General features: G+C 33.5%; 3 protein-coding genes, 3 long non-coding RNA genes and 1 pseudogene across 10 annotated transcripts; 2 read left to right on the plus strand and 5 right to left on the minus strand.

The window, feature by feature from the left end:
* Window positions 1-550: 550 nt before the first annotated feature.
* LOC148621059 (uncharacterized) lies at window positions 551-52656 on the minus strand. Its single transcript, XM_088575077.1, has 8 exons — window positions 52559-52656; window positions 35488-35593; window positions 18540-18694; window positions 17384-17486; window positions 16468-16610; window positions 10121-10250; window positions 7534-7664; window positions 551-5003 (listed from the first exon to the last, which is right to left on the minus strand). Exons 1-8 carry the CDS (start codon window positions 52602-52604, stop codon window positions 4933-4935), a joined length of 885 nt encoding a protein of 294 aa, XP_088431203.1. The 5' UTR covers window positions 52605-52656; the 3' UTR covers window positions 551-4932.
* Window positions 52657-70405: 17749 nt separating this feature from the next.
* LOC148621060 (uncharacterized) lies at window positions 70406-71352 on the minus strand (annotated as a pseudogene).
* A 10886-nt stretch (window positions 71353-82238) lies between these two features.
* LOC148621061 (uncharacterized) lies at window positions 82239-86039 on the minus strand. The gene is made up of 2 exons (XR_015920837.1): window positions 85787-86039; window positions 82239-83809 (listed from the first exon to the last, which is right to left on the minus strand). It is a non-coding gene; the product is annotated as an uncharacterized LOC148621061 (long non-coding RNA).
* Window positions 86040-88097: 2058 nt separating this feature from the next.
* LOC148621062 (uncharacterized) lies at window positions 88098-228392 on the plus strand. Of its 5 annotated transcripts, XM_088575062.1 has the most exons (118): window positions 88098-88227; window positions 89350-89946; window positions 94859-94997; window positions 120653-120894; window positions 123568-124059; window positions 124949-125089; window positions 125795-125941; window positions 126324-126470; window positions 126714-126860; window positions 127724-127867; window positions 128084-128230; window positions 128753-128899; window positions 129495-129644; window positions 132080-132562; window positions 134532-134620; window positions 134841-134954; window positions 135365-135445; window positions 138828-139058; window positions 139722-139890; window positions 141173-141291; window positions 142179-142367; window positions 143138-143391; window positions 143782-144005; window positions 145914-147683; window positions 148190-148331; window positions 148585-150308; window positions 150725-150916; window positions 151712-151846; window positions 152274-152540; window positions 152889-153245; window positions 153725-153904; window positions 154614-154730; window positions 155046-155198; window positions 155680-155838; window positions 156317-156532; window positions 157000-157249; window positions 159138-160315; window positions 161054-161287; window positions 161499-161686; window positions 162153-162564; window positions 163058-163321; window positions 163627-164043; window positions 164500-164754; window positions 165344-166201; window positions 166448-167497; window positions 168001-168118; window positions 168996-169219; window positions 169762-170404; window positions 170979-171193; window positions 171980-172213; window positions 173921-174307; window positions 174962-175285; window positions 175680-175847; window positions 176440-176550; window positions 177138-177311; window positions 177638-177853; window positions 178290-178571; window positions 178931-179170; window positions 179851-180117; window positions 180413-180700; window positions 181184-181453; window positions 182262-182471; window positions 183049-183348; window positions 183964-184119; window positions 184841-185023; window positions 185527-185682; window positions 186532-186747; window positions 187464-187643; window positions 188498-188770; window positions 189118-189252; window positions 190155-190382; window positions 190888-191019; window positions 191526-191690; window positions 191928-192050; window positions 192566-192737; window positions 193413-193588; window positions 194421-194612; window positions 195342-195563; window positions 196392-196412; window positions 198925-199178; window positions 199795-200015; window positions 200445-200665; window positions 201209-201349; window positions 201755-201919; window positions 202248-202583; window positions 202870-202978; window positions 204183-204442; window positions 204803-204958; window positions 205353-206364; window positions 206663-206813; window positions 207475-207604; window positions 208179-208527; window positions 208874-209022; window positions 209433-209619; window positions 209918-209985; window positions 210400-210711; window positions 211110-211294; window positions 211722-211881; window positions 212203-212378; window positions 213010-213210; window positions 213719-213922; window positions 214517-214723; window positions 215319-215447; window positions 215823-216035; window positions 216398-216604; window positions 216938-217141; window positions 217349-217453; window positions 217892-218032; window positions 218573-218761; window positions 219126-219273; window positions 219868-220031; window positions 220254-220523; window positions 220918-221200; window positions 222082-222414; window positions 222858-223161; window positions 224104-224255; window positions 224846-224985; window positions 226288-228392. In XM_088575062.1, exons 1-118 carry the CDS (start codon window positions 88170-88172, stop codon window positions 226615-226617), a joined length of 31236 nt encoding a protein of 10411 aa, XP_088431188.1. In that variant the 5' UTR covers window positions 88098-88169; the 3' UTR covers window positions 226618-228392. The 5 variants fall into 5 exon arrangements, with proteins under 5 accessions (XP_088431188.1, XP_088431189.1, XP_088431190.1 ...); XM_088575063.1 differs by lacking the exon at window positions 196392-196412; XM_088575064.1 differs by lacking the exon at window positions 129495-129644.
* Window positions 112571-118786, minus strand: LOC148621063 (uncharacterized). Its single transcript, XR_015921065.1, has 3 exons — window positions 118725-118786; window positions 115355-115423; window positions 112571-113398 (listed from the first exon to the last, which is right to left on the minus strand). It is a non-coding gene; the product is annotated as an uncharacterized LOC148621063 (long non-coding RNA).
* A 17010-nt stretch (window positions 228393-245402) lies between the features above and the next one.
* On the minus strand, window positions 245403-262432 carry LOC148621064 (uncharacterized). The gene is made up of 5 exons (XM_088573887.1): window positions 262387-262432; window positions 261670-261890; window positions 260556-260598; window positions 252317-253824; window positions 245403-249153 (listed from the first exon to the last, which is right to left on the minus strand). The coding sequence occupies exons 1-5, from the start codon at window positions 262430-262432 to the stop codon at window positions 247555-247557; spliced, it is 3417 nt and encodes a 1138-aa protein (XP_088430013.1). The 3' UTR covers window positions 245403-247554.
* A 9280-nt stretch (window positions 262433-271712) lies between these two features.
* On the plus strand, window positions 271713-272444 carry LOC148621065 (uncharacterized). Its single transcript, XR_015920838.1, has 2 exons — window positions 271713-272040; window positions 272304-272444. It is a non-coding gene; the product is annotated as an uncharacterized LOC148621065 (long non-coding RNA).
* The last annotated feature ends 9326 nt before the right edge of the window (window positions 272445-281770 follow it).

Raw genomic sequence — 281770 nt, forward strand, 5'->3', positions numbered from 1 at the left:
CTTTCTTCGATCATTTGTGTAATGCATAATCGGTTTCTTTATTTCTATTTTAACAAAGGACTCAGACCTTTTTGAATTGCTTTTTATATGATGTAGCAACTGGTGGGGTTGTTGTCTCTGACATATTCACCATTCTCATTATGTTAGTAAAAGTTGCTTTGTACAAGGTAAAAGTACAGAAAATTGGACACATGAACCAGTAGACACAGACCTGTTTATGCTACTTTAAGACTAAGCATATTTTAGTTGTATTATATAAAAATAAATCGAAAAATCTTGAAATTTGTATCATTTTAACATGTATTATGGAGGGTTCACACTTTGCAGTCAAAATTTGTAAAAACTACCTTAAAATCGTAGGGGTAAAGAGAGTAAATCCTTACAATCAAAAACCTTGTTTGAAGGGGATAAAATGACCAAAGAACACATATTTCAGTCTTAAATTTAAAATATTAGTCAATGATAGTCTTGTTTGGTTCAGAGACATTCCTAGCATTGCATCCTAATGATCAAAAGGCAACAACTATAATATTTCTAGCAAACAAAGAAAGACATACACATATGTTTATTACTAAAAAGGAAAAAAATGTTGCTTAACTGAGTGTACAATATTCTACAACAGCTGCATAGTGATACTTAAGTACTTCTCTGTCTAAGAATCAGGCAAATGTGTATTAGGTGTTGCACATGAAGGGGGAAAAAACTCAGAAGAGATTTTATTGCATTAACAAAGTATTCATTCCTGGTAACTCCGAGAAATGACCATCGAAGTGTTTGTACAATTTGCCTTTTAAAACTTTAATTTAAATGACCTATGGAAAAATGGAGGGAAAATTTTCCCACACTTATTCCATATATAAGTGGTGTGTCAGAGGTACTTCAGAGTAAATTTAAATAACTATAGTTGTTTACTAGATGTACTGAAAATATTTGGGGCAAAAAAAACAATGCCTGATTCTTACACAGAATGGTACTTTTAAATGAGGTAATCAAATGACCAAAAGCCATGTATACATGTAAAATCAGATATTTTTTTCTTTGTTCAAAAGCAAATGGTGAATAAATAATTTAAAATGTCATTAACTTGTTTTTTTCTCTTTGCAAAGTCATGAACTAAACCCTTTTCAAATTTATCAAAATGAATCAAAAAGTCTTTTTGTATTTTTTCAGTGTAAAGGTTGTTCCAAGAGAATTATTGAAAGAAACAACACTATAAAACAACATTGTAAATTGTTTAAAAAAATCTATTCAAAGCAATATCTATAAAGAGGAAATAAAAAAATGCACTTAACTTGCAACAAAATACTTCATATAATATCATTAAAAAATTAACAGTCAGAATAAAACCTGCACTGAATACAAAGATAATCTTTAAACAAAGAAGGCAAGATTCACATCTCCATTTGCACCAATTTTACCAACTACAAAAGCAATAAAAACAATGAAACAATTAAAAGAAGTTGTTGTTTGAATAGGAAAATATAATAAAAATGCAACCGTTAGGTTAAAGAAATTCAACAACTTTGGACTTGTCTTTATAAACATGATTTCAAATCAATTGTTTCTTCTTTCAAATTTTGTAAGATCTTTAAACAGATCAGTAATCAAAAATGAATATAAGACTACCAATAGTATATCAGACTTTTTCCTACTCTTTGTCATTGCCAATAAAAAAGTAACAAACATTTGAAATGCTTAATCTCAAGGATCTTTTAACAAGGTACTATTCTAATTTGGAATTATTTTGGATTTAAGAAAATAAGTAAAAAATCTATTAATGAAACTAACCCCTACCAAGATTGTTTGTCATGTAGTCATGATTATGGTGGGTAGGTAAGCTTTCAACAAACTTTTGTTATCCAACTAACCTAACCACTTAGCCATGCAGGCATGACTGACCCACTTAATAAGGGTTAGTTTTACAAATCTTTTTTTTTATTTTCTAAATTCAAAATAATTCGAAATTCAAATAATAACATGTTTTTTTTTAGACAAAGTATCATTACAACCTGATAAAACTTATTCACACTGGTTACACACCTCAGTGTACTTCGAATTTATTTAAATATTGTAGTGAAATTCATGTACTTTTACTTATTTCTAGATTACAACCAAAGAGACATATTCATTCCAGGAAACTATCCATATAGTACACAATACCAATAAATGCAACTACCAAAAAAAAGACCAAGAAACTAATTATAAAGCAGACATTAAGGTTCCAGAGCCATGTATACAACATAGGTATTTTTATATATATATATAAGGAACTCTGGTGTGAAAAACACACCATACAACCTACACACAATATGGTAACCTTTGACCTCATTATAAAACCTACAACTATTATACATCTAGCTAATTATATATTCAACAGCACTTTCTAAGTAACATATAGTGACTTTCTAGGGTTGCCTGTTGCCTTCTTGGTTAGTTCAGTATGGTTCATTTTTTTTAAACAACAATTTATATATCAAGTAAACTCTTTGCCAGTACTTTCCCCTCCAACATTCTGAGCAATATCTTTAATTTCCTCACTAACCCTGTCATTTCTAGCAATTTAAGGCATGGAAGACATCATATCATAGAATCATAGATATATCCATAAAAGTGATCAGTCTTCAATTTGTTTGGCTTTATTGGCATAATCGCAAGCAAGCTTGTGGCTTTTACTGGTATAACTGCTAGCAGGCAAGCTTGTGACTTTATTGGCATTACTGCTAGCAGGCAAGCTTGTGGCTATACCAGTAAACTGCTAGCAGGCAAAAAATATGAAGGGAAGACATTCGGAACCAATCTAAAATTGAAAAGAGCAATATACAACATACTCAGTGTGCAGACATTTTTCTACACTTCCCCCGTAACTCACAGATCTGCTCATGGCTACTAGCTTCAAACAACATTATAATTAGATGGTTAAAACAAACCAAAGCCCTTATACAGTGGAACCAGTCTAAACCAAACCCTACATAAACCAAAAATCTGTGTTGAGCAGACATTTTCTAAGGTCTGTTCGCAACAGTTTTAAACATGTGTAAACTAAACATTTACCTTAACCAAAAAAATACTTCAATCCAAAGGAACTTTGGTTTAGACAGGTCTCACTTTATAAAACTTTCTTTAATGTTAGTATATCATGTACAATCACAATAAACTGAATATAATCCACAATTTAGAAGACTTTCTCAAAACTATAAATGATGGAATAAATTTACCATCAATGTATATAGATTTTTCAAATGAATACATGTTACTAAAACACCTGATGGAATGTTTCTTTAACAATATCAGGTACCCCTAGAAAGCCATTTGCCATAATAAAGGCCACATGTATATACATTAAGCAATATGCAGAGATAAAGATACAGAACTTTACTCTAGTACCTTCGGAGTTCAATAATGACTTGATAAAGTTTATTAAACTGGCTATCAATAGCCCTTACAAAAAATGCATAAGGAGTATAAAACACAGAAAAAACATAAAAAACAACTTTTTAAACCCAAACTTTGATGTTATTATTTATTTTGAAAAAAAATCAATTAAAAGTCCTGAAAAATATCATGGAATTTTTAATTTATATATTTTTTTTTTAATTCCGCTTGATCTGCTGAAAATTCACCATCAATTTATACTTGGATCTAAAACCTCTTCGAGGGATAACATGAAAACAAGTTTGTATTTAGTATTTTTCTAGCACTGCTAGATAATAAAAATGTATATAAAAGATCGGAATATATACGAACACATATATAAAAAAAGACAAATAGAAAACAGATCAGTCAACATTTATCATTTCCTTAATAACTATCCATAATATTATTGCTTTACCAATCTATGAAGTACGTTAACAAACAAAAAAAAAACCTCTGTACAATGTCATGAAATTTTAAACACAGCTCTACCTGAAAGTTATGTAGAAACAGATAAAAGGTGATACACATTTGAGATGTCTTCAGTATCATGATTCTGAGGACTGGTTTGAAAAATGAAAGCAAGGGTCACGGTTTGGTAAATTATATATGAACAGCTTAAGTTTTGATTTCATAGAACAACATTTCGGCACAGTTCCTAAGACTATCAAATGAGGCTTTTCGTAGAGAGAAAAAAAATAAGGGGTGGGGGGGGGGGGGGCGATTGCATTCATGTGCCAAACCAAAGGAATCTATTTGGAGGAAGACAAAATATTAGGACTGCGATTTAAATATTGAACTCAAACACCAGGCGCCTACATATCCCAATAGTCATAACAACCTTCAGTTATATAACCACATTTTAAGTGGCTGCAGAAAACACTTTATCATAAGCATGTACATTTTATGCCTAAAAGTATTTATTTGTCTACACTAAATTAATTAAGTCCTTCTACAGCCAGTAGTATAGTTTACTTCAGTGAATAGTGAAGATTTCCAATGACTGAATGACCTGATGTACTACCTTTGGTAGTTAACTGGAAAATTAACAAGGAGATTTAAAGTTTATATTACCCCATCAGTATATAAAACCTTTGTCGGGCAAAACGTATCAATCTCCATGTTAATTGATAATTATCAAGTTCATCAAGTAATGGTCACTAAATCAAGGAAAGACCACTCAATTTCTTGAAGAGAACTATGCTATTCGCTTAAAATACTGAGTGAACAAAATTATTCTTAAAAATGCTGTCTCATTCGAATGTTGACTAGTTTACAATGCACACTTTAGATCAAAATATTATAATCAGCTTTAAAATTTGATTTTGAGTCATTTACAAAAAAACAAGAAATTTTAAGAACAGATGACTAATCATACAATTATTAAATATTCTTCATATGGGTTTTAGTACATTTAATGTTTTGCCTCTCTTCATAACTTCATTCTCGCCATTCTTTCTCTTTACATGTCGTTTCTCAATGAATTTGACTTCCTCTTTAATAATATGTTTTATTTCAATTCTAATACATGAAAACAGCAGCCATGGTGACAGCCAAGAAGATCCAAATCTGGACACCAAGTCTAATGGCACCTAAAATGACAAAAATTATGTTAGAAATATAACATTTTTGTTGGTGAAGATTATATCTAAATATGAAATACAGGGCATATCCCATGGGTAGAAATAAGAAAATTTCTCCAACTGGTGAAGTGGGCAATACCTGCTGAAACTGAACTTGCCTAGGCTAGAACAAAGTTGACTTGCTTTTATTATGCTGAACAGGAAAAACAAATCCAAAATCAAGTGGCACAGCCAACAAACTCTGCCTTTGACTTGCCTGTCTTAAGTATTAATTTTGCTTGCTGGAGAGAGCTTCTTTTGACCACTGTCTTTGAAAATCATTGCTCTAGTTTAAGGTCAAACAGTTGAAAGGTCACTAACCCCACAAGTAATTGGTTATAAACACTGAATTGACATTGACCTTCATTCAATGATGTAATGTATCACTCATATCTAAATAAACATAATTATTTATTATCAAACAAAATAGATATTTTCGCAAGCAAACAGTGTTTCTGATTTAATAAATACTTCTTTCTCAGCATTTATCAAATTTTACCGATGTTTCTTAGATTTTCAAACATTCTAAATACAGCAATGAAAAATTTAGGAGATAATATGTACTTAAAATTTAAGATAGGCATCATTGAAGACCCTGTGGTGAACTGTGGAATTGATCATTGTTAGAATTTTGGTGGATGACTGTCTCATACCAAATCTCCTATTTATACACCAGGAACTTTCCATATATATTGTAAATAGTTTTAAAAAATGTATGCACAACAACCTCCATTTATTGTAAATGAATTTAATTATTATTAAATTAAGTTGTTCTACTGTCTGTAGTGATTGGTGTTGTTTATTTATTAATTATGTTTGTGATATTTCAATTCATGTATTTATATACATCCTGTGATACTGAATTGATTAGAATATAATTTCAATGTTTAAAAGATGCACCAAATGAGCAAACAATTCAAGACTGTAAATGTGTTTTTGAACCCTAGCCTTTGTAAGAATAAGGCAAAATAAGAAAAATCTGCCTGTCAAAACCCACCCATGTGACAATATAATTTAAGTAGCGCTCTGGCTTAGAATCATGCAAAATGTGATTCAAGGGTGGAAAGCCTACATATTTTTATTATTTATATACATGTGTATTGTGTAAAATACTATACTCAACAGAAATTAACATGTGAATTTCCATATAAATCTTATTCATAGGATATAAAAGTTATATAGAATGCACTGTAGAATTTCAAATAAAGGGAGATAACTCAATAAATGACACTAAAATACAATAGAAACTATTAGATTTTCAATGTGGATTATCTCCGGAGAGCAGACAGATTGGAACATATGATTACACATTTCGACATGCAAACCTATAAAGCAACTTAATAACAAAAAGAAAAATATGTAGCCTTTTATAGGTGTATCACATTTTTCATTTTACAAAATTTGCATGATTCTTACTAAGAATGGTACTTAAATCAAAGAAGTTTTCTCTAACTGAAATGACCCCTATCTGACCTCTACATCACTGTATAAGTTTTCAAGAGAGATACTTTTACAGAGTTATCTGCTCTTGAAATGTCATTAGCTGTGTTCAACAAAAAGAAATAAATTTGGTCAAATCGAGAGGGAAATTGCATTAAATTTGTATGTTAATGTGTGCATACCTCATGATTAAAACCTTTATGTTGAGATTGTAAAACCTTTAAATTTCATAAGAAATTATTAGAAATAGCATAAATCAATATTCTGAGAAGTCAAGTTAACATGGAAATAACCAAGTAGTTCTAACTGAACTTGCAATATCTCACAAATGGCTTCTCAAAAGACTCTTGTAGCCATTTAAAATCAGTTGCAGATCCAGAGGTTTTGAAAAGGTTGTTTCCAGCTGGATTCCCCCAATAAATTGGGGTTCAGGCTTTTTTCTGCTCAATCACAGACAAACTTTAACTAAGTTAACAAACGTTTTCTGACAAAAAAGAGGGGGATTCTGACTCCCAAACCCTTTAAAAACTGCCACTGATAAATACTTGTCAGTAAATGCTCAACCATTGGAAAGAGTTATTTTGTTTTTTTATGCAAAATAAGATCAGTTGAAAATTTTAAGTCCCATAATTCAGAGAGAGAAAAATTTCCCTTGCTTTACTACAGGCTGCTCCTCCAAGACATATCTTCCCCAGTAATATTGTTAGATTTATTAACCATTTGTTAAGTTTCTGTAAAATATATCCAACAATTTGACATTTTCAGAGTATTCTACAAACTTCATGAAAATCATTCTTCTACAGAAAAACTTGAACAAGACTCTTTGGTAAATTTCTGATTTGTACAGGCTTGTTAAAGCTGACATGATGAAAATCTGAATTCTACCATCTCAAGTGAAGAAATAATATAAGCCACACTTCTTACTGACAGAGGTATTAAACCTCGTCATTCACAGAAGTGTGTAAAGAATACAACATAAATAGGAAGTGTGTGGTGAAACAATAGGACAAGTTAAAAGTTTTCATGATTTATTTTTATCACATAATCTTAAAAATCTCACCACTTGTTGGACAAAGGGGAGCCATGGCTTTCATATAGTCACTCTTTACGCTTTCAGCAAAGTTTCCAACTTCTGCACTACATTGATCTTTGGTAAGCTGAATGTAACAGTCAAAATTTGCTGATTCTCGTCTGAAATTGATAAAATAGTGAGTAGAAAAGATAATTTGAAATATATGTATATATAATCCCCTGCATTGAAAACTCCCTGTAACAAACCCTATGAACAAAACTAATTCTTCTTTAATGTTGAATTGTTCAAATCTAGTAACAACATTATCTAGGATGGCAATTTTTAAATTACCAAATTGACACTGGTATTTTCCCCAAATAGAACTATTTGTTTGTTTGTTTGTTGGGGTTTAACGTCCGAGCAGCAATATTTCAGCTATATCCAGACGATGAACATGAAATTGATGATAAAATGAACATGAAATGATGATGAAATGAAGAAGGGATGGGACACAAGGACAATGGGGTTGACAAATTTTGATTGCCACTGGAAATAGGGAGAGGTGCCAAATAGAACTAAGATGACAAGGGGGGGGGGGGCAAAGCCCTGGAAAATCCAGAGATTTCAGGTTTTTTAACCTCTTTTTGGCATGTCCTGAGTTTAAAGTATTTTGCATTTATTTGAAAAAAAATGCAAACTACTGATTTTTTTTATATTTTTACACAATTTATAATAGTCAAATCCAAGAACTTGGAGAAACAAGACAAAAATCCACCTCCTTCACTTGAAGTTCATCCTTTTTCTCTAATATTTTCATTTTAAATGTCCTTGCAACTTCTCTTTCAGAAAGGTTGTTGACCCATGAGGAACAATGTCAACTGGTTCCTTTTTACAAATAACCCTATCACCATCGAGATAACAACTTCTGTTTTGAAACCAGTCCAGACTGGTTCACAATTCAGTTGTTACCAGAATCCACTAATATCCAGTATGGAATGTTTGAATAAAATATGCTGAGAATCATCCAGAAAACAGGTCCATTTTACAGGCATAAATTTCTGGATGATTTCTATTTAATCAGAGACACAAACATGCATTTTGAATGGGCTAACTGGGCAAAAATTAGCACCTCCCTAAAATTTTCTCAACGAATTTACACTGATATCAAAAATGACCAAAATCGCCCCCAAAAAGAGGAACTCTGTGGATCTGTGGAAAACTTTCATCCCTATGATTCACTTTTTAATTTGATTTTGAAGAATTGTCATTGTTCGGTTACCATGGCTTTTATTACTTTGTTGTGGGGTCTTTCAGAGCTTAATTAAAGGTGTGTTCACACTTATTGAATACCTTTGGCGATCTCTGAAAGTATTTACTATTTATTATTTAGTATTTTTAGTATATATGCTGGTGCATTTGTTACGTTTCACTGTATTCATTCTTTTGGGGCAAGCGCAGACATAGGACTACAAAACAATGTGTTAAAATTTAAAAAAAAGATCCAGTACGTTCTACAAGTTATCATAAATAAAGAAAAGTTAAAACACAACAACAAAACTGATGCAGACGATGTCTGTGGGACAGAGTGATACCAATATATGACCCAAAGAAATTTTTGCAGTCATACAATAAAAATTGTGATCATTTGACTCAAGTTTTAAGCCAGCATGATTCTTCTGACCCATGAATCAGCCCAGCATAATTCTTCTGACCTATGAATCAGCCTAGCATGATTCTTCTGACCCATGAATCAGCCCCGCTTAATTCTTCTGACCCATGAATCAGCCCAGCATGATTCTTCTGACCCATGAAACAGCCCAACATGATTCTTCTGACCCATGAATCAGCCAAGCATGATTCTTCTTACCCATGAATCAGCCTAGCATGATTCTTCTGACCCATGAATCAGCCCAACATGATTCTTCTGACCCATGAAACAGTCAAGCATGATTCTTCTTACCCATGAATCAGCCTGACCGATGAATCAGCCCAACATGATTCTTCTGACCCATGAAACAGCCCAGCATGATTCTTCTGACCCATGAATCAGCCTAGCATGATTCTTCTGACCCATGAATCAGCCCAGCATAATTCTTCTGACCCATGAATCTGCCCAGCATGATTCTTCTGACCCATGAAACAGCCTAACATGATTCTTCTGACCCATGAGTCAGCCAAGCATGATTCTTCTGACCCATGAATCAGCCTAGCATGATTCTTCTGACCGATGAATCAGCCCAACTTGATTCTTCTGACCCAAGAAACAGCCTAGCATGATTCTTCTGACCCATGAATCCCCAAGCATTATTTTTTGATCTGTGAATCACCTTGCATTATTCATCAGTGGACAGCTACTTGGTTATGGTATCTTGGTTTAAGAACTGGTAATTAATGAAGTTTGGAAACTTCTTGTTTCAGAATGACAGAAAGACAGATGTACAGATTTGGTCATATGTTGATTTTATTTGTTAAAAAATAACTAAAACTTTAACAGTGACTCTAGCAGCTGAGGTGCTAAGACGGGGTAAAACCATATGCCCCAAAAATCTTTGTTGTAGAGAATAGAATTTCATACATCATTAGTTCAGAAGAGACAGAAATGAGTTCCATACCGTCATTATTTTCCTATACTTACGAACATTCCTCATCTCGAGTCTCAGCTTTTGGTTTTCCAGCACTATCTGTTGGAGGTGGTTTATTGCATTTCAAAGACTCAGTAGCATAGGTACCTTTATCAAAGCATTCGCCAGCATACTTGATAAAATCTGATAAAAACAATAAAGAGAATAAAATATAGAGAATTCAATTCAAACCTAGAAAAAACTGTGAGCATTGTTCAATAAATGTATATCATAATATGCACCTTTTGACTAATGACCTTGAAAAGCAATAGTGTTCAAGATCTTGATAAGGACTCACTATGTGATATTGTTTACCTTCAATAAAACTGATGTATATAATGAAAGTTTCCTCATTGTTCCAAGAAATGACTCAAAATTTAATTACAAATTCAAATAAGGTAAAATATTGGTAGTCTAAGTGCACTTTTCCTATGTTAAGTATTTAATCACAATAAAAATTCAGAACTGTATCAAGCTTGAATAGTGTGTCTATATTTGCCCCAACTCTTCAGGGTTTGACTTATGTGGATGTACCAAGCTGCACCCTGCAAAGTATTTTATTTCAAATTGGGAAATTTGGAATAACCAAGCAAACCCTTGAATTTTAGTTAAAATAATTGATCTTATTTAGAATTCCTGTAACTCCAAAACAGTTAAGGATAAGCTGACCCTGCAAGAGAAATTCAAAACAGAATATCAAATGGAACAGTGACATCTGAATCATAAGATTGGATCAACAATATGTTTTTTTCTATCAAATCTAATGATACATATCTTTCTCCTTAAAGTCCCTTACTTTCAAAATGGGAGGGCAAAAACATTAACACTCTTAATATATTCATTTTAAGTTTACAGATACAGTCATAACAATAAATACAATAAATGTTACAACAAAATAACTATTATTTTCTATAAGAAAACGTGTGTTACTTAAAAAAATAAAATAGTTACTATTAGAAAAATAGTAAAATAGAAAAATTTTTTTACATCCTGACAAAGCTTTGATGCATTCAGTCTAAAAATAGCTACTATTTGACATAAGCTACTATTATGGTATGACCTGACACTCAACTAATAAGAGATAATCATCCTGTCCTTTGCCAAACACCACACCTCAAAAGCCCTCTTCAACTTAAAACTCCTCAAATCAGAAGGATGGAGACAGATCTTTAGAAGAGAATTGATTGATGAAACCTTGAGCCTGTTCTTAAGTTAGGTCTTGATCTGATAGTACCTACTAAATCCCTTCTCAGTCACCAAAGATAACACAGAAACTAGACAGATAGAAAAGAGGTGGCCACATTGGCATAACCAACTGTAGAATGTTGCACTCTGTAAGCAGTTGCTGCATGATATCTTACTGATGGGTAGTAATTTTTTAGTGACCTTTGACCCCAAATCATGAGTAGAATTGAAGACCTTCATAATCATTTGATTTTGTTTCAAGAAGAAAAGAGAATCGTAAAATCAATATTTATCGTTAATACTTCCTAACTGTCCGCTATTGTGTTAAAATTAATTGAAATCCATGAGATAACCAGTCATATATCAGAGACATTGTTTTTGTGTGCATTTAAATTTCTAAAAATAGACAGCTATATAGATGTTGCGAGCTTCGTGAAGGGTTTGTTTTTCTAAATAAGGATATATATAAGTTATAATTTAAACGTACTTAAACGCAGAAATGTCTTGAGTCAACTCGAAGCTTTTTTCGGCGGTCGAAAACGACCGGCTGAAGTTGAATAAGAACCCTGGGATATCTTTTGTGGTCCTAATGATCAAACAATTGATAAATTGTTGTTATTTTCAAGGATTATTAATGGTGCACATATCAAGGATGCCAGGTTAACAACAACAGAATGTATTTCACACCTGGTTGACCAGGTAATTACCAAGCTTGGGGTCATAAACTTGTCAGAGTGTAAGGCCAGGTGAAATTATGTAACTTTCGATTGACAGTTTTTAACAATATTTTTTATTTAAGGTGACAAAAATTTATCTGAAATACTTTTTGAATGGATTTTTTTTATACACTTTTCAAATTTTAAGTGACTAAAACGATCTAAAACTTTATTGTCATTTATAAAATCCTTTCATAAATGGCAAAAATGATGAGTGCTAGCTAAATCACTGCAACTGAATATTTTTTGTGTTGTACTTTAGAAATTCATCTGAGACATCTGAGACAAAGTAGAGTTAAATTGGGATTTTCTAAAAAAAAAAAAAATATAAAATATAAAAAAATATAAAAAAAATCAGTAAAACCAAGGTTAAAACAGAGGTTAACTTAAACAGTACAAGTCGCATACCCTTAAATCAACCCACTTCCTCTTTAAGTATGGCACCTTAAGGTTCAATTTCAAGGTGATCTCAAATTATTGTCAGGACATAAAAATGTGCTTGATAAACAATATTTCAGGCCCATTTTTTGGTCTCTCATTCCTAAACAGTTATAATCCTAAAAGTTAATCCTAGCCTTCCTTTAATGGTAAGGGACCTTGTGGTACAGTGTCAAAGAGATCCAATCAATTTTATTCAAGTCGCTGTCCAGACTTCAAGTTTTTGGCCCGTTAGACTCCTCATTCCTTAACGGTTCAAGTCACAACCCCTAAATTTAATCTGAACCTTTGTCAACTGACATATCTAAAGAGATTCATTCAGTTTTGTATGGAAATATGCAGGACAGCTTATAAAACAGTAGAAAATCCATTTAAAACAATTTGATGTCTTCTTTTTCTCTGATGATCATTTCACCCTCCATAATTATTGAAATTTTAAAAGCAACCTTTATATCACAGGATAAGTTTAAAAGGCAATCATAGTGCAAAAAAATACAAGTTTCATTGTCTACCAAATGACAATGTACTAGTTTTTAATGTATTAGTCGATTTAATTGTTAAAAAAGTTTTTAAAAAGGTTATGTAGTCTCTCAGTGTAATTGTTATATGAAAATAGAAGAGAAAATGTAAAAATAGTTGGTTTTTTTTTTTTCATTTTAATGAAATCCTTCTGTATACTCAATTTTCTGTCCTTGAATTCTTCCTGTACCTTGTAAGTTTTCCTTTCAATAATGATTTTTCACTAAGCCCTTCTGTAACACAAGTTGTTTCAACCAAAACAATGCTTAATGAAAAATGAAACAGTGCATATTTTTGACCAACCTTGTTTTAAAACTTGAATTTCCACTTTTATTTTTTTTACTGTTTAGTCACTTTTTACCACCTTTATTTTAACCTAACTATATCATACTGTTAAGACGACTATGGATACAAAAAAAGAGGAAATTATCATTGTTTAACTCTTCTCTAATATGTGGCCAACCATACTACAATCCAAAAGTGGCCACATAAGACAGGTGGTCTCGCTGAAGAGGTTTCCTTGAATATGTTTATTTGCCTCTGTTACATGTACATTGTTATACACTAGTGCACAAATTATAACCAGTTTTATTTCATATTTGTTATGTACATGTACTTTTTTTAAAGCAAAGTGGCAATTAACTATAGAATAAAGTTTGGTTTATTTTTACTATATTTTTGGACTACAAGTCAATTTTTCTTCCAGCAAGTGGTCACTTTGGACATTTGTTTTAAAGATCTTTGAACTTTCAATCACATTGTTTTCCTGAACTGAGCTATTTGATTACATTAATTCGTAATTTAGGAGTAAACTGCATCGACAAAAGTTGTCAATCGAACTGGCAATTGATTGACGAAGATACTTATCCGAGCTGCTATCAATTTTTCAAATGAATATGACTATGCTATATAAAATCTACGCTTATCAGAATTCATAAAATCTATGCTTATCAGAATTCAAAACTTTAAAATCATCAGAATATATATGCAAATTATAAAAGATTCTGGACTGGAAAAACAAATTATCAAATCAAGCATTCCTGAGTCATCAGTTCTAAATGATGTGTAGGTACATATAGTAGATTAGAATTCTAAACTATGGCAGGTTAGATAATAGAATATTTGAAAATAAAAAATAAGTTTTTATTCAAAACATGAACAGTAGATATGTATTTCTGGTTCCTATTTTATTTTTTTTCTGACCGACCCACCTGATGCCATCCAGTCAAAAATCTGTAAACCAACAAATCAAAAAAGAAGCTCCAAAAAGCCTGAATCGCTCACCTGGTTCAATTTACCATTTCAAGGGCAATAAATTTAAAAAGAAATTGTCCAACAATTTTGACTCAAGAAGACTTTGGTAGGACTTATCATAAGGATCATTTCACTAATTGATAGTTTCTTTCTATCTATCACAGTTTTCAAAGATATTGGCTGAAAACTGTAACAAGAGGCTCACTTGGTAAAATTTTGTCTTTCAATGGCAATAAATTTAACAAAAAGTTGTCTGACAATTTTGACTCACGAAGACTTTGGTAGGACTTATCATAAGGATCATTACATGGCTTAACAGATAAAAATGAAAATTTTACCACAGATAGATCTCATCATGCTGAACATTATTACATATGTCCTAACTTGGCTAAACCTAACGGTTTTGGAGATATATGCGAATAACTATTGTGTGACCCCTATGTTCTATTTTTAGTAATGATGGCTATATTTTTTGACAGATCCAAAATCTAAACATAACTTTTGTGTAAGATACCCCAAGGAACATTCATGCAAAGTTTGATTCCAATTGGTGAAGAAGGGTCAGAGGAGAAGACTTTTGAAAGAAATAACATTAAAAATAGCAAAAGATAGTCGAAAAAGGGCAATAACTCCAACATGGCTTAACCGATTAAAACAAAAATTTGACCACAGATAGACCAGAACACTTTACCACTGTCAAAATTTAGCTACCCTACAGTTTTGGAGATATATGCGAAAAACTACTGTCTGACCCTTATGTTCTATTTTTAATAATGGCGGCAATATTTTCAATGGATCAAAATCCCCACATCAGTTCTATGCAGGATATCACAAGAAACCTTTATACTAAGTTTGGTTAAAATTGGTCAAGTAGTGTCAGAAGAGAAGAGTTCTGAGAAATTGTCAACAAAGATGACAGATGAATGCCAAGCAACAGCAATTGCTCACATGGCCTTTGCTCAAGTGAGCTAAAAAAGGTTATCAGTATCAGCAGAAATGTAGCATATAAAATTTTTAACATGTTTTTACTTAATTTATCATATTCAAATTGTATCAAAATGTTGTGTACAACTTTTAAAACTTTTTGCTAATGAGTTTTCACAATGCATGTTTCTAACATTATAAGAATTTCAATTTCAGTAAAAAGACCAGCGTGTTGGTTATCAATTTTATAGTGGTGAGATATTGTGATACACTCAGAAATATTTGCCGTTATGTGTCCATCAAAAGAATGTAATCCATGGACAAAGACCAGACATGGAAAACGGGCACACACAATAAAGACTCAATAAAGACTCAATTAAAAACTGGGAACATGGACCAAGTGCATCGGTAAGATAAGTTGACTAACTTTCAGTTGAGGATATTACAGTAACTGAAAGTTAGTCAACTAACTGAACTTGAACACAGTGCTCCGGGAGTGCAGAAATAGAACATAATGACATTACAAAAATTACTTTTAATCAGTGCGAACTAATTGTGATTAAATATGAAATACAAAATGACAACCCATTATACTTGATAGCTTTCACAATACATAGAAAGTAAAAATTTGGTTGGAACATTTTTTTTAAGGAATGTTAATAATCTGCTGTCCATTTTCAATACGAGATTATTGTACTGCAGAAAATGCACAAGATTATTCTATATGCTAAAATGTCCTATTAAATAAAATTAAATATAAATAAAAATTTTAACTGCCATATGTTTCCCTTCGTTCTAGCAGACCAATATTTTTCGATCTTTGGCACCTTAATATGAGACTGCAGGGGCCAAAAAATTAAATAGGAACCTTTCTTTAGTAATCAGTAAAATAAATATCAAAGTTTCATAACAATTGGTCAACCATAACTAAAGTTTTCACACAGAAATTAAATTGTCCAAAAATGACGATGGTGCCATAACATTTTTTGTGGTTGTATAAAATTCTAAATAAATTTTATATGGCACATAATTATATTCATTTCAATGAAAATACTGAAATTTACAAGGACCAATTTTCTTTCATTTTACATAACGAAACTGTGATCAGATCGGTCACATGTCACTGGTTATCAATCCATCAGTGATGTTTAAATTAGCGGTCACTGATTTGTCAAATAGTTCTACATATCAGTTCAGGGAGTGTAGTTTTGGAAAATGTCAACAATATCACTAGTAAAGCATATCTACAATGTCAAACAAAAGGTATTTCTATGAAATCAAACCCTGCTTCATGGCACAGATATCTTATAAACTGTGTTACTTACTGGATTTGTGCTTCATACAAAACAGGTCTGCCAAACTATAAATTGCATTGATACTTTTACTTAAACTCATGATAGTTTCATCTTGAGATTTGTCACAACTTTCTTTATATGGTTTGATACAATCCTTGAATGTCATTGTAGTCCTGAATAAGAGAAAGAAACAAAAATACATTGTATGATTTTGCTTGGTATTGACCACTCGTGATTGGATAAAACCAAAATAACCAATGCAGCAGTTTGCAAATAGGATGATACATAGTCATAGAAAATCCATTCAAATATTTGAATGAACAATATGCAAATGACCATAAAAGGAAAATACGTCCACCAATGAGAATGACATTGAGACTAATTTTGTAATATTAATATTATGACATACAATAAGTGTGCACTTTCAAACTATTTGACCTAAATGTCTTGACAAAGATAGTTAAATCGTTCCAAAGGCCAGTGACTAGTGTGTACATTTACATTTGATCTGGACACCAAGACAAAAACTTCTAAGAAATATAGTTTATTCAAAGACTAGTTTAGGTTCCAATAATAAAGATAAGTAAAATTGTTCAAAAATGTTATAAGCTCCCTTAACCGTCCATGATTATTTAGACAGTCAGTAGATATGTAGTAGGGATTCCACCTCCAATAGAATCTTCTGACAGTCTGAATAACCAAAGACGGTCACCTGAGAGATTATAACATAAATTATATAACCTTATTTTTTTCAAAACTGTTGTTTTGAATATACGATGTCAATAATGGAATAGAATGAAATAAAATTACCATAACTTTATTCTGGCCATATAAAGTATGTATGTGTAATGGCTTAAAAAAAACAATTGTTTTGGTTTGGTTAATTGAAGATAGATTGTGTAAATCATTTCATAGATTGGTTCATGTAGCATATATAAAAACTCACCCACATAAAGTGTTCATTTGAGCAGAAGTTGGGAATCCTCCAAGATTTTCCAAACCTTTCATAGGTTGAAGGCATGTCCCTACAGTTAACATGGAACAACCAGCTGTAACAGAACAAGAATACTATATACAGGTTGAATTATTTGAGTTTAAATGCTGCTGGTGTTCGAGTGGCTTTTGACTAGAGCATAGAGCTAAGTATATATGACAAATTTCAAACATAGGGCATTGTAAGAAATTTTTAGGGCTCAAAGATCATCTAAACTGACAATGTTACACTAAGCAAGGTCAAGCATTAAGTACATGAAGTGATAAAAAGAGAAAACAAATCTTTGTTTCAGGGAGAGGTGAACATGTTATTATCATAGAAAACAGGACTACAATATTCTAAGCAACCCCAGTGAGAAAAAACAAGAGGCTCCCGGAAGCCTGAATCGCTCACTGATTAATGTTAGTCTTTCAAAGGCAATATATTTAACAAGTTGTCCAAAAATTTTGACCCATGATCAAATCTAGTGACTCTAGCACTCGAGGCAAGTACTCTACACAAGACAACCTTGCAATATATTACATGAAAGAATCTCTTTGAATCACTTTGGTATAGAATAATTACCTAACCTAAATATTATACCTTTTAAGGATTAGATGAGAATTTGAATCATTCATACTTTTTAGGCTTGGCCCATTGGTGTTTATTACCATGGTATATGATCCTACACTTTACTTGTGTGGACACCAGGAATATATTCCATTTTGACTACTTTTTAGCCCATAATTCCTTATAGCTTCTACCCATAATTGATAACCCCAAAATTAAATCCAGGCTTTATTTTAATGTACAAAACTTAGTGATGCAGTTTCATAAACGTATATTCAAGTAGTGCAAACACCACAAAAATGTTTGTTTGCTTTTCAGCCTCTGTGCCCTTTATTACTCACGTCATAACACCTCCATGAGCTACACATCCGAAAATTTCTCAATACTAGCTTTCACGGCAAAGGCATAACAAAAGAGCACCATCAATTTCTACTGATTAATACCAAGCCCTTATTCCCAATTCAAGATGAACACAAAAGGTAACTATAACAAGTCAATACAAATCTTAAGAGACTATTTCAGAAATCACAAGCCTGGCCAGGACCTGCACCACCAGTACCTGTGCCATCTGTGCCAGCTCCACCAGTACCTGCACCACCACCTCCACACATGGGACCGTAGGAAGTTTCCATGCCTGTTACACTTGCCCAAGTCACATCATCTTTACAGGCTTCTCTCAATGGTGACAGACAAGTTTGAAGTTCACTATATGCTCTGAAAAATAACCCCTTAAATATTAAGTTTAAAATATTTAATCAAGATTTATATAGCTGTTTAGATAAAAAATCTTGACAGAAACAATAGGGAATTTCAGGAATATCGAAAATTAATCTGATCTTTCATGTAGCCTGCATAAAATACAGGAAACCCTTTGTCAGATTCACAAAGAACTTTATCTGATTTAGTATTTGAAAACCTTTTTTAAAACCACAAAATCAATCTGTCTTCTTTTCGTGGTATGACATGTGGTCAGTTCCAAGAAATTCCATTCACATTTAATCAAGCTATTGTCCAGATATCATGAAAATGCTTATTATTTCTGGCTCCTCTTTGACCCTTTATTCCTCATCAGTTCATCTTTAAACTGTCTGCTGACCCCTAGTTCATTCATTGTTTAAATCAATACCCAAAAAATTAATCTAGTCCTTCTTTTTGTGGAATGGTGCCTTGAAAGAAATCTGTTCATATTTACTCAAGTTATTGTCCACACATTAAGAAAACGCTTGTTTTGTGCCCCTTTCAGTCCCTTAATTCCTAAATGATTGAAGTCATAACCCCCAAAATCAAATCCAATGCTTGCTTTTGTAGTATGACACCTTATGGTATAAATTCATAAAGACATATGCAATTGTACAGACATGTAACATTTAAAAAAAAAATGTCGACAATAACCCAACAGCATGTCTGATAGCATTATACAACCCCAATTTTTCTGTGGTTGTATAAGGAAGGAGGAGGTGTACAATAGCATCATGTACATTACACATAGATTCTTTGAGTTTTTACATAATTTTGTAGCCGTTATTTCTTTCATTTTAGTCCAAACATATACAGTCAAACCTTGATGTGTCTAACTTGGATTATTCGAAATCTCGGATAACTCAAACTAATTACAAAGTCCCAGCAAAACTCCCCTTACTCGAGGTAATCAATCAGTCCCTTCGATAGGACTTCAAGGTTATTTAACCCTGATGTCTCGGTCAACTAATTAGTCAGAAAACTGATTGCTCTATTACAATCCATGATTGAAGTGTGTTTTAACAACGAATAGTAACTTTTGAAATTGATATGTCGGAGAAACGCAAGAACGATTAAATAAAAGAATGTGCAGTCATCGTTCGGGAAATAACACCACCAAATTCCTGACCATTTATAAACACTTTAATCAACAAGATCATTCAATCCTCTCCATGAAAGTTCGTATTTTAGAAAAAATTTACCATCCTACGAACAGTCCCGTTCTAAGTAAAAATTATCGTAGGGAAAGAGAGTACTGGATACGCAGACTAGGTACTGCAATACCTTACGGATGCAACGACAACATCAAAAGTATAGGAAACCTTTCAAGCCAATATAACGATAACATAAATGTGATGAATTTATTTGACAAAAATCCAAGACGGGAAAGGAGTCATGGCCATCACCACTATACGTCACCTAAGTTACATGATGTCTCCATAGATGGTCTCCTTCCTCTCATACAAAAACCTCTTGGACTTCATCACATTAGAACCAAACTTTATTCTATACCTCTCACTCTACTACACTCCCTTTACAAAACAAGTCTTGACACTCCTGTTTCTGACCCCACTTCATCATTATACAGACTTGTTGCCATCATTTTGGATATTGGTTTCCACAGACTCTTTAAACCAGTTTGTGTGAAAAGTCAAGATGAAGAAAAACGATCATTTCTTCCACTACCATTTGTCAACAAAGGTATAGATGCAATTAATTTGGCTAACATCCTCCATCACAAAAACGTTACCAACAAAATTCCCCTATATTTCAAAGACAAATCCATACCAATTATTTCATATTCCTATACTTCACCCATAGCATCCAAAATTTTCAATTATAAAAGGCCATTGCAGAACCTCAAGATTGAGGACTTCAAGGCTAAACCACCTGACTGTTCTTGCAAAACCTCTCCATTCAAATATGGTCCTTCTGGTCACGTCGTTACAGGAGATTTAACCATCTCTGCGTAATATCCTTTCTTAAGGTCCCAAGTACTGTGAACCACGCTCCATAAATTGGAATTATTACTTTAAAGTTCTTATGGATGCCGTCGAGGACTATGCAAGAAAATGGATAAAACGAGAACAAGAAGAAATTGATTCTCTGTCAGAGTGGTTGAAGGCCGTGAGGTCTTTTAATTTTGAAACGAATGAAAGTTTTAAGTAGGTCAATGAGTGCCAAGGCTACATCAGTTTTCAAAGACCCCGATGTAGCAAAAACATTGTCTACTATACATGAAAAATATGTTGTCATACCAGCAGACAAAGCCCAAAACAACATTGTTTTTGTCTGCAAAACGTTTTATATCCAATGTTTATTATCAGAGGTAGACGTAGAAAATAATAGCAGTGATAAGACCTACACTGCTACCATTCTTTCCAAAGAAGAGATTGTGGAAAACCATAAATCTGTGCTATCCTCTTTTGGTCTCCCTACCAAGGACGATGATTGTGATTTACCGTCTATGTACTGGATTCCTAAACTTCACAAGAATCCATACAAACAACATTTCATAGCTGGATCTGCAAAATGTACCACCAAACCTCTTTCAAAACTTTTAACTTCTATACTCAAAACTGTCAAAGAGGGTCTACAGTCCTACCACAACACTTGTTACTCCCATAGTGGTATTAATTCAATGTGGATCCTGAAAAATTCAAAAGATCTTTTGGAGACAATCAGTTCAAGACTATTATCTGAATATAATAGCATTAAAACCTATGATTTTTCAACACTGTATACTTCTATTCCCCATACTCAGTTAAAATCCCGACTTAAAAACATTATACATCGTTGTTTTTCCAAAAAAGATGGTACACCTAGATACAAATACAATGTATATAGTTCTTGGTAGAGATTCCTCATACTTTGTAAGAAATATTCCAAATCATCTTCCAAATATACAGAGGAAGATGTTTACAAAATGATGGAATTTTTAATCAACAACATATTTGTCCAGTGTGGTGGACATGTTTTTCAACAAACAGTTGGCATTCCAATGGGAACAAATTGTGCTCCTTTACTAGCTGACCTATTCCTTCACTCTTATGAGGCTGACTTTATAGCTAATCTGATCAGAAAGAAAGAATATTGTTTGGCTAGATCCTTCAATCTCAGTTTCCGCTATACAGATGACGTGTTATCTTTAAACAATCCTAATTTCAGGAATTTGATACATCGCATTTACCCAAAAGAACTTGAGATAAAGGATACTACAGACACTATGAAGTCAGCCTCATATCTTGACCTACACTTAGAAATCGATGGTAAAGGAAAACTATTGACTAAACTTTACGACAAACGTGATGACTTTTCATTCAAAATTGTCAACTTTCCTTTCATCTGTGGCAACATTCTTTCGGCTCCTGCATATGGAGTGTTCATATCACAACTCATATGTTATGCCAGAGCTTGCCGGGACTACGCAGACTTTTTGTATCGCGCTAGAACTCTGACAAATAGGCTTCTGGAACAGGGTTATGTTGTTAGAAGATTGAAGTCGTTACTACAGAAGTTTTATGGTCGTCATCATGAACTCGTGGATCGTTATGGTGTATCCATCAGCATCATGAAAACTGATTTATTCAACGGGTCATAGTTTTCCTTTCCTCGTTTGTCTACCCCGGACTTGACTTTTTATGAGCAACTCGGCTGGTGTCTCTAGAAAAGCAGAGGACGCTTACCCTACCGGTGCACCTGGTCCATGCTCCCAGTTTTTAGTGGAGTCCGAGTTCCTCATTTACTTTTGTTACTTTGTATGTATGATTTTAGTTACTTTATGTTCTTTGTTGTGTATGTCTGTTTTCCATGTCTGGTCTATGTCCCTGGATTACATTCTTTTGATTACTGCTATAACCTTGGTACCCTTGATTACTCTTGTTGACACTCACTATGGCTTGATTTGTGTATTTAATTGATCCAGAATTGCACATGTAGTAAACAGAAACGAATTTTATTAATTACACATCGGAATTCACACTAACAGTAATATTGGATAAGTTGATATTTTGAAAAAAAAAATTTAAAATACAGATGAATGTAATGGAATCTGACTTTTTAATTAATTATCAAACAGACGATGATAAGTGTATTTCAACGATGACATTCGTTTCGCTAGTAAATCAGAAATTTATATCGTTGTAATATTGAGTTTGACGATACTGATGATTGTGGTTTATACAAAGCAGCATGTTATGAACTTATGGCATTTTCGATGTTGAAAAAATAAAGAAGAAATTTCAATAAAACACTCAGTGCAATTCAGTATTTCAAACATGATATAAAACATCGAAAAATATCTTCCGATATAAAAGGCAAGACATTACGAAGTACCGTGTAAAGTGAAGTACATGTATATGCAAAAGCACAACAAATGATTTAAATGCAGAAACATTCATCGACCAAACTATTTTCAAGCTATACTCAACCTCGGACTACTCGAACCCGGGATAACTCGAACATTTTTGCATAGTCCCTTTGACTTGGACTTAACAAGTTCAACTGTATATACCTGACAGAATGCAGATATGCACATGGTTATATTACATTCCACAAAGTTTCATAACAATGTTCCAAGCTGCTGAGCAAAATAGTTTGGACTGATGGAAAGACAGACAGGGTGAAATCTATGTAATAAAATGCTTTGCAAGGCAGAGCTTTATATGACCACAGTGGGCAACCCTGAATAGTTGGGGCAAATACAGACACAACATACAAGCTTGATATTGTTAAAGTTAAGATTGTCATGAAATGTATGACACAGAAAAAGATTCTGATATAGGATGAAACTGTTAAGTAAACTATAAAATTTCTGCTTAAACATTTCCTTAATTTTACCGAATTTTTAACAAAAAATCAAACAAGAGTTTGCCTCCTACGTCAATCTAGCAATACCCCAACTCATCCTGGAAAGGGAAGACACTGGGGGGGATTGGTAAACAGGACTACTGTTCATTAAAAATGCCTAACTTCCTCACGTTTTAACGAATTTAAAAGTGAAATGCCTATTTTTTAAGATTTACATATTAAATTCGATGTTCCAAGTTAAATTCCGACTTGTTCCTAATTAAATTTGGCGTTGTTCTCGGTTAAATTCGGTGATGTTCCAGTTAAATTTTCACTAATTTTGTTTAAAATGTGTCATTAATTTCTTTTGAAACCTATATTTTTCACGAGTGTAGGTGGCACCCTTCATAAAGAGAAAATGTTAGTGCCAGGAGTAAATGCTCTAAAGACGCAGTAATCTGTAAAATTAAAACGTCAACATGCTAAAAGGTGTTGGATTTATTGTTCAATGGCAAGGTATTTCTCAAGGAATAAATGTTGTAACTTCGAATTATACGCATGAGAGCAGAGTATAGATAAAGGTGGAATTCCATCCTCTTATATAATTATAATATCACTTGCCAGATTTTAAAATTCTAGTGTCATTGCTTAATTGTCTCGGGCCAGTAGATAGAGAGGTTGATGCTGTATTTTGGGGGTGTATATTGGTGTTTTGTTTGTTTTAGTTTTTTTTTTTACAGTAAGACAACCATATGAAATTCCGATTTCCTGTATGTCATATTTTTAAGCAGATTACAACAGATTCGGCTGCACACTAGTACTGTACATGGGATTTTTAGCTTATTTATCTATTACAATTACATTGTGCACATTAAAAGTGTGTCAACAGCGGCCGGGTCCATAGATTCCTAACTGCTGGGTAATCTTTCGAAAAAAAAAATAGATATTATATAAAATTGGCAAAATTTTATGACTTATATATTCTGTAGATTTTTGCATGCACACGTTGTTTCTAATGATACTATTTACTAGTATTCGGCAGCTACCTACTGCATTACATGTCTCCACGGGTAGTGCCATAGACCTATAGTTACAGGTCTATAGTTGTGCGGTACTAAAAACTATTATATTCAACTAAACTGTAAAAAGGAAATCTGGATGACCATACAATAATAATTACAATTTAACTTCTGAAATTAACTTTATAAAGTATGTTCTCAAACAAATATTTCAGTTCTACTTATTAAATAATTTTGTAAACACGTACTTCAGTAATTGCAATACCTTTTAATCTTATAGGACTGTATCAAGGACTGTATATAATACACTGTATAGCTTTACTACTTGAGGTCACTATTCCATGGTCAATACATACATTGTATATGCATATATATTCTCAAGCGAATACTATGTAATAACTTTTAAATCCTAGCTTTTCACAATGACAAATTTCATTTCAAGAATAAAAGGGGAATTAGATGAGTGACACAACGTACATGTATGATGGTATACATCAAAATTGTCGTGTTTACGGAAATATGCATTGTCGGTAACTATTAATTTCTAAAGTGTTTTGTTACATATCCATTGCTTTCCACAAAAACTTACTAGCTCGGGAGCAAACATTATAGGAGTTATTAATAAATTACAAGTTATTTCAAGTTTGATGAATATAAAATAAAAAACAAAGAAAAAAAAACAACCAAAAAAAAAAACCAGTTAATTTGATTTAACAGAAGCCCATAATCTTCTCCACTGTGGTAGCAGTTTATCGCGTCCATCAGTTTCCTCCCCTGCAGTGCAACCACACGATGTTAGTGTCTCATAAACTTATTCGGCAAGGTGTGGAGGAAAAGCATTGTTATGCACGACTCAAAACAGCATTCTTCACTATGTATACCTATATATTACGTTTATTGACATACCCGACAGGTGAGCTGTATAACATTCAAATACACACACACACATCGCGAGCACACACTATGTGTCAATTGATTGACGCTCCAGGGCACTACCTGTTAATTACATAAATGAAATACACATTCTGTTCCTAATCAAGTACGACTTGTTGAAAAATCGGAGTCTTCAACCTCGAGGTTTTCTTAGGGGGGTAACTTCTGATGTGATAGGGACAAGCGGCTGTGCTGTTCTACCCAACTGTCAACGATTTTGGAAAAAAATATTAAAAGGCAATTCAAATTATGCTTTGTATGTGTGATATGCACAAAGACGCCACAAGTTTGGGGAACTACAACTTCTTTACAAAAACAATGCATGTTTTTGTTAGTATTTTCCATTGCGCAACAAAACTTTTTTTATGGCAATTAAAGATTTCAGTTTCTTATTCAGCAAAGGAACAACTCAAATATGTATCTCGTTGATTATATATATATTTTTTTTTAAAATCGCTATAAAATACATAATATAAAACATAAACATGAATGTTATTTTTTATTTCTATTTTCAGATGGACGGAATGTGGAGTGATTTTGATAGTTAGCCACTTTACTTAAAGTGTGTAGACTACACGCATAGATTTATTTGTTGCTGGTATATAAACTGATTAACCCTTTATAGATCCTGTCTTAGTAATATCTTATAAAATTTTTCAAAATCACCTTATCAAGTTGATTTCAAACAATTAACAATTCGTTTTCAGATAATCTTTTGTCATTTAAAGATGTGCAATTAAATATAAACTTTAAGAATATCCAAGCGATGAACATAAAATGAATGATACAATAAACATGAAATTATGATGAAATATGAGCGTGAAGGTTCCTACTCATATTGAATACCACACAGGGTTCTGTAACGTGTGAAGAGCGTGGTATCTTTCCCAACAAATTGCACTTATGATGTGCAGTTGGGATTTCAGTATTTTTGTCTAACAATCCCAGAATGTAACATGCCAGGGTTACCCAATGTACACCTGGGGCACACAACCATACTGCTCTGTGGGCAGAGCGCCCCGGCTCCCCAGTCAAGGTTCTAAGCACTATCTAGTCGCCTTTTACGACAAGCCTGATGCTGCTGCTGTCTACTTTGACACCCGGGCTAGAATAGGTTTTAAAAAAAAAAACAGAAATAACCCCCTTTTTAGCTTACTGTACAATGCTATTATCTTAGTAGTTTCCAAAAATGAACACTTTACTTACAGGCTTCATTGTAAAAAAATATTTTCTAATATTACAAATTCCTGATTAGTAAAATTATAAAATATCACACATTTTGTAATATTACAAATTGAATTGGTAATAATAGAAAATGAATTAGTAATACTAGAAAATCACTCTGCAATATTGCAAGATCAGTCACATTTTTAAATATTACAAAATGATTTTCTAATATTAGAAAATCAATTTCTAATATTCAAAAATAGTTTTTTAATAATAGAAATTCAAATAAATTTTTAATATTAAAAATGAATGTCTGGATTGCAGGAAAAAAGCTTGTGTACCCCTTCCCCAATGCCAAAAAAATCTATCCAAGCCTTTTTGTTTGTGGTACATGTATGCTATTTTTATTTCATTTTTTAGTACATCCTACTATTATTCATACTTCTGATAATATATACATGAGATTAAAAAAAAGGGGGGACAAAGGTCATTAAGGCATTAATTGATTATAGTTTCATTTCGCATTAACGTTTTTCAAATTATATTATTTTGGTACTTCTAGTTTGTATAAACCCAATATCTGGCGGTAATATTTATGAAAAATAAAGATTTGTAATACAAACAAAATAAAAAACTTAAATTTTGGTTGGGGGGAGCGTACACCTGGTACACCTGTCCTTGGATTTATTCCGAAACGAAGGAGTTAAATATAAATCCTTGCCAAAAAAAAATAATTATATTTAAAGGAGTAAAAAAAGCAGTCTTTGGTGGTCATATATATTGTTACCTGGGGATACATTTTAGATACTATTATAGAATTTCAGAGACACCAATATTTTGTAAGATTGTGCGTGTCAAAAATCGATGTACAATGTAATCAGTCTTTTCAAAATGCGAATTTGGACTTAAATAGCTAAACATGTTACAATCTTGTCAGTGTAACATTTAAGGGTGATTTTTTTTTTTCTGACTTGTAAATATTAATATTATTTGCGTATACACATTTGAATGATGGTGTATTGTATACCTATATACATGGCGGTGTGGCTTAGCACTCAAACCTCAATTGGTACAGCGAAAAGAGCATACACACTGTGTGCGGTTCAAACAAAAAATATTGGCCCGATACCAACCGTTCCTCCACTACAAATATTTGATGCTACTTCAACCTCTAATCATTTGCATACCTACATGTACCTATATCTCAATTTCATGAAGATTTATCAGTGTCTTTGGAAATACACACCAACTCTTCAAAAATGGAACAGAATTGATTGCATATTGAACTTACCCTCTATTGCATGGTACTTAAAATACTATGCATAGTTTCAAAGCAGTTATCTGATTCGCATAATACCTTGCTACTTCGTGTGGTGGGGTATACAAAACCCAAGATCCAAATAAAAAAACAATATCTAAAAATGTATTTATCAAACACTTGATATATGAACACAAAAAATAATCGGCCCTTGTTATGGTTTTATGGATGATGTAACAGCGCACAATCCGATTACATGTACATGTCCGTAAATACACTACATGTTAACAGACAATTTCGTTCAGTTTTCATGCAGTACATATAAATTTGAAATATTGTATAAGATTCAAAATGTAATACCCATTAAGCGGGGTCTAGGTTAATAATGATGTGGGGGATGTATTTATTTTTTTTCCTCGTTTAAATAAATCTTCGAACTTAAGACTATTAAAACCATGTCACATGTTACATAATTTTGTAATTACATGTGTACACATGAAATTACTGTTAATGTTTGTTCAAGCGTGTTTATCTCCTTTATAATTGAGAATTTAATCTATTTAAAGCAAAATGATGGGCATTTGGTAAGAATCGTCTTTTAAATAAACAAGCTGTTAATACCATGTTTTTTTAGACTTGACATGTATACATTTTTTGGTCTGTAATAAGCGCCCCTTACGGAGATCTTGATTAGTAGATATTGACAGAGCCAGCTTTTGTGAAACCTGACCGAAGAACTCCAACAAATATGTCCTACTACATGTAACAGCCAAGCGGCTGTGTTAATTTCCTGGCTCACGCGCATACAAATGTACCCTATGTGGGTCTGAGAGTATTAAACAGGCTTAAGTAAGTCAACGTACTGAAGAGTGAAACAAAGCTGGATTGGACCCCCCTTTTAATGTGATATGACCCTCCCCTCTGATTTTGCAATGCTTTAAATAAATGAGGTCTTTCACATATGACTGGTCTATTCAGTATACAGTATATTATAACAACTCTTATTCTTTTAGCGGTTTCCATGTATCATGTTTTTAGCTCTGCATGCTCGCCAAGGGAACGCTCTTCTAACACTTCAGAATGTATTTTATAGTGTGTGAAACATCTGAGTGTTTAGAATAAACAAAGCCGATGTAATTAAACGCGATTAGTAGAATTAATTTGGAAATTGAGAGTTTAATAAATATCTTGCATTTATCGTGAAAGTGACTCAATTGGTGTGGTATCTTTGAATGGTGTCGGCTAGCAGTTTCCATTATCTGCTAATGCATTTCGCAGTTTGCAATCTCTTATTTGATGACCTTATAAAAAAACAGCATCAAAAACAATATAGAATACGGACATGGTTAATGGGTGTTTAATGGAGCTTTTAATTCTACAAAAAATTTCTTTTGGAATTAGATAAAATATAACTTTTATGGATATAAACAATGTACATGTATTTCAGTCAGTTTAGAATGCAAGTTAACTGTAAACAGGATTCGGATGTAGCATATTTTGTCGCTGGCAAGTTTTTTTTTCTACAATTACCCGATAAATTGATTACATGTATTCAATAAGATCTGTTTCAGTATAATATTTTTTTTAAATCAAACGAAGGCATACTCAATTCACAAAATATTAATAAAAAATTTTTATAACAACAAAATGTTTACTTTAATATATTTTTTTAAGTAAATGTAAATAATTTTAAGAATCAAAATGAAAACAATAATTTTGATAATATACATTTTTTTTAAAATACACACAATAACATTATCTGTTGTCGCACCTGCTTGCATCAATAGAAATCAATTGTAAACGACCGTTTGTGCAACTTATACCTCCACTTAACAAGTGGACACCTCGTCCGTCCATCTGTCATTTCGGCAGGCCAAATATCGTCGGCTCCCAATATGGCTTGAATGACTTTAAATTTGGTGTTAGGCTTTACCTACAATGGGCATACGTTGTAAGTGATTTTGGATTCTCTCCGATATCCTGTTTAAATTTTCACTTCAAGGGCTCACAGTCAATGGGTTGTTTTTAAATTTGGTGGGTGTCTTGATATAGATGGCGCATACATACGACTTTTGGGGTGATGTCTGATATTAACTTCCTGCACAAGTGGCTAAATACCTAGCGCGACAACGCATGTAATCTTCACGTTCGAAATGTAATTTAAATCCGACCATCAAAAAATGATATATTTATTGATAAATATTTATTATTTTGTTCACATGCAAACACGTCACACTTTGTAGCGACCACTGAGCGTTTTTTTCGTTTTTTTGTTTTTTTGGGTTTTTTTTTAATATTGCGACTGAAGTTCTGCAATAATACATTATTCCTTATAGCCAGACTATTATGCTTTTGTTGATCATTTTCTTAAAGATGGTTAAAAAATTTTTTTTACAATCATATGTTTTAAAATGAGGAGCTGAAATACATTTTTTTTATTAACAAATACCCGTTATAATGTAATTTTTATTTATTACTTTTTATTCATTTTCAATAATCAATTAATATTATCATATATGAATATATGATAAAAATCTCTTTTTTTTGTACGCTAATTTATTACTCAAGTTACCCTGTTCATCTTCAAATTTTACAAATTACCGCGTCTTTAAAGCATTTACTCCGGGCACTAGCATTTTCTCTTTACAAAGGGCGCCACTCGTGAAAAATTTAGATTTCAAAAGAAATTATTGACACATTTTAAACAAAATTAGTGAAAATTTAACTGGCACATCACCGAATTTAACCGAGAACAACGTCGAATTAAATTAGGAATAAGTTCGAATTTAATTAGGAACAAGTTCAAATTTAAATGGGAATAACGTCAAATTTAAATACTCTGTGTATCCTAATTTTATTGTGAATATCCAAATTATAAATCGATACCCTAATTTAATTATTTTACTCTAATTTTAACGGCACAAGTCCGAATTTAACTCGGAACATCAAATTTAATATGTAAATCCTAAAAATTAGGCATTTCACTTTTAATTTTGGTAAAACATGAGGAAATTACGCATTTTTAATTATCAGTGGAAGTAGATGAGAGAAGAACCTGAAAAGAGGATACATGGTAAAAGTCATCAACAAAAGCAATAGGTCAAATATTTAAGCATTCCTTCATATAAAAGCAGAGAAATGTGTTAAGAAAGAGTAATCAAGGGAACCCGTTGTAGTGGAAATCAAAAGAGCACAATCAAGGAATAAAGACCAGATATGGAAATCAGGCACACATAACAATGAACATAAAATAACCAAAATAATATGTACAAAGAAACAAAAGTAAATAAGCAACTCAGACTCTACTAAAAACTGGGCCCAGTAGGATAAGTATCCTCTGTTTTTTTTTTTTAAACACCCACCTGAGGTTCTCATAAAAAATCAAGTCCAGAGTAGAAGAAAGATGAAAGGAAAACTATGACACATTGAACAAATAAGTTTTCATGGTGCAGATGAATACACTGCAACAATCCATGAGTATGTTGACGACCATCATAAAATTTCTATAGTGACGACTTCAATCTTGTAGCAACATAATCTTGTTCTGAAGCCTAACTGTAAGAAGTCTAGTGGGTTACAAGAAGTCTGCATAGTAATGGGAAGCACTAGCATAATGTACGAGTTGTGATATGAAAACTCCATACAAAGGTGCTGAAGGGATGTTGCCAAAAATGAAAGTTGACAATATGGAATGAAAAGTCATCACATTTGATCTCTTAGTGCAGGTCAAGATATCAGCCTGAACTTCACAGTGTCTGTAGTATCCTGTATCTCAAGTTCTTTAGGGCAGATGAAATGTATAAAATCCCTGAAACATGTATTTTTTAACAATAATTCAACATTTGTATAGTGGAAACTGAGATTAAAGGATCTAGCTAAATGTTCCTTCTTTTGGATCAGATCAGGAATAAAGCCTTACAAGGGGCATCAATAGGTCAGCAATTAGAGTACAATTTGTTTTCATTAGAATGCTGTCTGTTTTTAAAAAAACATGTCAACAACACTGGACATATATGTCATCGACAAAGATTTCCAGCATTTTGAAAACATCTTCAGTAATATTTACAAGATGATTTTGGATAGTTTTTTTTACAAAGTATGGGAACTCTCTACCAAGAACTACATATTTGTATCTAGGTGTACTGTCTTTTTTGGAGTAACAACGTTTCATGTTTTTGAGCCAGGATTTTAACTGTGTATGGGGAAAAGACGTATACAGTGTTGAAAAAGCATAGGTTTTAATGCTACGATTTTCTGATAAAAATCTTGAATTGAGAGTTTCCAGAAGATCTTTTGAATTTTTCAGGATCCACATTGAATTAATACCACTACGGGAGAATAATAGTTTTGAGTCAGAACTTTAACTAAGTATGGAGAATAGAAGTAAAAAGAGTTCAGAAATCATAGGTTTTATTTTTTTATTGTATTATAATAATAATCTCGAATTGAGGGTTTCCAGAAGATATCTAGAATTTTTCAGGATCCACATTGAATTATTACCACTACGGGAGTAACATGTATTATGGTAGGACTGGAGACCTTCTTCGACAGCTGTGACTATAGAAGTTTTTGAAAAAGGTTTAGTTCTATATTTTGCAGATCAAGCTATGTAACATTGTTTTTAATCCTTAATAAAGTCATCCTGTAAAATTCCCAAAAGAGGTCTGTCAATGGTCCAAACTTGGTATTCATCTTGAAAGACAACGAAACAGGGCAATGTCAGAGTAAATCTTGGAAGAAAAAAAAATTGAACACACACACTATTGATAGAGGTTTGAACACATTTAAATTTAACAAGTATGGACACAACATTCAAGCTCTGAATTAGGACTGAGATTGAATGTTTCACACAGGATTGGTATTTGCCCAGAAATGATGTGGTCCCTTTTTGGCCCCTAATTCCTAATAAATAGAAATAACATGGCCCAAAATTATTCCTGGTCATCCTCTTACTGTGTGGCATCTTGCGATAAAATTTCAAGGAGATCCTAAATAATAATCAGGACATCAGAAAAATGTTTGCTTCTGGCCCTTTTTTGACCCCTCATTCTGAAATATTTAAAGTCACAACACCCCTCCTCCCACCAAATTAAGCCTGGCCTTCCTTAGGTGGTATGGCACCTTATGTTACAATTCTGAAGAGATTCATTCAAATTTACCAAAGTTATTTTTCTGATCATAAAAAAATTAAAAACACGGATTCATTAAAATTTACTCAAGTAACTGTCTGAACATAAACATTGAATCAATCCAGCCTCTTTTCGGCCCCTCATTCCAAAATTATTGTCCAGACAACATCAGGAAAATGATTGTTCTTGGTCCCTTTTTGGCCACTAACTCCTAAACAGTTCAAGTCCAAAATTCAATCCCAGGCTTACTTCTGTGGTGTGGTATGGGACCTTATGTTGTACTTTCATATTGATCCACTTATACTCAATTAATGTTATAATTTTCTTACCCATTTTGTGCCATCCAATCCTTAACAGCTCAGTTCATCCCCACAAAAATCAATCCCAACCTTGGCCAAGAATTCTAGGGCCAAAAAAAATATGTGTGTTTCCGGTGACCTGACCGATCTTGAAATAATGGCACCACCCTGAAAGATTTTTTCACCAAAAAAACGAAATTTTTAATTTTTAGTATGTTTTGTCTACTTGCGGTCGCAATTACGCTGTGGTTATTTGTTGGATCTTAAAACATAATTCCAAAAGCGCTTTATAGAAGGAGACTTGATATCATTATTGTAAAGCAGAAGAGCGATCTTGATTTACTCCGAATGATTTTTACCTCATTGCGCTGTAAAAGTCAAGAGAGTCTCGAATATAAAAGCCACGATGGCCTGCTTAACAGCGGCAAGCTCTGTCATTGCTATTAAAATAGCAAAATGCCATCACATGGATGCAAAAAACATATGATTGTGCTTTCAAAATAAAATATATTTTACTCTATCGATATGAAAGGCTTGAGTACCTGATAAGGATGTATGGCCTTGGTCATCTTGACCTAAGTGATATGCGAAACACAAGGAGAACAGATAAAAATATAAGTTCCTACTGACTAAGTATAAAAAGAAAGGTAACTGTTACCTCTTAATTAAACAGTACAGAGGGAATAACATTATTAACGAAATCTTGTGTAGAGAAAATTAATAAATAAAAACAGACAATCAACTCCTAAAACTTATTGGAAATATGCAGCCAATAGCCAACTAGAAATTCTGTTGAACCCAACAAGTGAAAATAAATATTATGAAACAATATAAGAATCAAAATAAACGTAAATATGCTGCAGTTCAATACTTAATCATAGGAGGGATAAGACAGATGTTTATTTATTTAAACAAATGCAAATCATGTTGTAAGGTATTGGTATTGAGTTCTGTTGGAATAGGAATATGGACACGTTTTATAAATTACAGTTTATATAATTAAATAAATGCAACGCATTTCAAAAGGTGTATGTATTGAGTTTTGCTGGCATAGGAAAATGGACACATTTATTCTTAAAAAAAATATAACATTTTATTGAAGATGATAAAAAATATCTGAAAATTTACAATATGAATGCGAAAATTCAGTAAATTTAAAATGGGAAACTGATTTTTTATTGATATTATACAAAATACACAATTCTGATACAAAACTTCTAGTTTCAGCTACAGATCAAACTTAAACTACATCTCAGAAAGTATCTCAAGACATCTTGAGAGAGTAATCAAGGGAACCAAGATTATAGCGGTAAACAAAAGAATGTAATCCAGGGACAAAGACCAGACATGGAAAACAGACATACACAACAAAGAACATAAAGTAACTAAAATCATACATACAAAGTAACAAAAGCAAATGAGCAACTCGAACTCCACTCGGAGTATGGACCAGGTGCACCGGTAGGGTAAGCATCCTCTGTTTTTCTAGAAACACTCGCCCAGTTGCTCATAAAAAGTCAAGTCTGGGGTAGACAAACAAGGAAAGGAAAACTATGACCTGTTCAATAAATCAGTTTTCATGGTGCAGATGGATACACCATAACGATCCATGAGTTCATGATGACGACCATAAAACTTCTGTAGCGATGACTTCGATCTTGTAGCAACATAACCCTGTTCCAGAAGCCTATTTGTTCGAGTTCTAGCGCAATACAAAAAGTCTGCGTAGTTTCAGCAAGCTCTGGCATAACATATGAGTTGTGATATGAACACTCCATATGCAGGCGCTGAAGGGATGTTGCCACAGATGAAAGGAAAGTTGACAATTTTGAATGAAAAGTCATCACGTTTGTCGTAAAGTTTGGTCAATAGTTTTCGAGATGATTTTATGTCTTAAGAATTGTCTAAGACAAGGTTTTTGTCTTTTACTGAAGACTTTACTTAAACATATAAAATTGTATCAAGATGTCTTTAGACACTGCAGATCATTTGCTTTCCGAACATGATGATCAGGGAACTTAAACCATTAAAAAAACATTATACAAGAAAAAAAAGGTTTTTTGTAAAATAAAAACTTTTTCTGACCTACCTACCTGCAGTCAAAATTTTTAGGTGATAGGAAACACACATATTTTTTTTGGCCCAAAAAACAATAGCTCATACATAACATACTCACCCACAGATAGCTTGCATATCAGGTGCTTTTCCTTCCTCAGGTGCTAATTTAGATAATATTTCCAAACATTTAGCTACAGCTTGCCTGTCACAGACTCCATATACCACTAAAAAGGAAAAAAAAGAAACATTGTCAAGTTAATAACTACAAGGATAATGCAGTGTGTGAAATCTCCACTGGCCAAATAAAATTGGTGCCAACTGAGGTTAATATTAAATTTTAATAAAAAGTTTCGCCAAGTGCAGCATGATATGACCATAGCAGTTGCACTCAATAAGTGGTAACAACATTTGTTTTTGACACACTACATATAAGGACTTACAGTTCTTCATGGTGGACACACTCATTTGGACACAATATTGCACAATATTTTGAAATTCAATTTAAGTATATAGTCTGCTTTAAGGTGCATTCATGGGTCATCTTGTACCTCATTATCTCACGAACAGTATAAGATAGGGTTATTTTGGTACTTCTTAAAGCTCTTGTATTTAGGCTGGGATTTTCATATGGAATCAAATTTAAACAATTTCAAATCGCAACTAAAGTAAAAAAAGTCCTTTTTTTTTTCTTTTTTTTTTTTTTTGGGGGGGGGGGGGTGGCTTGGTCCCCTTTGGCCCCTTATAATTCGAAAACAGTAAAAGATATTAGAAATCTCATTGAAAACTGGAGGCAAGGACTCCCATGAGGAATCTAATAAAAAACTGTTCAAAATCAGACCAGAAATAATCATGCCATCGTCAAGAAAATAAAAAAAAAAACTTGTTTCTAGCTCATTTGTGTCCCCTTATTCTCACTTGGCTCAGGTCACAAACCCAAAAATCAATCCCAGTCTTCCTTTTGAGGTATGGCAACTTGCAAAACAATTTCAAAAAGATCCATTCACTTACAGTCAAGTTACTGTCTGGCCATCAGGAAATGGATATATCTGGCCCCATCCCCTTTTTGGTCTAAGATTTCTTAAAAGTTAAAGTCTTAACCCCAAAAACAAGCTAAGTCTGACCATTGCGGTATAGAATATTGTGTAACAATATCATAGACATTCCTATGCTTTTACTGGAGTAATATAGATACATTCAATGAAAAGCTTGTTATAGGCCCCTTTTAGGCCCCTAATTCTAGGTAGAGGCCATAACCCCCAAAATCAATACCAACCTTTCTTTTGTGGTTTACAACTTTGTAATAAAATTTTATTCAATCAACTAATTCTCAAGTTATTGCCAAAATCCAAGTGTCTACAGATGCAGACAATGACAATACAGACAGCAACGACGACACAGACGATGATTACAGCGCCATACCAATATACGACTGCAAATTGTTTGCGTACGTGTAAAAATAGGCAGGTCCTGGACTTTTCTTAATTTCAAATTAATGGACCACTAGTAGAAAATCAAAAGTCCCAAATAAAGTATCAATTAAATAGGGCAACTAATATAATTGCTACCAATAAGAAAGTATAACAGATGAGAGCAAGCCTGGCCAATTTTATTTCAGACAGGGAACATATAACTTCTGGTGCAAACAAAGCACTTGGTAAATGTTTATTTATTCTTTGAAAGGGCAACTAATACACAGTACTATAATACATACCATTAATCAAGGACAAAGAAGCAAAATAGTTAAAGGATTGTTTTCTAAATATTTAGATAGGACAACATAAATACTTGAGGTACTACACAAAACATCATTTCAGGGGAAGCCTGCCTAATGTTTGCACTGAACAATTAAAATAACTGAAGTTCCCATCTAAAAATATATGTATATCCATTGAATACAAGCTTATTGATTGAGTCATTTCAAGCCATCACACACAGATTCTCTATGAACTGTTCATTTAAGTTGGTAATATATCCTTGGAGAATTATTTAATCAAGGGAAACATATCTCCCGTTCTACTATATAGAAAATGTTAAAGCTGTGTGGTCATTTCGGTAAATGTAGCATCATTTGGTATCATAATTGACATCCTCACAATCTTATTTACACTGTTGAACAACCAAACAGTTCACATGGGAAGAAAAAAAAAATATCCTAAAAGATGAAGATACCACAAAAACAAGACAATATTCAACTAACGTCCACAAATGAAAAAAAATGCCATGATGGAGATACTAAACATTGATCTTTGCAGTAATAAATTTCTTGTAGTAGCCTTATGATATACATTTAAATCAATGATAACCAAATCTACATAATGCAGACCTATGATCTGTCTGCCCTATTTTGACCCTTTTCCCCAGCATGTTCAATTTATAGGAAATGTGAACATTTCTACCAGATCTAATGAAATATTGTCTGACATTTTGTAATGAATGCATATATCTATTGTGACCTTTGTACACTTTGAGCACTTAGCTTGGCTTTTGTAATTTTATGTACATAAGTTTCAAATTGAGGGTGTTGCTCCTTCTGCTAAATTTATAACAGAGCACTATTGTTCATTGGAAATAACTTTTACTTTTATTTAATCTTTAAATTTTGGTAAGTAAACTTTTGAATTTCAAGTTTGTACCATTTTGTCTAAACTGCAAGGTTATCATTGTGGATGCCCAGTATCAACTTTGTGAGGAATATTCTTTGGTCCCAACCCTAGTCCTATCTTTGGGAAGTATATGTCAAGTATGCAGATCATCTGGCCCCTATTAAGACAAAGGGGCCTCTTGTAAGGGATTTTTCATTGACAAATTACATGTAAATATTTAAGACAAGGGGCAAACAAATCCTAATATCTTAAGATAGGAATATTACACTTTCCATTGATAGTAGTGTAAAGTGTGATTAAAACCAAGATCAAAGTTCTTAGCTCAAATTAAATCTGATGCAATTGGGTTGTAATTCTCATTCTAGTTTCATTTTCCTTACCAGAACGTATGGAGTATTGAAATCAAAAGACGGATCTGCATTTCATTGTTTACTTTCAGGATCTTGAAACACTGCATTACAGTGCAAGTTCTTCTATTTATTCCTACTTTTATCACCTTCATCATGTAAAAATTTATATTTGTTATTTTATATAATATCCCGTAACTTGTCAGCGTCAGCCTTTCCAATCACTGGTTTGGCCATGACCAGCCAGAAAGTTACAGGATCTCCTGATACTCAAGCCAAAACATACAGTTGTGTATATCATAAAAATCAATAACAAATCCAGATCACATGAAAATATTATTCACCCCATACAATTTATAGACTAACATTATTCACTGTTGGCTTTTTCTACAAATAATTGAGTAATAAGTTTCTATATGAATCATATTACTAGTTAGTATGAAGACAGCATTGATAAAAAACAACAAAAATCATTTTAGAGTAAAATTCAGTGGTGGATCCAGGGAATCACCTCATGGGGCTATCAGGGAGCCCAGATAAAAATCCTTAATAATCATATCTTTATGTATTCAATTAAAAGCAAACCAGAGCTTATGATGTTTGTTATTACATGCATTTGTACCGAATGTAAATATAGTTTTCATATTTGTATTAATGTATGCACTTACATACAAAAAATGCAGTTTTCATTTATCAAATTCTACAAATTCATAAACGGGCAGGACCTAGGCCTCCCCCTTCGGATCAACCTATGAAATCAATACCATGAAAATCACTGTACTAAATCAAATACACAATTTTACAAGATGATCATTGTAACCGCATGATCAGTAAATGCAGAGTATATGAAGAACAAACTCTGTCAAAACCACAATTTTCTACCATTACATGTTTTATAGGATAAAAAAACAAGGCATTAACAACACATTAATTCAAGTTATATGTACATTTTACTAATAGTTATTGTGTTGAATTAGCTACAGTGAAACCTAAAACTAACCCTGTAAAAACCTGTAACCTGTGTAGACTAGGCATCTTCTGAAGGTCACTTATGTAAGTTTCCCATCATTTTGAACCTGTGTAAATTGATCACCTGTCAAACTGAGCAAACCTTTCGGTCCAAAAGAGGTTCAGAGTTGTTTCACTGTAATTATTCATTTCATCTTTCTTGCAAAAGATTTAAAACTAACTAAACTAGCACACCCTATATCCAAACATGTTTGGTTCATGCAATGATGTATACATCTGGTCGAGAAATAACTCCTGTTTGTTTTACAGGGCTACAGCTACAGAACAGTTTCAAATTTACTAATCAAATAAGAAAGCAGCCTTTGACATTAGCAGGGTAGGTCTCGAACAAAATCACTGCCTATTTCAACAACTGGGATAAACCATTTTGACTCAAAGGTTACCCTGAAGGTCAACTAAATTTTATAGCTAGATTTTCAACCAGGGGTCTACAAAAAAGGCCGTGGGAGGATTTTCTTTTTTATTTCTTATTTTCTTTTCTGTCCTGTGACTTGTCTAGAATTACAAGATGGAATTGTCATTTTAAACCATTTAACACTTATATAGATAGATCTTTTTCTGTACAAATTGATGTTAAACCAATGTTTAATAGTCGCATACCCTTCTTTTTTCTTCATATTTAGACTGACCACAACATTAGGTATAGTTAACACCATTTTTGTTACAAGGAAGTGTAATAAACACTCTAAAACCTTACCACACCAGCCCGGGCATATAAAAAATCCTGAAATTGTAAATTTTTTTAAAAAATTGGAGCGAGAGTATTTTTTAGGGGCAGGCAAGGATGAAAATCTATCAATTAATTTAATTGGCCTCAGATGGCAAACTTTTTCTTTGTGAATTTTATGACTAATGTGACAGCAGTTGATTTTTTTTTCATTTGAATGCTAATGCCATCTCATCTCAGTGGTATCTGTGAATCATGGTAAAAACCAATGGCACTGGTTTAGGTTATGGAATATCATTGGTTTTACCATGGTGGTGGTCTCAAATCTATAGAGGAATGTTAATTTGAAACAGTCTTCTGAGTGTGACTCGTCTGCCAGACTTATATATGGTCAGTAAACTTAAAATAGATAGGCTATGTTATTCTTAAGCTGTTTCAACAATTAATTAAAAAGAAAACAATGTTAAAATGACTTAGGCTTGGCTGATGTTTAAAGATTTCAAACAGAATGCCTATAAAAAAAAAACAATCTCGATCTAATCAATCTTCACCTCTGGAGGTGCTTTATAATGCACCCATTTAACTTGGGAGACATACATGTATTTTAAGAGCCATTTCCAGATTGAAGTACATTGCTCTAAAAAAAAATAACTGATATTCATATATGCATGTAAAAACATTTAAGGAGGTAACATGTCCATGGAGGACCCATGCAGTGGGTGGCACATGCCAAATTTTGTTTCCAAAATACATGCATGTTCATCCAACAGAGGTCACAAACCCATGTTCTGGAATGAATGTTGGTTTGTAATTTACTGAAATGGTAATAATGGAATAAATTATATAGAAAGCATGAGAAACTTTAAAATGAAGGGAAATAGTTCTTTGATCTGGTTAGTCTACTCTTTAAGGAGCGTTGAAACATATTCTGATTCATCCACTTTTGAAACAGGAAAATCGCTATCCTCCCTGACATCAAAACGAATAAAATATTACATACAAATTTACTTTGTGCCCATCATATTATAAGATCTGCCTGGTTTCTACATGTATAGTCTATTAAATATCAGTCTATACGAAACTTGTCGGACCGTCGGTCAAATCCGATAAAATTGCTGCCGGTTCGATAAAGATCGCTCCGATATCCGGACCAAAAGTCCAACATCGTTTTCAAGTTTTATTGTACATTCGTCATAGAGTTGTTTCCCCTGAAAAATACAAATGGCCGGTCGTGTACGAAACTGTTGAAAAATGTCCTTTTTGGTACAAGATCACAATTAATTCCCCTTGACTTTTCGTTGTATATGAATATAGTTGCCTATTATTAATTGCAGAAATGTAGGGCAAGGATCAAATTTACAAGGGATTTTTTTTCATTATGCAATTTTATGTAGAAGTTGTGATTTGGTCGTACGAAAGAAGGTCAACATTTAGGACATTTGGCAGTGGTCACTTTTCATGTCTACGGGGTCTCTGAAGCAAAGTTGCTAAAATAAAAAATGATGGTGAATTTTTCTGCCACTCTTATAGAAATCTGCTTTCATACATGTTTCAATATTGGTGAAGTTTGAATGAGTTTGAAGCAGTGGAATTTTTTTTTATATGTCAAGATGGGTCTATGAAATGCACTACGAAATTAATTGTGTCCTCGTATCTTTTAAGGTATACAGAGGGTGCAGTACCCGGCAAAGCAGTTAAGATTAATTATGACCAGAGAGTGCTGAGACTAATTATGAAATTGATAAATGTTTTTATTGATATATTAAAATTTCCTTAATTCAAAGTTATTTTAGATAAATCAATCAATGTGTAAAAATCAGAAAAAAAAAAAAAAAACAAGTGAAAATTTATTTTGCTTAAAGACTGGAATATGTGCCTTCTCTCATTCCCATGAATCATTACATATAGACTAGAACAGTTCAGCTTAAAACTTTCTGTGGAACTTCATCTCATGATCGGACATCACAGACACTACTAGTACAAAAAATGTACATGTCAAAGGCTTAAAAATAAAACACACATATTGGAATATATCTTTTCAATTTTTTACTAATCACCACAAAAGCTTCAACACTATTAAAGGAGAATATTGCGTAATTATGAAATAACCAATTTCTTATCACTTAAATGAATAAAAGTTTTTTGGACCAGAAAAACTTCATGCGGTCCAGTAAAACAGTAAGCTTTACAGGTCTGAATGACCAGTAAAATAAAAAAGTTTTGCGTAGACTGAAATATATGAACCTCCATGCCCTGACCTTCTAATGTAATTGTAATTACCCTATCCTGACAATATTGTTGATAGATTAGGTGACATAAAACTATTTTAAAAGTCTTGAGGCCACAGAAAATTTGTATATTAACAGCATACATTTACCTAGTAAACATTGCAGGTGAGGTTAAGACCTATATACTAGATCAACATTATGTGTAACTGTTTGGCATCTACTGAGTTTCAGGGCTCACATGGGATGCAATTTATATTTTTTATGAAAAAGTAGGGGTATTGTGGCCTCAAACAGGAGAGAGTTCAGAACAATTATATACTTGCAGATATTAGAATTTTTTTTTAAATTTGTCAGGGACAGGTTCAGGATTTGAAGTCCAAGGGTTGCAGGACACAAAGCAGAGTGATGCAAACATTTGTTTAGTGCAGTTAGTGATTTTAAACATGTGTTACTAAAATTAATTCCCCAGTTTCTCCAATATCTTGGTTAAATGTCTTTTTTATATAGCGTTTTAAGTCTGAAAATTTCAGGGGTGGTACACCCAAGCAATGACCCCCAACTAAATCCTCCCTGGTTGTCAAGGGTAAACTAGGTTTTTAGAGTGCTCATGGGTGAATTAAGACCAGCATCTTCAGGGGTTGCATTTTTTTTTTTACAATGCAGGAACCTTTGGTTTTGTAGGAGGTACTTTCCATCATTTTGTTTTAATACTGAAATTCTGGATGTACTTTTCAGTAGTTTAGAAGGGTAAAAGTACCTGGTACTGCCTCTTAACGAAAGGCCTGCATCTTAAACAAATACAGGTACCGGTATTAATTGAAAACCAGCTGCTTATTTCATTGGATTATACAATGTAGTAGGTATTCACAAAATTTTAAAAAGCCACATATTTCAAGGTTTTAAACTCCTTTATTGTATATATTGAAGAGAAAAAAGAGCCTTTAGTACAAACTTAAAATTAAAAAAAAAGGACATTGTAGGGTAAGGTCAATCTTTGGCCCACTGCATGACTGGAAATTAGAAATTTGAAATGGATAATTTTTTTAAGTTTTTCTGTTGTTTAGGATATTAAATGAATGGTTTAGCATATTCAACCATGTTGATAATCATATCATCTTTCAATGATTGAATATTAGATGTCCCAAATTTGGAAATTTACAAATTTCTATCAAAATTACCAAAATTGGACACTTTTTGGAGCATTTTTTCAATTTTCAAGTGCCTCCACTAACTAGACCGAAAATTAAGGTTCATAATTTCTCAATGATAGGAGATATCCCTGAAACTTTGAAAATAACAAAAGTTTCATTGAAAATTTGCATATTTCCCAATTATGTTGATTTTGCAGATTTAAGGCTTCCATCAAATTGAAAATGAAATAGTGAAAATGTAAAACCAAATAAGAAGAATTTAACCATCTTTTTAAAGTGTGTATCACATTTTTGCTATTTACTTTGAACTTTCTTAAAATAGGGAGCAAAATATAGACCATATTGTACCTTACATGCAGATGATATCCCATAACACATCTGAGGCCTTTGTTATTGAAAAACTAATTGTTATATGACAAAACTTCTGACTAGAGATACTAATGTCATCATAATTTGTTTTTCTTAGTTTTCCCGGTCCATTTACCTTTTAAATGAAATTTAACCAAAAAATTTTGAACTAAAATTTTAAAGTTGATCTATATGTGCTGTTTAAGTTCCAATTTTGTACTTTTTAACAAGAAGCTGTTTATAAAATGACAGTAAATCAACTGAATTTTCTATAATGTCCCTTTTTATTGCCACAAAAATTTTGAACCTTAAAAACAATAATGGCAAAAATTCTGAAAATCTAATCAATTCTCTTTGTACGTTTCAGAAAACAACACATGAATTTGCAAACACTGTTTAAATTACAGCATGGACAATTTTTGGCAGCTGCCCAACAGCATGCCATACATCACCAAATTAATAAGGATTTTCTCATCTGAAAGTTCGGGCCTGTCAACTTTAAAGCTTCTGTAGTGTATGTCTATACTGGCAAAAAAATTTTAATCAAGGCTTGTAACATACAGTTATCTTGATCAATTTGAAGTTTGATGGAATTATCCCTAGGATTAGGCAATTATATTCCAAGACTAAGACTGAACAGCACACCTTTTGCAAAGCAGTGTATGTGAAATTGGTTTATATATTATCAAGCAAAATCTCTTAATTTAAACTTTTCTTCTATTTAGGCAACTAGAAAAAAACTAGATAAAGTGATGCCCCTGCATTTAACCTTCATACAGCTATATCGTAATTCATAATTGTAAAAAGCACTTTGTCAGATGTGTTATTGTGTCTGTGAGACACAAATGATGCCCCCGTATGTGGTTTTCAGTAAAACTCAGCATAGCAGAAACGAAACTTTAACTCAATCTGTAACTAATCATGACAGACTCACATACCAAAATTCAGTCAAATATCATCAAGCATTTACAAAAAAAAAGCGAAAAACTATTATTTCAATACAATTTTTTAAGTACAGGGCCCATTATTTTGGTAAAACTCAGCGTACAAGAATGAAACTCATACTCAATTTGTAACTAATCATGAAAGACTCACATACAAAAAATCAGTTCAATATCTTCAAGGGTTTACAAAAAAAGTGCGGAAAACTGTTATTTCCATGGAATTTTTTAAGTCCAGGGCCCATAATTTTGGTAAAACTCAGCGTAGCAGAACAAACCTTTAACTCGATCTGTAACTAATCATGACAGACTCACATACCAAAATCCAGTCAAATATCTTCAAGCATTTACAAAAAAAAAGCGAAAAACTATTATTTCAATACAATTTTTAAAGTACAGGGCCCATTATTTTGGTAAAACTCAGCGTACAAGAATGAAACTTATACTCAATTTGTAACTAATCATGAAAGACTCACATACAAAAAATAAGTTCAATATCTTCAAGGATTTTCAAAAAAAAAGTGCGGAAAACTGTTATTTCCGTGGAATTCTTTAAATCCTGGGCCCATAATTTTGGTAAAACTCAGCATAGTGGATCGAACCTTTAACTCGATCTGTAACTAATCATGAAAGACTCACATACAAAAAATAAGTTCAATATCTTCAAGGATTTTCAAAAAAAGTGCGGAAAACTTATGGGACGGACAGAATTACAGACAGATGGAATTACGGACAGACGGACAGGGGTAAAATAATATGCCCCCCAACTTATCGTTATAATAAAATACCAAAGGCATTTTTACCAGACATGTCTGTCAGTCCTGCGGTATTTCGTTTTTACATCAACAGTAAATCATCCGAATTCTTTGAAAAAAATATTGTAGATAACCTTAGAAATTTTAAATAATACAAACTTGTAGAAAGCATGCTGAACAGAAAGCCAATTATGATGCATTACACAAATGATTCCAGGCAATTACCAGTTAGGCTTAGTGATAATATCATTTTATCAGCCTGTGGATATACTCTCACTACACATGTTGTGTATAATAACTAGTGAAGCAGTTAGGCAAAAATGCAACCTTAAAATAACATTCCTATATTATCATCTTACTCTAAATAAATGATTAAGAACAATTTACGATCTTACCAGCACAGATCATAAGCTATACCAAACCGCTTGAATAGTGTTTCCATTACGCTAAAAAAAGTTTGTAGTAGATGATATATATTCTTAAAAGTCTTTATTATCGGTTACAGTCTGACTTGATTTGCGTACCAATGGTGGATCCAAGACACCACCCCCTTTTTTTTTAAATTTCTCAATCCATCCCCGCATTCTAGATCAATTTAGTAGAGTTAATATGTACCAAATTGCTTAGTCATTTATGAAAAGGAATGATTCTGCTTTATACACAAATTCATATTTTACCAATTTTTGCCTACCCAAACACATTTTATGGTAAATAGTAAAGTTCAAGCTCTTTATAAATGTAGCCATTATATAAAACTAACAATGGTTTTTCTCTAAGAAATTAACTCACTTTTGCTTTAACTGTGGATTTTTTTTTTTTTTCAAATGTAATTTGTATGCTATAAAAATTAATTGGTAAACAAAATGAGATGTTAATCAATAATTCATACTATGTCAAATACTTTAGCATTCATGAGAAGGGATTTGAAAAAATATATTCTATATTCAAGAAATGCAGCAGCCATGAACAGCCAGGTCTAGACCTAAATTACCAAGGAACATTAAATCAATAGATAGCTATTGTGGTTAGCTTTATATAATTGCCATTGATCAATATTGACCTTGGAATGACATTTTGAACAGTTAACACTGGTTTCATTTTCCATCAGATGATTCCTATTCAATTATCTGCAGAGTCCATCTTTTAAAGGCTCTGCAATGATACAATCTTCAAAATGAAAATGTTCCCTTTTTTTTCTTTTTAACCTTGTAAACCTCCACAGTTATACAGAACCCATCCCTTATCTTTCACAACTCTTGGCCATATTATTATTTATTGAATTTTCATGGATCCATTCAATTGTGTCTTGCCCATGCATTTGTAAATGAAAAACTGTAAAGGTTTACATAGTTTATAAGAAAAAATTATCTTTTCCTGGCTACAATTGATTACATGTATATACATCATTGTCTAGCAGTTACTGATTTAGCATAAATACTTCAGTATTCCAAATTAGTCACCACCGCTCATGGTATTCATGCAGTTTTCATGTTTAAAACATGTGTCTGTTTGGTTATGTTCCAACTATTTATTGTAAATGTATCGGTACAATGAAATATTGTTATTTGTATTTGTATTTGTAAAAATAATTCATGTGTAGATAGAAAAAGCATCGTTTGTCTGGTAGGTTTTTCAACACACCATGAATCACTTTACCACTGGCAGTATCTGAATTTCATAAGGACCAGTACTTAAATCCACAGAGATTAAACCTTGAACATTAAAAGTTACATATCACATGCATGTTAGACCTACCATTGCCTTAATGTTTTTTAAGATCTTTTCTAGGCCTTTTTGTAAAATGGTGCTTGAGATAAATTTGTTATGAACGAACTTGACTCCACTTAAACATAATCAAGATTTGTAATCTTGTATGAAAGAGTAATCAAGGGAACCAAGGTTATAGCGGTAATCAAAGAGTAATCAAGGGAACCAAGGTTATAGCGGTAATCAAAAGAATGTAATCCAGGGGCAAAGAACAGACATGGAAAACAGACATACCCAACAAAGAACATAAATTAACTAAAATCATACATACAAAGTAACAAAAGTAAATGAGCAACTCGGACTCCACTAAAAACTGGGAGCATGTAGCAGTTTTTATAAATACCAGGCTGGATGCTGGAGATTCATGCATGTCAAAGACCTTAAAAGGTCTCCAGTCAGACATAAAAAGTATTGAAAGAAAAAATATAGTTTGATCAGTAGGTTTCTCTGCACCTTGAATCACCTCAGCGTTTGGCAGTGACTAATTTTATATGAATTTGTATGAATACTTCTGTATAAACCTTGATGTAATTATTTCAAATTAACCTTAAACATACAAATGCAATACATATGATACACACTAAGTACTCTCAAGTGTCACATATAATAATGATATACCACCACCAAGTCTCATGAGACACATGACTAATAATGATATACCACCACCAATTCAAGCTAAATTTGCTGGGAGTACAAACATGTATGCTATGTTGGAATCGATAACACTTAAGTTTCCTGTTACAAACTGATGTGATTCTTATGTTGTAGGTTTGGACTAGTTTCACTGTATAAGATCACTACAGGGGAAGATTAGTAAAATCTGTAGACAATTATTAACATCTTGGTTTAACTTTTTCATCAAATTGTCGGTAGAATGTTCAACTCAGGCCAACCTTTTGTTTTATGCCCCAAACAAGACTACAAATTGTAGGTATTTTTCAACATCCATTAACTTAAGGACATCATAAAAGTAGATTTTTCATCAACTTGACTAATGGGACAAGGTTCACATACGATACTGTGTAAGTCATTAGGGTAGTGCCAAATTAATATAAGTTAATCAAATACTCAGAATTTTTATTGCACTAGAGTAGATATCATTTTATTCAATTGCACTAGATTAAATTCTGGTTAACTAATTATGGCAATGATGGGAGGCTTGAATTACATGTTAGATATATTAGATAATCACTTTTAATGGTAGTTAGCAGGAATGGTTTTGATTGACAGATTTTTAAAAATAATTCCTGACATTCAAAAAAAAGTTAAGATTAAAGGTTTAAAGACCCCAGCTTTAAGTACAGTCGTACTCGAACTTGTCAGCCATTTTGTCAGCTTGGGTAATAAAAGATGTCAAAAACTAAAACCCTATCATTCCTAATGATCTAGTCAACCTAGTACCGACAATGAAAACAAATCCAGAAATCTACAAACTTCAATTTCTAAAACTCCCAATAAATCTAACACATTTAAATGGTCCCTGGGACTGTACTAAGAAACAAATGTGGGTAACCAAAGTTGCTAGAACCTTATTTTGACTAATCCATATGGTTATCCTTTTGGGTCTTGCACAGATAAAAATGTAGGGAATTTATATGACATTCACTGATGCAATTAGTTCCATGTCTTAAGAACTCATTTATCCATATACAGACTACTTCAGATGACAAACACATTCAAGACTCCAAGAAGATGATCAATCAGAAACAAAAGTGACAAGCCTGGTCACCTGTACATATATCAGAAAATTCATATGGACAGAAATGCTGTTTGATAGGAAAAGGTACAGATATGGTGAAAGATCGTATAACCTTTGTAAAAACAGTAAATACTTACTGAGATCACCAAAAGTTCTTCAATAAGTGTAAACACACCTTCAAGTAAGCTAGGAGAGGCCCAAACAATGAAAGTAATAAAATCCATGGTAACAGAATGATGATACTTTTTCAAAATAAAGCTTCAAATAACGAAGCGAAGACACATTAATAACTAACATTATCAAACACTATTGACATTAGGGCGAAATCATCCATTTCTAACTACGTATCATACTGCAAATGCAACATACAACTTTGAAATAGTCGACAAACATCCGAAATTGATAAATTTAGATTAATAATAAAGTACATGTAATAATTGTAAATGAAATGACTTTCATCAAAGAGAAAGGCAAATAAAACAGAAAAATATATAATTTGTTGACGTGGCAAAAAAAAAGGGGAGTGCAATCAAGATGCTTCACTTGGTCAGTCTACAAGTGCCTGCATACCTGTTAATGAGGTTGATTAAGACTAGTAAAGATTCATTGTGCGTGATCTCCTGATAACCACATCTGAACCTGTCTTTAATCATAAAACAATCACAAGAAAAATCATAGCCTCTGAACTGCTCTTAACACAATTATACTTCTTAGGAAATGTTTCATTGTCATTACAAAATTTTACCCAATTGCTAAGTACCTAAAGTATCTTATATGTATATAAATATCCACGCTGAAGTCAAGGCTAAGTAAGTGCAATACAATATCTATTGTACATTCTTAAGGCAATTGTACAATGAAATTTTCTAAAAGATGACCACATAAAATATTTTGTACAGTTTTATCTGATAAAAACATTAAATTGCTGACTTGTACACATTATTTTCTAATTTCTACTTCAATACATTCACGGGAAAGGGAAAGTGGAATCCAACCTCTAGTTCATTGCTATACTTATTTTTCAAAAATACATAATACACTGTACATGGTAGCTAACTGATGGTGACTAGTAGTAAAATTTAATGGTAAAATCTAATATTCATTGCATTAGCTTATATGAACATGTACTTCCAAAAATCTTAAAACTTTCAAGTAAAGAGAAACCCTGTAATCTATATTTCTGTCGACCAAAATGTAATGCTTGTGCTTCAGTTAAATATTACTACTTAGTTAAATCATCATGAAGGGTTAAGTTATAATGTACATGTACATGGCTGTAGCCAGAGGAGGTACCATGGGTGCAAGTGCACCCCCCTCCTTTTTGCTTCAAATAGAGAAAATCAGCGAAAATTGAATGTGCACCCTTTCAAAAATGAAACTGTGTACATTGTTTGTTTGTTTGTTTGTTGGTGTTTAACGTCCGAGCAGCAATATTTCAGCTATATTCAGACGATGAACATGAAATTGATGATAAAATGAACATGAAACGATGATGAAATGAAAAAGGGATGGGACACAAGGACAATAGGGTCGACAAATTTTGATTGCCACTGGAAATGGGGAGAGGTGGGTAGGGTCGGGCAATTTAGCTTCCTGTGGCGGAGCCCTATGGTTCCTACTCCGGGTGAATACCACAGTAGGGTTCTTTAACGTGCGAGGAACGTGGCATTTTTCCCAACACGGTGCACCACTATTGTTGGCAGTCAGGTTTTCCGTATTATAGCCTGACAACCCCAGCATGTAACACGCCAGGGGTACCCCATTCCACCACCTGGGGCACACATCCCAGTTGCTCTGTGGGCAGAGCGCTCTAGCCCCTGGCTAGGGTTCTGAGCACTATTTAGTCGCCTTTTACGACAAGCTTAGTGCTGCTGCAGGCCTATTCTTTTAACACCAGGACCTGCACGGGGCGAAACTGTATACAAGTGCACCCCCTTTCAAAATTTCTGGCTACCGCACTAATGTACATGTAAAAAATTGAGAAAAAAACTTTCTTTTGCTTGAAACTTGTTTCATATTGCTCAAATTGCACAGTATTAAGTATTCAGTCTGACAAGAGTTTAGGACAAGCTCTTTCAATGTAAATTAGAATTGAAATAGTGACTGAAGTCTAAAAACAGACAGTAGTAAAACAAAAAAAATACATATCTTAGAATCTATTCCGATCTAACTTTCTTTTCCCATAACCTTCATCATCCTCATGTAAATATCATTTCCAATAAATGAGGTATAAATCCATAAAATATGAATTATTTTATAAATATCAAACATTTTACAAAGAACAATGTTATGAAGTTCTGAAAATTGATATTGTTATCATTAAATTGTCAATTATGTATTAATTTGTATATTTAAGAACCAATTTGAGGAGAACACCATGTCATAAATATCGAAACAAGTCTTTTAAATGTTCGTGAAAATTAAACTGAAACAAAATTATTTTCCTTTAATTAACTAATTAATCGCGATTTAAAATCAGGCAATTTGAATTTCCCACGTCTATGGGTGCCATCATGATCAGTTGATTATGACATCACGAAGTCGGTTTGTAAAGTGAAAGTAAATAGGTAATTGATTACGATGTCCAAAAAAGTCTAAACTTTGGACTTTTCCCTTATAATTTAAACCCAAAATAAACAGAAGAAGAGATTGAGGCACAACAAGTAAGCAATGTCAGACAACATTGACAAACAATGGGATTTGCTGCCAGAAGACTAGTATACATGTCATAGGAAACTCTACTTCCAAAGAATGTTCGTGTTGCCGATCAAAAACTTTTAGAATATTCGCTTTTATCATTCCTGCAATCGTAAGCTTGACAAGATAACTTGTTTGGTGATTAGATAAACAAGATCGTAGAAATATTTACGGAATATTCTTCATTTTACATATTATTTGCAGTACTTGTATCAGTACCAAACCGACTTAGTGACGTCATGAGCCAATCGGAAGCTATCGGTTAAAATCAATAGTCTGCTTATGATCTTCCTTCATAAAGGAGAGCTCTGCAAGATGGCTATTTAAACATACTTCAAAGATTTTGAACTTTACATAGACTTGAGCATTTTATAAAAGCGCATTTTACATTAAAGGTTATTTATTTTTGTTTACTTGGGTATGATTTATCATAAGAGCCAAACTTAATACAAAGGAGGCCTTTCCTTTTAATATGCAAATCAATTAGTAAATATGGCATCACTAATGAGATTGGCGAACTCTCCTATATCAAACTTTCCCATTGTCATTTCTCAAGATTTTCATTTATTTCAAAATCAACCTGCAAGGCATACAATGAACTGCAAGTTTTGCATTATTGCGCACCACGTGTACTCGGTTAGCAAGTGCTTTGTTTGAATTAACAACAAAAACAGCAAGCACCTGACGCTCCCAACTGCCGCCCGGTATTTACTTAAACTGTTAAGTAAATACTCGTCGTAACTGCCACATGCTTGCAAAAATTGCATAAAGTAAAATATCTGCGAATAGAGACAGTCAAATTTATATAAATATGCAGAAAAACGGTAAAATGTGCATGCAACGCTAAGAGTCACATATCGGTCAACCGTCTGTGTCAAGGGTCATGCACAATAATCATGCAGACGTCTAATCTGACGTCGTTTAACATGTTTTTAACATAAATAAGGTTATTGTTACCTGAAATCACTGCAAAAAGAATGGAGAATACTTTCAGTCCATCCATTCTCGCTTTCACTGTATAGCCTGTTAGTTCTCAGAAAAGTCGGTGGCAGTATGTTGATCAGGACCGATAACCAGTACAGACATAGAGGCACCTGTGGGAGTTCGACATACCTAAGTGTATTGGACTTTCCAACACAGAGGCGTATGATTGATGCACTTAAAGAGGCCTAGAAATAGGGGTTCGAACCACTGGAAAACTGCTATGAATTATGTGAAAGCACTATGAATATATATTTTTTTTCATTAAAATTTAATCTTCCGCATTTTTTTAAAGTCAATTGTATTTTTCAAAATATCTGCATTGAACCAATGATACAATAGAAATCCTTGATTGAGCCTTCATTGAGAATTTTTAATAATTTTAATTGAATGTTAATGGTGCTCGCAGTGCTTAAAACAGACATGCACACAACAAAAGAGAATTTAAATGACGTTTAGGTATGTGTGAATTTCCCGTCGGAAGTGCCGTTTAAATTTGCCTCCCGTCCATCTTGTAGAAACATTGTAGTATACGTGAGTGTATAACCCTTGAATTATTCGGTTTGGAACTTTATGTTATATCATCTAAGACACAGACCATTTTTATATTGAGGAGGGCCTGGGATATTTTTGAAAAAAATATTGATTTCGCTTTGAAGAAAAATTTTTAAAAAATTTTCTGTGGCAAGAAAAAAATAAATGAAGTTCCACAATGGTAAAAAAAAAATAATGTTGTATTATTTTTTCTTTTTTTTTTTTTGATAACAAAAGTTTGGGTAGAAAAAAAATTAAAATAAAGAAAAGGAGAGGAGAGGAATCTCATGAACATATAGTGAATGTATCATAAACTGCCATTCAACATGTTAAATTATGTATGAGGAAGTATGTAACAAATGTCTTTAATATTAAAATTTTACGGTTTATAGTCGCAAAATTCATGATGTTATAATGAGCAACTAAATGGATATCAATATGCAGAGACTCTTGTTTTACTTTAATCCAGTATGTTAAACAAAGTATTTGTTTGTTTGTTTGTTGGGGTTTAACGTCCGAGCAGCAATATTTCAGCTATATTCAGACAATGAACATGAAATTGATGAAATGAACATGAAATGAAAAAAAGGATGGGTCACAAGGATAACAGGGTCGACAAACTTTGATTGCCACTGGAAAAAGGGAGGATGGGCAAGGTCGGGCAATTTAGCCTCCTGTGGCGGAGCGCAAAGGTTCCTACTCCTATCGAATACCACAGCAGGGTTCTTTAACGTGCGAGGAACGTGGCATCTTTCCCAACACGGTGCACCACTATGGTTTGCGGTCAGGTTTTCCGTATTATAGCCTGACAACCCCAGCATGTAACACGCCAGGGGTACCCCATTCCACCACCTGGGGCACACATCCCAGTTGCTCTGTGGGCAGAGCGCCTAGCCCCCGGCTAGGTTTCTGAGCACTATTTAGTCGCCTTTTACGACAAGCTTAGCGCTGCTGCAGGCCTATTCTTTTAACACCCGGACCTGCACGGGGCTAAACAAAGTATTAGAAATATGCACAAAAATACGCGAACTATCTCTAAACATTATAACTGTGGCAATTTACATTTTATATCCAACTAAGAGGTACGGAAGCGTATAGGTATCATTTTTTGTTGTTATAAAAGTCGACATTTCGTATCAAAATTATGGCAAAATACCGATTATACCTCGATATAAATATAAATTGTCAATAAAACAATCGTTTAATATAAAATGTTGATTTTTAAATATCGACAAAAATTATCAACAATAAGATATTGACTTACATATATCAATATAATTTTAACATACAACAAGAAAACTTGAAAATGACGAATTAGATCACAGGATGTTGATATATTTAAATCGTTTATCTAAATCGAGATAATTTTTCGCGACATTTATTTATCACGATGACAAAAATAGACTTCCATAGAAAAGCTCCCAAACAAGCACATCATAATTAGTTCCGAGATGATGGCTTCGTTGTCTTTAATGAGTCTTTTGATCAGCTTCAAATGTTATTTAACATTAATACTGCAAATAAGAACCTGGGGCGCATTTCTTTTACCTGAATCTGAAAAAAATGTTTCAGTACAATGTTTCAAAAAACAGAAACATGATTCGGTGATTAAAAATACAACATTTGAGAAACTGTAACATGTTTCAGTTTCTATCAAAACAAACATGTTTCAAAAGTAACAAAGTGGCTTGGTAGCGAAGCAAAATAATATCGGGACCGGTTTCGGTTTGTGTTTCAGTTTGAAACATCAATCACTTATGTTTCAAATGTTTCGATATCATGTTTCTGTTTCAAGTAAAAGAAACAGTGAAACATGAAAATGATTCAGAATCATGTTTCAGATTCGGGTAAAAGAAATGCGCCCCTGGTCTCGATTTCACAAAAAGTCGTAAGTGTAAAGTTGATCTTAAGTAATGACGTCATAAACTAAAATATCATTGTGACGTCATGATTTACGATCAATTTCACACGTACGACTTTTTGTGAAACCGACGCCTCGGATTTACTTATACGTTATCTAAGTCCTCAGTATAAATTTCTTAGAGAAAGTGCAATTAAATCCAAATGGAATAGAGCGAAACCTTACATGAACAACACTTTAAAGACTTAATAGTAGTCCAATGTGCCTAATGCAAAAAAATCATCAGTTTTAATTCATTAAAAAGCTGCTCGACTGCAAAATATACAGCTTGTTCTGCCCATTAGCAGAGCATGTGCTCTCAGACTTTAAGTCAATAAAAAAAAGAATAAAAGTTATTAACATTTGTAACAAAATACTATCCAACGTTACACACAATCTCATATTTGTTACAAAAGCATTGGTCTTCTATAATTAATGACCCTGGTTGCTCTCAACTATTTGAGCGACCACTATAGCATGGAATTTTAGGACTACTTAAGAACTATCTATTCCCAAAATATTTGGACATTTCCATATCTTCCTCTGTCTTTCATCCTGCCACCGACAAGTGGTAAGGGGATCCCATTTTTTAAATTTTCTCAACGACAGAGGAAGATATGGAAATTCCCAATATTTTTGGAATTGATAGTCCTTAAGTAGGCCTAAAATCTCATCCCAGTCCAAAGATGGATTAATGGACATTGGATGAAATGGACAGCCACCGACGCCAAAATTAGTACAGCATTGACAGCGGTTTAAAAAAGAAAACTCGCCTTTTCATCTGAGGGAAGGGCCCGGCGTACTCCCCGGCCCCTAAAATGGGGAAATATAAATTATAGTGAAATCTTATTTTTTTCACAACTTCTACACCAAAAAATTCCGGCTTCGCTTCGCTAAGTCTTTTATTCTATAATTATAATTTACGTCCCGCGCCTCTAGTTCAGGGGTTAACCTGAAATACTGGATCCTCTCCTGCATGATTGTTTCTAATAATATACACGACGATAATTGTTCTTCAAATTTAAATTCAAATGTTTATTGTATATAAAACCACTAAGTTTTTGTGGAAAAAATTTAATCAAAAAAGCAAATAAGTAGATATTTTTTGCATACAAGTAAATATTTTTGAGTCCGCTACCTCAGTGCCCTTGAATTTTTAATGGGGGAATCTAGCTTTTTTCTTGTGTTGACGTTGATAAATTTAAGTATTATTATGTATAAGGATGAGGCAATGCGTAGCACATCATTGATCTCAATTTGGTCTTTAATGGCTAAAATATATTTAATACTTCTATGAAACAATCAAAAGGTTACATGAAGTTATCTTGAAGCATCTGTGACATAGATATTTTTGACTAGTTATGAAGAGAAAAAGTGCGAGAAAATCTATCCTTTCCATTCTTTTTTTCGTAGACCGTTTCAACCAGTATACTTGACCTAACATTATCTTAAAATCAAAGTGGTGAGGCTCTGAGTCAAGGAAAACCTTAAAGCAATAAAAATATTCATGTAACCAAATTGTAAGCTAAACCGATCAAAACTTAGTCTTTTTAAAGAATTACCATCTGTTCTAACGCAGTGTATATTTATACAGTACTTTTATCAATATGTATTTTTGGATCTTGTTTTGTATTATTGCTTTTGGTATTCCTGGTTGTACATGTACGTTGATGTCCTCAAATATCCTAATACTTAAATCAGCATTTCTTACAAAATATGAATTCCACTGAGAATCACTGACTATCAATATTCGATGAATTTTCAAAGTAAGAATGGACCAACACCTTGAAATTTCGGTTTGGAGATGCATGAAATTGAAATGAATCCTACAGACTGGAAGAAGTTGAACCATAAAACTTCTCCTTGCTTGTGCTCACTTTGATGTAGATTTTTTTTAATGATAAATTAAAACTAAAATTTGTTCTTGTCATTGTTGTCTAGATTAGGCTATGGTTTATACAATAAATGATTACCTTTCTCTAGGAATTTTCAGTTCAAACAAGTATAAAAACTCTTGTTGTAAAAATTACTATGCAGTAAAGATAATTAAACTAAACAACAACTTTGTAGCTCATAGATTTGAGCAATTTAAGATTCCAGTTAGGTTGGAAAGTCAATGATAAAGAGATGTAGTGAATACAGGGAATATTATGTCTTAATCACACATAGACTTTGAGTATAAATCCATCTTTTTTTCTCTCCAAATCAAAAAGAAGTTACTTGTGAACCAATACCCCATGAGTACCACTTTTTTTGTGATGAATCATTATTTGCTAAGTGTTTATACCTGCCTGCCTTCAATAATGTATGAGCATTTCTTTCATTTTTTTTCTGCATGATTGTTTAACAAATATGTATAAGATTACAATTCAAGTAACTCTTATGTTTTGCAAATATATAAGTGCTAAGAAATCAGGCTTCATGTTTTTTTTAATAGTTTTTTTTTTAAGAGATGTTGACAGATACATTTACAGCTGCTTCATGCTACACATACATGTATCAGCACTTGAGAATCATGAAATTTGTCTCATGCTTAAATAGTGTCCCAGCACAGAAATGGTCTATTTTACTTTTGCTTTCTTCTCACTTCATCTAGTGAAACTTCTAAGTGATAACCACTGAAAAGAAATCAAGGAATAAAATCATAACAGTGTTTTATATATACAAAATGTTACAATATAATATCATGAAAATAGATATGCATTTTAACCCAATAATATGGAGAAACATCATCTTGTTGAGAAATATTGCTACATGTACATATAATTTCGTGCAAATCATTCATAAATTCGGGCAAAAATAAAGGTTGGGTAGTTATAACAGTACCAGATTTTTACTGGTTTTTAAACCACCAGGTCAATATTCCCACAGTGATCAAAACTGGTCGTTTGAAAATATGCAAACAATATTTTTGTCATTATTCATAGTTTTTGCTCTACATTGAAAATGTTAGTATAGTATATATCTACTATGTTTCAGTGTTCTAAGGATTTATTCTTTTAATATCTCTATCAGCTGTATTAATTAAGAACAAATAAACATTTCTTTCTCTAAAATAATTCAAATTTATCTGAGATAACATAACAAACTTTACAAAAATGTACAGTGTATTTCATGAGCACACCTTTGTTTCAATAACTATTAACAACAGGTAACATACACGTAAGTAAGAGTAGAACAGGTTACCTTTCACCTGTCATTGTTAAAACAACATCCCCTCATAACCACATAGATCATAAACAGTAGTTTGAAGTGACGAGTTTAAAAGTCATTTCATTTATGAGACAAAAACCTTCTAAATACAGAAAATGGAAAGCTTGCTAAGGATATTGCTATAGGGCTTCTTCCATGTACATTTTTAGCTACCTGCTAATTTATAATGATGTATGGACCCACATTTCAAAATGTCTGGATCAATCCCTGTATGTTGATTTATCTATGAGCAATTAATGTCACAGTGTAAAGTAGAAAACAAATTAGATACATGTATTACTATACTAGAGTTAGAGTACATGCACATGTATTTTTGTAGTTTTCAGTGTAAATTTCTTGTTCACAGACATACAAATGTTAACTGCAAATTTTGCTAAGAAATATGACTACACTGTTCTACACTAGCAATGAAAACAGTATACCCTTCACCAGTTTTGAAAATTTTAAATAACTGTGTACATACAAAGTATAGGAATAAATAACGTATACGCTTACCTAGTACATTGTACATGTAAGAATGTCCATGAAAATCAGCTCTCAAAAAGTGCCTCAAGTCCTAACACGACACTTGTTACTCCCGTAGTGGTATTAATTCAATGTTGATCTAAAAAATGCGAAAGGTCTTATGGAAACCCTCGATTAAAGATTATTATCAAAATACAGTGGCATTAAATCCTATAATTTATCAACCCTTTATACTATTATTCTCCATACTCAGTTAACACCCGGACTCAAAAATATTTATTTATACATCGTAATATTACTCTAGAAAAGACGGTACACCTAGATAAAGGTACGTAGTACTTAGTAAAGATTCCCCATACTTACTGAAAACTATCCCAAATCATCTTTCCAAATATGAAATGTTTTCAAAATGCTGGAATTTTTTATCGACAACATATTTGTCCAGTATGGTGAACATGTTTTTCAACAAACGGTCGGTGTTCCTAAGGGAATAAATTGTGCTCCTCTACTGACTGACATATTTCTTCACTATTATGAGGCTTCTCTGATCCAAAGGTAGGAATATCGTTTAGTCAGATTCTTTGATTTAAGTTTCCGCTATGACTATGACGTATTATCGTTGAACTTTCGGGGATTTTGTACATTGCATCTACCCAAAAAGAGTCAGCCTCATATCTTGACCATCACTAAGAAATAGATGGAGTAGGAGAAATATTGACCAAACTGTATGACATACGCGATGACTGTTCATTCCGTATTGTCAACTTTCCTTTTATCTGTGACAATATCAATTCCGCACCTGCTTGTGGAGTTTTCATATCACAACCCATACGTTATATCAGAGCATGCCGTAACTACGCCGACTTTTTGTACCCCGCTGTACTTCTTAAAATTAAGCTTCTGGAACTAGAGTATGTTGCTACAAGATTGAAGTCATCATTATAGACTATAGAAGTTTTATGGTCGTCACCATGAACTGATGGATCGTTACGGTGTATCTATTTTCACAATGAGAACCGATTTGTTCAACGTGTCATATATTTCTTTTCCTCTTTCGTCTACCCCGGACTTGACTGTTTATAGGGGACTTTTCTAGAAAAGTAGAGGACGCTTACCCCAACGGTGCGCATGGTCCATGATCAAAGTTTTTAGTGGAGTCCGACTTGTTCGTTTACTTTTGTTTCTTTGTACGTATTTTTTTGGTTATTTTATGTTCATTGTTGTGTGTGTCTCTTTTTCCATGTCTGGTCTTTTTCCTTGGATTGCGTTCTTTTGATATCCGTTTTTATTCCTCTCTCAATACCTAATAGTTCTATAGAATATGGGTTGTATTCTGCTTTGTCTCACCACTAGGACATATTGAAGATTGTATAATTTTCATCACTCTGTTTACATGCTAATTTAATCTGTTGTGCCATATCCTTAGTCTGCAGATAACAGTTTAGTCAGGTCTCTGCAGCTGGTGGTAACTGTACTGTAGTTGAAATTTACAGTAAAGAGTTTTTAAGATGACCTTTATCTCGGCTAAGCAGACTGGATTTTCCTTCTGTTGTTGTTGACAGCTTATTCTGCTTTGTAGCTGGAATAACACAAACCTGTTGGTATTTCTTTAGACTGTCGCTCTCCGTTTGGATATTGGATGTATATACCAGCTTCTTCGTTGTTTTATGCATTTGTGACTGATACATCGGCGAGTACACTTAATTAAGATTCTGGTGGGTACTGTGTTTTTGGCATGGTCATATTCATTGGTTTCTTAACAACGTCAAATTGTTCATGTTTCGAAGTGATGTTTTGTACTGATTATAGGCGGCTGGCATTTTGAAGTTTATCTTCACCACGGAAGTCATTTACGAAAAAAAAAAATATGGGCCTGAAAGGTTTGTTGGTGTTTTTTTCTGCAAAGCCCTCGGTTCTAATGCAAACTCGATCTTTTTAATCTTCCTGATAAAAGTTGCGTTAGTATTCATTGGATAATCTTGAGTACACTAATATTTTGTGGCTTGAATAATTGTTTTGCTTTCCTTTCTCTTACTTAGCGGTGGCAAGTTTGTTATCTCTATCATACTCTGTATTGGCACCTGTGTTGAGTAACTTAGAATAACGTAACAAGTCGATCATCTAGTTCATCCATAATATAGTTCACGGCGACGTCACTGACGTCAGCGGCGCCATAATACAAGGGTACCAAAGAAAGTGAACGTACTTTGCGCTGTATTCACGACATTCTGGGGGCCGTAAAAGAAATAATCAGAATGAATGTCTTAATGAATGAAAATACGGGAAATTGTGACCAATTAAAATTCGAAATTAACAGTCTTTCAAATCAATAAAATTTGATTGTTTGTATTTTCCTCATTATCACTTAGCCTATGACCTATAAAATCAAAGTTCATAATATCAATTCACACTAATCACATTAAAGTCCATGTGTCCATTTGTAAATATTCTCTTAAGCACTTTTAGAGGCTTTGCGCTGAGGTAATGTTCGAATGGTCTCATCTGTAGTTATCGAACTTCCATCGTCTTCGGTTTCACTTATGCTTTTCAGTTCTATGGAATACAGTTTCACGATCGGGCTTGATGTTAGTCCACTGTTAGTTACCACAACTGCAGCTCGGACATGTCCATCCTTCCCTGTGGTAAGGTCCTCTGCTTTAGCTAATTTCCATCCGTTTCCTTGCTTATTATCTTGAATATGCACAATGTCTCCTATGCTGATTATTCTTTTGTTATCGCCAGTAGATTTGTGGAATTCTCGTAATGAAGTGAAATATTCCTATCTCCATCTATTCCATAAGTGATCAAGAACTAGTTTTTGAATTTGTGCACGTTTTATGAATTTTACGTTTGTCATTCCGGATATCAAAGTCTATGTCAGTAGCAGGGTATGGCGTTTGTTATTCTCCTTCCATGAAGTAAATGTGATGATGTTAAAGGTTTCTCGTCCTCAACACTTGACGAATAATATGGCAATGACCAGTCATTAATTATTCCCTTTATTCCCTTTCGATTATAACTGTTTGAAGCATCTCCATTGTTAAGTATGGTCGCCCGAGTGTCTTTCTTAAACATGATTTTGTTCCCAAAATCAACCATACCAAGGTGCTCTTTTTGGAATGAATTGCCATGATGTTCCATATTTCGATAAATTATCTCGATTTTTTGTGGATCTTGTTAGATGTTCCGTGGCGGCAAGGTATGTGGAAGCATTGTCAGAAATCATGATCCGTGGTAAGAATTTGGGGCTTGTAAACCGTCTAAATGCAAGTAGAGACGATTCATCTGTAAGATCGGACACAATTTCTAGGTATACTGCTCGAGTGTTGCTCACAGATGAAAAGACAGTGAACGGCGGTGCTTCGGCCAATCTAATCTTCGGTAAAGGTGGTGGGTCAGGCGCACGGCAAGATTTTCCCTTGTTGTTTCTGATACCGTTGCATTATGGATCCGCCCGCCACAACAAATCATTCCACTGGAATCCAAATAGAGTCGAAGTTGTTCCACAATAGTGCATCTTTTAACACTCCCTGCTTTCAAGTTTTATATTTCCATTGAATATTTCGCTTGTTGACAGCTTGTTATCCATAATTCCGTGGCATGTTGTAATTCCTTCACAGATAACTCCTCAAAATCTCGGTTAAATTTTGGCTGGCCCTTTACAGTTTCTTATAAATCTCACCATGTATGGAGTTACACGCATTAGTCTCTGGCATGTTCTAAACCGCGTTATTTTAATGATTTATATCTAGACCTCTTACTTTATCAATGTTCATCTGCTCAGAATCATGTTGTTTCTTATCCTTTTTTTCTCTATTATAGTCTAATAACGTAATTTCTTTGAATTCCATGATGGCGATTTTTCTCGAATTGGTAGCCACTTCGGTCCTTTGAACCATTTATTTTATATTTAATAAACTCTTTAGCTGGTATACCTCGAGTCTGCAAATCTGCGGAATTATCGGTGGTTGGGCAATATCTCCATTGATCAGGATTTGTCAATGTCTTGATCTCGTCGATTTGTTTTTTAACGAATCTTTTCACCTGCTTTGTTGTATTTAGCCACTGTAATAAAATTTGGCTATCACTCCAATATGAAATCCGCTTAAACTCAACGGTTTTCTTTATGTATTGTGCTAATCCGCTCCAATTGAGGTAATGTCAGTGTTTTCACAGGTGCTACGCGATTTTTTTGCCATAACAATAATTGACTCCTTCTCGTTGCATATGAAGGCAACCGCTTCGTATGCTGTCATGCTAGCATCTCCAAATACATGTAGTTCGTAGTCATTCTTGTCACCTATTGAATCGGCAGAGTAACATCTCTCTCATTCCATTGTATTGGTTGTCTTCAAGTTTGTGCATAACGAATGTATATCGGTGGGAGTAGGTTCATCCCAATCTAGTTGTACGTTTCCATAGTTCCTGGATGAGAATCTTAGCTCTTACTGTAACTGGTCCTAATAGTCTAAGAGGTTCGAAGATGTGGGAAGATTGTTTTAGGATTCTCTCTTTGTAGTCAATTCCGAGCTACTCTCAATGTTGAATCTTTGGATAACATTTTGTCATTTGCAGTATTCCAACGTTATCCAAGTACCTTAGTTTTGATGTCCGTATCCAGTACATTTTCTTGCTCGGCCTTATCTCGAAGTGCCATACTTTTCGATGCCCAAGATCGTAAGTTGAAACCTGCTTTGGACATGAGTGATCTTCCTTCATTGAAGTAATTGGTAAGTTTCATCTCCTTTTCCATACCTGACAACACATTATTCAAAATAAATGGTGAGCAGGTTGCTCCAAATAATATTGATTTAAAGCGGTACGTTGTGAGTTCGTTGTTTGGGTCTGTTGAATAGCTTAACCACGACAATCTGGTGAGGTCACTGTCTCCTCCGTCAAGTCGTATGTGAAGAAAGGGCTTTTCAATGCCTGTACTGTCGGCATATTTGTGAAGTCGGAATTCAATCAGTAGTTTTGTGAGATCATTAGTTGCTTGTGGAGAAGACATCCAACGGTCATTATTGCCGAAAATCTTGTGATTTTCGGCAACTGCAGTCATAGACCGGTGTTGTTGCGGAATCTTTTCTCACCGCGTGATGTGGAATGAAATACATTCCTGGTACGTTCTCCTCACCTGTCTACTTTTTCTGTAAAACCCCTCTTTTCCTGTTCTTCGATTATTCTTGTGTACTTTTGTAAAAGATGTGGTTCTCGGGCAAGTCTTCTCATTGTGTTTTCTGTTCTGACTTTGGTAATTGTGTAGATAGTTGGTAGATCATCATGGTTTTGTTTCCATAGCACTATAATGGCCATCTTATAGTTTATAGGAATTTTATGGAGTTTCGTTGATATTCATGAGGGTATTCGTTGTCATCTTCTGGTTCAATGGATTTTATCCCTAGGGATTCTAATCTCCAACAGTTCATAAGGCTGTCGTCGTCCCTCTGGCAAGGTGAAATATATTCAAATATACTGTTGTTTCTGTCGCGCGGCTTGATTGTTGATAGGTCCGGATAGTAAAATCCTATCTTTGAGTTGACGGCTGTTGGTCCATCTCCATTGATAACTTTTTCGTCCACTACGTCACAGCAATAGTCTGCAACAATAAGTAGTGAAATATCAAATTCGGTGTCTGTGGGTTAGGGATGCGTTAGTTTGAGTCCTATAATATGAGGGAGATTTATCACACTCTTTGTCATGTGATTATTCATTGGAATGGCAATGTCTGGAACGATCAATTCATGTATAGGTTTGTTGTCTCCTTTGTCTGAACGCAAAAAGACGGTAGCTGACTCAAGGTGGGGAACATTTTTGCCGGTGTCTCCAAACGCAGACAATTGAATGATTTCTGTTGTTCTGCGTTGTTTTTCAGTTCTCTTTGCAAGCGTATCAGTAATAAACGAGCGCTGTGCACCTTCATCAAATACTATGTTTGCGTCTGTTGTATATTGCTCATGCTTGACGGGTGCAATGACAGTTTTCAGCATAACATTTATTTTCAGATGATACGTAGTTTATGTATAAATAACAACCGGTGTACTGGTACATGCATTTGTGTTTTCGTCATGTCGAACAAGATTTACGGCAGCTTTTTGTGCTGTTTCTGATTTCCCGTTAGATATAAATGTTCCTCCGCAAGTGATCTTTTCGATTACACGTTTTACATTTTCCCTTTGATTTGCAGTCCTTAACTCGATTGGAACGTAGACAGTTGAAGCATATTGCATGCTCTTGACTTTGTCTTAGGTCTGGTTGTGCGTTTTTGCTACTGTCGTCCAAGATCTTGACCCGTTGCTAAACTGATTTAAAGATTTTTTTTTCATTTGCATCATTTTGTTCCTACCAGTTTCCTAATGATGCTTATTTTCTTTCTTGCCTTTACTTCAGCTGAAGTTATATACTGCTTCCTTGACATTTATTGACATCAAAAGTTACACCCATATATGTCTGTTAGTCTTCAATTTCAAGTGGAGTATTGTCCAAGTAAAGCCGTGCAGGTTGATTTTTTATAAAAAGAGTTCCAGTTGAATTTTTTTCTCTGTTGATGGTAACACACCAATGTTCAACCTAAATCACCCTGTCTAAAGCAGCTTGTACTCTTTATTTTGGCGTTGTTGTTGTCGTGTAATCCTCGGTGAACTAAAGAACAATATAATATGCGTCAAGAGATGCGTGTATACCCTTTGGTAGTTCCGGTACAAGAACGTTCACTAGGAACATATATTAAGTTGGTGGTATTACTCCTCCTTCTGGTACCCCTTGTTTTATATTTTTTCTTTCACACGGTCTATCTATTTAACCTCTGGCTTTTTTGCTGTACAAGTATAATTTTGTTCATTTATGCATAAATAAGTCAATCAATCAATATGTTAATATTAATCCGATGTGCCAAGAAATATTATTAAAACATATAACGGGTATGTTCCGTAAATTAATTTTGATTGATTGTTGGTGCTTTCCGCCTAAGCAACACTATCAGGTTATATTCAGGCAACCGTAAATTAACAAACATATCTTGAAATTATTAAAGAAAAATAAAGATAACTATATGTGTATTGTGTATTGTACGGCTCATTTGCGATCAGCAAATTACCAAATATCTATAATTTTCGTGACTTTGAAAATCGTACAAATTATAAAAAATAACAAAACGATATATAAAAAATATCTACCTCATATATCGTGCAAGTGGCACGGATAATTGAGTACATCTAGACATCATCAAATGCATCTATATCTTTCACAAGCATAAATGTTCATCCTGTATAACAAAAATAATTATTATAAACCTCTGCTAATACATATTTGAGGAGAATCAACATGTAGTAACAAAAATACACTTTGAAATATAAATTCAAGATATTTAAATCCCGTATTTGTTAGTCTATTTACCATTAAAACAAAATTACAAGATTCTCTCGTGCAAATGTCTCGCCTGGTACATGTATGCGTTCAACCGTTACTGCTTTGTTATTTTAATGAAAAGTTTGGCTAAGAAATGGTCTTTTAAATTATTGAAAAATAAACGTTACTATTCAGTTACACCGAAATCATGTTTTATTTTATTTAAACGGTTATAATATTTAGACATTCATTCTCGCGGGCAAACCGACATTCATGAAACTTTCATACCGGATAAAAATATTAATTTCAAGAATTTTCAACAAAATTAGGCAATAAATTGAGCATGAAAATATAACGAACCTTACTAAGTCATCATGCTGAATACAGTTACTGATTAGAAAAGTTTCCAAGATATATTATTTCCAACCAAGACCTCTGTCAAATTCTTATAGGTGTTGTCAAGTCGGAAACTGAATGGTGAGTGCCTCACGAATAATACTATTTACCCGCCAGAATACGGTGTGCGGTTCAACCAAGCATAGAACGGAAAAGACCGAATCCAACCGAGAAAATACGAAATCTCAAACTGATAGAAAAGAAATACCACATTCGAAATGTCTGTCCGTTATGTCGTTTAGGTCTAGGTCAAAACGTTAATTTCCATCTGAAATTAACACACATATAAATTGAAATAGGTATAACAGAGTTGGACATATGGTACTGCCCAGACGTCATCCATGTCGGTGCTTTCCTCGTTCTAGTAGAACGTCTGACTTCTACGGGAGACGATGATGAAGATTGCTCCGAAACATTGTCCTGAGTGTCATCATCAGTTTCCTCTGGTGTTGAAGGCCTTCTTGTGTCCTGATTCTCCGTAGTATGGGCGTCCCTATCAGAACCAATCTCCGACCGTGAAACTGTTGGTATTTCTTGATGCTGATCATTTCTAGTGATGGATGAATCACTGTCATTCTCAGTTTGGTATACCAAAATTTCCATTTCGTCATCGGACGACGCTGGCATGAACTCCTCTTTGACTTTCTCCGGTGGTTTCAATTGCTGTTTCTTTGTTCTTGGTTTCGGTGTTGGTCTCCCTGGTTCCATGTGTCCTACAGGCAACAACTGGTTTCTATGCAACGTTCGTTTTCTACCTTCCCCGTCCTACTGTTTGACAACATATACCAGAATATCCAGGTTTGGTTGGTCTATAACTATATACGGATTGTCTTCCCATCTGTCTGAAATTTTGTGTTTTCCTTCAAAAGCTAACATCTTTACTAATACCAAATCGCCTTTCATGATGGTTGCTCCTTTCACTTTCAAATCATAGTTACATTTCCTTCATAATCTTCGACTCAATGTTGGTGCCTTGATCGGAGTGTATACGCTCAGGGATTCCATACCAGACGACAAAGTTCTGGTAAAAGGCTTCTGCTGTGGTTCTAGCGGTCTGGTTTCTAGTTGGGACTGCTTGAGCAAACCTGGTGAAATGATCCGTGATGATAAGTATATGTTGATATCCGCCTTTAGATGGTTCCAACGTTAAGAAGTCCATGCATACTATCTGTATTGGTGACGTTGTTCGGATACTGCAAAGCGGTGCAGGCTGGTTGGTCATTGATTTCCTTCTTATACAACGTTGACATCTAGATACCCACTCAGTAACATCTTTGGGCATGCCCGGCCAGTAAAATCTTTCTCTTAGGAGTGAAAGTGTACGGTCTTTACCTGGATGTCCCATGTTGTTGTGTAATGCCTGCATAGTTGATGGTATTAGTTCAGCTGGAAGTACAAGTTGTTTCTTTACTTCATCGTTGATGGTAACTTCTCGGTAAAGAACACCGTCAATTATCTTCATGTGTTGGTACTGTCTCTTTAACATGGTATCTTCTTTATCTTGTGGTTCCTGACTAGTGATGGTATGTAGCCAACAACTGATGGTTTTGTCTTTCATCTATGCTTTTCTCCAGTCAATAATATCTGAAATGGCTGACCCTGGAATATCCTCCATAACAATTTCCAACTTCGTTGGATCGACAGGTAAGCATTCTGCAAGAGCTGAAGAAGACGCTGAGTTGCATATGGCTTTAATGATGTCGTCGTTGATGTCAATGGTGTTGACAGGTTTTCGACTCAATGCATCTACGTCACAGTTGGTTCTCCCTGGTCAATAATATATGTTGAAGTTGAAGGAAGCAATATCTGCCAACCATCTATGTCCCGTTGCGTATAATTTTGCCGTTGATAGAACATAAGTTAAAGGATTATTATCTGTTAATACAGTAAATTCAGTTCCATAAAGGTAATCTTTAAATTTATCAGTAACCGCCCACTTTAAAGCAAAAAATTCTCTAATTTATGAGGTGGATAATTCTTTTCCGCTTTCGTTAATCCTCGACTAGCATAACAGATGACGCGTTTTTCCTCTCCTACTTGCTGGTAAAGTACAGCACCAAGTCCGATTAACGATGCATCGACATGGACTTCATTGGGAAGCTGGGTATCCGGATAACTGAGAATAGGAGTTGATGTAAGTAGCTGCTTAAGTTTCTTGAAGGCGTGGTCTTGCTGTTCTCCCAATTTCCATTCTCGCTGAGGTTTCTTCTTTCGCTCCCCCTTCCTGCCTGGTGGAATTGGCATCACATCCGTCTACGGCTTACTTACCTGACTGAAATATCCGGCTAGTCCTAGGAATCGACGAACATCCTCGGGTGAAGTCGGAGTTGGCCAGTTGGTAACACGGTCGGTCTTGTCGGGGTCTACTTCTACTCCGTCTTTAGATACTATGTGGCATAGGAACTTAACTCATCGCTGGAAAAACGAACACTTGTTGGGCGCCAATTTCAAGTGTGCTTGTCGAATTCTGTCCCTCACCAGTTTCAAATTCAGTATATGTTCTTTATAGGACTTTCCAAATATAATCACGTCGTCTATAAACACGCAGCATATTCTGAGGTGGTAATCGGCTGATACATCTTTCATAAGGCGTTGATAAGTGGCTGGACTATTAGTTAAACCAAAAGACATTCTATTAAACTCGTAAAAACCAAGTGGACCGACTGTGAAGCTCGTGCGCTCTTTATGAGGCTCATAAATCTCTTGATGATAACCTGATTTCATATCCACCGTTGAAAAATATGTACTTCCGGCTAAGCAATCTTCTATTCTGGGAAGGTTGTAGCTATCTTTCTCCGTATTGTTATTTAGTTGTCGGAAATCTACGCAGAGTCGAATGGATCCATCTTTCTTGCTAATACCACGTTCGACGCAAATGGACTGCTGGACGGACGAATGATACCTGCATTCAGTAGTTGTCTTCGATGATTCCCAACTTCTTCGTAAGCTGATGGTGGAATTCTACGGTAGCGTTGCTTAAATGGTTTGTCTTTGATAAGGTCTACACGGTGCTGCACTGCGTCAGTATGGCTAACATCTTCATCTGACTTGGAAAAGATATCCATGTATCACCTGATAAGTGCCAGTCAATCTTGGAGTTGTTCTGTGCTTAGATCACTCTGGGTTATCTTGATTTGGCAAAGGACCTAAGCTATCTCATCTTCAGTTGGTAAAGTCGGCGAGTCTTCGATGGTAACAGGTTGCAACTCACAGACGGTACTCTAGGTAGAATACTGAGTGTTCTGGTGGTAACGTTGGTTAATGTGATGGTTACTGGGCCTGTTTGTTTATGTTGGTAGGTGATAAGCACTGGTTCGACGTCGAAGTTTGCGTTATTCTTAGCCAGTGGTGATGAGTGGAGCATAGCAGGTGTAGTATGATATAGAACTTCTTTATCTATGAATCCGGAAAATGTGGTGCTGGAATTGGGAGGCAAGACGATGGTATTTTCTGCATTCTTTACTAGACCCAAGCGGTTGTCATTCTTGGTGAGTTCCTTCTCTCTGAGTAGTATGCATCTAAGGGTTAGGTACCATGGTGTGGTAAGTCCGCTGTCCTGAAAAAATCGCTGGCCTATACTTACCTTTAACTTTCCATTATATGAGACAGGGCGTTGGTTCCAAGCAGTAGAGGTACATGATGGTTGTGTCGGCTGTCAGCTGTTATTAACAGGATACATGTATGGTGCTGGTCATGACCTGGTATCTGTATATCTACCTCAGTATATCCTATGTACGGCAACTGGTTCCCGTCTGCACATTCAATATCTAACATTTTCTCAATGGTGATCAATGATGTAGACATATGTTCCCTTTAGTAGGTCTCGCTAACTGTGGATACTGTCGAACCGGTGTCAAGTAGAACTGCTGTTAAATTTCCGTTTAGTTTAATCTGCACTTCAGTGGGTGTTCCAAAAAGACCTGGTGGAGCTCTCACTTGGTTGACTTTGGGAACATTCTGTTGACTCAAGCCTATGGACGTCCCCCTTGCATAGGCTTCTGTGCGTTTAAAGTTGTCTTCTTACTGTGATCAAGACGTACCTTACATCCTATTTTGAGATGACCAAGTTGTCCACATCTCCAACACTTCGGTTCTTGTCGCTGATTGTCTTAACTGGTGGAATAGTCTCTACTCTTACCTTTACCTTTTCCTTTATATGGTTGTCTCCACTGTTGCCATGGTTGTTGAATTTTCTGTTGCCATGGTGACTGCATGTTCTGCTGCCAAGATGTCGAAGGTTCGCGTTCTTGTGACTGTTCTTTTTGAAATCTCTTGTCATATCCATCGAGTCTGGCGCTGATCTGATTTATCATTCCTTTCAGTTCATCCATCTCAGAAGGTGCATCAGTATGATCGTTATTAGCAGCTTTGCTGGTTTGGGGTTTGGCAGGTTTCGTTGCTGTGCTGTTACAGTGGTCACTCTCAATCTGTCTCAATGCAACATGCAAACCGTCAAAATCTTTTATGGTGTCGTACTTATATCCCGAGATGTCTTTCAGGGAAGGTTTCAATTCGGTCCATAACATGGAGTGAAGCATGCCATCAATATGAAGTCTGTTTACAAGTCCACGTTCCACTGCCTTGCCAAGGATACCCTCTAATCTGCAACTGTAACAGACTCATTCTCTCGCTAACGTGACCCATAAAATTCGGCAAGCAATTCCACTTTCTTATCGACGCTTCCATATATTGAATCGAGTTTCTGTAGAATCTCTTCAACTGTGGCATCAAGTGGCAATCTAAGGGCTACATAACCTGCTTCACCTCTGAGAAATCTTCGTACTGCATTCAAGATGGAGTCCTCCTCATATGATTGGTTCATCAAGCAGCGTACGTCATGTTTCCAGAGCTCATACGTTGTTTCTCCTGACTTCGGTTCTGTGCCAGAAAACCATGTGATCTTCGGTGGGTGACTCATGGACCCGCAGTATCGGGTACTTCTTTCCCTCCTGTTGCCATGCTGTAAGCTGAACTAACTTACTTATACTTACTTATGATGACGTGTGTCCGATTACAACTTGTAACACTTACTTACATGTATAAATCAATCAACTTACTGTGTGTTTATAGCAAACTACCATGTACTACTGTATAATCAATCAATCAATCAATCACAGATAGACTTGGATGCAATGTAAAAATAAGTTGCACACAATAGTGTCTCTAAAGTATCAAATATAAGGGGCTGGGCTAGCGAAACTTTTACGTTCGCAAAATAAAAAATAAAAAATAAGGACAATATCAACTAATGCTGTATCTAATCAAGTGTAGTCTTACTACGTTTATGATCTGTCAGTGGTCAAAAATCAATACTAGACTAAGTAAAATAGACCAATGGTGAAAATCTGTACACCTAAAAAATGTCCCAACCTAAACTAACTACAACTACCTCAAGGAAAACTGCCTGAATGAAGAATAGCCAACTGAGCAGCTGAAAAGGTAGGCTACATGCAATAGGTGCGTGTAAAATGGACATACAGGTTCTGGTAGTTAGAATTGGAAGTGCAATGTTAATAGATAAGCGTTTAGCATTAACTGCAAATGTATACTATCAAATATCGATCTCGCTCTACGTTGTCGATTGATATTAACGCTTAATTACAAATTAACTTTAACTTTAAACTAAAAGTTTAAGTTTTGAAAACTAATCAAACTTTATCAAAGTTTAAACTTTAAATTTCAAATTCTAAATTAAGTTTCAATTAAATTAACTAATAAATAAATAAACTAACAAATTTACTCTCCTCAAATTTACAAAATTATTTCACTAAAATAAAATGCAATGTTGTTTTCTCAAAATCTAAGCTTATAAGCAAATAAGCAAGGCGTACCAGGAATAAGTAATGCTAAGGGTACAAAGCAAACAAAAGCAATGGTACATATAAATAATTTGCTAACACATAAAGCAAAGACAATACAAACACAAATAAGCAAAAACAAAATGCAAGCTCAAATTACAAAAAGCTAAGCATAATAACTACATACAAGCAAAAGCAAACAAACACACACACACCGCCAGGGTATCAAGTATCTACACACCAAAATTTCTTTTCAACTGACTGATTATGCTATAATCTGAATAGAACTTTCATTGCGACAAAAAAAAATAAATAAAAAATAAAGGAGGTAAACAAAACACAAGCAAGGATAAATAAAGTTTTACAAAAAAAGCATAAATAACTTACTATAAAATGTTGCTATAGCACAAATCTCCTATGCCGAATATCCATAGGCCATGGCGAAAACAAAAACACAGCTGTGATGACTCCGCAATCCAGTCTTTAAAGTGCACTAATGTCAATATCGTATATCATCGTAGTGTATACAGATCCGCAAATCCAATTTCATCAGAATTTCGTCCAAAAAAAAAAAAATCTACGTGGGCGCCATTGTGGAAGCGCTTAAAATCTTAGGGCTTCGATATTAAGTCGTTTCAGGTTCAATACTTTATTTTGAACAAAACAATCTGTATGAAACAGAAAAAAATGCCCTGAAAAAAATACAAATATCATAGCACAAATTACAATTTTACATTTTACGCTTTAAATATTGTAACAAACATATAAAGCAAATACAATGAAAAAAAAATAATACTCTATGCAAAAATCACTTCCCATGACGTTCGAATATTAAGTAAAAATTACGGGAAATTTTTTTCATCTCAAAATAACCTGATTACGCATAAATAAGTCAATCAATCAATATGTTAATATTAATCCGATGTGCCAGGAAATATTATTAAAACATATAACGGGTATGTTCCGTAAATTAACATTGATTATTGGTGCTTTCCGCCTGAGCAACACTATTAGGTTATATTCAGGCAACCGTAAATTAACAAACATATCTGGAAATTATTTTAAAAAAAAAGATAGCTATATGTGTATTGTGTATTGTATATTGTACGGCTCATTTGCGATCAGCAAATTACCAAATATCTATAATTTTCGTGACTTTGAAAATCGTACAAATCATAAAAAATGACAATAAGATATATACAAAAATATCTACCTCACATATTGTGCAAGTGGCACGGATAATTAAGTACATCTAGACATCATCAAATGCATCTATATCTTTCACAAGCATAAGTGTTCATCCTGTATAACAAAAATAATTATTATAAACCTCTGCTAATACATATTTGAGGAGAATCAACATGTAGTATCAAAAATACACTTTGAAATATAAATTCAAGATATTTAAATCCCGTATTTGTTAGTCTATTTACCCTTAAAACAAAATTACAAGATTCTCTCGTGCAAATGTCTCGCCTAGTACATGTATACGTTCAACCGTTACTGCTTTGTTATTTTAATGAAAAGTTTGGCTAAGAAATGGTCTTTTAAATTATTGAAAAATAAACGTTACTATTCAGTTACACCGAAATCATGTTTTATTTTATTTAAACGGTTATAATATTTAGGCATTCATTCTCACGCGCAAACCGACATTCATGAAACTTTCATACCGGATAAAAATATTAATTTCAAGAATTTTCAACAAAAATAGGCAATAAATTGAGCATGAAAATATAACGAACCTTACTAAGTCATCATGCTGAATACAGTTACTGATTAGAAAAGTTTCCAAGATATATTATTTCCAACCAAGACCTTTGTCAAATTCTTATAGGTGTTGTCAAGTCGGAAACTGAATGGTGAGTGCCTCACGAATAATACTATTTACCCGCCAGAATAAAGTGTCCAGTTCAACCAAGCATAGAACGGAAAAGACCGAATCCAACCGAGAAAATACGAAATCTCAAACTGATAGAAAAGAAATACCACATTCGAAATGTCTGTCCGTTATGTCGTTAGGTCTAGGTCAAAACGTTAATTTCCATCTGAAATTAACACACATATAAATTGAAATAGGTTTTTATTATCTATGAAAATAAATATCAAATACAAACAAAATTCAAATTTAAGATACAAATTAAATATAAAATACCAGTAATTTTACACACTATCACATCACGAATATTACGCGATGCTTGTCAAGTCCAAATTTGACAACTCATTTGGTGAACTTCAATTAACCTTTTTTGACCACTGAATTGAGGAAATATTTTTAATCACAATTTTTGTTTCATTATAATAAAGATCGCTCATCGAGTATGATCTGGAGAGTTGGTTTTTATGGGCAGATTGAAACGGAATGTTCAAAATCAGATCTTTATGAAATGGGCTGCGTTGGCGACTGTTACTAACTACTCTCTGAAGTTGATTTTAAGTAAGGTATTATTGTTCACTATATATTTAAAGTAAAATATTTTGATTTAAAGTAAATTTTATCTATTTTCAATATTTTTTTCATTACAAATTTGTCTTAATATGTGTTTTATATTTTGCATTTTATTCAATATTCAACTTTTAACTACTAATATTAACCTAACAAGTTATTTATGGATATTACATTTGGATTTGGGGTTTTTGATTATTGTATTTTAGGATTTTCGGTAATAAAAGCTTAATATCTCTAATGTTAAAAATTTTTGTCAATTGCTTATGCATTTATGAACTAAAAAAAGAGAATGCATTAATTAAAGTCTGGTACTAGCTACTGACTTAAATTAATTTTTAGCTGCCAAGGACATATTGTGGTACCCCAGTATCACGTCACAATAACCGCAGGAAACCAATTCACACCAATGAAATCCCATCACAATACATTCTTCCACTGATGCCACATCTTAGCCGTTTTAATAGTCCATATTTCCCTTCTTTGTCAAAGGCTTTTTGTAGATCTATGAAAACAGCAATTGTTATTTTTCTGACCTGAAAGTCATCTTCAATAACTTATGATAAATGTGCTGTCTGGTTATTTGTGCTTTTGTTTTGTCTGAAGCCTTCCTGTTCATGTCCAATGATTTTCTCTGAATCTAAGTATGCATATACTAGTACGTGCAGTTCGATTATACGCTTCATCATTTTTACAACAACTGCTTGTTAGGCTAATAAGATGATAGCAGACAACTTTTGACATTATCATTCCTTTCTTAATTATACTGGCATCATTATATCTTCCACCCAATATAATGGTACTTGTCCCTGTCTCAAGCTTAGGTAAAAAATCTCAAGCATGTTTTCAGTGTTGAATTACATAGGTTTTGCAGCATCCCATTGGCGATGTTATCGAGACCTGAAGACTTCCTTTTTTTTATCTTTTTAAGTGATATTTTCACTTCAGTCAAAGCGATATCACTCTGCATTAGGTGACAGGCAGCTGCTTTTGGTCTCTCCCTTTCTATTTGCCCCACTTTTTTGTGATAATGAAATGCTGGTATCGCTCTTAGTTTTATAACCTTTTGCAATAGCTTCTGCTGCCGCTTTGCCGTGACAGTTAGTCTTTGCCAGCACTCCACAGTTTAGTTTAGTTTCGCACTTTTGGCTAGGGATGAAAAATGACATGAATGGAAACCGGTAGTTGCTATAGTGATTAAAAATGAAGAATCTATTGTTGATAAAACATTTTCTGAAAAAAGGGGACTTTTAAAAGTATTTTGCAATGTTTTATATATATTCAATGTTGAAGGGGCTTTTTTTCAATGACAATTTGACTTCATTGTGAAAGTGAAAGTAAGTCAATTTTGTACCATGCTAAATTTAATAAGTGGATTACAAAGTGAAATAGCTCAAAATCTAACCGGCGATGCCCATATGAGGAAGGGGTTTTTGAAGGGAAAAGTTTGAACAGTTTCAGGGATTGAAATAAAAATTTCAGATATTTTGCGGGAAATTTGATATTTTTAAACCTGATTTTATGAACTTTTTTGCAAATTTTCGCATATTTTTGCATGGTTTCTATGGTAACCCTATATGCTGTGGGTAATTTTTTTTCAGAAAATTTTTACTGCATCCTGAAGGCCTTGGCTTGAGCTATTTCTAGATATATAGATTTACAGATGCTTGACAATTTTTTAAAGTGATAAATGTTACAAAGCATCAGATTACAAGACCAAAATCAGGCAGTTCTACAATACTGTGGAGTGCTGGCTTAAAGGGAACTGCCTATACCCCTACACATTTAAAAAATTGCTTTACACCTTAGAAACTAGTGTTTTTATGCTATGCTTTGATACAAGGGTTAAAACAATGTAACTTATGGTATGGACCTATGTTGTTGTTAGCTAATAAGTCCCTAGCAACCAAGTATGCAGATTTTTTGCAAAGTTAACAGAACAATCATTGAACTAATTCATGTGTGAATATGGCTCTTGCCATCACAAAGAATGAAATATATTTTTAAAAGCTAAATATTTGCGCAGGTTACATGTAAAATAGTTAACCGGGCAACTTTTAAGTGCACAATAAGCAAAGGTTTAATAACCTTAGACCTGGAGTGGGCTTTTTAGTATTTGGTTTTCAGTTCATTCAGATTTCTGTGATTTTTCATGTGATGAGCTTCAAATGCACTATTTTGGCATAAAACCTGTGTTAAAAGCTTACAAAACCCCAAATTTAGGGTTTATAAGTACATATGGGTTGTGATTTTGTATGTTTTAAGTGGAAATTTTCATCTAAAAGATGATTATAGCAAAACAGTGAAATGCATATCTGTACTTAGGTATAAGGAAAGTTCTCCACTAATGAAGAGGAGATAGCCTAGTATGAGAATGCCTCTAAAATTGTTATCAATTGTCCAATTATGATAAATTTGGTATCATTTTACTCGTAAGAAGGTAAGCTTTCAAGAAATAACTAGAAAATTACAATATTTAATATTGCATTTTGCTTAAGCCAGCACTCCACAGTTTAGTTTAGTTTCGCACTTTTGGCTAGGGATGAAAAATGACATGAATGGAAACCGGTAGTTGCTATAGTGATTAAAAATGAAGAATCTATTGTTGATAAAACATTTTCTGAAAAAAGGGGACTTTTAAAAGTATTTTGCAATGTTTTATATATATTCAATGTTGAAGGGGCTTTTTTTCAATGACAATTTGACTTCATTGTGAAAGTGAAAGTAAGTCAATTTTGTACCATGCTAAATTTAATAAGTGGATTACAAAGTGAAATAGCTCAAAATCTAACCGGCGATGCCCATATGAGGAAGGGGTTTTTGAAGGGAAAAGTTTGAACAGTTTCAGGGATTGAAATAAAAATTTCAGATATTTTGCGGGAAATTTGATATTTTTAAACCTGATTTTATGAACTTTTTTGCAAATTTTCGCATATTTTTGCATGGTTTCTATGGTAACCCTATATGCTGTGGGTAATTTTTTTTCAGAAAATTTTTACTGCATCCTGAAGGCCTTGGCTTGAGCTATTTCTAGATATATAGATTTACAGATGCTTGACAATTTTTTAAAGTGATAAATGTTACAAAGCATCAGATTACAAGACCAAAATCAGGCAGTTCTACAATACTGTGGAGTGCTGGCTTTGATGGTCTTTTGTCATTGTATGGCCTCCATTTCCTTCATCATCAAAAGTTTTTGTCAAAATCCCAAGTTTTTAGTGCCTTTTTCTACGTTGAAAAATGATGTCTATTCTCCCCATCCTTGTTTTTTGGATTCCAGCTATGGTCTGGGTTGCTTCGGTTTACTTTGTTAAAATGCGATGGTGTTGTCCTGACTGGGATTTGCATCGGCCTTCTATCTTGCTATTGTGTCTGCATCATGTGTTTGTTGAATCTCTCTGCACCAATTTTGCTAATAATCTATGCTCACGCCCCTTGGTATACTCTCTTTCGCTGCTTTCACTATGATTACATTTGAAATCTTGACAACATGGTCTTTCCGTTTATTTTACTGTCCTTTGTTACTTTATCTGTAAGTGTTTCAAATTTCTCACAGTTTGCTTTCTTATAATTCAATCGTAGTGGTGGAGCATATAAGGGTGTTGTTCTCCTTAATGGATAGTATAACAGGTCTATAATCACTACCTCATAACTTAGCAAACTTTTCTGCTGATATCCATTTGTATGTCATCTGTGCAAAATGATAGATCTGGTGTATTTGGTGTGTGCCATCGACGCGAGTAGAAGGTAGGAGTATAGGTTGAATCATTTACAACAATAAGGTGGTGTTCATCTTGTCAATCTTCAATAGCTTCTGTCTCTGCTTCACCCATTTTATCTATTGTTTTTATCTGCAACTTTGGGATTGATGGGAAGACTCGTACCATAATAAAGTTGCTCTCCGGTATGTGAATGATATATAGTAATAGTTTCGTATTATTTGGACAAGGGCAGTTAAAGTTTATAATGCTAAAAGTTTCATCCTTGATGGTGACTTAAACTTCGAAGATTTTTGCATCTCATCTTCCAAGTCCACAGAAGAAGATGTTTTCATAATGCTGGAATATTTGATCGACAATATATTTGTTCAGTGTTGGACGCGTTTTTCAACAAACGGTTGGTACTCTTATGGGAACAAATTGTGCTCATCTACTTGCTGACCTATTCTTTCACTCTTATGAGGCTGACTTTATAGCAGGAAGAACATCGTTTAGTTAGATCCTTTAATCTCAGTTTCCGCTGTATAGATGACGTATTTTCGTCAAACAATCATAGTTTCGGGGATTTTAACATCGCATCTACCACAAATAACTTGAGATAAAGGATACTACAGACACTGTGAAGTCAGCCTCATATCTTTACCTACACTTAGAGATCGATGGTAAAGGAAAACTATTGACCAAACTTTACGAAAAACGTGATGACTTTTCATTCAGAATTGTCAACTTTCCTTTCTTCTGTGGCAACATCTTTTCAAGACGCTTACCCTACCGGTGCACCTGGTCCATGCTCCCAGTTTTTAGTGGAGTCCGAGTTGCTCATTTACTTTTGTTACTTTAGATGTATGATTTTAGTTACTTTATGTTCTTTGTTGTGTATGTCTGTTTTCCATGTCTGGTCTTTGTCCCTGGATTACATTCTTTAGATTACCGCTATAACCTTGGTTCCCTTGATTACTCTTTCAGCAACTGCGTATGGAGTTTTCATATCATTACACATACGTTATGCCAGAGCTTGTCGAAACGACGCAGACTTTTTGAATCGCGTTAGACATCTTACAATAAAGCTTCTGGAAAAGGGTTATTTTGCTACAAGATTGAAGTCATCACCACAGAAGTTTTATGGTCGTCATCTTGAATTCGTGGATTGTTATTGTCTATCCATCTGTACCATGAAAACTGATTTGTTCTACGTGTCATATTTTTCCTTTCCTCTTTCGTCTGCCTTTGGCTTGGCTATTTTATGACCAACTCGGCGGGTGTTTCCTGAAAAGCAAAGGACACTTAACCTACCGGTACATCTGGTCCATGCTTCCATTTCTAAGTGGAGTCCGAGTTGCTCATTTACTTTTGTTACTCAGTATGTATTATTTAGTTACTTTATGTTCTTTGTTGTGTGTGTCTATTTTCCATGTCTGGTCTTTGTCCCTGGATGACATTCTTTTTGATTTCCGCTATAACATTGGTTCCCTTGATTATCCTTGCCAATATGTCGATGTGACAGTACTATAATCATGCATATCAAAAGAAAAAAAATTAAGACATCAATCAATTTGGACCCAAATAGTTTTATTCTACACAATTTACTTCTACATTTTAGCTCCCCATGACCCAAAGGGCCTTGTGAGCTATTGCTATCTCTTGGAGTCCATCGTCGTCCGGCGTGTTAACTTTTTCAAACATCTTCTTCTCTGAAACCAGTGAACAAAATTCAATGAATTTTGGTCTGATTGTTCCTTAGTATGTACTGCAAAAAAACCTTTGGATTTTTTGTTCGTCGAAAAACGCCGCTGTCTTTATTTAAAATAGAACATGGGCGTCAGACAGAAGTTTTTTCGCACATATCTGCATAATTGTTAGTAATTAGTAATATTCTGACGAAACGAAAGTGTTTAGCCTGATGTGATCTATTTGTGACCAATCAGAACCAAACTTGGTATGATTTTTTTCTTAAGATGTTCTGTATAGAACTGATGTGGGATGAAAACATGACGGCCGTTACTTAAAAATAGATCATATGGATTAGACAGAGGTTTTTCGCATATATCTCCAAAACCGTTAGGTTAGCCGAATTCTGACGACAGTAAAAGTGTGAAGCATGATGAGATCTATCTGTAGTAATTTTTTGGTGTAAATATGTTAAGCATGTTGGAGTTATTGACCCTTTTTGACGTTATTTCCCTACTTTTAATGTTATTTCTGTCAAAAAAAATCTTCTCCTCTGACACTACAAGACCAATTAGAACCAAACTTTGTTTGAATTTTCCTCATGGTTTTCTGCATAGAACTGATCTGGGATTTTTGATTCGTAAAAGAAACATGGCCACTGTTACTAAATATTTAACATAAGGGTCAGAAAGAAGGTTTTCGTACATATCCCCAAAATTGTTCGATTAAGCCAAATTTTGACTACATAAAAATGTTCAGCATGATGAGAACTTTCTCCGGTAAAGTTTTCATGTGAATCTGTTTACTTTTTAAACATTTCCCTTCATAAACTACTGCATACAATTTAATGAAAGTTGATATGATTGTTTTTTAGAGTGTTCTGCATTGAGAATTTTTATCTATTGCAAAAAAAACATGGCAGTCTTTACGCAAATAGAATGTTGCTCATCGAGCCAGCCAAGTAAGCGATTCAGGATCCTTACAGCCTCTAGTTAAAACACTTGAAGATACAAAACAAGGACTTGTTTCTTCTAGCCAGTTATGCAAAAGTATTATTATCACATTGCTTGCGATAGTGATTCCCTTGTAAAGAACCACTTGAATGTTCAACAATAACAGATAAAGGATGTTGAGACAAAGTCTAAAAACCATATAAAAAATTCAGATTGCAGTCTTTAAAAGAAAATCAGACAGGCGATGATTCAAAACTTTTTTTTTCATACCATGAATCACCTCTACCATAGGCAGTGTCAGAATTTTACATGGATTTGTACTTAATGTAATGTGTTATCAAATTGAACGCTTTGCAATTTGAACAACATAATTTTTTGTAGGTGTACTTGTTTCTGATTTTTTTTAAAAATACATTGGCATGGGCAATGGGTATTTTATTCCACAAAAAAATTTGTTAACAATTCCTTTTGATATATCACGGGGGTCTTCTGAACCTTTGTTCTGTGTGGGAACATTTGAAGTGAAATAAACTAAGTAATTTTTGCTACTGTGCACAAAAAGTACAAAATATTTATTCAATACTTTTATGAATCCAACATGATGAGCAGGCAGAAATTTTCATATCTTTTGACATGAAATATAGTTTTGACTTGCCTGAACAATATTTTGAAGAAAATCATAAATCACATAAAAGAATGTGCAGTCTACCTAAAAAAAAAAAAACTATAATTTCGTAAATTTCGGGTAGAAAGAAGAAATATGTGCTTAAGTATCTATTGAATACAGGCGTCCCAGAAAATTTCCGTCCATTATGTATTAAATAATGAAAAAATTGACAATTTTACGTATTCATGGTTCGCCCTAATTTCTATCAAATCTAATGATATCACCTATCCCCCTTATTTTCAAACCCGGAGTGGCGAAAACCTCCAAAATATGTAGGGTCCTCCGTCATGTCCATAGGACAATGTGATCAAATTTCAAAAAGATCGGACAAGTTTTACTTATTAGATATAGTAAATAAACGAAATTTAAAGTTAACAAACGCCAACGGTGACAACGACGACGACGACGCCAGGGTGATACCATTCTACGACCGAAAAACAAATTCCGATGTACATAAAGTAATAACGATAACAAGTCATCCTTTCATCGCATTTATAGAAGTCAATATTCACCATCTTAATTTTTTTATGAGATACGAATAGAAACTAACACAATCGATAAAAAGCTTTATTGACTGGCGTTCGAATATTAGCCTAAATATGAATAAACCGACAATACAATACAACATATAAAAGTGAATACACAATTTAGTCGTCCATTACATCAAATTGGCCAGCTGGTTGAAATCCGTATTGGCCTATGCCAATATGACGTATTGGACTAGTAAATCAATAAGGGTATACTTGCGTACGGTTTTCTATATTGGCTCAGTTATTGGTCCGAGGCTATCAATATTGGAAAGAGTAATCAAGGGAACCAATGTTACAGCAGTAATCAAAAGAATGTAATCCAGGGACGAAGACCAGTCATGGAAAACAGACATACACAACAAAGAACATAAAGTAACTAAAATCATACATCTAAAGTAACAAAAGCAAGTGAACAACTCGGACTCCACTAAAAACTGGGAGCATGGACCAAGAGCACCGGTAGAGTAAGCGTCCTTTTCTTTTCTAGAAACACCCATCGAGTTGCTCATAAAAAGTCAAGTACGGGGTAGACAAACGAGGAAAGGAAAATTATGACCCGTTGAATAAATCAGTTTTCATGGTGTCGATGGATACACCATAACGATCCACGAGTTCATTATGACGACCATAAAACTTCTGTAGTGATGACTTCAATATTGTAGCAACATAACTTTGTTCCAGTAGCCTATTTGTTAGAGCTCTAGCGCGATACAAAACGTCTGCAGAACGATTTGGAAGATGATTTGGAATTATTTCTTACAAAGTATGCGGAATTATATATATTTGTATCTAGGTGTACCATCTTTTTTTGAAAAGCAACGATGTATGTTTTAAAGTCGGGATTTTAACTGAGTATTGGGAAAAGAAATATACAGTATTGAAAAATCATAGGTTTTAATGCTATTATATTCAGATAATAGTCTTAATAATAACTTATTGACTCCAAAAGATCTTTCGAATTTTTCAGGATTCACATTGAAGTAATACCACTACGGGTGTAACAAGCGTTGTGGTAGGACTGCAGACCCTCTTTGACAGTTGTGAGTATAGAAGTTAAATGTATTGAAAGAGGTTCGGTGGTACATTTTGCAGATCCAGCTATGAAATGTTGTTTGTATGGATTCTTGTGGGGTTTAGGAATCAAGTACACAGACGGTAAATCACAATCATCGTCCTTGGCAGAGAGACCGAAAGAGGATAGCACATATTTATGATTTTCCACAATCTCTCCTTTGGAGAGTGTGGTAGCAGTATAGGTCTTATCACTGCTATTATTTTCTACGTCCACCTCTGGTAATAAACATTGGATGTAAAACGTTTTGCAGACAAAAAACAATGTTGTTTTGGGCTTTGTCTGCTTGTACGACAACATATTTGTTATGTATAGTAGACAATGTTTTTGTAACATCGGGGTCTTTGAAAACTGGTGTTGGCACTCATTGACCTACTTAAAACTTTCATTCGTTTCATAACTAAAGAGCTCGCGGCCTTTAACCACCCTAACTGAGGATCAATGTCTTCTTATTCTCGTTTTATCCATTTTCTTGCATAGTTCTCCATCCTATCTTATGGGTTGTGCGGCTTTGAAACATTTCTGAAAATTAAACAGAATTTTAAATAGAAAATTTAAAACATCAATATGATTTCAGTCTATTTCGGAAAACCTAAAATAATTAATATGAGTCTGATTAAAACAAAATGATTGATTGATTGTTGGGGTTTAACGCCCGAGCAGCAATATTTCAGCTATATTCAGACGAAATTCCAAAATACTACGTACAAAGCAACTAAAGAAAAATGAGTAACTCGGACTTCAGGAAAAAATGGGAACACGGACCAGGTGCAGCGGTAGTGTAAGCGTCCTGTGCATTTCTAGAAACACCCCCGAGATTCTTATAAAACGTCAAGTCCGGGGTAAACGAAAGAGGGAAGAAAAACTATGACACGTTGAACAAATCGGTTCTCATGGTGAAGATAGATACACAGTAACGATTCACGAGTTCATGATGACGACGATCATTATATCAACTTCTGTAGAGATGACTTCAGTCTTGTAGCAACATAATCCTTTTCCAGATGCCTTATTGTAAGACGTCTAGCGCAATACAAAAAGTGTGCGTACTCACGGCAATCTCTGGTTTAACGTTTGGGATGTGATATGAAAACTCCATACCCAGGTGCTGCAGGGATGTTGCCTCTTAGAAAAGATCTACTTTTGCTAGCCTTGATATGCAACACATTTTCAATGCACTTTCATGGCCACAGAATTTCTTACATAACTGTGTCTTTCTTGTGTCATGAAAATCTTGTTTCTTACTTTATGATCTGCATTCCAAATAAATGTATATGGTATATTTTGACAATGTACTAAAAAAGAACCATATTGATAATCAGTTATGACTTACATGGATATAATACACATGTACATTGTATTACTATTTCTTTAAAATCCATACTGAATAGTACATGCAGTATCAATAGGTGACTCCTATATCAACTCAAGGGCCACTGGCCCGCGGGGTGATATAGGTCGAGGATTGATTCTGCATATCAAACTGATTTTTGCATGCCATGTTCATTCTTTCTTATATTTTATCTATACAAAATATACTTCAATGGTGTTCTGTGAAAGGTGTGATATATGATATGTAATACATGTATAGGGGTGTGATATAAGATATGCCATATAGGGCTATGGGTGTGATATAGAAAATGCAATATAGGTCCATGGGTGTGATATACAGTATGCGGTATAGATCTAAGTGTGTGATATAAGATATGCAATATATGTAATATATAGGATACTTGAAATGGGTTTGGGGGTGTGATGTAGGGTATGCCATATAGGTCTATGGGTGTGATTTAGTGAATGCGATATAGATCCAATACAGTATGCGATATATGTCTAGGCATGTGATATAAGGTATGCAATACATGTCTGTGGGTGTGATATATAGGGTACTTGAAATGGGTTTAGGGGTGTAATATACGGAATGCGATATAGGTCTATGGGCGTGATATAGGGTATGCGATAAAGGTCTATGGTGCGATATAGGTCTATGGGCGTGCTATAGGGTATGCGATAAAGGTCTATGGCCGGAGTGGAAGTTTGGATTTTAGGAACATGTACAAGTGCATGTGTAATGTCATGGCTCATGTGTCCACTGGCGTCCTAAGGACATTACTTTATTTCACTGAATACCCCTTTTTTTGATAGTTCAAGATTATCTACTGAATGTGATGAATATGACCTCCTCTCATCCTTACCGTTGAAATAGAGACATTGTTTGTGTCTTTGCTTTGAAATCATAATAATTTAACAATTCTGTTTATTTTCTATTTTAAATACTTCTTTGTTTGCTACATGTATGTACATGTGTATTTACCATATTATATTATTTATGTGCATGTACATGTAGTAATTAACATATATGTACACAGTGCTTGCATTTCGTATACAGAAGTTAAATACCTGGGATCAAATTAATCACACATGAAATTTTCCAATAAAAAGGAGGGGTGCAAACCCCATGCACCCTCCCCTGGATTCGCCACTGTAATCTATACTTACTACACAAAAAGCGTACATTGCAGTTCCGAAAATCCGTCATTAGAAGCTCCCGACATCTTCATTAAAAGTGCCAGATTGAGAGAAATAAATTGGCAAATCTCGACTGAGCTTTCCTCCCTGTGAATGTTCGGGTCAATTTGACAAAATAGTCCAGCTCTCTGCGTCAAAATTTAAATAGTTAATATCATATAATCATTGAAATCTTGCAGTTCTACATATATAAAATAGCCTTAATACCGTTACACGCCCATGTCGTACGTATAGTAAACATCACATATAAATAGACTTCCTTGACAAAAAAATGCAAAGTTTACAAACACTTTGTTAATTCTGAAGGGTACGAGGTATAAATAAGTTGATAATGCAAAAAAATGTCTGCGTTTTTATTCTTTTATTATTAAATTTAAAAAAATAAAGGTATATTTTAATTAGATGACATCTATAAAATATTATGAAGTGCTCAAAATAGGTCCAGTATTTCCTAAATGAATTTTTTAAATGACATGTTGGCAAAGAGGTTAGTGTTTCATGAATTGGACTAATGAGTCTGAGATAATTTTTCATAAGAAAAAGAACGATTTTTTTCCAATCTTAAGGAGTCAGAAAATAATTCACCGAGACACTTGTTTACGAATGACTAGCAGCATCTTCACCCCACCTAGGTTCTTAATTGTACAATTTTTCATTGCGTAATTATTTACTGATGTTTATGATTGAATCGCGTGAAATAGTCCTCTTGTTTTAGACGCCACTTAAATACTTCCTGAAATGCGATATACGTGTACTTATACTAATATAAATATGTGCAGGATCCCGTGACCAGGTGGCATTTTGAAAACAATGACAGCTAATTTTCTAAAAATCAATATCACGCCATTTCACTAGTATTGTCGAAGTACTTAATATCTTTAAAATTATTTCCTTGAGCAGATTATTATTATTATTACCGTTAAGATTTACTTACGTGAATAAGAGAATGCTCAACTTCTTCCTTTGGTTAGTGGTCAAATTTCTATTACGGAGACAAAAACATTAGCAAAAGGAAATAACAAAGCAAATACTTCATTTTTTTTTAATTATTTACATTTGTTTGATTGCTTTCATGCTAAAGGCGCCCGAAAGGAGACTATACCCCAGCAATTTTTTTATTTTTTTTCTTTTCTTCCTTTACTTTATTTTTACAAGAAGAATACGCACACAAATTAAGGGAGGGGTAGGCGGGTGGGACGGACCTGGCATACGCCAACTATAAATTAAGAATTTTTTTTCCATGGCATCTTTATTTTTTCACAAATCCCCCGACAATTTCTTGCCTCACTTCATTTGGCCTTTAATTCTGTTTATGCTCCCTCAACTTAAGTCCATAAATCTGGATCCGCTGCACGGATATCAATTCCGTGAAGAACAGAGCGTCCAAATATCAACCTAACATATCATTCGGAAGTTAGTTCCGTCGTGAGTACTGATGGTGTTAGAAACTAGCGTTTAACATCAACAATAGGATGTTCGTACAAGCAGTGTGTAGAATTGAATAAATAAATGATCAAATGTTTTACTTTTAAAAGTGAATATAAGAAGAATTTTCGAGAGAAAAAAATGAAAATAGTGCCTTAATCATTGACCCAAAGAACATGTTAATTTCAGCTAGGCAGATGTATAGAATTAAAGAGTAATTGATCCCCTCAAACTTGTACCCTCTTGATTTAGCTCTATAAATGGTAATATGCCTAAAAATGATATAAAATGCGAGGATGAGCATAATTATATGGGAATATAAATGGGAAGACAGGGAGGTAACTGAGTTTCGAGAAAATTGAAATATATTGGGACTTGAAAATTGTATGAAAAACAGTGGCGAGTTCAGGGAGTCACTGTTTTGTTGGAAAATTTTGTTAATTTCTTGCTAAATTGGGACAAAAGTGAGCAGTCAGTAGCCTTGAACCTCATTTCTTCTGCATGGAACTTCCCTTTCTTTTCCAAATCACTGGATGCGTCCCTTGGTGGAGGTTTCTGACACACAGATCTGCCAAAAATGTTTGGCACGATGTTTCGCCCTTGCTGTGAATGGCCTATAGGGATATACAGCAATTCAGTCGGTCTTTATAAATGTATGTATAATGTTATAAGAAGTGAAAGGCGTAGGATTAATAAAGACTATTTAATACAAACTTTTCAAAAGCCCTTTGTTTTATTCAACAAACCGTGATAGACAAACGTTTTTGTATTGTTATGATTTCAAAGCAGCCAGTTCATGACATTAGAAAAATATGGCGATTAAAATGTGAATAATTATAATTTTCATAAAAGAAGTAAAATCAATATGGATTTCTCAGTAAAAAGTGATAAAAATTCTCTTTGATAGTTGACTGTGTGACTAGAACACATGGAATTGTTGATATGGTTTATTATATTTGGTGCTGCAAGCTTCTCTGTATCACAAGGTAATCAATGATCGAGGCATATAGTTCTGAAAATCGACGATCTATTTTCATTAACATATTTTCAAACTTCAAAGAATTTTTATTGACCGTCAGCCATCTTGAATTTTACAAAAATCGCCATGTACATTTCAATGTATTGACATATTTTCATTCTTTTTTTTTCTTTTTTTCGGGGGGTGGGGGTGGGGGTTTAGTTTATTGGTGAATATGAGGAGGTACACAAATAAAAACATTAAAGTGGGAAGTAAGTGCATTTTGACAAAAGATTCCCTCCCATTCCTTTTTGAGGGTATAACTACTTGAAGAAAAGTTGGAGAAGTAGCTGTCGCGTTGATACAGATGTTTCTTAGTCTTAGAGTGAAAACCGATTGAACGAACGTTTTTCTATGTATATCATTCTGAGTGACTAATATATTATTTTGTAACATAGATTAGGAATTATCAAAGGCTAAGATCCAGCACTAATAATTGTTGTACATGGCCTGTACTAACAATTGTAAATATTACTTCAAATATCATTGCCAACCCAAGAACCGTCCAATAGTAAACCTACAAAAAAAAACCCAACCAAACAAACAATGATCAACTCAACAATCAGTGTGTATGTTATAATTCTTTGTGGTACTTCCACAGTTTTAGTTTAGTTTCCTGTGGGGAAAGTTTAAGAATTAGGGGTTGGGAAAAATCAGCATACTAAAAATAATCATACAGTGGAAATGATTCAAGTAATAAGGTATCGTACAAGCCTCGCAAACATAAGGGGTAACCCATTTGATTTTATTGGCCAACCTCAATTCTTTCATTAAAACAAATGTTTTCTTGAGTTTTTATTGTCACTGCAAGACTTTGTAACAAGTGTTAGCCCTGCATTGCAACTTAACGTTAAAAAAACCAAACAAACGTACATACATACATACATACAAACAAAAAATAAACAGAAACAACCATACAGACAGCAATAACAATACAATAACATACAGACAACATAAAATACACAAAAACAATTGCTTCCTTGCGTAGAGTTAGAGCTAGAACCGATTTTTGTATCAAGAAGCCATCACATGAAATCTCTTGAAATATTTGAAATATAACTTGACAAAAACATACGCATTTAATTTATAGATTGCACATCTGTAACACCAGCCGATGTCGTCTTTGTAATTGATGAATCGGGAAGTGTCGGTCAGAACCACTTCGACGATACAATGAATGCACTTTCAGTCACCGTGGATAACTTGGCAGTTGGTGAAAATGAAATAAGAGTTGGATTTGTTCTGTTCCACGGAACCGACTCGTCAAGAAGCTTGACGGATCTGAGTTACAGTTATGATAAAAGTGTTATAAATAATGTTTTGGCAAATGCTGTGTATGCCGACGGGAATGATACTGATGTAGGGAGCGCTCTCGATTTTACTTGCGGAACAGGAGGGATGTTTAGTGCCAATAAAGGCGACAGGTCTTCTGCACAGAACTACCTGGTTTTATTATCAGATGGAATTACAGACCCTACGGTAGCAAAAAGTTCGGGTGCATTTTGTAGAAACAATGGAGTAATTTTGATCGGCATTGGAATCGGTGGAACAGCTGCTGGTCATAACCTTTTGAAGGACTTAGTACAGTACGATATATATCCTAACCACTATTTAAATACGACATACAGCGATCTAGGGACAACCTTGCCATCACTTGTGACTACTATTGTTAATTGCAGTTCTTCAGGTAAAACATAACTAAATCAATAGGTGTAAACCTTTGAAATTTCTAAAACGGGAGATATTCCTCTTAAAATATTCTCAATGCAAAAGATTTGCTGAGGTGTTGTTTTTCAACATCTTTTAATCCAAAATTTGAGTTTGATTAACCATTGAATTTGACCTTTAATGCGTATTTTGATCACAGTTTGTTTTGACAAAAATGAAATAATTCATACGGTGTAATAATGAGTTAAAGCCGCAAAGTTTGGAAGAAAATTCCGATAGGGGAATATATTAGACTAAGACCGCCTTGATACGGACACAAATAAACGTGGGAATGTGAAATATCGGGAGCTCCGGCCCGCCGAAAGCGGATGAGTTAACACATATGCCAGTGTATTAGCTAGATATTGTTTTTTTTTTCAAGTGCATGTAGTAAGTGGTGTGACAGATTAGTCGACTTGTGCTTGTCATCTCTTAATTTGATGTGCTCTTTCCCTGACAATATAAAATCTACATGGACGTACATGCGAATCACATAATCAAAAATAGTAATTTCAGTTTAAGTAGCGCTCCAGCTAAGAATCATGCAAAATGCGATTCATGGGTAAAAAGCCTACATATTTTTATTTTTGATATTTTGTTTAAATTGCCATAGTAAAAAGAAATAAATATTCATTTTTTCATACAACCCTTGTTTTCAGGAGATAAAAATTATATAGAATGCACTGTAGATTTCAAAATTAAGGGAGATAACTCTGTAAATGACACTCAAATACAATAGAATCTATTGAATTTTCATTGTTGTTTATCTCCGAAGAGCAGGTAGATTTGAATGAATAATTACACATTTCATAGTATAGACCCATAAAACAACTTAATTACAAAAATAAAAATATGTAGCCTTTTTTTTGGGTGTATCACATTTTTTAGATTTTGCATGATTCTTACGAAGACAGCTACTTAATTCTTACATCGGATCGATATTAATATACATCTTTCAAAAAGATTCCTAGTTCTAAACTCAGTTATCCCCCCTTTATTGTTAGTCCTTATGTTTAACAGAAATATTGGCTGATGAGTTGAGCTCTCCCTCCGCCACTCCGTTAGCGCATGGTGAACTTTGATCGAAAGGAGCCACTTTTAATAAATGAAGTAAAGAATGGTGACTATGTGGTGGATCCATTAGGGGGAGGGGGTTGAAAGTCCTATTTAGTTACAAAAATATCGGGATTTTATTCAAAACTTGGACAACAATGAGCTAGATGGTACATAGTCTAGATCTGGAACCCCTTATATATATGCATGGCAACACCGGTACCGCCTGCACAAAGCCCAGTGCCCTAGGCCACTCGGCCAGGTAGGCTTAAGTCCAGCGCCCTAGACCGCTCGGCCAGCTAGTGATCTAGAGCGCTAGATTTGGTGCGGGTGGTGTTGCCATAGATGTCACAACGGTATACGAGGTTGAGTCCCAAGGAGGGAACGACCAAAAATTTGCTTCGCAAATTTGACAGTTCTAACATTTAATAATATCGGTTAGTAATATTGGTCAGGCACCACAGAAGTGATCAAAACTTCGAATAAAATATTGATGAATTAATAAAACATCTTTTCTTCATAGCTCGTTAAAAACTAGCCCATTTGTCTCTTAAAAGTATAATCACAGTTCTTGTCCTTTGTTTGCTTTGTTCTTTGTTTCTTTTTCTTTTTTGTTTTGTTTTTTTTTTTTTTATGCAATCGTCAGTTCCACGATCCGTGGTAATTATTAAATGAAGTCTTTTCTTGAAATTAGTGAACATTGAACGTTCACTAATTTGAATTTTTTTCTCTCCAATTATTTTTATATATAATTTTTTTTCATATGCATATGCATATGCTTTTGTATTTTATTAGTTTATATCACCCGTACGTAATTATGCTGTATTGGTAGTAAGTTTTTCCTCATGTAACTTTTTCCTTATGTAAAATTTGAAAAAAATAGATATCTCTATTTAAATTCAATAATTCAAACTATTTAACGTAATAATTGTTGAAAGGAAGTGTGCATACAGACTTTTAATTTTTATTTTATACTTCAAAAAGGAAATTCGATTTGTTCAGATTGTATTATGTTGCTACGATACATGACGCTACCTGAAATAGAACAGGTACCCGTTTGGCCTATCGACCAATCGGGTGGCTGTTTATATTTGAACTCGGTTATTCTAAACACATGAAGCCATCAAAGCGAACGAGAAGACGGTGCTTATACACATAAGGAAGAAAGATTAAAATACTGTCAGATGAATCGTTAATTTTGGAAGTATACACAACTTTTCGAACATGTGAAACAATTTCGTAAAGAGGATGTAGATTATGTAGAATATACTTGTTTTTCTGTGTTGTGATTTTTCAGTTTGTGAAATGCTGTTTTCGTTTGATGTCCAAATCAAAATAATTTCGGTTTTATTTTTAGTCTTCATTGGTAAGTTGGTTCAATTAGATTTCTGACATTGTAATATATTACGCAATATCATACTGTTAGAAATAGGGGTTTGTAAGTTTTATTCTTTACTAGTAAAATACCGTGTATATGTATTTTCATTACTCCCCAATTAGGAACCTATGAGGGGCATTCAATAACCCTGCCCATATAACCTTGCACATTCTTATTAGGAAATGGCATATTACTTGTCTTTATTCTTTAGAGCCATCTTTTTAGGACTTTCTTCAATGCAGTGTGACAAAAACCACTGACACTTAAATATTGTCACAAATTATATCGTATAAGTTATATAAACTCTCAATTTTATTCTTTAATCTATAAAAATGCTTGCTTTGACACTTTTTTTACATATATATATTGTAGTCAGCAGAAAGAAAGTGATCATTAATTGTTGATTATATGATACCCAAATAAACACAGTATATTCCACAGACACTTTTATCAGGGACTTTATAATACACTTCCTGCTGTTATACATGTATACCGGCTTTTATACATGTATATTGGAAAAGTTGACTTTTTATATCTTAGCTTTCTTAAAATAATATTTTTTGTATCAGTATAGAATAATAATACTTCTTGTATTACATGTAGTATAAAATCTGTTACAAACCTTCAATTGGTAGAATACAATGTACATGTACAAACATTTTGTGTGCATGTACATGTATATATATATTCAATCTATGCATTTATCAAGTTTATACATTTTCAGTTCTTTTCTATCAATTTATATAATGTAAAATATGAAAAATACTGTTAAAATGTACGTACTTTGTATTTTTGAAACAATAACATTCACATTTTTTAGGCTATTGGGATACAAGATCCATGTATTTTGACAAAATTTTTTGTTTGATGTATACATGTTCATATATGGATTTCATAAATGCTAAACCCCTTAGAAATAATAAAAATATATATAAAGTTCTTTCTTCTTAATCATACATTTTGTTGCTCTTATTTTTATCTTTTATTAAAAAATAAACAGCATTTGCTAATAATCCTTGAATTCTAAATGATAGAATGACTTTTGTAGAATTACATAAGTGTAACTATTTTCCACTTGTTTACTGAACCATATAATTTATAATGATCCTTATTAATGACCCTGCTGCCCTTGTCAACAAATAAACAACCACATTCTTCTCATGTCAGTGGTCAATAGTTAGTCTATTTATTCCTTATGTTTAGTGTTTTGGTAAATTACGGTAAAATTCTTGGAACAAACAAGATACAGTACAGTGTATGCATGTATGTATACATTGTACATGTACACATGTAAATGTACTTGTAATATCTTGTTTTAGTGGTCATCAGAATTTGATAAGAAGTTTTTAAGTTATATTTCTTGGTGTGAAATATGATTTTTTTATTGTAAATAAAAAAAAAAAAACTCTGTAGAATAGGTGTACATATGTACATGAACATGTTCATATAGAATTAAAAGAACATTTTTTCTTATGATCCATTTCATGAATGGCTTTTACATGTTGACTTTAATAGCAGTTTGTATAATTCCTCTTAGTTTCGTGTACAATGTACTTAAAGGTTGTCCTTGAATTCGGATTTTTGTTTGTTTTGAAAAATGAGTTACACAATGATTTTTATCTAAAAAAAAAAAAAAAAAAACAACAAAAAGTTTTAAAAAAATTCTAGATAAAAAATATTAATCTTTGCATCTACATGTATAAGGAAGGATCACATGTTCGAGTTTAAAATTTGAACATGTATGTATTAAATTTATAACTTAGAATATAAATAATTCATATGTTACATGTACATTTTGTACATTGTATAATGTATGTCTCTATCAAATTTTATTAATTTGACTTTTTTGTTTGTAAAGTGTGAATTTAAAAATTATGGAACTTTTTTGTTCAGTCTTATACTTATTTAAGACCTTCTGGTGTTACTATTTTGTATTTAGGTTATATACTGGTGTGTACATGTATGTTGCGTTTCACCATATCCATACTATTAAATATACATATACAGATACTGATATCTTCTTTTCACTCAGGGATAGACAGGGCATAATCTAGGATTCAGTGAATAGCAGTGACTTCTCCCTTCCTGGAATGATAGGGAGAATATATCATATACATGTACATGTATCATCAATTCCAAGACTGGATTAAATACGTGTATTATCATGCTCTAAGTAAGGTACATGAAGGAACAATGGATCTTTTTTATTTTTTATATATAAACATGTAATAAAATATACACTACTTTTGCATTAATATATGTAAATATACAAATTAACATGTGTAGGGTTTGGTGATAAAGCTCATTCCAAATGCTTGTACTTAACAAAATGGACATTTTTTTCACATACATGTATGTACTTTTGAGGTAGATTGTACTTGCATTCTGAAACAAATGTACATGTGACTACCCAAGTAAACGTTAAGAGACAACATTTGACTACTCTTTTTTTTTATTCCAGATATATCATCAGCACAATCATGTAACTGTACTGCGTGTGATATAGATTGTCCTGGTAGCACTATTGCTGCATCGTGTGGAACGGGGAATTACTTTTCAACACCTACTGGTACTTGTGAAACATGTCCCAAGGGTCATTAGTGAGTATTCTGTATATACATGCATTTTTATTTTTGAAATAAAGCTATGAAGTTTTTACTCTACCCGTCCTTGTATTCTTTGGGGTATAGTGAGTAGTGACCACCTTTATTCAGCAATAATCTACAAAGACTACATTTGTATGCATAAAATGTAAATGCATTCTATGTAAAATTCAACTATATAAACATGTGCATGTAAAGACCATTTGTCTTTTCTGACCATGGTTTTGCTCTCTATAGGAATTTCATTGAAGACAATGACTTTTTATGAGCAACTCGGCGGGTGTTTCTAGAAAAACAGAGGACTCTTACCCTACCAGTGCACCTGGTCCATGCTCCCAGTTTTTAGTGGAGTCTGAGTTGCTCATTTGCTTTTGTTACTTTGTATGTATGATTTTAGTTACTTTATGTTCTTTGTTGTGTATGTCTGTTTTCCATGTCTGGTCTTTGTCCCTGGATTACATTCTTTTGATTACCGCTGTAACCTTGGTTCCCTTGATTACTCTCTCACTTCCAAAATGAGGAATGTGGTGGTACATGTATCTGTGATCTCCTGACCAATGCCCTTTAATGCATATAAGTGTTGCATGACAGCTGTGTTGAATCTCTACCGAAATATACAAATGTATGGGCTATCATCAAGTTTCAAATTGCAAAGACCCTTTATTCTCATTGATTAAAAGCCCTGATGTGTTCAAGTGTTTAAGTATTGACTCAAACTTCCTTGTCTTGTCAAGTATAACCATCATGCAATTCTATTTATGCCATTGAAATGTTTTTTATTAAGCATCCTATATCTTTTTGCATTTATATGTACAAAAATGTTATGGTGCTTGTTTCAAGTACAAAGTTGGTTTATATGGTAGCAAATAATGATATTATAAAAGAATTCTGATCAAACAAACTGTTAAAAAGTATTAAAAAATCAATATACATGTAGATGTAAAATTTTGCTATGTAATTCATGATGAACTAAAGTCTAAATTACTCAAACATGGATTGACAATAAAGTAATTTGTTTTTATAGATTTTCCATACAGCATGCAATTAAGTTGTCAGAAACCATCTACATCTAATGGGTTCATTGTCAATACATGTATGATTGCACGCATGAAGTATCTAATGTTTATTACTTTGAATGTAAATACATCACTAAAATCCTTCTAGTTTATTGGAAAATACATGATCTACTATTTGTTTTTACATATAATATTTTAATTCATGAAGGGTCGATGGATTTTCTTTTACATGTAACAAAAAGCTGCCAGCTCTTTTGTCTGTCAGGTTAAAACTGAAGTTTGTATACATTGTACATGTAAGTTACCAACTTAAACATGTATTTGCATATAAATGGTCATGTCTGTTCTGTGTTGAGTATATACATATATTATAAGGTGGCTGTATTGTCTCATTGTATTTTTATGTACATGTACTATGTATCAAGTAGAAATTCATGTCTGTTGAACCAAATTCTGCTTAAGAAGTTTTAAAGATCTCCTGCATTTAGGAATATTTATAGTAAGTTATGTCAGCATACATGTAGATGTTTGGGTTAAAGATTATCTTTAATTTTATAAGCTATCCTGTTGTGACAATTTAATTAAAGAGAATTTAAAAGGATCCCAGATTACATGTATTTATTGCAGTGTTGAGCAACGTTGGACATGAAAACTTTCAGAGAGATCAAAGTTTTTAATCCCTGAAAAAAAAATTATCAAAAATATGTAATTGACTAGATTTTCTTGTTTTTTTTATCAGATTTCTAGAAAATTATCTTAGGGACTGTTCTCTTTTAAATTGTAAATTAAGCATTAAGCATGGATGGATCCAAATCAATAACCACTAATTATAAGTGCTCTGAAGTTTCTTTGAATAGTATCAAGAAAAAAAATGTTTATATTAAAAGGTAAATAATAAAAAGAAATGAATGTGAGAAAAAATACTGTACATTATGCAAAAAATACTGTACATTATGCAGTCTAAAACTCATATGCTTATAATTTCAACTTTTCCAAGATGAGAAAACTTTTTCACTGAAAAGATTTTATTAGTTTTGGTATGGTTATGTTCAATTTGGCTAGTTATGAAAGGCGAGTTGAAATTTAATGGTATTAAAGGTAACAGTTTAAATTACTTTAAATTTCCAAATTAATTGATTTATGGTATATCTTGGTTCAGTGCTTTCATTCCTTTCCAAAGATATTTTCAGTAATTGGTCACCAATTTAAATTTTTGCAAATGAAATTGGTCAATATTTTTCTTTTTCTTTTTTCTTCGTCTTTGAAAAAGAATTTTAAATTACTCTATGTGTGAGACCAGGGATAAGCCCAATTTTATTTTTATGAGCTAATGAAACAACTTCTTTAGAAAATGTGCGTATAGACATTTTATGGTCCAGTATATATACGTCATGATTATGTTTGTTGACTGAAAATATTATTAAATCACTATTGTGCAAACAGAAAATTATTTACTGTTTTTAATAAATCTTTGTTTAAAATTCTTCTTTCTTTTGGGCTTATCTTAGTCAAACTTGGGAGAAGCTATATAGGATTGCTAGTTATTTTTTATGTCTATTTAAGAATTGGCTATGATAAAAATTTTGTCTGTTGAAAAACAACATGAAGTTTCCATGTGCATATTGTTTATTGTGTGAAGTGCAATAAACAAAATATGCACATGGAACATTTATGTTATTTTTCAATAGACAAAATTTTTATCATAACCAACTCTTATAAATTAATTTTAAAACATGTTTTTATCTTTGAACATGAAAAAAAGTAGCTGTGAATTTAACTGAATAGGGGCGTGTCAATATTTTTTTTATCCATTGAGATATAACAAAATTATTTTTTAACCAATCAGATTACAGTATTTATCTCAAATTATACATATTTACATGAAGATGTATCTAATGCTATTAAAACTTTACTCCAAAGTGTATCTTTTTGATGTGTAAAATGGATGCATAAACCTATATTATTTTTATCATTTTGATTTAAACTAAATACATGTATCTTGTTATAATGATTAGCATAAATGTATGAACATGCATTTTTTTCCCTGCCAAAGGCAATCTATCTTCCTTTTGATATTACATGTAGGTAATATAAATTTTATATACAAATTATGAATAATTTGGATTTTACAAGTGGGGCACAGGGCCACTTTTCTTGGATCTGCCTATGGGGGTTGAAAGACTATAAATTTAGATCTTTGGGTTCAAAATTTTGAACAGTGTACAGAAGCATATAGAATGTTCAGTTGTACATCAGTATACAATTATATACAATGAATTCAAACCAAAGCAAACACCTTTCAGACCGTAGAATTCTGTCATTTTAGACAGGTGTACGATTCATCAAGGTTCAAAATACGTTTAAACTTACACAATGGGACTTCCAAATGCCTGGTTTAGACAGGTTTTCAGTTAATTCAGGGTTTGGTTTAGACAGGTTTTACTCGATAAATAATGTATAAGTACAAGTACTCATGAATAACAGTCCATTACAGTTCACATGTACATACATGTATACTAGTACTGCCTCTACTAGGCTTTTACAGGTTGAAGGAGCATACATGGCTTTCAATCACATTTTCTGTGATTGAGGGACTATTTTTAACTGTGCCCCCAACCATGAAAGCAGGTCTACTAGCACCTTCACTCTGTCAGTCAATCTGTCCCTCCATGAGTTTGTCTGTCACATTTAGTGTTATCTGTAACTCAATCAATGTTGAACCAATTTTGTTCAGACTTTGCACATCGTTTATACATATTGAAGATGTGCACATCCTATTATGGAATAATTTTATTATTTTTTCTCTGCATTTTAAGCATGTTGAACTTAGCCATTTTTCGGGCAGTATATGCTACTAAACATGTTGAAGATACTTACTTGCTGACAAATGATGGTTACACAGGTCCAGACATGTATTGGTCTTCTTGTATTTTTCATCGAGTATTTTTCATCAAGTATTTTTCATCGAGTGCCTGTAGAAATGTTCTGTAAACTTTTATATAATTTTGGGCATGCTATTTTGTGTGATTCCTGCTCGATGTTGATCGAAGGGCAAGAACATGCCCTTTTGTTTGTTTTTTTTTGTGTGTGGAGTTTTGCTGCTTTGGATGTCATGTAGTCTGTGGGTTCTGTTTTACTATCAAACAAGTTTTTAACCTGGACACTGATAATGTTTATAATTAGAATTGTGTAAATTAAGATTGGTACAATTATTTTTTTTTAAAGGTAGATAACCTACTTAATGGGATAATTACATAACCCTCTCTGGAGCTAATTAGGTGTTCTCACGCCATTTTGGAGTGGCCGAAATTGCTGTGACATTGAAAATTCATAAATGTTCATTATTTGAACAGTTTGACACTTTTCAAGACTTTGAATTACTCCTTTTTTTAGCAGGCATTTAAAAAATAAACTAGAAATAGAATATTTCCTTTAAGTAAGTTTACCGTGATCTACATAATTTCAAAGTTTTACATGTACCTGTAATTTGATTTGAATTTTTAAAATTTTAGAGACTGATATACATGTATGCTTCCATGAACATTGAAAATTTGTTTGGGAAACAGGATGTTAAAACAGTTAGCTTCAATTGCATTAATTTTTTATTTTGTGTTCATGTGCATGAATTGAATTTAACTGTTTCATTTTTTAGTTTTATTGCTAAATGATTTATGTAATATACATGTAATAGGTCTGTTAAATTAGTTAATGCGTACACATGTGTCCATAAAAACATTTACTGGATTTTGATTACCGGTATTTACAAAATTATATTATTTGTACATGTACATTCTTATTCGTACCCCAAACCAAACAACTTAAAAACTACATTGGAAAACCCATTTCGGTAATAAGAAATTGTATAACTTTGTCTTTTCTTGCTTCCAGATTTTCACCAATGTTTAATTTATTATTCTCTGTGTAATTACTCCTGTATATATATATGTACTGGTATGTTTTAAAAGTACACACCTGTAAACATTTAATTGTTTCGGATGAATGTTCCAGGATCAATATTTTATTATGGGATGAATACTTAAACAGCCCGTAAATTATTCTTAAGTAAATAACCCACCGACCTTTTGATTTACAAATGCCTTTGTAATTCGCTGTCCCTCTAAGTCCACCTTGTCCTTGTAAAGCTATGGGTCAATATTTTAACTGTGAAGAAATTGAAATCGAAACTTGGGTCAAGATTTAAAATGTGTTGTGAAATGACGTTAATTGGTCCATATGTTTGGAATATTATCTACTTTATATGTACTTGTGGTTTACTTAAGCTTTGCCTCTTATTACCAGAGAGGTCATCCAAGTTAGAAATTCTCAGTCAACACATCATGCTACAAATGTGCATGTATGACACTGAAATGCTGAAGTGAGAATCTACAAATGTACTAAGTACATGTATATCGATCTAGACAGAAACATCCCTTTTTCTGTTGTTTTCTATATATTTTGTTTCTAAATTTAGTGAAGGCATTTTATGCCTTTTTTCTGGTCATTTTTTTTTCTACAGCAAATCTTTTATTGAAATTTTCCGTGTTTCTGAGAGCTAGTTCTTACTCAAATGAATGTTCCATAATTTTAATTTCCAATATACAGTAACACTTATTTTGGTATATAAAAAAATGATGTTAAAACCAACTTAGTTTTAATCACCCCCAAACTCTTGCAAATTACCTCAGAAATACATGTTTATATGTATGAAGAGGATGACCATTTGATTCTGAGGTGGGGGTCATCAGAGTTTTTAGAAATAAATATTCCTGTTAAAGTTGAAAATAAATATTGTAGTCTACACCTTCTAGATTGATTGATTGAGTGTTGGGGTTTAACGTCCGAGCAGCAATATTTCAACTATATTCAGATGATAGAGAATAGATAAATATACTGACCTTAGTCTAGATACTTCATTCACTGAAATGGAAATAATCTTGCCCTTAAAATTTCAAAAAATAAATATTCTGACTCCTACAAAATTTGCAAACCCCTTCTTCAGAATCAAATGGTTGTCCCCTAACTTGGGAATACAATATATTAAACAGTAAATTTTTTTTTAAAACTTGTCCTGAAATTGATAATCAATGAAATTAATTTCACCTTTGGGAATGGGGACATTACATTTCTAATTTCACTTCTCTAAAAATCTCAGACAATAGGAATACTTTGAAGTCATTCCCTGCTAACTTTGTAATGAACTTCTATAAATGTTCAAATGCATTACATCATGAATTCTCTGCATGACTATCAGTATACAGGTGAGGTCCTAGTGTTGTTGTGTACCTTTTCAGCTTTTTATGTTTTTAAGTGCATATCCTCTATGCAGTCATATCAGAAATGTGATATCTTTTCATTTTAAATAGATTTTACATTGGTTTTGATAGGTGGATGAAATTTAATCTGCAATTAAAATTGAATCAAACTTTCCTATATGATTCATAAGTGCTATCATAAGTATATTTGAGATTGAGGCACTATTGAATAAATTTGACAGTAACACGGATTTTATTGAGATTTTCTTCTCTGTATTTATTTGTTTTTGTGTTGAATTTTATCAACATTTATTTTATGGAATCAATTGAATTTACAAAGTTTGTAATCTGATTGGAACCAAAGTGATATTTAATGTAAAATTTTATCAGTATTTGTTTAGTTATAATTAAATGATGTGTAAATTTGGAATTTAACTGATTAGGAAAGTTATTTTGCATTTAATGTATTTAATATATTTGATAGGTTATAAAAATTCCAGCATTAACCATTAATTTTCTGGAATGAATGGGACTGTAACTTTAGTTATTCTGGGGAGCAAGAAATTTTTAGAGATTCAAATTAGTGGTGGTACGAGGTCCAAGACCCTCCGATTCTGACCGAGGGACTTTTGAATTTTCCATTTATCTTGGTCCTGGGCTTTCAGTTCTTTTACTTTACTTTATTATATGGATAATGGGTAATTTTCCTCAAGTGGACCATTGGTTTGAAACTTTGAAAGGTCCAGAACTTCTGTGCTTGAAAGTTAATTTGAACTTTTGCATCAATACCAGTACATGCTGACGTAGAATTAGTTCCTCTTATGCAATTTGTCGAAAATTAAACAAGTCAAGGTCTGCGAAAGTTATACATGTAAAATGTGGATGCACTCTGTATTTTCTATCGCTGTACCCCTGTTTTGCTTGAGGTGTATAGTGATACAATATCTGTCTGCTTGTCTGTCCATCTGTCCTCAACTTTTTCAATACAATTTTCACTGAAATAACTAATTTCAACCACTAGATAAACTGACAGATGTTTTATACAAGTATGTCATTATAAGGGGTTCAATTTAAGGCTGAATGGACATCAACTATCTGCTTGATTATTGTTTTTATCTTGACCTTGAGAAGAGGGTATTTTTAGTGAGCTTTGTTCACAGTTTTTTGTAGTTTCATGGTGGTTCTTAAGGATGTTTGTTGCTCATGTTTGCAAGATTTTCAGACTTCTCTGGTTTTATCCATTTTATAGCATTAATATATTTTGCCCATAGACCCCTACTTTTCTTTTTATAATTTCATTAAACACGCTTTAAAATGTTATTTGAGATATTTTTTTGAAGTCCTTGTTATTTTTCTGTGTTTTTAATACATATAACCTACTAAGACAAAACCTATGAAAATTAAAAATCTTTTTCTCACCAAAACTTCAGATGCTTGCATGTAAAACTCTCTAGCACACTGACCCATCAAATCTGTCTTCTTATATTTTTCTAGAATGATAGATCTTAAGAGATTTCATGTTATGAAAGCCTTGTTATATTATACAGGGCATCAAATATCCTTAATTGGGACTATTCTTTGTTTGTAACAGGCCAATTCATTAAGCCATCCTCTTTCTAAAGGAGACATACATTGTACTTTGTTTTACTTTTAAATTGCTTACATTCATTTTGCAAAAAACAATGGTTTCTTCCTATATAGAGGTTATTGTGTAAGATTGACAGGTTAAGAACATAAAACATAGAAATATTAAATTAACACCTTTCTCTCTATCCACCAACAATATATGCCAATCAGGTGCATAATCCATCATCAGTTGATGCCTATCATAGAAGAATTGCTTAATTGACCATGCAAAGGTGTCCTAAATCTAACATACAATCACTTCAAGACTAAAGAAGAAATCAATATTCCTCAATACAACAACATGAAACTTGACTTACAGTAGGTTATTGAATGGAAGCTTTGATTTTTTTTAGTGATCATGTAAAATTGTAATTACGGCTTTGCAGAGGAAGGACCTTTTCTTGATTGGAAGTAAAGCGGAAATATTAAAGTCATTACTAGTTAGTTTGATTCCAGATGAACATATTATTCTTTGTCTAGTTAATTTGTACATTGTATGAGTTCTCATGTAATACATGAGTTGAAAAACAGAAAAAAAAATTGACATAATTGACTACCATCTCCATGTTTCTATAGTTTTGTTACATGTTTGTACATATGTTTGTACATTTATCAATAGTATTATTCTCTGGACAGCTGTTAAGGTGTTGGACCCTTTTGTCTAGTGGAAGTAATGCATGTAAACATTTTATAGGTCTATTTGATGCTTATACATGAACATGTCTTTATTGAATACATCTAAAGGTGAAAACTTGAGTTTTGGAATATATATGGGTACATGTAATCTCCTTCAATAATGAGTGTTTTATTTAAATTATTTCTCCTCTCGAGATGCACCGTTGCATTGTTTGCATTTTGTATATTTGTAAATTCCTGGTAAGACAAGATCATAGTGTGTAATTCTGGCTTATTCCTGAATTTGCTCTGAGGGTACTTCAATAAAAATTTCTGTTTTCGTTAAGAGAGATAGAGATTGGTTTTTTATGAACAATTTAAGAAAGAATTAAAAAAAATCTTTGCTTAAAATTTTGTGGAATTGGAAAATTTCAAATGTACTTACAGTTAGTTAGTGTCCACAGTTAATTGAAAAAACAACTAATCAGTAATTATCGATTTGAAATCTTTAGGAATGGTCTGTAAATGTAAATGATAATGAAATATTTTAAATGGAAGAAAAATGCATGTAAAATGTGACGGCATATTTAGTTTTTATCATGTTCAGTTACTGTTTTTGATTTCAAATGCAGTTAAGGACCATAGATTTTAATGTTATGACCTCAGAGTACATTTTTTGTATATTACCGATCATGTTTTTCCTAAACTGCCACTGGTGCCAGAATGTGTTGATTTGAAAAATAGACAAAGTATTAAATGCTTGCTAAGTACTATCCTTGACTCTATATACTTAAGGATTCTTTAATTCTATTTAGACCATAGCATTCAATGTTTATTTTTCTTCACTAATTGAAGGCAATTGATTAAATCAGTTATTTCATTCTAAAGTTCTTTTAAGTACTTTATTGAGGTGTTTGATTAACGATAATGTACAGTACTGTTATGTATGCATTGAAACCTATCTATTCTGAACTCTGAGTAAACTGGCAGCCACCAAGTCCATACCAAATGTTTTCTGAAGTATAATTTTCATACCCCAATTTTTTGAAAAAGACATATATCTGTCTGTCTCTTTGTATGTCCACAACTTCTTTGCAGCTTCTAATTAAGGATGTAATAATTTATCAATGTATCATAATACTTTTTGACATTATACAATACATTTGACTTAGGTTTCGATATGATATGATACAGGTCAAAATACCCCAATTTTATCAAACAATTGATGAAATTACTGTGCAAATAATAAAATCCATTAATCTTTGTTAAGATCTAAGTTATAGACTCTAAGAATGAAACATGGCTTCAGCAAAATTCATCATTTTAAAATCTGTTGAATATTTTTTATTCCAAATTGAAGAAAATATATAGAACAACATCCTGTTGTGTATTATATCAAAATGTTTCATATCGTCACCCTTGTATGCCAATACGTCTTGTATTGTGATGTGAGGTAGGCATATTGCTACAGTGTTCTCCATATAAAATCAACTTTCCCACAGTCAGTGACTGCTTTCCTAACAAAACAAATCCTTATGAATTTTTCAACTTGCCACGGGAAAGTGTAACTAAGTACCTAACATTCCCTGACCCAAATTTCACTTGCCCCGGGTAACGGGAAATAGGAATCCTAGAACACTGCGCTAATCACAACCACTTTACATAAGGTATGCCATTTTCAGATTGTAGAAACAGCAACTTCCTGTTTGATGATTTACATGTACATGTAGTGAACAATGTACCTGCAGTTTACATTTTGTTTTGACCATATTATTACTGGGTTGGGGAGCAGAGGCATCCTTTACTGGGTTGGGGAGTGGGGGCATCATTTTCTGGGTTGGGTAAGAGGTACATCCTTTACTGGGTTGGGGAGCGGGGGCATCATTTTCTGGGTTGGGTAACAGGTACATCCTTCACTGGGTTGGGGAGCGGGGGCATCATTTTCTGGGTTGGGTAACAGGTACATCCTTTACTGGGTTGGGGAGTGGGGGCATCATTTTCTGGGTTGTGATCACAGTTTTTCTATATGTAATTTGTATTAGTCACAATGTATTATGCACCTGGATATACCAAACACCTGGTTTAATTAATTAATTAATTAATGCTTAGGTTCAGGAGTTTGGTTTCATCAATCATGATCAATTAATCATTTTGGTTTGAGAAATATTTAAATTCAGTTTCATCTCAGATGAAAGATCAAAACATTGAGCAATGATGACATAGACGTGTATTCACATATAAATGTTTTGTGAGTTTAAAATTGTTATCAATCTGCTTTTTAAACATTCCAAGTAAAACACAATTTATTATTTATTTACAAGCCTTAATGGAATATAGATTTATCTGGTCTCAGTTGTCAGTCATTAATAGGGTTTTTATTGTTGAGCTAAATTGAAATTCTTTCATTACTACTAATGTTTCAGTTTAAAGCTGGGGCAGAAATTTCCACTTTGTTTAACTGTTAAAGTAAAGTAACAAAACAGAAGAATACATTTTGCAGGAGTCATTAAAAAGAAATTTTTAATTATGATTCTCTTGCCTTTTACAAACAAATACAAAATTTTTTTTTAGTTTTAAAGAGAATTATGCTCTCCTTTACGGCCTGGGGGTATTAACTTTTACTGCTTTACATTCTGATTCACGTCTGTCCCATTAAGATTCATTGACTTATATTAGCAAACTGTTCTGTTCAGTTTCAGATTTCTGTGTGTATTGTTTAGTACATTGGTGTTGTTTTGCTTTGTTTCTCGTTTCTTGTCATTTTGGTGTTGCTGGCTTTGTTTTGTCCACAGATTTCTTCTCATTTGAATCATCAATATTCTTATTTGTAGTATGCATTTTTTAATGTTTTTTTTTTTTATTTTAAATTAATCTTAAATGATATCTTTAGGACACCAAAGTAAATTGTCTGAGGTTAATTTTTTATCGTCAGTTGCCCCCCTATTTAGTTTTCTGTTTTTGCCTATATTATATTGACTGAAACAAGTATGCAGTTTAATTTGCTTGAACTTATCTAGCATTATTATCAAGTTCAGATAAGGATACAGACTTGCCTACAAATGGGCAAAGTTTCATTGTTGAATGGCTTCTAAAGCTCATTGAATGAAATCAATAAAACCTATTCAGTTTACATGTAATTTGTTTCCTCTTTTGTTATATTATTATCAAGTCTAAAAAAGGATACAGACTTGCCCACAAATGGGCATTATTTCATTGTTGTATGGCTTCTGAAGCTCGTTGACTGAATTCAGTAAAACCTATGTGGTTAAATTTGTTTTCACTTAAGCAATATTATTATCCAGTTGAACTAGAGATACAGGTTTGCCTATCAAAGGCAATTATTTATCAATGACTTCTCTTTTGCCAAAAAGGACTCTATGTAATCTTTATAAATGATATGTAAAGGTCATTTTGGTCTTCAGAAACCGTCATGATTGTTTATCCAAACTTGGGAACTGTTGGAATGAGGAAGACAGATAATATTAATTTATAAATTGGATAGTATCAATTTATAAATTGCTGTGTTAGGTGTTTAAATGTAAGACCATAATCTGTTTTTGTCTGTCATAACTGTTTGTGTACAGATTTCTGATCAAACACTATTTTGTTTTGCAGTTGTTCAAATTTTGTTTCGAAAGTGATAGCTCCAGGACTCTTTAATTTCAAATCAAAGGTGCATTTGTGGAAATTGTGCATTTTTCAATAAAATGTAAAAGATTGAAGGTCCAGGACTTAAAAAAAAATTCAAAAGTCCTGGTTCAGAAATCTTAGGCCTCAGATCTCAGACAACTACTAATTTTATCCCCTTGCTGTTGTGAAATTTGGGTTTGAAGTCGGGGATAGAATTTCCAGAACAGAAACTCCTACTACCGGAAATATTAAGTACATATATAATATATGCACACGTATATTTGCATTACACATTTATTTCCCTTTTTTTTCCATGACACATATTTAACATGTCAGTTTAAGTAAAGTTTACCAGAACTAGAAGATACTACATATACTAGTACAGGATTGGATAGGTAGTGCAATTAACGTGTTAAAGAGATTATGTCTATATAGTTTGTTGGTGATCTATTTACATTAAGAATTCCCGTATTTGCTTTCTCCCATTGTCTGATTTTTAAGTAAATATCGAGCACCCTTTATATTGGTGCAGTTTATATTTGAATTAATATCCAAATTTGCAGCTTATGATGAAGGCTTGATATGGAATTTACTACTTTTGCAAACATTGACATGATTGACTATTTACAAATTATATGCAAGTTCTTCAGGAAAAAGAGATTTAGTAAAGTATCCTTATTTGTTGAAGTGCTTTATTTTGTGTACTACATGTACATGCAAGATAGAAATATTGCATTTTTTGTCCACTTATCAAATGAGGGCTAGATGGAATTGAATGATTTAATACTTAATGATTTAGTAGGTATAATGGCTTTGTCTTTTCACTGACCAGGAAGTCATCAGAACTTAGAACATTTGAAGTATTTGTAAAGACAAGTTCTAGACTTCGTTGGAAATTTTAAGTGAAAATAGATATACAGCACCTTATTTTTGCCCCCTCACCATGAAGCAATATATTTGAACATGACATTGGATTTTATAAGGAAGTATTTGGTAATGTTGTTGGTTCCTGTATTTGTTTCTTGGTTTGATACAAGTCTGCATTACAAGAAAATACATATACAGTAGTGGGATAATAGTTTGCTACAACCACCAAAAAAAAAAAAGAAATGAAGAGAAATGAAACACAAATTAGGACTTCTTTTAGTATTGTTATAAATTAGTTTCATAAACATACATGTAGTAGCACATGTATTAAAAATATAAGTACTGTACAACAATGGCCTAGAGAGAAGTTAAGGAAAGTTTTACCTTTTCAATTTTCTCTTTATCTGTCAAATGAAAAAAAAAATTAAAGGTATTTATTTATAGTTTAAAAAATAAATATTGTATATTAATTGAGTACCTCAGGCCTGTATGTACCAGTCATTACTAAAATTTTTCATGTATAAGGGGCGGGTTCCAACTAAAAAAAAGTGTCCTACATGTATTTATCAACCAATACACAGTTATACTTTAGGTTCGGTTGTCCTGAAGATCATGAAAATCAATAGAGCCTTGAGCTTCTGTGTAGCATTTAACAGTGAAGAAATGATTGTCAAACTTGACAAACTGTTAGGGTTATTGAATTGGAAAGATTGTGCCTATTTTTGTAAGTTTAGTTAAAACTTGAGATTTAACAAGCAGAATCTTGATGCACTAGAGAAAATTTTCAACCCTTTAACAAAGAACAACTTATAGAAATGACGTTATTTTAACGAGAAAGAAACTAAATCGGTGAGATAAAAATCAGTAGGGGTTAATTTAAAACGGTTAAGTGGCAAATGATACTTAAAGGTCCAATATATACAAACGTTATGAAATGCAATGTCCAAAGAAAACCTCAGCATATATTTCACTTGGCAGATGGCCATCTTGAATTATTTATTTGTTTATGTTTGTATCTATGTAAAAGTTAAATACCTACAAGAAAGAAGTCATGATTTTTTCTTTAAATTACATGAAATATTTTGTGTTATTTGTTTAAAGTATTTGTGGGTTGTATCAATTTTGAATTAGGTAAATTTTTGCCCTTCAAAGCTTACACAGAAATATAAAGGATGTGAAATGGAGATTTTGCACAGTTAGAGTAAACAAAAATATTAGGACAAAAGAGATAAGTTGGTCTTATCCCAGTAGCAAAATAATTACTTACTGAGTTCCTGGACCCCCAAAAATTTGTCTTTTAAATTTTCTCTATATGATTTATTTTATATATTTATATTTATAAATTATTGTTACTTTCAGTCTTTGACATGTATCTCACAAACCTAAGTGTGCTATTTACTGCCTTGAGCAATTATGGTGGAGGCTGAGCTTAGATATTGTTTGTACAGACAGTATTTAACATGATAATATTCAGTCTGTCCCTTTAACACATATGTAACTTATCTTTGTTGCTGATTAATATGTTTTAAGTATACTAATTATGGTGATGGTACAGTTTGTCACCTCCCCCCCCCCCAAAAAAAACCTTCAAAATCTAACCCCCTATTTTACCTTTTCTTATCAAACGTAAAAATTACACAGGGGTGGGAAGGGTTTGTACAACAATCTTATCCATCCCTTTTCACTATCCTTATTAAGGCAACATAAAAGAAAATTAGATTCCCTTCCACCCATCTCAAAAAAAGCCCCACCAAAATTTTTTTTATATTTGAGTTTTTTCAGCAATGCAAAAAATTCAGTTTCTTCATGTTTGTATCCATTGGCTATAGGGATTGTAAGTCTCATTCTCAATATATTTTTGACCCTGAATTTTGACCTTTGACAGCATCGAAGCATATTTTTATCATTCTTTTTATGCATAAAAAGTTTTGTTGGTCCTGAAATTGTCAGCAGATCTACATGTACAAATGTATACACAGTTTTAATTTTTGTAAAATTGTTGTATGCATGTTTGACAGCGTATGATAGCTTACTCTGCTGTAAATTAATTCAGTTTTTACAGTTTGTGGAAAACAAAAAAATAATAAAATCCTCCCCCTCTGCATTTTTTGGTTGCTCATGGATGAGAATTTTTGAGTTAAATGTATGTGGCCTAATCATTTAACATTATTCTTATTCTTTGGAAATGGGAACAAAGGGGATCTCATTTTTTATGTTCAATGTTTTATTCATTTAACTTTATAAATTCATGTAATTTGCCTAGTAACAGAGCATCCTTTACGTCCCCTATTAGTCTCTTGCAAGGTCGAACATTGCCCTGAAGAACTTGGCGATTAAAGAAATATTTAATTGAGTACATTTGTATTTACATAAGCATTGACGAAAGTGCAAAGCATTTGTAAAGACTTAAGTAGCTGTCTTTGTAAGAATCATGCAAAATCTGAAAAATGTGATACACCCTAAAAAAAGCCTACACATTTTTATTTTTGTAATTAAGTTGTTTTACGGGTCTTTACTATGAAATGTGTAATTATTCATTCAAATCTGCCTAAGAGCACAGGTTATATGAAAACCACATGTTAATTTCTGTTTACTATGACATTTCAAACAAAATATAGAAAATAAAAATATATAGGCTTTTTACCCATGAATCACACTTTGCATGATCCTTAGCTGGAGTGCTACTTAAATTATTTGACAAATATCTATATTAGGGCTGATTTGCCATCTCACCTTCTTATTCAAGTTGATTTGCTTTCAATTGAAGTCAGAACTTAATCAAATTCAGTTCAAGTCCTATTTGATATATGTTATAAATTTCTAATTTGGTATGTCAACTTTTCTGAAAACTGCATGAAATTCCTGATATTTTTATTGACTAAAATAAGAAACAGAATGAAATGAATGAAAGAGTTTTTGAAGAAGAATGAAATATAAAAGAATTTTAACTGCATTGCTGAATTAAGAAATATAGGCAATGGGCGTATAAAATGTTATAGGTACGATTTAAATCGTGTTTTGAAATGTAAAATTAATGTGAAAAGGAGAATTTATTGTATACGTGTAATTTGAATTTTGTAGTTTGATATATACAAACATAAATAAAAGTAAATTTATCAATTTTATTACTGGATGTCGATATTTACCAATGCATTTCTTTGTAATCCTTTTTTTATTAGGTTCTTGAACTTTTTATGGTGTGTATTATCCCCAAGCAAACAAACTATAAATAACATTTTCTACCTAGTTCTGTATTTTGACAAACCCAAGTTATGGAAGACCCACCACTAAGATTAAAGTGCATAAGTGTGTAAATGTAGTTAAAATCATTTTCTATTCATGGGTAGTAACTTACCCAGGGAGAAGGGTTCCAGGGATTGGATTCCTTCCCTCTTTGTTAGAAATTATTTGTTTATTTCCTACAAAATCTGGGCAAAAATGAACAAATTAAAGCCATGACCCCCCTTCTAAATTTCTGGATCAGAACCAAAAAAGAGAAAAAACAAAAACAAAAACCAAAAAAAACCTAAAACTTCATAAATTTACAGATCTACCCCAGAATGGCAATTGTAATAGGTGTTAAGGCTAGAAACCACTAATTCCACTTCCCATAGGCTTCTATGCTAATTTCACAATATTCAGTAGCTTCTCTGGACTTTACCTTAACTTTAACCTGCAGAGGACTGTATATCAGCACGATTCTACATATGTCAGCTCACAATCCTCAGAATGGCATGTGGGGTTAGCAGACTTGCAGTGCAGTACTGGTCACCGGAAGTGAAGTGTCTATAAATAGCATGGGAAATCCCAGTGTTTTCACAAGATAGGGGTATATTTAGAAATCATTATGGAGATTAGGCTTCACATCACAAGAAGCAAAATGCACCTATAAAATGTACAGAAATGTTTTTCCTTTCAGAAACTGTTTAATTTTTTTAAATGAGATGAGAACTTTTTTCACAGCACTATGAGGAACAGGGGTAATTTCTACGTAGGACTATTTTTCGCGTACATTCCAAATGCTCATTGGTTGAATTTGGTGGTCTGTAACCTAAATAGTCACTTTCTGTCTTAGAAAAAATAAATAACTATACAAGTATCTTCCTATACACATACTGAATGCATTTGCAAAGTTTCAGTGAAATGTGACAAGCACTTTTTTAAATATTTGATTTTTAAATATAGGGTAACCAAGTTGCGAGAGCAAAAAAGTGACAATATTCTACCATACTTAAATGCATTAAATATTTGCAAAGAACTTTTTCTGACTTTTCAAATAAAAAAAAATCAATCACAACTTGTTTTTTAACAATATTAATAAAGAGATAGCCTTTAAAACTAGTCATTTTCTGAAAAATTGGTCTATTTTTGAAAATTTATGTCTGACATGCCTCCCCCTTTTTCTTGATCACATGTCAAAAACCCTAAATCTTTAAATTTTCACAAAAGGTGATATCTTTGGCTTTAAAATTGAAATACAGTGTTTTCACAATAAAACATGACAAGTAAAGGGCACCTAAAGCAAACAAAGTACTCAAAAATGAATTTTCCATGTTGCCATAGGGAAATGCTTATATGTCCTTAAACGCAGTAATGACAGTGAGTTTTTCCTCATTTCTAATCAAATTTTTGCTCAAATTTACACAAAACTTGATTTCAAGTGCTGATTACCACCATATTTAAGTAAATATAGCCCTCAAAGTTAAATATTTTATATTTTTACTAAATTTTCTACACTTTTCACAAGATAGGACATAAAATTCAACCAAAAAGACCATTTTTCCATAATTTGGACCTATAACTTAAAAAAATGCATATTTTGAAGGATTTTTGTAGTGTATTCCTCTCATAGCAAAGTGTACAAGATCTTCAAGTAGTTTAAAGCTATTCCAAGAAACTTTTCATTTTGCCATGGCCTCAGCTTAAGGCTAGAAACCACTAATTCCACTTCCCATAGGCTTCTATGCTAATTTCACAATATTCTGTGGCTTCTCTGGACTTTACCTTAACTTTAACCTGCAGAGGACTATATATCAGCATGATTCTACATATGTCAGCTCACAATCCTCAGAATGGCATGTGGGGTTAGCAGACTTGCAGTGCAGTACTGGTCACCGGAAGTGAAGTGTCTATAAATAGCATGGGAAATCCCAGTGTTTTCACAAGATAGGGGTATATTTAGAAATCATTATGGAGATTAGGCTTCACATCACAAGAAGCAAAATGTACCTATAAAATGTACAGAAATGTTTTTCCTTTCAGAAACTGTTTTAATTTTTTAAATGAGATGAGAACTTTTTTCACAGCACTATGAGGAACAGGGGTAATTTCTGTGTAGGACTATTTTTGCGTACATTCCAAATGCTCATTGGTTGAATTGGTGGTCTGTAACCTAAAAGATATAATTTGTATTTTACATTAAGAATGCACATGTTTGAAATTACAAAAACAATCCATTGTTTTTATTTCTAATAAATAAAAACAATCGATTCTTTTGTACTTTATATGTGTATAAGTAGCTATTTTCAAAATGTCACCTAAGTAAATACAGCATACAATTTACATTAAACAGTAACATCATAACAAATTATGATGTACAATGTACCCAGTGGTGTGCATGCAGTTAAAATATGCTGCTTCTCGTATTAAAAACACTTAGGTTAAAAAGCCCAGTACCATTTCTTTTTTGGGTAAACTTACAGAAAAGATTTCCGATACCAGTATAAGCAATTGTACCTTTCAAAATCACTGTTTTTTTTTGTTTTTTTTTCAAATGGATAAAAATGTCTGTTAATGCCTAAATTGTTACATAATATTTGCAAATGAAAGTCCTTGCAAACTGAGCAAACATTTGATTTAAAAGCAGGTCTATACATGTGTAAGTACTTAAAACTATATATAAAAAAGCAATTATTTTTCTTTGTAGTAGATGAATATCTCTTGCATTATAATTACATAATTTAATCTCATTTCTTTTGCACTGCATTCACAAGTTTTTGTTTGGTCTAGTTGATGTGGGTGCCGAAATCTATTAAGGCGTCAATTTACATTAATGGATTGATTCTGAACTTAAAAAAAAAAAACTGATATCAAATTTCTGTATACCCTTAATTTGTCAAATTAATGGTATGGATTTCCCAGGATTAAAATTCATTGGATTTATTGTCACCTGTGTTAGTTTTCACGTCATTGCATGGATTGAAACGATTTTGAAGTGAAGACTAAGTCTCAAAAACATTAATTATCTTTGCTTTGACTACTGTTTGTTGTTGCTCAGTTACATTAACTGTTCTGAATTTGCTACAGTGTAATTTTTTGATACTTTTAGTACAAGTACTTGTAAGATAAATCTTTTGTAGACAATCTTAATATTTGTTAGCTATAAATCTCACATGTCTTGTACACATTATTCAGGCACACTTTTTTGGGGTGAACTCACTCTACAGTCTTTTCCACAGGAGTATAGAATAGCCCTGTGCTAATACAGTCATCTTGTGTTGCCATAAGGTTTATGGGCAAAGTTCCTTTAATGTATTCTTGCTAATTCTAATTTCACAACACTGAAATTGCTTTGGTAAGAAAATATGGTCAGAAAATTTTAGGAGGTTCAAGTTCAGAAGGGGCTTCTTAGACAAAATATTCTTGACTTCTTTGGTGGTTATATGATATAATTTTTTTGCTTGGTTTTTAAAATTTGTTTAAGTACCATTCTTTGTAAGAATCAGGCAATGGGTGGCACATCATTTTAATTTTATCCTGGAGCATCTGAGATGTAGATATTTTTTACTGGTTATTTAGGGAAAAAGTGCAGGAAAATTTTCCCGCCATTTTTCCATAGTGTATTTTGACTGAATTTTACCTATTAATATGTTAAAAAGGCAAATTTTACATAGCTGTGTATCTAATAGAATTAACTAAGCCTGAATCATAAAACATTTATTGGCTGACATGTAAAATTCATAATTGTTATTGATGATTTTAATAGAAATTATGATTTGACTATAATTAAAGCATTGAAACCATGAGTTTTGATATTTCAGTGTATACATGTACCAGCCTACCTAAAAATCTGACCCCTAGTCTGCCTCATTAACACTTTCAAAATTCAGTCTAACCAAGATTTGTATCAGTGTCAATACCATAACACTGTAATTCATTCCTACTAAAGTATTCAGTGTTATGTAAACAATGAAACATTGGAAATAGGTATCAATAATTCATATATGTTATTTATTGGGGTAATTAATTAATATAAAAATAACTGATTTATTCCATTAACATCCTAACAGTCAATATCATCAAACTGCAGAAAAAAATATTACAATATAGAATTAATTTCTGTATTTACCAACACATTGCACTAATTTCTGAGAGGGGGTGCTGTGGGGTGGCAATTGGTTTGAATACCATCGAGTTTCTACAATAAATTATTATTGAAGGATATTATATTGTTACAAATATATTGCACAGTACTATTACACCCTTCTCAAATCGTTGGTGGTATATTAGAATCACATTGTCTGTCTGTCTGAATTGGTTATAATTAATTATTATCTTGGCTCCCAATTGGGTGGATTGAGTTCAAATTTGGTATGTAATGTTTATTGATTTGGCACTACTTAGTTTATTATAAGTAATTTGATTGCTGTTTACATATAATATCAATTTTCTGCTTTGTTTGATATTTCCATTTTTTCACTATGTGGAATAAGTGGGGGTATGCCTAGTACTGCAAAACATGCGAGACTTCACATTTTATTGTTGCAGAGCAAATATAAAATGGGATACAGTAGTCCTCTCTGAAACAGCCGCCTGACCAACAGCCACATGTCTTATGTGACCACATTTCTATTGCATTAACCACCTATAATGCAAATTGACCCCTTATAAATGGTCAACCCACTGACACGACCAGCATCCATGACTTTGAAAGAAAAATGTACACCTAGTCTCTCATATCCAGCCATGTTCATCGTCCATAGGTGTAATCTTTTGGAGTTTTCCCTAATTCCCATCCTTATCCTCAAACCAACTTTCTGAATTGTAAATACCTTTAGTCAGGAGTTCAACCTAAAATTTTGGCATGAATAACCCACAGCTTAAATTTTTGTTGCAATATGTACAATGTATAGTTCTTTACAATCACAATAGAAAGTTTAGTACAACATGTAGCTGACACCAAACTTAAGGGGTTTTTGGTAAGTGGGCTCCTGCTAATTTCAAACCCTGTAGCCTATATATCTTTTGAGCTCTGAATTTTTATTTGGTCTGTATATAGAGTTATATTTCCCTCTTTAGGAAAGTCTCCCATGTAGGAGACACTAATCTCCCTTTTTCACGAATTTCTCCCCCAAATTCTCCCTCTTAACAGAAATATTGCACAAATCATATTCCAAATGGCTTGAATTGTTTATCATTGAGAAATAATTGACAGATAATTAATCCTTTTGTTGTATTAATTACTAAAATTTGATTAGAATTTAGTTGATTAATGAGATAAATTAGATTAATTATCATAGATTTCATATCTTTGTCTCATCCTTGTAATTGGATTTCTAGCAAAATTATCCTTGTTTTCTGCGAAAAAGGTTATCACACTAAAGCTTCCTCTTAGAAAAGCTGAAAAGGGGAGATGTCACTCTTTAAGCATTCAAAAGGTTATCAGGTATGTAGATCTAAGATGTGTCAATGGCTAGTTTCAGTAATTTGTGTGGGTCTCTTTTCTGTATATGGTAGGGCTTTGACTGATTTGATTATTATAACTGTATCATTTTATTTTGATACATAGAGTTTGCAGATGAAAAAGCTTTTTTATAATCAATACGAACTAGTTCTCATGAGTATAGAATGCTGGTTTTGATTTGTCAAAACAATCAATTCTCATTCTGAAATTAGAGAAAATACAATTGTATGTCTTTGTCGATTAAATTAAGTCCTTCATTTCAGGTGAACATGAATTCAATTTTGCTCAGTAGTCACATTTGAGAGTTTCAATTCTTTTTTTTTTTATTATTTCTGCAGCAGACACAAATTAAAGTCAGTAAATTTCATCTTGAGCCTAGAGGATTTCATTTCTGGCATTTTTACAGTAAAAATGGATTAATTGTTAAAAGCTGTCAATAGAGATGTTCAATAAATTGAGAGATATACAATGTTTTATTTTCAATTTAAATGGTTGTATATCAATCTATGTTGTCTTTGAAGATTTCGGGACCAATCAATTTTGGCATCAGGAAGATTTTACAATGGTCCGTATTTATCAGTGTTTATCCTTCAGTGTTGTGAAGTTTTATAGGAATCAGGAACTTATTTTTCATTGTTATGAAACTATGCTATAAAATATTTGCTGTGGTTTAATTGTTTACACAGCATTTGTGCTTGCGGTTATCAAGTTCAACTAGAATACACACTTTAGTTCGTCAAATATTAAAATATTGCTATAAAGGTCTTTCAGTAATACAGATACTGTACTTGTCACTATAAATCATGAAATATAGATCTTTAAATCACACATACACATATTTTTCCTCTATTTATGATATTAAGGTTTATTCAATAAAAAGAAAAAAAATCGCTAAACTGATTACAGGAATTAAGCAAATAGAATATCTGTGTTTCCCTGTTCAGCAATAGGCATGATATATATTTAGCTGTCACTTCATACATTAAAGTTTTGGTTAGTTAATTCTATCCAATGGCAGGCTCAGAATATTTGCCCCCTTTTCTATGCACATTCAAGGGCTCGAATTTGCCTTCAAGGATAAGAAGGCCCATGAACTTTGTATATTTGAATTGAAATTCCTCGATGGTCCTCATTTGAGATTCATCGTAATATTCTTATTGAAAGTTCCAGTTCCATGCTAATGAAATTTCAAAAGCCCTCGTTGAGGATTTAAGGATCATGAACTTTGTACCTAGCTATGCTTATTTGAACCCCTGCACAGTTTAAAAGAAAATTATATATAATTAATACATGAAATCTTGATTCTTCATAAATTTTAACCTGATGAATTCTTACCTCCCTCTGTCTGGGAATTTTTGGTTGGGAAAAATTTAAGTTAGTCATACAAATTCAGAAGTCTCATAGTTAGTATATGGTTTGCACAATCCCTAGATCTTTCAGGAAAAGTAAGATATTTAGGCACTATCCACTCAACCAAAATCAAAAGGCATATGAAATATAAAATGATAATTCATACAATTAAATTCTATATTGTAATTTTAATATTTTGGGTTATATGTTTTAGAATGCATTTCAGTGTACCAGTAATTTAATTGATAATTTAATAAATAAAAAACAGGTATGAAAATAAATAAACAGATGGTATAAAATGATACCAATTCTATATTGTAATTTTGATATTTTTGATCAAGTACTAAAACATTTCAAGGTAATTTAAAATAATTTAAATTAAAAACATAGTTACTGTAGAAAAGAAAAAAAACAGATGGTGTCAACAGAAAAAAATCATGCTCAGCTTTTCTGAATGGCAGAAAGGCAATTTAGGAGAGAGGAGGGGTGCTGCATCCCCTCCCACTTCATTAGCCCAGCTGTCTTGAGACACTGGTGTACTATTTTCATTTTTGTAAACATTTGGCACTTTTAACTTGATATCTTGATAAAATTCTTTCAAAATTGTTTGAGATAAAAGATCAGTCATGTTTGGTTGGTGGTCAAATTTAAGACATTTCAAAGTGAATTGCAGGTCTAATTATACCTGTCAGATTTATAACTTTATAAGATTCATCTGTGTTTTGATATCCTTGTCTTCATTTTAAAGTGTTCATTTCATGTGGCTTGTAACTTAAAAGATTAGAGTGAAGTGCTCTGTTATCATCTGAAAGGATTAGAGCCCTTCAAATAGTCTTTATTTGTATGTTTACACTCCAAATATCTAACAAGCATATCATTCTCTTAGAAAAAATGATGTTCAGATAATTTTTTCTATTCACAAGTACGGCATTATTGTAACAATAATGCTCTTACAGTGCATGTTTTGTAGTTGAAATATTTGCATATCAATTATGAAGAGTTGTTGAAAAGGTATTTATAAACCTCTCGAGTCAATCATTTATATGGTATCATGGCAACCGCATGTCATCAGTGTAATTTTTTAAACAAAAAACTTGTCCGGCATGTTTTAAGTTTTATTGTTATGAAAACAATGTATTTTAAATTAAGCTATACTTCCATGTATGCACATGTTTATATGTGCCTGATGTATAGTTTCAATCATATATTTGCTATCTACAGATAGTTATGAAACTTGTACACAAGTTGCATTGAAAGATTACTAAATAGATTACTGCATAAAAACACCTTATTCATTTGGTTAAACATCAATACATCCATTCGGTTCCCAAATTCTGGGCAGGTGTTTACTCTCATTGAAAATTTCTTGATCTTACTCACATTACCAGATTCTTAAAAGGAAGTTAAAATGCTTCTTTCCTGTTTTATGGTCTTCATCACGAACTTGTGGATTGTTACATTTTATCCATCTGCACCATGAAAACTGATTTGTTCAACATGTCATAGTTTTCTATTCCTCTTTCATCTACCCTGGACTTGACTTTTTATGAGCAATTTGGCGGTTGTTTCTAAAAAAGCAGAGGACGCTTACCCTACCAATGCACCTAGTCCATACTCCCAGTTTTTAGTGAAGTCTTAGTTCCTCATTTACTTTTGCTACTTTGAATGTATTATTTTGGTTATTTTATGTTCTTTTTTGTGTGTGTTTGTTTTCCATGTCTGGTCTTTGTCCCCGTTTTACATTCTTTTGATTTCTGATAGAATCTTGGTTCCTTTGATTATTCTTTCCTCAAACACAATGGCTTTGAACACACTGGGTTCTAAGCTTTATGAAAATTTAGATGTTAATAGATAGACAATAAAACTGCTATGACTAATTGATATTTAGCCTGATGCATGTATAGGGGTGATTTATCCTAAGGCTTATAGATCCACAGGAAAATATGAGGTCCTGTCTATTAGCATTTTAACCCATTTGAGCTGAATTCGTATATTGAAGCTTTTGTCAAGTCAAGTCAGTGCACTATTAATGTCATTTTAATACAGCAAAGAATTCTGAACTTTTTTTGCCTTGAAATGGGCGACATTTGGACAACCTAAAAAAAGGAATATTTTGGCATTACTTTAAAAAAAAGTGATATTTAGTCTGTTACATCAAGTGATTTGATTTGCAGTTAGAATATGACTACAAACAATGTTAGGTGCAGATAAACTTGTAGACCTATTTATAATAGACATTATTCCAAATTTGAAATCTGTTTCATAATTATATGGGAAAAAATGGTACCAAAATATGCATATTCATATAGCAAACATTTTGCATGAAATGAGATGTTGATCATAATCAAAGCCAATTATCCTTTTGTAGATAGTAAGAGCATTGCTAGGCTTTAGGAATCAATTTTTTACATGAATCCCCCCAAAAAAATGGATTAACGAGTTTTTCCCAAAGTTGGAATATTGTGTATTTAAATTTAAATGTTCTCTAATAATTGTTTTACCAACTGTGCATTGAACTGCTTAAACTTGACAATTTTATAATCCTGTTTTAAAACACAGTACCAGTTTCTAGCCTTATCCATAATTTTTACCATTTCTTTCATTACTTTACAGTTGTACAGGAGATGGGTCAATGACAGCATGCAGTGCGGGCACTGCTAATCCAAATACAGGAAGCTCAGCATCCAGTAATTGTGTAGCATGTTCTACAGGAGACTACAGTTCTGCTGGTGCAGAGGTGTGCTCTACATGTCCTGCAGGTCAGGAGTCAAATGGTGGGAAAACTGGATGCAATGATTGTACTGCTGGAAACTACAAAACAAGTTCACAGACATCTTGTCAAACTTGTCCTAAAGGTAATTAAACATATTGTTTTACCTGCTTGTCCTGCTGAAAATTCAGTGAAACCTGTCTAAAACAAACCATTTTTTTCCCTACCGTTGCACCTGGTCCATGCTCCCAGTTTTTAGTGGAGTCCAAGTTGCTCATCTTTTTCTGTTACTCTGTATGTATTATTTTGGTTATTTTATGTTCTTTGTAGTGTGTTTGTCTGTTTTCCATATCTGGCCTTTGTCCCTGGATTACATTCTTTCGATTTGCGCTAGAATCTTGGTTCCCTTAATTACTCTAACTCTAAAATATTTTTGGTTTAGATAGGTGATATAAAAAGATTTAATGCATTATGAAATAGCTATTAGTATACTAACTATTCAAATGCAACTTTTACGCTTACCCTACTGGTGCACCTGGTCCATTCTCCCAGTTTTTTGTGGAGTCCAAGTTGCTTATTTGCTTTTGTTACTTTGTATGTATGGTTTTAGTTACTCTATGTTCTTTGTTGTGTATGTCTGTTTACCATGTCTGGTCTTTGTCCCTGGATTACATTCTTTTGATTCCCGCTATAACCTTGGTTCCCTTGATTACTCTTTCACTTTACCCGCTCATAAAAGAATTATTTCACAAATTTTAAATGGCCCTGTAAAGTTGCTTTTGGTAACATACCCTTCCTCTGGTCAGAAGCCAGACTAAATCATTTGAAAAATTATTCTAGTTTGGTTGTTTGTTTGCTTGTTTGTTTGTTGGGGTTTAACGTCCGAGCAGCAATATTTCAGCTATATTCAGACGATGAACATGAAGTGGATGATAAAATGAACATGAAATGATGAAATGAAAAAGGGATGGGACACAAGGGCAACAGGGTCGACAAATTTAGATTACCACCAGAAAAAGGGAGGGATGGGTAGGGTAAGGTCGGGCAATTTAGCCTCCTGTGGCGGAGCGCAAAGGTTCCTACTCCTATCGAATACCACAGCAGGGTTCTTTAACGTGCGAGGAACGTGGCATCTTTCCCAACACGGTGCACCACTATGGTTTGCGGTCAGGTTTTCCGTATTATAGCCTGACAACCCCAGGGGTACCCCATTCCACCACCTGGGGCACACATCCCAGTTGCTCTGTGGGCAGAGCACCTAGCCCCCGGCTAGGTTTCTGAGCACTATTTAGTCGCCTTATACGACAAGCTTAGCGCTGCTGCAGGCCTATTCTTTTAACACCCAGACCTGCACGGGGCGAAAAATTATTCTTGAGATTATGCCTACTAATTCGTAAAATGTAAATGTGAACTTATTCCTCCCAAATTAGGAACACTTTTTGACTTTACAAAGCAAGCATAAAGGTACTTGCTCCCTTGATGAATGTTTTTCGTTCAAAAATTGCAGATATTTCATATTCAAGGTCATTTATCTTGCAAACATTTCTCCTTGGTTTGCCGATCATGGCTTATACTGCATAAGTAAATATAAAATAACTGATAATTTATCCTTAGATCCACAAAAATGGAAAACATCAATGTTTTCTTATTTTCCAAATTCAATGAGATTAAAAAGTGGCACTCTGATTCTATACCCACTGTCAAGGTTCCTTTGAATGTGGTATTCAGTTAAATTTACAAACCATCCTTTCAAGTGTAAGATGAATTAAAGGGGTGCATTCATTCTGAATGATTATAGACAGCCAGTCAGAACTAGTTTAAAGTTATGTAATATTAAGTAGACTGCTTTTTTTTGTAATCCCTACTGGTATTGTTACGTGCTATTAAATGATTGATCTGTAAACATGTGAAAAAGAAAGGAATTATCATGCCTGCAAGTTTAAAAAGGCTTATACAATGGGACACATAATTTTTGTGATCTAGTTGTAGAACTACTAGGTATTTGAATGATTTATTCCATCTTTTTTAGTCCATGGTAATTGAAAATTTGACCATCATTGCTTCAAATGGGTGAAATTTTATTTAAAATCAAGAAAAAGCTTCCTACTTCATATCATATTATGGACTATATCATGGTCTATAGACCGTCTATAGGCCTTTCTATTATGTACAGTCCACACAATGATTTGACAGATTGATGACTGCTGACGGATTGATCACTGATGGATTGATAACCGATAACCGATCTGATTGCAGTTTTGTTATGTAAAATGACGGATGATCTGTTTGAAATAAAAGAAGTTTGAAATTAAAGTATAAACTAATGTTTAAATCAGTTGCATTATGTAAATATGTGTAAAATTGACAAAGAAAACAACAAAAACAGTAAAATACAGTGACCCCTCTGTGGTCATGTGATCAGATCACCGGTTGATTGGATCGGTTTGACGGATCAATGACTGATCGGAAACTGATTGGTGATCAATGACCAATTACAGTTTGTGTTGCACAGATCAGTTCTCGTACTGTATCCGGAATTTTCCTTAAATGTAAGATGTCCTTGAAAGTGCAATTTTTCTTCATTTTTGAGCCCTTGTTGCTATTTGTTTTTAAAATACATGTGTATGAAATTTAAGTTGATTTTTAATATATTTAACCAAAATTTTCTGCTTTCAAATTTTGTTGTGTTACTTGTGAATGTATTTAGTGATTTCAATTAGCATAAGTAAGAATATTATGGTCTTGTGGCAATTTTTATAGTATTTTTACTCTTGAATAAAAAAAGGAATGATAATATCCATTGACTATCTCCCTTTAGGTTCCAAATGTCCAACAAATGGTATGGCAGCTCATACAGTGTGTGCGGCAGGAGAATACCAAGACAATACGGGACAGACATCATGTAGTGCCTGCACGTCTGGACACGAATGCTCGGACCCAACCAAAGCGCCTGTGCAGTGTACTGCTGGAAATTACGCTGCAGCCTCATCAACATCATGTACGGCATGTCCAACAGGAACTTACGCTTCATCAGCAGGAGCTTCGTCATGTAACGACTGTCCTGCAGGATCTCAGTGTTCAAGTGCTAATTCTAGTCCTGTTCAATGTTTAGCTGGGACATACTCCGGTGCCAAGGCAACGTCATGTACAAATTGCGACACAGGAACATACCAAAGCACTGCTGGTCAGTCATCATGCACAGATTGCCCTGCTGGTTCGCAGTGTAATGATCAAACATCAAGTCCAGTGCAGTGTGGAGCTGGGACCTATTCTCCTGCACGTTCCACCAGTTGTATTGCATGTGAAACAGGTAAAATTGATTGTACATGTTACAGTAATCCCAAATTTTACTGATACTGATTTTACAATGCTTAATTTTAGTTTACTAATAAATATAATTTGATTTTCTTTTTTTTTTTTCAGGTTTGCTGAATGATGCCATACATGTGCAATGGCATCTTTTAAATTCTATATACATGAACTGTAATATGAGATTAAATGAAATCTTTGACAAGTAATCTTTTTACCTTTTCAGATGTACCTGTCAAAATGATAATGAATTCTTGCTTTACTTTTGCAGCATGTCCTCCTTGTGTTGACTGAGTCATAAAAAACTATCATTTATTTAAAATTGGTTGTTTAAAGATAAATTCCATGTCATTGTGTTGTGGTATTTGAAAGGGTTTTGCATGAGGATGTCAGGATTTAAATGCCTTTTGTAGGTTATATATTTTTCTGCATCTTAGATAGTAAAACATGTTTAATTTAAGATGTCAAAATTAAGGATGGATTATTGATGACTTCATTGTATTCCTTGTTTGCTGTCATTATTTTTTTTGGAAGAAATAAATTTTTCAATTTGATCAAGTCGAAGTGTAGCAAAATATCAGCTGAAAAGAATTTTCTCATTGTGAACTTATTTCTTGTTGTACTGATTTAAAATTGAAAATTAAAAATCCAGCTCAGCCTGTTGTATTAAACAAGGAAGCTAGGACATGTTTGATTGGTCAATTGATCTGTAATATATGTATCGGTTATATCTGCCATATATGCCGTAAAATTTCAATAGATAAAAATCATTTTTTTTCTTGAGAATGTCACTTAGCATTCTGCATGTAATATACCAGTTAAAATGCAGAACCCTTTCAAAAATCAATTGTACAATTAATATTGACCTTTAACCTTTGCTGCCAAATAAGGGAAATACAGTTCAGCTGGTGCTGAAAATTGTACAACCTGTCCTGCTGGGAAATCATGTACCTCTGGTGGTACTGTAGCAGACTGTGAAGCTGGGAAATATAGTGGAAATGGGCAAGCTATTTGTACAGATTGTAATGCTGGTATGTTTATTTGGAACACAAATATGGCAGCCCAATTATAGAATGATGAAAGACAGTTCAATGTTTTAAACCCACCATTACCAATATCTTTTTATTTGTAACCTGAAAAGGTAACATATGCAGAACTTGATTTTTATAAAATATAGAGTAAAACAAAATATTCCAATATTAAAAAATTTGAAGTGTTTAAAAAAAAAAACACAAAAAAACAACAAGATGTTTCAGCTGCAGTGTCAAATCAACATTGGTACTAAAATAGATCAAACTAAGTACACTTAAGTACCACTCTGTGTAAGAATCAGGCAATGAGTAACATACAATTTTTTTCTCAATTTGGTATTTTTTGCTTCAAACATATTCAATATGTCCAGAAAACAACTGGAAAGCTATTTAAATTTAACCTGAAGCATCTAAGACTTAGGTGTTTTTGACTGTTTACATAGGAAAAATTTGCAGGAAAAATTTCAGGCCATTTTTCCATTGTGCATTTCAACTAAATTTCACCTATCAATATCTGAAAAAGACAAACTTTACAAACACTTTGATGGTTATTTCTGGAGGTTATCCTGTATAAATACTTGGTGAATGCAATAAAGTCTCTGCATTTTTTTCCATCATGTGCCACATCTTATATACTTATTGCCTGATTCTAAGACAGAGAAGTACTGAAAACCATAACTGAATCTTTTGATTGTTTACCTGTAGGTTATTATGCCAATGCCACAGGATCAAGTGAATGTATCATGTGTCCTGGGGGCTATGATTGTTCTGACCCGTCTGTGACTCCTTCAAAATGCCCAGCTGGTAAATTTAGTAATAATGGGGATGCAGGATGTACTGACTGTGGAACAGGTAATCCTAAACTTTATTTTTGCCTTTGCTTTATTTGATAGTAAACTTCTGGAAAAAAAATGAAAACAAATTCAAACACAGATTTTATTTAAGCTCTCAATTTCATAATAGAAAAAATAAATATAGCCTCTTGTATATACAACATTAGAAGAGATGGAGCATCAGCATAGTAGAATGTAGATGTTCTGACACAGGAATGGCTCAAAATGGTTCCATTAAAACTGGTGTATTTTTGAGTGATATATACAGTTATTGTTAGAACTTTAAGTACAGATTTTAAAGGGTCTGGCATATTCCTTTTGGTCGCAATATCAGGGATTTAACATTATAACAGCGCATTACGTTATTTATGTACAAAATGCATAAAATAATAATTTTACAGGTTATTACAGTGATTCAGCAGGATCCAGTTTCTGTACCAAATGTTCAGCTGGTTATGACTGTTCAGACCCTGCAGTGACCCCCATACAATGTTCTGCTGGTACATATAGTAATGAAGGAGATACAGGCTGTTCCAACTGTCCAACAGGTAATTTGAATGTAGATTGTCAAGTTTTCTTAAAATGATAAAAATATGAATATGTGTTAAGGAATTTGCATTAAAGTAAATAGTAAATTCTTAGTTAAAATTTTTCATGCAATATAATTCTTTACTTGAAATTTGAAATGATATTAAATTATTGTTATTTTTAAATGACTATTTTTTTTTTGGTGCTGATTTATTTTTTTTTGCATTGCTTTATACATAAATTTCATAATTTTATCTTTGTAGGCTATTACAGTGATTCAGCAGGGTCAAGTTTCTGTACCAGATGCTCAGCAGGTTATAACTGTTCAGACCCTGCAGTGACCCCCACACAATGTTCTGCTGGTACATATAGTGCAGAAGGGGAGGCTAGTTGTACAAATTGTCCAACAGGTACTGACATATATGATGTTTGTAATGAAATATTTGAAAGAGGGTTCCTTGGTATAGATAAATGCTAAGTATTGCCAAAAATCTATTTTTTATTGAAGGAGCTGGCCTGGGTTTCATTAAAAATTACTCAGTTCTTGTGTTTTTCCTCAAATGATAATTTCAAGTGATTCGATTGGTTGAAATTTGAGTTGAGAAAGGATTTGAGAAAAATCTCAATTTGAGATTCTATAAGGAACTTGGCCTTGTTTATTAACTAAAAGTTACTATAGAAAAAGCAAAACTGTAGAACATAATGGTGATTGTTATTGTGTATCCATCTGCACCATGAAAATTGATTTATTCAACGTGTCATAGATTTCCTTTCCTTGTTTGTCTACCCTGGACTTGACTTTTTATGAGCAACTCGGCGGATGTTTCTAGAAAAAACAGAGGATGCTTACCCTACTGGTGCACCTGGTCCATGCTCCCAATTTTTAGTGGAGTCCGAGTTACTCATTTGCTTTTGTTACTTTGTATGTATGATTTTAGATACTTTATGTTCTTTGTTGTCTATGTCAGTTTTCCATGTCTGGTTTTTGTCCCTGAATTACATTCTTTTGATTACATCTATAACCTTGGTTCCCTTGATTACTGTTTTAGTGTATAGTTCAAAACTTAATGATCTAAATTTCATTCACCCTATTCCAAAATAATATTTAATGCTTGGAAAATTTTTGACCAATTTCTTTACAAGTTACCAAGTAAATGACTGATTTTATAATTAACAACAAATGAAAGTACTGCACCATTAGCATAAGTAAGTCATCTGGTTGATGGAAATTGACAGGATGTTATTGACACATTTTTTAAAATATTTTGTCCAGGTTATTATAGTATTGCTGCAGCTGGCTCTTGTACCAAGTGTTCAGCTGGTTCCAATTGCTCTAGTCCATCTGGTACCCCAACTCAGTGTCCTGCTGGTACCTTCAGTATGGAAGGGGATACAGGCTGTACTAATTGTTCATCAGGTAAGGCCAACATTAAGTATGTTTTTCCTTTATTTTGGTCTTAGCATAGCATAGCATTGATTTCATATAAGTATGTGTATTGCATAACCCTTTGAAGTTCAATAAAGTACCATCTTAAAATGCTAGTTTTTTTTTCATACGTGTGTGTATAGAGTGTATGAACTGTTGTTACTTTACATGTAACTCACTTTCAAATATTTTGTTTACATTTTGTAGGTTACTATAGTGATTCAGCAGGATCTGGTTCTTGTACCAAGTGTTCAGCTGGTTCCAATTGCTCTAGTCCATCTGGTACCCCAACTCAGTGTCCTGCTGGTACCTACAGTATGGAAGGGGATACAGGCTGTACGAATTGCCCATCAGGTAAGTGTAACAAATATGTAGTATGAAGGATAATACAAAATTATCAAACTGATAAACTCTAGGCAATAATCAAAAAGGAGAGTTTGTATAACAAATAGCAATATCAGAGTAAAAACAGGAAAGTCAGAAACCACTGCAATGGTCCTGGCTTGTTTTGAATTGAAATTGGTACATTCAAAATACCATTTATATTATTCAAGTTTTTATTACCAAGCCTGTAGTTATTGGGGCAGTAAGTTCTTCTGTGTGGTCATATATTGTACAGAGGAACAGAAATTTTAGCCAAATGAAACCACTCATGGTGATGATTTCAAATTTGCCGTACAGTGTTGACTTGTACTGTGAACTGTGTTGTATATTCTCTTTCTGTTCAATGATTAATTATTTGTTTTGTTGTAAGGGGCATGCATGACCCACCAGCATATTAATTTTTCTTCAAATGTACTGGAATATAGCTGCACTTAATTGATAATTTAGTGTCTTTATGGTAGTAAAAAATACACTATTTCTGTTGTTCTATAGGATACTACAGTGATTCTTCAGGGTCCAGCTCTTGTACCAAATGTTCAGTTGGTTATGACTGTTCAGACCCTGCAGTGACCCCCACACAATGTTCTTCTGGTACCTATAGTAATGAAGGAGATATAGGCTGTACCAACTGTCCAACAGGTAAGCTAAGCATTGTTTGGGTTTGCACAGAATATGGGTTTGTGTTCAATATTTGAGTTTGTGAAGGGTTTTGCTCTGTGGTGAATTGACCACAAATATATACGTGTACACACATTATTTTACATGTAAACTATATAGTCTATATGGAGATGCACATTGGAAAAGAAATACACAAAGTATATATATTTCAAGAGTATTATCCATTAAGCAAGTAACCGGTAATAATTATTTATGGCTATACAGTTTCTTTGCTTAGTTCATGGAACATGTGCTCCAATCACTATTTCTATCAGTGAAGATCTTTTTGATGGTAATTGACAGATATTATGGTATGATTTGATCATAGAGATATTTTCAGTGGATTCTTATTTTGACCTTTTTTCTAGGTATGTTAAAAAAAGGCTAAAAGCTTGCTATATTGTAGTCTGAATGTATTTGTTACTTCTTAAACTTAAACAAAAATGATGTAACATCAGAAAAATACAACCTAAGTTTTTGAAGAAATAATAACTAACTTTAAAACCTATGAAAATTGCCCACGATATAAATAGTAACGAGAAGTTTATTGTCTGTATTTTGTCAATTTTTTTTTAAGGCTTCTACAGCACAGCTGGTTCAGGATCATGCTCTCTTTGCCTGGCAGGCAAGAATTGTAGCTCTGCCTTAAATGGAACAGAACCGCCTAACTGTTCCCCTGGCTACTATAGTCAGGATGGGGATACTCAGTGTAGAACTTGCCCAACAGGTAGAAATGGGCAAAGTTTGCCTAAAATGTTGTAATGTTGAATGCATGCTGTTGTAACATTGCCCAAAATGGGCAATAATATTATAATGATAATGTGTTTGTGCTGGGGCATGCTGTTGTTATACATTTGTAATTTAACCTTTCCCAACATGGGGAAATAATGCTGAATTTAATGTTGAATTGGGTGCATGCAGTTGTTTTAACTGTAACTTAGTTGTTATTATTTAACAATGTTAATGTTATATTATAATCTTGTTGATTCAAGGAGATAATTAAGTATAGCTTTTTAAAAAAACACAGGCAGTGGGTGATTCATGGTAGAAAAAAAGACACAGAAGTTTTACTACAGTTTATTAATGAGAAAAGAAAAAAAAATTCAACCTTGATGCAGTGATGCGTTTTTTTAGGTATTAATCAGAACATGGGAGATAATGATACATAAATTTGCATAAAATTGCAGTTGAAAGTATAAAAAATATTTGACTATAAATATTTCTCATATTCAAATTTATTTTCAAAAGCTGACTGCATGTTTTATAACAGAGCTATAAGAGGAATGAAAAATGGTTGTAAACTTCTAGGGTATATTTTTTCAGTGATTCACAGCCTGGGTTTGCTGTTCTTTGATATTGGTATGATAAACCTCATTCTCTCTACATGTATTGAGCCATGTACTTCAAGATTTTATCTGTTAAATTTCTATTTTGGCTTTTATTGTTGTAAATTCAGAGGTTTTCTTATACCAATATTGAATTTGCCTTTAATTTAATGCATGCATGTATTCTTAACCAATTTATCTCCTGTTAATATTTTGCTGATAAAAATGCTCTTTTTTGTCAGGTACCAATATCTGTGGTTTTTGTAGTCTGATCTTTCACAAAATTTTCAAAAATCTGATTAAGGAGGTAGAGTTTGGGTAATGGACACAACTCTAACAAATCATTGAAACATTTGTATTCACCTTTTTACATCAATCTCATGAAAGCATCAAAGTAACTTGGACAGATTTCATTCTGTTTCAAACGAAAGCTTGACAGCCTTACATAAAATTGAATATGATACAAACATGTCACTGATTTCAAGAGTTATTTCCCTTACCCTAGGTCTACCTAGTGAATAAACATTATGTTGAAAAGATAATACATTTTAGAACTAATGGACCAAAATAAATCACATCACTCAAACCACTAAAGGTGTTACCAGGACATAATTTCACAAATCACTCGTAAGTCTTATGTAGATGTAAATCGTTTAGAAATCAAAGGGACTTGTACACATAAGATTTACATAAGCTTTGTGAAATGATTCCCAGGCAGATAGAAGTACATTTACAGTATGAAATATAATTTGCTATAATTAATGACAAGTGTTTGTATGTTTCAGCCTGCATGCTTCTTATAATGTTGTATCTTCTAATGATATTTTTTATATTTTTTTTTCAGGTACATGTATTTAATAATATATTACATGTATATATATTTATTAACAATATATGTCATTAAGGTATTGGTTCAAGTTCTCTGAAAGTTGCCATTATAGTTTGACTAAGTCATGAATACTGTAAATATTGAAAACTTTTTTGAATTTTGGTCATTTTGAATATTTTCTCATTTCTTACAATGAAATGTTTTGTAAACTTTAGTTGTATTTTACCAATGGAAAAAAAAATGTCAGCTAAATTGTCCCAATTAACACTTTTCAAGAACTGTGAAGTACTGAATTGACATTTTTTTGGTGGTTTTAAGCACTAAATGCATTTTGTCAGGAAATTATGATATTTTTACCAATTAAAAGCAAACAAATTTATATACCAATAGTCTTATCAGATGAACGAAATTCAGTTTTATCATACTTGGCAATTGATTTGGCAATTTTTGACAGGGGAACTTAATATTTTAACAAATGTGTTTAATGCTTTTGTCATGTGGTATTAGGTGCTTGCTGATAAATATATGTCCGGTGGGAACAGTCAGTGTGTTAGATTTATGTTTCATTTAATGGTCAGATTTTCTGCAATTATGAAAAAGAATTGTACTGGTAATGTCGAAGTCATTTTGAAAAAAAGAAGGAAGTAGGAAAAAATTTTAAATAATAGAAGCTATCTATTTTGCACATTGTAACTGTGACTTTCTATTTTTAAAATGTGTCATCATTAATGTGTTTAAATTAAGTATTTATTGTTAAAAACTCTACAAATACAAATTTGCCAATTATTGGTAATTTAGTCACATTAATATTGAATATCTTTGCTTTGTTGTCAATACATTACCAGTTGTTGATTTCACAAAAAAAAATATTAGCATAAAATTGTTTGTAAATACTGATGTCATAATAAATAATAATAGTGACATCATACTTTACGAACATTTTTCCACTTCTGCTTTTTTGTTAGAAAAATCAACCACAGATGTCAATTCTATTTTTTTTTTTTACAGGATATTACAGTTCTGCCGGAGCTTCATCATGTACACAATGTACTGCTGGAAACTCCTGTAGCAGTACTGCAGAAACACCATGTGGCACTGGAAAATACAGTGTAGCTGGAGAAACAACATGTAGGGACTGTCCTGCAGGTTATGCCTGTACGTCTACAACAACCAGTACCCCTACACAATGCAGTGCTGGACAGGCAGCTGCCATATCTGCTTCATTGTGTTCTAACTGCAACACTGGAGAGTATAGTACTGCGGGTTCAGCTGAATGTACTCTTTGTCCAGCTGGCTTCAAATGTGCCACGACAGCCTCAACTCCTGTTCAGTGTCTTAAAGGGTCATATGCTGCGGCTGGTTCAACAAGTTGTACAACTTGTGATGTTGGTAAAAAGTGTCCCATTGATGGAATGAGTGTGCCTATTGATTGCCCGACTGGATACATTCAGACTTCTACGGGCCAGGAAAGCTGCACTCAGTGTGGTCTAGGTGGGTACAATCATATACCTCACAAACTACTTAAAGGGTAATGTATAAATCACTCCTGATTTACAGTCTGTCTATCAACACATCTTCTTGTAACAGTTTTTGAATAATGTGGTTTCATGATCATTGACAGTGCACTAATTTTCATGGTTTTCATGGGTAGTCTGGAGTCACCAAATTAAAAATTATACAATAGATGACTTTCACAGTCACTTCTGTTCTGGAAAAATTCTTCATACATATGGAGGTCAACATAGGTCAACTGATACAGATATTGCAATGGAAGCCAAGGGAATAGAAAATTGAATTTATCAATGCAAAGAACTTATAAATGATGAATTTCAGATATTTTTTTTATTTGGAGACATATTTCCTGACAACTATAAACTGTAAGCCAATTTCCATCAGATTTGATAAAAGTGAAGTCTCCAATGGACAATTTCCATGTCTGAAAATAAAAAGAGGATTTCAGGCCTTGCATTGTTTAAGTGTTATGATGGCTGAAGCCCTCGTGGGTGGGTGTGGGGGGAGTCCTATCACTTTATAAAGTGATGAAGTGCACCCCCCCCCCCCCAGGAGATGAAGCCATATATATCAATAGACATACTGTCACCCTGATCTTTTTTTCTTCAACCATGAAAACTGATACCTACAAAATTAAATTAAAACACAGTAACCCTCTTTTGTTCCATTAGGATAGTGAAATCAATTTAATTGTAATGAATGTCAATGAATCAATTTTTTTTCATGGTGACTTAAGGTCCATTTCCTTTTGTTGAATATGAGCTCAATTTTATGATAGACTCTCTGACTACTGACAAACCAGTGCATCTACTCATCTGGGAAAATTTCGAGGCTTAGCATGTCTTCCATACGAAAAAGATATACATGTATTAATTATATGTGAAATTAATTTTTAAAAAAAACTTGACTTTTACTGTGTATTTTTTTCCCAATCTTGTAGATGACAGGATAAACAAAACACTGATGTATGTGGTCCACCTATTTACACATTTTTAATCACCGATTATGTATAGGTGTCTTGCCATTCTATTAACCAGTGTGTCAATTTGAATGGAGTTCACCTTTAATATATGGGGAACATCTCAATGCTTAACTCAGTTAGTTTATCTAGGCACTCTCTGCAGAATTGATAAAGTTGCACAACAAAGCCAAGTTCAGATTTTAATATTTTAAAATAGGAAAAGAATTTCAGCTTAAATTATCTAAGACTAGTCATGCTTTAAATTATTCCCAAATGCACAGGTTTGTCCATTGTTGCAAGGAAAATTGTGGTGAATAGTTGTGGTGCACAAAATTAAAAACGCAAGAAGTATTATTCCAAAAGTTTAGAGTAATTATTCCTTCTGCATATACCATGTTTATGAAAATTACATAAATTACATTACAGGGAAAGAAAATCACCCATACTAAAAAAACTATGCAAACTCCCCTCAAAAAACAATGAATTAAATGTAATGTTGTATATTTTGAATCATGGTATGCTTTAGACATGACTTTGATCAATTGCTTCTTAGATTGATTGCTTTGCTAGATTCTGAGATTGAATGGTGTGTGTTATATACTAGAATATATGTTGATAAATTGTTAAGTTGTATATAGTAATTTGTATGGTATAGAATAGATTAATTGGTATGTTACATGTATATACCATGATTAAATTGTCTACTATAGATTATGATGAATGGTATGCCTAAGACTGATGAATTAGTATGCTGTTTACTTTGATTAATCAGTATGCATTGACTCAGATTAATTTATGGTATAGACTGATTAATAAATATGCTATATACTTAGATTAATTATAATTAGTATGTGTGGACCCTGATTATTTTTATGCTATACACTTTGATTAATTAATATGCTGTATACTTTGATCAATTAAATATGCTATAGACTGTTAAATTTTCATGCAATATACTTGAATTAATTGGAATGTTATAAAATTAAGGTAAATACTGTAATGATGCTACTGCTAGTGAACAGAATTGTCCTGCTGGAACATACCAGGATATCCGGGGAATGGACAGCTGTAAAAATGTAAGTTTATCATACTTTTTGATCATTCTGGTATATTAGACAGTGTTTTCCGTGCAGCATTTTAGCCAAGTTAGTCGACCAGCTTTAATTTCCAGCCGACCACCTTTCCTTCTGGCATTTTATCTTAAAATCCAGATTTTTTGTTCAGTTTCGCACCATCATGTTTTCAGTTTTTAATAGCGCCTTACTGAGTTGTTTTCATTATTGATTTGTATTTCAGTGTCCTACAGGATATTATGCAGATTCACCAGGCTCATCTTCATGTACAAAGTGTCCATCAGGGTCATCCTGTGGTGATCCTTCGCAGTCTCCCCAGGCTTGTGCAGCTGGAGAGGTTTGTAAAAGTTAAAAACAGGAGAAAAGATATAAATTAAATGCAGGAAATTCTTGGTTTAATCCATCAAATGAAATAAGATATAGTCTTGAAGGGAAACTCATAAATGTAGGGAAAAGTTTTCAAAACAAAACCACTTGGAAATAAATTATGTACAGGGAAATCCGTTAAAACCAAACCTCTTTTGGACTTCATGGTTTAGACAAATGTTGGTTTATGCATGTTCAAGATAATTTAAATTAAGAAAAATGGACTTTTAAAAAGTGTCTGGTTTAAACATGTTTTTAGATTATTTATGGTTTCAGTTTGGTCAGGTGTCACTGTACTTGACAAAAAATAAACTTGAATTGCTCTAAGATAAAAACTATTTCAGAAATTGGGATAAAACTTGAGCTCTTGTTTTGTTGTAGTATTCCGATGCCGGAGCTACATCATGTACTTCATGTCCAGCTGGGAGTGTATGTAACGGAGGTTCTTTAACCACATGTAATGTAAGTAAAAATGAATGTATAAAGGACCTTTTTCTTACTTACGGAATGCAAGCCATTTTAGCGAGCAAACAAAGTCCACCCTGACAATGAACAAAGTCCACCCTGACAACAAAGTTCACCCTGACAACAAAACCTACACTGGGATATTTTGGTTGTTGTTTTTAAAATTCCAGGATTTGTAAATTAAATTGGCAAAGTGCCAACTTAGATACCAATCCATATTTTGGAAGATCTGATATTGTTTAAACAGAGCTTCAATACTGTGAAGCTTACCTGTAACATTTATTACTAAAACATTTGTTTATTTGGTGTCTCCTTTAAATTTAAACACACCAAAATATAACCTATGCGAGTATTTAGATTGCCAATATATATTGCTATATTATCAATGTTAAGTGAATGATAAAAGATGTAGAAACAAATGCTTACCTTACGTGACCCGTGTCAACCTTACTAAAAAATATTTTATATGTTCTTAAAATTTAATTCAGCCAGAAGAAAAACTGAAAAATTAATCTGCCACTGGTAGAATCAGAATTAATCTGTCACTGATAGCATTAGAATCAATCTGCCACTGGTAGCATTCAAATCAATCTGCCACTGGTAGCATTTGAATCAATCTGTCACTGGTAGCATTCAAATCAATCTGCCACTGGTAGCATTCGAATCAATCTGCCACTGGTAGCATTAGAATCAATCTGTTACTGGTAGCTTTAGAATCAATCTGCCACTGGTAGCATTCAAATCAATCTGTTACTAGTAGCATTCAAATCAATCTGTTTCTGGTAGCATTCGAATCAATCTGTTACTGGTAGCATTAGAATCAATCTGCCACTGGTAGCATTCAAATCAATCTGTTACTGGTAGCATTCGAATCAATCTACCACTGGTAGCATTTGAATCAATCTGCCACTGGTAGCATTCGAACCAATCTGTTTCTGGTAGCATTCGAATCAATCTGCCACTGGTAGCATTCGAATCAATCTGTTTCTGGTAGCATTCGAATCAATCTGTCACTGGTAGCATTCGAATCAATCTGTTTCTGGTAGCATTCGAATCAATCTGCCACTGGTAGCATTAGAATCAATCTGTTTCTGGTAGCATTCGAATCAATCTGCCACTGGTAGCATTTGAATCAATCTGCCACTGGTAGCATTCGAATCAATCTGCCACTGGTAGCATTTGAATCAATCTGCCACTGGTAGCATTCGAATCAATCTGCCACTGGTAGCATTCGTATCAATCTGTTTCTGGTAGCATTCGAATCAATCTGCCACTGGTAGCATTAGAATCAATCTGTTTCTGGTAGCATTCAAATCAATCTGCCACTGGTAGCATTTGAATCAATCTGCCACTGGTAGCATTCGAACCAATCTGTTTCTGGTAGCATTCGAATCAATCTGCCACTGGTAGCATTCGAATCAATCTGTTTCTGGTAGCATTCGAATCAATCTGCCACTGGAAGCATTAGAATCAATCTGTTTCTGGTAGCATTCGAATCAATCTGCCACTGGTAGCATTTGAATCAATCTGCCACTGGTAGCATTCAAATCAATCTGCCACTGGTAGCATTTGAATCAATCTGCCACTGGTAGCATTCGAATCAATCTGCCACTGGTAGCATTCGTATCAATCTGTTTCTGGTAGCATTAGAATCAATCTGCCACTGGTAGCATTAGAATCAATCTGTTTCTGGTAGCATTCGAATCAATCTGCCACTGGTAGCATTAGAATCAATCTGTTTCTGGTAGCATTTGAATCAATCTGCCACTGGTAGCATTCGAACCAATCTGTTTCTGGTAGCATTCGAATCAATCTGCCACTGGTAGCATTCGAATCAATCTGTTTCTGGTAGCATTCGAATCAATCTGCCACTGGAAGCATTAGAATCAATCTGTTTCTGGTAGCATTCGAATCAATCTGCCACTGGTAGCATTTGAATCAATCTGCCACTGGTAGCATTCAAATCAATCTGCCACTGGTAGCATTTGAATCAATCTGCCACTGGTAGCATTCGAATCAATCTGCCACTGGTAGCATTCGTATCAATCTGTTTCTGGTAGCATTCGAATCAATCTGCCACTGGTAGCATTAGAATCAAATTGTTTCTGGTAGCATTCGAATCAATCTGCCACTGGTAGCATTTGAATCAATCTGCCACTGGTAGCATTCGAATCAATCTGTTTGTGGTAGCATTCGAATCAATCTGCCACTGGTAGCATTTGAATCAATCTGCCACTGGTAGCATTTGAATCAATCTGCCACTGGTAGCATTAGAATCAATCTGCCACTGGTAGCATTCGAATCAATCTTTTTCTGGTAGCATTCGAATCAATCTGTCACTGGTAGCATTAGAATCAATCTGTTTCTGGTAGCATTCGAATCAATCTGTCACTGGTAGCATTAGAATCAATCTGTTTCTGGTAGCATTCCAATCAATCTGCCACTGGTAGCATTAGAATCAATCTGCCACTGGTAGCATTCGAATCAATTTGTTACTGGTAGCATTAGAATCAATCTGTTTCTGGTAGCATTAGAATTAAATGGATTGTTTTCACTGTGATGAAAAGACTAAAATAAAACACCAAATTTAAACATGCATCTTTTGTCAGAATACTATGAAAATAACTTGACACCAAAATATCTCATTTTACTGTACCAGTTAGCCGTAAACCTGGAGTAGAACTAACAGTTAATGACAAATTCTTGTTAGACTAATATGTATTTAAGAGCAAAGATAATATACCTCTTATGTGACTGAAAAAATCAAACACTTGAATAAGAACAAGTGCATGAATGGTACACTTTGTTTAGGCAAATAAAAATACTGTTAAAGTAGTAATTTTCGCGGTGTACCAATTTTCACTATTTTCACGGTGGATAGGAAAACGTGATAAAATGGTTCCCACAAAGGTAAGTTTTAAATATAAAATGCTTTTCATTTTTTGAAACTGTGAAAAACTGATATACGGGAATATGTTCACTTGACAGAATCTGTGACAGTTGGCATATGTGAATTAATACATTTACAGTATTTTTTTATGTAATATGGTATCATTCTATTGTTTTCATAAATTAGCCAAATTCTATATAGAAAAAACCATTAAAACAAGCCATCCTCAGTTATGGTAAACAAAAAACTAAATGCGAGATGGATGATTGACTTCACCCACTTTTTGGAAAATTAATCTTTTTTTTACAGTGTTACTGCCATTTGAAACTTCCAGTATTTTATTTTTTTGGTGAATCTGTACATGATGGAGGGTCATTATCTTCCAATAACATGCAAATTGAATAATATACTTCACCCACTTTTGGGAAAATATATCTGTTATGGAATTGTGATGTCTTTTTAATCTGAAATTTTGATTTTATTTTACAGTCAGGTGAATATGTAGATAGTGGTACATGTACTACATGTCCTAAGGGTTACTATTGTCCTACACCATCGTCGGGGAAAATACTTTGCCCAACTGGTTCATACCAAGATGCTACAGGTTCGACATCATGTAAAGATTGCCCAGCTGGACAGAAATGTACGGACAGTCCTCCTATAACACCAGTCAACTGTGATGCCGGTTATTACAGTTTGCTTGGAGAGGTTGCTTGCACTGTAAGTAGCAGAAATTGACGTTACTGTAATTAGTTCTTTAATAAGGGGTGTTTGCTGCTCTATTTAAAAATAACAAGGATTTCAAAGAATTGTGAAATCTTTTAAGATCTTTCATGCTAAAACAATATGAATGGAAAATAATGATGGGTGTTAGGTTGCTTGTTTTTTACATATAGGCACTTGGAGCTTCAGGCGGGAAAAGAATTTCTCTGGATTATCTATAGGTTTGTCTTCGTAGGTTTTATTTATTGAAAACCCCAAGAAAAAAAAGTTTCAAAAAACTTTTCAAACAACATTTTAAGGTATGTTTAATGAAACTGTGAGAAGGAAAGGGGGGTTCACTGGACAAAACATGTTATGCTATAAAATAGATAAAACCAGAGGAGCAGCAATCATCCTTAACACATTTTTATTCAGTTAATGAAAATGCAAAAAGTGCATTCTGGTGATAAACCTAGAAATGGGGTGATTTGTTGTTGATCATTTTAAAGTTATCAATTCATCTATGATTGTTTATAAATTTTTCACTGACTTTCAAAATTGATTTTATCAATTATTGCAAATGATGTCATATCCTTTTAAATGTTGCTGAATATAGTTTTCCACTCTAGAAATAATATTGTCATCAACACTGCAAATAACAAGTTATTTTCAATTTTTTAGCTATGCCCCTCAGGATTTTATACAACCAGCACTGGATCAGCATCTTGTACACAGTGTCCCGCTGGTAAAAAATGTTTTGATGGAAGTAATTATCTGACGACTGCCGTGGATTGTGGAGCTGGTACCTACAGTCCACTTGGAGCTTCTGTTTGTACAAGTTGTGATCCAGGTTAGTGTTGAGTATTTACTATAGAATTGAAGGAGTCGTGTTAAATTTATGTTGTTTTATATGTATGTACCTACAGTATACCATTTGATGTGTAGCATGCTCACATTAAGTGCAGAAAATAGTGGGTTCAAACCCTGGCCAAGACAAACCAAAGACTTTAAAATTGAGTCACAGCCTCTTCACCAATCATGCAGTATTGAAGGGGACAGAGTGACAACTAGTTGGTTGGGAGTCAGAATAATAAGTCTAAATAGGGTGACATGCCTATCTGTGGACTGTTTCTTCTTTGAGCTAACACAGTAAAGTTCTGACTTAGCATGTCAGACTAGTACAAAGCAGTGTCTGCTTGAGTGTTCTGTGGTTCTTGTCCTGAAATGCATTATTTATATGCCGTAGGATGTTACACTAATCCAATCGATCAATTAACCTACACTGATAGGTAATATAAACTTATATACACTGAATACAATTGTTAGTGATTTTTTTTGGTAAATAGACCAAATCTTAAAATTTTCATTTTATAGTTTTTAAATTGAATAAAAAATAAATTGTTCACTTGTACAATAAGACAACATCATTATAATTAATGCATTCAACAACTTTTGAATTAATAATATGTTGTAACTCATATAACATACTTCAATCCACCAAATATAACATTTTTTTATCATAGTACATTTGTATTTTTAAGTACAACATTCTTTTTTTGTATGCTGATTTTAATTGAAATGCTAATTTATGTCAGATCAATTTTTTGTAGTAATGAAAACATTTTATTAATTTCTGAACATTCTGTGAAAATTTTTTAAGTGTTATGAAAGGTTTCAGAAGAAAAGAAGAATGCTTCTATGCAGTAACCCTTTCAAAATTCTGTATTAATCTCTATAAGAATCTGGCACTGGATGAAACATAGTGTGAAATAACCTACCTTTTTTTATCATTTTGGTAAAATTATTATAATTTCGTTGACATGTGCTGTAAATGAAAAGTTTTGTGCAGACAAATCAGTCAAACATCTCAGTTCTAAAATTCTTTTGAAAATATTAATCTGCTCCAGTAATGCAGAGGTCATTTCAAACAGAGAGGAAAGACTTCCTTGGGTGAATGTATATTGTCAGATTGGTGGGATTTTTCATATTTTACCTGATTCTTTTAAAGACTTGTATCTAAAAACTTCAAAATTAACCCAATTATTTATACCATATTATATTATGTTTACTAAATGGCTAGGTTATTCAATTTTTAAATGTTGACAAATTGATGGAAACACTCTGTATTTCAGGTCTTTATAGTTCAGCTGGAGCAGGGTCTTGCTCTCTCTGTCCACAGGGAAAACAGTGTAATGACCCTACCGTCGCACCTACAGATTGTGGTACAGGATTCTACAGTGCAGAAGGAATTGTATGTACAATTTAGACTAAAAAGAACATTATTTTATATACTGCTTCTTGACTGATCATATTTTTTTCTGTCAACTTGGAAAAAATATACCATTGACATCACTTGTTCTGTTTTGTTTTTTTTCACTTAAAAGTACAGCCGCTTGACAGTAAAGAATAAAACAAATTTAATAAGTTTGAAAATGCTCTTTTGATCTTTGTCATGAATACCAAACTGATTTAAAATACTTAAAAATATGATGTTCTACAAAATTGTCAGTCAATTAATCAGATTTGATAAATCAATTTGTAAAAGGGATTCTCAATGAACAACTTCAACATCATGGTAAATAAAGATGTTTTGGGGCCAGCTGTAGTCTGCCCTGTGGTATGAGGGTTTCCTCATTATTTATTGAAGACCAATGGGTGGCATTGGGCTAACATATTTTTTTACATGAACACCATACCTTTTCTCATTAAAAAGGAACAGGAACTTAGGTTAACTTTACTGAGATTTAGACAACTTACAAAACTAATATGAAATTAAAATAAAATCATAGGAGGATATCCATTCCAACTTTTCATACATGTTCTTTGTTTCTATTTCAATGGTCTATACATGAAAACCATTTTTGTGACTGTGTATTAGCAAAATGTAGCAAAATTTAGCAAATAATAGCAAAATTTAATAAATTTTCAGCAAATTTATCAAAATTTAGAAAATTTTGCCAGTTTTTAGCAAAATTTAGCAAATTTTTAACAATATTTAGCACATTTTAGCAAAATCTAGCAAATTTATTAATTTAGCTCACTAGCAATTTAGCTCACTGGATAATTTCAGGTAAATAAGACTGTGTCATATGTAAAAGAGAATCAGAAGTTCTTAAAAAAAGTAATCTCTTGTTTTAGAATTTAGCTTGTATACAGTGTCCTGCTGGCTTTAGTTGTGCTGCTGGTGCACTTCCAGTGGCCTGTACTACTGGTACTTATGCCTCAACACCAGGACAGGCAACCTGTGCTAATTGCCCAACTGGTCAATCATGTCATGATCCTGCTGCAGCTCCTGTAAACTGTGACGCAGGATTCTACAGTCCAGAGGTAAGCTATTAAGAGACATGTTGTTGATTATTGTTTTAGGGCTTTTAAAAAGTGAAATCAAATTGTCTTATATTAAAAAATAATCAAATCTTGAAAACCAAAGGTAAGAATACAATGAGGGTTAAAAAAAAATCAACAATATTTTGCAACATAAATGAAACACACAGAAAACAAAATTGGCTGATATTTCAGTAGTGACTGACAGCATAGACTAGAATCCCAGTAGTATAAGCATTCTTTTTCATTAGAAGCACAGAGAGGATTTAATACTCAAGAATGACATTTTTATCATGCTACATAACTCTACAATACATATTACCACCATGTTATCTCAAAATGGTTTTTGCTGTTTGTTTTCGAGGTTTTTGCTTAATATACCTAAAGAAAATGGCAAAAATATGATCTCTATTTTGCAGATTTCCGTATTTTAAAATCTTTATTTTACTGTAACAGCCTATTTAACTTCATATTTACATTTCTACTTCCCTTTTATTCCCAGTAAAATCAATCATATAACCTATGGTATAAGGTTTTTTTTCCCTCAGGTGATTTTAAATTTTTGTTTAATTTGTGGTAGATTTCAAGATGCAAAATTTAAAGCTGGGATACTTACAATTAATTTTGAGATGTTTCTCCTACTTGGATATTTGGTTTGTTCTCTGATCATGATAATAACATTTTTACAACAAATAAGCAAAACTTTCCACCAATGGTAATCAAATGTACATATTATATACAGATATACAATATATTTTAATTTTCATCTTCAGGGTACAGCCACATGTTTGCAATGCCCATCAGGAAAAGAATGTGATCGAACTTTAGACACCCTCGCCAATTGTGCCACTGGATCTTACAGTATAGGAGGAGTAAACGATAATTGTGTAGTGTGTCCCATTGGATCGTTCTGTCCATTCCCATCTGTAGGTCCAATAAATTGTCCGGCAGGAACTCATACAGGAGGAAGTACCAGTCAAACATCATGTACTGATTGTCCTGCAGGATCATACTGTACTTCTACTAGGTGAGATTGTGACCATAGTATTTATCTGTCTGACCAAATGCATAGCAGAAACTATAGTGACTATCATACATAAATATTTAAGCTGGTCTAATCGTATCAAACTTCTTCTAGAGATCCAATCATCTTCACAGAAAAAGTTTTGCAGTTTGATATAAAAAATGTGTGTTTTATTTTTGCTTGGAATATTGGTCATTAATCTCAAAATTCTCAAAAAAGATATTTTGAAACCTGAAAAATAGTTTAGTTCCAAACCCTGCCATAATGAACAAAAAAAAGTACTATTATAACTGTTCTGGATTTAAGTTATATACAGCTGCATTTTTTGCTGTTCTTTTTTTTATTTCATGAGACTCTCTGTCTCTAACCAATATCCTGGCCATAATTTTTCAGTGGTGTGACAGGAACATGTGGAACTGGATACTACAGTTTAGCCAAGGCAACATCCTGTACCCTTTGTCCAGCAGGCTACTCATGTGCTAATAACAATGTAGCTCCTGTCATTTGTTCTTCTGGAGAGTATTCTACAGGCGGCAGCACTAGCTGTACTGCTTGCCCAGCTGGCAAAGCTTGCCCATCACTTACATCCTCAAGTGGCATCTATGACTGCCCAGCAGGTAATTTTTGGTTTATCAATTAGGAATTGTTCAAGTGAAAAAGGTCAGTTGTTAGAATGTTCTGTGAAAGTTCGTTTATTCATATGTACCAATTTTTATGGTTTAGGTAAAAATATCAGTTCGTAGATTCTTGAATTTGTGTATTTGACAGCGCTATCATACAAGCTAATGAAAAAGTTCCTTTTCGTTGGGGCCCAATTTTCGTAGTTTACAATACCAATGAATACCAGGAAAATTGGTACCCCACAAATTATAATACTTTTACAGTAGTTAAATTTGTAAAATTGATTATATTAATGACATCTTAATGATTTTTAAGTGACTGCCTACAAAGACATAATTACTTATGGTCTATTTTTCACTTACAACTTTTTGAAAAATTAACTGTGGTAAAATTGTTTTAGTTTAATATATGAAATCACAAAAGTAGCATACACAAGTTCTTTTCCAGTAATTACAACTTCCATAAACCTTCCTATAAAAAAAAATTGTTATTTTACTCACAGTTCTTGGTATGTAAGGCATCTGTCATCGTCGTCATCGTCATTGTTAACAAATTTCAAAACTCTTCTCCTCTGACACCACTTGACCAATTGGAACCAAACTTGGCGAAATGTTTCTTGGGGTATTGTGCATGGAACTGATGTGGGGATTTTTGATCCGTCGAAAAACATGGCCACCGTTACAAAAAATAGAACATAGGGGTCAGACAGTATTTTTTCGCATATATCTCCAAAACCGTTAGGTTTAGCCAAATTCTGACAGGGTAAAAGTGTTCAGCATGATGAGATCTATCTGGTCATATTTTCATTTTGATATATTAAGCCATGTCAGAGTTATTGCCCTTTTTCAACATTTTTTGCTATTTTGAATGTCATTCTTTCACAAATCTTCTCCTCTGACACCACCTGACCAATTGGAACCAAACTTGGTATGAATGTTCCTTGGGGTATCGTGCATAGAACTGATGTGGGGATTTTTGATCTGTCGAAAAACATGGCTGCTGTTACTAAAAATAGGACATAGAGGTCAGACAGTAGTTTTTTGCATATATCTCCAAAATCATTAGGTTTAGCCAAATTCTGACAGAGTTAAAGTGTTCAGCATGATGAGATCTATTTGTGGTCAAATTTTCATTTTGATATGTTAAGCCATGACGGAGTTATTGCTCTTTTTCGACATTTTTTTCTATTCAAAAATCTCCTGACACCACCTGACCAATTGGAACCAAACTTGGTATGAATGTTCCTTGGGGTGTCATGCATAGAACTGATGTGGGGATCTTTGATCCGTTGAAAAACATGGCTGCTGTTACTAAAAATAGAACAAAGGGGTCAGACAATAGTTTTTCACAAGTATCTCCAAAACCGTTAGGTTTAGCAAAATTATTTCTATAGCTGAAATGACCCTTATTATAAGGCCTTCGAAAGTCATCAGGGATCAAAGTTGTCAGGTGACTCCTGTAAGAGTTATTGCCCTTGAAAGAAGAAAAATGACAGGTTTTTTTTACAGTTTTCAGCCAATATCTTTGAAACTAAAAGAAAGAAAATTTCTATCACTGAAATGATCCTAATGATAGTCCTACCAAAGTTTTCTTGAGTCAAAATTGTTGGACAACTCCTTGTCAAATTTATTGCCCTTGAAAGACAAACTTTAATCAGGTGAGCGATTCAGGCTCCTGGGAGCCTCTTGTTAAATCATTATTTTGAGAAAATAATTAAAAAAAAAACAAATTCAGAATCAGATGATTCAAGGTCATTTCCAATTTTATGCAAGTTAGTATTTTCCTATAATGAAAAAAAGTAAAACATTTTTTTCCAGTAATGTCTGAACATAGTTTGTTATAATTTGTGAATTATATAAATTTAAGAATTATGTCAAGTTCTCAATATGCAAATTTGTTTTCAGGAACCTATTCAACCGGCTCAGCAGCAGAATGTTCATCTTGCCCTGCAGGAAGTGCTTGTCCTGTTACAACAGCAGCCACTGTCAATGCCTGTACTACTGGAGAATATGCTTTTGAAGGTTCTGCTATTTGTACAGCATGCCCAGCAGGTTGGCAATGCCCAAATACAGATGGAAGTCAGAATAACCCTTGTTTGCCTGGAACCTATTCTGTTGGAAGCCAGACAGCCTGTACTGACTGTCCTGCTGGCAAGGCATGCCCCTTCACTGACTCTAACACCCAGATAACATGCGCTGCTGGTACCTATTCCATAGTTGCCCAGACTGTGTGTACTGTTTGCCCAGCAGGCAAAGGATGTGCAAATACTAATGCTGCTACTGAAACTGATTGCCAGGATGGTGAATACAGCCCGGGTGGGCTTGATACATGTGCAATCTGCCCTGCTGGATATGCTTGCCCAAATAAATATGATGATTACAAAGTTTTATGTGAACCAGGATATTATGCAGAAGCAAAGTCTATTGAATGCACACCCTGCCCTGCTGGTAAAGAGTGCCCAGATAACAAATTAGAAGGACCAGATTGTGGAAATGGTTTCTATAGTCTTGGTGGTGCAGCATCATGTTCTAGATGCCCAGCTGGATATCAGTGTTCTGTTAAAAATGATAAGCCTGTTATTTGCCCAGAAGGAGAATGGAGTCCTGCCGAGTCAATAACTTGCCAAGCATGTTCAGCAGGTTATGCTTGCCCCGAAGGCAGTACACAGACAGATCCTCCTTCAGCTAAATGTTCTCTTGGTTATTATTGTGCAGATGGTAAGGTAGAAACCCCATGTCCTGCTGGAAAGTATGGTGATGCTAGAGGTTTAACAGCTGATACTCAATGTAAAGATTGTCTTCAGGGATACTATTGCCCAGAAGGTACAGCTGGGCAACCAACAACCAGCTTGATTTGTCCAAAGGGTCACTATTGTCCTGCTAATACAGGTGATTACAAAGATTATCCTTGCCCAGCAGGTGACTACTACAACAATCTTGGAGCTGTAAATGAGGCAGAATGTATTCTTTGTCCTGCTGGTCGGTATTGCTCTGGTGGAACTGATGATCCTTTCCTTGATGGCTACATTTGCCCAAGAGGCCATTATTGTCCTCAAGGATCCACCACTGCACCCATTCCTTGCCCAGCTGGTAAATACACTGAAGAGGAAGGATCTACTGGATTAGAATTTTGCAAATCTTGTCCAGCAGGCCATTATTGTCCATCTGGAACCCACACACCAACTCCCTGTGATCCTGGATTTTTCAACCCATATACTGAGAAACAAGATGTCAGTGGATGTTCACCATGTACATCAGGAAAGGCATGTACCAAGTATGGACTAACGGAACCAGATTATCCATGCAGCCCTGGTTATTATTGCCCAGGTGGCAATTATGCACCAAATCAGACAGCATATGCTTGCCCAGCAGGAACATTTACAAATTACCAAAATCTTACAGATGTTGCCCAATGTGACACATGCCCAGAAACTGTAGCTTGTTTGATTGGTACAGGAGGTATCCAAAAACCACCTGTATCTTGTGGAAAGGGACACTACTGCCCTGCTGGTACAGCTTCCCAAACACAATGGCCATGCCCTGCTGGATCTTACACTAATTTGACGAATCTAAAGATGGTGGAAGAATGTTATGTCTGTCCAAGAGGATGGTATTGTTTGGAGGGGTCAGAGGCACCAACAGGGTTGTGTTTCAAAGGTCACTGGTGTCCTGATGGTAAGAAATATTCAGTATGACTTGTGTAATGGTTCTGTTTTAATGGAATTGGTTAAAGCTTTTGTAACTATTTGTAAGTGCTTTTATTATTTATACAGGTTTTAAGCATACCTATTAATCTTCACACATTAGGATGGAGACTCCCACAAAATAAAAGAAAAATTTAGAATCTTTTTAGGTTGGTTAAAAATACCGTATTTTTTGTAAAAAATACTAAATACCTGAATTTTTGCCTGAAAAATTTGCTTTTACATTAAAGTTATCCACATGAGACAATGTCAATGAAGGAGAATCTCCCCCATGAACTGTTCCAAATGTTAACAGGTACTGTCAAAGGGGAAAATATTAATGTATTCATGATTTTGAAGAAAGATGAAGTCATACCAATTATTTTAACAGTTTCCTACATTTTTGGTGAACTTAGAAATAGAAAACTAATTAAACTGCCACTTGTCATTTTGGACTTTAATGAGAATTAATTTATCGAAATATGTTTTTTTTTTTAGGTACACCACAAGGAGATAGTTTCCCATGTCATGCTGGATCTTATAACAACCAGACAGGAATAACAGCATGGGAACAATGTAAAGATTGTTGGAAGGGTTACTATTGTCCTGAGGCCTCGGTACTGCCAACAGAATGTCCTGCGTAAGTATTCATGGATCTACGAAATTCACTGTTTCATAAACTATGGAATTTTGGGTAAGATGATGGATGTCAGATTTAGGTGAAAGATAAACTGATCTATGTCCAATGGTTTTACAATATTTTTGTGATCATTTTGGTGTATGCATTTGAAATTATTACCCAGATATGTTTTTTTTACCCTGGAATTGTAATTGACATGTTTTGCTACTAAAATCAAAACAGTCATAAATTGAAATTTCTTATTTCATTTCAGGGGAACTTATAATTCAGAGTTCAAAGCAGAGAACCTAACAATGTGTGTGTCTTGTACAGCAGGAAGTTATTGTCCAGGCCAAGCTAATGTAGACCCACTCCCTTGTGAAAAAGGAAATTATTCAGATTCCGGAGCCTCATCTTGTATAACATGTGAAGCAGGTTACTACTGTAATCTAAACACCACCAGTCTTTCGTACATGTTAAGTGATCGAGTATGTCCCGCGGGAGTTGAGTGTCCGCCAGGTATGACACGGGCACCAGATTTAGTTCAAGACAAGTGTAGATTAGGACACTATTGTCCGAGAGGTGATGTCAATCCTTATCCAGTACCGTGTCCGAATGGAACATTTAATGCTTTGTATGGTCTAACACAAGTTTCTGAATGTCAACAATGTACTGCAGGAATGTACTGTATTCCTGAAGGTCTTTCCACCCCTGCAGGTGATTGCCCTGGAGGGTATTATTGTCCGCTAGGTACGGCAGCACCTGATAGTTACCCATGTCCAATCGGGTTTTATCGTAATGGCTCAGCAAAGGAATCATTCCAAGATTGTGCTGAATGTATATCTGGATACTATTGTGATAGAGAAGGCTTAGCTCTGCCCATCGATTGCCCTGCAGGGTATTTCTGTGTCAGTGGTAGCACATTCCCTCAACCATGTCCACTAGGAACCTACAGCAACTCCACAAACCTGAGAAGAGCAACTGACTGTACACCATGCCCTGGAGGTTACTATTGTGATGGAATAGGAAGAACTGAACCTACGGATGTTTGTGATGCTGGATTTTACTGTCGCGAGAAAGCTTACACATCAGCACCACCTGATGGATTGACTGGTGGACTTTGTCCTGCAGGAGGATATTGTCCACCAGGGTCCGCCACTTCCTCATCATGCGAAGTTGGTAAATATAGCAAAAGTCCTGGTGCTAAGACTGAGTTCGATTGTATTCCTTGTGATCCTGGATTTTTCTGTGCTGGTTCTAGTAGTACAGAAGCATCACAAAAATGTGCAGCAGGATATTACTGTACTGGAGGGTCTGGCATACCAACACAACATGAGACCCCAGCAGGTTACTACACACAAGAAGGGGCTTTCAAACCAGAACCATGTCCAAGAGGTCAATATCAGCCATCTATAAGATCTGAATCCTGTCTGGTTTGTCCACAAGGTTATTATTGTAACGGAACTGCCACCGTGGATGAAGTGATTTGTCCGAAGGGTAATTACTGCCCTCTTGGAAGTGAGAATCCAACACCATGCCCACCAGGTACCTATCTAAATGATATTGGACGTTATGCCTTAGATCATTGTACTCCTTGTTCAGGTGGTTATGCTTGTGAGATTTATGGAATTGACATCCCAACTGTCTTCTGTGCTGCAGGACATTATTGTACAAGTGGGTCAAACATTACAACACCAGTTGGTGAGAGTTTTGGAGATTTATGTCCCCCTGGATACTACTGTCCAGAAAACACAGACCAATTTCAACATCATCCCTGCCCCAATGGAACATACAGCAATTACACTGGGCTTCAGAGTGAGTCAAATTGTACCAGCTGTGATCCTGGCAAGGTCTGTAATGGGCTAGCATTGACGGAACCCAATGGAGATTGTTCACCTGGGTATTATTGTAGTATGGGAGCATCAAATGATAAGCCAAGTGATGGTGGATTGACTGGGGACCCCTGTCCAGAAGGAGCCTACTGTCCATTAGGAACAGGTGAGAATGCTACATTTTAGAAAATCATTTCATTAGTTGTGGTAAAAATGACATTTGAAAAAATATTCAATTGTATTTTCACGAGAAAAGCATATTTGATGAAGGTTTAGACCATTTTTAGTGATGGAGCCTTAGCAACGTCCTATTTATATGTAGGGGTATAAACATAAATGATATAAAAATCATTCTTTTAGAGTTTTCAAATGTAATTTGGAAGTGATTGTTAGAATTTTAAAGCTGGGAAGTAGTGGGTGTTACCCATAGCAACATGGCAGTGCAACATAAACAAAGTTATAATTTGAATAAAAACTCCATCCCACAAAGACAAATCATATCAAATTATATTGGTTTAACCATCAAAATATGTGGAATAAAACACATTTTTTGGGTATTAATTATTGTTTTGTTAATATTAGGAACACCTTTACCATGTCCAAATGGAAAGTTTATGAATCGTACTGGTTATGACTACTGTTTCGACTGTCCAGCAGGATATTATTGTACGAATGCCCAAGAACCACTACTCTGTACAAAAGGATATTACTGCCCAGGAAATACCACAGCTGACCTTTCACCCTGTCCTAGAGGAACTTACAATCCTGTCTTAGGTTAGTGTGGATTTTATCCATCCAAGTATAAGCTAGAATGAAATCTACTTTTATGGTGAGTGGGTTGGTCAATTGATATTTTCTGTTTTTCCTGCATCTACTAGTTAACAAAACAACTGTAGCATTTTATATGTACAGTTTAGATGATCATTGAAGCTTCAGCATTTTATTGTACAAAAGATGACTCGTACCTTCCGTCTTCTATATATAGCTCTTGAAAACAAATGGCTTTAAGAATCTTTTTGTCCATTTGATTGTCCTATCTCATGAACCTTTAAAGTGCAACTACTCCTAAACAGTTTCATATGTTTTGAAAAAAGGACTTTTTTTTTTCGTGATGATTGGGAATCTCAGGGGAACTCTAAACATAAAGTTTTGCTATTTTCATGGTGGACTGAAAAGCATGAAAAATAGTACTTACAAAATTGATTTTTAAAACTACGGTATATAACACAAATTCTTTTTTTTTAACCTTGAAAATTGATACCCACGATATATTAACCACAGAATCCGCAAAAATAAGCAACTGTGAAAATTAATACATTTACAGTATACAAAGCTAAATAAATAGTGTTGGTTGCTTGCAAAGGGAGATAATTAAATTTCAGGGCATTATGAGTTTAAGGTTTTGCAGGTAGGGTAGTCCTTAGTGAAGTCACTCAGAGTCATACTTTTTTTTCAGTTAAGGGAATATATAGTGGATAAACAAAAATTTTCCTAATATTTTTAGGTAATGGACCTTGTGTGCGTAAAAGTTATGCTAATTTGAAAAGCATGATTTTGTTTAATTTACAGGAGCCAGAGTAGAAGGAGATTGCAAACCATGTGCTGGTGGATACTATTGTGACAAATTGGCTGCTGTAGATTTCGATCCAAGTCTGAATAATACTGGTGTAGGACTGTGTTCAGCTGGATTCTACTGTAAATCAGGTATGTTGTACAAATGATCAGTTTGTTATATTAACTGTCAAAATATGTCTTTCTGTATTTTTTATCTATTTGTTTTACCTATACATTTTAATAATCTTGAACTCTCTGCACTCCTCTTGTATACTTCAAGTGAGGAAAAAGATTAGTTTTTAACTTAAATAGTCTTGTTAATTCTTACTTCTAAAGAATATTTCTTCAATTTGAAATGAAGTATTCTCTCATCACTTGCCAACCTTCTACATGGCTCTTTAGAAAACAAGTTCTGCTATTAAATTTACTTTGAAAAATTTTGGAATATGTATTGAGTTTCAAAGTTCATATAAAATCAGTGGGTTCATTGTATTATTCAAAGATTTTTCCTTGATCAAATTCCCTTCCTGGAAAAATTGTTTTGTTTGTTTAACATTTGAAAGTTCTTTTATCAAAGGTGTAAATGTCAGTACCCCTACATATGACACAACAAGTGGAATTGGTGGACCATGTCCTCCAGGCTCTTACTGTTTGGTTGGAACAGAGGACCCAACACCTTGTCCTAACACTACTTATCGTGACACAGAGGGAGCAGCGAAATTGGCTGATTGTATACCTTGTAAATTAGGCCACTATTGTGGTAGTGAGAACTTGACTGATGCAACGGCACCTTGTCAGAAAGGATTCTACTGCTACAGAGGAAACAATGTCCCTGATCCAACTGGTACGGTTTTTATTTAGAATAAGATCAAAGTGTCTAAAAATGCTATTTTTCAGTTTTTAACGTACAGTATTAAATTAAGGTGAAAACTGCTTTTCAGTTTCTCAATTGCTTTAATCTCTTATTGTTTTAAGGCATTCATATTACGTGTGGTCTTGAATTTCATAGTTATTAAATAAGTTTTTTTTTAAATGTTGATAGATTTAAAGTACGTAAGGTACAACTTATTGAGTAAGAAAAAATTTGGAAGTGTGCATTTTGTAAGATTAAGTAATAACTAAAAACGGATCCCATTTTCTAAATGTTCAAATTAAAATGAATTTTTCAATGTGAATCTATTATTATTCTTAGGTGATGAGCCACTTATTGGAGGACCTTGCCCAGTGAGCCATTACTGTCCAGAAGGCACCTCCACTCCATTAGCCTGTCCTGCTGGAACATATAACAATATAACGGGACAGTATGAATGTACATTTTGTCCTGCTGGGTACTTCTGCAACGAAAACACAACTACTTACGAAGACTTCCCTTGTCCTGTAGGTCACTACTGTCCAAATGGTACAAAATACCATGACGAGTTTCCATGCCCTGTCGGGACTTTCCGTGCTTCACAGCAAGGTCAGAGTGTTGATGATTGTACACAGTGTACAGGAGGGTATTATTGTGGAACAGAAGGACTTTCCGCTCCAACAGACCAATGTGATGCTGGTATGTGAAGATGTGCTGTGTAGTATAAGAATATATAAGTGGAATATTGCAATATTAAATGCAGAAGTCTTCAAGAAATCAAACTAAAATTCAAAATCAACTATTTTATTGGATAAAACACAGATAATACAATATGTAATCCAAGTGTACAAAAAATTTACAGAATGACAGGTCATAAGATAAAAAAATCAGGAAATTGAAAATCTGTGATGAAAAGTAGAAGTGCATTTACATGGTACAGTAAATATCTGTCACAGTGGCAGATCAAGAGGGATGTGGCTTTTTGAGATGGACCCTCTATCCTTTAATAGAAAATTTTGTTAATTTTGTACAAACTTTTGGGAATAATGAACATATGATAGCTTGGAACCGCACTTTTTTCTACCTGCCTTCACATATATTACTGGCAACTTGTGCCTTGTTGCTGTATGTTTTTATTGTTACTGTTAAAAATTTATACATATCAACCTTTTTTGTAGGGTATTTCTGTGTAATTGGTGCCTGGTCAGCCACACCAACAGACTACAACAACTTTACCCATGGGGACTGCCTGTGCCCAAGTAACTCTACTGGAGGAATGTGTCAACCAGGAACTTACTGTCCTAAGGGATCTTTAGAACCAACGCTCTGTGATGAGGGGTCATATTGTGGCACACCAAGTACGTTTTTGCATTGTCATTTATTAACTGATACTAGGTAAACAAAAAGACTTATTGAACTCAAGAAAAAAAAATGAGTTAATAAAAAGTGAATGGTAAGTGATGTAATGGTAAGGTTAGGTGAGTAAAAGTTAAAAGTAGGCCAGTAAAATATTAAGGTTAGGGAAATTAAGATTAAAGGTTAGACAAGTGAAAGGTAAAGGTAAACTGAGTAAAGGGTAATTGCAACAAAGCGAATAAAAGGTTTAGGTAGGGTGAGTAAAAGGTTAAGTGTAAGTGAGCAAAAGGTTTTGGTTAGATGAGTAAAAGGTAAATGTTAGGCGAATAAAAGATTTTGGTCAGGTGAGGAATAGGTAAAGGTTAAAGGAATAAAAGGTCAAGGTTCAGGGAATAAAAGGTCAAGGTTAGGTGAATAATAGGTAAAGGTAAGGGGAATAAAAGGTAAAGGTTAAGCAAATAATAGGTAAAGGTTAGGTGAGTAAAATATAAAAGTTAAGAGAAGAAAAGGTAAAGGTAATATGAGTTAAAGGTAAAAGTTTGACAGTTAAAGGTAAAGGTTAAGACTGTAAAATTGACAATTGTAATACCTGAATGTGTTGACCAAAAATTTAAGACTTAGGGTCAAGTATTTGGAATTATCCAACACATGTAGTCACCTATTGACTCAACATATTCCGTAGATACTTACAGTGTATACATTTCTTTTCAGGTCTTGGTGCTGTAAGTGGTAATTGTTTAGCTGGTTACTATTGTGCCAGAGGGGCTGAAAGAAGTGATCCAACAGACGGAGTAACAGGAGATATTTGTCCAGCAGGAAGATATTGCAGTATGTTTTAAGCTATAATTATTTAAAACTTTTGGGAAAAAATCATATTTAATCATAATGAAATGATGAATAGTTTAAATTTCTATTTTAGCTTGTTTTGAAGAAGATTTTTAACTTTATTTTCGCATGAGAGGTGGTACTACTGTAAAATGAAAACATTCAGTGGAGAACATTGATTCAGAAAATTTATAGGTATTGTTTGCTGTTATTGTGTCAAGCATATAACACAATAATGAATTGATCCTACACACAATTTGGAAGTTGAGTAAAGTAATTAAATTGATGAAGATTAGAATGAATACTTATTTATTTTAGATGTAGGATCCACAAGTAATCAAGCCAAATGTCCAATTGGAACTTTCTCTAACAAGACTGGTAATATACAAGTAACAGACTGTACAGACTGTACCCAGGGATATTACTGTGAGACGGAGGGATTGACTGACCCAACTGGCCCTTGTGCAGAAGGTAGGAAAACTTTTCTAGATTTTGAAAAGGAGATGGCAAAATTTTTCAAATTTATGATTACAGTATCAATTTGTTTTATATATGGATTTATGATTACTTTGTTAACTTACACAGTTAGAGCATTTCAAGGTTAGTTCTAAAGCAATGGACAGAAATAGTACTGAAATGTCTTAAGATACTTCAGCAATTGAAATCTAATAACGCATAGTGAATGTTGAAAACATGGACATGCATTATGAGATTTTGGAAAGGGAGTTGGGTTCCAGAAAAAGGGGGGTTTTGTTTCTAGGCTATAATTTGCTTGTAGTTGTCAATTTTTTCTCAAAAATAAAAAAAAATTGAACAATTCCTCCTTTGGATCCACCACCGAATATACACACAAATAAATTAAAATTTGGTTTAAAGTTAAAATAATTATATGCCACATACAGGTATTAAGTTCAAAGACCATCATTAATGTAATATTATCTTCATTTTTCAGGCTACTACTGTCCAACAGGTCAGAGCATCAAGAATCCACCAGCTTTTATTTGTACTGCTGGCCATTACTGTCCAGAAGGAAGCCATGCTGAAATAGACTGTCCATCAGGCACTTACCAAGACCAGACAGGTCAAGGGTCATGTAAAGAATGTGTGGCAGGTAATGTGATTATGGCTAATTCCAAACACAAACATAATATTCTTTTAGGTTGTTTGACAATGTTTGAAGATTCTTTTAAATTTTTGACCAAGTAATGCAATAAGCCAACTTCTAGATGATTTGTGTTTGCTCAGAAACCACTTCACAATTCATGAAGCATTTTAAATTGCTCCTTTGTATGTTATATAGCATAGCTTGGTCAAAAATAAAAAAGTAATCCTTTTAATTTAATTCCTATTTAAATCCAGTCCAAATTGAGATTTGATCTTTTATCCAGACATTTTTTTTAGTTAAGGGTTATTTGAATCACAGACTGCAATCGATTGATGGTAATAAAGTCACAATAAGAAATTAGTTTCAAACAAAATATTTCATGTTGCCTAAGGGGAACCAATCAATTAGAAGACTAACTACAAATCAAAGCAAATTATTTTTCAATGATAAAAGAGTATAATTACCATGTGCTATGTATTTTCAGGATATTTCTGTAACATTGCTAACACCCCTGTCATAGGATATACAACATATCCCTGCCCAACTGGATACTATTGTCCCAACGGCACTGAACATAACAACCAGTATCCATGTCCTGCTGGAACCTACAACCCCGTAACAAAACGGGAATCTGTCGATCAGTGTGTACCATGTGATACAGGGAAATATTGCGGCACAGATGGTCTTACAGCTGTTACAAGTAAGTTTAGTGAAATGCAATTAGCAAGGAATGTAGAAGTATTAAAATAAGATGAGTTGATAAAGTCACTTTTTAGTCAAACAACTGCAAGGAGGTGAAATAGTCGGTTTGAAATAGAAACATTGGAATATACTGATATTAATTTTGTCTATTGAAAGAAAAGTCAAATTTTGGAAATGTTCACATAACATGCACTAGTTGTCTACTGAAAGATGAAATATTTCAATACTTACATGTAAATTAACATGCAAAAGGTAAAATTTTATATGTTATTTAAACTTGCACTGGTAGTCCACTGAAAATATGAACAAACTTGTAAATATTTACTTAGCATGTACATGTGGTCTGCTGGAAGATAAAGACAAATTTAGAACTTTTATTTACAAAGTGAAGATATCTACCTAAGATTGATTTTTTTTTTAAAAAGTTTATTATGTTCATTCTACAGTTTCTTGCTTTACTTTCAGATGATTGTGATGCTGGGTACTTCTGTATGAATGGATCCAAATCAGCCACACCAACAGATGGTGTTACTGGTGATAGGTGTCCACAAGGTTACTTCTGTTTGTCTGGTACAACTGACCCTTCCCCATGTCCCTTGGGTACCTGGTCCAATAGCACAGGACTGAAAACAACAGGGGAGTGTCAAAGTTGTATTGGAGGATATTATTGTAATGTTGAAGGAATAACTAAACCATCGGGACCATGTGATGCTGGGTAAGTGTTCTGTCTTGTTTGTAAATTTTATTTGTCAAAATTTGCAGTAGTACATATTTCAGAATGTCTAAAACACTCTGGCTTCATTCTTTGTACTGTACATGGTAGAACCTCTTGATGAATTTGACTTCCTATTTCAACAGTTTTTGTTTTAAGTACTTTTTGTTTACAATTTTTGGATTACCATATTCTTCCGTGTATTACACGCACCTGTGTATTCTGCGCACCCTCTTCTTGGCAAGGGAGTTCAGAGAAAAAAGTTAGTTTCCGTGTAAAACGCGCACTGGGAAGCGAGGAAAAATCACCAGCAGAAGACCACATTGAGATGAAAGGATTCTGATGAATTCCCCGAAATGCGTATCTTTTCATCATTAATCTTTCAAATAAAAATATTTTCTATGTTTTCCTGCGTTTGCAAGCCATTTATTAATTAAAATAGTTTATAAATAGCGATGTATTGGATCTGAGTCGGCTGAAATGTTTACATTTCCTGTCAGGTAATTCACTAAAACTTTGGCGTGAAGTCTAACCGTTTATGAAAAGATGTTTTAATTTGCCAAGTTGTGTATTGATATCTGACATCTGGAAACAGTTCATCAAGCAGATTAAAGGATTAGTATTAATTGTTTCATCTTTGAAATTGATCTTTTGTTATCTGATAATTAAATGACAATGGGCCAGGTTGGCACTCTGGGTATTGTGTATTTAACACTCCACCACACACAGGTGAAGAAGTTATAATTAGACGACTTGATTTGAGAGAACAATAAGAAGCTAGTCATGGTTTTTCGTACAAACTGTGAAATGCAAGGAAACGGCATTGATGGATAAAATAACTATTAAATAGCAGTAAAACTTTATTTGTTTCTTTCACATAAAACTGTTCTCAAAAATATGATGGCTCAATGTTGTCTTTAGTTGACGACTTTGGTTCTGATTCCGGAAAATTACACACCTGAAAATTATGTCTCTAGAAAAAAAATCTAGAAACTCGTTGTTTTGGTGTATACCGCACATTCTTCTTCTGGAGAAAGAAAAAGTTGAAAAAAAGGTGTGTGGTATAGATGGAAGAATACGGTAAGATCTTCCTATTTGATTGTGATATTTTATTATATTGAAATTTGCAATATATGGTTGGTATTTTAAGATGAGGTTAAAGGTTATGAATTTAAGATTTTTGGATAAGAACTTTTTCAAATAACAAGAAAATATGAGGGGAAAATATGTATATAGAAAAATACTGTAAACATATTACTTTTTGCGGTGTACTAATTATTGCTATTTTCGCTGTTTTTTTTTATAATTTTTTTAACAGAAAAGTGCGAAAAATGGCACCTGCAAAGTTGATTTTTTACATTATATTAACCCTTAATACTTTTTGAAACTGTGAAAAAAATAACATCATTTTAATAACAGAATCCACGAAAATTAGCAACGATGAAAATTGATACACTTACAGTAGTATTCAGGAAAGTTCCACTATTAAAATAACTCTTTTCAAGTTACCTAAGCAACTTTGTGTAAAGCTAAGTTACAAAGGTTAATTTAGTTGATTAATAATAAAAGTTATAAAGAGAGAGGGCCACAAAAAAGAAGAGACTTACTCCTAAAATAGCAAAAATGACAAACACCAACTTTTAAAAAGCTGACATGAGACCAGGTCTATCATCTAGTCCAATAGTGTTAACAATAAGAAGAAAATTGACAGAGGTCATGAACAGGAAGTATTTTCTTCTGGGAAACTTGTACATGTGTATTACACATTTATATTGTATCGTAAATATGGACCTCCTTGACAGGTTTTGACACTGATCATTGTTAAATTTAATGGCTTATAGATTTATTGAAATTTATTACAAAGATCACAAAGATTTATTATATTTTGTAGCTTTTACTGTTCAGGAGGGGCCCAAACACCTACACCTAATGATGGAGGGACTACAGGAGACCCTTGTACAATTGGACATTATTGCCCAGAGGGTACAGCTGTACCAATATCATGTGCTGATGGCACATACATGACAAACGCTGGTGCTGGAGAATGCTGGAACTGCACAGCAGGTCATTATTGTATAACTGGACTGACACCAGAAGATTGCCCAGCAGGGTTTTATTGCCCAGAAGGAACAGGACAGGTTTGGCAACCTTGCCCATCTGGCACATTCAGTGCAGTTACAGGACTATCAGATGTTTCTCAGTGCACTGATTGTACTGGTGGATACTATTGTGATGTGACAAATGCTACAGTGGTAACAGGTGAATGTAATGCAGGCTATTACTGTACATCTGGTTCTGACATGCAGTCTCCTGACACTGGCAATACTGGTGTGGCTGGTCCATGCCCAGCTGGTCATTTCTGTGAGCAGAAGACTGTTACTCCCTCTAAATGCCCTGTTGGAACCTTCAGCAACCTGACCAAACTGACAGCTCAAGCTCAATGCGAACAGTGTTCATATGGAAAGTACTGTGGAAGCCAGGGGCTAACAGAACCTACAGGTGACTGTTATGCTGGGTTCTATTGTTTAAGAGGAGCACAATCTCCTAATAATCCAACCGTAGACTCAACAGGTGGACCCTGCCCCATCGGAAACTATTGTCCCAATGGAACATCCTATCCTCTAGGCTGTCCTGCTGGAACTTACAACCCACTTACAGGACAATCTGTATGCCAATCTTGTGATGCTGGATTCTTTTGCCCTGAAAATTCCACTTCAACCACTGGTAATGATTGCCCAGTAGGCCACTATTGTCCTGAAGGCACAACATATAACACTGAATTCCCATGTGACAAGGGTTATTACAATCCATTCACAGGAAAACAGAGTGAAGCAGACTGTGTACCATGTGATGCTGGTAAATATTGTGCAACCCCTGGTCTGTCAGCACCAACAGCTGATTGTGATGCAGGATGGTACTGTACTAGAGGAGCGTGGTCAAACAGGCCTACAGAGATTGGGAACTACACTGCCCCAGACTGTTACTGCCCTGTCAACCAGACTGGTGGACAATGTCCAATAGGCCACTACTGTCCTACAGGGTCCAATGCTCCAGTGGAATGTACTGCAGGTATGGTTTGAAGTGGAATGGATGATGGTCTTTAAGTTTGGTCATTTTTGTTATCTTTTTATTGCAAAAAAATGAAAATGCTAGCAATCACGGCAGTTAAAACTGTCCCATTAAAAATTTAAAGTAAACTAAATTCTTTTTTTTTGTTGCTAAAATTAATAACTTTTCTTTACAAGAAAAAAATTACTATTCAGGTCTCACTAACCACTTCTAACGTTTCCATTACTTAACATGTTAAACAAGTAATTTTCAATGTTTCACTGTGAATTCCCTGGACAAATGACACCTTAAAGTTGCATACCATTGCAAAGCTAGGAAAATAAGGCTTTTAAAATCATTATTCTAATTGGATGATGACCATAGAAATTCTTCACACAATTTACTTGAATAAAAGATACTGAAATTCAACATTTTTACCTTTTCTTCTGACAGCATGGAGGCAAATTACTCACACATGTAAACAATATTCATACACTTTTGTAGTAAATTACAAATATGGTTTTAAAGTACACATTCTCAGCTTTATTTTGACTACTTTTGATCAGAATACACACAAATAATGTACTTACAATGCATATTTCTAGGTTCAGTATGTTTTTGGTACACATGTACTACATACGGGGGTGGCCATTGACCCAGAAGTTGTAAGTGAGACCTAATTGGAAATATATACATATTAAAAAAAAATGGCCAGGCAGCGGAATCATTTATTTCTAATTTTTTCTAAAAAATTTTTAGGAAGCTACTGTGGATCTGTTGGCCTGTCAAGTGTCACAGCCCCATGTTCAGCTGGCTATTATTGTACACTGGCTGCAACACGCCCAGACCCACAGAATGATGCATCTGGTGGTGACTGCCCTATGGGGCACTATTGTCCAGTTGGTACAGGAGTGCCAGAGAAATGCCCACCAGGATATTTCACCAATGCTACTGGAAATGTTGACTTCAACGACTGTAAACTCTGTACAGAAGGTTAGTCATATGAAAATGAGAATACTGCAATTCAACTTATTTTTGTGAGTGACTTATTTTCATTCATTCTGTGAGCAGTAAATGTCTTTAGGTGATAAATGCTAGAGCGATTTTGGAGTTTAAAATATTTTAGCATGGAAAAAAATAGGCATAAAAAGACTAAACAGCTTTTTAGTAACTTATTATATTGTTTATTTTATCTTTCCCATAGGTTACTATTGTGCAAGCCCTGGCTTACCACTGCCCACAGCACAGTGTGATGCAGGATACTACTGCCCAGAAGGGCAGAATGTCAGTGCCCCTACAGCTTATATATGCACCCCAGGTCATTACTGCCCAGTTGGTAGTCCTTCCATGGTATCCTGTGCCTCAGGGACATATCAGGATGAATATGGAAAGGTATATGTCAGGTTGTATTTGGATGGAGAATTATGGGAATTTCAGATTAATTTCAGATTATTGTTTTATAGTTTCCATTTCATATTGGAGAAAGTAAGGTGTCATGATGTCAACTTTTGTATTTTTACCCCTGTTTTACTCTTGTTCGTCTGTCTGTCTATCCCACTTTTTCCATGGCAGTGATTCTCTGCAGCTACTCGTCACAGCCACTTGAAATTTTGTCACAACATTTATATAGGTGTACAATATGATGGGCTTTGATTTTGAGCTTCCTGTTTTACAACTTATTTTATATTTTTGATTAAATATAAAAAGCTGTAAACTTAGGCATTTGACTGTTTATTTCATAAAAATCTGCCAGTCAAATTGCCATTGTGTTGAAAATTTTGTTACATTTGAATATTTATGCATATTCAGAATGATGTTCTCTATCAGCTGCTTCATAACACTTGTTCTTCTCTTGTAGGCAACATGCAAAACTTGCCCAGAAAGCTACTTCTGTGATGGAACTATACAGAATGACACCTTCTGCTCCCATGGTGTCCAGAATCCATCCCCTTGCCAACCTGGCAACTATTGCCCAGCAGGTACTCAGTTTGCTACACAATATGGTTGCCCTAATGGAACATTCAGTAATCAATATTATCTTAAAGATTCATCAGAGTGCACTCCATGTTCGCCAGGACAGTACTGTGAGACGGAGGGACTTTCAACACCCACAGGCGAATGTACAGCTGGATATTTCTGTACCCAGGGGGCTTCAATCCCAACCCCTACTGATGGTGTGACAGGAGATCAATGTTTGACTGGAGGATATTGTCCTCAGGGATCCAATTCTACAACTTTATGTCCACCTGGAACTTACAACCCCACAAGAGGTATGTTGCTTTATTGGACTTTCCTAGGAATTTGATGGTAGATTTGGTCTTCTACTATTTTTTTCTTTTCTCAAAGAATAAATTTAGATAAATGAGAAGTTTAGTAGAAATAAATATAAAAAATTATTTATTTTTTTAAATATTGTGAAAATGCCAGAAGAAAAATATGGATTCAACATGTTTGGTTTAAGGAGGTAGACCTGGGGTAAGGGACATAACTCTTAAAAATCATTACAATGTTTGTATTCAGTATTTTACATCAATCGCATGTAAGCATCAAAGTAACTTGGACTGATTTCATTCTGTTTCAAAGAAAAGCTTGAAAGGCTTTGGTGAAATTGAATATGTTACAAACATATCACTGATTTCAAGAGTTATGTCCCTTACCCTAGATCTCCTTATGGCAAAGTGTTCTTGACAGTTTAACCTGAGGACTGATGTAGAAACCTATGTATACAATAGTCATGATTTCTTACTCCATTTATTCTCAAAGGTTTGACAGCTGAGACAGAATGTACTGATTGTGATGGTGGCAAATATTGCTCTAACATTGGAATGACTGCCCCAGCAGGGAACTGTACTGCAGGGTACTATTGCAGCTCTAAGGCATCATCAGCCACTCCCACAGATGGAGTAACAGGAAATCAGTGTCCAATAGGAAGCTATTGCCCTGAAGGGACATCTGTACCCAAACAATGTGAGCCAGGAACTTACACAGATACAGTACAAAATTACGAGTGTCTACAATGTACTCCAGGTGAATTATAGATCATGTGCTGCGATAGAGCAGCTGTTGTTCAGTGGGACTTGATCCTGAGATTTACAAAAATTGGGAGTTGTTACCTCTTTTTTTCAAGCATGTATTGAAAAAAATGTGAATCATATTTACTTGTATAGAAATAGCATGATTATGAGTTGAACTATAAAAAAAATTGCAATTTCATCAACAGGGTGACCCAAGTTTCTTCAGCTTCCTTAATCTATGTAGCCTATGTAGTTTTTATGTAATGCATCAACACTATAAAATAGTAACACTTACCTGTTTATTTCTTTCTGCTTCAGGACATTTCTGCACCCAGGGCAGTAACCCAGAGCCATGCCCAGCAGGTTACTATTGCCCAGAGAGCACTGGTCATGTCTGGCAGTCATGCCCAGCTGGCACTTTCAGTGCTGCTACAGGTCTCGCCAATGAAACTCAATGTACACAGTGTACGGGAGGTTCCTATTGTGATACAAAGAACCTGACTGTGGAAAGCGGACAGTGTGATGCTGGGTATTTTTGTCGAAGTGGATCAGATGATCGTACACCAAGTGGACTGACAGCTGGTGATGCTGGACCTTGTCCAGTTGGTCACTATTGTCCACAGCAGACCCAAGAACCAATTCAGTGTCCAGCTGGAACATTTAACAATGAAACAATGCTAATAGCTGAAGCATCATGTCAACAATGTCTGCCAGGATATTATTGTGATGTGCCAGGTTAGTCATTGTAAAGTATTTATACAGTACATTCAAGTTAAACTACTACTTGAAATTTCAGCCAGCCTTAGATTACAATTGTTAAGCCAGTATCGAAACACTACTGTATAGAAGAATTTGTAAATAAATTTGTTCCAAAAATTAATTATGGCAATCTTTTTATTTTCCCCAAATAGTGCACCTGGCTGTTAATAGCACTAGTTAAAATAAAATATCATCATTATTTAGGATTGCTGAGTAGGAATTTTTCTTAATATGAAAACAAAATGGAATAACTTTTATTCCCAAAATGACAAATTGCAATAATAAATGCATTGCAATACTTTCTTATTTAAAATTTGATGTTTGATTATTTGATTTTTCTTGTTTGTTTTAAAATTACAAAAAATAAAAAATAAAAAAAATTATGTTTTATCAAAATCAAACTTTAATTTGAAAATCTATTTTTTATTACAGGTCTAGATTACCCAACAGGGCTATGTGAAGCAGGCTTCTATTGTTCAGGGGGAAGTAACTCATCCAATCCTCCAGTCAGTGATGCCACAGGTGGTCCCTGTCCAGCTGGTTCCTTCTGTCCCTTAGGCTCAGGTCAACCAATCCAATGTACAGCTGGTACTTTTACAGATATTACACAACAATCTAATTGTACAACTTGTCCTGCTGGATATTATTGTGAGAAGGGAAGTTCATCTCCAGTCATTTGTCCAAAAGGTAAAGTATACCCCACACAATGCAGATGCATAGTATCATGCATTGTCCTTGTGTCCCATCCCTTTTTCATTTCATCATCATATCATGTTCATTTTATCATCAATTTCATGTTCATCGTCTGAATATAGCTGAAATATTGCTGCTCGGACGTTAAACCCCAACAAACAACAAACAAACAAACTGTTCACTGTCATTATTATATTATCCCCTGGATTTAGTGTCTAGTGCTAGTACTGTACCCATTAAATCGTAGATGGAATTGTTTTTTCTGAGATATATGTTGAGAGGACATAAGTAAAAATTGTAGATTTAAACTTGATACCTGGAAATCCCCTCATTTTTTTGTCTGCTTTGCTTTGGATCTGAATGAAGGGTTGCTAACCATTAAAGCTTTTAGGGGATTGATTTTCACCAAAATCTATTGAAAGGGTTGACTTCTTGGGCAGGACGTCAAATATGAAAGCATATGGAGTGTGCTAAAATGCGCTCACTTCAGAGGGGAAAGAAAACCACAAATTCATTTTTATTAACATTTATTCACAGATAATAACAAATGTTTGCACTGAGATTTTTACATACTATCTTTCAGGTTATTACTGCCCATTAGCATCAGAATTTGCAAATCAGTTCCCATGTAACAATGGAACATTCAACAATCAGACAGGTGCTCAAGATGACAGCTCATGTGAGATGTGTACACCAGGGTATTATTGCCCCACCCCAGGGCTAGCTGAACCCGAGGGTCAGTGTGATGGTGGCTATTACTGTATTTTGGGATCATGGTCCAAACAGCCATCTCCACTTGGGAATGACACAATCACAGACTGCTCATGTCCAAACCAAACCATCGGTGACATGTGTAAAGCAGGTACATTCTGCCCATCAGGATCAGCTGCCCCAACTCCATGTACTGGTGGTTACTATTGTGGAGCTGATGGATTGAGTATAGAATCTGGAAAGTGTTTAGCTGGATATTATTGCAATGGAAGTTCAACTCTTCAGAATCCTGTTAATGAGACATTTGGTGACATTTGTCCAAAGGGCCACTACTGCCCTGAGGCAAGTTCTTACCCAATACCATGTGCTGAAGGAGAATATAGTGATGCATTTGCCCAACACAACATTTCAAGCTGTCTACCATGTACTGCTGGCAAATATTGCCAAGGTCCAGGAAGAGATTTACCTAATGATTTCTGTGATGTTGGTTGGTTCTGTCCAGAGGGCAGCATTGTTCCTCAACCACCAGGAAACCAATGTTTGGCAGGTCACCAGTGTCCACAAGGTAGCCCTGACCAGACCCCATGTTTGTCTGGTTACTATCAGCCATTAGCAGGTCAAGGTCTATGTTTGCTTTGTCCAGCAGGAAGTTACTGTGATCAGAATGAGGCTATCAGTGAGCAGCAAAGTGGAGGAGGAGCACCATCACATGGTGTTGTGACACCTAAAGGTATTATTTATTTTTGCAGCTCAGATGAAGCTTCCATATAAAGATTTTTTTTTGTTCATGCTTTAGACTAAAATGATTTTATGAAATTTCTCACTTAGAAAAATAAAGAAAACAAAATACATGTATCAGTTTTGGTTTGACTGCAAAAATTGTTAGCATTTGAAAGAGCATCTCTGTAAAATTGGCTTTATATTGATTTGATTTGGTTAATGAAACTGTTGTTTAAAATCTTATTTTTTTTTGTAGTATGCCCAGCTGGATTTTACTGTCCTAATGGTACAACCACAGCCAGAGAGAACCCATGTCCTATTGGAACCTACAGCAACACTACAGGTCTAGAAAGCTTGGCAGAATGCCGTGACTGTCCTGCAGGATTCTATTGTGAGGCTGAGAACATTACTGAACCAACAGGACTATGCTCACCAGGATACTATTGTGTGCTAAAGTCTGACACTTTGTCACCGCCAACTGTCACTGCAACAGGTGGGCCATGTCACCAAGGCACATATTGTGAGGCTGGTGCATCAACTCCTATTCCTTGTCCAAAGGGAACATATGGAGACAGGGCACTACTGCCATCACTTGCTGATTGCACAATCTGTCCACCTGGTGAGTTTTGTGCTTCCTCAGGCCTCTCAGCAACAGATGGTCCATGTTTGGCAGGATATTATTGTAGCAATGGGTCAGAAGCATCCAACCCAGTCGGTCAAACCTATGGAGACGAATGCCCACCAGGGCACTATTGTCCATCCAAGAGCTACCAACCTGTTCCATGTGTTGCAGGAACATACCAACCAAGTTCAAGAATGACCAATGACTCAGCTTGTTTAGTTTGTGAACCAGGAAAGTACTGCAATGCCTCAGGTCTAGCAGCTGTGACTGATGACTGTTCTGCTGGTTTCTATTGTGTACAGGGATCCAGTAGTAAAGCTCCAACTGATGGCACAAGTGGTGACATATGCCCAGCAGGATCATATTGCCCTGTAGGATCACACATTCACATATTCTGTCCAAATGGCACATACACAAACCATACTGGGGCATCAGAATGCTATGAATGCCCAGAGGGCTATTATTGTAACTTCAGAGACAGAGCTGAACTTTGTCCAACTGGTTATTATTGCCCGTCAGGGACAGGCATAGACACACAACCTTGCCCAGCAGGAACATATGGGCCAACCACAGGCCTACGTAATGTGACTGAGTGTACACAGTGTGATGGTGGCAGATACTGTGCATCACAAGGACTATCAGCTACATCAGGACAATGTACTCAAGGATACTATTGTACTTCAGGTAAGTTCACGGATGATTTTTAACTGAAGAGTAATTTTTTACCTATTATCTTGGTTCTTATAAATTAATGTGTTTATTACAAAGCTAATTTCTAGAAGTTTTAGAAGGGTATTAATGGAGTTCAATGTATAGTTTAAAGGTTTTTTTTTTAAAATATGGTTTAATTCAATGTATAGTTCAAAATGCTTTTTAAAGTAGTATAGATCAATTTATAGTTCAAAGTGGTTTTTAAAGTGGGATATGTTCAGTGTATAGTTTCAAAGTGGTTTTTAAAGTGGTGTTGTTTAAAGTAGTCTTTAAAAGTATAAACATGCACTTGCTCCTCGTATATTGATAGGTTTGTTGACAGTTAAAAAAAATCTAATTTCTGCATTTTATGATTCTGTGATTTTCAAAAGGAGGAATGGGATTGGTTCTACACTGTTATTGGGGTATTTTGCCAAAATAATGTGTGAAGCTACCAACATCTACAAAAATGTAAAAATGTATACTTTTATTAACAGGTGTGGACATGCAAACACCCACAGGTACACATACAGGTATTGGTGGAATATGTCCTGTGGGTCATTTCTGTATAGCAGGATCTACTCTACCAACTAAATGCCCACCAGGATCTTACAGGTAGATATAACAAATTTTCAACATGTTCTGTTTTTACTTTGGTAAACAGATGGAATATAGTGATCACCCTGACAATCTGCCCCTTCTTCCCGAGATCCAATCTTCAACTTCTTTGAAACTGCTGAAACTTTCGCACATTCTTTATTACACAGTATCATGTGTACCTCATATTTTTTCCATCTGAATTACTTCTTGGGTTTTCTATATATTTTTTTTGGAGGGTTATCTTTTACTGGTTATTTTTTGTATTTTACCAACTTGGACTATATTGGGTTTTATATATTAATTTTTGCAAGTACAGTTGTACATGTAATAATTCTCAAAAACCTTGATATTCTAAAAAAGAAGTCAAGTGACAAATGTAGATTTCTAACCATTGACCTATTTTGCATATTTTTCCATATCAAAATCGTAAGGTATTCAGTTTTTTATTGTAAGTTCAGAAATTATTGTGATGCTTTTGCAATGTGACTGACTTAAAAGTGCAATAAGAAAAGTGACATTGTGGAACAGTACTGATACAGAATTTTTCTTAAGATCACAACAATGAAAACAATATAACTAAGATGACAAAATGGCATTAATTACTGTAAATGTATTAATTTTTGCTGCTTCTGCCAAGTGAGCATATTCGCGGGGATTAATTTTCGCAGTTTCAAAAAAATGATTAGCGTTGTATAGCATTAAAAATAAATTTTGCATGTAATATTTTTCGCAGTTTTCTGCCCACTGTGAAAATAGCGTAAATTAGTACACCACGAAATTTAGTATGTTTACAGTAACGCATGCAATAATTTTCAAAATTCTCATCTGGAAGTGCATGAAATATCTGCTACTGAACATTAAACTACAATTAATCAATATTTTTTGTTTCCAGTGATAGTGAAGGTCAGGCCAGCTGTACATCATGCCCTGCTGGTTACTATTGTGTAGAGAACTCCACAGACTTTGCCCAACAAGTCTGCCCTAAGGGATACTATTGCCCAGCAGGCACCACTGACCCGTATGAAAACCCTTGTCCTAAAGGAACTTACAACCCAGTGAATGGTAGTGATGGTGCTGAAGACTGTCTGGATTGCCCACCAGGACAATATTGTGAAGGTAAGATGTTCAATGCGATAGACTCAGATCAGATGTATTGAGAATTGAGAGTTCCAGAAATAGGGGGAGAATAAGGCTTCTATCGATTATATTTTTTGACAAAAAAGAGGTACAAAGCCCTGGAACGGCCATTGTAGAAACTGTTTAATTCCACACTTTCAGTTTTTCACAATCTTCCTGAGTCTGAAATTTTACACCAATCTTATTAAAAATTATACGTTTAAAAATCTGTTTCTTGAAAAAAGTTGACATTTTTGTACATGATTGGAAGTTTTTGTCCAGAGATGTTTTTGTTGTATTCCAAGTTTAATGCAATGATAAGGCATAAAAACTTCAATTCATACTTATGAGATATGAAAAATTTTTCACCTCGAAAATTATATAGGACATACATAAATTAACTCCAATTAATCCTTGCATTCCTTGCATTGGGACCATACTAATTATATGTACTTTACTACGGTAGTTGTCTTAAAGTTTGTAGAAATAGAATTTCCTTCCTCAGTACTAACTCATCTATTATTCATTCATCTGTCTTTCAGCTGATGGTCTTGGAGATCCCTCAGGTAACTGTACTGCTGGTTGGTATTGTACTGGTGGATCATCCATGGGTGAACCAACTGTTGTTAGTAATGGAACCAATCTTTCTGACTGCACTTGTCCAAGTGTTAACTACACAGGTGGAAGATGTTGGCCTGGGACCTACTGTCCTGCTGGGTCTGACTATCCAGTACCATGTGATGGAGGGAAGTATTGTAGTCAGTATGGGCTTACTCAACCCGAAGGAGATTGTGATCCAGGCTATTATTGTAATGGAAGTGATACCCAAAGAAACCCATCAGACAAAGAATGCCCAGTTGGACATTACTGTGAAGTTAGTTCAGCTACTCCAACGCCATGTCCAGCCGGAACCAGCTCAAATGCTGTGAAGAATACATTGTTGGCAGACTGCAACCCCTGTCCACCAGGGTATTTCTGTGAAGGCACAGGTAACATTATCTACACAGGACCATGTGCTGCTGGATTTTACTGCCCTGCCGGTCAGCAGACGGCAACTCCAGTTGAGTTTAACTGTACGGTTGGACATTACTGCCCTGGTGGAGTTGGACAGCCTGTACCATGTAACGCAGGGTCATACCAAGATGAGGAGACAAGTTCTGGTTGCAAAGCCTGTCCAGCAGGAAGGTAAACATCATACTGTAAACAAAAATTAAGGTTATTGGTTGACCTTACAAAAAGTTATAGCTATTACAAATTGTTATTTTTTCCATGAAAAATCAGGATCGTCAAACAAATATGATCTATGAGTTTTGAGCTTTATGAACATGAAATTAGTACTTATGAATTAATTGGATACCACACCTTTGGTTCTGAGTAGTCAATTAAGGAGGTAGATGTGGGGTAAGGGACACCACTCTTACAAATCATTGGAATGTTTGTATTCAGCATTTAACATCAATCTCATGCAAACATCAAAGTAACTTGGACTGATTTCATTTTGTTTCAAAGGAAAGCTTGCTAAGCTTTGGTGAAATTGATTATGATACAAACACATCACTGATTTCTAGAGTTATCTCCCTTCCTTAGGTCTACCTCCTTAATCAGAAATGTGACTGTAGTCTCAGAAGTAACTCATGTAATAGGTATAAATGGGCATTTGGATTTTTTCCTCAGATGTTAATTTTTTTCTAGATCTAGAAAGTAAAATTATTTAACCAAGATAATTTGTGAAATGAATATTTTTGAATGATATTTGTAGGTATTGTGATCCAGTAGAAGCAGCGATATCTCTTGGTGTAAACAGCTCAGGGGTAATAACTCCGTCTGATTGTCCCACTGGTCATTATTGTCCAACCAACACTACCAGTAAATTCAGTAACCCCTGCCCACCAGGAACCTTCAATAACATCACCAACCTAGAAATGGAGAGTCAGTGTACCCCTTGTTCAGCTGGATATTACTGTGCTAGTTTTGGTAAGTATTTTACGTTCATTACAATGTCAATACCTACAAATTTAGTGTCTAATATTTGGGCATTAAAATATGCAGTAATGATACATGTGTGTACTGAAAAGAATGGCACCCAGTTAAGTGCACTGACCTGAAAAGTACAGTTCTAAGTATACTGATAAGAACTGTACAGTTACATGTGTACTGACAAGTGCTGTACAGTTCTTGGGTACTGATAAATGCTGTACAGTTCTTGTGTACTGACAATTACTGTACAGTTCTATGTATACTGATATGGTAAGTAAAGTTTTATATGTACTGATAAGAACAGTACAGTTATATGTGTACTGACATGTAAAATACAGTTTTATGTGCACCGTTGAGTACAGTTTTTTGTGCACTGATCTAAACTTGTACTGTTCAATGTGTAACACAAAGCAGAGAAAGCAGTGATAATTCTTCATGACTATCAGTCTATGTAAGTACTGCTTTATGTGAATATAAAAATTTGGATGAAAAATTTGGTCCATCATCTCATAGACCAAATTTCGTAATGTGACTGACGTCATTAATTTTTTTAAGAAGAATTACTATGGTAGAATAATTAATACAAAAAATTAAATTATAAGGAATTACTTAATTTTTTAAGGTCTATTTGAAATAACCTCAAAGCAGGTTATTTAGTGTGCAACACGTAATGGAGGTTATTTCTTCATAGACTGAAAAAATATAACAGTCATTCCTTAATTATCTTCGTTGTTAATGTGCACGATAAATAGCAAACAATGTCATGTGATTAAATAATTGTAGGATTGACAGAGCCAACAAATGTCTGTGATGCTGGCTATGTCTGTGTTAGCGGTTCTAACAGCTCATCTCCAGAAGATGGCACTACTGGTTTCATTTGTCCGGTTGGCCACTATTCTCCTGCAGGTTCAGGACAGGGAACCAAGTGTCCACTTGGAACGTTCAGTAACACACAAGGTCTTCACAATAGCTCGTCTTGTGAAAAATGTACTCCTGGGAAGTTCTGCAATAGTGAAGGTTAGTCAATACTGTATATTTAAAACTTATTGCAATGTTTTTGCAAAAATGACCACTGAAATGTTTCCCTGTTTCACACAAATAAGATTGTCAAAAAATTACCTCAATATAAGCTTTGATTTCTTTGAGGTACATTCATGTAGTATAGTAAGGACCTGTGTTTAATTGAATTTGGTTTTGAAAATTGGTTTGGTTTAGACAAGTATTTGCTTAAATTGGTTCAGTTTAGACAAGGGTTTGGTTAAATTGGTTCGGTTTAGACAGGTTTTTGGTTAAATTGGTTCAGTTTGGTGTAGGCAGGTGTCTGGTTAAATTGGTTTGGTTTAGACAGGTGGTTGGTTAAATTGATTCGGCTTAGACAGATGTTCAGTTAAATTGGTTCAGTTAAGACAGGTGTTCAGTTAGATTGATGTGGTTTAGACAGGTGTTTGGTTAAATTGGTTTGGTTTAGACAGGTGTTTAATGAAATTGATTCGGCTAAGACATGTGTTCAGTTAAATTAGTGTGGCATGACAGGTGTTTGGTTAAATTAGTGTGGTTTAGACAGGTGTGTAGTTAAATTGGTTCTGTTTAAACAGGTGTTCAGTTAGATTGGAGTGGTTTAGACAGGTGTTTGTTAAATTGGTTTGGTTTAGACAGGTGTTTGGTTAAATTGGTGTAGTTTAGACAGGTTTCAGTTTGATTGGTGTGGTTTAGACAGGTGTTTGGTTAAATTGGTTTGTTTTAGACAGGTGTCTGGTTAAATTGGTTCAGTTTAGACAGGTGTTGAGTTAAATTGGTTCGGTTTAGACAGGTGGTTGGTTAAATTGATTCAGTTTAGACAGATGTTCAGTTGAATTGGTGTAGTTTAGACAGGTGTTCAGTTAGAATGGTGTGGTTTAGACAGGTTTTTGTTAAATTGGTTTGGTTTAGACAGGTGTTTGTTAAATTGGTTTGGTTTAGACAAGTGTTTGGTGAAATTGGTGTAGTTTAGACAGGTGTTTGGTTAAATTGGTTTGGTTTAGACAGGTGGTTGGTTAAATTGATTTGGCTTAGACAGGTGTTTAGTTAAATTGGTTTGGTTTAGACAGGTGGTTGGTTAAATTCATTCAGTTTAGACAGACGTTCAGTTGAATTGGTTCAGTTTAGACAGGTGTTCAGTTAGATTGGCGTGGTTAAGACAGGTGTTTGGTTAAATTGGTGTAGTTTAGACAGGTGTTTGGTTAAATTGGTTCAGTTTAGACAGGTATTGAGTTAAATTAGTGTGGTTTAGACAGGCATTTGGTTAAATTAGTGTTGTTTAGACAGGTTTTTGGTTAAATTAGTGTGGTTTAGACAGGTGTGTAGTTAAATTGGTTCTGCTTAAACAGGTGTTTGGTTAAAATAGCTTCAAAGTACATTTTAACTGAAATAAAAGGACTTTAAAATTGAATGTTACATAAAACCTCTTTTCTCTGATGTCAAACAATACTGTGAAAGCCCTTATATTTGTGGGATACCAATTTTTGTGGATTTCATTGTTGAATCAATCACAAAATTAAATTCCCAACTAAATACATATTTTCCATAAGAATTCAAGATGTTCAAGAATCTATGAACCAACGATTTGTCCATAATCTACGAAAATTTATATCCAGAACTAAAAGTACCATACTTTCACAATACTTCTTTTCTCTGATATCAATTAACACTTTAGTCAGTCTGATATCAAATAAAACCAATTTTCAGGTTTGACCACACCAGCCGGAGATTGTAATGCCGGACATTACTGTCTCGAAGGCACCATCAACCAGGCACCAGTTGGACAGAGCTATGGTGATTACTGTTTAGCCGGCCATTATTGCCCATCAGGAACAGCCAGCCCTGTGCCCTGCCCCCGAGGAACATTCTTACCAGACACTAGCAGACAGGCAGTGGGTGACTGTATTGACTGTTCTCCAGGATATTATTGTGAAACTGAAGGATTGACTAATGTTACAGCTCAGTGTGACGAAGGTTTCTACTGTTCTGGTGCAGCCAATGTTAGTGCTCCTACTGATGGCACAACTGGTGATGTATGCCCAGCAGGAACCTATTGTCCAATAGGCACTGACTATCCAAAAGACTGTCCTGATGGTATGATTTTATTTTTTTTTATTTATGCAAATAGAGATGGCCTTTATCAGAAATTTGAACATGATAATTCCTTCATTTGCATCTTTAATAATATCTCATTTAATGATATGTAGATTTCAATTCTCATTTAATGATATGTGGATTTCAATTCTCATTTAATAATATGTGGATTTCAATTCTCATTTAATGATATGTGGATTTCAATTCTCATTTAATGATATGTGGATTTCAATATGTACAAATATATGTTGAATTTATATGTATTGCAAAAATAAGATTGGTGCAAAATTTGTAATCATACATTAAGTATTTAAATAGTTGACCAATGACCAGTGATTCTTTCCCCATATTTGACAAAAGGGAAAATAAATTACAATTATACAATCCCCAAAAGTTTTATATACTGTTATTATACTTAATTTCACAATTATTGATCTATGAACATATTCGTGGCTACTTGTTTTTGTGGATGTTGTAGCTTTTGTGTAAAGAATAATGGTGAAATTTTCTTTTGGATGTACTTATTTTTGTGGATAGTGCATAACCCCAAAATTCATGAAAATAAATACAATTTTACTATATTATAAGGTCAAGAAATTGAACATGGAAAAAGATGGAATGTTAAGATATATCAGTCCTTAACCTTTTTTTCAGGAACCTACATGAACCACACTCAGGCAAGTGTCTGTGAGCCTTGCCCACCCAGATATTACTGTGTCAACAAAGTTAGAGCTGACCCTTGCCCAGTTGGTAGATATTGTCCTGGTGGTACAGGATTTGACCAACAGTTATGCCCATCTGGTACATACAATCCTACAGAAATGTTGTCGAATGAGACAGAATGTACACAGTGTGATGGAGGATATTATTGTGACGTCCCTGGACGATATAACGTGGCTGGACCATGTTCACCAGGGTATTATTGTCAGAGTGGAGTCAATACTGCTGCCCCTAGTAACAACAACACTGGATTTGGAGGTTTGTATTTGTTCCCTTGTATCATCATCAAGGATCGACTCGTACAGTACTCTGGTAGTCCTGTGCCACCGTAATTTTGGAGAGGACTACCTGATAAATTTTTCATTAAATTGATTTTGAATTTTATAAAGGAAACCTTACAGCTCTTTTAACATAGGTTTATTTTGTTTTTCTCCTATTATTTGATTTAGATACTGTACTCTTTTTCTTCGGTGTCTCAAAATAAAAATAAAATTTAACTGAGTTGTACTTTGGTCATTCTACCAGGTTTAATTTCTTAAAACTCTAGTATGGTTAATTTGCAATTACAAATGATAATACAATTAAAAAAAAACCTGATTGTTGACTTGATGGAATACTCATACTATCTTAAAAATATTTCTTATAATTCTAGGAGGTTGCCCTGAAGGTCACTACTGTCCACAGAATACGACAGATCCAATTGGCTGCTCTGCTGGAACTTACCAAGATCTGACTCACCAGTCTGCTTGTAAGACATGTGAACCTGGATACTACTGTATGGCTAATTCAAGCACCTATCTGATGACACCTTGCCCAACAGGTATAAACAAAATTGAAGATTTAGAAAGTACATGTGTACATATGCATACTAGTTAAAAACCTGTGTTGAGGCCACCCTTGTTTTAAAAAAATATAGATAATTTGGACAGCTCAAAAGTAACTTTCATTGGCTTTATAGAAAAAATTCATTAAGAAAATACCTCAATTTTACTTAGCTAAACTGTTATTTTGTATATTGAATAAGTGCCCAAACAATCCAAGATTGTTTGGCAACAAAGCTAGTGACTAACTATGTATCATTTACAATTGGAGTCATCTGAAATACTTTGTTTATTTTTAAGTCAACTGAAAATAATACATGTGTATCCTCGCTTTCAGGACCTCCTTGCCAAATTTTTATCACAATATCAATGAAATTATATCAAAAACTCCTCATTCCCTCTTTTTTTTAGGGCAGGATTTGGTTAATAAAAAGGTGAAAAGAAATAAGTCCCTTCCTCACTTGTTTTCATGAAACAAGAATTTGACTTTGAATGGCCTTAATTACAAATAAAATATGTAGTTTTACTAATTCTTATATATAACTGCAGTTTATGTACCGTAAGTCACTATTACTCATCGTTTTGTTGCAGGTGCTTATTGCCCAGCAGGAACACTGTTTGCCCGACAATATGACTGCCCTGCAGGAACATATAATAACAGAACTGGAGCTGATGATGTGTTTGATTGTCTCCCTTGTACAGGTAGGGAAATTATTATGTCAGAAAAATAAGATTACAGATTTTTTTTTTTCCACAGATTTTGTCCATTTGCACTCTGGTAAATTCATCCACTTTAAGTACATGTACTAGTTCACATAGTCTTTAACACATTTTTTCTATTTGTGATACAAAAGTCAAAATTTGTTTTAATCTGTTTTCTATTAAATGCCTTTATTATGAAACAGGTAATGTTTAGCATGAAATGCAATTACTGTAAATTCAAAAATTATGACAAAATTTATTACTTGGGTTATGCAATAATTTAAAGTACATAAATTATTTTATATAAACAAAGTTGGATTTTTTTAATGGTGCCAGTTAAAAAAATCACATTTCGATAAAAAATGACAAAATCACATACATTTATACACACAATAATTTCTGACTTAACATTGTGTGAACTTGCCTCTACAGTACATTAATATTATAATAGTGTAAATTGATTAAATTTGTCATAAGCTTCTATTGTAAGCACAGTAAGTACAATCAGAAGCACATAATAACTGATAGTTTTGCCTTCTTTGTCCTGGTAAACCTTAGTAATACCTTAAATGATTCACTTTTAACAGCTGGTATGTACTGCGCGGGAGATGGGTTGGCAGTTCCGACAGATATCTGTGCCGCTGGATGGTATTGTTCAGGAGGAGCATACAGCAACAAGCCAACACCATTTGTCAATTCAACCAGTAGTGTGGATTGTCCTATATACTCACTGAATGAGACAGGAGGTCAATGTGATCCAGGTCAGTAGCATAAATGATGGTCATTACTTAAATTCAGGTTTTGCTTAAAAATATCAATCACAAATGTGCATTACCACCTTGGGCATGTTCTGTGGCAAAATGTATTTCAATAGGTGAAATTTCCAAAACACTTTTTATGTCACAATTTTTTGGGTTATAATTTTGTGCCATTCCATTACTAGAAAAAGTGTTCAATTTGATTTGTACTTAAAATTTGGAAGAACAATGTAATTGTTTCTTTTATACAATAATATTATAAAGTTTGCTTTCATTATCAATTTATCAATTTCTTAAACTTAATGTTCGAACATTTTTGTCCTTCATAGGAACCTATTGTCCAGCTGGAACAGACAAACCCTTGGCCTGCACTTTTGGTCAATATTGTGAGACCCCTGGCCTGGACACACCCACTGGACTGTGTACTGCTGGATCCTTCTGTAATGGAAGTGCCAGCATACCTAACCCACAACCATGTGACATGGGATATTACTGTCCAGAGGGCACCACTGTACAGGAAGCTTGTCCACCAGGAACGTATTCAGGTACACTAAATAGCATCAAATATTTGTTCACATATATTTGAGAAACATTGATACTCAGATCAGGAGATATTGAACTTTTGATTAGGAATTTAGACAGCAAAATGGGATTTTTTTTTTACATGGACACTTGTTTTCATCAAAAGCTCAGGACAACCTTATGACGACAACAGTTGACTTTTTTTTTGCTTTATATTTTCTAAAACTAGGGAGTTCGATCTCCAAAGTAGGACATGAAAAGGACAGGGAAACAATTACCTCAGAAAACGTCAGATTTGACACTCCTTGTTCACATGTTTTCTTAATCTAATAATGTATTATCAAGTGAAAAAGAATGTTAGATGTTGAGGTCAACCAAGTGCTGGTAAAATGTGATGGACAGTTTTAAAATGACTCTGTTATAATTCAGTTGTTAATTAATTCAAATTTTCCTTTTCAGATCGTGTTGGAAATGTCAACATCTCAGACTGCCTGCCATGTACTGCTGGTCAGTACTGCCAACAATATGGCCTAGCAGCTCCCTCTGATGATTGCCATGCTGGTTATTATTGCCCTGAAGGACAAGAATCGCCCAAACCAACCACATATGCCTGCAGTCCTGGACATTTCTGTGAAGTTGGCAGCCATAATGAAACAGGATGCCCATCTGGATATTATCAACCTCATTGGAAGCAGAGCATGTGTGACATTTGTCCTGCAGGATCTTATTGCAAGGCCTTCGGTAAGTTTTTAAAAAAAATCAGGAGTTATTGCCCTTGATCTTGATTGGTACCTTATTTTATGTACAGGTCTGAATGGAATTGAATGAAAGAGTTACTGCTCTTGATAATAATATGATCTTGAAACGATAGTCAGATTTAAGTCAAATATGCATACTTTCATTCTTACAAAGTATCAAAAACTTTTTGGTGATTATACAAATTAAATTTCTAAATTTGAAAAGATTTTTATCTGAAGAATCACAAAACAATACTATGGTAGATATGTACAATATCTTTTTAGTTTCAAATTTTTCAAAACATGAATTAAAAAATTATTAATTAGGTATAAAACCTAAAATTCCATTATTATCAATTAAAGGTGACTATGAAGTATTAGATGCTGCTAACATAACAACAAGTGGAAACTACACAGACCGTTACAGAAGCTACAGAGGTGTATCTGTCCCAACTCCCTGCCCTGGAGGATCTTACTGCCCTGAGGGAACCAAAGAAGAGAAAGAATTCCTATGCCCTGCCGGAACATACAGCAACAAGACTAGCCTCAATAACTATACACAGTGTACACCATGTGATCCTGGTTATTATTGTAGTGGTGAAGGTAAGTGGTGATATTCATTACCCATTAGTCTTTGTGGTTTTTATACACGGCCACCTGTACTGGCCAGGTATTATGCGATACTTTGAAAAGTTATGTCTTAATGTGTTGTATGTCCCAGACAGTTACCAAATGATAACTTTAGATGATACTGAATTATGTTTTTAACTTTGTATTGATATTGAGTATCATTAAATACAGATCAAGTTCGAAGTCTTCTACCCAAAAGTTATGGCCATTTAAAGCTGTTTTAACCCCCCCTAAAAAAAAACTTTAAAGCTCTTTAGACCACAGCTATGGGAAAAAAAAGAGATAAACATATAACCAACGTCATAGACCATGTATGTTCAAACATATGAAGGAAGTTGTCCTATCAGAATTGAAATAAGTGACAGGAACTCCATTTTATCATTGTTTTACCATGAGCTAGCCATTTATTACATAATTTACCCCCTCGCTATCACTCAGGGTAAAACAGTGTGACATAAATGGTCAGCTGGTGGTAAAACAATGATAAAATGGAGATTCCGTGATTTATTTCTTAATTAAGTCCTTGTACCTCTCATAGAGCTTACTTAAAGGTATGTTTACATGGTGATAGTATATACTATTTTGATTTAGGTTGTATTTGTTTCATTTCACTATACCAGTTGTTTTTTATCTATCTATGTTGTCCATTTTAGGTAACACGCAACCCACTGATGTATGTGCCCCAGGTCACTTCTGCACTCTCTCAGCTCAGTCTGCCACACCAACTGATGGGGTAACTGGTAATATCTGTCCCGCTGGGAGATATTGTGAGGCTGGAAGTATTACTGGAGTTGGATGCCCAAGGGGAACATTCAGTAACACACAGGGACTCACCAACAGTAGTGAGTGCACACAATGTACACCTGGATATTTCTGTGGAACCACTGGACTCACTTCTGAGAGTGGACAGTGTGTTGCTGGTATGTAAAATATTTTATGTTTTTGTCTAATTCTGTTATTTTTAAGAAAAATCAAAATCATGCATTGTAAAAAACTTCTAGATAAGTGCATATATTGCAGTATAATTATGGTAAAAAGATCATGTTTTAGACTTTTAGAATTTTCTTTATTAAGTTCTTTTGTCAGTTTCTTAGTTTGCTAATAAGTTGAGGATTCATATGTTAACATTTCTTCCCCAAATCAAAGTAAAAATTATACTTCCTGTGTCAGGTGTTAAACCCATTCAATCAATCAATCAATCTTTACTTTTTTTAGGTCATTATTGTACTCTTGGCTCAGAAGAAAGTGGCCCAATAAATCAACCCTATGGAGACTATTGCCCGGCAGGATTCTATTGCCCAGATGGAACATATGATCCTGTTCCCTGTCCTTCTGGTACCTTCCTTAATGAGACTGGCAAGGGTCATGCTGACGACTGTCTTCACTGTAGTCCAGGGTTTTACTGTGAGCCGACAGGAAAGACAAATGTTACCGACATGTGTGACGCTGGTTATTACTGTACAATCAGAGCCAACATTTCAGCACCAACAGATGGCACCACTGGTAAATTTTTTTCCTTTATGATTAATGTTTAGATGGTGTTTTATTTTTTTTTTCATTTTTTTTCATGTTTACCTTTACTGAATATTTTACTCTAAAAAATGCAAACGTTGGAAAATTTTCATGTTTGCTTAAACATGAATTGTTTTAAATGTCCTTGTGCATACTACCATTATAGCTTTATCAATGAAAATCATGTGAATTGTGTATAGTTCATGTATACTAAGCCTTCAAATGATAAAACAGTTCTATTGGATGCTAATGCAATTGGCAATGACATTGTGCCCCCAAACATGTTAAGCATACCAAAATTATATTGGAATACCTGGTCATTAAACTTTACAGGACTTACATTGTAAGAAGCCCTTAGCAATTAATTTATAACATCATTTGCACATACTCCATCGTTCTTGTTTCTGAATTATATATCTTTTGTTATATTTTTAAAGACTGGAAAACTTACCCCATACATTTTATATTTTATAGGTGACATCTGCCCAGAAGGATTTTACTGTGAGACTGGGTCCTCAATGCCAACACCCTGTGGCAATGGCACTTACATGAACCACACTGGTGCTTCTGCCTGCTACATCTGCCCTGCAGGGTACTATTGTGTAAATCGTGACCGGGCAGATATCTGTACCCAAGGCTACTATTGCCCAACAGGCACAGGAGCCGATCTGCAGCCTTGCCCAACAGGAAGCTTTGGAAATACAACTGGACTGATACAAGAAAATGAGTGCACTCCATGTACAGGTAAGATTTATTTCTGATTCTGACTTTTTTGTATTTCTATCAAAGTAAAGAGGAATTAAGTACCAGTCCATATAAAATTCAGACACTACCAATGGTAAAGTGATTCATAGTGTAAAAAACCCACGGAACAAACGATGTTTTTTCAATCTTCAGGTGCTATATTTGTAGGGAACATAAGTCTTTTTTGTATTCTTATCTGCACTTTTGAGAAAATCATACATTTATCTCTCACTATAACCAACCAGATCAAAACAAATCAAGAACAATAAATCTTGCAAAGTGCTAATTTCGTGTACAATCTATATAAATTTTATCTCAAAAGCGCAACCCCCAAATGAAAAACCAAGACTTGATATGTGGTCTGTATCTGATTCTGAATAAGAAATAAAAGTAAATTTGGTGAGTTTTTGACATGCATGAATCACCTCCTCCCTGATTTTTGTAAAGACTGATACTTAATATGTGAAAAATCTTCAAAAAAAGCTTCAAAAGATTGATTTCAAAACAATTTTTCATGGTTTTCCAGAAAATGTTACCTTCCATATATCATAGATTTTCTACCCCTTCCACATGACATGACCAACAAGTTGCACAGCGGGTGTTGTGCAAGAAGCAGGAAATGCTTACTCTTTCACTGCACCTGATTTCATCCTTAAATTTTAGAATGATGAGTTTATGAGTTCTTTGTTAGTTCCTTTGTTGTGTACAATTAGTTCATCTTTTGTTGACTCATATTGTTTTGTCCTAAGTTTTCCCCTTGTCTGCGTCGACAGTTTTGCTATTTTTTCCTTATATAAATTTTTTTCAGGTGGACATTTCTGTGGAACACCAGGGTCACCAGATGTTGATGGAGAATGTTTGGCCGGACATTACTGTACGTCAGGGGTAGACACAGCCACACCTACAGATAGCGTAGCCCATAAAGGGACAGGCGCTGAGTGTCCTACTGGCCACTATTGTCCTAAAGGATCAGCTGTCCCATTGCCATGTACAGCTGGAACATATGCTCTCGTCACAGGTTTGTAGATAGTCATACACATGTGTCACAGGTTTGTAGATAGTCATGCACATGTGTTACCGGTTTGTAGATTGTCATACACATGTGTCGTGTTTGTGGAGTCATACACGTGTCACAGGTTTGTAGATAGTCATACCATGTGTCACAGGTTTGTGGATAGTCATACATATGTGTCGCATGTTTATAGAAAGTCATACACATGTGTTACAGATTTGTTTACTTTGTAGTGGGTAATTTTTGTAGGGTGCTAATTTTAGGCAGTCTTTTTAAAACATCAAAATACATTTTGCAATAAAATAACTCTTATTGTTAGTATAAATGCACCTTTGAGCATCTGTCAAAATTGGAATTGGCAAAATTTTTTGCATGCTTTTTGCCTCAAAATACACCAGTAAAAATAACCTGCCGTATGGTAATACATATAAACAAATTTAGTTTGATAGGAATTCCATATTTGTTGCATTTGGATGGGTCGTAAAAAGTTGCTTCAAGCTATAAAAACTGTAAAGATCCAATGATATATTGTGAATTCAAAATTAAAAGATTTGTATAAATATTTTTTCATATTCATTTGCAGGAAAAGCATCATGTGACCAATGCCCAAGTGGCTACTATTGTACCGAGAATACAACAGATCCCTTCAGTTTCCCATGCCCTGTAGGCCACTATTGCCCAGCAGGAACCCAGTTCAGTACTGAGTACCCATGCCAGACTGGAACATACAATCCCCTGACAACACAGGCTTCTGTTGGTTCATGTTTACTCTGTACACCAGGAATGTATTGTGAGAATGAGGGCATTAATGAGCCCACTGGAAACTGTAGTGCTGGATGGTTCTGTACAGGTGGCGCTTCACAAGACAAGCCTGTTGTCCTAGGTAAGTTTGAAAAATGTATTGCATGCAGAAAGAATGAGAATAGAAAAAAAACCAATATGGCAAATGCACCAGCATGTATCCTAAGTACAAAATAATGAATACTTCCAGTGATTGCCAAAAAGTCTTCAATAAGTGTAGACACACCTTAAATAAGCTCTGGAAGGCTCCAACAACAAAGTAATAAAATCCATGATAACTGAGCAATGACAATTCTTCAGCATGAAACTAAAAAGTATAGAATGTCTTTTTAGATCATTTTTTGATATTGAAGTTTATTTTAAAAGTTTGTCTACTACTAATGTTCTGCTTGTTCTTTGCCATTTTTAGTCTTATTTGAACTTATGTAGGATTTTTATGATGATCATTTTCAAATTCACGAGTTGTCAACCATATTGGTCTATTTGTTTTAACCAGGTCTAGTAATATTTACTTTGGAATCTACTAACAATTAGCTTTGTAATTTGTCTGCAAATATTTTTGTGATGATTAATTTCAATTGAAGTTGACACATAGGTGACTGCCATTTCGATTTTCTTATATGATCATGGTAAGTCAAACTGTTAAAAGATTTTTTCAACTGTTGAACTATTTCTTTAATATAATAATTTTCTTAAGGTAACTACACCAACATTGATGTCTGTACCTGCCCTGCCAATAACTACACTGGAGGTAAATGTCAGCCCGGCTCCTATTGCCCTGAGGGTTCCCCTGCTCCAGTAGATTGTACTGCTGGCTGGTATTGTGATGACTATGAACTGGCAACACCTAAAGGTAAGGAAAAGGATGATTTAGTACTATTATGGGCTGTCTATTGATACTGTACATTGAAAGAGTAATCAAGGGAACCAAGGTTATAGTGGTAATCAAAAGAATGTAATCCAGGGACAAAGACCAGACATGGAAGAGTAATCAAGGGAAACAAGGTTATAGCGGTAATCAAAAGAATGTAATCCAGGACAAAGGCCAGACATGGAAGAGTAATCAAGGGAACCAAGGTTATAGTGGTAATCAAAAGAATGTAATCCAGGACAAAGACCAGGCATGGAAAACAGACATACACAACAAAGAATATAAAGTAACTAAAATCATACATACAAAGTAACAAAAGTAAATGAGCAACTCAGACTCCACTAAAAACTGGGAGCATGGACCAGGTGCACCAGTAGGATAAGCATCCTCTGCTTTTCTAGAACACCCGCTCAGTTGCTCAGAAAATGTCAAAAGAAAGAATTGACATCTTACATTTTGCCATGGTCAGTAACCTCAAAAGATGGAGCAGTTTTTTTGTTTTTGTTTTTGTTTTTGTTTTTGTTTTTTTGTTTTTTGTTTTTTTATAAGATTTAAATTGACTTTTGAGTTTGTAAATTTCTTTTTAAAAAAAAGAGTAGCAATTGTTTGATTGATTTTTATTTTAGTCAAAGAACTAGCTAAGATACAAATTTAACGCTTAAAGGCTAAAAAATGAATTCCAAACTGATTTTTACTATTTTAGCACTCTGTAATCCTGGATATTACTGCCCAGTGGGCCAGACAGTGGCAAATCCTTCTGCTTTCGTGTGCCCACCAGGAAATTACTGCCCAGAAGGATCAGGAACATACACAGCTTGTCCGATTGGCACTTTCTCCAACTCCTCTGGAAACACAAACGTGACCGACTGTAAACCATGTACACCAGGTAAGCTTTGCAAATTTTTTGCCTATTTACACTTTTTTATCTGTTAGTATTAATAAATCTTGCTTTAATTTAGAATATTACATTGTACTTTTACACAGGAGAAATTATAACTTATTTTATGTTTAAAAGCAACTTAAGACATGTTATGTTTATCATATGCTTTCTAGTACCATAATGGAAAACATGAAAGTAACCAGTATGTTTTCCATAAAATTTTATATATGAACAGTGTATATCTTTTTAATGATTTTGATTAACGTATATTTTCATGTATTTTTATATCAATATAAACATTTCCATCCTGGTACAAACATGATTTTTTTATGTTTTAAAACATATTTGAAACGTTACAATTTTCCTTTATTTATTTGTATAATGAAAAGATCTTTCAAATGTTTAACTCTTGTTCTTTTTTGAAGTTCTGTATCAAAAAGTATAATTTTTTTTTTAGTTACATGTCTATAGAATGTTTAATAAAATATGAAATATCTGGTTTTGTCTAGGTTACTACTGTGATGCCTTGGGTATGACAGAAGTCCGTGGGCCATGCCAAGGTGGTTATTACTGCCCAGAAGGCCAGACTGTAGACAATCCATTTGATTGCCCTGAAGGTTCATACTGCCCAGTGGGTAGCCCAACATCTATAATCTGTGAAAGAGGTAAGATTTTGGTCAATATGATCAGGTATTGAAGTGTTTTTTTGTTTTTTTTTTTGGTTTGTTTTTATAATTATTAGTATAGTTAATGAAGTTTTAGCTTTTTGACAAAAATTTATTCTATTTTATTGTCTCTGTCTTAGATGAGTAATATGCCTTTGTCAGAGGCGGTTAACATGCCTTTGTCTGAGACAGGTAATATGCCTCTGTCTGACAATATACCTCTGTCTGAGACATACTGAAACTTTTGACCTACCTTGGACTGTCTTTAAGAACTTTTTACGACTTCTCTGTAAACTTTCATATCATGATCTATTTTGAGTGCATCTGCCAGATCCAACATCCCTATTCAGCATCCAATCATATTTTGTCTGAAATGGACAATATGCCTTCATCAGAGAAGAGCAATATGTCTCTGTCAGTAGCTAGCAATATGTGTCTGTTTGAGAAATGTATTATGCGTCTGTCTGAGACAAGCTATATGCCTCTATCTGAGACAAGGAATATGCCTCTATCTTAGATGAGTAATATGCCTCTGTCTGAGATGGACAATATACATATTTGTACCTCTGTCTGAGAAGAGTTAGGTGTCTTTGTCTTAGATGAGTAAAAGGCCTCTGTCTGAGATGGCCAATATGCCTCTGCCTTTGAAGAGTAATGTGCCTCTGTCTGAGATGGGTAATATGCATCTGTCTGTGTCTAGTGATATGCCTTTTGCAGGCAATAGTTTGCACGAGTAGCATGTTAGAAATCTGATGAAGGTGTCTAGGTTGCTCTGGAGTGATTATTTATTAAAAATTTTTTCTGAAATATGAATATACAATAATAAATTTGTCCATTGTATTCCCATAGGCAAATACAACCATGCCAGAGCACGAGATTCTTGCCTTACTTGTCAAGAAAGATTTTACTGTGATCCATGGGAAACAGGCAACATAACAGGCATTACATCAATGTCAACTAATACTTGCCCACAAGGATATTATTGCCCAGCAGGAACAGAGTTTGCCCAACAATATCCATGCCCCTCTGGAACCTATGGAGATGTTATAATGCTTAAGGCTGCAAGTAAGTATAATTTTTTTAATGAGTTAAGGAGGTAGACCTAGGATAAGGTAAATAACTCTTTAATCAGTGATATGTTTGTATCATATTTAATTTCACCAAAGATTTTCAAGCTTTCCTTTGAAACAGAATGAAATCAGTCCAAGTTACTGTGATGCTTACATAAGATTGATGTAAAGTGGTGAATACAAACGTTCCAATGATTTGTAACTGTTGTGTCCCTTACCCTAGGTCTACCTCCTTAATTTTGATTTGAATTTGCTGTAAATACAGGGTAGGAACAAAATTCGTTAACTAGTGAAAACCCCAGACTAAAGTCTAAAGCAATTATCGATAGAAGGGAAGTCCATACTATAAATGGCAGTATCAAGGCATAAAGAGGTAGTAAGTCTTTTCATAGTTATGTATACTATTATTTCCCATGAGAATTGACTTTTTGTTGTACTGTAGATTGTTAGGTAAAAAACAAATTATGCATGTACGGATAATGAACACGGAATCCTGCAATTTCCCATACATTAAAGATTTTTCTATAAGGCAAATTTGTTACCATTTTTACTTGGTAACAAATGTTTTAAAACCGTAATATATATGCATAGATGAATTTCAGATTTTAGCCCATCATAAAAAAATACATATATGTACTTGTATGAAGTGTTTTTATTAAAGATGCATAGTATTTTTCTAGAATAGTCCTTGATTTGCATGATGTGTTTCAGGTGAATGTAGAAATTGTGAACCTGGAAAATACTGTGAAGACCCAGGACTAACAGCTGTACAAGGAGACTGTGACCCAGGATATTTATGTTTCGATAAAGCCAACACTTCACAACCAACAGATGGTGTGACTGGAAGCCTTTGCCCTAAAGGACAATATTGTGATGGAGGTTTGTCTGTCGGTAAGTCTCTCACCTTGTTTAGTTTTGATGACTAGATTTTTTTTCCTTTTTTTTTTCACTATCTGTGATGGCATTAAATTCATGGTTTTCAATTTTTATAATAGTGTCTAGATATTATATGATACCCTCAGAAAAATTTTGCAGTTGTGTCAGTCAATTTCCTGCGGTTTCCAGATGTTAAATTGAGAACAGGTCAATTAATTGTTTTTAAACTCTGCACAGTTGTTTAGTACTATGAAATACAGGATAAGTTAAATTTTCAGCTAATTCAAAAAATATTTTTTGAGTTATGCCATTTTTCACTCTTTACTGTCCCCCCTTTTCTACTGATACAAGTTTCCAGCATAATAATTGACTAAGAATCAATGAATTATTTTGATATTTTGCACAGTTGTTTTGTACAATAAAATGCAGATTGTGAATTTTAATTTTTTTTTTTTAGTTATGCCATTTTTCACCCTTTCCCACACCCTCATTTGTTTAGTACTCATGTACAATGAAATACAGATTCAGTTCAACTTTCAGCCTTTGGCTGATACAATGTATGCCACTCTAGTTGTGTTGTTTCTTTGACATTAAATCACCATTTCCACTCTTTTTAAATCCTAAATTTATATATTTAAACAACATGGTGGGGTATCATTTAATGTCCCATTAGGGCATCTAAGTTATCACTAAAAATTTTGATATTTCTTTTGTTTGAATTCTTGGTTAAATAGAACTTTTTAAACCATGAAATTTTGTACCCAATGAAGTAATTATAGGTTTTTTAATGGGCAAATAGTATTTAATTATTATTTTAAAGATTCTGTTTTGTTTAGTCATAATTGATATGAAGATTTCCAAATTTTCAGGTAATTCTTGTCCTGCTGGAACATTTAACAATGGAACTGGTTTACGGTATGCCAATGAATGTATCCCTTGTACTCCTGGTTATTATTGTCCATCAGCTGGACTTGAGGAACCAGTAGGACAATGTAATGCTGGTCATTACTGTGAACTGTCATCAACTGAGGCAAGCCCAGTGGGCAAATCCTATGGTTACAGATGCCCAGTAGGTCACTACTGCCCACAGGGCACACCAACACCAATAGAGTGTCCTAAAGGAACTTACCAACCATCAGAAGGTTAGTACATGTATTACTGGTAGTTCAAGCCTAAATAATTAAATGTGGCAAAGAAAGAAAATTCAATAATAATGTGTTCGAAAGATTTCTTTTATCTTTCTGGAAATTTGAAACTGAGTTGCTATTATAAGTTCATGGAAGAGAAGAGTTAGGAAAGTTTGGTTTTAAACTTCATTATGGTTGTCTATACCTAATCAAAGATTAAATTTCTTATGATTTTCTTTTTTTTTTTGTAATTTAACAAGTGCTGTCCCCTCTTCATTAGTTCGAGGATGGAAACTGATTTTAAAAAGTATGAAATATCTTAAAAAGCATTTCATGCAAGTAAAATGTTTTTTTTCCTTCAGGAACCTCATTACTATCTCAATGTTTGTCTTGTACACCTGGATACTATTGTGAACAAGCTGGAAATGACACGGTCACAGGAGAATGTATGGAAGGCTACTATTGTACAGGTGGTGCTAGTGTTCCCAATCCTACAAGTAAGTAAAATGTTAAGTATTACTCCAGCTATGAATCATGCAAAATGTGATTCATGGTTGGAAAGCCTACTTATTTTTATTTTTGATATTTTGTTCTAAATAGAAATAAACATGTGGTTTTTCATATAACCCCTGTTTATAAGAGATATAAATCATATAGAATGTACTGTAGAATTCACGTTAAAGGGAGATAACTCTGTAAAAATGACACTAAATTACAGTAGAAACCATTGGATTTTCAGTGTGAATTATCTCCTTAGAGCAGACAGATTGGAATGAATGATTATACATTTCATCATATAGACCTGTAAAGCAACTTAATAACAAAAATAAAAATGTGTAGCCATTTTTGGGGTGCATCACATATTACAAAATTTGCATGATTCTTAGCTGGTGTAATACTTTAAAAATGGAAGATCAAGGTGAAAAGATGAATTATTAACTAATTGAAAGTTACTTGTGTTTTGACTGTAATAGATCAAAAACTTTTCTAAACAGTTTCTTTATAGACAAAATTTTGTAGAGTATTTCATATTGAAACCGGGGCTCCAGCTGTAACAAATTTATAAATTTGATTTTTTTTTAAACCTTAGCAATTTTCGTATATAAAATAACAAGATCCTATGAATTTGAGCTAAGTATATTCTCAGACCTAAGTATTTTTAAGTTTTGTCACACTCATATATTCATGAAATTTGGTACACATTTACGTTGTGAATACATTGAAAGATATGCAAATAGTTACGAAGTCCTCTGGGAGAATCAACCTTGCCGTTATATTTACTTGTATTTCTTATAATGTAGATTTACTTAGAAATAATGGAACTTTTCATTTTTGAAAGGTTTGTGTACTAATAAAATAATATTAATAAAAACCTTATGTGAACAATATAATTTTTCAGATAGTACCACTGGTGACATTTGTCCAGTTGGTCACTACTGTCCAAATGGAACAAGCTCACCAAAAACATGCCCAGATAAAACATACATGGAGGACCAAGGAGCTTCTGTATGTCTGACCTGTCCTTTGGGCTTCTACTGCACAGGTGGAGCAAGTGCTCATCCCTGCCCCCAGGGTTACTATTGCCCTACAGGCACTGGGTCTGGTGGAAACATAGCATGCCCGATTGGTAAGTGAAACATGAAGCTAAAGCTTGTGTCAAGAAAATGAAAGTTTTTCCACTTAAGGTGGAACTATATTTGTCACATAAAATTTGCTGTATTAAATCTTGTCTTTTGACAGACATATAATGGTTTACTGCTGTCAATCAGTGTACATGTCATGTTGTTACTAAAAATGCTTAAAGGGATTTCAGTGATTTTCCTTTTGAACATTTTTGTCTTGATAAAAGAGACCCCCCAGTTAGTTCATATTTTTTCAGTTTTTCATTTTAGTGTCATGAAAGTTTTGAGCACCAAAAAAAAAAAGGGGTGGTGGTGAGCATATCTTGTACTTTAGCACAGGTGAAATATTTTACACTTTTACCCTTTTAATAAAAAAATAATTTCAATCTAAAGATTTGATCCCCATAAAAAACATTCTAAACATTTTTTTGTAAGCATGACACATAAATTGTATTGACATTTAGGTTAAGTTTTGCAGTATGATGGACTCAATATTTTTTTTTACAACAGGAACTTTTGGAGCCAGTGACAGACTTACCAATGAGACGGAGTGTACACAATGTTTGGGAGGCCAGTACTGTGATTCACCAGGGTTATCTGCCCCTGCTGGCCCATGTCACGCTGGATATTATTGTGTCTCAGGTAAATTGCAATTGAGTTGAGTCTGCATATTACACCATTTTAACATTCATAGTATTGCTTGAATTATTTAAGAAAAGTTGGAGATTCTCAAATTTTAATATGGAAAAGGTCAGTTTTTCAAATTTGGTTGATTGCAGATTTATTGTTGATCTGTATTTTAGTTTGAATAACTAATGAAAAATCAGATAAAACTGAAATGTTCCAGTCTTAATATGAGAAACAGTATTTCGTTTTTGTCTAACACTTACTGTGAAAGCACTGTGGCTTGTGGGTTACCAAATCTCGGGGCTTTCATGGGTCAGCCAAACCAGAAATTTGGTTCCCAATGAAGAAGACAATCCTGTTGATGTGTATACTGAAAACCTCGAAACCACAATTCAGATATCTTTGAAATTGTGTTTCTTCCTCTATCACAAAAACTGGTATCCATGAATTAAAGTACTTCTACAGTAGTCATAATTTGTAAATAAAAAAGATGAGTAACTGGAATCTGCATGTATTTACAGGTGTAAACATTGCCACACCCAATTCAGGTGTTGCCTACCTAGGAACCGGTGACAAATGCCCAACAGGTCATGAATGTCCCCTCAACTCAACCTACCCAACACCTTGCCCACCAGGCAAATATGCTCCTACTGTACAGGAAGACAAATGTTTGGATTGTCCAGCAGGTAAAATTTGTCCCATATTGTAGCATTGGTATCCTTCAGTAGCCATGGTAACTTACTGTTTCTAAATTTTGTCTTTTTTGTACAATTCTTAAATTTACCATACCTATTCTGTTAGTATTTAATACAAATCTATATGTTTTTGCCCAATTTTTCCTGTATTGAAATATATGTTTTCTTCTCATTATAATACAATATTTTTATGTGCAAATGAAATCATCTGACCATAAACTATTTCAGGTTTCTACTGTGTCAATGCTACAGTTTTACCAGTTGACTGCCCTACAGGTCATTACTGTCCGATCGGAACAGAGTTTGACACTCAGTATCCCTGTCCTGCTGGAACCTTCTTCAATAACACTGGTTTGTATAGCTATTATTTGAATTAATATTAAATTTTTTTTGTTAAAACGTTTTTTGTTAACTAGAATATATGTACTTGTATTGACTGATAAAAGGAGAAAAGAAAAACTATATTTTATGGTTTTATGTACCTTAACTATTATTATAATCACCCTTTGTAAGAGAGGCTGTACCTGGCCCCTATTTCCCTTAACCCCCAATTATATTTTTTGTATTTTTTTTTCTGTGGCTTCATTTTGTCCAAATCACATCATGATATGCATGTACTATTTTCTTGTTTTCTCTAACAAAGTTTTGTTGTTGTTATTTTGTTTTTGTTTTTGTTTTTGTTTTTTTTTTTGGGGGGGGAGTGGTTAGTATAAAGGAATCACCATGTCTGTCTGTCTTTATGCATATCTTATTTCAAATAGTATTTGTTGTTCTTGAGTTGATAGATGGGCATTGAAATATCATGATTACAAGTAAACCCTGGAAAAGCTCTAACAAGTGACCGTATATTGTTCTTTTCTCACCAGGTGCTGAGGCAGTAACTGATTGTATGGACTGTAACCCTGGAGAGTATTGTGAAGGACTTGGGAACACCATTCCTGATGGACAGTGTGACCCTGGATTCTACTGTGGTGGAAACTCATACCAGATCAGACCATTTGACACTGGAAATCTCACCAATATTAATGGCACAACTAAGTAAGTAAATGGACTGTGTATATATTATATGTAATTTTCTTGCCCTTTACTGATTCTTTTTCACAATTGATATGCAGTTTTTTTTTGTTTTTTTTTCGTTTTTCAGTACTTAAATTTATAAACTTAAGACATTAATGAGCTCTGGTATATATTTATATGATTTAAATAGCAAAATATTCAACATCTAAAAATTTGTATGTGACGTTGAATGATATTTATTGGAACTATGTTATACATTTCTATCTTAACCCAACAAATCAATGTATAATTATTTTAATAAATCTGCTTTTCAGAAAGGTTTGGAAAGATTTTCTTTTAGTTAAATCTCAACATTTTATATTTTTTACCCCAGACAGCAAGTTGGTGGTATAATGAAACCACCTTGTCAGTCCATCAGTCATTTTGTCTGGTATCCCATGTGTCTAAATTCCATCACATTTAACGTGACTTCCAATGGTAGTATTGTTTTAAAATTTGGTGTATGGGTCTATATAGATGGGGCATAGTTTGTACAAGTGGGGGTATACCTAGCATAGCAATGCGTGCAACTCTATCTTACTCAAGATTTTTTTTTATTCAGTTTTTAATATTTTGTCTCTTCAACTTTCCATAAACAATTCTATTCCTAAAGTCACCATATTCTAATTATATATAATGCTGTAATTGTATTTACAGTGACTTGTATTCCAATGACACTTGTGCTCCACTATGGGACTGTGTTTGTCCTGCCTTTGCAATGACATCAGGTGGAATCTGTCCTATGGGATACTACTGTCCACAGGGTTCCATGAAACCTGTGTCTTGTGATGGTGGAAAATATTGTGAAACACCTGGACTACAGACCCCCACAGGTATGTTGGTTGTATTATTCTAACAGTTTTTTTGTTTGTTTTTTTTTCTCATTCAATTTTTATCTTTTAAAGCTAGTAACACAGTGAATAGAGTTGGTCTTCCTTTAATTAAATTACCATTACTTGATGAAATGTTTTAGTGGACAACATACCTGTTATTCCTCTCACATAAGGGGGAGACTCACAAAGTCAATGAAAAATTTAGAATCTCCTGCATAAGTATGTAAGATTGGTGGGGGGTTTTTGGTTAATATTACTATATTTTCTGTAAAAAATAATTGAATTTTTACATAAAAAATTGGCTTTTACGTAATAATCTCCCACAGTGTCAGCTGGGGAAACTGTTCACAGGGTTAACCGGTATAGATATTTTAATCTGTGTCAGATAGAAAGTTTAAATCTCTCAAGGTCAAATGTCCAGTAACCTACCTGTTTCATCAGGCAATGGGAAATAAATCTAAGATATTTTTTCAAGTATTAAATAGTAATGGTAAATCAATCAAGTAAAGACCAATGCCTGTTTTCATAAAAACAATCTTAATTGAGATTTCCTTAAATGTTCCCTCAACTCAAATTCCAACCAATCAGATCACTTGAAATTGAAGATTTGAGGAAAAATTCAGGGTTTGAGGAAATTCTCAACTATAGATATTTTTTTTTACAACCCAGGCCTACTGATGTTAACTAAAAAAACTCCCTATAAGCAATTTTTGTTAATTATTTACTTGCTTTTTGTTAACTTCTACATTTTGATAATTTTCAAGTTCAAAATGAAAGTTTTTTTTTCACTTTTAAATAAACTTTTTTCTTAATTTTGCTTTTTTTTCCCCAGGAAACTGTACAGCTGGTTGGTACTGTAATGGTACAAGCTCTTCGTCAACTCAATACATCTGTCCGACCGGTCATTACTGTCCTGAAGGAACTGCTATACCTGTTCCCTGCCCTGCCGGTACCTTTGCTCAGTTTGAAAACAATGCTGCCGAGACTGACTGTTTGAATTGTACTGCTGGTTACTATTGCCAAGGTAATGCTTTACGGCTTTATTTCTCATTTTGTCTTAGATATAGTCGAAAGAAAAAAGCTTGAAAGGTTTAAATCTAGGATACTGTATAGTGGGTAATTTTTGCTGGATTCTAATTTTTGTGTATTTGAGTAGACTGTCTGAAAGTGCCAAAATGTAAGTACTTTTTTTGCATCACTTGGGATCCTCCAAAATAAGGAACTGCAAAATTTCTGGTATACCTTTTTGCCTTAAATTTTACACCTGCCAAAATAACCTGCTGTACAGTATTACCTGTAAGTCTGTTTTTATTATTTAATCCTATTATTTTTCAAAATGTTCCTTTAAATTATGACATATAATACATTTCATGTAAAACATTTTAGAGATTTTTTTTTTAGAACAATTACTGTGGAACCAGTGTAAAGCAGACTGAATACATCAGAAACTTCTCTGAACTAGACATCTTTTGAGTTCCGTTTATAGAGTCAATGAACCAGTTTATACCAATTACCTGCATAAACCGAGCAGACGTTTTTCTCTTAAGAAGTTTGTTTTAAATAGATTTCACTGTACATGCATTTCACAGTGTTGTTTAAACACTGCCAAAACTATAAGTTAGCTCCCTTTAGTCATGAAAATGTTCACTTTCTTTGGAAAAATTCTGTTGACAGCATGTGAAGTATGGAACACAACTACATTTCCCATTGTTTTATGTGACATTTTAAGAAGCCTAATTTCTTTTTCCCACAGGAGTAGGTAACAATGCACCAACTGCCAAATGTTCCCCAGGGTACTTCTGCCCTGGTGGTCAGGACACACCCACTCCGCCAGAACACATTTGTGTTAGGGGCCATTACTGTTTGGAGGGATCTGATGCCTCGACCCTCTGTCCCAATGGAACATACCAATATAATGAAGGAAAGGACTATTGTGATGTCTGTCCTGCTGGATATTACTGTGATGCAGTGTCAGGTAAAGAACAAAAAAAGTCAATGCTGAATTTCTGTAAATTTTTTAAATTTTTGTGTGAAATTTTGAAAAGCGATTTATTAGGTCTAAACATGATTTCCTTTTTTCAATGGCATAAATTTTAATTTTTTAGTTCAAGTAAAAACCTAATTAAAAAAAAAGACCTTTTCTGAATTTAAAAAAATGTTTATTCAACATGACATAATAAATGTTGTTTTTTTTTCTTATTTAAACATTATGGACAGGGAAATTAAAGAAGGTGTGTGATTGTTTTGGAAAAGTTGGTAATTTGCACAACCTTGTTAAATTTTTTTTCAGTCTTTGACAATTTTTTATTGGTTTAAAGTTGTAAGCAGTAACATATGCTGCTTTAAGGGGATTAATTCAGTCTTCAAGGTTAACTTTTTCAGACAGAAACCATTTGGACTTCCAAAAATACAAAAACTGGAAGTCGGAATGATTTTTCAATGGCCCGAAAAAAAAAATTCAAATTATATGAAAACATTTTTTTTTAAGTCCTAAAAATCATCTGAATCTATGTCTAGTAATAAGAATATCCTGTTATAATGAAATTACATAACAACAAAAACTCATTCGATTCACACTATTTATATATGTCTAAGAACCCAAAAATAAACAGAACACTTCATCACCCCAAAATTTTTGTAAGTCCGTCAGGCTTCCTAAGAACATAATATTAGGGGCCCAAGGCAGATTTTAGGGGCCGGGACCATCGGGCCCTTGGCTAAATTCGAAGACTGTTAATTGCATATACATGTATTTAATCGACTTAACTTGTTTGATATAATGATGAATGACTTCGGTTTTCAGGAAATGTGACCCTTATCGATGGTAAATGCATGTTTAATATTTAATATATTCTAAAACACAATCTTTACCATGCAGTATTTATTTTAATATTTTGCATGTTTATTTCCTGTTTAATTTAGCATCATTTTATAAACACATGACTCCAATTATTATTTCTTTTATTTTATTTTTATATCATCCTCAAATATGTCACAATCCTCTACCACACCGATCCCCAACCATGCTCCCCTGCATATAAACATTGTTGAGTACCTCATAGTCCTTGAAATTCATGTAACTCAAAATATCAAATGGCATTGTTGATCAATAGCATGTTGGAAGGATGAAGCTGTTTGTTCAAGCCCAAGTTGAGTCATACTAATTTAAAAATAAGAGTTGTCAAGTTTCTTCCAAGGCATTTGCCCAACGAGGTGTTACATACATGTTGGAAGAAAGTGGTCATTAGTTTAACAGGAGTTAGGTTATTTATTCATACAACATCAGGGAATGATGTCCTGTTCCATTTATATATCCTATTCAAATGGCAGCAAGTTAAAAAATAGTTTATCTGAGTATTGGAATAGTGTGTCATTGGTAGGTTGTTGTTTTTTGGAAGTCTAACTTCAGCGTATTGAAGAACAACTAGGATTAATGAAGTGATCGATTAACACCAAGTCAGAAAGTAGCTGGCCAGCCAAACTCTAACATTGATGAAGCATCAGAATATTGATCTTTAATAGGTCGTTGCTTTTATGAATCCTGTTGATTACTGGCTTAGCATAGAACAGGATCTACTAAATCAATCAATTAGCACCCAGTTAAAAATTAGCTGCCTAGACAATCTCAGACATTAATGGGGGTTATCCATGGGTCAATTGGCACCAGCAGGATACCAGAATATGGGGTCATTCATTGGTCATTGCCTCTATACATGGCAATAACAATTTAATGTTTCTTATTGCTATTTCAATTAATTATCACACTAATGCAATGTAGTAAAATCTTAATCTCACTAACTTCTTGCCTTAACAACAACATTCAACATATTAATTTAGCCTAACATAGATTTGTTTTACTGAACTGTAAAATTAGATGCATACTGGTGTGCATGCTATCTTTATTATTTTTTTGTCTATTTGTCTATTGTTTCTTAATCTTATGATTCACTTGTAGAATAATTTATTTGAATTATTTACCCCAATATTAACCCCAATTAATTATCCTATATATTATATAGATGTAGGGTGTAGTCATTTTTTTAGTTTTTGTAAGAATCAGGCAAAATGAGAAATATCATAAACTTGCATGTCAAAAAACCACCGATCTGACAATACAATTTCACTCAAAAATGGTTTCTTTCTTTGAAAAGACTATTATATGATCTCTGCCTTACTGGATTTGTGCAGAAATTTTTCTATAGGATGTTAGAAAAATGAGGCATTTGACAGAGTTATCTGTCCTTGAAATGTTCATTTTCAGTGCATTTCAATGAAATTGTAACTCAATGGTCCAGCATGATATGGAAAATCTTGTCATATTCCCTTGATTCTGATGGTGCAAATAGTCAAATCAAACTTTCAAAATGGTGGGTTTTTTCTTACCATGTTCCACCCACTGCCTGATTCTTACAGGGACTGACAATTACTATTTCATTTAGCTATCTGATTTTTGCAGATGGCCTTAGAATTAACAGAATATCAGTGACTTTCGGAAGCATATATACATGTTAAGGTTAATGGTGCAACAAAATTTGAAAGTGAAAACACAAGTGTTTTACATAAAATATATTGAAAAAAATTACTGTGAAAATATTATTGTTGGTGGGTACAAATTCTTTCTTGGTTTTTGTGGGTTTGGTAAACCACGAAATTTGGTTTCCAACAAAAAAGAAATTTTCCATTAGTTTGTATAACAGAGTTGTCCATGAATTCATGAATCTGCAAACTATTGTTTTTTTTTCTCAAAATAATGAAAATTGCTGCAAGAACAAAAGTTCTTTCACAATACTCTGGAAAATTTATAATCTTTGCTAAATTAATCTACATGTAACTAGTGTTTCTAAATATAGTACTAAAAGATATTTTCAACAAAAACTGTCAATCAAGTAATTACTACAAGTTGTTCTTTGATTTTGTGTGCAAATTCATGATACATTTTAACACAAAGTTATTTATGTGTTGAGAAAGTAAATGCTTTCATGTACATGTAGGTATACATTGAATGTCTTAAGATGTGGTTGGTTTACAGTTATTTAGTGTAGTGTATGTTTAATTGAAATATTTGGACACAATGAGATTGGTAATGTACTGAAATAAGGCTTTGTAATTTTAGAATAGATAATTTTTCTGCTTATGAAATATGTTTTTGCTTTCAGTTAAAATGCTAGGCGGGTTAAAACATACGTAGAAATAACTAAAGGCTAATACATGTATTAATATTGAACCTGGAAAGTAGCTGGAATAGATGCTTGATTTCTTTGCAAAATTTTTTGAAAATTATTCAATCGGGAAAATTTTATAGATTAATCATAATACTAATCATTTTTATGTTTAAGGTGTGCCTGTTGTCAACCCAACACCTTGTCCACCTGGATACTGGTGCCCAGAGGGTACAATAGCTGGACAGACCAACCCATGCCCCATTGGAACATTTGGACCTGACCAATTCTATCCAAGTATTGACAACTGCACTACCTGTACAGCAGGATATTATTGTGACCGTGCTGGATTATCTGCTCCTACTGGTGAATGCTGGGGAGGATATTACTGTACAGGTGGCGCTGAAATAGCCAAACCAATTGACCATTTGGTAATTACTTCCTTTAAAACATTTTTAATCATTTTTAACATGTAATACATATTATTGTAAAGTAAAATTTTTTCATATTCTTTTACTAGTACCTCAGTTTGAAAATTAAAGTTTGACAGATACTTAAGATATTTATATCATTTCTTAAGGGGGAAGATCTGAGGTAAGGTATACAACTCATAAAAATCATTGAACCGTTTGTAGTCAGTATTTTACATCAATCTCATGTGAGCATCAGAGTAACTTTTATTTATTTTATTCTGTTTCAAGTGAAAGCTTGATAGGCTTTGGTGAAATTGAATATGAGACAAACATATCTCTGATTTCAAGAGTTATGTCCCTTACCCCAGGTCTACCACCTTAAGTTGAAAAGAGTGAGGACTGGTTGGCTGAAGTCAGAAAAATGTGCTCCAGCAGATTGATGTGCCTACATGTAGGCCATTGCTTCTGTGGGCTAGCACATTAAAAAATTCTGCTCTGCTTCTCAGACTGATACAAGCAGGGTCTGTTTGATTGATAAGATATACGTGTTGTGAAATGTATGAAATGTTTTCCATGTGAGATAAAAACACAAATTATAAATCTATATGTCACAAGTTTGACTTCTTTATTATAGGTAAACCATGCTGACAATAGCACATTCACTGGTAATGATGAATGTCCAAAGGGATACTACTGTACCAATGGAACAACCTACCCAACACCATGCCCAATTGGAACTTACTCCATCAACACCCAAGTATACCAAGAGTCAGACTGTCAACCTTGCCCAAGAGGGAAATATTGTAATATAGATGCTTACACTAAGAATCCTGCCCCACCAAACTGCAATGCAGGGTAAGAGTATTAGGAAAAAAATTATAGAGATAAAAACCACAAGGCAACTTCCAATCCACACAAGACCCTCAGTGGTACTCAGAGATCTTAAAAACCCACTCTGTCAATTTAGAATACAACTTAATTAAAAATTAAATTTCAGTACTTTTCAGCAGGTTTTATATGAAAGTCCCAATTATTAACCTCAGGTGACTTTGTTCTATTTGGATTCTTTATACTGTTACAGTGACTAATACTATGTATTTCAACAAATACAGTCAATCAAGAGCTAATTGAAGAATTTTTGACATCATAAATATCATCCCTGTCTTGAAACAAAACCACAGTTCATGGATGTAAGATGATTTCGAATTTTGAAGAAATTTGAAGGAATATTAGTGAATTTTTTATTTGTTGCATAAATATTATTCAATTTTTTCCCTCTTTTAGTTACATCTGTACTGGTGGAGCCACACAGGCAACACCAATAATGCCAGACCATGGTTATGCCTGCCCAACTGGGCATTTCTGCATCTCTGGAGCCCTGGTGGAGGAAGGATGTGATATTGGATATTACCAGGACAGTATTGGGCAAGATCATTGTGAAATTTGTCCAGCAGGAAAGATGTGCCCAGAGAGCAACATGACTAATCCACTGGATTGTCAATCAGGTATGACTAAAACTTAATGGGCAAAGGTAAAAAATGAAAGGCAACATGAAATTAGTAAGTAAAAACTGATAGGCAAGTTGAAATTAGAGAAATATGTAAAATTTAGTAGGCCAGGTGAAAGTATAGAAATATAAAAAAATTGATAGGCAAGGTGAGAGTATAGAAATGTATAAAATTTGATAGGCAAGGTGAGAGTAGAGAAGTATGTAAAACTTGATGAAAGTTGCTTGGCCAGGTTTAAAGATTAAAAGGTGATGGGCGAGGTGAGAGTAAGAAGAAAAATCTTAAGGCAAAGTTAGGTTAGTGTGTATTTGTTGATAGGGAGTTCTAAGGTGATGAGTAAATGATATAAAAGGAATGAAAATAAGTAAGTAAATAGGTAAAAGTGATAGTAATGAGTATAAGATTATATTAAAGCAATGATGGTGATAGGCAAGAAAAGAAAAATAGGCCATGTATGGTATTGGTGCTTGTGGTGTTTTAGTGTTTAATGTATGTAATTTGTGTACAGGTTATGAATATTTTTAACTGAATTATTTACAGGCTACTATTGCCCAACTGGTCAAGTTATTCCTTGTCCCAATGGTACATATAACAACCTGACAGGAATGAGTCTAGAGGCACACTGTGTTGATTGCTCAGTAGGCAAATATTGTGAAGGAATAGGCAATAGTTACCCAACAGGTTTGTCTTTTTACCAAGACTTTGTAATTATTTAAAAAATAGGTGTATAAATGAATATAAGAGTATTCAAGGGAACTAAGATTCTAGCGGAAATCAAAAGAATGTAATCTAGGGACAAAGATCAAACATGGAAAACAGACATACACAACAAAAAACATAAAACAGCCAAAATAATAGATACAAAGCAACAAAAGTGTATGATAATGCAAGATTTATGTTAAGTTCTGATAGATTTCCTTGTAAATGTGCTTCCCATTTGCATAATTATTATACTTCATACACCCTATTTATTCAGCCTGAATATCATATTTTTTTTATCGACAAACAAAAAAAAGCTATTAGTTGTTTCCATAAAATTTGCTCCAATACTTTGATATAGCATAAAATATTCCTCCATATATTTAGGCAAATGTGATGCTGGTTACTTCTGTGAAGGTGGAGCTGCCAGTGCTGCCCCCTCCCCTACACTTTCCTATCCAAACAATGGGTTATGTCCCCCTGGTCATTACTGTCCATCAGGAACTACAATGCAGATAAAATGTCCTGCAGGAACATTCAGAAATTCTACAGGTGAGTTTAGATACTTGTTTCCATTCCCTGCATGCGATCAAATATTTAACTTTTTATTTTTTGTTTTCATATGAGAAATTTCCAACAAAATCCTGATTGAAAATATTTTTCCACTTTTTATTGTCAATTTTTGATTCAAATAAATTTGCTAATGGTACATGTGGAAAATTCAATTTCATCTAATTAAAGGGAGGTTGAAATTATATCTCAGACAAAAAATTTCCTTTTTTTTTTCAAGAAACAGAAATTGCAATGGATATATGTTATATTTTTTGATAGGATGTAGAAAAAATATTCTAAATTATCGCATTGTTCTTCTTTTATTTAGGTGCTGGAGCTGTTGAGGATTGTCTCCCCTGCCCTGGTGGCTACTACTGTGACAAGGAAGGAATGACTGGACCAACAGGCAAATGTTCTGCTGGATATTACTGCCCAGCAAACGACACTACGATATCACCAACACCATCAGGTCTGAAGTGTCAGGTTGGCTACTACTGCCCAGAAGGTTCAGCAGAAATGGTTCCCTGCCCACCAGGAGAATACCAAGACAATGTGGGACAGTCTACTTGTATTGCATGTCCTGCTGGGTCTTATTGTACTGTAGATCCAGTCACCTCCACTCCTTCCCTGATTGATTGTCCAGCCTATCATTACTGTCCAGCTGGTAAGAGTAATCTTGTGATAAGAAAAAAATGTATAGAATCAAAAGATATCATATACTCTAACATAATAACTGAAAATGTCCCTGCTCTATTTCTTTAGGTTTAACTGAAGAGCAAAATTGTATTCTTCTAATATTAAACTTCTTACTGATATCTATTTTTAAAAATAAGAAATACACAAAAAAAAACATAATTTTTCATAGGTATCTTCTTTTTAAAACTTTACTGTGTTGCCATGGAAATCATGTTGTATCATTGAATGCTATACAATTTAAAATTGTATTACAGGAACTGTCAATCCAATTATGTGTGCCAATGGAACATTTACATATGACAATACCACTAAACTTGAACAAGCCAATGAGTGTCTATCCTGTCTGCCTGGTAAATACTGCAGGTTCGTATGACTGTTTACTCTCTGTTAACAATTTTGATTTTCCTAAAGAAGGGTATGTTTTTGACCTGTTCATCAGTCCGTCCGTCAGTCCATCTTCAGTTTTCTGGACTTTTTTCTAAACGCTTGCAGATATTGTCATGATTTTTGGTATATAAGTTCACCATGATTAGTTACAGGTCAAGTATAACTTTTGTTCTGCGCCAATGATTTTTACCAAAATTATGGGCCTTGAACTTAGCAAAATTGACAGAAATAACATTTTTCTGAACTTTTTTCTAAACACTTGCAGATGATATTGACATGAATTTTGGTATATAAATACACCATGATAAGTTACAGGTCAAGTTCAATTTTCGTTCTGCTCTGATGATTTTTATCGAAATTATGGGCCTTGAACTTTGCATAATTAACAGAAATAACAGTTTTCCGGACTTTTTTTCTAAACGCTTGCAGATATTGACATGATTTTGGTATATAAATTCACCATGATAAGTTACAGGTCAGATTTATGTTTCGTTCCACTTCGGTGATTTTTACCGAAATTACGGGCCTTGAACTTAGCAAAATTCACAGAAATAACAGTTTTGTGGACTTTTTTTCTAAACACTTGCAGATATTGACATGATTTTTAGTATAGAAATCAACCATGATAATTTACAGGAGGAGTTTGTAGTTGGTTCCACTCCGATGATTTTTACCCAAATTACGGGCCTTGAACTTAGCTAAATTCACAGAAATCACCATTTTTCGGACTTTTTTTTCTAAACACTTGCAGATTATGACATGATTTTTGGTATATAAGTTTACCATGATAAGTTATAGGTCAAGTGTATGATTTGTTCCGCTACGATGATATGTACTTTGGATTAACTAAAACTTCAAGAAATCACAGTCTTGAGTTTGAAACTGCCATTCTGAGTAATAGAATTTAGTTACAAGATAAAGGTCTAAAGCCTAAAAAACATTCTTATTCCTCTTTTTATCGGGGTCCTTCTACATGTATTTTTCTTACAAACAAATATACTTGAGTATCCAACATGGAGACGCATGGGGTATGTTAGCGCGCTCACTAAGGTTCTTTAATGCTTCTTGGTTTTTGTAAATAGTTGCCATATTTTGGCCTCCTGACTCTCTTATTTCCTTAAATGAATAGCTAGACTTTATTGACAGTAACTAATCAAAGTGTTGATTGTTTCACTTTTAGATCAGGACAAATAGCGGGAGACTGTCAAGCTGGATATTATTGTAAGTCTGGTTCAAGAGATGACATACCAACAGTCACCACTGATTTCTCTACATGTGTGGCCAATGATGAGTGTGCTGGGGAATGTCCCGTTGGCCACTACTGTCCACAGGGCATAGAGTTACCAGTTGATTGCCCTGAACATACATACAGAAATACTGTTGGAGCTGCACAGGATGTAGATTGTCTCCCTTGTCCAGCTGGAGAGTATTGTCCTCAAGGTAAAATATTGGTGTCATTTGACGTCACCTACTGTTTTAATGCCAAAAATAAGTCTGGTAATTGAAAAACAGTATCACAAAATATATTTTCTAACATGCTGTTAAGTATGGAACCCTTTCAAGTTTGTCCAGGTTCGAACATGAAGTTTAAGTATAAAAATTTTTAAGTTATTTTTACATTGGATACGGGACTGGAGCACTTACAGTGTGCCTCGTACATACACCCCCATACATACACCCCCATATCCTGTTTAAGTAAATAATAAACTCCAGTTGCTATTTATTAAAATGACCGGTACATACAATAATGGAAAAAAGTAATACTACAATATCATAGCAAATCATAATCTCTTTTTCTAGGATCAGTGAATGGTCTCGACTGTACACCTGGTTACTATTGTCTTGAGGGCAACGGCACTACACCATGTCCTATCCTGACCTACAGAGACACGCCAGGAGCTGCCTTGTTAGACGACTGCCATGGATGTACCGCTGGTTATTACTGTAACTATACAGGTAAGGAACATCTTGCTTTATCAGGCCTTCCAAAGATAATTTCGTGGTTCTCGGACCATTTTAAGATAATTCAACTATTGATGATTGCTTGCAATTTTTAGCATAAGCAGAGCAGAGCAGGCTTAATTTTCTAGATTTCTACTCTTTTTTACTTTTTTTTTCAAGTATTTAATTTCAAATCAACTAAAATTTGAGGAAATATTCATTGAATTATTGAAAAAATATTGCAATAAGCTGTTGTATAGTAATTATTGACTGCAATTTGTCGATAGTCATAATAAATGAATTATTTATATGCATCATTGTTTGCCCTATTGTCCATCCCCAAAAAATCTGCCAAAGTTTACCTATTTCATCCAACTTTTAGTGAGATGTTTTTTGCCCTATTTTATAGCAATTGTTGACCCAACCCTTTATCCATGTCCAATTGGTCACTATTGTTTGGAGAGGAATGAGCCAGCCCTGTGTCCAGCTGGAACAATGAGGAATGAGACAGGAGCTGCCAAACCAGAAGATTGTCCTCAGTGTAGACCTGGCTACTATTGTCCCAATGATACTATCAACACTTATGGAATTCCCTGCAGAGAGACGTATGAATGTCCCGAAGGCTCACCGATAGAAGAGGACTGCCGACCAGGTCATTTCTGTAATGGAACTACTGGGTTGCCACCTATCTGTTGGGCAGGATATTATTGCCCTAATGCAACGGACACACCCATACCATGTGAATTCCCAGATTATTGCCCAGAAGGAGCCAATATGACCTTGAAATGTGATCTTGGTTATCGAGCATTGGATCATGCTGGAATAAGGTATAATGTCAACCAATCATGTGAAATCTGTCCACCAGGAACCTATGGCAATCACACAAATAGATCAGTATGTGAGACTTGCCCAGCTGGATATTATTGCCCAGAAGGCACAGGTCATGGTGATTCCAACCCATGTCCTATAGGTTACTATTGCCCAGTTGGTTCAGATCATGCTGAGCCTTGCCCGACAGGTATGTTTGGAACAAAGGTCAGAGCTGAAGGTTATGGTGAATGTGTACCTTGTCCTGCAAATACTTTCAATGACTTGTTAGGGGCAACAAAGTGTCGACCGTGTGGTAGTGCATCATATTCAACAGGTGGTGCTGCAATCTGCACCTGTTCTGGTCAGTATAGAACTTTCCAGAAATCCAATGGGGCCTGTGTCTGCTTGTCTGGTTACATTTACTATGATGAGGTAGACACTCAGAGAAGTACTGACAATAGTGATCAAGATTGTCAACAAATTGTTGATGTGAGGTGCTCGGAATATGAAGTCAGACTTTCATCATCCAGAGGCTGTGCTCGCCCAGAAACAGTCAATTGTAACTCTGGCTGTCCTGATTCTACTGGTACCCTGGACATTGACCTTGGCGTGTAAGTGGAACTATTTGTTTTTTCACTTATTATCCTTTTTTTTCTAGATTCTCCCTTTTCTGTAAGACAAAATGATGGAAAGAACAAATTTATAATGTACATTGTATAGTAGGAAATTCTAAAGATGCTGAATTTTACTAATCACTCATTGATATGTGAACAAAAATAAGTCATGTTAATTTTTGTGTTTTATGAACTTTGAAAATAATGTACATGGGACTCTAGGAAACTTTCAACTATATAATAGTTTATGATTTGAATTTATTCCCTTGTTGTAACACAATACTTGACATTTCAGGTGTACATGTGATTCATACACTGATCCTGACACTATTTGTGATGCTACCTGCCTGGCTACAACAGCACCACAAATCACTTCAACACTCCAAAGTGACGGAACAGTAGCCATCTCTATTGTTGACCCAGTTTCTGGAAACACCACAACAAAGGTAAAGTTTGGTTCTTTGAAAGTACTTTAATTTGTGGATACCAGGTTTCATGGATTCGAGAAGAAACACAAGTTTGTTGATTCTTGTATTCAAGGTTTTGAGGTTTTCAGTATACACTTCAATAGGAATCTCCTTTTTGTTGAGAACCAATTACATGGTTTGGCCTTCCCCCAAAGATTACAAAAACTGGTACCCCACAAACATAAGTACTTTAACAGTATGCAAAACAGGAATTTGTATATGAATTCATAGAAAAAATGGAAGAAATTGCCAATAATTTTTTGAAGGCAAGATTAAAGAATTAACCAGTAACAGTAATTTTTTTTCATATGTGTACTAGGTATAAAAGATTAATAACTGAGATTTGTTGCATTGAACATGTTGTACATGTGAGATTGTTTTTATGGTCAAGCCATGTGCTTATTATATATATAAAGCCATTTTCCTTCTGTTATGTTATAACCCTCCCCCCCCCCAAGTTTTTTTTAGTTTATTGTGCTCAATGTCATTATTGGAAAATTGTCACTGATAATTGAGTGCAGTACATGTTGTTTTAGTACCATGTTAGTAGCCTTTGAATTGTAAAGTTGTTGGGCTTATAACGAAATAGAAAATCAGGCTTCAACTATATAACTTAGATTTATTTCTTATCTTTTGATAGACTATATCAAACATCTATGGTCCAATAGAAGCCTCTGTAGGTTCACCAGCCGTATCTGTTGTCAACATGTGGGGAGATAGAATAACTGCTTCTGTTTACAGGGATGCTTCCGAAGCTGAAGATCTTTACTGTGAGTCTTAAATTTAATAGATTGTTCTAAAATAGTTCTTTCCTTATCTGATATCTGTTAATAATAGAATAGTGTTGTATCTACTTTTCATTTTCAAAATTTATTTTGTATATGAATAATGAATAATGAATAAATAAAACAGTAGTTGCATTTGAAAGGTAAAACAGAACTGAATACAAATAAAATACAAATAAATTATGATAAAAAGAAGAAAAGGGGGCCAAAAGTTGTAGTCAACGGACTTGGTCACTGGCAAATAGCACTTTTCATTTAAATTTTATTTATCCGTTGTTTTTTACAGCTTGTTTAATTTAGCATTTTTTCACTGAATATGTTTCATTAGACAGGGTCAAAACTGTCAAGCCACTTATTTTTGAGAGTGATTTATTTTTGCCCATTTTACCAGTAAGAAAAAAAGCCTGAATGTTAGACAAAGCATATAAGCTTTCCATGGTATACATGTTATACAAAATTTAAGCTGTGAAATTGGTTTGAAATCCTGGAATGCTTACAATACTGTCATTTACATTGTATTTGTTAGTAGATATTCACATCATAATTTTTTTTTAAACAGTGACACTGGATGAGATTGAAGCAGGACTGGGAAGCAGTGGAGGAGGTATTGGTAGACGTCGTCTGCTGGCAACAGTACCAACCAATCAGATCTCAAACGTTGTTCTATGTATAGAACAAGATGACATTGTCTTCTTCAAGATCAGAATTAACGATACTGACAGAACCAAGAGCAATTATCCTGTTTACGACAAAGACCATCTATTTAGTACCAATGCCAATTTCGATTTTGGACCATTCACAGATTTAGCCAGTCAGGTTGAAAACACTAATGCCAACATTTCGACATTCGCTTTTGTTTTCACAGAATCTGGAAACTATGTCTTCTATGACAACAATGATAAGAACTTGTAAGTTAAACTTTGAATTACTGTATCCAAGACACCTACTAAAATTACTGGGGTTTTTTTTTTGCAAGCTTTACATCAAATACTTCTATTCTACAGTGCAAATTTACTTGTGAAAGAGATTTATTGACATAAAAATCATTTTTTTTATGTTCAGATTGTGTATGAAGCATAAATTTCCCAACTTATTTTGACAATTATTGTTTTATCATTAATAAGGTAATTTATTATGTTTACTTTTTTTTAACCTTTAGAATTGAGGCAAATCTTAGCAACTCTTAATATTTTGTAAGACTTCATTTTTTTTTATACAAATGATTGTTGATTGGTACTGTTTTTCTTTGAACAGGATAGTTTACTTTAGTGTTCAGCCAAGTGGAACTGTCTGTCCAGCTGGAACATCTAACGTACAACCAGCTACTGCTGCCAATCTGGTGAACTTAGGCTTCTACAAGTCTGACCCCGCAAATGTTGAACCAGACTGGGGATTGATTATTGGTATGTGGTACACAGTTTTTGTTTGTGTGTTTAGATTGAATGTTACTTCTTGCATTTTAGGGATATCAGTAGGTAGCGGCATTTTTTATATTTTAAAATTTTTTAAAAAATTTTTAATTTTTAATTTTTTTTTTTTTTTTTTTAATTTTTTTTTTTTTTTTTTTAATTTTTTTAATTTTTTATTTTTTTTTTTTTTTTGGGGGGGTGCAAAATTTGGAAATTTGTCTCTGCAGGAATACTTGTAAGGTGCTAATTCACTGTTAGGGTTATTTTATGGTGATAACAATGTTAATATTTTTCTGTAAATCTGAGGATCAGTGATAAATTCAAGCTATGGCTCCTTACTGGTATATTGTTAAAACATTTGAGAATTATTTTTGTATCATTAATGCTATGATTTATTTATTTAGGAATGATTGCCTTCTTTGGAGCCTTGGTTCTCCTCCTGGTTGTAGCTGTGATTGTATGGAGACCAAAGAATGCCGGTATCTATCCAATGAAGCACTGGAAACCTCAGTTTAGAAGTCTTGGTGCACCTCCTCCTGTACCTAAATATCTCCGTTATGATGACCAGCACTGGCCAGAGGGCTCTGGAGGGTAAGTTTGTTCTCTAAAAATAATTCACTTCATTCAAACTTAAATGGTAATATAATAAATTCAAGCATAGTAAAATGATATGACTTAAAATGAAGAGATGATCTTTTCAAAAGAAGATGATGTTAATTGAAGGGAAATATGTGGAATGCAACATAGCGGAGAACATCTGAAAGACAACGTAGAGCAAGTCAAACATGACCCAAATATAAATAAAAGGTACTCGCAAAATTGAGCAGCAAAAGGGGTTAACATAAGTAAGAGGAAATTTGTTAAAAAAGGCAACAATTTTTGTTTTCAGATTATATGATGAGCTTGGTCCTAGAGATACTGGAGATGGAGCAGAGGCTGATGTACTGGCATGTATGGGTAGGTTATTTTTAAACCACTACAAATAAGTTAAGTGTTCTTTGGAAATATTTTATTAGTGCTAGGATAAGAAACCTGTATTTTTACAAGTAAACTGATAGAATTAGAGATATGCAATGACTAGTACTAGTTCTCTTGCAGGTACATGTACAACTGTAATCAATATATTTCAAGGTTTTTATTATCAAAATTTCGAATAATATTTACAAGTGATCTTCTAAGGTTTATTTTGTGAGAAATGGTTGATTGATGTTATCTAACTATGAGAAAAATAATTTTTCAAATTCAATCATGAAATTTGAAAGTTGAGTCAAGATGAGAGGGATATATTTTGTTTGAGAAATTTGTTAAGGTAATACTATTAAGGATTATAATGAATGTTGAAAAATGAAATGAATTAATTTACAATTTAAGCTGTCAAAGGTGAAGATGATCTTGAAAACTTCAATGTAAGAGTTTTCTATGACAAGTTAGAGGACCAAAACCTTCACATGGCTTCTCAGTTGGCACGACAACAGGAAGACCTCAGTAAATTCTACAAACAAATCTGTGAACAAAATGATGAGTTGAAGAAACTTCTTCAAAGCTTAGATCCTGCCAAGTTAGAAGAACTCCAGCGTCGCATGGAGGCTCGTGAAAAACAAAGAGATGGACTACAGGGAGCTGGCTCCAATGGAGTCAATGCCAATATCAACTTGGGCACAGGTGGAAAACTGAAATTTGCTGGTAGGTTAAAAAGGGGGAATTTGTTATTTCTATAGAAGTCTTCATGTGTTAAATGTTGGACCTCTTTTAGGAATAATTTGGACTATATTGAAAGCTCAAAATAATTATTCAAAGTTTACAAACATTAGAATTTTCAATGGAAAAGAAAATATATGAATCTGACACTTTTTTTACCCCAAAAAAATAATTATATTACCTAAGCTGAGGATTTCATAGTAAACTTCTGCTTAATTAACAATGTTATTATTTTTTTTAATTAAAATAAGGAGAAACTGGTAACATTAACATTAATTTGCAATATATTATGTAAGTACAACCTTTGTCAGTTGGAAATAAAAAATTCTAACATCAAATTTAGAGAATGTATGCTAGTCATCATGTTGTGAAACATTTTTCAGGAGGAAGTAACAGAGAAGCTGAATTAATGGCTGCCTTACAACTTCTGCTGGAAAGATTGAACTCTGGGAACATCCCAATCAACCAATCAGTATGGGATCAACTCCAAAATGGTGGCGATATCAAACAACCAGACAGCTTCACTACAAATATCACCAACTTACCTGGTGGTACTGGTGGCAAACAGGTAAAGTTGACATAGGGCCTATTCTATTTTAAAAATCTGAAATAAGAATTTTTAGAACAGGCCAAAATTATATCCATTAAAAATTTCAAAACAGGCCAGATTATTATTAGGGGGAATCAATCAATTTAGTTTTGACAATCTCAGAATAGTGTCTGTTGTTAGCTCTAGACATTGAAGCTCTCGAGAGTTTTTGAATGTTGGGAAAAAGTGAATGATTTTACATGGTTATATGATTGTCATATAAACTTACATTTGAACTCTGACTGAGAATTTTCAACTATCACCAGCAATTATGAGAGGAAACAAATACCTGACAGTGTTTTGTGATGGCAAATTTTTTAGGGTGATGTCTGAAACCAAGCCTGCATCAACACAAACATTTCTTATCTCAATAACCTTTTATTTTCTCTTCTTCTGATTGTTTTAGGGTGATTTACTGAGAAAACAGAATCAAGAGAGAATGCAGCTGGAGAAGGAACTCGACAAAGAAGAGAGAGAAGCAATGGAGAGATTTATACAAACCGAGGAAGGCAAGAAATTAGAAAAAATGGGACAACTCACAAATGGACTGGCTGGCCAGCTCCAAGGTAAAAATTGGTTTAACAAATTTAAATCCTTCATTCTGTTATTTTCAAAATGATTGTCTGCATTAATTATCATAGTAAAATTCTTTAAAATTAGATGTGCTTTTAATTTTAGTAATATTTGATAAAAAAATATCTCTTCAGTAATTGTCTAAGTTTCCTGTCTATCTTTACTTCAATTTTTTAAGGTAATATCTGCAACCATTCAGTTCTCTTTATGCCCTTTAGTTTATGTGTTTTAACAGTATTTGGGGGAGTGTTGTCTTAATATATACCAAATATTATGTCTTTTGCCAATCTTTGAATTTACTTGGACAATTGTAGGTGACATGAATGATTCTAAAGTTAAGGACATCATCTCCAATTATGAGAAGAACTTTGACTCCAATATGTCTAAATATGAATCTGACAAGGAAAGGCAAGCAGCAGAACTTAGACGAAAACTTGCTGAGAAGAGAAAGAGGAGAGAAGCTCAGCTTAAGGAGAAACACAACAAGGAGGTGAGTTTCTGTATTTAATTTTTTTATGAATTTTTTTAATCATCATTTTGGGATTTTTTTTTTCTTTGTTGATTTTAGAGTTTTTGGAAATTTACAGCATTTGTATTGTAGATCAATTATTTAGTTTTAAATAATGAAACTTATAAGTCAGGGAAACTTTTTTTTATATTTTGTTAGAAAAAGAAGATAACTTCTGTAAGAGGTATCGCTAGCTTGAACTAAATCTCACCTCATCAAAAACCAATCCGCAGTCTTTTCATTTGGGCCAAAGATTAATATACAATTATTGACTTTTATACCATCCAGATGGAGGTATATAGGAATCTCTATTTTAATTTCCATCCTCTCTGTCAGTCTTCCTTTCCATGTATGTTGTTAGCCCTTCTCCTCCTAAACAGTGAAAAGGATTTTGACAAAACTGTGAAGGTTGGGTATTGAACAGACATGTGCATGAATAAAAATGATTATTTGCAAATTAACTAGTAAAAATAATCTAATTAAAGGTTTTAAATATGAGAGTTAACATTGGGGCATTCTAATGAGAAACTGTTCAAACTATTGTTATTAAAGTTGTACACCTTTCAAATAAAAAAAGACGGAATTCTTAACTTTTGAGACATTTTATACATAGGCTGAAGACAATGGACTGCCAACACTTCCTGAAGGTGATGATGACAACCATGCTGATATGAAAATGAGAATGACCCAGTCTACTTTCGACACTCTGCAGGCAGAGAATACCGCTGGTACGGCTAAAGGAGAAATGGACATGGAGCACACCCTTGCTGAAGAGGAACGTAAACAGATGACAGAGAAACTCAAAGATCACATGGTATGATTTTTGTAGGGTTAACCTTTATTAAGGGTAAAACGATAGGTTGTAGATACTACTATATATAATGTCAAAGGTAAACTATAGTTTATTCTAGCATTCCCCAATTAGAAGATTTCAATTTAATATTAAATTGTATGATTGAAAAGCCTGTTTCTCTTCCAATCTTATTAAAATAAGTCCTACCAATTTTTCCATTCAGTCACTGCTTGTAATGACTGAATGGAACAATTGATAGGTCTAATTTTAATTAGGTTATACTTTATGTATGAAGCAAAAGTAAAGGTATTTGTTTCACTGGCAAAATAAATGTCATTTATTACATCACAAAAGATGGTTGAAATTAATTGATATTGTTTATTGCTGCTTAAAATTCTCTAAATTCAAAACCTTTGCTTTTTACAGAAAAATTCATTTTGTTAAACTTTAAGAATGGAGGTAAAAAAATTTTATTGCCTTTAAAACTGTTTGAACCAACAGTTCATAGAATGTTTATTTTAAACTACAGGATAGACTACAACAGCAAGGAATAATCACTAACAAACAGAAAGTAGAGCTATTACAGAAACACATGGAGAATGAGCTGGCTCTCGATAAACTCCATAAACAGAGGCGTGAGCAACAGTTAGCTCACATGAAAGAAAAGATGGCTGAAAGGAAGAAAAAGAAGATGAGAAAACTGCAGAACCAACACGAGTCTGAACTCAGTGAGGTATGGGTCATCTCTTTTCTAGCATTGGTTTCAATTTCAAATTAAAGTATCAACTTTGAGCAACTAAGTTAAGAAAATATTTGTTTTTAACATACCTTTCATACCCATTAATTATGTATACTCATATTTTATTTCTATTTTATAACTCAATGAGTTGATGGTATATTGGAGTCACCTTGTCTGTCTGTCTGCCCCAACCTCATTGTAATTATCTTGTTTTCAAATGGATGGATTAGTTTCAGATTTGATGTGCTGCTTTATGTAGATAAGACAAGCAATTTTGCTGTCTGATACCAACTTCCTGTATGAAATGGGGGCAGGTATTCCTTGCACAAGGTATGCAACTTCATGCTTTTCATTGGATTCGAGTTACCATTTTGTCCAGTACAACATGGGGGCAGGTATTCCTTGCACAAGGTATGCAACTTCATGCTTTTCATTGGATTCGAGTTACCATTTTGTCCAGTACAATATTTGATTTTTCTTCTGTAGTAAAAAAAAAACTTGAAGAGGTTTATCAGGACTGATATCAGATAACATATTTTATTGGTTTTTTTTACTATTATGTATATACATTTTCAATGGTACTTTCAGCTCTCTGCCAGGTTGATAGAGAGTGGTAACACAGATGGTTTAGAACAAGAATTAGAATACCTGAAGAAACTACATCAACAAGAGCTAGAAGCTGCTGAAGCTGAATTGAACGCTGAGGAGAATGAACATCTGAAGACCATTAGTAAAAATGTTGATGATGAACACACAGGGGCTCTTAAACAGAAACACAGGGATGTTGTGAAAAATGTATGTAATATGAGATAATGAGTAAAAATATAATTTAGATCAGTGGTGGATTCATAGGGATGGGAAGTGATGTTCTTTCTTTAACTGAAAAAAAAATGTAAATTCTTATTATGATTCTACACAAATTTACTTACAAAATGTTGTAATAATAAAAAAAATATAAATATCCATATTTTGCTTGAAATTGTGATTTCCCCAAAAGTTATCATCCTATGTCTGAACTGTTGCTGAATTTTATATAAAAAAAAATAACTTTCAAATAACAAATGGTTTCTCTCTTACATCTGAACATTTGCCTAATCATTTGTTGTCTCTCATTTATTGAAAGTGTTGATGATATTTTGGGAAAAAAATCACAGCACAAGCATTGAGAAATAAATCATCAACCAGCTATGGAGACTACTTCTCTAATAAAAGATTTAAGTATGAAAATAGGAGATTTTGTATGATTGCCAATGAGACGGTCATCCACCAAAAGCCAAGCAATGAACAATTTAAGTTCTACAAGTCAAGTTTTTTCTTACCAATATATGTATTAATGGTTAATCCATATACTTGTAATTTCTGTCGCTCATCATATGTTTTTATCTTGTAGTTGGCTGATAACTGCCCAGAAGTACAGAAAGTTGCCATGCAGAGATTGATGGATGACTACAGGAAGGATATGGATGTTCTGAACCAGGAACTCAACCTGGAGAGAAGCAGACAACTCACTGAAGTTGAGGTATGTTTATCATGCAGATACAGTACAGGTTTTGTAGATTTTGTCTTTTCTACTTGTCCATGGGGGCAATATAAAGGAATTTGTTAGGCATTTGTTCTTATGGACCTGTGATGGCTAACTGCTATTTGTCCATTCACACTTTATTCTATAACTCAAAAATCTTTTTGTGGGATTTTAATAACTTTTTTTGTTGAAAGAAAGCTTTATTTTAATTGTCTTCTAATATATCCCTAACAAAAAAGTATGCTGTAGTTAAAAGTATTCCTGATATAAAAACTGTTAATAGAAAGGTGTTTAATTTTACCAGGCTCGGCAATTAGAGGCTGTACGAGGAAATTAAATTTACTGTTTTTTACTGATGCTGTATTGTTTTAGGCCAAACTGGCAGCAAGAAGAGCCAGAAGACTACAAGAAAACCAGCGACGTTCAGATGAAGCTGAGGCTCAAAGATTAAGGGCTGAGCAAAACAAACAGCTGAGATCAGGGGAGACAACTTCTACTGATGTTCCTCCTGACACAGATCTGTCACATGTACCACAAGTGAAATACCAGGAGTCTGCTGAAGGCAAAGCACTTAAGAACCAACATGTATGTATATCTGCATTGTCTTCTTTGCCAACTTAGTTAGGAATTGAAAATTTTGCCTGACAGTCATGGGGATAGCATTGCAGAATTGTATTGCTGAAAAAAAAACACTTTAATGAATGTTTATGAGGTAATTTTCTTGGTTTACCAGGGAATCTTATTGATTAAGATGTCAATATGTCAATATTGTAATATCTTTAGTCAAAAACCTAAGCAGCACTTTCATTGTCCATTGTTTATTCCATGTTTTTATTTCAGTATAAAATAATTTTATTGATTGATTTAAGTATAAATAAGTGATATTAAACGTTAAACCCAATAAATTCAAATAGGTTTTTGTAGATTTATTTTTTTCATTTATACAGGACAAGACCAGAGACGAGATGAGGAAGAGACACAAACAAGACCGAGACAAACTTGGAGAAAAGATAGACTCAGAGGCTCAGAGACAGGAACAGGAACTGAGGAAGGAACACGAGACGGAGAAAGAGAGGTTACTTCGAGAGAAGAGAAACAGACAGGCAGCAGAATTGGCTGCTAGAACAGATTTATCTGATGACCAACTCAAGGCAGTATGTAAATTGAAAAGTAGAAAAAAAAAACTGTGGAGGAAAATTTTGGCAATTGATCGTTTTTCGTTTTTTTTTTTTTAAGTATGTCACTGTTTTTTGGTTGATTTATTCATTTGAAAAAATCATTTTATAAGAGGCAGATACAAATAATGCATTGATATGATGTTTGAAAATTTTGTTGTAGATTGTGGTGTATCACTTCAATAATATACACTGAAAAATGGGTCTTAAGATATATCATGAAGCTGAAAAATGTTCTTAATTCTACAACAAAATCGCAATGTTGTCATTTACATATTACATTGTAATTGGAAAATGATATTTTGTCTTCAGTTGATGGCAAGTCATGAACAAGAACTTGAGGACCTGGCTGAACGACTTGATGCTGATAGAGATCGTCAGTACCTGAACCTTAGAGACAAACTGGCTCAAAAGAGGAAAAGAAAGATGGAGGAGCTTAGGCGCAAACAGGATGTCGACCTAACTAAAGAAATGATAGAACAGAAGAAAGAAATGGATGAAATCAGAATGAAACAGGTGAGAATTTTACTTTGAGAAGAGGTTTTGTTTGTGTATGTACATTTTTAGTCACAACTGTTTTTAACAACCAGGCAGGTCCCATAACGACATTGATTCTAGGGAAAAAAGCAAAGTAGCATGATTTCTCATACTATCTTCATTTTCTAATGCCACACTTTACCATGATAAATGAATACTTAAATTGTTTTTTAACCATCTTCATAGGCTAGAGGTGCAGAAAAACAGGCCATTGCTGAAGGCATTAAACAGAATGGTGAAGAAGACAGTGAAAAGGTCATTAAGGCTGTCCTAGCTAACAGACAAGCACAGGTAACTTGAACTTTGTGGGTTGAGGTCACTTAAATTCTATTTCTTCATGCTTCATTTATAATTAATCAGCCCTTGTGGATAATTTAGTTGTTGAGCTTGATGTTGAAGATATAAATCATTTAGACAATCTTACATATTGAAAAAAGTTTTTTTAAGTTAATTAATCACATGTTTTCACGGAACAGTAAGGAAATGCTTTGTGATTTGTGTTTTTTTTAATACTTGTTAAACTTACACTAGATTGTGGCATAGACGAACCTATTGGCTTAGAAGAAAAAATGCTGATGACTACAAACTATAATGAAAAGCAATGTTTACATGTACAATAAAAATTTAAAGATGTGACAAAATTACATTTTAAACTATGTAGATTAAACCATATATTTTTGTAAATTACTTTGATGTGAAATGTTTATATTGAAATATTTCCCATTTTAGGAAATGAGTGATTTAGACAAAGAATATGCAGCCAAGAAGAAGATCATGGTTGATGATGCTCTCAGTAAACTACATGACAAGTATGATAAACTCAGGGATCAGTTACTGAAGAGGCATCAGGAAGAATTGGCAGCTCTTAATGTAAGTACTTAATGTCCTATTTTATAACCCCACTTGACAAGTGGATGGTATAGTTGAATCAGTTTCGTCATAACTTTTAAACTCCAAATGGATTTGTCGATTTCAAATTTGGTATGTGGCATTGTATAGATGGGGCATACATTGATTTTAGTTGCTATCTGATATCAACTTCCTGTTTCTTCAGAATGCTGTATTAGTTGGTTATACTGCAACTTTTTATTAAATATTGTTCATGAAATGATAAGAAACCACTGAAGTTTATTGAGGAATGTCAGTATCATGAATGAAGGAATTTTGCAATGGATTTAACCATATCTTTTCCTAATATGTTTAGAGTTATTTGTGTAAAAATGTATACAAATAAATGTTAATGACAATATATTCTAAATATGATGAATTACAATAAAACTTCATGTGATATTACCTTATCCCTGTATTAGCATAAGTCTGCATGGATTAATCTAAAAGTAAGCATGTATGTACATGTATTTTATCCCAACAAATGGTAGCAATTTTATGGTTTGTTTATTTTGTTTATAGAAGAAGGGATTGAGCCCAGAGGAGTTACAACATCAGAGAAACCAGCTGTTGAACCAACATCAGCTAGAGTTATCTGCCCTTGACAAGAAACTCCTTTCAGAAGAGCAGGACATTGAAAAAGGAGCTCTCGCTGACTGGGAGGTGGAATATGCTAAAGCTAAACTCAATCTGAAAGAGAAACACTACAAGGTATTTCATTTATATTAGAGAAAAAAAGTCTTAAATGTAAAATTAATTAATGCAGTAAAGCCAGTCTTAAACAAATTCTAAATAAATCATAACTTGTCTTAACCAGACATCTTTTGAAGGTTGTACCATTGTAAACAGAACAAATCTTTCAGTCTCAAATTGTATAGACAGTTTTATTACATTTTGCTTGGATGGCATGTAATTATTTCAACACTGTAATATATTAGTAGATTCCTTACAAATATTGAATTGAGATATTAAAGAATTACAGCAAATTGTATTGTTGTGGTGCCTTTATTTGTGGATAGTTTTTAGGGTGGAGTGTAATAGTGATGCTGTGATATATTTTACTTTACTTTGGCAGGAGTTTGCAGCAGCTTTAAAGGAATTCTCACCTGGACATGATGGTATCAAGGAGGCTGAAGGCAATGCAGAGGAACTGAGTTCTCTCAAACATGATCTGGAGAAAAAACGAAAAGAAGAAGAGGCTAAATTAAAGAAAGAACAAGAGGGTAAGGGTCATTACTATGACCTTTATTACTTCTTGTCATCCCCATGGAGCTTCCAATTGTGTTTGCACTTATAATTTTCAAATAAAGTTACTGTTTGCGAAATCAGAATAAAGTTCAATTCTCTTACCCTACAAGTGTGCCAGGTCCATGCTCCCAGTTTTTAGTGGAGTCAGAGTTGCTTATTTACTTTTGTTTCTTTGTACATGTTATTTTGGGTATTTCATGTTCTTTAATTGTTGTGTGGTTCTGTTTTCCCTGTCTATTCTTTATCCTTGGATTATCTTCCTTTGATTTACGCTGAAATTTTGGTCCTCTCTTGACCACTCTTTCTTAAATCTCAATAAGTTTCAGTTCTTAAATTTAAAAATAGGAAATGATATTGTATTCCTAAGATAGAAAATGCAGAGATGAAGTATAACGGTTTGATCTTTTCAATATTTTATTTTATTCGATTTTTAGTTGAAAACTACTTTTTAATTTTTACAAAACTGTCAAGGGTGAAAGATTTACAATAATTGTTCTTTAAAGTACATTTATGAATAAGGCACTATGTCAGATATAAATTAAATTCTCAATATTAATTTCTTTCGAAAGAATTTGAGAAGAATGAGAAGAAGAGACTTGAAGCAGAATTGAAAGCATATGAGAAACAACTAGAACAGGAAACACAGAGGGAAAAAGAAAAACATGATGAAAAGGTGGATTCTTTGAACAAACGCAAAGAAGACCTGATTAGGGAGAGAAGACTTAAAATGAAGGTTTGTTATTTAATTCACACCATAATTTATTTTTTCAGATGTAGTTGGTCGACATTTCGTGATCAAGTAAATATGTGTATTGGTAAATACTTACTAGATAGATATATGGTTATAAACCAATTTTCTTTGAAGTATAATGTGTAAATCTTTATTATTGTCTACTTTAATCTGATTAAAGGAAGGTCCTATTCAAGAAAATAAACTTCTATTTGTTTTTTTCAGGAGGAACTTGACAAACTGAAACAGCAAGGTGCCAGTGAAGATGACCAGAAAAGATTAATCGAGCAACACGAAAAGGACTTAAACAGCCTTCTGAACAAGATGGAGGCAGACAAGATCAGAATGCAGAGCAATCTGCAGGAGAGACTAAAGAAAAGACGTGAAGACAGAATGAGAACAAGAAAACTTGAAATTAAAGAGCACAACGATGATCAGAAACATGAAATGGAAATGAGGCAGAAGGCTGAGTCTAATAGACTGAAGAGTGAAGAGGTAAGATATTGAGATGTTTTCAAAAATTAGCAAAAAATTTGTTAATAATGAATTTGATTTTTCATTAGTATGTAATTTTGCAGAAGTTTTAATGTTTGTTGATGTTAAAATTAGAAATTAAAATATGGGTCAATGGAAATTGAAGATTTAAGTAAAAACCTTACTTAAAAGTTGAATAAACCAAGAAAAAAAAGGAACTTTTTCGAACTATATAATTTAAAATGTATTCAAGATTAAGACTACATGTTAGCATGGTAGTTAAATTAGTGTACACTTCATGGTTTTCTTCTCAATATGCTTTGACCATAATAAATATATGTTATTTTCAAGAAAGCATAAAAATCACCTTTGAACAAAACAAATTGAGACAAGCTGACATCTTTCTCTTTACTAGGCACTGGCATTACAACAGAAAATAAACAATGCACCAGGAACAATACCTACACGACCTTCACCTCAAGGTCAATCAGCAGACGACACTCTTAGCCAACCAGCTGGTCCATCACCAAGGCAACCAGATCTCCCACAATCCTATTCAATGGCTGCTCCTTTGAATGAAGCTGAATTGATGGCTTTACTTATGGCTTCACCTATGTATCAGAAATTGGAGAATATCAAGAAATCGGTAGCCAGTGGTGCTCATGTAACACCAGCTGGTCAACACCCAATGGAACCAGGTATGTTTTTTTAGTTGATGATGCGGAGATTAAATGTTCTAGGTCCATCAATTCTTCTTTGTTGAACCATCTTGGTTCCCAATGGTTGGATTGATTCCAAATTTTGTATAGACTTTGTATAGATGGGGTATACGTTTTGAGTGATTTTTGGTGTTGTCCAATATCATCTTTCTGTTTTATGGGATTTTAATGAATAGGGGTATACCTAGCACACAAATATGTGTAATTTCTTTTTTTTTTTTCAATAGAAATTTCACACTTTTTATGGAATTAAAATACCTGGTATGTTGTCAGACCAATGATTGAAAAGCACAGAAGTCAGTATTCGATGAACAAAATAATTTTTGAGTAAAAAATATTTTTTCACCTTTTTTGATGCTTCTGGGTATTTTGTGAGAATCATTTTATGCTTTGCCACGGAAGTTGCGGCTATTTAGAATTTCAATTTGTGCATCTGTTTTTTTGTTGTTTGTTTTTTTGTTTTTCTTTCTCCATTATGATTCAAGATAAGGTTGCATTGAAGACTTTTTATTCATTAAAATTTAGTCTTTTCACCATGGTATTTTGAAGACATATATAAATAATGTAGACTTTACTATGAAAGTACTATTGTTCGTGGGGTACCAATTTTCGTGGATTTCGTGGGTAAGCAAAACCACAAATTTTGATTCCCAAGGAAAAGGAGATTTTCATTGATGTGTACACTGAAAACCTCAAAACCCCAAATTCAAGAATCCACGAACTTCTGTTTCTTCACTAATCCACAAAAATTGGTATCCACGAATAAAAGTACTTTTACAGAATATGTTTTTTCATTAATAAAAAGTTGATGTTGATTTTTGACTTCTCTTCATTTTATTTTTTTCGTTCCCTTTTTACAGGCAAAGGTTTCCAAGAAGAAAAAGATACTGAATGGAGTAATGATGACATACTTCAACCAGTAGATATAAACCAACTGAATTCACGGACATTTGTTGTCTACAAATTTGGCTCATTTGTGGCTGATCTTGTTGCTTCTCGGTGTCGCCATTCTCCAGTTACAATATTATTGGCCAATAAGATTCCACCAAATCCTGAACTAACTAGAAACCAGTACAGAAACTCCTTCCATTTCGATGCTAACAACAGGATATTGTATATCCGATCAGCGAGACTTGATACTGTCGGTGATTTCATAGTTGTGCTGGTTCACACTATGGCACATATTAAAGCTGGTAAGAAAAACAACTTATCTTTACAATGTTTATGCATCTTTTTTTTCTTTGAAGTTGAATTCACTCAAATCTTGTTTGAAAGTTATTTTATGAAGATAAGACTTCATTTTTTTTAATATAAAAAAAAAACTGATTATGTGGGGATTATTTTTTTTGTTATAACATAGAAAAAAAGTTAAATCTTACTTAGGTCAAATTTTTTTAGAGTCAGTTTTGTTGGTCATTTTTATCCTTGAAATAAACAAAATTGTAGTTGTAGTTTTGTATGTTATTTCATGTAGTTTCCCTTTTAATAATAGACAGCTTCAGTGGGGATTAATAATATCTATCTTTAATTATTCAAGCCTTTATTATACATTTATTGAATTTTTTTGTTTTGAAACTTATGTTGATACTTTTCAAATTAACAATTTTATTGTTTTTTTCTCTGTTTTTGCAAACAGGTGATCTACGTGACGACAGTAACCCAGCCTTCCTACGGGAATATCACAGAGCGCTGGCCGTTGTCTGTGATGACCTGTTCTTTGCCAGGTACAAACAGTCTTCCGGAATTTCAAAGACTCTTTCCAAGAAAAATCCAGGAGTAAGTGTAGAACAAGCAGCACTCCAACTGTTGCAGGCAATGTTTGGAGACTGCAGAACTGAAGATGAGAAAATGAAAGTAGTAGAGGACTTGCTAGATGTTAAATTACTTCCTGGTACAGATTCTGAAGGTGTCCACTTCAACAAAGAAAGGATGCAACAGAGGTAAATTACAGTAGTTGAATCAATTTGAATTATTATCTCCAAAACTGTTTGCGTTTTGACCTGCGGGGGTCACTTTATATAGTTTTAGATATTAGATAAGGATGCGCACCTACCAAATTTAGTACCTTATCCTTATCATATTTGAAGATCATCAAAATTTGTTCCGTATGATATATATTGTTAAAGAAAAAGCTCACCTATAACCATACAGTGTTGTTTTTGTTTGTTGAAGTACATTTTAACTTGATTAATTGTGCATTCACATTCACACCATTTTTGACATGATGCTATTAACATTGTTTACCTTCCTCACAATCCAATTTTAATACTTCAGCCTTATCATATATTAACAGTACAATTTCTACTATTTTTTCTTTTTCCATATACCAGTTAAATAATGTGAAGCATGAAAAGGTGACCTATTTCAGCAGCTCATCCCTATCATATTGGATACTATAAACATATTAATTTTCACAGTTGCTTTTTTTCATGGTTTCTGTCAACTGAACACATTTGCAGGTATCAATTTTCATGGTTTCAAAAACTGATAAGTGTTATGAATTGTTGACAATCAATTTTGTGAGTACTACTTTCTACACATTTTTACCCAGTGGGAAAATTGTGAAAATTAGTACATCATAAAAATTGAAACATTTACATTATTGGAAGTGAAGACAAATTAATAATCTGAATTTCTCACTCCAACAATGCTGGTTGGCCATTGTCTGCTGTTGAACTAATCCAAGAGTTTATAATGTTATTACTGAACAATTGGAGTTTCTGACTCCAGCAATGCTAGAGGTTGTCGGTAAGCTATTTTAGAACTTGATGCCACCCTAACCTCTGAAGTAGAGGTAGGAGTTTCTAATGTCTTTGGCTTCTCTTAACTATCTTTCAAAGGGACAGGGCATAGTAATTAAACAATAAAATTTCTATTTGTAGACTTGCCAAATTCTCAAGTTTCTCTGCCTCTAGTAAGTTGGTGTCAATGTTGGGTGATGAGGAGGACAAACTCAAACAAGCTAAAGCTCAGGGAATGGCTCCTTCTGTAGATCAAAATCTAGGACAACTCAGTCATAAATACTCAACTTCAGGTATGATTAATAATGTTAAAAAGCTAGTCACTTTCGTCATTGGTATGATGAATGATAATAAAGGGAGGACCCATAGTCACATTAGCAACAGGGACAACTCAATCACAGTAGGACTTATGGTTGTTAAGAGCTACTTTGGCATTTGTAAGAAAAAAGAAGACGTTGGCTTGATTATCTCTTGTTGGATTGAATTACTTCAAAGGTTTCATTGAAACAAAGGAAGGCAACATGCAGTAGAATAAGTCCAAAAGTCAGAATGCAGAATTTTGCTGTGGAATATTTGTCCTATAGCAGAAAACATATTCAGAAAAAAAAACTATATATTAAATCAAACAAAACCTTAGAGGCAATGTCTTTATCTATGTCATGAAATACTGGGTAATCTTATCATATTGTGGAAATAAATGTATAAAAAACATCATGAATAGTCCATAGTTACTTTGACATTTCAATTTTGACTGCACTCTTTTGATACAAGCAAACACATTTCATTTTTCAATGATAAAAATTTCTAGAATTTTCAATGTAAATCCTTAACCCAACTGTTTAGCATATAGTCTCCTTGTCAATTATTCTAATTATTGTTCCAGATGCTGTAACACCAACACCTAAAATGCCTATGAGTTTTGTAGCAGCTAATATGACAGGACAGGCATTATACCAGACATTTGTGAACAAACAAGATCCTGACCAGGAACCAGAACCAGTTGGGGAACCAGTTGACTCTGTCGTAAGTTTTCATTCTTTTCAGCAGCACTGCATAAGTGTACTTAGAGGTTGTCTTTAAGAAGGTGCTTTTAGGAGAGAAATATGTGATTTTGTAAAAATACAATTTCAAGAAAAATTTGTTATGGATAATTTGGTGGGACAATGGCTTTGTTATTTTCATATTACATACCTATTAACCTTTAATTAGAACAGATCTTGTGGCAGATTCTCCCCCATTGACACCGTCTCGTGTGGGAGATTTTTATGGAAAATTAAATATTGATGTAAATTTTAAGTAGCTGTCATGCAAAATCTGAAAAATGTGATACACCCCAAAAAAGGCTACATATTTTCATTTTTTTTAATTAGGTTGTTTTATGGGTCTATACTATGAAATGTGTAATTATTCATTCAAATCTGCCTGCTCTTAGGAGATAATCCACATTGAAAATCTGGTAGATTCAATTGTATTTGAGTGCCATTTACAGATTTATCTCCCTTAATTTTGAAATCTACAGTGCATTCTATATAATTTTTATCTCCTAAAAACACAGGTTATATGAAAAAAAACATGTTAATTTCTGTTTACTTTGACATTTCAAACAAAATATCAAAAATAGAAATATGTAGGCTTTTTACCCATGAATCACATTTTGCATGATCCTTAGCTGGAATGCTACTTAATTATTTACAAAAAATTTTAACCAAAATCCTCACACAAATCTTACATCTTTTTGTGGGAGATATTTGATTGTTTATTGGTTATGTTGGAGGTTTCTTAACCCAATTCATAGTTCTGTTAAAAAAATCTTTCATGGGATATTTAAGTAAAGAAAATTTAGTAGCATTTGCACAGCTTAGATACTACAGAAGTATTAATATTTTGTATGACATGAATTGTTTTGTGTTCTTATATAGCCGTCTTTATAAAAATCAGACAGAAGATGATTCATTCATGTCAAAAACCCACTGAATTCTGTTTTATTTCTTGTGCAGATACAGTTACTGATCTCATAACAGGTCTTATTTTTTCATTTGGTTGTTTCACTTTTGAGATGAAAATTTTAGAGATTGTACATGAAATTCACACCTGATTAGATTTCATTTAGTTAATTTTAAAAGGAGACAAATGTATGATTTTCTAAACAGTGCAGATCTGAATGCAGAAATGATCATTATTACATGAATGTGTAGCGTACAAAGACTGAAAAAGCATTGTTTGTTTGGTGGTTTTTTCTATACCATGAATCACGTTATCATTGACAGTGTCTGAATTTCATATGGACTAGTACTAAGTCCTGTAATATTTTTACTTGTGTTGTAGGAATCTCTACATGATGCTTATGACAATCTTCTTGAAGATTATACAAAGATAAACAAAGAACTAGTAGAACTTCAAGACAGTTCAGAGGCGTTGGCTGAGTCATTAGCTGGATCTGATGGCAAGTCGGCCAAGCACCAATCACATGATACAGCAGAGCAACTCACTAGAAACAAAGATCATCAAGAAAAACTTGAAATCCAGAAAAAACAATTGATGGAAAAAATGGATGAGTGTAAGAAAAAGATTGAAAGGAAAACTGTTTCTACCATTGAACCAGAAAGATATGAGGATAAAATTCCTGCAGGATCAAAAGTGAAAAAATCCAAATAGTGACCTTACCCTAATTGAAACAATTGATGTTTTTAATTGTTAATGACAATGACTTCAATATTGACCCTTTGTTTGAGATAGACTTAAAAACTATGCATTTTAATGTTATCAAAGAAGAGATTTTTATATGTTTTGTTAAATTTTTATTTATACAGATGTAAAAGATTAGATTTTTATACTGTTTTTCATTGTTCATTTTTTCAACATCTCTCATTATGTAGATTTTTTAATGACATTTAATTTTTGTTAATTTATGACACATCATTCCAAATGAGACGAAATTAAGAGAAATTTATATTATTTATATAATGATTATTCAGTAGAAACTAATGAGCAAACTGTGATATTTTAAGTCTTTTCCGTCCAGTTTATCAAGTTTAGAGCTATTAACTCCCAATTTTTTTTAACTTACCGTAAGCCATTTCTGTCCATTTTTCTTTTTTTGCTTATGAATTGTTTCCGTCCAGTTATTGTAACTTGATCTTTATCCATCCAGTTGGTTACAATTTTTAGCTTTTAATTTACATTTCTTGTTTGTTGTAAAAAAAAGTTATTCCTGTCCAGTCCAATATAAAAGGTCATTCTTTCTAGTTTATTTGAACTTTTTTTCCCTTTCAGATGTATGAATATTTACCTTTTTTTCAATTAAATCAACTTTTCGTACTTTAACCTATCAGATTCATGTATTTTTTTATTGTTTAGGAAATTGACTTTTTTTCTATTTTCTGATTTTGCTTATAGTTAAACTTATTCCAAAATATAATCCATTTTTACCATTTGTCAACATTCCAAGTGTTTTTTTAGACAATCTAAATTTTTAGTGCCTTGTTAAAAAACTTTGTCAGAAAAGAAATTTCTCTGATTTTTTAAAATAAAAACAAAAAAAACATTTGCATCTTTTTGTGAATAATGATAGAATTCCTTTTTTAAATATGATTCAACATTTGTATTTTTCTACTGAACATTTGTACAGAGTTTTCATAATTTGTATAAATGAATTATTTCTTTTTTGTAGTTATTTATTCCTGTTAAAGTTGTGATGACTTTAATTTAATTTTGTTAATCTTAGAACTGTACAAATAGATGATTTCTTTTCTCATGTAAATGAAAGATATATTTGTAAATATTTATACAATTTTTTTAGTACCATGTTAATTGTATGATCACTTTTTGAATATTTGAATTTTCACTTTTTTACATTTACTTTTTGTTCACATGTGAAATGCTGCAATATTTTCTTGTTAAACCATCTGTTAAAATGTGCAATACTCAATTGTAATTTTTGTAAGAGGCACAGTAAATTTGAAAATAATTCTTGACAAAAGTCAGATCAAACATATTTCCAGGATTTTAAGAAGATTTTTGACATGGAGCTTAGTATCATTTCCAGTGCAATTTGTCCCCTCTTCCAAGGGTCATGCACTGGGTCCTTTTCACCTGGATCAATTTTTAAAGATGACATATTTCACTGAAATAGAATTTTAAATTGTTAACACCTCTTGTCTATGATTTTCACATAAGTACAAAAATTTCTTTTAATTTTCATTTGTCTCCATATTAATGAAAATATAGAAGTAGATTTTATTAAAACTTTGGTCATCAACCAGTACCTCTTAAAATTTAATCAAATTAATCTTTTGAAAATATGAGTTTTGATATTTAGAAAAAAAAACAATTATACTGTTTATTTTTTTCCAAAAATCAAAACCATTTTTCTGTTGGCTTGTTGTCCCTCTGTTATCATTAATTTGTTATAATAAACATATGCAGTAAGATTTGTATCTTTTTTTATTTGAAAAATGATTGATAGAAAGATATTAAGGGAACCGACACTCAAACAGTAATCAAAATAATACATTCCAAGGATTATGACTAGACAGAGAGAATAGACACGTCACACAACAAAGAACGTGAAATAACAAAAAATAACAGGTACAAAGAAACAACAGTAAACGAGCAACTAAAAACTGGGAGCTTTGACCAGCTGCACTGGTAGGGTAAGGGTCCGGTGTTTGCAAGAAAAACACTTAGAGTTGCACATAAAATATCATGTCCTGAGTAGATGTAAGAGGGAAGGAAGACTATTACACTGTACAAATCGGTTACCATGGTGCTGATGGATGTACGGTAACGATACAAGAGTTCATGGTGATGACCATAAAACTTATTTAGTGATGACTTCTATCCCTGTTTCAGAAAGCTAATAGTAAGATATATAAGATGGTACACAAAGTCTCTGTAATTTCGGCAAGTAATAGCATAATGTATAAGTTGTGTAATGAACAATCCATATGCAGGTATAGAAGGAAAGTTGACAATACGGCATGAGAAGTATGTGTTTGTTGTATAGTTTGGTCATGAGTTTTCCCTTTCCATAGATCTAACATCTCTGGAGATAAGTCAAGAAAGAGGCTGACTTCATAATATATGTAGTGTCTGTATCTCCAGTTCTTTTTGTAAATACGATGTATAAAATCCCTAATCTGGGATTGTTTAAAGACAAAACGTCATCTATATAGCGGAAATTAAGATCGAAATATCCTTTTAACGATGTTTCATTCTTTTTTATGTTAAGACCAGCTATAAAGTAAGCGTCATAAGAGTTGAGGAATAGGTCAGCGAGTTGCGGAGCACAACTTGTTCTCATTGGAATGCCGACTTGGAAAACACGTCCACCACACATATATAACAAATCGGTTATTATATGGTGCAGACGGATACACCATAACGACCCATAAATTCATGAGGACGACCGTAAAACTTTCGTAGTGATGACCTTGGCAACATAGCCCTTTTACAGAAACTAAATAGTATCACAAGCGTCATACCACCAAAGGAATGCTAGGATTAGTTTTGTGGAGTGTGACTTAAGCCAATCAGGAAATTTTGGCCAAAAAAAAGGTAATAGAAACAAGCAACTTCCCGATATATGATAAATTGAGTCAAAATTTCAGGACAAAATATAGCCTATTTTGAGTCATGGCCCCTGATATGGCATTTTTAAAGTTTTTTTTCCTATTGTTATAAAATCTTCTTCAAATTTACTTGACCAATTTAAACCAAACTTGGCACGTATATTCATTACAGTATCCTGTTCAAAGCGTTGTGTTTCAGCATTAGCCTGTCAAATAAAAACCATCTATAAGCCAACGTTGGTCCAGCGGAGGTAATATGATTGGGCAATGCTATAATATAAAGTCTATATTGAAGATATAGAACGGGAATTGCCATGTTTGCCTACTGGCAGTTACTGCAAAGTATTAAAAATCAATTCAAAATATACCACTGTTGTGGAATTGTGAATTTTTATCTTTAATTACCTTATTGAACTTATTCATTCATATCTTTATTTCCGCATCTCATGAGATATAAGAATTATAACAATTTATAAGTATAATACAATATAATACCAGTCAATAAAGACGTGTTAGGGAAAAGGAAACATTTTTAATGTGCATGTGGGTAAACAAAAAGAAGGGGATGAATATGGATATCTGTTTACAAGGCTAAAAAAATATTTTTTTTTGCTACCGTAACTGATGGCATATCATAAGTCGCGTTGTGACGCTCGTCAGTATTCTACCACACATTTGACAACATGGATCTGACATAGTTTTATGAATTGAAAGTAGTCTTCATTGTCCACAAAGTAATGTTCTGGCATACTGCCGAGTAGAATTGGTAAAAGGTTCCATCATCGTATTTGGATTGTTCACAATACAATTGCAATTCAAAGGTTTCAATCACTAAATTCTATAGCAGCTCTCGAAGAAAAAATGTGTACGAACAACGGCAACATGCACAAATAATTGTATTATCAAGAAGTTTACTGCACAAACTGCAATTGTTCCTAGTAGTGTTTGGTTAAACGGTCAGTATCTTGGTGGTAAGGTTAGAATGTTTAATTTCAGCACAAGAGTTGAAATTGTTTGATAAATGTTTCTAAAACGTACAGTCATCGTCAGCATTAATCCGTTTTCTTCAACTTTTCGATTGCTGATCATAAACATCATTGTTCAAAATGGATTTCCTTTACACTTTTTACTCTTAGATGGAAAGAAAACAGACTTACTTAATATATTCCGTAAGATATTCACAAAAAAATCTATGAACTTAAAGTTTTCATGACATCTGGAATAAAACCATATTGTTCTTTCCCTCTGTTGAATAAATACGTAAAAAGTCTTAGAAGAAATTTTCTTTTTGTTAAAATACTTACATTAAAGTTTTTCTAAAACAAAAAGCAATTTTGTTTTTCCGATGTAGCTCATAATCGGTTGTAAAACTCTTACACGTCTGACCTGGAAGTGGATTTCAAATCGAGAATGAACTCTACAATACATTGTTGAAATATATGTAGAGCAGAAATATCTTGGTTTCGTAAGTTAGTCCAGATCTCGCATCCGTAAAATACACTTGGTAAGATAAAAAAGATTTATACAGTTTTATTAAAGCAGTTGGATGTGTTGATTTATTCGTCAAACCCTTTCTCGCGAAAAAGAGCTTTCCCCCCTTCTTGTAGGCATCGGTAATTCTCTTTTTCGATTTCAGTTGGGAATTAAGTTCAATACCTAAGTGGATATGATCGTCAACAACAGTAACGACACCATCACCGATACGTCATTGAAATGTTAACTTGAGTGCTTTGAAAATTTGATAACCTGAGATTTCTTCGCATTAAACAGGAACCGCCATGTTTTGGAACATCGGTAAGCAACATCTAGAATATGTTGAAGCGACATCGAAGAAGTTGCAACACATGCTATGTAATCAGCTAGATCAGGAGAGGATCTGATAATGTTGAATATACGTCTATTTCTACTATGAGACTCAATTTCACAAACTAGATCATTATGACAGTATGCCCGACACTCTCTGACAATAAGAATGTGGATGATCGACATTGGTTTACAACAACAGAAACAGAATTCTTTGTATTAATGTGTAAGTGATTGATGATAAACTATAATTTACCTTTCACTCTCAAAACATATAATTTTAACATAAGACCCTTTCTCCATGCGGTATCAAATGCCTTTCGGTTGTCTCATTTAAAGATTGTGGAAAATCGTTTCCTTTAAATTAAACAAAACTGTCAAGCAACAGAGATTCTTTTGGAATCCATTTTGTTGATTATTCGGAATTTAAATTTCCAATCAGCAGGCACAGATCCCTGTTTCACTGTAAAAGTTTTTTTGTGAGGCAAAATTCAATGTTGTGAGACAAAATTCAATTTTGTGTCACACAAATCAATTTTGTCTCACAAAAGTCAGTTTTGTATGCAAATTAGTTACAGAATGCTTTGGATATGCAAATTCATTCTATCATTACGATTTTGTAATAAGGCTTCTCATTGGATATAAAGTAACCGCTGGTCTCGCACGTTTTCGATTACTTCGAGCATGAAACTGCAACAATGGCCTATCTCCCTGTAGACGAAAATTACAATGATTCAGAAACGGAACATGGTTCAACTTGGGTAGGTTTCTTTCTAAATTGATTATCATTTGGTGGGCTCTAAACTAACAATATTATGTTTCATACTGCGTCTAATTGTATGGTGTAAGGTAGATCTATAAATATTTTTTCTATGAGTCACAGGTGGTTCTTGATAGTAATTAGCAATGAATATATGTATGTATCAAATGATAGCTTATTACAGATATTTTGAAAAATACAATTAACTGAAATGTTATTGTTGTTGTTATTCTTTTGTTATTATTTCTTTAATAAAACATAACGACTTCGAACCCCCACAAGTATGCCGTAATTTCGGAACGACAAATCATCTAGAGATTTTAAATTTATGAAGAGATTGTGTTGGATAGAGGAATGCAGTTAAGAAATAACTCAAAAGCCAATGGTCATATAGCAAATATCGTGATGCCAATTTCAAGTCAAAATATGGGACTATTCAAGACGACCAGATTATATTGACAATTTTTCATAGTTCAGTAAGAGGAGGACCTAGGAGTTTGAAAAATTAAAATCACAAAACAAAATATTAGTTCTGCCTTCGGGATTCAAACCTTTATCAAAACTCTAACTTAAACTGCAACATTTATTTTCCAACAAAACTATTTTTAAGTAACAGGTACATTAAATTGTCTCAAAATTTATTTATGAAGCGATTCTAACTGCGAACGGTCTATAATCTTGGAGTACTAAGAACAACGTTCGAAGTATGGGGTGGGTCATATGTATAAATAAATATATTTAAATAAATATTTAAAATAAAAAAATCGAGACGAAAATAGCCTATATATCCTTTTCACTTTTTTTTGTTTACAAATTTTGCCTTGAAATGCAAGTAATATAATACTTGCAAGATTTCCTCCACAAAAGAGTGTGGATGGTTACATTAGCAATCGGAAATGTCATTCTTCAAGATTCTGCCCATTTTAATTGGAGTAGGGGTAGCAAATTTCTTTTAAAATAATACAAACTGAAAAAAAATCAAGTTACTTAATTGTAATCAGAAATAGTTTGATGTAATCAGAAAATAAGTCTCATACTGAATCAAAATATGAACGTTTTGACATGTAACTCATAGATTAAAAACATCTGCCGAAAATACTTTAACTCAAGAACTTGACCCTCCTCATGTCGAAAATTCCATACTTTGCAGTTATTACCAAATGGTAAACACCTAAATTACGAAAGAAAACACACATGTAGTTGCTAAAGATCATAGTCCCATAAATTCCGTAGGGGGATCTGTGTTTGTCTACATGTCCCTTGGATTATTTATTTAACATTTTGGACACGTAAGGAGGTAGACCTAGGGTAAGGAACATAACTTTTGAAATCAGTGATATGTTTGTATCATATTCAATTTCACCAAAGCCTCTCAAGCTTTTGTTTGAAGCAGAATGAAATCGATCCAAGTTAATTAGATGCTTGCATAAGATGAATGTAAAATGCTGCATACAAACGTTCCAATGATTTGTAAGAGTTACGTCACTTACCCTAGGTCTACTTCCTTCAAGCAGTAATTTATAAAATGAATAAAACTCATGCAGTACATTTATTGTAAGAATGTTGCAACCTCCAATGTGAGATTATACTGTAAATCTTTGATATCTACATATTATCAAAACCACTATCATCATCAAAATATCTATTGTATTCTGTTTGTTGGCTTTCCCTGAATATGTCATTTCAAAATGTAGACATTTCTTGGAGACACCATTGAATCAAACAGCTCATAAATGACATTTTTTATGTCTTAATGTATGAAAAATGTGATGTGTTTGAAAATAATTCAAAGGCACGATCGAGACAAAGCAATTGCAATACAAATACGGATTTTTGACGAACTGTTCACTTTTAAAAACCATGGTCTAACATGAAGATATAATGTTAAACCATTATTGTGACGTCACAGAAAATAATTTTGTAGATGTAGAATGGCACGCTTATGGCCAATCCACTACAAAACATATATACCACGCCTTACTCATTAACATATCTTAACAAAATCATCCTGCGGATCCTATGTTTTGATATGCTTACTCGTAAAATGCAGGTTGGTATATTTAATGCCATAGATCTGTAATTAATTACTGGTCTGAGATAATACATAGTTCACAGACCAAGCCATATTACGATATTTATCAAAACGCTGAGTTTACTTAAAATAAATGATTATTAAGAAAAAGTGATTTTCAATTTGCGTATTTCCAGAACAGGTGGTAATATTGTAATGAATAAATAAGTATGATACGTTAATAACGCCGCTAATAATTGGGATAAAACAAATGGAAAATGGAAAGAAGATCCGGAGATAAAAAACAAAGGGACGAACGATGTGTATTTTCTATTTCGTAAAATATAATATGTTCTTAGTGTTGTCTATTCTTTGAACCTTGCTTTCCTAAACAGAGATTTTCGAACTACTAATTGCATCCTTGCCTATTGTGTACTTGGCGCTAGTATTCCAAACCCAATCCACTGGATTTGTACTGACCGATTATGTCTAAAGCTGATAGTTTTGATGGTTTATATTGTCATTTTTTAATATGTTTGAGCTAAATTTCAGTAACTACGAGCATTCTCTTGGTCTCATTTTGTCTATATGGTGTGTTTTGGGGGTATTCCACGGAGGAAGAGAATTAGGTGTGTTATTGAGTGAATTTCATGATGTGTGTGTGTTTGTTGTTTCAGTTTATTTTGACCTTATATCAAAGCCTTTGAAAACTAGTTTAACCCCAACGCATATTTTATAAGCCTATCGACAGTCATGTTGGTCATTAAAGTGTCTTTGTGTCGATATATTACTTTTTAGTTTGAATTTGAAGAAGTGTCGTCGTGCTGTTATCGCGGGTTTTAATACATTTTTTGTCGGGGCCTTTCAGAGCTAAATTAATGTTTTGTTTACACTTACTGAAGACCCTTTGGTGATTTCTGAAAGAACTTAGTATTTTGTGTAAATAGGTTGACACTGGTATAAAAATGTGGTGTATTTGAAAATAATTCAAAGGCACGATCGAGGCGAAGTAATTGTAACACAAATATGGAAATTTCTCGAATATCCAACTTAAAACCGTGCTCTTTTAAAACCATGCTCTAACATGAAGATATAATGTTATACCATAATTGTAACGTCACAGCAATTTTCTAGCTGTAGAATGGCACGCTTACGGCCAATCGATCACAAAACATATATACCACGCCTTACTCATAACATATTTGAACAAAATCATCCTGCGGGTCCTCTGTTCACATATGCTATCTCGTAAAAAGCAGGGTTGTATATATGTTAAACCACAGATCTGTAATTAATTACAGGTCAGAGATAATACATAGCTCACAGACCGAGCCATATTACGGTATTTATCAAAATGCTGAGTCTCCTTAAAATTTATGATTTTTAGGTAAAGAAAACGTGCTTTTCATTGTGTGTATTTCACGAACAGGTGGTCATTGTAATGAATAAATAAGAATGGTCTGTTAGTAAAAGCACCATAAGTGGAGATCAAACAAATGGAAAATGCAAAAGAGAAAGGCAACACAGGTGAAAACGATGTTTTATGAAGCCACAAGACACAAATTTGAAATGAGGAGAAGTCAGATACTACTAAGTGCATAAATGATTTTCACGAACAAATAATAGCCAAGGACGTTAGAAATCCCTTAGTCGGTCACGATCGTATATTACAAATACCACATATGCGTGCAAAGTATTGAGTATATATTCTTAGCACGAAAACGGCAATTATACCCAGTATAGGAACATTAGGCTGATCATCAGTGTTACTCCTATCGTGCGTTTGATTGTTTGACACTGCGTTACGAAATATGTTTTGGGTTTTTAATTTTTTATATCCACAAAGACAGTCAAATTGTATCCTCGAAGCTACGTTGTGTTAGCTTTATAAGGAACGAAACGAAGGGTGTTACGGATATACGGAAAGTGCTATCTTTTCAACTTTGTTTTGATAATATTATTTAATAAAGTGAAATGAATTTATAGATAATTTTGGTATATTTATTTTTCGTTCATTTTGTCATTTAGGACAATACGCCATCTTCTTCAAATAGACAACATGTTTTTTTAAAGTACATTTAAGCACACTTTTACACACAGTTCGTAACACTCAGAAAAATAAAATTAATGTCTCAAATCAGTTATTTCAAATCAATCGCACAGAGCGTTGGGGAATTATGTCACATTTGGAAAATTTCCGCGTTCACTAATTACAAAAAAAGTTCAACAAGTGCAAGTTAGCTCTGAAAGCTCCAGACAACATAAGTGAAACCTACAATTCTTCATAATCAAATCAAAAAGAAATATAACGACTTCGAACAGGCGCACAACTCTTACAATCACTGGAACGATTGTATTCAGTATTTTACATCAATTCCAGGTAACCATCAAAGTAACTTGGATGAATTTCATTTTGTTTTATATGAAAGCCTTATAGGCTTTGATAAAATTGAATATGATGCAAATAAATCATTGATTTTGATTTCAAGTTATGTCCCTTACCCTAGTCTCTAATTATGGGGGACTGAATGGTAACTGTAGATTAGATTTTACTTTATCATTTTCTATTTTCTTGAAGTAAATAAAAGTATTTCACCGAATTTCACAAACTTCATGTGAGCGAAGATTGCAATTAACTATATACTGTGATAAAATATTATATAAAAATGATATAATTTGTCATTTTCTTGTTTCGCAGGTCATATATAATGGTTTAGTAGAACGAATATTCTCTACAAACTTTTTTCTTAAATTTTCAAAACTAGTTTTATACTAGAAGTTTGATTTATCACTTACATCTAGAATCATAATTATTTCATATCAAGAATGATTTATGATATCTCATAAGGGAAACATGGTCAAAACAAATGAGGATAATCGATCGACAAATGAAATAAGGGTAATCTACGGACTGAACAAATGAGGAGAATCCATGCATTGACAAAACTAATAAGGGGAAACACGGCGAAACAAATAAAGGAAATCAATGGAAGGAATGTTGGAATCCACCGATAAAACAGATGAGGGAGATCCACGGACAAAATAAGTGAAGATAATTCACAAACAAATTGATCAGGACAATCCACAGACAAAACAAATGAGGTGAATTCACCTCTCTCATATGAAATAATCGTTTAAACCGTTTTAAGTAATATCAAAGCGAGCATTTTATGAATGTTAAGCACATTTAAGTGGCATTATGTTCTTAGTTTGACATTCTTATAACTCCAGCAGTTTATCTGCTTGCTTTTGAAAATTTTATTACCCTAAAGTTTCTTTTTGCGTTACAACTAGTCAATAACTGAAAAGATAAAAGAACAACTCTATTTGTACAACTGAAATAAAGGTTTTAAATGATAGAAGAAAGCACTTTAATTTAGCATTATTTGTCTATGTTTCACCAGACTCTTAAAAAGAAATACAGTGATGACTAATATTCTATTTAAGGAGGTAGATCTAGGGTAAGGGACACAATTCTTACAAATCATTGGAACATTTGTGTTCAGCATTTTACATCAATCTCATATAAGCATCAAAATAACTTGCACTGATTTCATTCCGTTTCAAATGAAAGCTTGAAAGACTTTAGTGAAATTGAATGTGATACAAAACATATCACTGATTTCAAGAGTTATGCCCCTTACCCTAGGTCTACCTCCTTAATTCATTCAAAAATTAAAAAAGTGCATATTTGGACAAATACTATAATACCTTCACAGTTATCATAATGTCATTCTGTTTTGTGTACAGATTTCGTAAATTCACGGTTACAATCATATGTTATGAAAGACACAATTTCCGCATAGTCCACCAAATTAGACTTCTGAAAAATTTCGGAAAAATTGAAGACAATGCTATTCATATATCAGATAAAATAGTTTATGTTTGCTTGAAACACTAATAATAATGAGAAAGATGTGTGTCAAGCAGAATCACTTCTGCAAAGCTGTTATCTGGTATACCAGCTTTAGACCCGTTTAAACCTACACATATGTTCTGTGAAGTCAGCCTCATATCTTGACCTACACTTAGAAATCGACGGTAAAGGAAAACTATTGACCAAACTTTACGACAAACGTGATGACTTTTCATTCAGAATTGTCAAATTTCCTTTTATCTGTGGCAACATCCCTTCAACACCTGCGTATGGAGTGTTCATAACTCATACGTTATGCCAGAGCTTGCCGAAACTATGCAGACTTTTTGTTTCGCGCTAGAAATCTAACAAAAAGGCTTCCGTAACAGGGTTGTGTTGCTACAAGATTGAAGTCATCACTACAGAAGTTTTATGTTCGTCATCATGAACTCATGGATCGTTACGGTGTGTCCCTCTGCAGTGTGAAAACTAATTTGTTCAACGGGTCATAGTTTTCCTTTCCTCTTTCGTCTACCCCGGACTTGACTTTTTATGGGCAACTCGGCGGTTGTTTCTAGAAAAGCAGAGGACTCTTACCCTACCCGGGCACCTGGTACATGCTCCCAGTTTTTAGTGGAGTCCGAGTTGCTCATTTGCTTTTTTTACTTTGTATGTATGAGTTTAGTTACATTTTTTTATTTCATTGGATTCTTCATTGGATTCCTCATTAGTAATCCTGTCTGCATTTTTCAATCAGATTTCGAATATCTCTTACGGTTTTCGAGTTATAAGGGGTCAAAAAGTCCACACCAGAATAAATCATTGTTTTGTTTTGTTTTTGGTCCGATTTAAAAAAAAAATCAAAAAATATTTTTGCAATATTCGTTCAGCTTATTACATCTTATAGCTAAAATAATTGTCAAGAGGTAATTAGACGATGATGAAATACGTTGATTTTACAATATTTCACTAGCGAATGTGCAAGCGCGTGTCTACACATTTCAAAATACTTTGATGCAGGCACGCTGATCCCGATTTTATACTAGAAGTTTGATTTATCATTGCATATGAACAGACAGAAGTGCGCGCAAGGGGGGCTTTTCTTTTCCTGTTTTTTTTTCAACATTTCTTTCATTATTTTATCACATTCGCTAAAATCGTATTTTTTTTTATTCATTACGTCCACAGTCGTAATAATTTAATCTAGTATCTTAACTGTTCAATACTTTTTATTGTTTTCAAAATTGACGTTAATAGAGTTTTTACGTCGCAAAACAGAACGTTACTTTGGGAACGTCAAAAATGCGCTTTGTGACATTTTTGTTAGACACGGTTTTACGGTTATATATATATATAACCCATTTGTTAAGCCAAAGAAAAAAAAATGAAATGGTAAAATCATATACTTTTAAGTATATGAAGAAATCGGCTCAATACCATTTGCATATTTGAACAATTCGTTCGAATTTCGCATGGTGTAAGCGTGAATAAATAAACTATACAAATTTTAGATGTTGTAACATTTTGGTTAGTCAATGACAAATTGCTGCGCTTAGATACATGTTCAACCAAGTACCATTATTTTTAGGATATACTATTTGCAGCATATATACATATAAAATTCAAAATTTCATAGTTATTAGTTCACTCAAAGCTAACGAAAAAGCTTTTGATAAAGACGGGGTAGCACGCACGTGTAGAAAACGTCGGGAAAAAGACAACATGACACCACAACATACGCGCGTATTTATCTACTATTAGACAATAAAACTCATTATTTTTTAGAATAAACATGATATTCTGAATATGTATACAGTCCTTTAAGCGTAAATACTTTGGTAAAAATACTATTCGATGTTATATTTTACAACCGTAAGCAAGAATGTAGCCAATGGCCAACGTTGAAAAAATTAAGATTTGTGACATAATTGAAATACGGACAAAAAGGCTTTTAACAAAAAGACTGATTGAACATTTTATATATAATTTCATTGGGGTTATGTAATAAAATGTCAATATAGTTAATAAAAGTCCCGATTAAAAAAAAAGCTGTTGGCATAACATTTTGTCTTCAAATCGGTTTTTTTCCATTTTTTACAATGTCCACATCAAAGGGGAGATATTTGCGATATTGTAATACGCAAATGTCTGCAGCACAAACTGCTCTTTCCAAAAAACTTTGTTTTATCAAAATACGCCAAGAAACAACTTAGATGTAAATGGTGAAATGGGAAGCAAACATTTCTTAATGTTACCCGTCCACATTTGAAAATGGACGTTCTTGTGATCGAATAATGCTTTCCCTCCACAATTAACGGCATCTTTCAAAGATTTATGATTGTAACCCTAAAACAACAACCATTTTCGAATATTTTAATATCTATATTGCCTTTGATAACTCCACATTCTAATAGCAATATTTCGGTTTTCGTAACCAGCACCGGTTCAATCGAATGTGACAACAACGTACGCAACGTCTTTGTAAACAAAGACTATTCCGTAAATATTTCTACGATCCTGTTTATTTAATCACCAAAACATGATGACTTGTCAAGCTTACGATTGCACGAATGGTAAAAGAGAAACTTTTAATACGTTGTCTACCGAATGGTCCCATATTTTGATTCGCAGTAGATCACTGTCTAATCCGGTTCCCTGGTCAATATCATTAGCGACCCTAGGATCGCAAAAAATATAGACTCAAGTCACCAGCGATGGATATGCACAATATATGTAAATTGCTGCTTATGAAATAAAATAAAAATAAAGATGAAATTATCGAAATCAAGTTAATTGTTGTGCATTTGTATTGGAAGATTTTTGTGACTCAATTGTTTGAGCGTCTAAGCCTTCCTTGGATAGCATGTGTAAACAAACTAAACAAATTTTGACATTATCGTGTAGCCCAATGTCTCAGCTTTACAATGGTACAATGAAAGTTGCGGTAACACTTAGGATTAAGGGGTGGGATGGAAAAAATATACCCCTACTCCGCCGAAAAATTGCTTAACTTGACATATTTTTTATGTCAAAACACCTAGAATATTAATGCCTCAGTAAAACAATGGCTTATTTTGGTATTTTCTGTTTAGTACTATCAAAATTTATACTTCTGGGTTCTTTTGATGATTTTTTGGCGATTTTCGTAGCCATAATTTATTTAAAAATTTCAAAAAATGGTATTTTCGATTTTTCGGTCAAAAGTCATATAAATTCGACTCTGTAAGTTATTACTCGACTAACACGTCTCAAATCTGGTATAACTCAATAGATAATTTAATTTTCAACATAAATAAACCACGAATAACTACTTTTTAAAAAATGTTGAAAATATTACTCCTATCCCTATAAAACTGGTCTCAGTATCAAACAGAATTCTCGTTCACAGCATTCTGACATTGTGTAGGCATTCATGATTATAGTAATGATGTTTCCAACATACCTGATCAATTTAGGCGCTTGGACTTACCTCTTAGCGTGACAATTACTATAAAATCGGAAAAAAGGAAATTTCAGAATTTCAGAATTTGCTTCTACATCACCCGATATTTTTTTCAGATTACCGTAGTTCAAAGAAGTTTTTGTGTGGTACGGTTGATTACTATAGTGTCTTAGTCTCAAAATGAGCCCAAGTAATAAATATTTGAATTTTTCCAAGTCAAGTTAGGTGAAAAATTGCTACACCTACCCACGAAAAAAATACCTCAACATGAACCCAAATATTAATTTTTGGCATATAAACGGTGTACAACAAACATTTTTGGTACTATTGTTTTAGTTATCGATTTATTCAGCATAACTGCTCATTTCAGGCGCGTATTTTTCAGTTTCAATATAACAATAATGAGTTTTCCATAACAGGGGAATTTTCTGAATTTCATATTTTCTTCAATTTCACCTATAATTGGCAACTTCTTTCAAATACCGTATTTCAAACAGGCTTTTGTATATTTAAATGCAATTATATAGTGTCTTAGCTTTCTAATGAGCCTAAACAATAAAAATTGCCACTCCTACCCATGAAGAAAGTACCTCAACATGAACCCAGATGTTAATTTTTACCAAATAGTCGATGTAAAAAGACATGTTGGATACTACTGTTTTAATTAACGATGTATTTAACATATCTACTCATTTTCAAAAAAATACAAAAATGTTTCGGTTCATTTTGGTAACAAAAATATTCTGAAATGGGAGGTATGAGGGTACCTGAAAATCATATTTTGGTTGATGAGTGGGGGTGCACGGGAGGTTATCACAGCCCACGTACTAATTTATTAGAAAGCTTCGTACAAAAATGTAACTGTCCATTTTATCAGTAAAAAAGCATACTACTATAAGAAAATACGTTATTGTTTTTTGTGATTTGCAAGGGCGAAGCGAAGCTATTAGGGTTTGAATTGAAAAATCAAGATTTCATCCAAACAAATTTATCTTTTCTAAATTTTAGGGGTGGATCCAAAAAGTCTCCTTTAATCCGCATCTGTTATTTTAGACATAAACGCCATTTCTTAAGTCTATACATGTTTCAAACTAGCATTGCTGTTAGCAAAGTTTACTGAAGAATACCCCTGTTCCGTTCCAAGTAAGCACATTGTCAAATACATTCCAATTTTCGTCAAAGATGAATTTAAATATTTATCTATGAATCGAAAACGAGACACGGCGTATTCATTCTGAGTGGTTTCAATTATATCATTGACCCTTTCATATATGCCTTTAGAGTACCAGAAATTAGAAAGGAAATTACAAAGAGAATATGCAAGGCAAAGATAGAAGATGAATGATGGTATAAAATATACTGCAGATCAGGAATTGTTCATGCTCAAATTGTTCAATAATTCAATAATTTATTGACCGTCTGCAAGGACATACCAAGCATTTGAAGTATACCAAGGTCACAAACGTTGTGTCGAGTGAAATAAAGAAAAAAATATGAGTATTTGTTGATGTTTCGCCAACTAACAGTGTATTTCTTTATTTCCGTTGTAAGAAGGGACTCAGTCCTTTTGACTGATTTTAATGTGTGTTTGATTGTGTAATATTTTTCCACACTTGCCAGATTTTAAAAGGGAGGGTTTGGACCACGCCTCAGTACTTTAACCCCGCTACATTTTTTGCGCCTCTCCCCAGGCTGGATTTTCTTATCTCTCTATGTCTTGTTTTGTTTTCACCTTTAGTTTAATTTTTATGTTACTTGAGTATATAAGGGCAACTCTTTCTCGCTGTACCTGTGTATAAGGATGTCTTAGGCCGGCTGCAGCCTGCATGGTGGTATGAAGATTTCCTCGGCGTTTATTGAGGACCAATGGGTGTCCTTGGGCTGACATTTCATCCCGGTGGGGTTGTTGTCTTTTTGGCATATACAGCATACATATTCTTGTTATAAAAATGATATACGCATTACTTTGTATATTTTATTTTTTTAATGTTTCAATACACGTTAAGGAGAACACAAGCCCGCAATACCAAATTCCGTCCTTGATTTTATTCGAAAGGAACAATGACATTTTGTATTTCACCATTTTTCAGTAAAATTCAGTATCAATTCAACAGAAAACTGTATCTGAAAAGTTAATCGTTAATTTTGACTCTCATTTGGTTATGGGAAAGATCACAATGGATTCAAATCGACCGTTCTACTCCATTTGTGATATTTAATTGTGGAAATATAAGAAATACATATAGCATTTCCACTCGAAAAAAACTCATGGTTAAACAACCGCAGGAATGCACAAGAAACTCCTAGAATAAAGAGGACGCATATTTTACCAGAATGTCACTTGAGTCATTAATTTTTTTGTGTATTTTTGTTTCTGTATCAAACTGTTTTTGTTTTTTGTTTTTGTTTACGTGTGTCTTTACTTGTTTCTTTTTTTTTGTCTTTTTGTTTTTTGTTTTTTTTTTTTTTTTGTTGCTTTTTTTGTTGATGTTTCATATGTATAAAATCATGGTTAGTTAGCCGTACATTTTTATACACAATTTAAGAACGTTTTACAGGAATGCATTATGTATATACCAAAATGACTGACACAACGAATTATTATATTCAGTACTCATTATAAACTATAGTTGATTCCTGTTCAGGGTCGGATAAAGAGATTATGAAAAGGAGAGAGGAAAAGAGGTTTCAGAAAACAAAAAAAAACAAAAAAATCGAGGTCTATTACGTTTTTCCATTTTTTTATCCAAGAAACTAACAAAATATTTCATCAAAAAGAGGAGGTCTGACCCTTGAAACTCCAGTGCTGCTCAAAGTATTGTTAGGCGAAACAAATAAGATATATATTTTTTAAATCAATTTATAAATGAAATAATAGTTTTAATTACTCATAACACAACAAATATTTATATCTGTTCAGTGTTAAAACTAACGTTGAAAGTGTTATATTATCTGTTACCATAGACTTTTTAAAAAGCAAATTTCATTAGACCACATGTAAGCAAAACCTTTACTTTAAACATTCATGAGACTATATTATTTAAGTACTTCTCCGTCTAAGAATCGGGCAAAATGTATATAAGGTGTGGCACATAAAGGGAAAAAAAAGCAGAGATTTTATTGCATTAACCAATCAATTATACCTGATAACCACCAGAAATAACCATCAAAGTGTTTGTAAAATTTGCTTTTTTAAGATATTGATAGGTCAAATTTAGTTGAAATGCACTACGTAAAAATGGCGGAAAAATTTTCCCGCAATCTTTCCCTATATAAGCAGTCAAAAAATATCTTCGTCACTGATAAACTTAGATAGCTTTTTTGTTGTTTTCTAGATGTACTGAATATATTTTTGGCAAGCAAAATGACTAAATTGGGGAAAATGATGTGCCACTCATTGCCTGATTCTTACACAGAATGGTACTTAATACTTGATTTTAACAAGGTTTTTTCTCAAATTGTTTTATTTTTACCATCAAAAGAAAAGAAATACTTGAAGAAAGGTTGATTCCGGAAGAAACGATAATACAAGTTGAAACAAGAAACAATGAATAAAGAATCGAATCATCATCCCAACATATAGACCACAACAACGACATATTCAAGATACTTAAGACAACGGACATCTTTGTTGCAGCAGGTGTTTATATTGCTAAAGAGGATACGAAAGATGTGATTTGTTTAAAATAAAACATATAAAGCATTTACAACAAACATTCATGAGACCATATTATTAACAAGTTTTTTTTCAAATTATTGTTAAATCTTTAATATAGAAAATAGACACAAACTTGAAGGAAGGTTGATTCCAAAAGAAATAATAATACAAGTTGAAGCAAAAAATAATCAATAACGAATCATCATCACAAACAACATATAAACCATTACAACGATTTTTTAGATTGTTAAAACATTTAGTAAGACAACAAACATCTGTGTCCATGACAATTTGTTGTGGTATCCTTTCAAATCTTCTATTTACAAAATAATGTGTTGGACATTTACTATCAATTCTAATGTCAATGGGTTATTATTTAAAAAAAATGGAGGAAAGTTGTTATTTTTATTTTGTAGTACATTTATATTTTTTATATTTAATATTCCTTTTTTGTAATTTCATCAATATTTTATTTTTTTACATTTAATTGTTATAAAACGAATGAAGTAGACTGTTCAAAATACAATATTATAATTCATTATGATTTCTTACAACCTTTCTGATTTATTTTGTACAACATGGCTTTGTATATGACGTCATTTACATCGAAAGGTCCACACTCTACAATTAAAATAAAGCCAAACAAACGATTACGAAACAATTATTGGAATTTGGACCGATATCCATTAGAAATTGAATCATAAGGACTGTTTCTAACTTCTGAATAGATTATAATCAATAACCTGGTTTTGGCTAGTTTACACTTTTCATAAGCGTAAACTGTCGCAAACTAGGATATTGCGTATAAGCTGTTTAGAAATTATAACATATATTCCTTAGGTATGCCGATTTTGTTTTTTAACTAAACACATTAAAGCTGGCATTGCAGGACTTTGCATTCTTGTTTGAAAAAAATATAAAACTTAACAATAAAAAAAATATGCAATAACTCTGAATTTTCAGTAGTAATCATGGAGGCTTCACACATTGAAACGATTTTTAAACTAGAAATTAGCTTGTGTAATTATTTATTTAAATGATATTTACTCTGAACTGTTATTATAACAAAAGCTGTAATACAATTATACCGACAAGGAGTAATTATTTCTCAAAAGCAGCCAAATATTTAGGAAGTTTAAGATTCAAAAGTAAAGTATACTCAAAAGTACTCAAAATCCAGTATATCGAAATATGAAGCTAAATCAAGCACCGAATATTCTACCAAAGTATGTGAGGTTTAATATGATATAATCGATATTTTCCTTCTAAAAAGACTTAAACATTTAAAGAAGAAGGAACTTATTTTCTCTCACACAATAGGAATGATACTATTGCTAGATAAAGATAGATTAATCCTAACTGACTTTGATAAAATAAACCAACGAGGTCAGTAAATGTAGATTCATTTATGCCTCAATATCAAGATAATTATTAAAAACAGTTATTCTGGAAGCATTGTACATATCACCAGTCAAAAATTATTTCGCAGATAGCAGATTAAAGGAAATAAACACAAGACGAGTTGTTTAGGACGTATTGCGTTTGAACAGTTTCATTGGTTATCTTTAAATATGATGAAAAGGTCCCTGCCTGAAATTTAGACCAACCAATACTTAATGATTAGTTAACATGTTGTAGTCTAATCTTATACAAAATATTCTGTATGCAATGTTTTTTCTTTGTTTTTATTTATTTGAGTTTGCTGATAGAGTTTAATTACGCAAAATCGGAAGTTAAAAAAAATTTCTGATGCGATTTTAAAAATTAACCATTGTCCCTGATTCTGCAATCTTTTGTGTGCTTTGCATTTTTATCAAAATAAGTAAATGTTTTTTTAGAAATCACAATAACCAATATTATGTAGTCGAGCCTTTTTGTAGATGTGAAGAAATTGAACAATGTATATAATTAATAAATATTGTTAGGTAGAACCAAAAATTATGAAAAAAATGCATATTTTAATTGATATTTTAGCAGATAGGTTTCATTATGAGGGAAATTTGAATATCGCAGTCTTAACCCAAGTTATTATTTCAAAATCATTAAAAAAAACGAGCCTTCCATTTTCATTCTCTCACCTCTTCTCCAAGGATCGACCCAACGTGAGATTTTCAAAATAAGCAACAAAACAGCGATTCTGACGTCACAATGCCAATTAAGCAGAAAGTTCCAGCCGAAAATTAAAATCAAAACACTTTCTTCCATGTACATTTCAGTATTCATTTTCTATTGTGAATGTGTCAGACTCCTTCCCCTACCACCCTTTCCCGTCGCCAGTAAAGGAAAAACCTAAGTAAAACGTTCAAATCTGACGATATTCTATTTATCGATGATGTCACAGTCGATTTAATGTAATGTCATAACCGGATATTGCCGATATTTTTAGTCTAAGACAATAGCCTGAAATTAAAAATTAACAGGCAGTAATAGCAATTGAAAAAATATTTAAGGTTGCCGAAAAAATTAACTGTACCCTAATTATATAATGTTTCCTATGTTGAATCCAAGATAACAGTTGACACACGTGCTTCATGTTTTTTTGAGGTACCTCTACCTTCACTATGTCGGGTATTTATACACAAGTAAATCACTCGTTTGTTACAAATATAAGATATAAATATGAAAACTCCCGTGAGCATGTTACAAATCGAGATCAAAAGTGAGAAGAATGACTCCTGAAAAAATGAGTCAATCAGTTGCAAAATCCAGGAACAGCCAGTTATAGTAAACAACTTGAAATATATTATGATATCATTTCTTTTCTGTCGTGTGGAATTAATATCGGAAATTTCAGGCCCATTACAAATATGACAAAGTGCTAGTGAAAACATCAATAAATTCGACAAAAGTATGAGACCGATTGGAAGTAACAATGCTGAAATCGCTGCAGTCCTATAGACAATAAAACACATTGGTCCGCCATATCCAACTGTTTCAGCTCGTTCAATAAAAAGTGTTACAAAAATGTTGCATGCTACAATAATAGCTGGGATTCCAAAAGTAAAAACAAAATACTTATAAAATACGCTTACTTTTGTGTTGATTTTAATGGACAGATTTGCTGTAAAAACTCTATACACATGATACGTACAGACATTGAAAGAAGTAAAGATAGACAAAAAGAAATAATGATAAAGGATACCAATTACTTTACACATAAGACCACTGGTGACATCAAGCAAACGAACAACAAAGAAAATGTCATTCAAAATGAGGCAAAAAACGAGCATCATATTATTGAGACCAGGGATGGTCCGTAGGGACCTGAATAAACTATAAATAATGAACGTTGAAATCAGGCACACCAATGATACCATACTGCAAATAAACTGTAAGACAAATGATGAAGTTATTATGTTCTTGTCTTCAGAGTAAGAAATCCCCTTTTTATATCTTTCCGAGCAAATTCGTACATTGTCCTTGACCTTTATGTACTCATATGGACCGAAGCCATTGCCGTTCACTAAAATGTTTCGCCCATCTTTTTCTATGTACTCTTTTCTACCAAATTCTACTTGAGGGCAATGTAAAAGCTCATCTATACGATATGAAATCAAAGAATCGCCCAATCTATCAATTACTAAATTCTGTACCATACATTTGCCAGCCTTAAAAGCAGAGTCGACGAAAACAGGAACATCAAAAGCTTCAGAACTTTTTTCAAACGAAACATTTAAAATTCCGTCAATTTCTCCACTATTGCCATTAAGATTGAAGGACGACTTTAAAAGGTTAGATAGTTTCCTTTCAACAAAAAAGCGATTAACATTACCATTGCCAAGGTGAATCTGTTTATAAACATATCCAGAGAAGTTATCAGTTATTTTTAGACAAGGAGCATTCGAGATAATATAATTCAAGCCATGGAATGTTTTGTCATATTCAATTTTCCCCATTATGTAGTGGGAAATCTCTACCTGCATAAACCTTAGATAATCAATTACAGGGTTAGGACTAGTGTGATTTTGAATCATAACACTGAAGTAGACAGCAACAATGTAGTGAATATCATCAGTGAATTTCATAAATGGAACGCACGTGTTATTCAGTAGAACTTTCCCTGGAATACACATCAGGTCTCTACATACAGTCTGAAAGATAAAAAAATAAAAGATATGGTGAACAAATTCACCAGTATGAAAAATAATAAATACTTTCAGAGATCATCAAAAGGTCTTCAACAAGTGTAAACACACCTTTAAGTAAGCTTTAAAATTATCCGACAACAAAAGTAATAAACATCCACGGTCACAGAACGGAAGAAATTCTTCAATTTCAAACTAAAAAGTAATATAACATTAATGACAAACATTCCAGGACTGTGGATGGCGCATGAAATCTGCGGTAGGGTTAAACGGGTTTTATAACATCCCCGTTAATGTTAGATCAATTATGAACTTATACAATTGGCTAACATCTAGTACAAATAAGATAATGAAATCAAACCTCTTTTACGTTATCATCATACATGTGAGTAATGACTGTAAATAGCTTAAAAATAACTGACAATGAGAAAAAAATCCATGTTTTGTTTTATCAAAATACAGTACTGGTGAGAGTATAGGTTATGTATCAGTTAGGGTATTAAAGAGAAAAAAATGTTAATGGTTAAAAAAAAGTGTGGAGCAACTCCCTTCATATGCATTATGATTTTATTTGAATAAATGTAATAACAAAATAACCCAACTGATAACTATAATTAAATAATAGATGAACTAGCTAAGTTGAGAATGTTTTTATAGCTAGCCACGCCTCCCGCCTCCACGAGAGTTCCGGTGCATGTTTGTGTAGAATCCACAAAAAAATTTAGATTTGTGAAATAGTAGTCTTCTAAATTGGTTTAGATAGCAACTTAGTTTTCATTGGCAGAAAATAAAATCAGGCGCAATAGTTAAGTCGGAAGACTGTTTTTGGCATTATCAAAACATCGTGATCCAGAAATTTATAAAAACGATCTGATCTAGACATTGATAATAGAGGATGGATGGACTATCATTTACCCATTTATTGTCTTAATTTTGTTAAAAACTAACAAAGCCTTTCAATAAATGGGGGTCATTACCATCGGACTCACCCCGATCCACCATTTGTGATCTCATTAGTTTGAATTTTAAGTTAGTGTGGAACTCTAAACCACGCCTGTCGGCCATTTTAACGAACTAATTTTCTATAGTTTAAGGATATCTGTTGTTTTACAACTTTACAACATCATAATTTTAATTTTTGGGATGCCAATCACAGCGGTCACCTATATATATATATATATATATATATAGAAAAGTCTGAAAAATTCCCAACGATGTTAGAACTGTCAAATTTGCGATGCTAATTTTTGGTCGTTCCCTCCGCGGGACTCGAACTCGTACTGCTGTGACATCTATGGCAACACCGCCTGCACAAAGTCCAGCGCCCTAGTTGCGGTGTTGCCATAGATGTCACAGCAGTACGAGTTTGAGTCCCGCGGAGGGAACGACCAAAAATTTGCATCGCAAATTTGACAGTTCTAACATCGTTGGGAATTTTTCAGACCTTTCTATACGTTTATATATCTTCCCTGTATCAATTTGATCCGATGGAGAAGTGTAGCAAATAGAGTCGTCACATTCTGAGACGTTGTATAATATTGATTTGTTGTGACATGCATCATTAATTTGATCCTCTATCCTACATATTATCATCTAAATGAACTGTCCCGTACCACCATACATCGTGTACTAAGTTACAGCCCTAGATTAATCCTGCGAGGAGGAATGACCCGGCCAGCGAAAGTTATATTTTTTATATAGCCTAGCTGGCCGAGTGGTCTAGGGCGCTGGACTTTGTGCAGGCGGTGTTGCCATAGATGTCACAGCAGTACGAGTTCGAGTCCCGCGGAGGGAACGACCAAAAATTAGCATCGCAAATTTGACAGTTCTAACATCGTTGGGAATTTTTCAGACCTTTCTATACGTTTATATATCTTCCCTCTATCAATTTGAACCGATGGAGCAGTGTAGCAAATAGAGTCGTCACATTCTGAGTCGTTGTATATATATATATATATATATTGTTAATCTATATATGATCAGTTAAGAGAAATATTAGTATCTGTTTTTTTTTTAAATACAGACCTTAATACAAAGGTCTTTAGTTGTATCAGAATATGGGGTATGTAGACTGAAGAACAATCGGTTGTTAGCTTGGTTTCTTTTCACCTTGTATCACCTCTATCCGTGGTGAGAAAACACTCATAATAAATACCAACTTAAGCAATAAAGAATAGACTTTCAGTATAGTATTTCGGTTTTGTGTAAATGACGAAAATAGGAAAAAGGCGAATTGCGATTAGTGTTGAAAAGTACTTTACTGTAAACAGTTGGCAATTCGACGGTGATTCGGTTACCATCTCTACTCAAAGCTCATTGAAAAAATGAAATGAGAAAAAAATGTTTCTATTCTCTCCATTTGCCGTTATGTCCAAAGTACGATAACAAAGTTATTGACAAAAAAGTCGAAGTTTTTTCTTATAGTATTATCTTTATATCAATGCAAATGTATTTATTGGATAATAAATGGGAAAAGTGAATAAACAAAATATTATTAGTGCCGAAGAATACCTAGATTTAACAATTGTGCGAACTTGTTCCGCGCACGAGTGTCGTCCTCAAGCGTTCCTGACACGAGTGATAATAGTTTGGTTATTCACGACAACCAATTAAACAGTTTATTTATTATATAGACTTTATTCATAGTTCATCGATATTTTCAACATAAATTTTAAATTATGTGATTGGCGGATTGCTATCAAAGTTTTGACGTTTCGGGGGAAGAAAGTCCGAGAGTGATATTACCGAATTTATTTCACAGCGCGAACTATCACAATTTATTACACTGGGAGCATTCGATAAAACACTGCTATCTATATAATAATTATTTATACCCTATCTCCTTTTTGTATAATAAAACTTTTCTGTTTTAGCGCCGAATAGCTAATTAGTTTATCTGGCCTTAGAAAGGAGGTTTCTACACATAAAAGAAATCAAATCGAAAAGTTGTATAGCAAAGATGGTGAATTCCGTATTCATGATATACCAATCGTGTTAATGGGATAAAAAAGGCTAAAGAATTTCTTACCGATTTAGTATCAAACATCTGATTTGAAGAACATGATTTTACTGATTCAGATACTGACGAATCACTGTATGATGCTAGGGCGAATATGTCCCGGTATCCAATATCTATTTTTTTCTCATTACTGCAAACGAAACAAAATACTTTTTCAAATGATAGAGTTGTACCCAAAGTTCGGGCACATCTTCTTGGATTCAAATCATAGACAGGATAAGCTTCGTTCATAGATATCTGGCACATGTGATATTTAAATTCCAAATTATTACAATAATAACAAAAAATATTGTAATATTCTTTATATGCTAAAAGGTTTGGGTCCTCAACATATGAACATGCTCTGATTAATTGCATTTCAACGTAATCTTCAGAAAAATTAGTGCTGCAATTACGTATTAAATCTGTTTTATGATAACATATCAGCTCAAAGTCTTGTTGTTGTTGCTGAAAGTTACAATTTCGTCCAATTGATTCATTGTGCAGTTGCTCCCTTGTTAGAAACATGCTAAAAACTTCAAAATTTGGACATGATATATGGTACTGCCATTGGCGAGCGAAAGGTACGACCGTGTCGTCATCATCATCATAATAGTAATCATAGTTATACGGGTTGTAACCTTCAATTTCCACATACTGTATCCCTGGTACAAAATGTGTTTCACAATAACGCATGAAGACGAAATAATCATGACGTCTGCCTTTAGTTATGTTTCGATACTCAATGTTTTGAATAAATTCCCCGTTGTTGTTGACATGGCCCAAGTATGAAAATACGTTCTTATATGGGTAAGTGTTTGGGTCGATTGGTGAGTGCACACAATCATGGTAGTGAGGACTCTCAAGGGGGCAATGCATAATGACGTCCATTGCTCCGGTAGGTGGGTTACACATGTAACAAAAAATATTTTGAAACATTCCGATAGGTTGATCTATACCGTGACAAGCTTCTTCTAAGGCGTCACTTTGATTTAACCAAGTGCCAGTTTTATTGCAAGACCTGATTGCAATGTGTGGGTTGTATTTACACTCTTTGATAAATACGTCTGGGCTGTTAACCTTAGCTGTCAAATCACATTTATTTATCAAAGCTGCGTCGAATATTTCCTTTACAGATGTAAAACTATTAAAGTCAGTTTCTACAGTGCAATGAAACTTAACATTCCAATTTTCAATCTCTTCTTCCAAATGACATGTTGCACAGTGAACATTGGCATACGTTATATGATTGACTCTTGATGTCACCGGAAGTGACGTAATTTTATCACGATAGCTGGTTTGATTACTGCACTTATTTGAAGTTTCATAATCCTCAAAAAATGTTGGACATGACTTGACCATTTTATAAGAACGCTTTATACTATTTGAACTACCAACGGAGTATTGATAAATCAAATCGTCTGTGCAAACCTGATCGGGGAGCTTAAGTGCATAATCAATACAGCAAGTTCCTGAAACGATGCAATCTTTTGAACAGAAGCAGTTATTACAAATAGCAGGTAAGGTGAGGTTCACTGTAAGTTGATCAATCTCCGCAGTTTTACATAGTAACGGGCCACACAGATTCGTGTAGACATTAAAAATTGCTGTTGACTTGTATGATCCAGATCCATGACTGTCCAAACCATTGGCCGCTACTAGCAAACAACTTGCTGGTACTACAATTAAGGATAAACAAAAATAACAAAATGTGGGTCTAGTGACAAACCACATAATTTGGTCTGTATGGATGCTTGCTCCGTTGTGTCGGTTAATCTCTGTATTTATAGTAAAGACGATTTGTTGTTTGCTATCAAAAGTCGTCGTCATTAGAGGTACAGACAAAAAACAAATATATAATAGTCATTTTCATATCTAAATGTCCACGTATTGATTTGGATGAAGATATTAACACGACACGTATTGTAAACGAATCTATTTATCGCCCAAGAAAAAAATAACAAGAAAAAAACTGACCATGAATTGTTGACAGATTTAATTTTTAAGACAAGACGCAAGGATTGATATGAACCACTTTCTTTTTATTTGTCTACACTATACATGGAAATATTCTTTGGTAATGTTACAGAACATGGTAGATCTTATCTTTAACATAAAATCTTTCGATTTTTAGTTTTATTAATTTTCTAATTGTTAGGCTTAATGTTCCTCGGGTAGCTTTCCTCTGACAATGTTACGGTACGCTGATCGCGCACTTTCTTTTTTTTTCTTGGGCAATACGGCCTCTTCCAAATCGACGCAATTACCATGTATGGAAACCTGTTTTCCTGTTTAAAAGTTTACCGAAACCCTCTTTTGTTTAGCATATTGAACAATAATTTATGAAGAAAGGTTGTCTCACTGGAATTAATAAAGTGACGAATTGCCATATAAATATATGTCTGATATTATCATAATTGAAATTTTCATAATCGATTACTAAACATTATTGTGCAAACATTAGTTCGAGTTGCGAAAAGTAAGAATTTTGATGTGGTTAACACATTCGAATATGTAATAATTTGAAAACATATAAATGTGTCGTTTACCATCTACTTTGAGAGACGGGGATAAACGTAGGTGCACCCTTTAGGAGTACCTGAAGTTACCCTCGTTAACTAAGGTGCATACTCTTTGTTTGTCTGTATACTTATTGGTTTTCTTTGTTGTAAGTTTTTTTCTTCGCGTTTTAATATTTGTGTATTATTACTTTTCATATATCTATACTTTTAATTTATTTTTTTCAATTTTAGTTATTGTGTTTACCATGAACCAGTAGCTAATTTGTCAATAAGTGTTTTTCTTTGTATTCTGATCGTTAGTTTAATTATGATTTTCGAGAACCAATTTAATTGCAAGTGTTTGTAGGAATCAGGCAAAATGCGAAAAATTAGAAACGAAACATGCATGTCATAACTCCACCGATCTGACAATAAAATATCCCTCAAAGATGCTTTCTCTATTTGACCATTATCTGATCTGCATTGGTGGCTTTGCTCAGAAATTAGTCAAAATAGTGTTAGAAAAATCAGGTCTTTGACAGTGTTATCTCCCCTTGAAATGTTCATGTATTTTCATTTTAATGAGATTATAACTCAATGCAGCAACATGACATCGAAAATATTGCCTGTTTCCTTGATTCAGATGGTGCAAATAGTCAAATTACACTATCAAAATGATAAATCTACTTTGATATCCTTTACACTTCTCTACCTGAATATAAACCTGGTAGGTAATAGGTCAAAGGTTTATTTGAGATGAACTCAGTCAAGGATAAGTGGTTTATGTCCTATAAAAACACCAATTAATCTTATACCGATCGTTATAAAAATGATAAAGATCTTTATCCCTTATAAATCTTTTAAGTATCTAGAAAAATAATAGTTGTTCGTATAATTAAACAATATTATGTGTTAAGCGTGATATTATAAAATCTGAAACTGTAATAAATCAGTTTGTATCGTGGACATTATGGATTAGTGGCCAAGGTATCACGCAATGATCTACTGTAATGTTTTTTTCTTCATCTTCGTTCATGGTCCTACTGTGTATCATTTGCTGGATGGTGTATAAAATATGTCAAATATTTAAAAAATAAAATGCGTATTTTTGTTTGCTGTACATGTGTTTTATGTGTTGGTATCTAATCAGCATCATACATAACCAAATTCATAGGAACATCTAACTCTAAATAAACTGTAAACAAGAAGAATCGGAACCAAAAATATCGAAAAACGAAGTTAATCTAGCTCCAAGAAGTTCTATCGCGCGCAATACAAGGGAAATGATTGAAGCCTCGGTGTTTTAGCGCTTTTTATACTGGAAATAATGGTAAATAATCATTGATTTTGTTCGAGATAGTCAAGTCTGATAACTTGCTTGGTGAAAATCTTCGGAGACCTTCGGTCTACCGGCAGTGATTATTACCTAGTGGTTTCTTAATACAAAATCCAATCATATGTAAATATTTCATATTTCGGTATGCTAATAAGCAAACGGGTACATAATTAAATTATCGCATTTTATGACAATTCGATTTTAATTGGTATCTTACAAAATTTCTATTTTTTCTTAAAGACACTCTTTAATAATTACGCATACATTGCAGTTTGCTTAGTTAAAAATTCTACAATAGTTCAAATTCGAATTCAAATACTTTTATTGTCGTGTAAACATATTAATGTTTGTGACAAACAAAATTAATCACAAATCATACAATAATGACAAATGCAAATATGAGACTATTTAAAGTAGAACATGAAAAAGTTATGCTTCTTCTACCCTCAGTTCTAATGACGGTTTCAAAAAGGAGCCGACAAATTTTACATGTTCCTTAGAGGAGGGATTAAGTTGTTTAGATACAGTCGTGTCTTCAAATTTCCACTAATTGCACAATAGCAAATAAATTATTAAAATTAATATTTCTGGTTATTAATTTTTAAGAACCCGATTTTCATTTTTTTCTTTATCGAAGACCCTAAAACTCAATACACTTATCTATATCCTCAAAGCACTTTCTGCAAACACTACCCATTCCTACCCCAGCTTCTAGTTTGGTGAAAGCATGCATTTGCATATAAAGGATGTTAGCAGGTCTATTTAAGAATAATAAGGCTTTCAAAGGTTGTTAAAATATTTTATGATAATTCATGCTCGAACAATGTCAGTCGTAAAAATGGCCATGCAGTAAGTTCGTTTTCGAAATGTTAACATTTGAAAATTTGGCGGGAAAAGGATTTCTCTAGAATTTCCAAAGGTTTTGGGTAAGTTTTATTTATCAAAAACACTGAAGAAATAACAAAAAATGCAAAATTTCCAAGATAAGTGTGCTTATGAAAAGAAACGTTTGGGTCACTGGGCATAAATATCAATACTTTAAAATGGATAAAACCACAGGAGTCCGAAAAACATGAACATGATCAACGAACATCCTTAATGCAAATGTGTGAATATTGAACAAAATAGCATATTTTCTGTTAAAAAGTATAACATGCATGGGAACTATCTGTCACACAGAAAGACTTTTGCAAGACCTAACTGCTTATCTAAAATCCATGTGTCATGTATCAAATGAAACAACGCTAATATTTAAGACTTGGAAAACATAAAATGAAGGGTTTGAATTTTAAGATAAAAATACTTATCATATACAAGTCTATATTTCGAATATTGGTTTGGTTAAATTTCATTAATCAAATGTATTTATTTTATGTAAAGTACGATGTATGTTTTTTTAATTGTATTTATATACTCCTAAATTATAAAGACGTTATCGTTGTTTTGCGCTTCTCCCTGACCTATTTTTCTTCACTTTCACAAGGCTGACTTCTTATAATTAGGCTTCTGGGATAGGGATATGTTGCTACAAAATTGAAGTCATCACTAAAAATGTTTAATGGTCGTGATCATGAACCCGTGAGTCGTTATGGTGTATCCACTTGTACCGTGATAACTGATTTATTCACCGTTTTACAGATGTTTTTCATCTTTTCTCTACCCGGGATGAACTGTTTTATCAGCTCAGTGAGTGTTCCTAGAAAAGACAGATGCCGGTACACGTTGTCAAAGCTCCAAGTTTTTTTAGTGCAATTCGGGTCGCTCATTTACTTTTGTTTTAAGTACGTGCTATTTCTTTTAGTTCATATTTTTCGTTGTGAGTCAAAGACTAATCAAGGGAACCAAGGTTCTAACGGAAATCAAATGCAAGTAATTATGGGACAAAGACCAAACAAGGAAAATAGACATGTTCAACATAGAACTTAGAGTAACTAAAATAATACGTACAAATGTAAAAGCAAAAAAACTCGAACTCAAAGTGGGAGCATAGACCAGGTGCGCCGGTAGGGTAAGCATCCTCTGCTTTTCTAGAAACACCCGCCGATTTGCTCATAAAAAAGTCAAGTCCGGGGTAGACGAAAGAGGAAAGGAAAATTATGACACGATGAACAAAACAGTTTTAACGGTGCAGATGGATACACCATAACGATCCACAAGTTCATGATGGCGACTTCTGTAGTTATGATTTCAATCTTGTAGTAATATAACCCTATTCCAGAAGCCTAACTGTAAGAGTCCTAGCGCGATACAAAAAGTCTGCATAGTTTCGGCAAGCTCTGACATAACGTATGAGTTGTGATATGAAAATTCCATACGCAGACGCCAAAGTGATGATGGCACAGATAAAAGGAAAGTTGACAATTCTGAATGAAAAGTCATCACGTTTGTCATAAAGTTTGGTCAATAGTTTTCCTTTACCATCGATTTCTAAGTGTAGGTCAAGATATGAGGCTGACTTCACAGTGTCTGTAGTATCCTTTATCTCAAGTTCTGTGGTGTAGATGCGATGTTTCAAGTCCCCGAAACTAGGATTGTCTAACGATAGTACGTCATCTCTATAGCGGAAACTGAGATCAAAGGATCTAGCCGAACGACGTTCTTTCTTTCGGATCAGATCAGCCTTAAAGTCAGCCTCAAAAGAGTGTAGGAATAGGTCAGCAAGCAGAGGGCACAATTTTCCCCCTTGGAATACCGACCGTTCGTTGAAAAACACCACACTGGACAAACATGTTGTCGAGCAAAAACTCCAGCATCCTGAAAACATCCCCCTCGAATCTCCACCAAGAACTATGTAGTTAAATCTGGGCGCACCATCCCCCTGGAGAAAAAATGATGTATTATGTATCTGAGTCGGGATTCTAATTGAGTATGAGGAATAGAAGCATACAGTGTTGAAAAATCATAGGTTTTAATGTTATTATACTCCGACAATAATCTTGAATTCAGGGTCTCGAAAAGATCTCTCGAATTTTCTAGTTGAATCCTTGGATTTTTTGGTGCTTCTTTAATTATGTTTTGTTCTGGAGGTTTTTGTTTAAGCGTTTTCGTATAATTTATATCTGTTCTACCTTTTATATTGTGTACTTGCTTCGCTTCGATGTATTTTCATCATTTTCTAGGCTAATTATGAAAATATGACTATGTTCACAGTCGTCGGTAAGAAATTATTTGTGCGACTTTTTATCAAGAAATGGTACAAGAAATTACATATAAGTTTATCAAAAGCAGAAAAAATCAATCTCATTTGTTTTAACCATTATTAAAAAGAGATTCCAGAAAATTTATACAGGAAAGGTATTCATTCTTAAGTTACAATACGTCGAAAAGATAAGGTGAAAGATACATTAGGCTAGTTCCTCTAAAAAAGTATGTTAACATATTATCAAGATTAAAATTCAAAATTCAATATCAAATTTGAACAATGTTCAACATAGGCGTCTAGAATACAACCTCTAAATGAAACACATTAGGATAGCTGCATCAGTAATGTTGTTTTGAGGTATCCCCAGAAATTAAATTGGTTCAAACGTGACATTTTTTTAAAAATCTACATCGAATATTCAAAAAAGAGCGTTATAATTAGGAAGAAGCTTAACTTAGTAATGGTATTTTATATAATTGGCAAGGGATGCTGACAAATCATACATATTTATATTTCCGCATTAGATTGAAGTTGCTTTTTGGCATATAGCTAGATTCTTACACCATTAATGCTTGAGTAAGCTGAATCCTAAACAAGCTAAAGACACAATCTCTACTACGGGGCAAAGTAACGAAAAACTTTGGTTTGGTTAAATTTCATTAATCAAATGTATTTATTTTATGTAAAGTACGATGTATGTACATGAATATTACATGGCAAAATATATGTTAAGCTCCACCTAGACATCTTGTTGATTGATTAATTGATTGTTGGGGTTTAACGCCCGAGTAGCAATATTTCAGCTATATTCAGGCGATGAACATGAAAGGGATGATAAAATGAACATGAAATGATGATGATGAAATGAAAAAAGGGATGGGACAAAAGGATAATAGGGTCGACAAATTTTGATTGCAACAAGATAAAAGGGAGGGATGGGTAGGGTCGGGCAAATTAGTCTCCTGTGGACATCGTGTTGAGGTCCTCCAAATGTTGGACTGATAAAAATATTGCATAAATTTAAAAAAATGATTTGTCTATGCATTTCTGTGAGTACATGCCGTCCCTTCACAAGAACCATTTGTTTTATTTTAAATGTACCCCGAATAAACCCATGATTGCAAAGGCCCCGCAAGATGAACAGCTAATAGTTAATTAACCTGGAAGCCTGGGTAATATTTCGTTCCAAAAGTTTATCTCAAATGTAACCCCTGGTCTCCAGTAACGTCTCCTGAATTTTGAATGGCTGAGCGAATATGACGTTATTTTATCTACTTTTATACTTTCTAATATTCAAATTTAAAGAAAATTACATTTAAAGCTGCATTAGTTGTCACATTTGTTCAGTTCTGAATCTACTGAATTTTGCTGATTCAATGAAATAAGTGTGTAGTATTACAATCAAGTTCGATAATACCTACAGGATATTACTTTTATTTTCTTTTCCTCCAGTTTTAGGATTCCAATATATAATCTGTAAAATAGTAAATTAACATGTATTAAGTACTATATTTATAATTATTGAATGCAAAATATTAAAGACATAAAATGCAACTGATATAATGTACCAACGAAAGCAATTCTAAAATAACTTAAAATGCTAAACAAAAATTAAAAGCATAAAATACAACTAAAACAATGCTTTAACCAAATCCATTCTGAAATAATTGAAAGAGCACACAATAGTTTATAATAATGCTCCCTCCATTAGGTTAAAGCAAAATATATATAGTTTTGTGTTAATAAATAAGCAAACTTTTAAAATAAAGTCTGTAATTCCACATGTATTTATTCTTAAAAGTTTTTATATCTTCAGTAGTTAAAGTATTATTGTTGTCACATTTAGTGGCATTAACAACACCAAGGACAGTCATTCTCAAAAGTGTCGAAGGATGAAATAAAGATTCACTATGATTTAGTGGTTCATCTTCTTATATGATGTCTTGTGCAACATATGCACCACACAATTGACAATTTTATTCAGATGAAATTCCTGTTTTGATTTGGTCTCATCGTAAACAAAATATGATTCACTTGAAAGCCATGTTTTTACTTTTGTATGTTCGCGTGTAAAATTGGATTCTATAATTCCTACCAAGGTGGATACCAAAGCCAAACAGAAAAAAATAATAATTAACAAAAATCATAGAGAAAAAAGTTTATACTTTGTGAAACTCAAATATTACAAACATCTTTATTTAATTAATTATCTCAACATCATAACAAACTGGCCATGACTACCTTATGATGATGCTGAAATTAATTTTCATTTGATATTTTGCAAAATTAAAATTTTCAGTCATTATGAAACCTAAAATAGTGCTGTTAAAAAAACAATTATTGAACATCCTAGCAGTAAAACTTAATTGATTATATTTAATTCCTTCAAATTTGGTCTCAATACAAATTATATGAAATATGAGTGAAATTCATATACATATTTCATGTTATGGAAAGGTTTACTTTGACGGAAATTAAATGTAAAGTTGTTAGAATGGTTTGGACCAATATGCACACCATGGAATCAAGGAGAGGTAGTTTTTACCCTAAATATCTTCCGAGATTTCAGGTACTGTAGTGATTTCCCATGGTAAACAATTGGGTTATTTTCATTATTATGCCATACATGTATGATATATTTTCCTTTATAAAAAGTAGGTGGTTTATGTTGGTTTACAAAGTCTGAGGAAGATGGTTCTGATACAGGATGAGACAATGGTTTTGATGGAGGTTCTATTGATGATGGTGGATAATCTGAAGCAGAGTCTGAAGAAGAAATTTGAAATATATATGGTAAACCCAAAATAGATTATGTAAGACTATATTAGGTTTCTATTTTTTGCTATAAATTAGAGCTTAAAACTATTTTGTTGCAATCTGTGGCAAAAGTTTGCTATATTGATTAAACTATCTATGCACAACAACAGAAATATATTCGAAATTTAGAAAGTAATTGACATACAAAATCATTATTAATTGGTCAATAAAACAAAAGTGTCAGAAGCTGAGCCTGATTATTTTTGTGCTAGACCAAAGAAGAAACAGCCCACGGTTAGGCAACCCAACAAGACAAATTATTTGGATTCTTTAATCTCAATTTTCAGATAACTTCAAAATGTTTAACCTTACCAAGTGACTATAAAGCAAACATTTTCAAGTAGAATCTCCGTATACTAAATAATGTGAAGTATTTCTGAAAAAAAAAATTGGTTCACTAAGAAAAACAGCCATACTTAATATTGATGATAATTTGTATATATACATACTAAGGATTCTTCATGACCTCTTTTTGCATGGCGCTGCGCCATGTGTTACTTTCCTTGCGCCATGAATTCAAAACAAGCGCCATGTGTTCATTTGACGTGCGCCATGTATTCAACAATTTGCGTTACACATTACAATGTATTTCCCAATTACGCTTACTTATTAATCACCTATACCTGTCGTAAGTTCTTGTGGTTAAATTATAAAAAAAACTTTTATAATGGCAACAACACAATGACCACACCTACTTTATTTCCTCTAGAGCTGTGGACCTGTGGTCAAGCCTATAGGTTACAGACCACCAATTCAACCAATGAGCATTTGGAACGTACGCAAAAATAGTCCTACGCAGAAATTACCCCTGTTCCTCATAGTGCTGTGAAAAAAGTCCTCATCTCATTTAAAAAATTTAAACAGTTTCTGAAAGGAAAAACATTTCTGTACATTTTATAGGTGCATTTTGCTTCTTGTGATGTGAAGCCTAATCTCCATAATGATTTCTAAATATACCCCTATCTCGTGAAAACACTGGGATTTCCCATGCTATTTATAGACACTTCACTTCCGGTGACCAGTACTGCACTGCAAGTCTGCTAACCCCACATGCCATTCTGAGGATTGTGAGCTGACATATGTAGAATCATGCTGATATATAGTCATCTGCAGGTTAAAGTTAAGGTAAAGTCCAGAGAAGCCATTGAATATTGTGAAATTAGCATAGAAGCCTATGGGAAATGGAATTAGTGGTTTTTAGCCTATAGGGAAGGGGAAACTTCACCTTAATATAACTGAGTTGGACAGTGCAGATAGAAAGATTTACCATATCTGTTGTTTTTAAATTTCTATGTTGGAGCTTGTGCTATTAAATACTTGTCGTTCAACCTTATTATACTTTCTTTGGCAATTTATTTTCTGTGTTAAAGGACATGCGCCACAATGAAAATGTGTCCAACCAGAGATTGAGCCATGTGTTCATTTTTTGATCCACGGAGATCCCTGATACTTACTTTAATGGAAAATGAATATTCATTTTTAAAATTTCACTATGTATTGACATGTAATTTTTTATCATTATGTTTATTTTACATCAGCTTGAAAAAATCGATTTAACATAAAATGTCTGTGGACGGTAAACAATAATAGGAGGTAATGGACGATTCGATATAGTAACTGAAAGTTGTATGTCACAAATGATGCAATATGAGCAAAAATTATAACTGTAGATTCTGTTTAGAGTCTTAACTGAAAAAAAATGACGTTATGTGTAGCCACTTTGCAAGTTATATCGAAGAGTTTCTATTACGAGTGACTTGATTGAATTTTGCATCCGGGTTAAATTTAAATAACTCCCTAGATGTCGCTGGACGATACCCGCTAAATATGAATGAGTGATGTCAGAGGTTTGAGGGAGCGAGGATGGACTCAAAACCCTGACTTGGGAGGATGATATATTTCATAAGTGGCAATTTACTCATATATTGTGCATATCCGTCGCTGGTGACCTGAGTTTATATTTTAGCGATCCTAGGGTTGCCGAACCGCATTCCGAGTAATTAACTTTACTTGCCATGGCTGTCTCTTGAAATTTATTTGTCTATGACTTAAAACTGACAATTCAAAATCAGACTTAAACGTCGTTTTAAACGGTAAATTTCCTAAATCTAGTGTGATTTTTATTATTGTATTTGATCGAGATGTACATGTCACGGAGGCTGAGAAAAGGTATATATAGAATAATTAACTTGTGCCCACGAGTTACTGTCTTGAGCGCACGAGTAACCAACGTTTCTAATGAAACACTTGTACACAAGTTTTAAAATTTCTCGTGAGTTCGATCTCTTTATTGCATGGCAATCCAGAGCTTTTGTCGTACAATGTGTAGCTTCTTCCTTGGAAAATGTTTCGAAATTATGTTAGAAAATAAAATCCCTTCCTGATTGCATACGATAAATGAAAATAATGCATTTGTCGTTTTCAAAGGAAATTTTATTTACGTATATATAGTACTTTACACATTACAGTAAAAAAAACCATTCATATTAACAATATCTAATTATGGCAATATAATTTAATATTGGTTTAATTTTAAGAACAATTTAAACTTATAATTTAATGAGAAAAACTACATAGATTTTAATGAAAGGGAAATAAAGGGCACCATGATTCTAGCGGAAATCAAAACAAAGACCAGACTTGAAAAACTGACACACACAACAAAGAACACAAAACAACCAAAATAATACATACAAAGCAACAAAAGTAAATTGGCAACTCGGACTCCATTAAAAACTGGGAGCATAGACCAGGTGCACTGGTAGGGTAAGCATCCTCTACTTTACTAGAAAAATAATGAAAACATTGATTAAATACAGCAAATCGATACACTTATTAACATACAAAACAAAGTTTGAAGCACGTAATCATATACACAGAGCAGCGAATCTAAAACCATGTGGTTGTTCAAGGAATATATAATTTCTTCGTTAGTAGAATAACTAAACATGTATTGTAAAACTAGGAAACCGAGTGGAAATCTACGAAATAATCAGAAAACTGATGGGCGTAGAAGCTGCATATAACACGTATAAAAATGAATAGTTTATTATGCACGAATATAATTTTGACAATCCAAAAACAATATACAAATTCTGTTTCCCAAGTCAAAGAACCTGCATAATGTCAGTAATTTAGACAAAAGTATAAATATAACACTAAATAATTATCAGTGATAATAATAAAATATCAAGTCTAGGCCGGGGTTGGGCTAAACAAAAATAGCACAAAATGAAACACCCTGTCAATTTTAGAAACACCGTTATGTTTGTCTGCTGGTGATTCCATTTTCATTCGAGTTACCTCTTTTTCTGCACCCGAATCCGAACATCGATTAGAGAGACTTCCAAATTATACCTGCTCTTACGGGAGGTAACTCTGCAAAAACAGGATAAAATATAGCTGCTCCGCAAGTAGGCAATACAACAATATTTTATAACAAGACTAATTTACTCAAAACACGGAATTTAAACCCGTATCTAACCAATCTTGGTATAAAAATGAATGTGCGCCAAAAGAACGATAACTCTACTTTGGCGGGAAATGTAGACGTCGAAACAGCGACAGACTTCTGTTATAATGATAATAATTAATAACTTAAATTGTAAGACAATGCTAAACCATTATCCCTAAGTATATTTTTGTCTTCCCAAAACTGTTATAATTCCCAAAATACTTCAGGATAATTAATATATGTGAAAACGTATTTCACAACACTTGAAAATTTTGATCATCATATACAACAATTACAGGTTCAAGTAGTAAATGCTTAATTGTTTATTTAATTATTCAAACGACATCCACTGTCAGTAAAACACAAGAACAGTTAGAGGGTGTCCATGCAAAAACCAGGCAGTGGATTGCACATGACAAATTTTGTTTTCAAAAATTTTTAACCCATTTCTTATCACAAATGCATCCTTTCTCAAAGTTGAATGTTGGATTTTTATTAACTGCAATGGATAAAGAGAAAAAAAATAAATAGAAGTCGTTTTCCGTTGTCACTTTAAAAAAGTCTTTTTTTTTACTTTTTAACATTCATTTTACATACATATGATATAAACATTACATTGGAACAAAAAAGTCAGTAGGATAAAATTTACCAGGTGTCAACCATATCATAGGATCTGCCTGATTTTTGCATGGGCAGTCTCTTTATTCTTTATTCAGTTATTCAAACGACGTCCACTTTAAGTAATACACAAGAACAGTTTAATACTTTCCAACAACAGCTGCAATCAAAGAAAAGTATAAGACATTTCTGAGAGTTTGTTTGGCAAACAAATATGATATTAATCCCATTATTTCGTTGTTTCTTTTCATATTAGACAGATGTATATAATTTAGTCATTTGATTATGAATCTGACTGCTATACGTCAGTTAGAACTATTGATCTACATCAGAGATATGTTTGTAAGGAATGCGCTCTATCCTGCCACTGCTTACCTGGTACGGCAGATTTCGTAGACAACATTGTAACAAATTTACATGTATAAAACAAAACTCTGAAGATTTACTCCTTGTATTGCACATGTGAGAGCATCTCTGTGATTTTGATTACCTTTTCGATATTTGCTTGTTTTTTTGAGTACTTGTTTACAATTTTTTGGGGGGAATAAACATTCTAATGCTCCTAACGGAAGATGACTAATGGGAATACATGTAACATGTCCAACAAAATAACTAGAAAAATCATTTCAGGGATTGGCGAACGATAATATGTAAACTCCATGTATACACATTTATAGATTGTTTCGCTGATATATTTGTGCTTTTCATTCTAGTTGTATACAAGAATGAAATAAAGTAATACTATCTGAAATTTGCAACAGTTATACCCTAAACAATAGAGATTTTAAATCACAATATCATTTTGTCATTCTCAAAACAAAGAATATGGTAAAAGCTGTTTGCTTAAATCATATTCCAACCAGCGAAACTTACAGGACTCAAGTTGTCGATTGTAGTTACAATGTCGCAACAACCTGACACGAAATTTGCAATATACGAACAGAGACACCAAATGTAATTTGAATATATTTTGTTTCAAACTGTCATACAGTTTGATTTGGCCCATAGCTGGTAGGTTATTAGTAGGTGTACTAACTTGAGGTAAAAGGTTATAGGATCTTAAAACAAAATAGTTTGCTAATGAATATTTTCAAATCGGTTGATTCTTCAAATGTTCATTACTTGTCAAGGAATATGATTAAAAAAAACTATATATTTTAACGTCAATAATAACTTACTGTAATATGCAATCCATTATTTTTTGTTTTTTTGTAGTTTTTTTTTTTTTTAATTTATTCCTTATTTATTGATATCGTATTAAATGGGAACAAATATTTGTCATGAGAGAATAAATATTTATCAGAAATGTGAACAATTCAATTATTGATAGAGAAAAATCGAAGAGTTATACAATATGTTACTCAATCAGTATTGATGTTAATAAATTAACATTTATCAAGCTGTAAAGGACATGATTGGTACATTTAAAACTTTAGAAACTGCGCACCCACCTCCCATATTACCATTCCAGTAACCATGTGATAAAAAAATTAATACAGTCATATATGAATGATACAAACATATCACTGATTTCATGACCCCGTGCAGGTCCGTTTGTTTGTTTGTTTGTTGGGGTTTAACGTCCGAGCAGCAATATTTCAGCTATATTCAGACGATGAACATGAAATTGATGAGGAAATGAACATGAAATGATGATGAAATGAAAAAGGGATGGGACACAAGGACAATGGGGTCGACAAATTTTGATTGCCACTGGAATTAGGGATAGGTGGGTAGGGTCGGGCAATTTAGCCTCCTGTGGCGGAGCCCTATGGTTCCTACTCCCGGAGAATACCACAGTAGAGTTCTTTAACGTGCGAGGAACGTGGCATCTTTCCCAACACGGTGCACCACTATGGTTTCCGGTCAGGTTTTCCGTATTATAGCCTGACAACCCCAGCATGTAACACGCCAGGGGTACCCCATTCTACCACCTGGGGCACACATCTCAGTTGCTCTGTGGGCAGAGCGCCTAGCCCCCGGCTAGGTTTCTGAGCACTATTTAGTCGCCTTATACGACAAGCTTAGCGCTGCTGCAGGCCTATTCTTTTAACACCCGGACCTGCACGGGGCAACTTGCGAAGCAAATTGTTGGTCGTTCCCTCGGTGGGACTCGCACTCGTAACGCTGTGACATCTATGACAACACCGCCTGCACTAAGTCCAGCGCCCTAGACCACTCGGCCAGCTAGGCTATATAAAAATATAGCGTTCGCTGGCCGGGTGATTCCTCCTCGTAGGATTAATCTAAGGCTGTAACTTAGTACACGATGTATGGTAGTACGGGACAGTTCATCTAGGTGTTATTATGTAGGATAGAGGATCAAATTAATGATGCATGTCACAACAAATCAATATTATACAACGTCTCAGAATGTGACGACTCTATTCACTACACTCTCACATTCTGAGATGTTGTATATACACACACACACACACACACACACACACACACACACGTCTAAATATGTTTAACATCACCAGTAGATGGTAAAATTTAAATTGAATATTTCGGATAACTGATTAACTGATATCCTTCTTCAGCATAAAACTCATAACACTTAATGAACATAAAACTCACAAAACTTCACGAGCATAAAACTCACAAAGTTCAAGATCAAAACAGATTCAGAAGCTGAATCGCGTACGCTGTGGATGATTGTACCTTTATCAAAGGCACACATAAGCAAATGATAAGGAGCCTGAATGAAAATAACAAAGGGTGTCTTTTTATCAAAATTAAAAGTAAAAATTAACTGTGGAAAACAATTAAAAAAAAAGTCCAAATATAGTAGTGCGGCGTATTGATGTATAGCATGTAGTGCTGTACCAGCCTTAGACCAAGACTTAAAAATGAATTATTTTTTCTCGTTTATTCCATCTGGAGAAGTTGTTTGTAATTTCTTCATCCAAAAGCTTTCCCGAGATACTCTTTTAAATTTTGACCAGTTTTTGTTATTCGGAACTATTCGGTCATTGTCGCTCCCTCAGCGGGATTCGAACCCCTCCTCTTCTCTGACATCTATGGCAATACCACCTGCACTAAGTCCAACTCTCTATACCACTCGGCCAACTAGGCTATTAAATATAGCTTTCGTTAACCGAGTGATACTTCCTCGTAAGAATATCTAGAGCGCGAACATTAGCACATGATGTAAAAATATAAACTGCATGTAGAGAAAGATAGTGTTTCTAATCTGAATATTCGGAACAACTCGGTCCATACAAAAGCCGTCCCAAGTTTATTAGAGTTTGGTCGTTATCGATAAGGTCACTCGATAGCTAAAACATCGGTATATGCCTCATATCATTTTTGAAATAATTTGAAATGGAAGCCTAGAAATTTAGGGGGAAAAAATATCAATACAATGATTCTTGAAATTTTACTTTGACTTTTAAATAAAGTACACAAACAAAATGACAATTTTCTCCAGAATGGTCGAGCTATAATTTTAAGAAATCTTTAAGAAAACCAAACTATTTGTCAGGTAATGTCTACGCAGTTGGTAGATTTGTTATTATTTCGTAATTGTTTATTTTAGATAATAAATAACTGGCCTTGCTTTTCAACTTTCAACTGTAAAATATACTAAATGTGTAAAAGATAATTCTGAAAATGCACTTGAGTTGTTACCGATTGTTTGTCATTAGGTTTCTATTAGATGAGACAGGTTTAACCTGTAAGAGAACGAAGTTAAATACATCTATATGAACAAATATGTACTTCCATATTTCTTCAACTTTTCCTTTGTTAACTGGTATTTTATATTTTGAATATATATTTTTCTATAATGAATATTTCAGTTATTTTTTTATCCTTTTTTTTTTTGGTTTGAAGATGTGTTTTCAAAATCTTGAACTCACCTTTTGTTTTGTCACTTGGAATAGCTTTACATTTATTTTTATTTCGCCTTTAATAAAAAAAACTTTTTGTCGCCATGTTTCCCCTCCTGTCGCTTCTCCTAGACTTCTTGACGCTAATTAGTGGAACTGATAGTGTCTGTACTTCCGCCTTTGTATATAGGTGTCATACCACTATTTCTGGTCTCCATTACTTTCTATGTTAAATTCAGCTTTTTATAAGGCTCAATTTTTTTTTTACATTAGTACTGATGGTGCTAGAGGGGTATCATTATGATAGTCACCCTTTACCTTAACTCTCTTAAAAATATCAACATACCTTATGTGCCTTCTAAGAAAGAATGGTAAAGTGAAAGTAGACAGGTGCAGAAATCACTACTTTCGTTTTGAAATTTAGCCATACCAAGGGGCCTAGAGTTTTTGTTCAGAATTGTTTTACCCTACACTTAATAAAGAAAATGAAGCTTTTAGAGTATTGCTGATTCATTCAGCTTTCAGATGACACCAAGTTTGTATACCTCTACTAAACAAGGAGAATGATAGGGTGCAATATTGGGACTACTTCGTGTCATTACGAACTACTTTCTTGTATATTCAGGCGACTGGTTTCCAAAATAGTGGCATTACACCTATAAAGCCAGAAAGATTTACTTTTACCAGCCCATGGAAACAGGAGTTCGGGATTCTCGGACTTTTACATGATTTTTGAACTAAAATCAGACTTCCGAACGGTATTTTGTGAAAACCATGCCGTCAGATCGGGGGGTCGTCTGAATTTAAGTTTTGTGTACTCACATATGGACATATATTCCACCAAAAAGTAGGTGACACATTAAGGTGAATACAAATGAACCCGAAAATCGTAGTTTGAGATAATTCCAAACCTTCTACAAAAAACACCAAACTATTTAAAATTTTCTCCATTGTGTTTTTTTATCAGCAGTTTGCTTATGAACTTTGGCATATTTGTCGCTAAATTAATGTTTTATTTGAGTATATTATTTCATTTCGAACATGACAGTTTGTTTTTATTTCAATTGTTTGCTATATTTTTTTGTTTTTATATTTTTATATATCAAAAAATTGATTAGCAAAACGAACGAACATTAATGATATGCATTCATTATTGTTTACAGTGCCGCCATGATGAAAATACAAATATTTTATTTAGCTCGAACACAGTTACAATAATGAAGAATTATGATAAATAACTTAAGTGTTTATCACATACCATGTATTTGTTAATTATAATTTGTCTAAATCATGTGCTGTAATCTAAGTAAATGAGTGCAGTTTAAATTACAGGAGATATGGTACTCAATTTTCTTAAGTCTTATACCTGTACTGTATACACGTTCCATATTTCATACAAACATTTTTATAAAGACATGAAGAGTTGTCGTTGAGTCAATACTGTTGATTTTCATTTAAATGAAACGGTCTATGATACAAACTTGTTTAACATGATGATTTGTACAGTTACTTGATGATAGGGTAACATAAACAAAACCTTACAAGAATCTGTTATTTGTGTAACTATACAGTACCCCATATTTCATTTTTGAAAACAAAAATAAATTCATGTACAAGGTCAAGGAAATTCCAGTGAAACAAGTATTGCTGAATAGTTGACCAATAGCAATCAGAAACAATATTTAATGTTCCTTGGTATTGTACATGTAAGTCATATGAGAACATTTCATACGTAACTTGAGGTAAACTACATGAATTAAATGATTTGGAAATTAATCAAAACATTAACATGAACATTTGTATGACCTTATATATATGACACAATTTTCAATTTTTTTAGAAGTTTATCATGCTATATTTTTTTACTTTTTTAATAGATCCATAAATACAAGCTGTTGACTTACATTGTATATCTGTAACTAAGGATAAGGAACTAGTTTTATCACTCATCAGATTTCTTTTGCATAGTATGTTCTCATGAACATGTACAATTATACCACAGTCATGACAGTATGATAAAAGTCTATCCATGTTGATTTTCAGTATCTCTTTCCATATTAAAAGGAAATATGTTTTGATATTTTCCAGAAAATTTTGTATGCAGCCATCATGTTCACCTACCAATGATACAAGTTACCAGACAAGTCATACATAACAGGCAGCTCTGTTCAAATGAAGTATGATAATAGATTGTGTAGGTATTTGAGGTTCTGTATACAATATTTTTATGCCTTAAAATGTAGCACTACAGTTCCCATGACACTTAAATGAAGGTTGTAACATAGACGTAATATTTTAACATAATGGGATGTTTTGTTTGAAGAAAATAAACATCCAATGAGCCATATAATGTAGGGTTTACTTAAATAGAGGTCTACTTCAATACATGAATCATGAATCACAATAACTTTGAATATGAGTATTATGTATATTTATTACTGATTTTTATACTTCCAGGTCATCCATGGCATATATATGACTGAAAAGAATTCATACATGTAGAATTTAGATGATCTTCAATGCTGTTCAAATCTCTGCTTGCACTGTAATGAAAGCTGATATGAAGCTGAAGTTTAAAAATAAATATTTTCAAAATCATATTTCTTATGCAAATGTACAAGGTTTAAATGTGTTGTGCTTCAAAAGTAAAAGTCACTTTCATACATGTATACAATAACAGCCATGTATACTTCTTGACAATACCATCCTGGAATACAACCTAGAAACCGTGGCACTGCAAGTTGTCACTCTATCAACTGAGCTAAAAAATTACTTCATTGTTTTCTGTAGATTAGGTTGATTATGGTCTTTTGTAAATAGTTTTACTTTATTTGTTTTGGGGCCTTTTTATAGATTGCTTAATGGTATGTGGTTCGCCCATTATTGATAACCATGTGGTGATTTCACTTGTAGAAGCTTAATCCTTACTTGCTTGGTTTTTTGAATGACTATCTCATTGGCAAACATATATGGTACATGTATTTAAGTTTTCTACTTATGGCTAGTGAGTGCTAAATCTTTCACTGCTTCTCAAACAAGTAATTTTGTGTAACAACTATTTGGCTAAGCAACTGTTGATTCTGTGAGGTAGCACTATAAAACCGCCTCAAAATGTCATAATAGTAGAGTAGTATAAAGCAGGATCATTTCATACAGTAAAACATTCTTGTCCTGAAATGCAAGAAATAATTGCAATATGCATTGAAACCACATCCACTCAATGAAAAAAAAAGTTCCATGGGTAAATAGAATAAAATATAAACATTCACAGACCTTAAAAATTTTGGAAAAGAAGGATTTATTGTTGAATTTTGAGCTAATCATAATCATGTCACGTACTTGTACCTATAATTTACATTAAATTGATCTGAATTCATGTTTTCCTTGTATAAACTCTACAAGACCGGTAAATCGTGATTTTTTTTTTGTTCACAAGTTAAGAGAGATGTTGAGGTGAGGATAATCATACCATAAGCTCATGATTCTCCTGTTTAATAGGACATCTTATCGAATGATAATTATTAGTCAACTGTGCTGGTAATACCTGTTCATTGATCAGAGGGGGTTGGCACCCCTCCTTTTTACCAGAAAATTTGTCATTTTCATGTGTAAAATTGACAAAACAAATAATGTCTTGGCATCACCATCACATTGGCTTGCACCCCTCCTTTTCAAAGTGTCTGGAGCCCTCCCTGTTCACTAACCTGTAAATAGCTTTCATCATATTTTGCTTTAACCGTTTAGCATGAAACAAGTTGCCTATTTTAATATTTTCCATAAAAGCAATAAAGAAATATATATATATAAAAAAAGCAATACAATGCTTAGGTAGCAAACCATGTTGTACTCCAGCAATGCTAGAGGTTGTCTGGCAAGCTATTTTCTGACTTGGTGCCATCCTGGGATATAGAGGAACGGAATTTCAACCTCTTACGTTGTAGGAGTAACAGGGACGGATCCAGGATTTTAGATAGGGGCACACAGTAAAAATTCTGTCGAGCGGAGCGAGGTGACACAAATTTTGAGGTTAAATTTTTGAAATATTATAGAGTGGGTGTAATGTAGATATCTTTTGTGGTAAAATTAGCGAGAAATTTAAAGTTTCAACTTGAAACCGCCTAAATCTACCCCTGACAACCCATGCTTTGCAAATTGTAGGTGACGCACGCCCGCCACTCCCCCACCTGAATACGCCTCCGAGTAACCATGTTGATTTTTATGAGTGGGGGTCGGGTCTGGGGGGACTGGTCATTTTGAAATCATATAAAATTTTCTTGACCCCCATGATATTTTCTTATCCCCCTTAAAAACATTTTTTTTAATGTGATACCCCCTCTATTAAACTTGCCTATGGAGTTTTCATATCACAACTCAAACATTATGCCAGAGCTTGCCGAAACTACGCAGAGTTTTTGTATCGCGCTAGAATTCTAACAAAATAAACTTCTGGAACAGGGTTGTGTTGCTACAAGATTGAAGTCATCCCTGTAAAAGTTTTATGTTATGGTCGTCATCATGAAATCGTGGATCGCTACGGTGTATCCATCTGCGCCATGAAAACTGATTGTTCAACGTGTCATGGTTTTCCTTTCCTCTTTCGTCTATCCCGGACTTGACTTTTTATGAGCAACTCGGCGGGTGTTTCTAGAAAAGCAGAGGACGCTTACCCTACTGGCGCACCTGGTCCATGCTCCAAGTTTTTAGTGGAGTCATAGTTGCTCATTTCCTTTTGTTAATTTGTATATTTGATTTTAACAAAATTTCATGTTCTTTGTACGTCTGTTTTCCATGTCTGGTCTTTGTCCCTGGATAACATTCTTCTTATTACCGTTATAACCGTAGTTCCCTTGATTACTCTTTGAAGCAAAGCAGTTGAGATGTTAAAGAATTCTTACAATAAAAAATTCAAGTCTTCAATTCCAAAACTTTATACTTCCAAAATCAAGCAGCATCAGACACAGCTATTGAGATTCAAGATATTGGTAAGGAAATTGAATCGTCAGCAGATAAGTCGAACCAATTTGATTTAATAACTGTAAATGTTTTAGGTCCTGATGGTTATGTTGATGTGTGAACTTGATTTTACCAGATATCATGCATGTGACAATGAAATAAAATGTTTAATGGTGGTAAAATATGTTTTAATTTGACTGGTGTAATGCTCTGCTTAACTAAAAATTTGGATCCCCTTGAAATTCATGTGCAAAAAAAATGACCCCCCTTTTCCACTTACAGAAAAAAAAAGATCCCCTCCATAGATGTACTTGCTTTGTTTAAATTTTCAAATACGGTTTGAATATTATTTGTAAATTATTACATAAAGGATGCCGAATCTTGAGGTTTAACCTAAAAAAAAAACAAAGCTGTTATGCACGTGGCTAATTACAATATTCGTTATGTTTCGGTTAAGTTTACAGCCAATGAAATGAACATCTCGTTAACGAGAACACAGCGTTACTTGATATATTTATAGGGCATTTTTAAAGAACCCAAAGCTTTTCCGAGAGGAAATAATCACCATTTTCTTGCGGTAAATTTCTCTGTTTCCTTCCCCTTTCCCTGTGATATCCCCTGCTTTTACGGCATATTGGAAACGAAAAGAGTATCTCAAATGAAGGAATTATTGAAGTTAAAAATGCTCTTTAGTGACGATGATACGAAATTATCTTGTATGGTCTGTACGATAAGTTCCATACGACGTAACTTCCTGTGAGACTGAAATTAAGTTCTCAGTACTTCAAAGTTTATCACTTTATTCTGCATTGAACAGCGTTTTGAATTCCATATTTCGCTTTACATCACTATATTACTTATAGGAGCTTATAATGCTATTTGGCAAAATAGTATGGCAAGCCAAAGTGGACAAAATGAACATTTTCTAATATTAAAAAATGATTTTTTAATATTACAAATTCACTTTCTAATATTACAAATCAGATTTCTTATATCACAAACACTTTTTTAATATTAAAACATCATTTTTAATATTAAAAATTTATTTGAATTTCTATTATTAAAAAACTATTTTTGAATATTAGAAATTGATTTTCTAATATTAGAAAATCATTTTGTAATATTAAAAAATGTGACAGATTTTGGAACATTGTAAAGTGATTTTCTAATATTACAAACTCATTTTCTAATATTACAAATTCATTTTCTAATATTACAAATTCAATTTGTAATATTACAAAATGTGTGATATTTTATAATATCACTATATCAGGAATTTGTAATATTAGAAAATGAATTTTTAATATTAGAAAATGAATATATAATATTATAAGTGTTTTTCTAATATTACAAATTCAATTTGTAATATTACAAAATGTGTGATATTTTATAATATTACTAAATCAGGAATTTGTAATATTAGAAAATGAATTTGTAATATAAGAAAATGAATTTTTAATATTATAAAAGGAATTTCTAATATTAAAAACAATGATTTCGTAATATTAATAATTCATTTTCTAATATTACAAAATATAGATTTTTGTCCACCTTGGCTTGACATAAAATAGTCTATTATATGATCTAACTTTGCATTTGTGCGAATATAACTTGTGCTAAATTTATATGAACATGTCATACCTTCTCTTGTAATATTCTGCTTTAGTCAATTAACAACAAAAAGCTTATGACATGGAAAATATAACGTTATGGGGAGTAAGACTTTCTAAAACCTAGAACCCATACCAAATAATAAGTTCAAATATTGGTCCTAGAAAATCCTGTGTACTTTGAGCGACCGTAGAAAAAATATTACAAATATAAGTGTGATATTATAAAAATATGTAGAATGGACGTATCACGACGGATAGATTCAAGCAACGAGGATCAACTAAGATTCGAATTGGAATTCTATATTTCCATTCCATTACATAAACTCTTTAATTCGTGTGAACTGAAGAACAGTTGATGAGCATGCATGAAATCTTTTTCTATGAGGTAGGGCGTAGGGTAGAACAAATGAATTGGCTATCTTGCTCTTAACACGAACAACAGAATATTCAGGTCTTTTATCAGATCTGTCATAATTAAGACACAACGTAAATGATAGCACGGATATAAATCATCTTCTGAATCAAAATTTTATGCCAGGGCTATCAATGTGTCAAAATGAAGTTAAGGAGGTAGACCTAGGGTAAGGGACATAACTCTTGAAATCGGTGATGTATATGTATCATATTCAATTTTTACCAAAGCTTATCAAGCTTTCATTTGAAACAGAATGAAATCAATCCAAGTTACTTTGATGCTTACATGAGATTGATGTAACATGCTGAATACAAGCGTTCCAATGATTTATAAGAGTTGTGTCCCTTGCCATAGGTCTTCCTTCTGAATATTTGCATTATGCTTAATTACAACTTTTTTTCCAATAACGTTTTCGTAAATGGTCCGGTTTTTTAAGTGTCAGTCCCTTTACGATTCACCAGTCGGTGAAACATGGTATGAAAAAAACCCATCATTTTGATAGTATAATTTGATTATTTGCACCATCAGAATCGAGAAAAACAGGCAAGATTTTCATTATCGTGCTGGACCACTGAGTTACAATTTCATTGAAATGCTCTGAAAATGAACATTTCAAGGTCAGATAACTCTGTCAAAAACTTCATTTTCCTGACATTCTACTGAAAAATTTCTGAGAGAATTAAATAATGCAGAGATCAAATAATGGTCTTTTCAAATAAAGAAAGCATATTTGAGTGAAATCATATTGTTAGATCGGTAGGGTTTTGACATGCACTTACATTTAATCGTAATCTACTTCACCTGCGTCGGTTTTGGAATCGGTAAGTAGCGTTTTGTTGAAAATAAACCTATTGAGTGAAATTCGTGCATTCATGTGTAAGATACAGACATTTGCTGAAATTCCGATATCCCCTTTTATGCAATTTTTCTTCAAAGTATACTTTGATGATTGTGCCCTTCGTTTAAGTTTTACAATGTTTATAGCAATAGACGGAACAGCATTGGAGTATTTAATTGTAAAAAGTTTAAGATCAGGCCGAAAAAAATATCAAATAGTTCTTAATTTATAATTACCACCCTCGAGATTCATTTTTCTGCGCTAGAGATTGATTAATTACCGGTGATTTCAAATAATGACGAAAGTAACAGTGAGACGCACAAAAGTAGTCGCTTATCTCCTCTTCCAAATTTCTCCTTCATTGCGACTATTTTTATCATTGTAATTTACATTAATTTTATCATTTGAATTGAAGAACGGTTTTCCTTATTTTTGCAGTTTTTAAGTAATATCTTTAAAAAAAACTTTAGAAATAAACTTAATACATTTGATAAGGAATATTCAAGGAATGTCAACAAAATTCTTTACCTTTTTATACCTAATTTTCACAAAGTTGGCAAAGGTTGAATGAACCGTTGAAATGGATTATGAACATTATTAGGAACAATGAACACCTGAGCAGTAAGAATTAAACATCCCAAATAAGGAGAATGAATTGATATCCTAAACATAATAAAGACTCGTTTCGTGTCCACTAATATGTCCAAGTGTGTATGGTAATTGGAGCCTGTACGTACGATACGTATTAAAATCAAGAAATTTAAGCACTTCGTGACTATTTAGAACATAATTATGCTTTTGTTTTGGTCAACAAATACAATAAAACTAATTTATAAAGTTTTTACTTTTCTGTCTAAGAATAAGGCAAAATGTGTGTAAAGTGTAGCACATGAAAAAAAATACACTGAAATTTTAATGCATGATCCAAGCACTTATACTTTAGAACATCCAAAAATAACCATCAAAGTTTGCCCTTTTAAAATTTTGATTCTTCAAGTTTAATTGAAATGCACAAAGAAAAACATGGCGGGAAAATTTCCCCACACTTTTTCTCTATACAAGCAGTCAAAATATATCTACCTCAGCACTGTCCGTGCGGGACCCGATAGGGTAGTCAAGGACCTTAAGAAAACCCTCAGTCAGTGTGCCTCAGAAATGTATCACGATAAATTTAAATACCTTTTCGTTTGTTTTCTAGATTAATTGAATATATTTAGGCAAAATGACTAAATTGGCAAATGTGATGTGCCACCTGTTGTCTGATTCTTACACAGAATGGTACTGAAAACGTCTGTTGAATCTGATACTTTGTTAGTCTTTTCTTACTTTGTATGACTAGACGTAGCCAAAGGGGATGGGGATTCCGCCCAAATCACGAAGTTTTTACGATTTAAATGTTGTATTTCTTATGTATAAACATTGAAACACTCAAAAGTTTCATTTATAAAAATAAAATCTAATTAAATTTCACCTTTACTATAATTTCAAAGTAACAGTGAAACGTGTATTTATTTAAATTTGATTAAGCGTCATTCTCTGTAAGAATCAGGCAGTGAGTGAAACCTGGTATGAAAATCATTTTGATAGTGTAATTTGAATATTTGCATCATAAGAAACGAGGAGGAAAAAAGACAATATTTTCCATATAATGTTGGTGTATTGAGTTATAATGTCATTGAAATGCATTGAAAATGAACATTTCAAGGGCAGATAACTGCTGGAAACCTAATTTTTCTAACATTCTATTGACTAATTTCTGAGCAAAGCCAGTGACGCAGAAATCAAATAATGGTCTTAAAGTAAGTATAATTCACATTGGCCCTAAATGTATGTAATGAATTTGATTGTCGAAGAAAAGCTATAAAAATTATATGTATAAATATATTTAAGAATTGGGTGATAAAAATACCAATTTAATATTGTAATTTTCGGTATATGCATGGGAAGATGGACGTTCATAAATATACATTGTATAATACAGAAAAATTTTAGCAGGACATGCTAGTTTGTGTCTCATTTTTTGGGAAGTTTATGTTGCTAGTGCTTTTGTTTTTTTTTTGTGTGATGTTTTGTATTGTTTTTGTCAGTTCGTTTGTTTTTTTCTTATCTTCAGTTTTTATGTATAATCGTACTTTGTTCTAATTGCTACACTGTGTATAGAATACATAGATCTTGTTTGTGTTTTGTTTTCACGATTATGCCATTGCACTTGGATTTTTATGTATCTGACTTGTCTAAGATTGACGATTCGGGTTTTTTTTTTACCGATATTGGGTGGTCTACATTGAAAGAAGATAACGGTGTGTTCTATTTGATAAACAAATACCAAATATTTAAAACAGTAAATGGCAACATAATGAACATTTGCTATTGACGGAAAAAAAACAATATCAATATAATGTCGATGTAAAGTACGACAACTCTTTTATTAGGTTAAAAAAATAAATGGTATATAACAATATAAACGACAAAATATATTTCACACCCCCTTTCTCATTGAGATATAAAAGAGACAAACAATAAATGAGAATATTACAAAAAAGTAGAGCAAACATTTAAAAAATTGTTTTTGTCTTTTCTGCTGGAACTAATATAATTCATAACTATTTGCAATCTGGTTAAATTGTTATTCGAATTCGCCTTTCTTCAATAACAACTCGTATATTCACTATAGACATCCCGTTGAAAGTCGTGTCAGGAGTTATTGTGGTTATTACATAACCAAAATTAATCCGACGATTAAACGACTCGATTACAGAACAGCTCAAATAGAACCATTTTTTCCGGAGATTTCATTTTCGCTATATTCACAGGAGCAAAAATAAAAACACTCCAATTATTGACCTCAAACATTTATAGAGTTACTTTTCCTAATGCTGTCGCATATAATAGAATTTCTCCTATATAAAATCGCCCATTTTTACATCAAAACCGTTTAATTTTCCACTCGCAAATACAATTCACGCTACCACAAGATAAAAAACGAAATATTTTTTTAAATCTGAACATAAACTGCAATAATGTTGTCAGGTCTGTTACAAGTGGACTAGAAGTAAACACTAATTGAATGTTGTTAGATCCGTTACGGGTGGACTGGACGTAAGCTCCAATGGGATGCTGCTAGAACTGTTATGTGTGAATCTACCAGCAGAGCTACTAAGAAGAATTGATATTTTCTAAAGATTTCTAATCACTTGTGATATTGCTTTAACTTATTCTATGGGTGTAAGGATATACGCATAAATAATCAAAATATAGTCAAATAAATTAACATTATTACAGAGTATTTTATGGCAAACTAAAGTGGACAAAAATGAGTATTTTCTAATATTAAAAAAATGATTTTGTAATGTTACAAATTCATTTTCTAATATTACAAATTATATTTCTTATATCACAAAACACTTCTTTAATATTAAAAAATCATTTTTAATATTAAAAATTCAATTGAATTTCTAATGTTAGGAAATGGGTTTGTTGTATTCAATTACGATTTTTTTTTAAATTAGAAAATCTTTTTTATATTATTAAAAAATGTGACTGATTTTGCAATATTGCAAAGTGATTTTCTAATATTACAAATTCAATTTGTAATACTACAAAATGTGTGATGCTTTGTAATATCACTAAATCAGGAATTTGTAATATTAGAAAACGAATTTTAATATTACAAAATGAATTTCTAATATTAAAAAATCTTTTCTAATATTAAAAACATGATTTTGTAATATTAAAAATTCATTTTCTAATAATACAAAATACTGTTTTTGTCCACTTTGGCTTGCCATAGTATTTCACTCAGATGAAAGATCCTCTTAATTTGATAATGACGTGGAGAAGGACGTTGGCGATTTTGACATTGACCTTGAACCATGCTTCTTTAATTCTGTGTGAAATCTTGACTTGAATAAATCTAACACACGTTCATTCCATATATAAGACGAGAAAATGAACAATCCCGTCAGCATGCTACAGATGGAAATCAAAACTGAGAAAAACGATTCCGGAAGAAACGCATCAACCAACTGGAAAATCCAAGAGCACCCAGTTAGAGTAAAGAGCTTAAAGTAAATTATAATATCGTTCCTTTTCTGTTTTGTTGAAC

Source organism: Perna viridis, chromosome 3 (genome assembly GCF_037379345.1).
Source record: "Perna viridis isolate PV_CMFRI_1.1 ecotype Kerala chromosome 3, ASM3737934v1, whole genome shotgun sequence".
NCBI lineage: Eukaryota > Metazoa > Mollusca > Bivalvia > Mytilida > Mytilidae > Perna > Perna viridis.

Bases quoted from the DNA above. Each gene is read 5' to 3' on its own strand.
- LOC148621064 (XM_088573887.1), bottom strand. From the start codon at position 262,432: ATGGCGCAGCGCCATGCAAAAAGAGGTCATGAAGAATCCTTAGTAT. The intron at 261,891-262,386 runs GTATATATACAA...TTTCTTCTTCAG, and splicing joins TCATGAAGAATCCTTAGTAT to ACTCTGCTTCAGATTATCCA. The intron at 260,599-261,669 runs GTAAAAACTACC...ACTATTTTACAG, and splicing joins AATCTCGGAAGATATTTAGG to ATTATATATTGGAATCCTAA.
- LOC148621059 (XM_088575077.1), bottom strand. From the start codon at position 52,604: ATGGATGGACTGAAAGTATTCTCCATTCTTTTTGCAGTGATTTCAG. The intron at 17,487-18,539 runs GTACTGGTGGTG...GTTCTGTTACAG, and splicing joins AGCTGGCACAGATGGCACAG to CTGGTTGTTCCATGTTAACT. The intron at 16,611-17,383 runs GTGAGTTTTTAT...TCTCTTATTCAG, and splicing joins CAAATGAACACTTTATGTGG to GACTACAATGACATTCAAGG.
- LOC148621062 (XM_088575062.1), top strand. From the start codon at position 88,170: ATGGAATTGTTGATATGGTTTATTATATTTGGTGCTGCAAGCTTCTCT. The intron at 144,006-145,913 runs GTAATTTTTGGT...ATTTGTTTTCAG, and splicing joins CATCTATGACTGCCCAGCAG to GAACCTATTCAACCGGCTCA. The intron at 168,119-168,995 runs GTAGATATAACA...TTTTGTTTCCAG, and splicing joins TGCCCACCAGGATCTTACAG to TGATAGTGAAGGTCAGGCCA.